The following is a 274,470-nucleotide window of genomic DNA, read 5'->3' on the forward strand; positions in this document are numbered from 1 at the left end:
TCAGGAGACTTTTTATTTTTTTATGATTTTAAGCGTTACGTTATTTAAGAATAGGTACGTTCTTTTCTTGTACGACGTTTCTACGAATCGCCAAGGGATCTATCGATCATCGCTCGGAAAGGGATGGTCGTTTTAGACGATTAGAGTCATCTAGTGGCGCTGGAGGAGCTGGTACTGGGGAGCTTCCGCCCAGAGGTGAAAACAGTACTCTATGTGGGACCGAATTTGCGCTTTATACAGTTACAAGCGATGGCCCGGAGTGAAGTACCGTCTTGCCTTCCTGGGCATACCAAGCTTCTTGGAAGCTAATTTAGCCTTTCCCTCCAAATAACTGCGAAACCGAACGTCGTTCGATATGTCAACGCCCAGATATGTAAGTGCGTCTTCCCAGATATGTTACGCTAAGAAGTCACGAAGCGGTCTGCAGACCCGCGCCGGTTTGGAGTTTTTTTTTCAAAACTCACGAGACCGGACTCCGGAGTTTTGTGCGGTTACGCAGCCGCCACGGTTGCGATTATCGCCCGCAAACTTGGCGGTTGACTATCGCAGTACCGGCGGTTTAACGATCAGTTGAGTTCCAGACCGCCATGGACATACACCACAAACGAGGTGTTGCGTTATACTTACTTCACACAAGAATTAAAAAAAGAAGGCCTAAAATATTCTGGGTGCATCCACTGATTGCGGAACAAGATCGTTATGGATTATTACTTAGTTACTCTTATTAATTAATTTAATTTAATGAGTTAAAGAAGGATGAAGAAAAGTTCTTTAATTATTTTCGAATATCCGTATCTAGTTATTTAGAACTATTAAGAAAAACAGAAACTGCTCTTCAAAAGCAACGTCGCCCGCCAACCGACTCATAATATAGACTCCCGACAAACCGAGAATACTCCCTTGACGTTTTTCTCTTTTAGTAATACTAAAATCTAATATTAGATACTATTTACTACATAGTATATTGTTCAATATTCATTATCTAATTAATCTATTATGCTAAGTGCTCTTGATAATCACTTTAATAAACATAAAAGAGTAGTTGATTATATGTACGGTGACTGGTCGTATGAATTGAATTCGTGTATGCAGTGATGTTGGTTATTTCGACTTTATGTTTGCGTGTTGTTCCCACGAGAATGTAAGCGTGCTCCTATTTCACCATGCTTCCTGCTGATAGAGGACAAATCTTTGTTTTTAATTTATGTTATTATTATTAATTACTTAAAATGTCACATGGGACATGGTGTAATGGTTGCAGCTTGCAGCATTTTGTAAAACAAAAAAAAAGGCAATCAAAAAGAGTGGCGGAGAGTTTATTGCCAGTTCTTCTCTCCCGTTCTACGCCCTTGAATTGAGAACTGGCAGTAAATGTAAAATTATAAGCATTCATATTATGTATTTCTTTACTGACGCGTCATAAGTGTAAATTATGTTACCTATAATATGATTAAATGATTTTTTTTATTTTCTTATATAGCCTTATTGTTCTGTTATTTGTAAACATTAAATAAAAATGATTTTGCTATTAAATTTTATCAGGACCTAAATTTTAATTTGATAAAATATGTGCGACGAGTAAACGGGAGATAGATGTAATAAAAGTTTTCCACCACATTGATTTTATTAAATGCAAATAACGATTTTAAAATATAGAAAGTTCGACATGGCACAGTAATATCTATGGTACAGAGTAGATACTAGGTATTAGACACAGTTTCTATCTTATACTTTTATTCTAAGCGTTCCTCTCCCCTGTCATTATTATCTTGCTATATACAATTTATTTCTTACATAGATGTAGGTATAGTTTACATTTAGGTACTTAATTATTATCTTTTTCTAACATTGTTCTTTTTATTTTACAATAAGCAACGAAGGAACTGTAATATTATGGATAATATATACATTTGGTCCAAGAATAAAAAGGTTTTTAATAAAATGCATTTTACGATATTTTTGTGTATGTACAAAGTGTTTACAATATATGAAAGAAAAGTACATTAAGTAATTCGATCTTTTGTTATTAACCACGTTCTTGACATAAATTCACTTAGATATACCACATATAAACAGTAAAAACACTGAATACTTTTATTTACATATCAATTACGACAAAGACACAAATATACACTTTACGGTACACAACACAGTTAACAGTTAACACTAAATGTTTGCATAATGTCTTCAGGATTCCCAATAATTACACTGACTCTGCAACAAATTGGGTTATTTAGTTAGTGGTAAATATGACTTCATAAAATTAATAATAATATACTTTTGCCTTAATACTCCAGGGCCCTTAATATTTAACTTGCAATAGCGATATCGACAGCGAACTTGCATACAAAAACGCCGGGTTTGCTGCCGCTAGCTATCGGAAGGTATTTGATGTTGCAGCGTACGTGCGTACGAGCGGAATTACGTGGTTTATAAATCATATAGTAAATAGTCATTCAGTTAAGGTTCAAAGTCACCCTGAATACCATTTATCTCGTCTTCTTGTGACGGAAGCCGGTTGTGTTGTGCCGATCGAAAATAAAATCATTCTTTATCGGTGAGTTGTACAATGATGGTGATAATGACAACAAAATTAAGGGAACTTACAGGCGGTTAGAACACAATCAGACTGTCATATGAGTTTCGCGTCCGGCGGCGCGTCGTCGTCCTCCTCGAACCTTATCCGGCGTTGTCTTTCGTCCGGTGGGGCTTCGGGCTCCGCGCCGCCGGCCGCCAGTCACACGCGGTCATCGCCTCCGCCCGCCCCGCCGGACCGTACAAACTGTAACATGTATTACAACCAAACATTTAATTTATTACGTATAATTTGGTTTTTAACACAATGTGAGATATATCTAGAACATTTATTATTAATATTGACCATACGGGAAATGTACAGTTAGGCAAGATATGTAACTATTGAGGCACTAGATAAAGCTCGCTAAAGGCGTAGTAATGTAATTTAACATCACTAAAAATTACTAATATAGTTCTTAAGTGAAAATTGTTTGGAACTCCTGTAAGCCTGTCTATGAAGCCTAAAGGTCTGCCTTCAAAATTACACAATTACTAAATAATATCTCAATAATGAAACTATCCCAATCGGGTAAACAGTTTTTTTAAATAATTGCAGAGATACAGAAAGGTGCGTTGAAACCTTGAACTGGTGGAATTTTCTCCTGTTTCGGTTGGATTGAAGCTTCCTACGCTAAGTTCTACTGTTATTTTAGTCAATGAGCTACTCCGTCCTTTCAAAAATCTAAAAGTTTTACTCACAGAGACTGTAGTATTAGTAGTGGAGTTAGCTCTTGGCCTGAAGGTGAGAATTCTCCATCGTCTCCGGAGCTGGGCCAGCACTTCGCCATTACAAAAGCAGTACAGCACAGCCACGCAAAGACCTTGCAACGACGTAATAATGGCTGCCACGTACTCGTAGGCCCGCCACCAGCTGGCTTCACGGCTGGGCCGGAATGGTGTCAGCAGGTATTGAACACCTACAACCAACATTTTTGCCGTTATTGCTAAGGATAAGATAATCTATATTCTTGTAATTTTATTAAATGAAAAATAATTTTAGCGTGACTAATTAGTTTGTTAACACGCAGTTAGAGCTTAGTGGAGGGATTACGCTAAATACGTTCTATTTGTCGGTTAATTTTGAAGCTGAATATTAAATCATTAATTAGTGCGCCATCAAATCTATTAATTGACGTTATATATATACACACCGACAACAAACGAAGACACTAAGTTGTAGTTTTAAACTAAGCGGCTCTGTAGCCTAGTACTGGCTTAAGAGACTTAAAACAAGAAAATATTACAATACAAAAGTTATTTCCTTACCCAAAAGCGGCGCCAGCAAGCAGGTAGCCCTTAGTGCATGAAGGGCAGTCGCAGAAGGCCTCGCGACTCCCGCCCCGCCGCCCGCCCTTAACTTAGTACACAACACTCTCACTATGTTACACAAAAACGCAAGATTCAGAATCACAGTCGCAAGAACTAGAACTGCTAACTCCGGTCTTGGTGCACCTTCATCCGCCCAGCAGAAGGGATCGTTGGCAGCCCCACGTCTTGCCGCGTGAATTATTGCTGAAGGTATGGGTAGGAGCCATCCGGCTGCCAGGAGAACTCTGACTAAGCGTCGCTCCGAGACAAACGCGCTGACTAGAACTGTGTGGAGATATAATCTGTAAGGAAAAACATTTTTCATTATTATTTAATTTTTCTAACTTCCACCACTGTCCCTTACTTTAGCCTTCTATCTCATATTAGTTACTCAATTTATTTGTTTCATCTCCTATTAATCATGACATACCCTTCGCATAACATCCAGGTGTAGTTGGTGAGAAGAGCGTATTGGAGTACAGCGTTGAGGAGTTGGCACCAGGGCGGGTTTTCCTTTGGAGTGTCTGCATCGTTGACTACAAGGCCGTACCAAGCCAACCACAACGCATTGTTCAATGCGAACGACGCAAATAAGTTTATATGCACTGTTATTCTGGCGCAGCGAAGACTTCTGAAAATGTAGTTTCCTTTTTCACGAATGTTTCTATTAAGAACATTTATAGTAAAATATTATAGTTAAGCTTACTTGAAATATAACAGAATAGCTAGAGAGATAAGAAGAGCAATGAGAGATATGCTGTAGCCTGTCTGGAACAATATTATAACTTCGCTGACGTCCTGAAATAACAAGAACCATTATTTTCTTAAATATCTTTACTTGACAATTATTTAATTTATTTACGCCTACGATGTTTATGTCAGTTTCATTTTAATGTAAATTAGGCTATTTATTAGAAAAGTTAGCGCCATTAGAGCCAAGCCAACTTTGTAATTTATATTGTCATTTTGCTTTTTTGTTCCATTTGATGTGAGATATATGAGAGTATGGAATCATTAGATTTGATGATTGATGTCATAATAACACAGATGTTTTAATATTTATCGAATCGATTGCTGTAACAAAATGTACTAAACAATATTATTTGTTTTTAAGTAATGCAAAATCGGAAACGAAAAAATAAATATATGTATTATTCGTGTAACAAGTGGGCAAATTCAATCTGATCAGAAATCTGTAGAATAATCGCGCACCCGGAAGATGTGAACATGGAGCCATCGGTGCATGGCGACCCTTATTGTTTACGTCTGGCTTCCGACGCAGACAACTATGTGTGATAAACATAATTGTCACGACACTTCCCGTCCAGACTGAGTGTATTGCAATATACCCCAAACCCGTGTTTATTATTCGTAAATAATTAGAACGTACACCAACAATATATATCTTGCCTTTGCACATACGAATGTTTGAGGGGAAGAAACATAGTTTATTAACAAATTAAATTGCTATGCTTTATAGAAATACGAAGATACTTTTTTATTCTTTCAGCGAGCCCTACATATGTAAACAACATTTATTTATGTAAATAAAGTAATAAATTACTCCTAGTCTCTCAATAATAAAATAATTCGCGTTTATATTCTTTCTATAAGTTTGGTTCTTGTTTTGTTTAACTCGTGTATGAGATTACCTCCTCTGCCTTAACGCAAGTGGTGTAATTAGACCAAGGCTTTCCAGAATCTGGGTGTTCCCACCACGTTCCATCAGATGTACATTCCTTGTGTGCCCATACTGAAAAAAAATATTACCTTATTTATTTAATACTCAATTTATTTATCGGAAATATACGTTGATTTGATGGCCATAAACATAGATTAAATTCATAAGAAAATAGTAGGTATAACTGGCTTTCACTAATTGTATTTCCATTTCAATAATTGGTTTTGTGTAAGAACAAAACTTTCACAAACTTTCTCAGAACAATTCATGTTTCCCCGAACATTTACCTCTTTAAAGTAAGCTTCTGGTACCGACAAAATTTTCGTGACTTTATAGCCATAATCTATCACGCTTAAGAACTAATCCAATTAAATTTTTGATACCACAATTTAGTTGTCATTAAATAAGCGTGAATTATAATTTAAGATAGTTTAAATATATCTACGAATTATACAATTGGTAAATATTTTTAAGTTTAAATAAATCTTTCTTTTGTCACCTGTATTAAAGTTTCGTAATACAAGTTCACATCGTAATCCTCTTTCATTTCTCCTGTGCGATATAAAATCGAGGACTTTCAGATAACTGTACTATATTATGTGTCCCTAAAGACTACCTTTACCTTTAGGCTTTGCCTTTTTGAGTCCGATGGGGACTGGCTTTGTGTATGTAGCAACTCTGTTTCACAATATGAATTTACACGTGTAAAACCTTGCCATCGAGGCCTTTCCGAAATATTACGTCTGGGAACAGAACCCTGTGAGAAGGAAGGAGCTAAATTAGCCACGACTTTTTTGACCAATTATGAGGCTAAGTGCGCAAACTGAGTTCACCAACCTATAACCTATAAACCTGTGAGAAGTAAGTTTAATAATCGATATACATACATTCTGGGCTAAATCCGGGTACAAATTCGGGGCAGTGTGCAATCGCAGTGCCGTTTGCTGGCGTATGTGGCCAGCATAGCCAAGTATCGTATGTGCCTTTGCAGAATAACCCTGAGGAAAAACTAATGAATAAATGATAGCGGAGCAGGGCAGATACGTATCTGAATAATGGGTGTAACAACCAACAATAATATTACAGTATTTATTTATACATTATCTATAAGTTCATTAATAATTAACTCAATTTATCAAGCGCAACCACTACGATTACTCGATATTTTTTTATTAAAATTTTAGGTCAGCAATAAATACGACTAATCTATTAATGGATGACGCGTACTCCATCAATTAATTTGTTTCACAACTAATTCTGGACATTAGTCGCCCTAAGATTCCCCCGGAGAGTACGGTTACTTTCAGTTACAGAAAAATAAATATATTTTATGTATTTTATGGTCATGGAATAGTCTGGAGGTTTCATTATATGTATATATATATAGCCTACTACGTAAAGCCTAAAATTATGAAATGTGTCTGCTCCATTAGAAGCCCCAACTGAAATATAGTATTATTAGCCCTGTATCATAAAATACCTTTGCGGCCCCACTAATTATATTTATAACTCAGTTATTACGGTTGCAGTACGTCAATAAAAGCTACAAAATAACATTTCGGATGATGGGAGGCTGCCACGCTCACTTAATTTTAAAACGTTTCATGTGCTATCATTTCAAAAGCTTTGTGCCTCCCGCTGGCTTTTAACATCAATTTCTGTCGAATATCCGTGTTAAGGATAAAGGTAACATGTTTAAATATTTTTGTAACAATATCAATATAAAGACAAAATCCTGAAACACTGAAGCTAAGTATTTTAGGAATGTATATCAATGATAAATGAAAAGACGTTTTTTTATATATAACTGGGTAGACATTTGGCCACAATCCCACCTGATGTTAAGTGAGATCTGGCCTCTTCGAGGGCAACCCTGTCCAGGAGATGCCTATTTAGCCGCCGCTTAATTTTAACCACAATATACTACGATACGATATATAAATTGGTTTATGATATATTTGAAGGTCCAGAGTAAGCTCTACCAGGAGGCGGGTCCGTGTTGTTGTTGGCGATGTCACACTCTGCTTGCTCCCGAGCAATTCGCTCCGGATCTTCCATGGTCTTCCTATTGATTTCTATGCGCTATTAACCTGCCTTTCATTTTCCTGAAAGAAAACATTTATGTGATAATTTCGAGGTAATATTGGTAAGGGTTTTATTTTAAGGAAGTCGTTTTAGTTTTCCTTTTATGAATGCATGTTAATAAAACTGGTAAAAAAAATCTGTGGCGCTACAACCTTTTTGGACCTAAGATTTGTGTATCTGTTTCATGATCATTTTTCAATCTTATAGGCAAGTAGCTGTGATTCTCCTGTGTCTGACGCACGCCATCGACTTTATGGACCTAAGGCAAGCCGGTTTCCTCACGATATTTTCCTTCACCGTTCGAGCGAATGTTAAATGTGCACATAGAAAGAAAGTCAGGGATAAGAGTCGCAAGCTAAAGCCACTAGGCCAACACTGCTTATATAACAAAACTGGTAGCAAGTCAAAACTGGTAGCAAGTCAAAACTAGGGATAGTAGATTTATGACATAGAAGACCACAATTTTTGTTCTTCTATATTATTCTTTTTTGTACAACATACTTACTGCTATAACGCTGTGCCTTTTCTATGATCAGTGTTAGCTTAGTGGTTAAGCGTGTTACCCTTCAGTTTTTGTAGCCATTTGATATTTACTTATATGGTAAAGAAAAATATCGTGACAAAGTCGGTAAAACGCATAAATTGACAATATGCCTCTTATGAATAATGAAGTCACCTACTGTAAAAGAAAAACGATCAAGGAAACGGACACGAAAATATGTCTACTCTTTATCTCATTAGCGGTTTCGAGAATTCATCCTTTTTCTTATATTTATTACTAATATTCTCCACTCGTGTGACTCATTAAAATAAAGATACATCGAGCTAAAACGTCGTCGCCCAACCAGTATTATTTTACCGGGGAGTGTCCGCCCATCCCTGACCAAATAACACATTTTGCCAACTCCGCTTAACGATATCAAAAAAGTTTCCAAATCCACAATAATCTTTGGTACGAAAAGGATTTGTTTACTTTTAAGAGCTACGAGAAAGTTAAACATTTATAACAAGGAGGAGGTTATGCGAAAAAAATTGTGTTGCCATTAATCTGCTTTGAAGTTCAGCTTTCTAATCGTAATCATTAATCTAAGATATTAATAAAATTCAAAGATTATTATATATAGCCTTTGAGGGACTTCCAACAACTAAAAACATCAAGGCACACGAACGAAATAAAAGAACTAATTTTAATCGTTAATTTTAAACTACCATTTATATATTAATAAAATTTAGATTATAAAGTAGCTTAGATTGGTTTTTTTTTCAGATCGAAGATTTTATCATAATCATTAAAAAGATGACAAATTTATTAATTTACCTTTTACAACCAAGGAGTAATCAAATTGTTCAAATATTTTTCATTTTTATTGGCAGATAAACAAAGGACGGCTTATACCTTATTTGTATCCCAGAAGCAACAGCTACTAATTAGCCTTTAATTGTCATAATGGCAGTAGGAAGTCAATAACAGAACCATTCCCCATCAGCGGGGCGTGGGGTCAACAGTCGGTCCCGGCGCTAGATTGACAATTCCGATCCAATAACAATCCCGAACGTTTAAATCCAATATAGCGAATTCTCAAAGGACAGAAGGCAATCAATTAAATTGTGGAATCAAATAATGTCGAATTACCCGGCGGTCGGCTCCCGCCAGACCCTGATTTACAGATGCGTAATAAACTTAACCACTCAATGAGGATTTACAAACCGCAATTTTCTTCTGCTTATTCTAAAGATACCGACGCTCTTTCATCCTTTTTCTGCTTATTTTAGAGATAACGGCCCGAAATATGGGGGTTTGGGGATTCATTATCAATTACTTTTCCACGATGATCGTTACTTTGTGTTACAAGTGCTTTTCCAAGATTTTGAGCGAAATATAAAGAATTAACTGTGACTTCCAGTGTAATTTAACATTGTATCTTTATACCCGGCATCTTTTAACACACAAAATATTGGTTCATGACAAATGACTGTTTAATGTGCAGAAAAGTGTTTTTGCTTAAGTGATAATGCCACTTATCTGGTATCTATTGGTCATAAATTTATACAAACAGTTTAGATCACTTTCACTTAGCGTATAAGCACATTTTCATTATTTTAGGATTAATAAATTTGAGATGCACATAGGCTCCGCAAATATTCGCACAATTAGGCCTCGATGACTGGTGCGAAGCTTTTCTGATTAGCCCGGAAATAGATACCGCTTTTACCGACATCTGTAGATCGAACTACTTTTAAATAACTTCTTATATTTACACACTAATGTATAAGTAAAAACTTACTGGTGTCAATCTAAGATTAGAAAAGGCACTGCGGAGATGTTTATTAGCAAAATTAGATAAACAACTGATGAGCTTTTTAAGTTTTATGTCCTAAGACTAGGCCATGGCTAGAAGATACTGAATCAAGACATAAAGACTGTGGTATATGGAGCACTGTACATAATACTATATGAAAGTGGTCGTAACATCGCCATTACATCTGATGGCGCGAGGCAATAAAAATGTTATAAAACACTTAATTGCGAATGCCTGTGACATTCCACACGTCGTTGTTAAAAAATCCGATTATAATTTACTACGGAGAGGCCCAGCTCCTTTATTGTGTTGATATTTTGACCTTTATCTATTTCAATATACACTATATACATTTGTGCTAGTTAATTATTAATTTTATTATTCAGTACTGCATAAAATAATTATTTATTAGCGAGATTCCAATTCAGCACGTTTAATTGACTCACCCTGTGTCCAACAACTTTGTATACTTTTATTTTATTGACAATCGTTGAAACTTTCTTTATTATTCGTAGTTTATTAATCAACTTACAGAGTTAGATAATCTGAAGTGAAGCTGCGAGTGCAAGCTTGTTGCGGAAATAAATCAGCCAGGATAACCACAATTCACAAAGCTCCAGACACGTTTCCGATCGGAAGCCTACTGCTTACCGGAGTGCGACTGGAGTTATTAGAAACCGAGCGACGTCAAGGCTGGACACTTCGTTATAAAAAGTTTTTTAATATTAGAAATTCGGCTTTGTACACAATTCATAAAAGCAATACTTATACAAATGCCACAATTAAAATATTTGGGAGGAGACAGCCCTCAAATTGGCAATAAAATCCGAAATTGCGGTGATGAAACTAAGTCTGGCAATCAACGAGATATTATTTAAAATAAAAACATTGTTTAACAATAATTATTGTATTAATATTGTACCGTTAAAAGCTGTCTGTTACATTTTAACTTTATTAAGATAAATAGTATCTTTGGTTGAATGTGCTAACTATATAACATCTCGTGATTGTATCACTTGTTTCGGTTTGCATTATAAATTATAATTAGAATTTTATAGCACCTTATTGCGTATGAATCAAACAACATCCGCATCGCTTAAGTTCAAGGTAATATAAGATTTACAATCGTTCTTAACTTGTTAGATGTCAAGTTTGCGTTAACTTAAAGATGTGATCAAAGTTTTATTTTATTTTCCGCCAAGAGTCTTTCCTCCAACTTCGATTTTGTTCCCTTTGGAGTAGAGCCTCTTGGGCCGTGGGGTTCAAGTGCACAGACGCTAATGAAAGAGTTTAGTTGGGTCCTGGTAGATAGTACCGGTGACCCCAGAGCTGGTGCTTTCTTCGCTCAACAAATAAGTATCGCAATACAGCGAGGAAATGCTGCCAACGATAAAGGTACACTACCACAATGACCAACATTTTTAAATTTGTTTTTTATTACTATACACTTCTATTTAGTACAATTCAGACGGTAAAGTTAGATTAAATTTGACTTCGTAATGCAGAAACACTCACGTTAATCTCACAATACGGTATTCTGTGTACAGTAATTATTACTCTAGTTACATATCCATATATTCTGATTTCGTGAATAATAATGAACACATTTCGCGTTGTTGGAATGAAAAGCCTTCTAAAATATCACATTGTTTTATATATGGCGTAGTTATGTGCTGACGACATTGTACTATTTCCGTAAGCTATTGTGTTTAAATGTAGCGTTTAAGAAAAAATTATAATATAGGGTTATGCTCATAATTAGAATTGATCAACAAATCTCTCTCAACACTCGAAAAATTTTGCGTAAGTTCAGACAGCTTCCTACAGTAATGTCAGTAATCATCTGCTACTTATAACTAAGCAAATTTATTTGAAGTAATTTATGGAGTGATTTAATATTTCCTACACGAAAGGAAAGGACTAAAGGGAAAAAGAAGAAGAAGGCGCCCTAAAAAAAGGTGGATAGAAGAAATAGAAGCGGTAAAATTCAAAATTCAAAATTCAAAAATCATTTATTCACGTAGGTAACACAATGTACACTTGTGATGCGTCATTAAAGAAACGGTAGCAGAAAGCGAATGGAGAAAGAAAGCAATGGACAGAGTTAGTTGGAGAAAGCTGGAGGAGGCCTTTCCCCGTGAAGGGGTTCCGATCGACGGTACTGAAGGTAGCTAGGATAAAGGATATATAGGATAACAAGATAAAAATAATGTATAAAATGTGTCAATAATAATAAATAATGTAAAAATCTAAGCTGTATTTTATAATTTTTTTGTCATGATTGGAAATTAAACGGGCTTTATTATTATTATTATTAAACGAGATGATTATTGGAAACGATAAATAAAATCTGAGAAAGTTATTTAGAAAACTTATCGTTTTTGTGTCGACATTGATAAGGAAACAGGGACACTAATAATATTTGGAGACAAACCTTGTTACTGACAACGTAGACCATCCTTGGTAGTAAGCGAGGTCATGATCATTAAGTTGTGTAAAAACTCGAAACACAATGAGTATGGCTAACAATACGTTAAATATAATAAAGATTCATCCTATTTTACATATTGCGCTGCGCAAAACTTCGTGCAAACATTAGTTTATTCATGGACACGAAGGTTCTTTCCGTTACGAAAAGAAAATTAGATATTCTTTTTACATTTAAATATATTTTAGATAAATTTAATAGTTTCCGGGTGTGCTTGGTGTTGATAATGCACTTAGTAACCTGTTATATTATTTTTCTCACTAAAAAGCGAATTTTTTTCGAATTCACTAATGAAGTTATGTATGTATGTATATTGTATATGTTTTTAAAGTTCGGATAGAAAGAATTAAATTACAATCCAAGCGCTTACTTCTGATAAATGAGTCGATGAAACATCGTTAATTGAATATTAATTGGTCACACCCTCAGAAGCGACCACGTCTAAGTATATATTGCAAGGCATATCTCATCTAGAATCCCCAAAGCGAAGGGAATAACGACCGCATTACACGGTCATGCACGCGAACTATTCATGTGGAGAGTTAGCATATATCATGGAGAATGTTTGAAAGATGTAAGTTCCTGTTCGGTTAAATACCTTAAGCTGAATACCACCAGCAAAGGTCAGCATAATTCGAAATTCCATCGCTCGTAACCCGTGAAGAACTTTTATTTTGTATTTCTGTGAAGAAAAGAGCAACCTACTTTCTCCAGGTATGCAAAGACTTTTTTGGCCTTTATAACTTTTAACTGTTTCGTTTTAAATAAGTCTTATTTATTTATTTCGTAATTCTACAGGTAACATAAATTAAATATAATAACAAACAGTTTCACTAAAAATATAGCCAGAGATGGAATACATAATACATTTAACTACAAAAGGTTTAAAAATTTACAAAACCAATAATAATTATTCAATACATTTAACTAAGCGGTACCTAATTTGGTGTTGTGTGATAGTGTAAAAGTGAGGGTAAGGATTTTGCGCTATGGATATTCTTAATATAATATATTATAATTAAGAATATTCCGAGATAGCTTTAACAAGTCAAGGCTTAAATATTGGTCGTTGTATGTCCGGCTGCGCGATATAAAGTGAGCTTTTTGCATATTTGCAGTCTTGTAAAGACTCGAAGTTCCGAAGTTCCCGAAGAGTTCGGTAATTTTGTTAAACCATCGTTTGCATAATAACAATCACAGTTAACATTACCATCTTTAGTCTTCGTTGAATTCCTTGCATCCCTTTCCAAGAAACGCGTTTTGGCTTGGACGTCAACAGTTGCTATCTCGCACTGTAAAATCCTCCTGTTCTCATAGCATTCCTGTCTTTTATTATAATTTGCCTTTAAATGATTATCAGATTTGCAAATTGTATTTATGTAATCACTGTGGAGAACACGTTGACAAGCTTTTTCAATCAATAAATATACCCCAACTAGTTACACAACACAAGTATACGATTTCACAAAATGGCGCCATTTACCAATATTATAGTTTAAAGCTTGTACAAAGCTTCATTTACATTGTCTCGGCGTTATATGAAGTAATGCAGTCGATATTTCTCGGCACCCGCTCTAGTATTCATGATTTTATCGTCGACGACAAAATTAGATTTTGCATATATGCAGTTTCTTATTACTATAATTTATAACTTTAATTCTTAAAATTAATAAATTAATCTAAGACATATATGCAGTTTATATTGATGTAATGGGTTTTTTTACGAAATTAAAACAAGATATTTCGAATAATGTGGCGAAAAACTAATTTCATATTTAAGAAGACTAATTGATTTCACATCACACTTTATGTCTAATTGGTCTCTTAATTCCTGTTAAGGGTAAGCGTACTTACTACTTATGTAAGTAAAATAACAAGTTTGATTTGAATGTACCTTCTAGACAAGGTCCCTACGCCTCTGCGTGACCAGAGATATACATTTTTAACGTAATAAGTAAGTGCTGCCTTTGGAGTACAGGTACCGGAAAAGGCGCGTTAAGACCGGAGCCAACTCAGGAGCACAATTGGGGGGATGACTGATCAATATACAATATACTGTTGTATTTTTGAATTGAATTTTAATAACTGTTACCTTACTATACCTATATCCAAAGATATTACGACCCGTTATGTGTAATCAATTGTTCAAGCGCATTGTTGTTGTCGCGATGCTCCAAGGGTTTGTACAATGCCATATGCTTTAGTTTATGGATTTAGCGTTTGAGACTACTTTTTAATAGTATTTATACCCAATAGTCATGACCTGTGAAAGTTATGTTTGAAATGCGGAATATTAAAAAAAAAAACAAGTCGATGGGAACCCAGGACAAAGATTCACTAATTTATATTTAATACGCGCGATACGCGTGCAAGTCACAGGTAAAGCTAAATATTATTTGATAGTTGCCCAAATAGAGACTATTTCATTCAATAACTTTCTATACTCTTATTCACTTTGAATATAAAAGCAAATTTACAGCCTTCAATTATTATAGTATAATGCAGTTAGGCCATAACATTTAATGGCCGTATTTCCCACATACTCCTATTTACCTGGTTTAATATAGCACGAGAGTCTAGAGGTAAGATATATCTTAGATCTAATCAGTCGATTCGACCCTATTCACAAAACCAAATATAATGTTCATTTTACCTAAAAGTGTCAAAGGTCGGGGAGGCGTACTTGAAAATATCTTTGAGCGTTTTCACATTGACCGCTTGTATTCTTAAAGACATAATAGACATAGACCATAACATTTATTAATAACAAAAACACACACACCTAAACACACATAATAACAATAATCAAACTAAAGAAAAAAAAAATAGGTAATGAGAGATATCAAAAAAATATTCCCTTTTCCCTTTCGATTCGTTTCAAGTGTGTTATGCATGTGTGCTGTGGTTGTAATTGGCCCTGGCTCAGCATTATGCTGATGAGCAGAATGCTCCACAGCGCTGGTCATTCTGCCAGAGACCACAGCTGCTAATTTGCGCCTTAGGTGCAAAAAAAGAAGAGTAAGAATAACTGTTAAGAAGTACATAAATATATACTATTGGGCGGATTAAAAACTTTAGTTTTTGTTATTTGCTTACTAGCTAATTCTATCACGTCCATCAGTTTTAATTAACTTCTATTGTCCAATTGTAATTATATACTATTATGATTAAAATAAAAGAAAGTAAATAGGAAGAATGGAGGACATAATTTCAAATAAGTATATTGGTATTGTAAATCGTATTGACAATGTCAGTTAGTCGTATCGGAAGATCTGATAGCAATTGAACTCCTGTATTCCGGAGCCACTCTCCGTCAATGCATTATGTAAGTGCTTCTTCAATTTATATTGAACGATCGCAGGAAGTAGGAATGAAATACTTAATACAATCAATCTGTACTAAAACACATTATATAGAAAAGAAAAAAATATATAATTTTATAGTAATTGACCTAGTTCTATACAAAAGAGTAGGTACGTAGCCTAAACTTGTATCGACGAAGTAAGAGAAAATGTCTGCTGTAGCACGAAACACAAGCAAAGTTAGCAAAGCTTAATTAAGTAAGGTTGGAATTTTCTCTAGAAAAGTCAGCTATTGCAAAACCTTTACACACAGCTCCACAATGTTTCTTGAATGCCATTAAAATGGTGGAAATGTACATGTGATTTGCAAATTCAAGGTTTTCGTTTTTTAGAGTTGTAATGTAAAAATAGCAGAAACGCTGGACTGGCGCAATAAAACCGTTTATTGGCTTTTACGACGACAGCTGCTTATCATCCGCAATTTGTTTATGATTAGAAGCATACACAGGGTTTCTGTTAGGCAAATGAGAGTTATTTGGGAAATCAGTTCAAAGGTCTTCGACTTTTTTTATTTATTTGTCAGTAATATATTTCCTTTGTAAATAACGGCCGGCCTAATTATTTATTCTAAGGGCGCATTTTTTTCCAAATTGTCATCTTCAGTGACACGGGGTTGTCTGATGGAAATGCCAGAATGTTATGATTATTTAATGAAATACTGAGTAGGTTCACAGATTGAAATCTTGGTCTTGGGCGAATTTCTAACAAACTGAAAATGCTATTTATATATAATGGCGATATTTAAATATGCATTTTATTTTTATAATTATATAAATGATAACTCTTTTATAATAAGTAAGCATTCTAAATGATTTCTAAATCAAATACACTAATAGTATTAAGTAATATGAATTACATAATTTTCTAAAAGTTCATAAATAAGAACGCGGTCAGACAGGGCCGAACACAATGGCGTGTCTTGATTGACGCATCAATGTCGTCTGGCGGATCGTCATTGTGTCAATTACTACGAACCGGCTGTTCCATGCATTTGTAATCATGTGAAGACAAACGCACGTTGAAGGTAATGTTGATTTATCAACGTAACTGAGATTACTTTGGGACAAGCTCAGCTAATGGAGATCGTCATGATGATGCTAATGATATTAGGGCACTGGTAGCTATTATTGTTTATTTACAATCAAATCTGTGGCGCTACAACCTTTTTAGGTCTGAGCCTCAGATTTCTGTATCTGTTTCATGGTGTAAATCTAATAGGCAAGTAGGTGATCAGCCTTTGCCTAAGACACGCCGTCGCCTTTTTGGGTCTAAGACTAGCCGATTTCCTCACGATGTTTTCCTTCACATGTAGAGAGAAAGTCTATTGGTACCAACCGGGGATCGAACCTACGACCTCACTACGACGCACACTATTATTGTTTATTTATTCCCTTATAACACTTTGAAAATATTAGCCTAATTGTAATTTTTGATAGAATATCCAATAAATGGTCACCCTGTATGGTGTAATGATTCCAAACATGTGAAGATTTGAAGTGAGAAAACTTTTCCAGCTGAATAAACAGCCGGATAGGCTCGCAGGTAAAAATAAAGTTTATTTACTCGCTCGCGCTCAGTCGCACCCACTACCGTGATTTTTCATCGTGTGACTCACAACACCAAGAGTATCAACAATTTCTGAGCTCACCGATAAAATATAATATACATCTTATGATGCCGTTTGTGGATTCTATCGTGTGTTTTGACAATCAGTTGACCCATTACTTCAAACTGTGGGTATTTCGCCACTCACACTGCTTGTCGATATCAAAATAGTCTTGTAATGTTATGGGAATAAAGCGTGTGAAATTATAATCGTCTAATATGTATCGAAATTTATTCATGTTTTTATAATAGAACCGTTTTCAGAATTACAATAACCTTTGGTAACGTACATGTATCTTGTAAAAAAGAAGTAAAAGAGAAATACAAATAGTTTTACGTTTGAAAAATCTTTTATGTATCCAGAAAACGTAGTTGAAATAAAAGTAGGAACGTGTACGTTTTAGCTTATTTATGGGTTTTGTCTAGCGAATCTCTCAGGGGCCATCAATATTTTACATTTTCATTCATTTTCTGTATTGCCAATTGTCAAAAGTTTCATGGCAAATAATCCTCACAATATTAGGTACAATGTTTGACAATTCGATGTACAATTTTTTTTAATTTTAATTATGAATAACTCGCGCATAAAAAAAACTTATGTATAAATAGGATCAATCTAGCTAAGTCAATTTCTTACTCATTAACGATTATATCGTTTTTTCACTAAACTGTTAGACTTTTGCGCGGGCGTTTTATCAAAGATATGGCTCGAAATTAAAAGGTAATTTGTCATTTATTAGGTTTCATTTGACGCGGTTTTTCGGAAAACCGGTAAAAACTAACTGGGAAACAGTTGCTGTCTCTAACACCAGAAAGATGAGTTCCTAGGGGCGGAGGGCGAATAATGGGCGGAGGTATTTCCATGTCATACTGATCTGAGTACTGCGTGTTGTACACAGTCACCCATATTAAAAATAAACAGAATTTTAAGGTAAAACAAGTCCCCATTGAAAGCTTAAAGTTCTAGAACGATCTTTTATGTTTAAAAGATAAATTTATTGTACTGTGTTGTGTTACTGTCAGTAACTTTAATGCATTGATACTGAAATAGAATTTAGATTTTGTAATTCATGTCTTACACAAAAGTAAAAGCATTCCTTTGAGACACGATCGTTTGGTAGATCGGACACTTGTCGGCGGTAGATTGATGGTTCTTGATTATTCAATGGAATACGTCACCGAGGGTTTCGGATTCGGCATTCATGAATGATAACGTTCTAATGATGTCTAAGCATATAAAAATAAGATAATAATGCAATTATGTTTCAAAGTTGGGATACTGATATATGAAAGTTTCCAGAGTTTTAAGATCAAAACGACTAATATATCTCTCAAAAATGCATATTTTGTGATTCTAAATTATTAAAATATGCCGATGGAATTGTAACTACCAAAATTAACTTATATAATTCATTAGCTGGAGATCTCTACAAAAAACAAATCAAATGCACTATGATTCTCCTATCAAAGCTACATTAGTTTATTTATCAAATCATATTTGACCTTATAAAAAAATTATACAAATATTTATTCATGACAAGTAAGCATCGTAATTGTAAGAGTAGGGAACCCTTTTAAGTTAAAAATACCTGTGGCAGGCTTACCAGCTCTTCCACAACAAACTTTTTAGGCAATTCCATAACATTATGTGATTAGTTGTAACACAAATGTGACTTTCGGGCACTCTCATTTAAAAAAAATATCTCGTCATTCCGTGTCTGAGGGCGCGTTCGCGTAATTCAGGGAAAGTGGCCTTTTTTTAATAACATTATGGAATACGTTTGCAAAAATTACATACTATGAAGTACTCAATTGAGTACGTAAGAGTAAGTAGTGATCGCAGTGAGCGAGCGTGTAAAATCGGGTTAGTCACAGCGATAACTCTTTGTAAATTCTAGCAGTTACCTAACACGCGTGTCCTTAAACTATTTAAATTCAATAGCCCACTACTGAAACACATTAGTAATGTGATATTTTGTGTATAGTGACTATTAGTAAAATAACTTGGTAATTTTAACTATTTCATCGACATTTTGACGTATTACATTGTAGATTGACATAATGCTTTTGTAGGTTCCGTGGCTTGCTAAATGTAATACGATTAGCGGAAGTTCGCCGGAAGTTTTATATTAGTTCCGGGACGACAAGAGAAAATATTGAATCGGTTCGTGGAAAGTTATTAATGTCTTGGTATAATTTATCATTGCTATGTAGCAAAGGTTCATAAGTGAATAACCCAGCGTATTGACTAGTGGAATAAACAGGTAAAAACTGTTTTGTGGCTCTCCTTTGATCCAAAAATCTCAGTAAATCATGAGAAAGCTTATCAAATATTGGGCGTGTCAAAGCTTTGAGTTCCAAATTACACATTTTTGTGTTTAAATTCCGTTAACTGAAAAATTTCCTGAGATTTCTGAATAGATAATATTTTTCTAGACAAGGTGTTCAGACTTCTGTATCTCATATTGTTTATTTTTGTATCTAAAATTAGGCTGGTATTCTCATAATATTTTCTTTCATTGCAAAAACGAATGCTTCGTTTAAACAAGGGTGTAAAATAGCATCGCTTTACAATACTTTTTACTAATAAGAATATATCGTAATCAAAAACTGAATTAATTAATAGCATAAATATACAGTAATTACAATTTTTTTATCCTACCTAGTAATTATAAAAATAAAATTAAAACAAATTTAAAAAGTTTGGTCCCTGTGGCAGTGTACCTTTAACTGGCAGCATTTCCTCGCTGTATATAGTAGGCGATACTTATTAGTTGAGCGAGGAAAGCACCAGCTGTGGGTTCAACTACCAGGCGCCAACTTAAATCTTTAATTAGCGCCTGTGCACTTGAGCCCCACGGCCCAAGAGTCTCCCTCTGCTCCAAAGGGAACAAAATTATTTTAGCCTAAATATAAAAACAAATTTTTCATCTCCGTTATGATCCATGAAAGTGACGTGAATCCTACACAATACGCTCCTTCGTGGTCTATAAATCGTATTTACGTCAGCGCAAATTGCTTCTTATGTTTTATATAATCACTTTCCCTTTCAAGCTTGTAACAAACTTGAAAAAATTCAAGGTACACGACCTTAGAACAATTTCAAATCTTAAAACACGAGATCAAAAGAAGAAAAGTCGAAGTTTGTTGCAAAAAAGATTTTAGTAAAAAACGGTAAAAATGTAATATATTAAGTATATTCTTGGTATTAACACTTTATTTGTGAGCTTCTCTATGCGAGGTCACGTTTACTATCTAAATAAAGAAGAAAATCAATCTATTTGTTTTGTTTTCTTAGTCATTTATTTCAGATTAATAGTGTTTGCGATGAATTGGCAGTCGATACATAATAATAATATTGTGATAATTCCAGAAATCCAATTTAATTGAATGGCAATAAACCTTTTAAGGTCTGAGCCTCATATTTCTGTGTCTGTTTCATGATCATTTGTCAATCTTATAAGCAAGTAAGTGATCAACCTCATGTGCCTGACACACGCCGTTGACATTTTGGGTCTTCTCAAGCAAGCCGGTTTCCTCACCGAACGAGCGAATATTAAATGCGCACATAGAAAGGAAGCCCATTGGTCCACAGCCGGGAATCGAACCTACTACCTCAGGGATGAGAGTCGCACGCTGAAGTCACAAGGCTAACACTACTCTCATTAATCGTATGTTATGTCCCGTAATAGAGGACTATAACATACCTAAGTACCTTTGAGATTCCTCAAATATCTCACGCAGTAAGAGGTCCTAGACGTTAATGGAATACGTTGCGTCTGGTTCAATAAAAATAATGTACAAGGGTTGTTCAGCATTTATGTAATACAGTCTACGTTAGCTCCGCTATACGTTTACCAACAGGTTGCTTCAACAAATTCTGTCCAGCAAGAAATGTTTCATGTTAATTAATGCGATAATATTTTTTCTGTTTAAATCTGTTTACAGATATTTGCGCATTCTGAAAAACACTGCAGATTTTTTAAGGGTTATATTTTACGTCCCGAAAAGTTTAATTTCTATATGCTGTCGAAAAGAAAACGATGTTGAAAATGTTTAAAAAAAATTAAAGCACAAAATTAGAATGTAAACACTACATAATTTATCGAATAAAAAAGCATTTAGTCGCTTTTTTGATATCATGAAATGCTAATCAAAATTTAGACATTTTTAATTTAAGTTATATAGATAAATTTTACTAAAAAAATATAATAATTCATTAATAAAGCATGTAAAGTTAATTTTACAAAACAACTATGAATTTTAAAAGTTACACAGATAAAGATAAAGTATTTCAAACACTATACGCACCGTGATGAAAAACCAATTCTCCAAATGCATTAAATATTTTCATTCACATTCACCAAATGTTTTAGTAAACAGCAACTACTAATTAATTTTAGTTTTAGAAATCAACACAGTGTAAAACACTTGTTCCTTAATTAAATGAAATTTTAAAATTCGAATGTAGAGACGAAACCGCAGAGGAAAGTTGTAGAGGTGACACACAGCCGTCTTACAAGGATGTCGGCCTCGCACTGGCACACGTTTAGGCGCGTATGAAAAGCAGTGATTTTCACTGAAAATTGTGGTTTTCCATACCTTAGTTTTCCCCTACAAATTTCCGTATGACTTTAATTAATTTAATTAATAAGGAATGGGGTTATTTGTAAATATATAGCGGACTTTGTGGAAAATAGGCTATAGGTAATTCAGATTATTGAAGGCGATCAAGACGGAAAATGTATTTATTTGAACTTCTTGTAATTTTTGCTTTTTAAAATTTATTTTTATTGATTGCTTCTTGTAATTTATTTTAAAAACCTAAGGTAGAAAGAAAAGCGGCTGTAGGCTATCAATAACTCTTTTCTCTTAATTATTGGTAATGTAAATTTTGATTCCATCTAATAAAAAAGGCGAATAGGTGATATATTTGGCATCTTTACTATTGATAAAATGTTTAATGGGCGTTAATTGTTATGACGGTCGTAACAATTATTAAAGAGGAATTATAAATAAGATGTTGCAATAATATGAGAGACGAATACAAATCATTTGCTATAATTTCCTTAACTGTACCGTGACTAAGTATTTTATGTAATTCAACTGAAATCTGGAATATAATGTAATTTGTAAAGCATATTACGTAAATTAAAAACAAATCAAAAGTTAAGGCCTAAAAATGAAGGCAAATGCCTTTTCACGTTGATATTTTTTTCAAATGTTCATTTAGTGCAATTAATCGTGAAGTTATTTTGGTGCTCTTTAATGGTAGTTCCAAATTTAGCTGAGCTACAAATGGCGTTATTGGTTTTGCGGTCATGCTACGTAATGCGTAGCAAAACCAATTTTCCAATAGTTGTGTCACGGGCGATACAAAAAAATGTCCTCTAACGTAAGTGGCCGTATATCGAATGTGATTCAATTTAGAATAAGGGAAAACTGGTCTTAACACACTGGTAGTAGCTGGTGCTCATTTTTCAGCAGAAAATTGGTCAATGATTCCCAACATATATATATATATACATATTTTTTTGACGTTCATGAGTGTACATTCTGTTACCTATATGAATCAATGATTTTTGACCTTGACTTTGACTATTCGTCAACTTTTGTTAATTAATGTAAGTCATATAGGAGTGTTTAATTATTACATATTCGTAATGGAATAAAGGATCGTCGAAGGCGCCCTTTAATTCCTGCTTGGTCATTTAGTTTTTGTCCGAAATGCAAAATGGTCAATCATCTCATGATGAATAGAAGATATAAATGTTAGGTTAAAGACACTGAGAAAATATAAATGTCGTGAGAACAAAGAAAGTAATGGCAGAAACATTTCCCTGGTCGGTCGCATGCCTTAGTACCTAAGCATAATGCCTACAGACACCTGAAAGCCCTCAGATAAAAAATGCGAGTCTTAAAACATTTTTTACGATCAGTGATACAACTAGGAATTTCATTAAATTTATTGCATTGAGGTGTCTTTTACAATGTAATACGACGTGTCTCGCTGTGGACTGGAACGTTTTCGACAATGGAATTAATTGGCAAAAATGACGGCTTGATTTAATCTGAACGCGAAAATTTAGAGGTGGGTATTTCTTGCAGGTGTATACGTTCTTACTAAGTACAGATATACGGACAATAAAAAAACTGAACAAATGATATCAACTCGTAGTTTCAATTATTTAAAGACACAGCAGTAACCTCTATTATTTAAATCGAATAAGAAGTTATTTGATTATGAGCCCTTTGCTGTGACCATTTCGTTCAATTTTATATTAATATTATATAATGTGAGGTCGGGCAGTCTGTCTCGTCAAGTCTCGTTAGACGTCTCCAGGGGCGGGAGGTGAATTAGTTGCAGAAAACTTACTTTTTCAAAATATTTTTATGTATATATTAAAATATTTTGCGATATATGATGTACATGACTTTGTTTCATAGACAAGTAAGTGATCAGCCTTCCTTTTGTTTGACACATCTCGTCGACTATTGGATATGCCGGTTTCCTCACTATGTTTGCCTTCACCGTACGAGCGGGTGATAGATGCGCACATAGACAGAAAGTCCATTGGTGCATCCGACGCTGAATCCGCTAGGCCAACACTGATTTTTATCTAGGAAAACATTCGCACAACGGACCTATTGAGAGTCTAAGTGTAACTGAGTCTACAAGCCAATATCTAGGAAAACAATGCTCAAATATTTAATTGAAAAACTATTAATATTATCATGCTTGTACGACTTATAAAAATCACAAAGAGGGAATGTAAAATGTCTTCAATGTCGCTTAGATTAGTTTTCCTTGAATTCATTGTATTTTCGCTAAAAGCTAAAAGAGTGCAATGGAAGTGTAATCGTAAATCTCGAGATAATTATTTGAAGTGAAAAAGCTTTAGAAAGCAGCGATTTACGTAACAAAAGGATTAGTACCTATTCGCTTTGTTCGAAATTAGAGCATTAAGCCTCTTCCAGACCGGCTTCAAAATATAACATTAAATTAATTATAGCTAACTACTGTGCTTAATCATAGATCCACTTCTTTAGGACAGTCATCGTGGTTTAATATGGCTAAGGGTAGGCTTGCGTGACACCATTACATTTGGAAAAATAATTGACGAATACGATATTATAGTTTTTTGTTCAAACTATTACCTGTAATAATGCAGGAGTAGAGGATCAAAGGTGGAGTTTTCTTTGAAAATGCCTACAGATAGATAAAGACGCGTTTGGCTAACGATACGATCCTTACTTACCATGGAAGAATCCATAAAATATTATTAAATGTAAGGTACAGGATTTACGAAAAAAGCTATCCGTTACAAAAGTTAAAGTTAATATTTAGGGTTTAGATTGATAACAAAGAGAAGTGATGATAATGAGCGTATTTTGACCTGATTTCAGTTCGGGCATTTAAAATTGATGTTCGCATTTGACGGCTTGTGGCCGGTTTAAAGTGGCCTTTTCTGTGAATTATGGTTTAACTTTAGTATTAATGAGATTATTCCGAGTTTCAAAAGACATTATTTGGAGATTATTTATCAATTCACTTCGATTATTTTAAATGAGGGTTAACTAAAACTGGATTAATTTTATATAGTGGTTCGATAAACAACTGGGTTGATGGGGGTGTGGAAAACGTATTCCAGCTTTCGTTTGACTAGCGTTGTATGACGCATACATATGCCATACGAAGGCGTGTGGTTTTACCGTCCTTTGCGTTTTATCTCTCGTTAAAAAGCGCACATGAAAATACCTGTAAACTATTTGTTTGAAACATTGTAGAAAATTCAGTGTATTTTTAGCGAACAGTCGGCATGTTTACGTTGGACCACTGCAAGACCGTCGGTCGGAGTGGAGTTTTTCGTTTATTTTACTGACGGTTTAGCTATTTTGCTGTAGGCACCTCATAATTCTTGAACTAATGCCGCTATCTTTTTGTAGCATACGTAATTTATACAACTTATAAATGATTCTTACATAAATTATTAAAATAACGCGCTGAGGAAAATCTCAAGCTTAATCTCTTTGTTCTATTATTATCAGCAGAAGCCAAGGCCTCTAAAGCGCCTAAATATGCGTTACATTTACCTTTTGCGGAATTAGAAGTTTGAATATCATTACTATGTGAGCTTAAATATTAGAAATAAGGAAAATTATATTAAACATTGGTTAACGCGTTTGAGCGAAAGATGATAAAGATCTACATGAGTACTGTAAATAAAAACACTGAAAATAGCCATTAGTTATGATTTATATAATTTTTATCTTTCGATGTTTTATATAAAACATTTTTATTTGTATTTTTGTCGCGCGTTGCTTTATTTTCCGCTTGCTGTAAGTACTGGCAGAAAACAAGTGAATTTATCAAAAATAAGACTAAGATTCCAGTATTCGTTCCAGGCACTTCAGATTCGTTTAAATAGAGTACTATAAAATTATACAAGATCGCCTGAAAGGGCAAAGATCTTTGCTTCGTTAGCATATCTACAGCGAAAGGGGCGAGTGAGGCGGGAATAGAGCGCATCGTGTAAATATTCAGTAAAATAACTTTCTGTCGCACGAAAGAGTTTTATGGTAATTCACGCGAACCAGTGAGCTGTAATTTATAAAGCAGGTACATTTCCACCGAGAGTACGAGGACTCCAAAAGCTGGGATGTAATTTTCCAAGTTTCATTTTGTACTAGCGAGATAAAGTTAGCAAAGTAACAGTCGTAGATTTAAATTAAATAGTCGACCACTTCGCTCCATTAAACAATAGACATTTTAATATAATCCCAACATTATAACAATGAATGACAAATGAAACATTATTGTTTGTTTTGAGCCGAAAGGGAGAACTTCCTCTTGAATCCTGCGAGTGTTCAGGAAAACTTATTTCGTTTGTTTTGATTACATGAACGATATTGTTAATTTGTTATTTATGAAATCTAAAAAAAATGTTCCTAGTTAGGACTATTCGTTTTTACACAGAGTTAAGTGCAGTTGTACAGTTACAGCACAGTTTTAATCTAATCCCATGAAAACAAAGGCCTTGCGAGCAGAGAGACAAATATGAAATTAAAGATGTATCATGTGTCAACTTATGTATCTAAGCAAAGACAAAGTCATGTTTTCACTTAAAATTTCACTCTTATAAGAATTGTTTATTCTAGATTCAGAAAGACATTATATGACAGTTTGATATTATCATTGTTTGAATTTTAACAAGGATAATTTGATAAAAATCATGTAATATGTCTGATTATGCATTTAACATAAACAAATATGTTTTATGTTATTTTTCCTGTATCAAATATTCTTCAAATCATTGAATACTCAGTTAGTTTAAAAAGACAATCCTAAAATATTGGAAAACCAATGTTACACAAAATACGAAACTATGCATTTCGATTGATTGTGATTGATCGACAAAATCTATAGACCAATCACAAATACGCGACCAATAAGAATCAAATATAACAGGTATAACTTTATCATTGCATTATGGCCTAGAGTAGTATATCTAATAAAGATACAAAACTCATTAAAAAGTGATTTAAATATGAACGCATGTGCGCTTGTTTATTCTAGCCCAGAGTTAAGCCAGCCCCCAAATGTCATGACGAACTGTCGGCAAACAAGCCGTCTCTAATTGCTTTGAAGTTACGGTCACTCTCCAAGACGAAATCATAAATTGTAACTCCCCCGTCTGGTTCTTTCAGCAAGAAAATAATTGAACACAATAACTAGACAGCCACGATAGAAAATTGCTTCGCTTGAACGCGTAATGGGCGAGAAATTGGTTCATATATGTATTAGCTACGTAAAATTAGAGTCTGGCAACTTGAAGGGTATTTAATAAATAATAGACTACAGGAAAACGGGGTGGAGTATTTACAAAATTCATTATCAGGAATTAAAGTATATTCTAGACACTTTCTTACACTAAAAAAATTATAAATACATATTTATATTTTTTTAGGCATGTAGAATAAAGCAAAATATATCAACATACTATAACACCTCCATTGGTAAATTGTGTTAACACTTTCATAAATAAACAACGTTTCAAAAAAAGGTAGATTTAATCTACCCAGTGTTATGAAGAAGAAAGATTTGATTGTTGTTTGTTTGCATGGCTCTAAAGCTATTGAACTGAATTCTACATTATCCTTGATGAACACAGGCTATTGAATATTTTCAAAAAGTTTGAAAACTTCGATTATTTTACCCAAGATGTAAAAAATACCAATAAAAATCATTGTATCGGGCACTTTGCGGTAAGTGATGTACTAGAGTTTTTTGAAGACATCAATATCTGCAAAAAGTCTGCGATACTATATGTATTATACAATTAATTTCAAAGATATTCTTCGTCTAACGTCAATCCAAGCAAGACATAAAACTAATGCCCAAGCAAACATTCTTTAACTTTCTATTTCGGAAACAGTCGGATAAGAAACATCTTTCCCGCGGGTTCTCTCCATGAAAGGGTTAAAATGAATGAATCCCAGGATAAAAATACGTTTGCTTTTCACTTCTCGCAAAAAGTCGTATTTATATTTGGGAGCGTTTTCTTTGTTGGGAATGGAACATTCGGGTATTATTGTTTGTACACAAAAGATTTCAGAAGAACGTGTTTAATTAAAACGGCGTCAAGAGCATGTTGCTTGATGACGGGAGTGGTGGGAGTTTGGACACTGCTACTATTTGGGGCTAGGGCTGATACATATTTCAGATACGGTCATATTAAAAATACCACTTTTTTTCCAACCAAAGTCAGTTTCGCATATCGTGTCACCTTGGATGTTTAAAATTGTCAAGACCGCCCATATTGTATGGCCACTACTAAATTACAGAAATACATACAAAGTCAAAAATAATTTATTCATGTAGGTAACACGTCCATAATTGGGACGTCAAAAAATGAAATATACATTAAATACTTCTAATTTTACATTTACTGCCAGTTCTCAAATCAAGGGCGTTGAACGAAAGAGAAGAACTGGCAATAAACTCTTATCTCAAAAATACATATCTTCATCAAATATGACAACCGAATAGCTCGATTAACTCATTCGATATTTTATTTTTTAGTAATGAAACAATTAAGTATGCGAGAACTAGACCAGCCCTGCGATTCTGTAACTCACTTCACGAACTCACACAGCGGTTTTCGCATCGGCGGTCGCTCTCAAATCAGTCGTGAAGCAGTCATTTTATGATTTGGCATTCTGAAAAAGTGAGAGCTTGTACTTTATTGTTTATCAGAATGCCAAATCATAAAATGACTGCTTCACGACTGATTTGAGAGCGACCGCCGATGCGAAAACCGCTGTGTGAGTTCGTGAAGTGAGTTACAGAATCGCAGGGCAGGACAGTAAAGTTCAAAGAGCTCAATCAGAGTTGAAGTTTCTGGGCTTTGTTACCAATTATTTCGCGTTGTGATCAGAATTTACAATGGAATAATGAAGGCGGGAGGCGCCTAACATATTGATAGAGGGTTATTACTACCACCTTCCATAAAACTGACATTTATTGCCTATTTTCCCAAGCGTAATATGCTTGTTAGGTTTTATAACTAAATATTGTTATTCGGAAGGCAGCATTACATTAAATATTAGCGATACAACTAAAATTGCTACATAAACTATGCCTAAGAATGGGTTATACTGGTTCTTGTCACAAATGGGTCCCTTTCTGGTTTTTAGAGTTAGAGGAAATAAGGAATATAATATCTTGCAGTGAAGTACAAAAGGATTTTAATAGCCATAGATTCCAAAATTTACATACTTTTTAGGGCGGGTGTAAGACGTCATTGGCAGGTTTTTACATTAGCGGCGTATCACAACCCTGGAGTGTGAAGTGTCAGTATTAATTCGCTCGGTGACACAACCGCCGAGACCGTGTCTGTTTGCTATGCACATATTCTGAATAGATTAACTACTGAAATTGACGTGGAGCATTTGTTACGTATCTAATGCATTTCAGAGAAGGAGACATTGTTGTATTGTGCTGAAATATTACATTTTATTTTTTAATTCATCAAACTCGAAGGTAGAAATTATCTTTGAGCTGTAAATCAGGTTTTAAAGTCGGGTTAATAGTTTTAACTTCACCAAACAAAAAGTTGTAAAAAAACACATTTGCAAACGTCGTTTATGTCAACAGCAGCAAAAAGTAATCGCGACGATATCGTACTCATCACATGATATAGTAAATTGAATGTATTTTCGCCGGCGATAAAAAGCGTTGCGTGGGCTAAAACAGGACATTTCAAAGCGAAGATTCAGTTAATAGGTAAACATCCTCGAGCGTCAGCAATAGAAAAATGTGAAGTTGTATGAAAATAGTGGAATAAGTAGCTTCTGTAATACATTCTCGGGTGATTGTATCATAAAAGCAATATCGGCTTTTATTGCACGTTTCCGGATAAACAGACGCCGATTGAAACATTTACATTTGTTTAACAATTTTGTTACTTTCGTATAATGAGATTCAAAGTAAAATGAGGATCGACCGTTCCACACTTGGTTAATTGACTATTGTAAATATCAGATGTTTTTATAAAAATCACCACAAACATTGAAATAATGTTAAGATGTGAAATATACATATAAATGTTATTATTTGGCGTACGTTGCGAAAATTAATGACGATATATGAAATACAAATTTACACTGCTCTTTGTTAGGATTAACCCGTTGGGCATGGAAGCAGACAAATTTCTAGGGGTGTTTTCGATTTCTCAAGTAAGTACAAAAAAATATATTTTGTCTCTTGCAGAATCGGAGTGCTTCGAAAGTCCTATTACTGGTTTCCCCCGTCTTCAACATATTATTAGTGCGAGAGTCAAGTCAAGTCAAGAAATTCTTTAAATATGGTGATATACGCACCACTATATTTAAGAATTTCCACATTTAATCAACATATTATGAGCATTTTAATAGTTAAGCTTTATAACGTTGAAATTTCTTTCCACAATCTTTTCCTTAGTCCGCGCTGACCTCATTAGAGAATGAAATTTAAATTAAGCCATTTATAAATCCATTGAGGTCAGTGAAGTGGAGACTAATCCATTAAAAGATGTGTCCGATGGCTTAAAGTGGAATAAACGCAACACACGGAAGCCTTTGTTAAATTATTAAAAAGGAAATTAATTAAACGAGAAGACTAAAGCTTTAATTTACTACGCTTTAACTACTCTGCAAGTGTAAATTATGACAAAAATAGATGTTGGGTAACGTTAGTTTCCGTGAGTCGGTAATTGTGAGGCAGGTGGCCGTCGTCACGACGGAAATAGAAGTCACTACTTTGTAGTTACTGTGCACGCCCGGCGGATGAGATGATGGTGTTCCTTGCACATGGGGCCTCATTACCGTCTGGATCTCTATTACTGTCAACCAAGTGTCTTCGTAAATTGAAATCTAGCCCATGTGATGGTGTATCCCATGGTCCAAGACCACTATTATTAACTGATTGATACGTCATAGACAGTAATACTTTCTCGGGTGATCTCAATACTATCTACAATATATCTAGTTCTTAATATAATTGTATAATATCAAACAGACAATGAAAATGATTATAAACTGTTTTATCGCTGTAGTTATTACCCCCACTGAGTAATCAAAGCGCGAAATATAGACAGACAGGGTTATATTTGGAAATTTTAAAAAATATGGTGGAAAAAGAGAATTGTTAATTAAAAACTAATTAGAGTTTTGTGGATACTTTAAGCTTACACGGCGCTTAATTAAAACACGCGAAGCAGATATTTTATCAAAAATTTATATTTTTAATTCATATTATGAATGAATTCATATTTACTAGTTATACATTTGTTCTATGATGTCTTACTAAAGTTGAAGAAAACTTGATAATGTTGTTATGTTACGAAGTACGACAGTTACTGTGGGAAGAGGCAGTTGGCCGAGTTATAGTGTTTGCTGAGGTCTAAAAGGCACTCTCATTACTTATAGTGGTCCGGTATATATGAGCGCATGGGATATAGTAGTTCTACATACAAAACTATCTTGAGAAATATATTATTTAACTCATTCTCATACTGACGTGGTTTGTCTTATTAATTGCCATACAGGTAAACGTTTTGTTAGGAAACATGAAATTGTTATTCAAATTAATGCAAGATTCTCCAACATGAATACTTTTGTTATACAAAATGTGGTTGTAAACTTACATTTAAAGCTGAAATCGTAAACAGTAATATTTTAGTTATACTAAGGACCAGTAGTTGAAAAGTGTCAAATTGTGTATACCTACTCGGCGTAATGACCGTGGGACACTTCATTATAAGATACATCGAGCTGCCACATATTGTAACTATATTATAAGTTTTATTTTAGTAAAATTAGTTTATAGAACTTGGATTTTTAAACCTCCGGCCCCTGTCGGTTGCCACATATTTAGCTTTTGAGTTTAGTTTAGAAGTTTCGGCTACATTTTTAAACTCAAAATATCTTTATTCATATAGGTAAACAAGTACACTTACGAACGTCAAAAAGAAGTTAAATTAATTGTAAATTTACATTTACTACCAGTTCGCAAGTCAAGGGCGAAGGCGGGTAAAAAGAACTGGCAAGAAACATTCCGGCACTCTTTTTAATCGCTAAGTTTTGAGTCATACAAATGGTTTGAACTAGAGCAAATCAATCCCAAGGATCAGGAAATTTAGGATCATTTAAGTATTCATTCAATTTACGTTTAAAGGGCTTTAAATTTATTTAGAGATAATTCTCTAATTTCGCTTGGGAGTTTGTTGTAAAAACGAATACAATTTCCATAATACACTATACATCAGAAAAGTCTAACAACTAGACTAGCAAAACACACTTCCACATTCGTCGTAAACATGCAAAGCAATGTTAAATTAACTAAATCAAAACGCAAGTGATCTCTTGTAGGAGTTAAACAGAAGTTGGTCACTTGTTAGGAGCAGCTGGAAGTTGGTACAACTATGGCCGCAGCGCGCGTAACTCTGTTTGCACAACTAATCGAGACGTGAGCTCCCAACTTTACACTTTCCAGTTCCCACCTCGTTATAACACGTAGTTCCTAGTTTCCGATAGTCATTTTATTTGCTAGGTACAAAGATGGCCACTGGTTTTGAAAAGATTATAAGAAAAGGTATTATTTATATATTTCCACGTGTTTGCTCATTTACAAACTTTGTACAACAACTTTTGTGCACATTTAATTAAGTAATGAGTTTTGTTTAATTGCACTTAAAAACTCGGTGTACGATTTGAAAATTTCAGGTTTAGTGTTTTTAATATATTCATATTTCAATGTAGAATGTTATTCATATCGAGCTCACGGGAACAAAGGCTATATAACATTTTGAGGCTTTTAAATTCAGAACAACGAGGCAATTGAACTCGAAAAAGCAATATGGTGGTTATTAGAAAACTTTTCAAACAAATGGCCAGCTCGGGCGTGGCTATCTAGTTATTGTACAACTGTTTGTTGTTAAACTTGTTACAAGCTTGTTAATTTTGTTATCGCTGCTTGCGAAGTATGACAATTATTGTGAGAGGAGGCAATTTAACTTGTAACTTTAAGGGTGAGATCTATAGTGCGCACTTAGACTTTGCTCAGACTTAACTACAACCATTCTTTACTTTTTTAAAGGATAATAAAGAAGGTATTGCATGAAATGAAACATCAATTTCTGTCTTAGCTTGAGCTTAGCTTAATCTCACCGTTAAAATGTCTATAAATATACTAAATCATAGTTTAACCTTAGTGTTTTTCGTAAGTAAAGTCTGAGCAAAGTCCAAGTGCGCACTATAGATCTCACCCTTAGTCTAATAACAATTTTACTTAGGGCGTAATGTGTACAACATTGTGTTTTTTCAGTAAAAAAAAGTGTCTCTATTTAATTAATTCTCATTGTAACAATAGTACACATTGATTTAGTTTAATTATATTTCACTTTTGTTAATATAAAAAAATATACAGAGAGAGTCACGTGATTCCGCCAAATTGTGTGTAGTTTTTACAATCACAATATTCTAAAACTCCCGTATTATTGAATATGTGTGTCAGGGTACTAAACATACTGTTAGGTGTAATGAACTTGTAATACAGAGAGAAAATTGGCGTAACAATCTATGTTGCTGTTTAGTGCTGAGATTATGTGCGATATGTATGTATATAATATTCATCAATTCAATTTATGTACATACATATACAGTACAATCTATTCAGATTAGAGTTACATTTCTCACTATCTGATTAGGTTATCCCAGGTTGCTTCGAGAAATAAAGTTAACTTTAAAACCCCATTTTATGTTATATTGAAGGAAAGCGAGCACAATGCGAAATGTAGCAATAAACAGAGGCATTTCGTCCGCACTCTGCCGTAAAGCCTGATAGAACCTTATTCACGTAACCTCAACGTTTTTACAACAAAGCCTCATAAACTTTTTGTTTGCGACATTGTTGCCAGATTTACTGTACCGAACCACACAGGTACATTTGTGATATGTAAAAGTAGGCCACGGCTTCGAGGAAATCTCCAGAACAAGATTTTGAATGGGCGTTTTTCGTTTTCAAAGATGAAACAAAGCATACTGCTCGCTTGGACTTGGAATCGTGATTATCAACTAGCTACGATGTATGTGTATAATAATTATGTAATTAAAATAAACGTAACGTACCTATCTATATGAGAACAATTTAGTAAAATTAAAAGCAAGTGGAAAAGTCTTGGATGAATACTTGCCATGTTCAGATTTGTGGTAAAAAAGTGATTGACACCTTGAACTAACCAAGTCCGTTTTACGCTCTATTTAATATTAACGTAAAACTTACTCTGCAGCATTTCAAGTCAAAGTCGAGTTGAGTAATAAATAAAGTACATCAATATCAAAGTTTGAATGGTCCCTTCTCGACACAATCCTACTGGTCATTTGTAAAAAACATCAAAAAGTGTCTAGACAGTCGTCTGATCTTGATAGCTTCAACATACTGAGAGTATAAGTTAAGTTTTCAATACATATGTAACACTATCCATTTCACGTTTCTTGTTTGTATTCTTTTGCAGTCGCGACTTTGCTCACAACCGGATCAAGGCACTTTAATCCTGATTCTACAAATGACAAAGTGCTTTGTGTACTAAATGATTGAATGTTAAATTTCGGATTTATGTATTTTGTAAAAATAGGTATTGCTTGAAACAGCTAATTCTATATAACAGTGGCAATGTAATATTACGGTTGGATCTAATAATAAAAGTGACAGGAGAAGATAGGAGAAAGAAACTAGGTAACCTTACTAGCATAAAATATGAAGTTCTAAATACGCGGTGTTTGTGTGAGGCACCCTTTCAGAAGGTACCTAACTAACATCATAGATCAACTATTTGAACAACTACAATTTGCTTTTAGTACAGAATAAAGGGCATTTTAAATGTGGTCGTATTTTCTAACACACTCTATGACCTGAAACTCAAATACTACTTAGAAATGTAAGTATATATTGAGCTTTTCTTATCGTATTTACAAATTTATCGCTCTGTACGAGTTTATTTATTACCTATCTGTGGAATGGTTTTTACTAAGTAATTTATTTTTGCCACTATTTACTATGAAGTCACAACATAAGAGATTTAGGAAAATTTATCTGTTTACTAATAGCGCAATTTATTATTTTTAACTCTCAGGATAAAAATGAAGTAAAGTTTATTAGACGACTTTGTGTTTCTTTTCTTAAGATAATTTAATTGCCCCGTCAACTCGTGTTTACTCGTAACTTGGTTAATGGTCACAGTAACTTTTAAATTAAACTATTTAGTATTAATCGCCCATAACTTTAGGAAAAAGAAAACAATGAGAGCTTACGAGAAAAACTTAGTTTAATTATTAGTGGCGTTCACGTCACTCAGGGAATATTTTATTATCTGAATAATAATAGGTTGATTACTATATATTGAAACATTGTATCGTGGTTAGGAAAATGAAATTATGTGCTTCTCGCAAAACCCACCACTTTTATATTTCTAATATATGTATGGGAATTCTCGGATTATCAGGAAATGTTCTGATCGAGTCAATTGTCCGTTGATTATTATTGAGACTTTGCTTAATAATTGAGATTCCTTCTAATACTTTTAAGAATCATAATTTAATTTGATTCGATTTGTTTTGTTATCATTGAATTGTTTCATAATCTAGAATCATTACTTAATGAATATTGTTACGACCAATCAAAGCCAAGGAATGCCTCGAGTGGGGTCGTAGCGCCATCTTGACTTTGGACTGTGCGTTCAGGGACCGCAGGGTAGTTCTGATTGAGTATTCACTATTCAGTGGAGCATTATGGTGATGAGAGCTTGGACCGAGTTGGGTGTATGTGATTTATGGTTGAGTAGATTGTGATTAAAACAGAGATTATTGTTTTTGTAATGTTAAAAGCAATCAATCTAAATTAAACAATGAACGATAATTATTCGTGTCTTTTGTGCTCCCACTAAACCCGCTAAATGACGATGTCCATATCGATGGAGTAACGATTTTTCTCCGACATGTATATATAGTTATAATTGGTTATTCTACTATGAGAGGCAATTTAATGGACTGTAATAAAAATCAGTTTTACTGTTTTCTTAGCGACAATATTTCTTTCATATTTATTATGAAAGTTCGGCAGTGAACCGTAGAACCGTAAACAATCCAATGAGAGAAGCCCGACACTCAATAAGTTTTCCCATTATCATCTAAATATAAAAGGACTCCTGGAATTACCAGATACGGTCTTTTAATGAGAACAGATTCCAATTACGGGACCTCAACAAAACAGAGATTTTAGGTAGACGTCACTATTCCAATCCTTTCCTTATTGGTCTCCCGATTCCCACAAATTAACCTAACCTAAACATTTTTTCATTAAATGTCTGACGCCCAGAATAGGTTGACTTTTCCCCTTATAATATTGTAGGATCGGTCGTTGAGCCGCCCCTAATTAATCTCGAGTCATAAACAAGGTGCTCCGGCTTTATTAAAAATTAATGAAAAACGAAAAAGGGTAAGAAATCCTGTTCACTAACGAGTTCGTTAGCTTGCTTATGAGTTGATGTTTCTGAAAGGCATTATATCTACAGTTTATCGAGGTAATTTTTGAAATTAATTTAATTGGGAGGCGATTAAAGGGGATCTGTTTCAGTATAATCATTATTTAGGTAATTTTGTTAATGAGTTTGTACAAATTATCTTTAAAGGCTTTTACAAACCGCGAACCTCGAAACAACCCTATAAAAAAGATGTATAGGTTAATTTAAATTAAAAATACATTTCTAGCCTACTTTGATTCTTTAAGGGTAATGCATGATTATATATTAATTTGCGTGCAATTTTCAGTGTACACTGTACATACACTATATATAGTATATAGACTAGCTAAAACACGATCTATTTGACATACAATTAATATACGCCAGTTAAATATAACATTTAAATAAAACTTTAACGAAGACTCTCTGACCTCGGTTCACTGAAAAGCACACCTTCGAGTTCGCGTTTATATCTGGTAATTATTTTATTGCATTTAAAGTTAAAAGATGCCGTCCGATGTCTCAATGAAGCCATTATTTTTAATGACCTGTGCGGGTTGCGTGTACACATTTTAATTTCTGTCAATACGTTTGGTTGCGTGAGACAATATTTATCAACATCGCTGTAGTATGGATTATTTATTAAGTATAATATTATGGTAGAACAATGTTCAATTAAAATTTTCGACAAGCGGGCGTAACTAGCATTATTCTTTTCATGAATGTTACTGAATGATAACATTCTCAATATAAACGTGTAGCAAGATATTTGATAGCGACCTTGATAAACAATAGACTAAAGCTCCAAGAAAGATGCACAATATTGATCTATGTATATTATTATGGTGTCAACTTTGTAATTTGAGAAGTTAATGAAGCGTGTCGTGGAAAATAAATGAACGTCTTACAAGACGATGTTCGTTCAATCATCTCTATTTTATAGCCAATATAAAACCTATAGATTTCGGAGCGTGTTTCTCGTTAAAGTGTATAGTTTTGCACTTACTTATAGTTTAATACTTTGTTGTGCAATACAAATAATATTATTACTTTCTGCCTGTTCGAACGAAGAAAACGCGGCTTTGCCGTCAAGTTGTTCACAAACTTTGAAGAATGAAACAAATAACTTGAGGTTTTAAAGGTTTTAACCAAGTTTTTAAAGGAATTATTATATAAGAAATGTTATTAGGTACATTGATACAGAGCAGATGCTCTGATAGACTTTAATTTCTTTATAAAGTTAAGTTTATTATTAATGTTACGAAGTACATTCTCCTTTTCGCAACGTGAAGCCAAAGCAAATATACCAAATAAATAATGTTTCTTATAAGAATAAAAATATATAAGAATAGAATAAACTATAATAAAGCATGCCCTCTCACAACATTGCTGTGCCTAACCAAGGTCCTTATTGTAATCAATTATAACGTGCCACGTGCCACATAAGGAATGCAAAAAAGATTTGAGTTTGAGTTTGCACTTGTTGGGACTTGAATACTCTGTGACAAGGTTGGGTTCGCATTGGGGTTTCGGAGGGGGGAATTCGTGAAAAACTAACCCCAAAGCCGTACAAACCGTTTTTGCTCCCAGAGGACTTTAGGCTAGAGAATCCTCGATGATGGGCATTAAGTGAATGCAACGAGAATTCATTGGATGTCCGCTTGAGATTTTACGTAGTTCTAATAAGGTATAACACTGAGCAAGCGGGGCATAAAAGTAACAGAGAAAAATTTAAAGGAAATAATGTTCAATATTAGGTTAAAGCGGGCCATAGACGGACCGCATAACTACACATATTGCAATCGGTCTTGACTCCAACATACGGTCCGTCTATGGCCCGCTTAAGAGGCATCTTTTTATAGTATAAGATCCCGCTATACAACGACCTTCACCGAGATGCTTATTTAATGAAACTTATTTTATATTTAATTTAATATGTCAATAAATATAATCCATATGGGTTGCCTAGCAAATTTCAGTCCAGAGTATGTTTAATTAATATTTAAAAAAAAATTTTTTTTTATAATTTACATGTAGTAAATTTTTTGAACTTTTTTCAATCAATATTTTTAATCAGGGTAATATTATATATGTATCACTAAAACCTTCTTTTATACTAAAGATGTATATATACTTTAGTGTCACATAAAAAATATACACATAAATAATTAATTGATTAAAAACAACCTAATGTTTGCATATTCTATGGGCTTCATACGTTCGATTGGTATAGAATTTATCTAATAATCATACCGGTGAAATGTTTAAAAAAATATTTTTTTTTTAAATTAATTAAACATACTCTGGACTGAAATTTGCTAGGCAACCCATATGGATTATATTTATTGACATATTAAATTATATATGAAATAAGTTTCATTAAATAAGCATCTCGGTGAAGGTCGTTGTATAGCGGGATCTTAGACCATTAGGATTTGCTATAAGGGTCATACAAAAAGTTGTTAAAAGAAATAGGTAGTAATTTAATCATTCGGGTTACCAATACCATTTACGTAAGCTATTTAATATCTCCCACGACTACGTAGTCGGGGAATTATCTAGAAAACATTAATTAAAAAAAAACTCAAGTAGAGATTAAGTTGATTGAAATAGAAATGAGTCCGCCTCATTCCTTTTCCGATAATCGAACTACAAAATGTTGCACAATACTTTTAAATGACGCCGTGAGAATGATAACACGTCTCTTATAACGATATATAAAAGATGGAAAACAAATATATAAGCAACGAGTAATAGGAAAAAGTTGGCGACATAAGGTTTCCATATCAATTTCACGTAAAGAAGGTCGCAGCAAAATTCGTAGACCTTAATGTTTTCCCGCTGACAAATCTCATTCATCGGTTGTTTTTCCTGAAACCATTCGAATTATTGGGCTTGCTTTCACATCCAATTTGGCTTCTCAAATCAATGGCACACGTATATCAGTTATGTAGCCGCGTATTTTTTACGAAATGGTTATATTTTTTATACGTTTGAGATTTGGCTTCATAGGATACCTTCACAAACGATTTCATTGAATTAGATATCTCAACTTTAGTCGTATATTTCGTGTGATTTAAACATATTTTAGTGCATAAAGAAAGGTCTTGAAAGGGCTCGAACATATTGTATTCAAGGGTCAAACACGGCCCGAACACAATACGTCTGTAACTTACTTGTGTACAAAGTTTACATTTAATTCATTTCTATAAATACGGTTAATCTTAAAACATGAAACTGAGATCTGGTTATTATTTGAATGGTTCGTTTTTTATCCTATGTCTGTGTGACTTATTGATCTATACCATTAGTAATATAATTCGTTAGCGAATCTAACATTTTATCATTATTAGACAGACTTTTGACTTACTCCCCTAGCACATCGACCCAAAGTGAGTCTTGGCCTTCGACACTAGAGAACGCCACCTTCGATGATGGCGCGCTGCAGCTCGTCAACTTATTCTTGACTTTCAAATTTCTATGCAGGATTATTTTTTTATTTAACTATTCTCATACCGTTTCATTGAGTTAGTTTGAGTATTTAGTGAAATATTAAAATACACGTGTAACGAGTAATATTAAGTACGATTTCCTTTGACCCTTGTCAGTTATTATTTCATATATCCCATAAATATAACACGATAATTGTGGTAACTTTGAGCAAATCAGAGACGGTAATAAGATCGATAGAAGTTCTACGAATTTGTTCAAATCTCACTATGAATATGAATATACGAAAATAATACATATGACGTTATAAATTAATTAACTGAAACAGAGGTGTTTTTCTGAAAGCTAGACTATAATGCCAGTAAAGCCTGTCATCAGACGGAGCGACCCAATATCCGGGGCTTTGGTGTTCTACACGTGAGTCTGTCATAGCCTCATATTAAAGCTCTTAATATCATCGATGTAATATTAACGAACTATATATAAGCTTTTGTAAAACATGTGTGATTAATATTCCAAACGTAAGTAGAACAAAACTACCACAGGTTTTAAACCTAAATTTTTATTTATTTATTTTTTATATAAAAACAAAAAAAAAGTATAATACGTAATTAATGATTTTCATAATAATTATATGCCTACTAGTTAACGCGACCTCATATTCAGGATTTTGTGACGTGTTCCGGGACTCGGGAGGGCTGTAAGCATTCCTAATTAATACCTTTTAAAACTTTTGTGCTAGGTACCCCTAAACATTACTTTTAACATACATTGTGCGGTTAATGTTCTCTCACTATATCATGTATTTAAATAAAGCTTCAAGAGCATATAAGGAGACAAAATACCAACGAAAGCTTAACTAATAAATCAGTTTGGAAAATCTTCTGTGACTTCCAAACAGAAACAGTTGTGCTACTGAATATAGAACCGAAACCGTCTCAATTAAAAATAAAGTATCTTTGAATCAAAATATGAGATAAACGATAAATGATTCCGCTAATATTATTACTATACTATATAATAGTAGTCTTCTGAAATAATACTTTATTCTGTAGACGAAAGACACCTGTACGTATTTACTCGGATGACTTATTTTAGTTCTATAAGCGCCGCAATAGTTAAAAACCTTTCACCATTACCCACCAGGTATACACAGAAAGACACTCTCACGTAACATAATAACGCTTCTTATTACATGAATTTAGGTTTATAGGATTATGTCTGAGCACTTGTTTGTCTACAAATAATTATTTTCTATAATTAACCGTGAAAAACAAGGTTTTTTCGGAGAAAGTAATTCATTCAGATTCATTCTTTCAAATTATCTTTACGATATGGTACAACGAGTCAGATCAGTACTTTGTTTAAATCTGCATGATTGCATATATTCTATAGCTCTTCAGCAATAAGTGATAGTAAATGACGTCTTGGTCAAATCAAAGTTCTGAATAAGACTCTTTCATCTGCAGAATGTAATTATAAAGTATAATGCATACGTTAAAACCTCCCGCGTGATATCCTCGAGGTTTATTAGGTTCACGACGTGATCCCACTCGAGGGCCTAGCACCTGAGTGAGACGCCACAGGTGTGTCTTTTGGCAGTTAGGAAATTTATAGACCGTGTGGTTTATCCATCTGTGTTTCAGGTTTGGCTGGAGTGTGACTTCACGCATGCGGGAACTCTGAAGATAGATACTACAATTATTTACTAAAATTATTTTACAGTTAGCAATTAACAAGTAAAAATACTACAAACACAAATAAGATTACATGAAATTAACCACATGATTTCTATTAATTTTTAAACCAAAGATAACCACTATTGGAACAAAAATAATTTTAAGTAACGAAGTGATAACAACCACACCGCACGTCCTGTTTTATCCCGGAAAACCAGTTATCCCACTCTCGTATGCATCACTTGAGTTTTTCCGCTTATTATATTATATATACAGTGGTAGTAGTTAATTTATTGAAATCATCTATTTACAATTAATATGTACTGGCATAATATAGTATAATATTTATTTTGTATGTTGGTCGTTTCCCAATTTGGATAAGATTGTGTAATTTATTATTTTATAAAAAACATTAATTTATTATATGTAATTAATGAAATAAAGAAGTAATTTTAAATTATTTTCTCCTTCAGTCGATGGTTGCAATACCACCTGTAATTCGCGGTATCTTCACTGTCCGTGCGCTAACTGTATTGTGTAGAAATATTATCCTCCAGTTTGAAAATTTCATTTAACAAAATGCTTATGGGGAAACGTTTTTCCTGTTAACAGTGTTGCGAATTAATTACCGCCTCTGGTAAAGACACATCCTTGATGTTACACAGAAAATTCTGTCTGATTGTATCTTAATTATTTTTATTTATACAGCAGCCCTATATTACATCATCCTAAATTTTTATTTATTGCAGAAGCCCTTGTGAAATTACGGTCCCATTTTACAACACCAGGTCTCGAACCTCGGTCCCTCTATACTTTAGTTACTGAAAGTTTGGTTCTCATCAGTCCTGTGTCGTCAGTAAAAACGACAAAGATGACAGAAAACTTCGGTTTATAAATAGATATTAATTAAACGAAATAACAGATCGTTAAATTTCCCCAGTGCAGCAAATATATCATATTTGAAAAATGATATAACTGATCTAATAAAACCCCTCGTACCCCAATCATTAATTTATTGAGAATGCCTTTGGGGAACGGGAGGAGGTTTTTGTGTAAAAGCCCAATATCAAATATATCGAAATAATTTAATATTCCAAACGTGCAATATTTGCACAAACACAACGAACACTTTATAATAAAAGCTCGAGCTTTAATTTAAACAACACCTATTTCCGCTTATCAAACAGTTGATAGGCCTGGCACGCACCGGCGAATTCTTTTATTTAATTAGCTAAGTGTTCATTAGAGCTGAGCCGCGCGCCAATGTACTCTGCATACAAATTAGTTTTGTGTACTTTGTGCCTCTCGTAATCTGATAATGTGAGACCTCCATTTTTAAAACTACCACCTGCGACAATAACTATGACTCTACTTGGTTTACCAGATTTCGTTCGCATTGACCAATAAATGAAAAAAACAGTTTTAGAGTACGGTGCCGTTACGTAAATAATTTTGGTTTATGCTTCATGAGGCCTAGTGTACGTTCTTCCGACCCATAAAAAATAGATTATTAAAGTTTCCTCATTCCGTGATATTCCCGCCTGAGTAAACTTGTCAAAAAGATTAAACTTTAAGCTTCGAAACTCAGGGCACAGAGCAAACAGTCGGGGCAGGGTGAAAGACGGATGGAACATGCTATATAACGAATCCGCGCCTACTATCAAGTAGCTTGCAGGCAATAATGCGTAGGAATTTTTGAAATTCTTGCTTTAAATGTATAGTTATATAGTGGTTTAGTATTAAAAATATACTGTAAAATAAATAAATCTGTGGCGCTACAACCTTTTTAGGTCTTGGCCTCAGATTTCTGATAATTTTTAAATCTAATAGGCAAGTAGTTGATCAGCCTCCAGTGCCTGACACACGCCGTCGACTTTTTGGGTCTAAGACATGTCGGTTTCCTGACGATGTTCCTTCACCGTTGGAGCAAATGTTAAATGCGCACATAGAAAGAAAGTCCATTGGTGCACAGCCGGGGATCGAACCTACGACCCCAGGTATGAGAGTCGCACGCTGAAGCCACTAGACCAACACTGCTCTACTATACTATACATAATAGCCGCGACCTTCTGTCTGTATGAACGCGATAATTTTAAACTCGAGAGTAACTAGAAACTCAGATAGAGGTCACAAAAAGCTATATCCACGCGCACGATGCTGCGAGCGGGATTTAAATATTAACTACTTTATTAATATACTTATTCGACTTGCAGATATAATTACACATCCCAAAAGTCGACCATAGTCAATACGTCTATGCCCTAAGGTTAAACGTTTATATACTCTGTAGGCACTGTCTCTATAACTCTATGCGTTAAGTTATTTTTAAATAAACTCGCGTGAAAGTTGTGGGCCACCCTCAGGGTGTAATCGTTCAATTTACTCGATAAGCCCCGCCTGATGCTCCGTGAAAACGTGATCTATTACTTGTTTGGCTTGGATTTATATAGGTTTTGATAAAATTAGTTTTGGTAAATGATGAAAGATACTATGGGACGTGGCTTGTACAAATACATTATTGTCCCAAGGGTTGGACTGATGTTTGCAAGCAAGAAGAATTCAAGGACCATTGGCGGAGATCGTCTCATACCTTTGTGTATCTTCGTTTACTTACTAAATTGGACTCAAATCAGACTACGCATACATTATGTATATAATGTTTTTAAAACAAAATATAGCCTTAAAATTTACATATAAATGTTTCAAGTAAAATTTCTAGGAGCATTTGATTGTGCGCGTCGAGCTCTCGACCGAGGCGGACGTGTCTTTTGTGAAGCGCAGACGCTGTTATTGCTATGCGTTGACGTACCTACTTTTCGCGAGTATTGATCGTCTTTGGTTTGAAGAAATCGTTTGTGTCTTGAAGAAGAGGAGAGTTTGTGTCTTGCGTTGATTAATTTCCGCATTATTTTATTGGTTTTGGTATAATTGTTCAAGGTCGTGCGTTGATTAATTTCCGCAGTCTTCGGATAATAGGTTTAAAAGTATTCGTGGTTCTTAATCTTTGTGTCGTTGTGTGTGTGTCTGTTGTTGTTTTCTATATATATATTATTATTATATTTTTTTTTGTTTGTAATGATATCTTGGTTTGATAATAAGTGTTGTGGTTTTGTTCAAAATGGATGATTGTAGCTCGGAATCGAGCATATCTGGGGTGGCTAAGAACCGTAAACGGTCTTTCTTCAAGGAGCCTCTGAATGTCGACTGTATATCTGCTTCTGATACTGAGACAGAACAATCGGTTTCAAGGAGGGAAACTGTTAAGAAAAAGCCGAGTTCTCATTCTATTGGTGTTGGAAAAGCCAGGAAAGCGTTTAAGGAGGCTAAAGAAGAAGCGGCGGAAGTTGCCTTTGAGAGGCACTTACGGAGTAAGACTTTTCGCAAGGAAGCCGGAAAAAAGTCTCTGATTAAAGCGTCATATCTTCTCGATGAAGAGATTGAATCTCTGGGCGCAGTAGATATACGACAGAGAGCGGCGATAAGAACGGCTAAGCTTCTGGAGTTTGCTAAAAATCCAGGGAGTCTTACTCAACCTCATTCTGACGATCTGCAAAAGGCGGCAGAAGACTTGCAGGAGATAATTAAATCTTTAACGTCTCGTTCAGTGGCAGAGGAGACTCGCCGCCTGCAGGCGGATAACAAACGTCTGCGAAACCATGTTGCTGATCTGGAAGGATCTTTAAAGGCACTGCGAAGGGAGTTCTCTGAAAGATCAGCTATTTCCGAAGTTAACCCCTCACAAGACCCAAATTTTTTGAAGACTATAACAAATGAGATACAAGGTGAGGTCATGCGCTCGGTGGGTGCAATGATCGATGCCAAATTGGCGGGAATGGAGGACCGCTTATTACCAGCAAGTATTATTCGTCCGCCCCTTGCAGCTTCAAAAGAAAGGGAGCACGCGAGACCTGTGGGGTCTTCCATTAATGTGCTACCTGATGCAGGTGCCACTGATAATCCAATTCAGGTGCTTGAGGGTCTTTGCCCTACTCCAAGTTGCTCCCAGGAGCAGGATGGTGCCTGGACGTCAGTTGTTGCGCATCCTAAGCGTAAAAGTAAGATATTGTCTACTCCTGCGGAGATGGCAACTGTGCCAAGTGCGGTGTCGAAAGCACGAAAAAAAGCTAAACTTTCTGCACCGCGATCTGCTGCGGTTGTCATTAAATTGCAGCAGGAAGCCGCAGATAGAGGTGTAACGTATGCGGGTATATTAAAAAAGGCTAGGGACAATGTCGTATTAGCTGACTTAGGCGTGACTGAAGTCAGAATTAGAGAGACTGCAACAGGAGCCCGAATTATTGAGATACCCGGAACTCAAAGTGCAGAAAAGGCTAGCCAACTTGCTGAGAAACTCCGCAGCGTTCTTGCAGAAGAGGTTAGGGTGGATACGCCGGTGAAGCGAGCAGCTCTTCGAATTGGGGGCCTGGATGACTCTGTGTCTGTCCAAGAAGTCATTGCAGCAATAGCTGCAAAGGGTGAATGTGAGGTGGATTTAATAAGGGCGAGCACTCTTGTAAGGGGCCAGGGTGGAAACAATGTAGTTTTTGTACAATGCCCAGTCACTGCAGCTAAAAAAGTCACTGAAGGTCGTTTGCTTGTAGGTTGGAGTTCAGCTCACATTCAGGTGATAGAAGATGGCCCTCTACGATGCTACAAATGTCTAGGTTTGGGCCATATTAGTGTGAAATGTCCGTCAGAAGTGGATCGTAGCACTTTATGTTTCCGATGTGGAAAGAATGGTCATCAATCTGCAACATGTACAGCGGCTGTAGCGCACTGTGCTGTCTGTGGCGATGCTGGTAAGCCAGCGGACCACATAATGAGGGGAAGAAAATGTAATCCTCCTGTTGTGAAGGCAAAGATGGCGCATTTGGGTAGAGGGATCAGCACTGTAAATCAGGCTCAGGCTCGGGAGGCTGATATTATGTCTCAATAATGGGTAGTAGGGCACACATTAACTTTCTTCAGGCAAATATAAATCACTGCGCTAGGGCACAGGACCTTCTCCTGCAGACTAGGGCTGAATGGGATATTGATATTACTGTTGTCTCGGAGCCATACTTTGTACCTTCACCATCTCATTGGTTAGAAGATTTAAGTGGCCTCGTCAGTATAATTGCTCGACCTGGTGGATATCCGCTTATTTTAAAGGATCGTGGAATAGGTTATGTTGTGGCTGAGTGGAACGGTCTCATAATAGTTGCTGTTTATTTTTCTCCCAACAGAGAACTATCGGAGTTTCTTACTTTTCTGGACAACTTATGTCTCCCAATTCAACGAGCACAATTGCCAGTGATAGTATTAGGCGACTTTAATGCCCGATCTCAAATATGGGGTGATAGCCTCACTAACGATAGAGGTAAAGCTGTAGAGGAATGGTATACAGAATTGGGACTTTTTATGCATAAAAGAGGGAACGTTCCAACCTGTGTGCGGGCGCAAGGGCAATCCTTGGTGGATCTAACATTTTCTTCACCAAGTTTAGCCTCCTCGGTGCAAAATTGGAAAGTTGCGGAAGATATTGAGACTCTGTCGGACCATCGCTATATTAGGTTCAATATTTTTAAATCCCAGAGACGGTATGAAGTGGGTGTTAATAGACAGGCATTCCCACGCTGGGTTCTCAGCAGTCTAAATAAGGATCTAGCAGAAGAGGCGGCTATTGTACAAGCCTGGTGTGCACCCGCTATTTGGCCTACAGACGTTAATGAAGCAGCTAGTCGTCTTCGTCATGCGGCAAAAGCAATATCAAACGCTTCCATGTCAAAATGGAGGCGCCAGCCATCACGTAAAATGGTTCATTGGTGGAACGAGGATATTGCTTATTTACGTGAAATGTGCAACAGTGCTAGAAGAGCATATCTTCGCAATCGCCGAAGACATCAGCGTGATGCTGCTCAAGAACAACGACTTCACTCTCAATTTGTAGAACATAAGAAGGCTCTACAACTGGCTATTAGTCAGGCTAAGGATAAGGCACATAGTGAGTTTCTCGAAAGTCTCAATCAGGACCCATGGGGGCGCCCATACCGTCTTGTACGAAATAAATTGCAGGCAGGAGGTCCTTCACTAACTGAGACACTCCGGTCAGACTTTGTCGCCAGAATTGTATCTGAACTATTTCCCGCTGACCCCAACATTGTTCCTCCACGGATGACATCTGATATAATACCAGAAATAGAAGGCGAGATTCCCTTGGTTAGTGATGTGGAATTTGCAAACGTAGTGGATCGTCTAAAAAAGCGTAGGAGAGCCCCAGGTCCAGACGGTATACACGGCCGTGTATTGGCAATTGCTGTTGAATATCTAGAGGGTGAAATGCGGGAATCATTTAATCTTTGTTTTCTTACTGGACAATTTCCGCAACTATGGAAGGAGGGTCGTCTATGTTTATTGCGCAAGCCCGGTCGTCCGCAAGACACTTCATCAGCATACCGCCCAATAGTTTTACTTAATGAGGTGGGTAAGCTTTTAGAAAGGATAATAGTTTGGCGCTTAAGTCAACATATATCTGTTGTTGGTCCAGATTTAGCAGACGCTCAGTACGGATTTAGAGTTGGGCGATCAACATTAGAAGCGATTGGCGCCTTGAAACATTTCACTATGGAGGCTGTCCGCAGTGGAGGTAAGGCCTTGGCAGTTTCCTTGGATATTTCTAATGCTTTCAATAGCTTGCCGTTTACAGTCATAATGGAGGCTCTCCGTTTCCACGGTGTGCCCTTATATCTTCAAAATCTTGTCAGAAGTTATTTAGAAGATCGTAAGATTCTGTATGTAAATGACTCAGGAGAGCTGGTTCGGTGGCCAATGAAGTGCGGGGTTCCTCAGGGCTCGGTACTGGGCCCCCTTTTATGGAACATTGGATACGATTGGGTGCTTAGGGGTACGTTGCTACCTAAGTTAAAAATGTTTTGCTATGCAGATGATACCCTTATTGTAGCGCAAGGAAGAGACTTTCAAGAAGTGGTACGTCTAGTAGAAGTTGGGACCTCTTTAGTAGTTGATAGGATTGGCCTACTAGGACTCAAGGTTGCTCTTGAAAAGACTAGTGCGCTCTTGTTTCACGGGCCAAGAGGTGGCCCGCCTTCTAGGGCATCAATTATTGTTAATGAAGTTAGAGTGTCGGTTGGTCGTAATATGAAATATTTAGGGCTCATTCTTGATGGTAGGTGGAAGTTTGAGGATCATTTTAAAGCCCTTGGTTCGAGACTAGTTGGTGCAGCAGGGGCACTAAGTCGTCTGCTTCCAAATATAGGTGGACCTGACGAACGGTGTCGGAGGCTTTACTGTGGGGTCATTCGAAGCATGGCACTTTACGGAGCCCCAGTGTGGCAAGACTCGCTCACTGTAACCAATAAAATCCTTCTACGGAGGCCGCAAAGGGTTGTGGCAAGAAGAATAGTCCGTTGTTACCGAACGGTGTCTTTTACCGCTTGTTGTATATTGGCTGGCACTCCACCTTGGGAGTTAGAGGCTGAGGCTCTCACTTTAGTATACAATCACCGGATGGAGTCGAGGGCTGAAGGTATTTACCCTGGTGTTGAGGAAGTCGAGAATTTAAGACGTTTGGCGCGATCAGCTACTATGCAAAAATGGTACCAAGACTTAGCTAACCCAGCAGCGGGGCATAGAACGGTGGAGGCTATTCGTCCTGTACTTAGTGACTGGGCAAATAGAAAAAGTGGTGCCCTTACTTTTCGTCTTGTGCAGGTGTTGACAGGACATGGATGTTTTGGGCGATACTTGCATGACATCGTGCGGCGGGAACCAACACCGAGCTGCTTGGAGTGTGGCGCAAATGATGATACTGCACAGCATACGTTGGAGGATTGTCCGCAGTGGTCTCAGTTACGTCATAATCTTAGTTCTGTGGTGGGTAATAACCTTGCTTTGCCTTGTGTTGTACAAAAAATGGTCGGCAGTGACGAGGTATGGAATGCAGTGGTATCCTTCTGTGAGCATGTCATGCTACAGAAGGAGACAGCAGAACGAGAGAGGGAGCGCTTTAGGACGAATCCTAGGGGTAGAAGACGGGGAGTAAATAGGAGAAGATATGCCCATCTCCTACCTCCTATGTAGTGTATACTGCACCAGAGGTTTCTGAGTGAAACATGCCGTTGAGGTCCCGGTAGAATGCGACAGCGACCCCGGAGCCTCTGTAACGCGGCTTTGTCGGAACTACTCGAGGTGGTTTTAGTGGGTATTGCTCACCCAGTCTCTGAATAGCAGAGATTTTGGCGTGGGTCGAGTCCCACATACCCCTGTTCAGGGGATGCGCAAATGCATTTCCACCTCGGATATCAAAAAAAAAAAAAAAAAAAAAAAAGGAGCATTTGATTAAACATTCAGCAGCGTTGTATCGGATTATAATAAATAAAGAATTCTTTGTAATAAGCTCAGTAAAATGGAGCAATTCATAAATATGTAAATGCGTTTTAAAAATCAATTTGAATATCGAGTTAGAGTAGAGTGCGATGAATCGAATCATTGGACGGTTTTACGCTCGCAAAATATTCCACAAGGGAATTGTTCTCGACTGAAGATTATTACCACCAATCTTGGTTATTAACTCTCTGTTGTGCACTTTGATTTCGTCTGACAAGGTACCAAACAAGGCTGTCCTACATGTGGCGAAGAGAATTTTCTGTTAGATTTATGGATAATAAAGGTCGGAAAACACCGGTTTAAGTTTAAATAATACAACAATAAACATATTCTACTAATATTGTAATTAAAGTTTTTCCTTGGTCACTTTTCGTTTTTTAAATCAAGTAAGGGAACATTCACTGGTAACAAATGTAAAATGAAATTGATACAATTCGAAGCATAAATATTTACCATAACTAGTATGAAATGAAAGCTACCAGGATAAACGATGTTGGGTGTTGGTAGATATCAAAAACATCTCGTCTGGGTATACTCAGACCGGCTCTCCCCAAAAGCAATTAAACTAAGTTATCTGATCTAAAATAATTGCTGGCGATTGTTTTGTTTTAATTTAATTACAATTTACTTAGCTTTTCATTTTCAATTTTAGACAATTTCAGCGTAACAAGTTCCTGGTATTTGTTTCGTCAAATAATGTCCCTCCGCATGTTTCAAACAATTTTGCTTCAGATTATTTGAGCGACCTTAATAAAATTTAAATTAAGATTTTTCATATTTTACACAATACAGGTATTGTTTTGTTTTAGAAACCTGTATTTTTATAAACCTAATTATTTTAAAAAGTCTTGCTTTTTTCTTTAGCGGTATAAAGGGATATAATATATATATATGTTTTTTAGCCTTTTGCCTGACGACGTGCAGGTTTCCTCATAATATTGCCCACCGCAAGAGGAACATAGAGACAATGTCTATTCCTTCTCTCCTGGAATTCCAACTCACTTCATCAGGTTTGACCATCACATACTTACCACTACACAGGCAGTCCGTATGCAGTACATACATGTTAACTCAAGATCATTCCTTATAGTTAAATCTGTAAAACAAATTTCAGTAAGTTAACACAAATATTGCTATCTAACATTATAAATGGGTTTGCGTGTTGTTGTGTGTGTGTTGTGAATCTCTTACAGACCGCTGAACGAGTTCAGGAAGGAGATAGGAAACTCGTAAATGCCGAAATATCACGGCTGATCAATTTATCTTTTGGGCGCAACCATATATTATTTGTGGAATCATTTTACACGATCGTACATCTGTACCGGTATATTGGCCATTGTATGTTGGTGTATTTATCATTGTCAAGAACGGCGACAGGTGGGAACCGCACAGGTGCCTAATTTATGTAATGTGAAGGTAAATGGACCGACAAAGACACGGCCAAACTTTGTGGGAAGCCTGTTGGATAATGGTACTTGTTTGTAATTGAACACTTTAAATGTATATGATAATATGCCGATCCTTTTGAAGGTTTTGCCTTAAACGTAATGTATTCCGTATTTATTCATAACAGTAACGTAAACAGACTAGACAAATTCTATGAGTTAAATGTACATGTAAGCACATTCATGTCCAAACGTTAAGTTCAACTCTCAACCAGGAGGTAGTGGTTCTTTTCTATGCGCTATTTTAATTATTTCCACTTGCACTACAGTAATGGTGATGAAACTAGCATATCTTAGACCCAAAATATCGACATATCTGGCACAAAAAGCTGATAATAACTATAAAAAATAACCATTAAACAGAAAGTACGTCGTATACAATAAGCAGATAAGTTATCTGCAACAAAATGTTTGATCTGCTGTTTTCATAAAATCGCGAGAACGATAAATAATATTACTCTTATCCATGTTACCCTTTACCCTCATATCACTTGACCCAGAAATGAAAAATCTACGAATCCTAGCGACAAGCGACACTTGAAAGACAAATTTGTTACCAACATTATATTCTATATATTATATATTCATTAATTGTATGCTATTTATATTCACATTATATTAATATCTAAAACCCTAGTTTGGTTTACCCTTTAAGTAAAACTACCTTGTTTTACTAGCTTTTGCAAATACAGAGATGCTCAATACACGTAAAGAGAAACCTAATTCTGTAAGAGTCTGAATTAATTAAGCAAAAGTTCAAGTCACATAAAATAGATTTTTCTCAGCGTTCTCAACAAACTCCGTATCACAGCCAAAATCTCTGTCAGTTTCCATCATCCTTTAGTAAACCGAAAGGAATATTGAAAGATGGTATCTATGTTACGAAAACATCAGTGTTATCGATGTTTGAAGGAGCTTTTGGCAACTAAGTAGTTTTGGATATCGTTTATATTTTTAAGTTAGTTGTGTTCGCGCTTAGAATTATTGGTTATTTAATAAAATCGTTTTTCAAAAATGTATACGATCCTTGTTCAACTTTATGACGAGTCAAATATCATTGCATTATCATACGTCATAATGTCCATAAAATTTTCCTTAAACCCCGTTATTGGGTTTTTACATTTGTTCTTTATTTAATTTAAAAAAGTAAAAAATATTCTTGTCGTTCTTGCTGACCACTTATTGTTTAGACGTGTACAGCGGTTTACAAGAATTAATCAAAAATTAATTTAAAAAAAATATAGAATTCACTTCACGCATATTAATTAACACGATTATAAATATACAGAGTACCTATGTCAGACAATTTGGTATTAATTAATTGTAATCGACCTTGGAACGTAAATTTCCTTAGACCGAGCTCGTCGTAGAAAAAGAGTTAGTATTGAGAGCAATGTACTAAGACTTTTCTGTTTCAGCGAGGTGTCAGATAGGGGCATGTTATATTTTCACAAGTTTCGCGTCGCTCGACGAGCTACGGAGAGAGCTATGCTCAGTGTTTCCCTACTCGATCGAATAACAAAGCCAAAAGAGCTTGTAAGCTTAAATGGCAATGGGTTGGGCACATTGCCCGAAGAACCGACGTTTGTTGGTGCAAAAGAGTCCTGGAATGGAAACCGAGGATTCGGCGAAGCGTAGGACGGCTAGATACCCGTTTACGTACGCTCGTACTGTAAATTTAGGGAAGAGGACAATATTTAGCAGTGGACGTTGACAGATTTATATTAGATATTATTATAGTATTTTATGCAAAATAATTTATTGAAATCTCTAATGACGAATAAAATATAAAATACTAATATTTCATAAATTCTCTTTACGAAATTTTAATTTTAAAAATAGAATTTCGTATATTGCAACGTTCGCCCTTTGTCACTCTCAATCGGTGTCTCCTTTTTCTTCGACAAAAACGCATCACATCTTCGTGACGCTAGAAGTAGAAATTTTAACCTCATGCGCTTAAAGAAGTTTCACTTTAAAAACTTGTTGCATAAAGTAAAGGTAAACCAAAGTCAAAACCGTTTACGAAGACTTCGTTTAGAACAACATACCGGTTATATTGACCAAAATCAAAAGTCCCGGCTGAATTCAATGTATTAGGTACTTAATTACAACGCCATCGGCTGTTACGACTATCAGTTTTTACGACCAAATATGAGTAGTCCCTTGGATGTCGATATAACCGATTTTGACTGTATATAATATCTTTGATAGAGTTTAAGTATGTGCACCACTACTCGCACCCACGAGAGTGAAAATGGCTCACATTGAGTGAACATTCACCTATTTGTCTCCATGTTCATCATTTATGTATTTTAGCATCATTTATGTACTTTGAAATAAAACATTTTCGCCTTTAGGTTTAAACAGTTATTTATTATTTTAAGATAAATCTGATAATTAATCTGACTATAGAATATCGTATGCTTCTGATTCTACGTATATAGTGGTTTTGCAACTAAGCTTACTAATTTTTTTGGCTGTTTTCCTTGGGCCAAATTGTTACCTTTCTGGTTGGTGATCCCACGGAATATTGATATATATTTCGTTAAATTATAAAAGTTAATTTTAAATTCAAAGGTATACACAAAAACTCATGAAACAAGTCCATTCGCATACAATCACACGTGGTAATCAAGCTGATCACCGATCGATCACCCTGAGTGCACTTGTCAACCTGTCCAATGTTGCGTGACATACAAACATTTGTAGCTAGCATTGGAGCAGTTATCTTTTCGAGTCACCGCTGGCATAGTAATTACCTACGTGTAATAGTAGTGGTTTATAATACAATCAATAATTAATGTACCTACCCAAGAATTCCTACAAAGCGCAAATAAGTAGTAAATTTGCGTTAATATCGGCTAACGCTGTTTGATTAAATGGTAAAACTCGCATAAACCGAAGGTTGTATTATTCTGTAGGTCATATTATGTTAGTGTATTGTTATCTTATATTATTCCCATCCCGCACTCGAGCACACTTGAGCACAGAATTTTGATTAACGATGAACCTCGTTGCTTCCTGACGCCTATAAAATAATAGTCATGTACTGTGATACAGAAGGGTATTCACAAAAACACAGACGTAGAAATGTGTCCAATTCTGGTCCATTGCGCTGCTATTGAAGTTCATTTTACATTACATGTTTTAGTACAGTTTTGAGATCATATGTGTAGCACACCATATCAAATCATTCGATCGAAACTAACATCACAATCTCTGTCATACATTTGAGCACAATTATATCGTGTATTGTACCGTAAAATAGATTCCGTAATCGCCTCGTTACGGGTCTTAGGAGACCTATAGCTATTTATACCAAAACATTTACTCAAGGAGAAACTAACCCATTTAAGGGATGATTCCGGAAAGATAAAAATAGGATTATGGTTACGAAAAAAAATTGCAATAGTGCGTCTATTCACAATATATTAATACATAATTCATTTATTCTAGAAATAAATGTTAAAGTGCGTATTTATATAATCATTATTCTTGTATGAAATATGTCTGTATAAATAGGTTGCATTATAGCATAAAGAAAACATATCATTAGAGTTGTCGGAAAAAATATTTTTAAAAACAACAACCTGTAGATAAAAATAAAAATAACACGTACGTTTGTAGTATTTTGTTTGTGTTTGATCCCTGACCCTTTTAAGGTCCGGAGTATTTCGTGTATTAGCTTTGTATATAATACATTAGAATATTTAACAAGTGAAAAAGAGCAATAAATTAAAGCTATGGCAATTTTTGAAAGGACACAACAGAAATGTAGCGAGCAAAAAAGGAGTGACAATATTCTATATGATTCTATATAAATACAAAACTGTAGAAACTAAAAGAAACATCTTATAAATCTCTTTTCTGGTTTATATAACGTAGTATTGGAAAGAAATATCAGACAGTCTGAGCACGAACCGCTGCCGAAGATGGAAGTCAAGATCCTAAATAGAAAGTGCTAATGATAAAAGAATTATATTTTTTAAATAGGTACCAGTTTGTGAAACTAACGTAGCGATTACATATTCCTGATATAGTTTTTTAAAGCCATGGATATATTTAATATATTATTACGATAGTCGTAAAGCTGATCATATGGATAGTAAATTATCACTTATTTTTAGTAGAAATTTTAATGGATAAAGTGTTTCCATAACAAACACCTATTGAAAAATTTTAAGTGCCCGCTGCCTACAAAATTGCCAGAGGCAATATGTATAGAGGCAGCCATAAATCAGTTGTGTGACGTAGGAAGGTCCGTTCGATCATCATAACGATATTATTGCGACCAGATGCCGGGTTAACATGATTTATTATAATACTCCACATGGACCATTGAAAACCCATACCCAATGGAATATATAGGCTTTTCTATGAATCATTATACTGTAATAATCCCAATATAAAGCTTAATTAACACAGTTCCGTACCGAATTTGATGTTATGTAAATAATTACATTTAATATTGCAGTCACGAGTAAGTTGTAAGAATAGCCAAAGTTCCAAAGAAGCCCTTTTGCGACAAAGCTGCTCTAAGTAGGATAAGTTTTGATACGCTCGTTTGTATAACATACACAAACATGAGCTTAACACTATAACAGAGGACCACGTACACTTATTTACACAAAAGCTTTATTAACTTCTACACTACGCTCGTAAATAACACGAGATTATTGCTTTTATTTCATCATTTTGAAAGATTTATGTGAAAAGTGTATTAGATTAAAATGGCCCGAAGCATAAAATATAGACAGATAATAAATTAAATTAGATTACTTGAGATAAATTATAAAATGTGCTAGAGAATAATAGCGCGTAGCATCCGTAGACCGTAACGCGTAGCAGCGTAGCGTCGGAGTACGTTTCTCGAACACTCCAGATATAATTTAGAGCCGAGACTTAACGCTAAGTAAGCTCCCGTTTGTCAAAACGTATTGGATCTAAAGCGAGGACAGAGAGATTTATCGCTTCTGGAAAACACTCCAATCGTTGCCCCTATGTTCAGCAGTCGCTACATAATTATTATTATTTGTTTATGTAATGGGCGGATTAAAATTAATTGTCATAAATAAATAAAACACGAGAAAGCATTTACTTTACATTATTATTATATATTATTTAACTATATAAAGTCACGTATTTTCGAAAAAAACAAAATAATGCCTTAAAACATCAGTCGCAAAGTAAAGTAATGTTTGTTAATTTATAAAGATTTGAAAATTTAATAATCACGTATGATGGAATTTTCACTAAGCATAACTTATAAATAGTCGAAAAGGCGAGGAAATTAATTATTTAACATCCAAGCGCTACGAATTTTCAACGAAAATCTTAGGAAGGAATTGAATCTTTTACGAATAAATATTAAGAAGAAAATTGTGAATTCATTATGCGTTAATATTAAAAGATAGGCCTCTTCCGACCTATTGGTACACAATTTGCCTGAAACGTCGATTGTTAAAGAAAATTTGTATATAGTTGCAAATTGTTAGTAAAGGATCTTTTCTGTCAGATAATAAAGGGTTTTCTTATTTATTTACGACGCCTACTTGGCGAATACATTATTTTAAGTAACCAGTTATTCTTTTGATTATTTAAAAATAAAGACAAAAACTAACACTACTATTATATGGATCACTAAACGTTCCTGAACGCCGAGCCTACGATAAATCCTGAAACGTTTTAGAGATAAGCCTCACGAATAATCAAGAACTCTAAATTGGTTAGATGAGGTTTTGTGTTGTACGTACACTAAGTGTTATATATGTATAGTGATCATCGTCATGTGTGGTTCGATCGAATGCCAGATGTGACTCTTGAAACTACTTCATTAGAGCTGAAATACTAATAGTATGATGTAAGCACCGTTTTGGGATTTTTAATACATCTTGGCAACTGGTTGCTGATAATTATATAATCCAAATAACAATATAATACGCCAAATGGTTTATCCGAGGGGAGTTGTTCGGGTTCTTCTATTTAAATGAAATGGGTTTAATAAGACCTTTGGTTGTGTTATATCAATCATGGTTGTTGTGGGATGAGTCATAACGCCAGTGCATATTTTTGAATTGGAATTCATTAAAAACATCGACCAAACAGTTCATTCTGTATATTTTCTCAATCACACAAATAGTACGTCTATCTTAAAACTAATACATTTAACAGCAGATTCAATTCCATTTATTTATTCTTTACCTCTAATATATAATAAAATATACGGGTTTCAACGTCGCGGTAAAATTGTTTCCTTTTACTATCTATAATGAACTGTTTTTGTTACAGTAATGCGGAAGTAACAATTAACACTGTGTGGTTACCCTACATCTAATGTTATGGGGCTTTAGTAGTGATTAAAATACATTATCAACTAACTCTCGAATGTTCGATTTAGATAAGCTAACCATATCCTGTTGTTTATATTCCAAAGATCGTAATTTCAGCTTATACTTGAGGACGCCCGGCATTCGGTCGAATCTAGACGTCAGAGAATGGTGAGAAGACAGTAAAATGATAATTTTTGTATAATAATTCGCGCTGAAAGCTTCTCAAATTAAATGTATTGTTTCGTATATTAAGTTAAAAAAAATGTAATCAAAGTCTTAGACTACAATCTTATTTTCATTTCTCTTAAGTCGAAGTGGAAGCCATCAGTAATCCACCCTTAAACAATACTTATGTTGAGACTCAGTTTTTTTAAGACTTGTAAATAAAAAAGGTCCTTTGCGCGTATTTTGAAGTTGCCCCAGTGTCACCAACTATTACATTTACACATAGGCATAATCTATTCATTGTCATCGTCTAATAACGCCGCCCGCTCCCGATTTATTTATGCTTTTGTACAAACCGATGTTCAGCGATTTTGTCAGTGTCATAATATACCCGAAGAAACTGTGATTCCGAGTAAAACTAAAGTAAGGTTTAATAAGTCTCTGTAGCAGTTTCTCATTAAGTCCTTGCTACGACCCAGTTTGTGTGCTTCAACCTAGCTTAAAAACGAGCGTCGTTTCGCTTTATTCTCTTGGGAGTAATTACTTTCGCATATACAACTAATGGCTCTTTCAATTTCGAATACGGGAGCAGGAAAAAGGCCTTCGCCGGTATTATCTCAATGATGAGTTTGTGGAGAAAGGACGGTCTGCTCTTCCTCCAACCTAAAGATGAGATGGAAGATGCATAACTCATCTCAACACTGAATGACGTGAATACTCCAGTGATATCGCGAGTTAGGGTGTGGCTTCAACGCACTGATTGTAGATTACGCTACAATGTTACTTCCGCATCTATGTCAAAATTACTAAAAGTAGTAAAAAAACTTAATTTTATTTCGAGTGTAACTAGGTCACGAGATATTACATTGCGTGATTAAATAAAGCCAGCTTTTTATTCATTTATAACATTTGAAAATTATGCAAGTGTGCATGATGTACACCAGAAAAAAATATGAAGAGAAAAGCTACATCGATTTTTGAGGTATTTTTTTTTAATAAATAAAAATATAAATAAAGAAAAATATATTTCATAACATAGATGGGACAACAATAAAACAAAAGTAGATATAGAATGCTAACACACAACGATGGATCTCGTAAACAATAAGGAAGGGCGGGACCCAATCTATTTATTTAAATGCTTTGGTATTTTCTTTCAACGATCGACTTATAAATATATATCCAATAAACTAGACAAAACACATATCAGCACAGAAGGTTTCTAAAAATGTTAAAGTTCTCGCAAATTAACGCTTGGTATAACATTTATTCTCACAGCGCCATCTAGAGATTTGTCTATTAACTACAAACACTTAGTGCAAAAACAAAATGCCTTCCTAATCATTCACTTATAATTGCGAAAATACATATTTTGTGCTTCACTAATCACCATATGCATACTCAATGTGTTGAAATAATGTTCACAGATTGAGTATTCATGCGCTGAGACGGTATATTAAGTATAAGTTAATGTCTAGCAATAGATAAACGTAGCGACATTTGCGCATCTTATGCGTAGTGGGGTAGTTTTAGGCTCTTGGAGTGTATTTTGGTTTGAACATTGCTTATTTCTAAGAAAGTATAGTTTATGCTTTAAGCATTTTTTCACATTATCAGATCTATTATATTCTATGAGCGAGTGTTCGAGGCGCCTCTGCGCCTTAACGGTCATGTTAATTTGAATAAAAATATATAACACTTTAACATTTAACAAGCCACGTTAACTTTTCTTTAGCATATATTCTTCACAGATCTTTATACATAGAAATCGATAGTTAATACTGTAACTTATACTTAAGTCATAAAATAATCTTCCACGTTATCTCGACTTTAATTTGATAAATGTACGGGTGCTAAAGTAAAGACATTTTACTTTATCAGCAATTCTCGTAACGATTTTGAATATTGCACAAACAGTACTGTTTACTTTCCAATACATATAGCATTTAGAACATGTTCTAAGACAATCATATTCAATTCAAATAAATAATTTCATGGTATCTTTGGTTCTTGTCTTACGACAGGTATCTATAGACTAAGTTGTATCTAAAGTATTTGGCATTTAGTGAAGAACTTCCTCCGGCGACGTTGTTTCTCCTCCTGCTGCGGATGGTTCCGGATGATACGGACGAGCTGAAGCCAATAAAATCATTATCCATATGTTTTTTCTTACTAATATCATGTATTATATTCAACTTATTCCATAATGTATGTAAACTTTATAAAGATTGTAATAGAGTGCCAATAGATACACACTGAATGCGTGTTGGGTATATGTGCCATAAACGACATTGTTTATGTCAAATGCCATAACAAGTAGGAAAACATGTTTCATATCGACACACACACATGAGCTGAAGTTTAATGGATGATACGAAAAAATTTGAGTCTTGACTTATAGAAAATCTTCCTATAAAACCTAAATGATATGATATGAATATACCTCATGGAATGCAGCATCAATGTTAAGCGGCGGCTCTTTAGCGCTGGTCTCGATGTAGGGCGCGTTGAGGTGTCTCGCCATATCGCGACCTGCCTCTTCGCTTACTACACGCGAATGGACTAAATCCACCTAACATAGAGCAATATTTAGATTATTACGTCTTTTGCACCAGTAATTATGTTGTAGTTTTTTACTTATTTAATTCATATCTTGCGATACTGAGGCATCTCGGTGCTTCATCACATGCGAGCAAGCGCAATTTGTAAAAAAAAAAGAACGGATTTCTTGGAAAGTTCGGTACGTCTGACGAGTTTATTTCTCGCTAGGACAATAGAGCGACAAAACAACGTGCACAGTTCCGTAGTTTTCACTAATTTCGGCAACTTAAAGAGTACTTTTTAGTATTTAATAGTTGTCATTATTGAGGGTGGGTGTAATGGTATGTAGTGTATCATTGTATGGAAGACAAGCTAAACAAACCAAAGCCGAGTGATTTCGACTCTTTAGGGGGTTTGTTGTTAAATCAAGGGAAGTTACATGGAGTTTACACTGTATTTTCAAATATAAGATAGTTGACTCGTCAGTTCTTAGTAATAAAGTGCCAGAAAGTTGTACAGTAATATTTAGCTAGACACTTTAATTCTTTGTTTTTTTATAATTCCAAAGTACCTTATTTGCAGCTATCAGCATTGGATATGTCTCCCTGTCCTTAACTCTGAGGATCTGGGTGTGGAAATGCCGGATGTTTTCAAAGCTCTGCTTGTCAGTCACGGAGTAGACCAGGAGGAAACCGTCTCCTTTTCGCATATACTGTTCCCGCATAGCACTAAACTCTTCTTGACCGGCCGTGTCCAGTACTGAAATATTTAGTGAATATGCCTTTTACATTCATACAAATTTGATGTTGAGCACCATTTCACTGAATACAGAAACTAGGGGAGAGAAAGAGAGGACCTAATATGGAAAGGTTTCCAAGATCTAGTTGCCAGTGGGTAACAAGTATTAGATTAGATTAAAACATATGCTTCAGGTTTATATTATACAATAATGAAATAGTATTTACACTTTCTCTAATTCAAACAAAGAACAATAACAGTGTATTACTAAATTTATTACTATTTTTCATATTTGTGTTTTAGTTGATCTTGATGGCAATAACAAAACAGACAGTTGCTAACTTCATTATGTAATATAAAGTTCAAACTAACCATCAAGTATGCACCACTGTCCATCCACCTCCGTGTGTTGTATATAAGAATCCTCAATGGTGGGATCATAGTCTGTTACAAATAGTTTTTGGAAGAATTGAATTGTGATTGCACTCTTGCCAACCCCACCATCGCCAACAACAACTAACTTTACCTGAAAAATTATGTGTTTTATTGATTAAAGGCTAACTATGCAAAGGCCACTGACATTTCATACACAGGGATATACAACAGTTATTGCCATAATTTTCATATAGATACATATTTATTTTCTAATTTTAAATACATATTTTAGGAGGAATTCCCAAGGTCATAAAAAACGCCATGCCTAGACCTACAAAGAAGTCTTAGTTAAAACCAGATGTTTGGAATAAACATGCAAATATATGACATTGAGGTACACAAGAAAAACAGAAACAAACATACACTATCACTGTCCCTGAATATAGTCATCTGACAATCTAAATCTGTAAGGAAATCAAAAAAAAATGCAAATTAATATTTTAAGCAGATACTCACCCACAAATAAATAGCAATATGCAAATAATAGATAATACATTTAAAAATTGAATATAGCCAAAAGGTAATAACAAATTGTTTTAGTTGCCTTAAACATAATTATTTTATTTTTTTCTACTTAAACCTACTTGATATTAGGTTTATCCTGTGCGCAAATTTCATAAATTAAGAATTTACTTTATAAAGCGAAACTATGCATATAAATAATACGTTGGTTTCGTTTAAATTAATCAGAAGAATCGTCGATTTGCCAAATTTACTTACAGTCGGAAGATTTTCACTAGGCGGTCCGGCTCGCGTCATGATGACTCTGAGATCTCCGAGCAGAGCGAGAGTCGCTCATCAACAGTAATTATCTGTAATAGTAATACGTCAAACAATATAGTATATATACACGACCATAAAAAGCGGAACTTCGCCATCGTTTCTCTTGTAACTTAAAGTGATGCAACTAAATAGCTACTTATTTGTAATTACCTCATCGCTCGGTAACTGAGGAACACAACATGCCCTGGATGGAAACGTTTTTACAGTGAGTTATCTTAGTCTTTATAATTTATAATCACAGTTGGTTTTGGTTATTACTTATTATAATTTGAGCAGAGTTTTGGTTTTCTTAAATTTTATGAAATGTCAAAATTTTCCCCAAACACCTGTCAACTATCAAAAGAAACTATAGTTCGATATGTTACAGTCTGTGGGCTTGAACTGAAAGGTAAAAACTGACAGCTATAGTCTAAATAAATCTATCACAGGCAATAATTATTCGTATATCACTATTGTTAAAAATAAAGTATGTTACATTGTCGCTTGATAAACGAATAATTGAATTATTTAGATTGAATTGTTAAAAATAAGGTTTAAAAGAAAATAAAAGTAGTAAAATATTAAAACTCTTGTGGCGATAAAAAATGTTGAAATGATATAGTTCTAACTTTGTATATTATGTTCTTTAATATATGTATTAAAGTATCGCGTTTACGCACTCGTCCTGCCCACTTCCCTGCTCACTACGGCTGAATGTAAAACTGGTATAAGATTACAGAAGTAGATATTAGAATATTATATCAAGATTTGAATAAAAGTCTCAATAACTTATCGGTTTATGGTATGATTCAACATCGAGACTAATAATATTAGCAAGATATTTAATTAGTCTGGAGATATTAGAATTAGAAAATTAGAATCCTTGAAACGAAAATCCAATTTTGTGAAGTTACCGAGGATCTATTTAAATTAGATAACACGTATTTTTATTAGGAAACAGATGAGTAATCAGTAAAAGTTGGTGCACTGAAACATGCAAAAATTTTACCCACCTACAGATGAGAATGATAATCCTAATAATTATCGATTAGGTGCCCATTTAATACACGGTTGATTGCTTTTGATCAAAGCGCTGTCACTAAGATTTATTCAGAACCCTACCCTACCTATTATTCAAATTAAATAATACCCAATTCTCAATAAAAGAAGTGATACTCTTGGGCCGTGGAGTTCAAGTGCACAGGCGCTAACTAAAGATTTAGGTTGGCGCCTGGTAGATAGTACTTGGGTCGTTCTTCTTTTAAACCTACAATTTGATAAAGCTTTAGCTCAATTTTTAAAATAAAAATATAGAGCTTTCTTGTCAGTTTATATATATATTCTGATAGCAGATTTTCTATTCTATTAGAAAAAGTGGTTTGCCGAGATGTTTACAGATTTTTGTACGATTTTCTAGGCCTGAAAGAAATATTCGACAAAAAAATTTACTATTTCGGCACGAAATCTTTTATTTTATTCTATCGAATACTCTATGTCAAATAACTTGTACTTTTGTAATACATTAATTAACTAAATGAGCTTTTAGAAAACATATTAATATAATACATTTGTATGTATAAAATATGTTTTATTCGTGACCTAATACCACTCCGTCACATTTTCTGCTAATATAAATGTATTTTTTGCTATAAATCAATTTTTACTATCATTAAAAAATAAATACCAATATCACAGATAGCAATATAATCAAATAATATAAATATAAATTTTAAATGTTGCACTGGTCATAACAAAATATATAAAAGACAAAAATAATTTTCCTATCAGGAGACAACATCGTGACGGAGTTTGATATTCTAGGGGATACCAGGCTGCGTTTTGGTATAAAACAGGTTTATTTTTCTAAAATAATTTATTTTGTTATACATCTTTTCAGTCTTCATCATTGTCATATAAAATAACATGAGATCGAAGTTAGATAATTATTGAAATCACATTTGAGAACCTTTAGAATAAGAGATTCATATTTTAGTAAATTAAATGACTACTCATTCGTTTTAAGTAATTAAAGTCTAGTATAGCTTGACATCAAATTAACGTTTCCAAAAACATAAAATAAAATAATCATTAAGCCATTGATAGAAAGTCTTATTTTTCGAATATTGATAGTGGCCCTTCGAACTAGAAATATTGTCTCTTCCCTTTTTATTAACATTCGGAGCCTGGAGTGTTTGGCAAGAAGTACCGCAGACAGCAGTTTGATCAGTTGGATCTTTCGTTTTAAGCGTGACGAAAGGCTGATCTTCATTAGTTGATTCATCTGGGCTGGATTATGTATACATAATATCGTAAAATCTTTTTCGGGGTATTTTAATTGTGTTCATAATATCAGTGAGCATGAAATCTTCCACATCATGAATTATATCGTCTTCTTTTTCGTTAGATAAGAACACGCCCACAGTATATATATATATATATAGGCAGAGGCTGATAAATTTAGAATAAGACAACAACGTCGTAAGAACAGAATTGTTCACAGCAACAACTAAATACCCTATGGTTTAAGACGAGTTTCCGTGAACATTTGGTGGACTTGCTTTGTTCCTTTCAGGGGCACAATATTATTTGGAATCGTTGTTGCTACCTTTTCTAAGTCTTAGGGAGAGATCTATAGTGCGCACTTGGACTTTGCTCAGACTTTACTTACGAAAAACACTAAGGTTAAACTATGATTTAGTATATTTATAGACATTTTAACGGTGAGATTAAGCTAAGCTCAAGCTAAGACAGAAATTGATGTTTCATTTCATGCAATACCTTCTTTATTATCCTTTAAAAAAGTAAAGAATGGTTGTAGTTAAGTCTGAGCAAAGTCCAAGTGCGCACTATAGATCTCACCCTTAGTCTGTCAAAATGAACCGTTTAAATTTGTTGGCATCTTGAAAGTGGATAAGAATTGGAACATCTGCAATATAGTTTCCTCTACCTACTATGGCATCATCTTAGCGTTTCATTGTCCCTCCAACCATCAGAAGCTCCTTTTCCATGCCCTGATTCAAAGAAGTTCCAGGATATTTGGCGAAACCCATAATCTTCGAAAAAATTGTTTGCCATTAGGTAAAAATGTGACAGAGTTGACATGTGACGTAGGGGTAAAAACTTGTTGCTAAGTCGATAACATTTAAAAGCTGACATAGAATTTATAATTTACTCATTGACAACAAAATATTTCTTATAACGTAAGAGTAGACAACAAAAAGTAACAATAATAATTATATTTTGAATCCATTACTTAAATGACGAAGCGGTAGCCGAATAAAAACACACACCTTCTGTCACAGCTTTCGAGCGATTGACGCGCTGACTTTTGATCTCATAGGGGAAAATGTACCAAGGGGGGGAAGGAGGTCTAAACCTTCAATCACAGGCCACAAAGACGAGCGGCACAAACGCGTATTTCGAAGGACAACCCACGTGACAGAATTTACAAAATAAAACACCAGGCAGTAGGAGACAAGTATTTGATATTTTTTAAATATTTTATTAAAAGTGATAAAAAATAATGGTTGCTATTGCATGATAGGCAATATATTTAGGAGCTATAAGATATTTTTATGTTTTGTGTCATCATATAATTTTTTCGTAATATTATGGATTAAACGCAAGCTGAGGTAGCGGGAGACATAGGGAATTTGTATGAGATACACTTCTGTCACGCGGATTTACTACTTTGTCACGTACTTTTACAATTAAATTATTATTTGTTATTTGATCGTGCATAGCCATTATGCATATAGTACAGTGCATGTTGAAATACAATTAAGAAAAAAATAATAGTAATTTCCTTGTTTATTTTCTCACTGATTGGTGGAGACAACTAATTGTAGGTTAAAAAGAAGAATGACCCACTTACCGATGTCCCCAGAGCTGGTGCTTTCCTCGCTCGAATAAGAATCGCAACAGCGAGGAAATGCTGCCAGCGTTAAAGGTACGCTGCCACAGGGACCAAACTTTTTAATTTGTTTTAATTTTCTTTTTATTAATTTATAATTATTTATATTCTTACTATGTAGGTTAAGATAATTGTAAATACCTAATGTATATTTGATTGTTATGTTTAGGTTTTAATTTTTATAAATAATTCTCAATAATGAAAACTTTGAAAGATATGTATCGACTTTCATAAGCTATTTAACCTAAAACTAAAAGATGATTTTTGTAGCAGAAAGGTAAGTGCATTTTGACATATTACGGGAGGCACAGTTCACGCTAAGTCCCGATTCTGAATCTCATCCATACTTGCCTAGCTTAAATGGATTTAAAAAAAAAAATTCCAAATATATAATATAATCTATATTATAAAATTCTCGTGTCACAATGTTTGTTCCCATACTCCTCCGAAATGGCTCGACCGATTCTTATGAAATGTTTTATGCATATTCAGTAAGTCTGAGAATCAGACGACATCTATTTTTCATCCCCCTAAATGTTATTTTGTTTATTTTCTTTAGATAAAACTTGTTGTTTTATTGTTTGATGATACAACATACAAAAATACATACATACCTTTATTGTCACCCCTCTACGATCAACCCCTATTTTTATTATAGTAGATAGTTATTTTTATTGAACTAAAATTTTTATTCCTAGAAATAATATACATGGCAAAACGATGTTTGCCGAGTCAACTAGTACCTATTATATAAATATAACCGTTTTGGCGACACATATTTAAAATATTGCATGCAGTTACAACTACCAATTAATTGTTGCTTTTGTGTAACACAAAGGAAAGCCAGGCCAGTTCGCCGACCGAGGTTGACCTTATTTTAAAACATTATATAATGTTTCCAGATCCTTGCGACATGACCTCTTTTCTTATAGTACTAAATAGAATAAGGCTACATCTTATGTCATCTTTTGAGCTTTGCTTACGCAATAAATTTATTGGAACCAGACATCGTAACTGGCACGAAAAATAACCTTGTGTTTTGTTCGATCAGTGAAATTTATAATAAATAAAGTCATAGAATTTGTAAAATAATTTTAGGAGCTGATAGGGCGAGACTGAACAACATTTTGAACCAGAACACTTAAAAAAGATGTTTCATATTTTAATCAATTAGGAACTTATTATATATAAAACTAAATTGCCGCTTTAGAATTGCACCGGACCGTATACTATTATTATTACAGATATAATTTCTTATATCCAAAGTTAAGTGATTGGTATATTAGGTATTTTTAATCGTAATACTTAACCTCATCAAAAAAAGCCAGAGAACGCGCGGTACATTTTCATTGCGAGGCATTCTAACAAGGTAGATTTTCCACCCCGAAATCTGAATTTCCGAACGCACCCCGTCCCCGCCACGCACCCACCCTTCACGTTTCAACCCCAGACCCCAGTACAAATCTGACTTCTGAGGGGACCGCTGCGTCGCGCGTTTTACGCTATAGTTCAATGGACTACAAGCCTGTAAACAAAATCTATGAAATAACCTATTAGGTCCTGTTATAAATGACAAATTCGTGTTAAGTGAATGCGCCCAATGAACCTAAACCTTACTCAGACTAAACGGATGAGAAAATATAGGTAAGGATGTTTTTATTCCATTCGTTTAGTAGTCGAGCGATTGCTTGTGGCGAACTGCGTAGGGTTACAGGTTTTCATGAATGTTATACCTAATATGTACTAATAATATACATTTAGTTAATTCTGATTATAATTACTCTTTTGTAAATATGTATTTATATAAAAAATTACTATTAATACAAATTTACCTTAATTTTATAGTACTATACCTATAAATTCTCAGATACTTAATGGAGACCACTCGAGTCTACCCGCATTGTTATTATCTTGCGGGTATAGTTTATGCTGTATAGTTTAGGCACAGTTGCATAATATCTCTAAAATGTTTCCTTGGTTAAAAACAATAATTTAATATTATAATAAAAATCATATATCGTGTGATAGGGATATGAATTTTTATTTACCGCCAAAACCGAGGCAGCTTAAATAGCGGGTCGTTTCTTCCACACGAGTGATTTACAAAAAGGAGGGTGTTGTTGAACAATAAATAAAGGTATGCAACACTGGTTTAGCTCCTGGATTTTATGATAATTTAAGGTAAATCATAACATTTGAACCCAGGCGAAGAACACGCAAACCGGCAAAATACGATTACCAACGATGTGAGTTTAGTTGTAATATATCACCGTTCAGCTAATACTAAATAGTAAGCTTGAGCAGTTACCCTCGTAGTGACTTCATCATGAATTGTAAACTGTTACAAAAGACGTATTCGTGCAGAATTTAGCGACACCTATCATAGTGAAATAAAATCTCTCAAACAAATAGGGAAATACTAATTCAATACAAAATATGGCATTAGTATTACTATATTTGCTTTGAATAGTGAGTTATGGTAGCATCGGCTCCGTTGAATGGTTGCACCTCCTACTGGGGGTTCGGGGTGTGAGGAGGGGTGAGAGGCTGTTTTGATCTCGTTCCGTCGCTTATCCGCCCCCGGACGGCCACTCCGCTGGGAGACATAATTAACTGCCTAACGATTTGATTGCTGTCGATACATTATGTACATAACATGCTCTAGTGGCGTGTCCCTACGTTTTTTGAGGCATACCCCTAAAATTCTTATATATACCTAACTATATGTAAACATAATTTTTATATTATTATATGATCACTTAAGAAACACAGTAAGTAAATTTTCAGAATAAAAAACTGAAATTCAAAGTCTAAATAATTTTAATAAAGAATTTTTTTTATATCAATTTAGTGAGATCCTTGCGTTTGATGCTTGATGCACAGAGATTTATTGTTAGGTCCCAATTTGGTTAGCTTCAGTCTCAAGCGTCCAAGTTGTGTCATATCCAGTAAATTGCCCCCTGTGGGGCGTGGGCCCCAAAAATGTCAGTTAAATTTTTTTTGTTAGCTTTTCTTTATTCTGCGAATGTTTTATTTTTATCTAAATCTCTTATAATAAATTTGAATGATGTGAATAATGGAAAAGTATTTTAATTTGATGATTACAAACCTATTGTCATCCCACCACAGCAATTTCGAAACCAGTTAACCAAACCAAAGAATAATAACACTATACAGTAGGTAATCGTATAGGAAATATTGTAATACGAATTTTGCTTGGATTTACACTTCAATGTTGTTTAAAATCAAACAGTTGGATATCGATCGACATACGAAATAAACTGTTTAAAATTTCCACACGGTGAAGGAAAGCTAAGGTTATCGACCGTAAACATGTATGAAATAGGTATAAGAACGATTTCTAAGCTATACCTAGCTGTGACAAAAAGTTTAGGCAAAAGTTAGCTCGCAGCTTCACAATAGCAAGCTGGAAATGCCTAAGGCTTTAGCACAGATTGCACTGCGCATTGTTTACGTTTTACATTCTCTTGAGATCATGTGAAATGGTACTGCACGACTTTTTGTATGCCTTTTCTTTTATAATGCCTTTGAAGTCAGTGTGAAAGTGAATATAAAAAAATATGCAATTTCTTTTTGGTAAACTATAAAAATTACTTTTACTCCCATTTTTGCAGAATTTGTATAAAACAAAATAATTAGCACTTTAAGCCAGTATACATAAAATATATCCACTACGTTTGTAAGTAAATGTGCGTTGTGCAACGAAGGCAACTCAAGCTAAATTGAAATCTGAAGCCCGCTTTTCACTGACTTTTGACGAGTATGCTCGCTGGTTTTGCCGTTTTGCAGTCAAAACATCATTAAAATAAAGCAGCCTTTCAACCGCGATACGAACGTTTATCTGTAATATGGTGAAATATACTATTTTGTAATTTACTTTGAAACAATCTTCTACTCTATTAAAGGAAGGTTTATTAGTAATCAAAATGGAATAGCTTTCGATGCTTACAAATCTTAATTTACTAAATGCTTATTACTAATAAATTATGCTTCCTAAACCAAATTTATGTTTAAAATCAATGTTATTTTTATGGCACTATTTTAACTTTCCCATTAAAAAAACCTTATATTTTAGGTACAATTGCTCCATTAAAAGTAGACAACAAAAACCCCCAATAGTCCCAATAAGCAGACAAGTCCCCGTCAGTGAGGGCTGCTTACTAATAACCGGTGTTTGAGACAACGCGCCAAATTGTATCGTAAATATCGGCCTTGTCCTGACACACCGACAGTTGCGCTGAGGGTCGTTACCCTCAAGGGGAGAGATAATTTCACTATTATGCATTTTAAGGCGCATACACACCGCTACAGTGTCTAATGGATCGCTCGACGACTTTGAACTTTAGTTAATATGTAGTTGAAATCATAGTTTAATACGTAAAGTACTAAATAACATCCCCATGCGTTAATAAAATATGTTATTGAATAAAAACTTCAGTAATTTACTCACGCTGCAAAGACACACCTTATTTCTTAAGAAGAATTAAAATTAAACTCAGGTTTATAGATTGAACTACTATCTTTCACCATACATAAACTTATCTGCTATGAATCAATTCAATCATTGCAAATTATTATCGTCTGGTTGGACCCACCCTTATTGGTTGAAAGTTTTCATTTTCATCCCTATTTATAAAAGTTAGGGTGTGAGAAGGTCCAGGGCAGAATGATCTTTCCAATCAGTGGCTTAGAGGCTTTAGTTGAAAATCCATGACGCGGACGTGGAGCTAGAAGCACACTTACGAAACACAAATGGCAACCTGAGTGAAGGCTGTATTGAAAACAATCAGTGGATATATGAGGGAATAAATTCGTAAATTTTTGCTGCAACAATGACAACTAAATAGGACTAACTAAAAATACTATTTATTAACATAACATATACGAATTAAGGTACGTACGTAACGTTGTAATTCAGGTACCAATGTTTCCAAAGCAAAAAGGGGTTATTTATGCATTAGCATACAATAGGTACGCTTCAGACCAGACGCCACGGTGGGACCTAAATCCAATTTGTTCCTACGCCCTCTTCGTCCCCTAGCGAGCTCTTCTGTGTTCAATATTAACATTGTGCGAGACGTTAATATAAAATACAATGTTCAACTTGTTACCAACGCATTGTACGTTCAAAGTTGAAATCACTCAGCAAAGCTTTGACATTCTATAATCTTGTTTACAACTTTGTACCTAAATATAAAAAATACTTTTTTAGAAGAAACAGCATCTCGTTTTATTTTTGATGCGCGACTCTGTCAATAAGCGTCGTTGAGACCGCAGCCGTGAGGGTCTCTCTAAAGGGTTCATTACGGTCAAGGTTTTGTTGATCAAATATTGCGGGATAACTTTCTGCATTCACTTTGACTTGGACGGGAGTATTTATTTTTAAAGATTCTTTCGGCGTATCTCAAAGTGAACTTAACAAATGAACCGTCGAAAGAAGTGCATTGAAGTGTTACCGATTTAATAAAGTATAGAAATATAGCATGTAGTAAGTTATTTATATATATGGTATATAAATAAATCTGTTAGGTCCTGAATTACGTCTTAGAAAGTTGGCACAATCCACGCGGCAAGAGTAAAGTTTCATTCGGTATCTTCGTACGTGATTTATCATTCTAGCTTTTACTGCTTCTAAATTCCTGGTAAAACTTGTAGTTTGTGAAAGTGCACTATAATATCTACACCAACTTTTTCGTCTCCTTAGTCAGTCAATGTTAGAGCAGTGTTAGCCTAGTGGCTTCAGCGTGCGACTCTCATCCCTGAGGTAGTAGGTTCGATCCCCGGCTGTGCACCAATGGACTTTCTTTCTATGTGCGCATTTAACATTCGCTCGAACGATGAAGGAAAACATCGTGAGGAAACCTACATGTCTACGACACAAAAAAAGGTCGACGGCGTGTGTCAGGCAATGCAGGCTGGTCACCTACTTGCGTATTAGATTGAAAAATGATCCCGAAATAGATTCAGAAATCTGAGGCCCAGACCTAAAGAGGTTATAGATTATAATTATTAGTCAGTCAGTACTTACTTCTTGAAAATGGCATATAAACAAACTTACCTTACCTTATATATTTCATTGTAGAAGCAACGTTGCAATGATAAGTAATTAAGTACGTATCCGGTGGTCTATAATTAATCTGCGACCGACCTGACCCCTTCGTTGTTCTGACTTGCCTTGCAATATTTCTTTTCGATTAACCAATATTTACATGTTGTAAGCGATACTCAACGACCCTCATTGAAAGAAGGAACGATAATAGTCAATGAGTTTTAGTTGTAGTGAAGGAAGAAGGGTCCGATGAGGAGCCCTGAGGGACGCCGGTCCATTTCATTTCCTACATATGGCGTATTTCTACACTTTACATCGCAAAGGGGAGTTTTGAGGGGAATCATGCGTTTGGCGAGTCTTTGATGTCGACACGTTTCTTAAGAATTAAATAAGAAACTGAAATCAAAGGTTTTTAATCAATGTTCAGCCCCACAACTTTAAAACTACGTACGTAGAGGTCAATAACCTACTGGAGTAGACAAGTTAAACAACACTATGTTTTATACATATTCCAACTACTTTTATTTCTTACTTCTGTTTGTAAAAACTTTGTTTTCATCCATTAATGTAATTATTTACAACTATTCTTTCAGCTAAAATGTGGGTGTCGGTCGACAACGGTGTAGAGGCTTCTCGAGCGGCTCCGTGTTCGCGTGGGAAGCACTCGGCGACACTTCTGGGCGGTTATGTCTACATTCTGGGCGGACGCGGGGCGGGCGGCTGTGTTCCTCTAAGAGACTTCTGGAGATATTGTCTATGTAAGTTTGCTGCAACGATCAATATTAAGCTTGAAATACATATAATAAGAAATACATATTCTTATATTTTCTTTAATGAATAATTCATAAATTAACAATAGTACTTACGTAAAGTATGTGCTCTTCCAACACAAAAGGGATTCAGTAGACATCATAGACATTGTAACGATAATAATCATTTCATTACAAATTTATCGGTTATTCCTATATTAGTTTTGGTGGTTAGATGTAGAGAATATGAGATTTAAAACTTGTAATTTTCTACATCTAAAATAAATATTTGGTTAAAGGTGTTTTCTTTCTGTGTCATCGTGCCAAGAAATTGAGAGTAAATGTGTTCTATCAACATCGAATCGAACTTGTCAATATGCTTGCAAGTGTTGCATCTCAACTGAGTGGCGGCACTTAAGCCACGTCAGCACTTCTTTGTGCCGTTCACAATTAACTGAAGAACGTTTACGCTGTTCGAGAGTCTTCGAGTTTGAAAATTTGTTACGTGATTTTCTTTTATTTTGAGACTAAACTATGTTAAGTGGTCCGCCAATATGAAGGGAAGACAAATGAGTTTCTTCTCTATTACTTAGGAGCTAACGTTAATGATAACTTATTGAATTGGGAATCAATAGACAGTATTGTATGTAGATTTAGTGTGGCCCTGTCTATATTTGAAATTTTTTGTTATAATTGATCATGTAGGTTATGTAGTTATGATATCTCTTTTATTTTTAGCTACGGGACGTTGGGAGCGGTTGGAGGCGCGAGGCGAACCGCCGCCCGCCCTACAAGAGCACACGGCCACTGCACACGAAGGTCGCCTCTACGTGTTCGGTGGCGAGGCAGGAGCGCTCTCTAATGAGACCCCTCTTTGGATATACGACACAGAGGTCATTTTAACAGAGTTATTAGTTCATGTCTAAATGAAAAACTGAAATGCTTAATTGAATTGAAGAATTAAAAATCTTTATGACTTTCAGTTGAAAATATGGCGGAAACTGGCGGGGCAAACTAGTAACTATTCAACGCTGCGGAGACGCAGCAGTCGCGAAGCTCGCAACGGGTCAAGCCCGCGTGGTCGTCGCGGTCACTCTGCCCACGCACTAAAGGACTGTTTGCTGATTTACGGAGGCTATAAGGACTTGAGAGGATCTACGAATGAACTGTGGGCTTTCCACTATGGTGAGACCGTTAAAATAGGAAAATTTCATCGAATTGATTAAGTTCATTGCAATGGTTGTAATATCTTTCAGAATCAGAGTCTTGGCAGCAAGTGCGAACGTCAACCGTCGGCCCGGCGCGGCACCGGCACGCTGCAGCACTGCACGAGGCGCGACTGTACATACACGGTGGACAATGCGACCTCAGGGCCTGCGCCGACCTCTGGCATTACGATACCAGTAAGTTAAAGTCCTTCAAATGATTACTTATTGTATATTTCATAAATTACAGAACTCTCAATACAAACAGGCAAAAGGAACACAGGTTGGCATATTTTGAAATTGTTTGAAACTTTAGATATGTATTAATTTTTCTTCAATTTCAGTTTCCCGAGTGTGGACACAAGTGCGAACCCCTGCTAAGTTATCGCCGCCTGCACGTAGCGGTCACACCGGTCTACGGGCGGGCGCACACCTTTACATCTTTGGCGGAGAAACGAACGGACATCCTACCAACGAACTTTGGAGGTTTCATTTCGGTAAGCTCGCCCGCAATTCACTTTTTAAAACAAAACTCAAGTATAACCACTATTTTCTCCATTTCTCTTTATTTTAATTTTAGCTACAGAAACCTGGGAACGGATCTTGCAAAGCGAAAAATGGCCGTCCGCCCGCGTCGACAGCCGCGCCTTACTTATTAGCGGCGCTCCGCAGCGCGCTCACTCCGCTCCTGCGGCTCCCGTTAAACCGCGGCCTGAACCGCCAGCGGGGTTCCTGAGAGAAATTTCCAAACTATCCTCCTTCCACATTCGTCGAGCGGCGAGATGCTCTTACAGCGTCCTCGGAGACCAGGATTCTACTGAAAGTCTTATCCGAGAATCGACATCTTTATCGAAATCGCGGTCGGCGTACGTCATCGACGAGCGCCAACCGGCCGATGGAGGCGAGAGCCCTAAAGAAGGAACCGTGCCCGAACGATGCAGAAACGTGTCCCGTGAACCTATTTCCGTCCCAGACTTTGCGGATATGGTTCTACCTACCCCAGTGCTATCTCCCATCGAAGCGACAAAACTGGTATATTTAGACTCAGAAGAAGAAGAGGAAATGAAATCAAAGAATAGAATAGAAAAAACCACGATAATTCCGAAATCGGCGTCCGTTAAGTTTACCAAGATCCCCGTCACAGAGAAGACAGAAGACGAGGGGGACTTGTCCACTTCGGACTATGCGAGCGCGGAGATAGTGAATCGGCCTAATCGGGCATCCTTAGGCTTCAGTAATCCGCATTACCTGGGACCCGACGTACGTACCCTGGGGACGGCGATGACGCCCGACTCCGGGACTGGAGATATAGAACTCCAAGATATGAGCGAACGGCGATCCCGGACCGTCCCGAGAAATGGGGAAACCCAGTTGTACATGCTGCTAGTTGGAGGGAAGGAGCCTCCACACGTAGCTCTACTGCAGAGCCCCTTGTCCATGTGGACATATAGGCTGTTGTAATCTCGAACCAGTAAATCTTTAAGACACATTTCATTAAGTTTTATGAATTTGTTGTTTATCGTTTTCTTTGTGCCGTTGTTATACTTTTGCGTTTCCAACTTTGTATCTTTATTACTTAACAATTGAAGCTGTGAGCAGACTCAATGTGTAGTTAGTGATTAGTGACAGGAATATGACACGCGAGGTCCCATAAGGGCGTCGCAACTCGCAATAGTCCTAAGTAATGATACCCTCCGTACGTGTTAAATCTTTAAGAATGGTAGTAACGAGAGTTCGCTCAATTATAATTAATAAATTAATTGATACGTAATTTTGGTATAAAATTCTGCTAAAGGTAATTTTTAGGCATCTCCAATGCTACTCGTAATTGTTTAACCCTGATCGCAGTGCAATATATTTAAGTTAATTGTTGATAGTGCCAACTCGATGTTGCGCCGAATGTGCAATACGTGGAATTATTCAAGTCTGTTATTTGATATTCTTAAAATATTACATTTTTATGCCTAACGAACAAGTATTCTCCAGTATTCGTAATTTATGTTATTAAAGGTAATTCAAAGCACACGTCTTTCATTATTTTGCTTTATTTCATACGATTTCGAATACCTGACATATTGTGATTTCCTCGATTATCATTTTCAGAAATAAGTCTTACTTCACGTGAGAGAACTGAGAGCACGTTGACAGGATACGATTGCACTGTCACGTAGCGACATTATCAGAAATAAAAGGCAGGTCGATCATTGTTTATGTTTAATTGCAATTAAAGGAATAATAATTAGCTTACGTCTATTTCAAGGCGTAAATGACGAATATTAATAATACAATATTTGAATATTATTTTATGTTTGTTGGAATTTGACTCCGAACAGCGAATTGCAGGCCGACGTGGCCGCGTCCTTGCGAGCCTCCTTCTTGTTTGGTCCTGCAATCAAAACTCATTTTAATATTAAAACAAACGCACACTCTGCAGGCCATGTCTACATTTAGCTTTTTACAAAATTATTAATTAATTCCTCAACCAAGTTTAAACCCCATCAAAATGGGTAAAGCCGTTTAGGAGTGACAGAGTCACATGTGAATGCCTTCCACTGCCTTCCACTCGCCAAGCACTGACAGTTTCGTTTCACAATAGACAAGAATAAAATACGACGTTTTTAATTAGAAATTTCGCCAGCATCCGATACCTTGGCCGATGAAGGTGGCGCCGTCCACCTCCACTCCGATGGTGTAGATGAGGTTCTGCGGACGGTCGCCCTGCACCCCCAGCTCCCGGTACTCCTGCATCGGCCGCATGTACGACAACAGCATACAAGGGTGCATCTCTGCAGCGTTCTCGGGGAGAGTCTTCACTTTCTTCGGCTTCGGAGGCGGCGGGCCGTTGGCTTGAGACGTCAGGTCCACGTCCGTGTCCGATACCTGGGGACGTCGCGAGCGTGAGTTGGATTCTATCGAACCGGCTGTGATTGATCTAACTCCGCCTGCGATCGACTTAAGGCAGCCTACGCACTGGCGACCATAGACGCGGCCAGGCCGCCGCGACCATGGTCGCTGGTGCGTAGGCAAGCGCGACATGCGGACATCAAATGTGAAAATCGCGTGGCATCAAATTAGACGCCGCGGCCAACGGTGGCCGCTGGTCGCTGGCCGCTAAGTGCGTAGGGGCTATAGCGATGGCCATATAAAGTCCAGAATTCACTGGCCGCCGCGGCCAGGTCGCGGCGACCATGGTCGCCAGTGCGTAGGCAGCCTTAGTTCAACGCACAGACAAATACAAATTCAAAGGCAAATCTCGGCTTTGGGAACATTCAAACCGAAACCACTTAAAACTATGAAGAGGAGAAAAGATAGATATAGACAGTGAAGATCTCTGCTCGCCCTCATCGGCTACAAATATAATATAACAGAAAGTGAGTTACGGAGGAATTGTGAGGTCTGATCTGCGGCACGTGATGACCTTCGCCCTCCCACTCGCTGAACAGCTTGTGCAACGCGTACGACGCCAGCTGGATCATCGGCATGGGCTCCTCCTCTTCCGTCTCCATTTTCTCCTCCCCGTCTTTTGCCTCGTTGGATTTCTCCTGGGTGTTAAATTTATTCAGTTTTTTGATAATGATATCTCGCACGGCTTGCTCGGCGGCCGCGCTGCGGGCCGATGTCTTCGTTTCACCTGGCCGGACGGAATAACGCTACGCATTAGTCAAAGAAAAATAAGAGATGCAGCCAATGGGATTATCGTCTTCGATAGGAATTACCACAGCCCCGATAACTGCACCCGTCAATTGTCACTTCGGCGCAGAAGCTCGGGTTGTTCGATGCGTAGTACCCGGTTGGCGGAGCGCAATCCACTCTGAAGTCCTGAAATTATTTATTTAATAAATTTAAAATTACGCAAGATATTCTGACAAATATCGTGTTTAACAAACTTACCAATGGGGCGCCGTACACCATTTCGTTGAGCACCATCAATGCGCTCTTGGGAGACACGAGTCGGCGCAGACTCTGATTTTGCCGCCGGCGACGCTCTTTGTTCGAGATCCTCTTTACTTTAAATTCAAATTATCGGAGTGTTAAGAAGTTAAACCAAAAGATTCAACACACGTACTTGGACGCCCAATAGATCATACTCAAATATTATTCAATAGCAACAATATCACATAACCTTTTTTTTTTTGAAATCGGTTAAAAAGAGGAAAATATTGCCACAGATTAGCTAATGAAACTAGAATAATGATCATAAAATAAATATTATGTTTGATAGTTTTAGTTATTAGATCATTACAATACAACTTTGTCTCACGAACCTACTCCCAGCTTCTTCCAGGGAGGCCTTTCTGAATTTTCACCATTCGAAGTAATTTCCATGCCTGCTTCAGTTTTTGTGTCAATCTGGAAAAAAATGTTGACTAACTAAACAGAGACAGTTAGCGGAGCAAAAGCAGTTAAAAATCATGAATTAAAACATTGAATTACATCATATTTGATCTAATATCATATTTCCACATATTAATGAAAAGTATGGTTTCAATGATGAAAAAAGTTTTACATACCAAACTTGGATTGGACTTATTCTGCTCCTGATTAGATTTTTCAGGAGTAACCTGTTCTTGCTTGAGATTGGATCCTTGATTTGCATGTTGCTGCTGTGTGTCTTGCACTCCATGTGTCATGAACTGGCATCAGTGAGCCAATTGATTAAATGCATCAAATCCCACAGTTGACTTCATATTAAAATAATCTCTTGGGAATGTACACTAATAGGGCTACTATGAGGGACTGACCGTTGTCAACATTCTGATTTTATTTAAAAAAGGAATATTGTTTCACTAGAAATGTGTTCTAATCTTTTGACAACTATTTCCAAAAGTGGGAGTTAAGAGAGACTTGGTAACTTAAGGTCTTGCAGGTTAGAGTATTAGGTCATTTAGAAGTTTAACACAATGAGATCAGATGTACATAATCCATTAACAACCATATAACTAACATGTAACCCACTGTGACTTTGTAACAATATCACTGTGCATCATACCATACAATGATGTTTAACAATTTCATGTGGGCTTAGAATTAAAACCTAGAAATATTATGATAAAATAATTTTAATATATTTTTATATCCATATAACTTAATGTGAGATATTGGCAAAATACTAGTATGTATAGTAAAAAGATTTCTAATTCCTTATTTGGCAGGCATCATATTATGACACAAAACACAGTAGAGAATCATTTACTTAATGTTACAATTTCACAGACATGTCACACATTAGCAAATAGTATAGCTTACTGCTACAATAAGTACCTAGAACTTGTATGAACATAAGAATTAGTTCTTATGCACATAATTAGTTCCTAGCCATCAGTCACTCCCTAAGAGGCTAATACATCTGTGCGAGAAAAAACAATTATGTCTATGATTATTGATAAGAAAATATGATTTATTTTTATTAAAAATTACTACAATTTTATTTTCTACCACATTGGAATTTTTATTATATCAATTCAAGTCTTGAATGTTTTACATTTAATTTAAGTTTTAGAAATTTAAGGTACCTATATGTAATGTTATTTTGAGTATATCAAGTAACACAGTACTTAAGAAAAGAAACCTATGTAGCATTTTTAAAATAAATACTACTAGTTAATAAACCTTAGGCAATCAAATCATCAAATACTATTTTTGGTGTAGGCACTTAGGGAGTATTAGCACTGTTACAGAGTGACTGGGGATTGGTGTTGGGGACAGCCAGTAGGTGTCTTTCCGTGTCTGTGTTGGACATAATATTATTTCATTTAGTCATTCTTTAACAATAAAACTGTATGTTGAAAAACAAATAAATTAAAAATTTACCTGCATAGCTGACTGACGTGTGTTATACGTTTCTGAAATAGAAGTGAATTAAATAAATATTTTAAGATAGTAGTAGATGGTTTTGAGTTTTTGGTAATACACAAAAACTAGGCATTCGTTGATTAATTGCAAAAATAATATAAACGTTATTGTAAGTGTCCAAGCAGTCTGAAAAAGACCGCGAATAAGTGGATACAATGATTTATGACACATATATATTTTAACTATAATACATTTTATAACTACAACTATTATTCACCAATCGCCGTGACAATAGTAGCTTAAGTAGTCGCAGCTTAAAAACCAACAGAAACACTTTAGAAGCTAAATAAATTATATTGATCCATATGAAATTGAAGTGTTTACGTACTTGACATATTTTATGGCTTTTGTTATTGAATATCTCCACTTTTTATTAAGGGTTTCTCTAATTAATATTAAACGTTCATAAATTATAAATAGTCACTGAATTAAATCACCTATGTTTTTGTTTAAAAATACGACAACTAGGAAACCTTTAAAAAATGGCGAATTTACCACAGTCTAGGAAGACTGTAATCTATATAGATTATACAAGTGAATTTGTGACAATGACATTTAACAATGGAAGATATTTGTAATGCAAACCTATTAATAGCCATAATATAATAATATAGGAGGGTTTGTAATCTGTGGTTATCTATCCAGATTCCAGAAGTAGAATTTAGAAATGGTGAATTATGTTTTCAAATGCTACTTAAAAAATCCGTTTAAGTTATGGCCAAGTTGTATAAACGAGTCACGTTATGAAATGCATTCAACATAAATGAAAACGTTTAGTTTGAAATAAATTGGATAGATGAATAGTAAATACGGATTTATTCAAAATGGTATGTAAACAGTTTCGTAATCTGCGTTTTATTAACTAAAAAAGGATAACATTAAATTCTTCTACAGTGTGCTGTTTAACAATTCTGGTTTAGTGCATGCTATAGAAAAATCGACTCACACTACTACTGCTGCTGACTTCACTTAGTGCTACTTATCATAAAATATAGCTTACTGCATAACAGTACAAACAACAGAAATAAGCCAAAGGGGTTTACGACAAATTTTTATGATCTTCAATATTTTTTTTTTACTATATACACATTACATATGTAAATGTTTGCAGGATATAGGTACCTAGTTTTGAGATCTTGATTTATATTATGTTTTTTTACTTATTATAGATATATAGAGTTTGTGTGTGACATGTGTGCATTAAACATGTTAAACTATTTTATATGGTATTTTAATTGCAGGATTCTAAATTGTAAGCTGTATTTATGTAATGTCGTCAGTCCACTGTGTAGTGGTATGGGAGTGGCAGCATGACGGCCAGTGGCTGCCTCATTCGCCTGGTGTTGCCAGGACGTTAGAACGAGCCCATGCCAAGAAACTAACCAGGGTTGTCCTAGCAGATGCTGAACCAGCTCTTAAGGGGCATTATGTCAATTTACGCACTTTGACACAGTGTTCAGAGACACAAGGTATGTTTTAATCTTCAATTTAAAAATGTTAAAGTTTTTTTATAGGACATATTTTTAAAGGCTTAATAAATAAATAAATATATATTGATTTTGCTTTGGCAATTCTTACATAAGTTCTAAGTAATTTTTAAATCTAGGTATATCAGAATGTCGTGTACGACGATCTTGCTACAGCGTGAGTTCTCCCGGAGGGCGCGGCTTGCGCTGGGAGTGGGCGCGACTGGCAGATCCTCCCAGAGCCGCTGAGCTTAGATACGATCCTCTGCCTATGGAGGTTTGTTATGTGGTAATATTTAGTTTTTAAAGATGTTATTAATAATAATTCATTATTATAATTATCAGGTACAATGTCGTCTAGAAGAGGCTTGGGAGCGGGGAATCGAAGCCGTATCATTTGACGGCTGGGTGGGGTCACTATCCAGTATGACTGCCCAACGTCACATCACAGGTTTGCCTGGGGTGTTGAGGCTTCTACGAAGGGCTGCGCATCCGCCCTACCCTCTCACCCGCTCTACACCCCCTCCGCCTGCTCCACCCGAAAGGGTATCTTTTGATGGTAATAGTTTTTCATGTGAAGTGGGTTTATCAAGTATTAAAATTCTCCCATACTCTGCTAACTAAATATTACTGGTTTTAAAGTTAAAAAGAAAGATATTATTATTCCACATAGTTGTCGTGTCGAGAACAAGTTTTTCATTCAAGTTTTGATGTTCAAACCTTAACTGATGTCTGTACGGCTCTCTGTGATTTTAGTTCGTCGACCGCGTATACCCCAGCAGCACACGGGCTCCAGTGTCCAGTCGGTGCAATCGGTACAGTCCGCGGTGTCAGGGCAGTCCGTGAAGTCGGCCCCCTGCGCGGGCGCCGGTCGGGAGGTGCGGGGAGGGGCGCGCAGTGCTTCGCCCCGAGACAGGAAGCCGGGACTCGCTCGCCAAATTCTGCACAACCTCAATATTTTCAGTAAGATCGTCGTCTATAAAATACCGCCGACTTCGTGTTTGCCTGCGAATCAGGTGAAACGATCAAAATCCAGCCTCACCTTGAAACCCTTTTTTTAAAATCAAAGTATCTAAATGACGAGCACTAAATAAGTGGTTCATCGTCACAGGCAATAATAACAAAGGCAACGTGGAAATAAAGGAGAAGGAGAAAGAAGAGACGGACTGCGGCAGCAGCAGGTCGGGTCGACGGCACAGCGTCGACACCGTGTCCACGTACCTCAGCCACGAGAGCAAGGAGAGCTTACAGGTGCAGGCGGACGACCCTTCGCACTTCCGAGAGTCACTCGTTGCTTTACGCCATTCTCTCTGCTCTCAGCAAGCGTCGGTGGGCGAGCTCCTGAACTGCAGCATGGGCAGCGACGACGTGTTCGAGACCCCCGTGCCCGGCTCCGATTCGCCTGCCCTCGATAATAATACAGGTGATTCCGAGCATCCGCTTTGTGATCGAGGGTTCATCGAACGAATAAAAGAGAGTAAAGCTAAAGTAGGTCCGGAGCCGTTGCTGGAGAAGCCGAGCTGCGTGGGAGTTAGCGAGGAGGAGTGGGCCGTGTGGCGCAGCGTGGTGCCCGTGAGGGGCGGGGGCGCGAGGCGAGGGGCCGGGGCGTGGTGCCCGGCGTGCGCTCTGCCCCTGGACGAGCGAGGCGAACTCCGAGACGTCGTGGCGCTGGTGCACTGCGGCCACGAGATGCATCTCCGCTGTCTGCGCATTCACAAGCGGAAGATACGGGAGACCGAGGTGGGCGCAGACTCTGTTGAATTAGTTCTCTCCTGTAGGATATTTACATACGTAACATATTTTTCTCTAATTAGCCAATTATGGAAAGGTAAAAAAAACATTAAAATATATTTTTTAAGGGGGCGACCTACATCGAGTGCCTCGTGTGCGGTCAGCAGTACGGTCGCAACGGAGATAGAGATAGAGAGAGGGAAAGGGAGGCCCGGGAGAGTGGAGGCGAGCAGCCGGGCGGCTCCATGGCCTGGAGGCGCCAGCCTGACTCCCTCCCCGGACACCCTTCGCACGCCGGTTCCATACTCGTGACTTACAAGTGAGTGATGTCCGCCGAAAACCCGCGACGCCGTCTCTGTATTCTCTGAACTCGGTTTTGTCGTTCGCAGTTTCCAATCGGGTCGTCAAGGGGCGGGGCACCCGGCCCCCGGCTCCCCCTACTACGCCGTGGGGTTCCCGAGACACACCCTCCTGCCCGACACCCCCGTCGGACGACAGGTATTTCACCGAACGCTGTGATCGTCGACTCTTTGCTATTTTTTGAAATCATCCACTGAAATGAGCGACCCCCTCGCCCCCTCCAGGTGCTGGCCGGTCTGCAGGGCGCGTGGGAGCGTCGCGTCCTGTTCACGGTGTCCGCGTCTCGGACGACCGGTCGCGAACACGTGATCTCTTGGCGGATCCCGGCCCCGCCTTCCGCGCCTCACCACTACGGCCCACCCCTGTACGACAAGGTGCTCCTGGACACCTTGCACCATCTCACTTCTCTGCTCGGGGACTGCGGCTCGTAGCGAGAGATGGCGAAGGTGCGACTCCAGTACGAACGAAACTTGTCTATTTTCCTATTTTACATGTATTATTTACTATATTTATTTACACAAAGGAATATTTAACATTTTTAAAACTAATATAAATATACCTTTTATAGTAGAATTTGATTAAAACGAGTCTTCCGATTGAGGCATTCCGATGACGCCATTTAATGTAAGGTTTATAAAACAATAATATATTAAAAGGAAGGAAATACATCGACCGATGTCTAGAGTATTTATTAGAATAATATTTATCTGCCGAAGTTCAATTCAAACTGGTTTTTTTATAATCAGACAATTAAACGTCTGCAATTACTTTGACATCGTTTTGTTGTCGTTAGAATATACTATTTAATTAAGATCAATAAATTATGCAGCCATATAAGTTTGGGAAGTATTTTTTTAATAAATGAATGATGTGGACAAAACGTCAAATTAAAATAATTGTAAGCTCTCGAGTTTAAGAGAGAGAGAGTATGTAAGAGAGTAAGAAGAGTTTTGTAACGGAGGGTTGGCATTTCCACCCTCTCATCTCTCGAAATAGTTAATAATATAAAAAAGCGGAGACTGTCCGAGAATCTCCATTGCCCAATATTTAATAAAAAAGGTAGAGATTATTTGTAAGAGAGAGAGAGAGAGAAGTACCTCAGTCTTGCCAGTCTGTGCCTTTATTAATGTCAGAGATAGGTTGTATTTTTTATTATAATTGTAGAAGTTATATTAAGACACTAGCAGAGCTCCTCGACGTAGTCTTCCAGATAAACTTCCATTTTTTTATTTAGGATTTATCAAAAAAATATGTTATAGTTTATTTAAATTGTTTATCTAATAATATAAAAATTATATAATACAAAAAGGTGTTTGATTGTTATATACCGAGTCCCGACATACCTTAAACATATTTTGTAATGTTATAACTTAACGTTCGAAATATTGCCCTCTTTCCGGCGACATCGGATAGGACAAAGAACGGTTCAACACGGTAGAAACAATTGTAATTCCTCTATCAATATTACCATTATATTGTTATCTAATATTATCAATTCGCAAATAGTCACGAGAGACTAAATTAAATTTTATCGGTGGAAATACTGACAACACAAATATTGGAAGAAAACTGACAATAGTCTTCTGAATGTCTTTCATCCTATAAATACCGTTTGGATATCGACAGAGGTAATATTGAGTATGGAGGCGCTCAAGTGTAAAAGTGTGGAGAGCATTCTTACAGAGAGAGATATAAAGAGCATCGTTCACAGAGCGGCATCACACGAATGGACGATACTAGGGTACGATATAAAAGTGGCCGGGCAGGGGCTGTCCGGTTTCTTGGGAGACCACTTCAGGATGACCGTTCACCTCGAGAGTGGCGATTTCACGAAGAAGCTGCACCTCTTTGCAAAGTTTCTGCCGCTTCTGAATAAACCTAAAGCAGACTTTATCCGTGAATATAATTTTTTTAAACGAGAGAACCTCCTTTACAAGTTATTTGAGGAAATTGGCGTCGCAAACGGTAAGCTCGACTCAATATAAAAAAATTTAAAGTATATAGTTTTTACAAATACAAGAAATGACGCCTAGTAAACAAGAAACCAGTTTGCATATTACAATCACAAAATTCCACCAATTTGAATTCGCAAATATTTTAGAAATATAAAGAAATTTTAATTATATCAGTATGAGATGGCATATTCAAAATATATTTTGTCGCCTGTAATTATTTATTTCGATCTATTTGTATCTTTCGAACAAATGTTGTATAATTAGTATTAGTAGAAAAAATAATCATTCCTAATAAAATAAGAGTGATATTTATGAAAACCTCAATATTTGTAAATACTGAAAATCTACAAATTACACCTAATGTTATTTATTTCTATTTTGCAGAACCGAAACCGTGGTGTCCAAAAGCTTGGATACACACGGACAGCCTCATTGTTATGCCTGATTTGTCGATTGAAGGCTACAAGTCTATTTCTCATCACGAATGTTTGGACTTACAGCACGTCGCGGTCGTTGTAACGTCCTTGGCACGATTCCACGCCAGCTTCGCGTGCTTTGAAGCCAAAAGAGACATTATTCATCACCAACGAAACAGTTTTTACAAAGACCATATGAGCGTGTTGAGGGAGTCGCCACATTTCGACGCTCCTTGGACCGCGCCATGGCTTCGTGCCGCCGCAAAGTTATCTTTTAATTTAATTCAAGCGTTTTCTAACAAAATCCAGAAAAATATCGACGATCTTGAGGGAAAACTTACGAACCTTTTCTTTAAAGCCTGTGAGGACCTCGAGCCCAGTAAAGATAGCTTGAATGTAATTATTCATAGAGATCTGTGGATAAACAATATTCTTTTCCGATACGAACAGGGGCACCCATCGGAGGCTGTATTGTTGGACTTCCAATGTGTAAGGTACGCTCCACCCGCGCTCGACCTCATGATATTCCTGTATTTGACTACGTCTACAGAGTTTCGGAGAGCTCACGAAAAGGAGATATTTAATCAGTATTATACAGTTTTCACTCAGCATCTAGATGATACGGTGAAGAGTAAGTTAAAAGATTATAACTATGGGAGGTGGGATTTCTTCAACTGGTGCGAGCGGGCCCGTATGTTTGCCATGGTTCAGGCGATGGCGATATTTCCCTTCACGCTCATGAGTCCATCCTTGGCTCAGAAAACTTTTGACAACCCCGATACGTTTACGAAGCTCATGGATGAAGACAGGAGTGAGCCGGTGCTGGCATTCGCCCGGGAATGTACGGTTTACAGAGAGAGACAGTTACAAGTTTCGGAAGAATTCGTAGAGAGATATATTTTGAAACCTTTGTAGATTAAATTATTATTTCATTTTGCTTTTTTCATCCATAAATGATCTTTTAGTTTAAGGTATTCGATCGATTTAGAAGTAACTAGGGAAATACAAGAAGATAATTACAATTCCTTGTACAAAACTTTATGCACTGATGTACAAATCGCTATACTTTGAAAAACTGTTTTTGTTATTTTACAATCTATATATATATAAATGAAACCCGTTTTCCGTTGTCACGGCATAACATGAAAACGGCTTGACCGATTTGTCTGGTTTTTTTAAATAATATTCCTTGAAGTATGAGGATGGTTCTTACGGAGAGAAAAATTAAAAAAAATGAGTGAAAAAGTCTAAAAACAACTTTTCTATATTCCCATACAAAATATTCGTAATAATACTTATAAGTCAATTTGAACTTTAATAATTTAATTTTAGTCAATTTATCATAGAGTTCAAGTGTTAGTGGAGGGGTTCCGGGAAGGTAAATTTTAATTTTTGACAATGTATTTGTTGTCTTATCAACTTTCTTTTTTTATCTTACTAGCTAGACCGGTGTCCCGAATAGCAGAATAAGTATTTTAAACACATAAAGAATAGACTGTTAGGCGGTACGATGTTCGCCAGGCCAGCTAGTAGTTAATAATAATAGACACGAATAATTATTGTATGACACATATGTATTTTGTTGTATGTACGAATTGCTACTTAATGCGTTATTTAAGTAAACCAAAAATAAGATTAAAACAATGGCTTTTTATATACCGACAATGCTTCTTAATTAAACTTAATAAATAAATTTAACCACGAAGCATACAAAAGTTAAAAAATATTTTCACTAAATAATGTTAGTGTATAGAAATTAGGCCAAAGTTTGCGAATACTTAAATGCAATTACCAATCACTACTAATCCCATATGTCTGATTGCGAACAGTTGCGCTCGATGACCATCTGTCGAGGCTTGCCTGGTTTGGGCATCGCCATATCGGGTGGCTATTGCCAACTGCCTAGCCGCTACATAAACATACCTGAAACGTGCTATTTACTTATAATGATATAACTCTTCGTTAAAGGTAGGATGTATGGTTTATCATTGAAGAGAATTACAGCGAGTTAAACGTCAAGAGCTCTGTGTTCCTAATGTTCTAATTAATAAAACATATATATTAAAATTTCAGTAATAGGTACTTCTAAATTAATATAACGGGAGAATCGATGAAATAATGCGCCCTAATTTAAAAAGAAAGTTTATTTTTAGTCAGTGTTACAACCATGGAAAATTATGAAAAAAAAACTCAATAGCTTACTAAACCAAAATAAAGTGCGAAGTAGACTATGGATATTTTCACAAAAATGAGATTTAATCGAATATTGTAAGAATTTTCATACAAATATAAACGTGACATATTATATTATTCCAAACCGTTTTATGCACCTTGACACTATACAATCTCATTTAATATCTTATAATAAAATATGCTCAAGTGAACATCGGTTACCTAAAATTAAAGCAAAGTAGTCAACACAAACCATCTAACAAAAGATATTAAAAATAATATTTTAAATTTATTTTAACTCGATTTACTTCTACAAATGTCGAGCATCTCACATAAATGATTTCAAAACTAATCATTTTATGTTGTGACACATCCTTAGAATAATAAAAATAAATCAGTGGCGCTACAACCTCTATAGGTTTGGCCTCAGATTTCTGAACCTTCATTCTATTTCATGATCATTTTTAAATCTAATAGGCAAGTAGGTGATCAGCCTCCAGTGCTTGTCACACGCCGACGACTTTTTGGGTCTAAGACATGTCGGTTTCCTCACGATGTTTTCGTTCACCGTTCGAGCAAATGTTAAATGCGCACATAGAAAGAAAATCCATTGGTGCACAGCCGGGGATCGAACCTACGACGAGGTATGAGAGTCGCACGCTGAAGCCACTAGGCCAACACTTCTCTACGAGAATATGTCGGTAAAATGTAAGCGTAGGTAATATTTTAAAAGAAAACAAAAATGTTAAGTCCATAAATCAATGCTAAACACGACAAGTCTTCTCAAATGGCGCGCTGGAGCCTGTACTGAACCTTTACATAACATTTTATTGAATTATTGGAATCACTTTACTTCCAGGGCTGTGTTTTCAATACACGAAATATGAGTACTTGTATATTATAATATAATGTATAATCTGAAATCCATTTTATTGTCTCTCCTTAGGTTTGAATATTTTAATCCAATATATCTCTGATGATGATAGTGTCTTCGTTTGAAGTAGTCGTTTGCAAATATTATTACCAAACCTGGATTAAAAGTCATATGAAATCAACATTTAGGCTAATTATTTTATTATGGTTTATATCGCTTCCACCCTTGTTCAGTTGTACAGTTTTTTTAAATATGTATCCGTAAAATTAAAAGTTTTCAGCCCTAATATAGCTACGTGAGCAGTAGGACAAGGGCGCCTCGATCCCTATACGGCAATCGCGATCTTACGGAGGACATGATCGACACTTTTTACTTACAATATTAATAAACTTAGCTGAAGTCTAGATGCGCTTTTAGGGTGAGTTTTATTAAAATTTGTAATCCTGTGTGTTGACATTTTGCGTTTAACTTAGTTTCTTCAAAAAACATTAAAAATAAGTCAAATCATATCCTTGTTCGCGTGAACTTAACTGACATTTGTTTGCTCTTTTGTCGGTATATCTAAATATTTATTCCAAAACTATAAATCACGGCAAATAGTCGCCTACGTTAGAGATAAAAATGATTAAGCTCAGTCATACTGTCGCTAAGTGATGCCAGAATCGATTCCCACGCGTAATTCACCTAAATATATGCAAATCCATAAACGTGATTTAATACTATTAATCACCCAAACGAGCCGAGGCATTGATTTTCCGGTTGATGCCGTAGTCAATTTCTATAAGTCTACAACTTTTTACAAGCACAGAGCAATTACTACGAAGGAGGCGATAACTATAATTTACTTAGCTATTCTACAAAATCCAAATAAGAACTGTTAAGTCCGTTACAAGTAATTAATTGAATGAAACCGCACAAGAATTTATCATTGGTAACTAAATATGGACCAAATCAATTGTCGGAATTTGAGCATGAGTGTGGAGGAAAACTGTTAACAAGAAGTAGATCACGACATTATTTAATGACCTTAATACTAGAAAGATAAAAAAGTACAAAATAAACAATAAGTGCATATAAATTCAATGAAAAAAAATTAAAAAAGTCAACGATGGTGAAATATGGAAATACATATGATCTACGTTCTATATATAATATAAACACACATATTAATATTAAAGCCTGTCTTATTTTGAGACACATCTTTGACCATATGGTTATCAGTAAGCTTAATCTTATAAACGTCCTCGACTTCTTAATTAGTTGATTAATATTTTGTAATGTTTATTTATCAACAATATTTAACAAAAATAAAATAACTAAAAAATCTTCATGTAATTGAAATAAATGAACCTATTATTGGCACTTATATAAACAAGGATTTAATATTGTGGAATGCATTACAAAAGCATTAAAACATTTAAAAAATGTCTAATTGCTGGGCCTCTTTACCTTTAACCAACCGTTAACATCAATTATGCAACAAAACATAAATACCTACTTTGCAAGGCGTGTAACATGTTGCGTTGACAGTTTGGTAGCTTTTCATTTGATCTTTTAAAAATAGGAAGAAAAATTAAGTTTTTATTTAAACAAAGAATCAATAAAATTTAAATTAAAACGGTAATGGTTAATTGCAGCTTTCGTCACGTACGTTAATTGCAAAAAAATCACGATCTAATGATCCTGTAGAGAACTGGCTTTGAACTAAATAACACCCGATGCCTCACATTAGTGTGGCAGGATCAAGATCCAAAACTCTACTTCTTTACTCGAAGACACTCTTCTTACAGCCACAGCTAGGCGCTAGCATCGGAATACTTGGCGTTGAAATATCGATCGACGTACAGTTTCGCTGTCATTTTGAGAGAAAGGCTGAATAAGCCTCCAAGAAGTTAGGTGTACTGAGCAAGGTAAGTTACTCTGCAAATTTGGCCCCACATGGAGTATTGTTCTTACCTCTGGGCGGAAGCTCTCTAGTACCAGCTCTTTCCGCTGGACCGTATGCAACGAAAACCGATTCGAATCGTCTACGACCTGTCAATTCCCGAGCGATCCCTTAGCTTGCATAGAGATGTGGGGTCTCTCTGCATCTTATACCGCATTTACAATGAAGAGTGTTCAGAGTAGTTGTTCGGATTAATACCTCCAGATGAGTTTCATCGGACGGCGAGGCAGAATACGAAATTCCACCCGTATCACCTCGACGACCGCCGTTCCACAACAGAGCGTTTTTAAGGACAGTATCTGCCACGCATCACCATTATGTGAAACCAGGTGCCCACTGAAGTATTTCGGAACCAATTCGACTTAGGGTCCTTCAAGAAAAGAGCGTACCAATTCTTAAAAGGCCGGCAACTCGCGCTCCCTCTGACATTGAGAGTGTCCATGGGCGGCGGTATCACTTAACATCAAGTGAGCCTTCTGCCCGTTTGCCCCCAGTTCTATAAAAAAAAGTTAAAGTTATGATCTGTCTTTTAAAATAGCAGTGTATAATCTTAGTTATTAAATCTCTGGTAATGCTAAGTGATAGCATTTACCATCGTCAATTAGATAAAAGCTTATCAGTTATCACTTTCTAACAGATTAAGGATGTGAAAGTTTCGGTGACAAATGAATCTGTCCAGCGATCGTGTGCAATAGATTAGACTGATTAATGTTACGCTGATAACAATGTTAACTAAAATAGAGCTTTTACTATAGTTAGGACGTTTAACTGATATTTTTATCAATACCGCAGGCGGCAATCGTGTGCATGTGAATAAAATGTAGAGAATAATTTCAGATTTATTATTATGTAAATTTCAGTTTTAGGTTAAAAAACTTATAATAATTTTATGTAACGTCTCAGTCAAACGTGCAATGCAACTTACTAAACCGCGGAGTATCGCGTTACTTCTCAGCAATGGGAACTGAACCCGCGTTACGACACACATCCACTGCGCTTGCGACATGAGGTATATTGCACCGCAGGTATTTAGGAAGTGATCTAACGTGACCTAACCGTGTCAAATCCGATCGATAGGCAAATAACTTATTATATTTGTAATTACTAATATAGCAACAAATACCATTTAAAATACCCACGATACACGATAAAATTAAAACATTTTTAATGAATTTGCCAAATTTAGTTTAAATAAACCTGTGCAAAGCTCTTCAAAAAGCTTGAAAAGTTGTTTGCGCGTTGAATTCTTTTTCTCTTCTTTATATATTTTTATCAACTCTTTCCGTAATTCAATTAAATATCTTCGTGTATCTTTTACATTGGATGATCATGTGGTCAAGTCTAGTCTAGAATTTAAAAAGTTTGCTTTATCGGAAGCCTGGTTCTGATTGAAATTACAAAAGCGTTTCAAAAGCTCCAAAGAAGTTGGTTTATCACCGTCAAGATAGCACACCAACTTGTTTTAATGTTTTTTGAAAGAGTTTATCATGTTTATAGCGATAACAAGACGCTTAAACGGGTTCGTCTATAAAAAAGTGCATAACAGGGGAGCATTTGGTCGTATCGTTATAAACGGGCCCTTGAACAATATCATTACTCAGCCGAAATGTAGGTCATCGAGGTCGACCTGTAATTCTTAATTATTTACCTCCATATGGAGAACCAGCCTTTTAACAATATACATCGTATACACAGGTTGCTATTAAAGGTTAAAAATGCGTGAATAATCTTTTGATTTTTTACCTAATACGAAATCTTATAAAAATATTCATAATAGAGTAAGAAATAGGTTTTTAGTTCTTAATATGAATTGTTGCCATAACTACTTAAGAAGTCTTCCGAATTGTACGAAACAACCGAGGTCACCAGGCAATGATGCACTCAGTGCAGAACATAATGTTTATGCTGGTAAATATATTTATCCAATTCTTATTATAAATTGCTTAAGGCACAGCTTAAACATTGCTATTTACCAAAATGATTAATTATAACTGTTTTACTAAAAATTAACACCTACCTCAAGCCGCCAACTATAGGCCGATCTCTCTTGCGAACATTGTTGTCAATGTTCGAATGTATATATTAATTTAAAAAAGTAAAATATATCCAAAATTAACGGTGTTCAATTTGATTTGGTTCTTATATTGATAAAAACGACTATATCCACTTGGTTTTTAGATCTAAACAAAGCTTTCGATACATTGAATTCAAAATTATTTGGTCAAAAGTAAAAATGGTATGCTAACCTACATGTGGACCTACTAACCTTCTGCTATCAGAATCAATAATGTGAGGTGGTGTAACGCAATGACAGAAAGTTGTCTTTTGGCAGATTTGTAAATAATTCAAGTTAGACTGATGAATATGGTTTTGATCAGTCCCTCTATGAAAGGATTGAGAAAACTTGTGGATATCTTTGTCTTTCAAATAGCCTCAAGTAGGATGAGAAGAAAACTTAAATGCTTATATTCAGGTACGATATGGGACAATATCCCGCACAATCACCGGACAATGTCGATATCGAACCCAACGTCGTGCACCGAGTATAGTGGGCAATATGCTAGCTCGTAGAACCAATGCAGCCTTAGAGTCTGTCAATGTCAACTAATTCAAGACGTTTACCCACTTGCCAGCTCTGGACTAACTATACAAAGGTCTTAATAATTTACTATTTCGTTACCTTTTGGAACTGCATGGATCATTTCTGTAACGCTCCACTCCTTTGACGCGATACAGAGACGCACGATTGCAATAGTTGGGAGGTGTATCAATACTATTGCCAGGAGACTGGCAGAAAGGATTGTCGGCACAGGGATGTACGAGTATAAGACATAGATGCTGCTGCCTCCTAATATGTTTTTTTTTTAGTTTTGATATAATTATTGTATTTTCAATTACTTCTACTGAAGTGTAAAGACTTTGAATTCACTAGAGCTGTGCTGCTATTTGTCAGAAATAAAGAAGTTTAAATAAAGCTCTCCGTGTCTATTGCCAAAATTGCGTTCCTATTTCGGCTTAAATCACCTTTTTCTCTCTAAAATAAACTTAAGGCTTCCTCGATTTCACCCTCGTTTTCTATTCCTAGGATGTTAAGTAGTTTATAAATATTCCTCTGTAATTTTTAAATAAGTGAAATCGTTTTTTTAATAAATATAAAAAGGAAAATTACTTACAGGGATTTAATTTTATGATAATCTTTATTGCATTTCAAATTTAAACAATGGCAAGAGCAAGGATGCGCCTACACATAATTCATTCAATGCTATCGCCGATTCTTAGGTGAATGAGTAATTAGCAAACCTTACAAGTTCTATTTACAAATGCATGCACCTACGAGATTTGAAATGATAATATCGTCTTGTAATGATTCAATGCTCTCTCAATACATATATTTTCATTTTACAAATGTATGCTAGAGCCAAAACACCCACTGCACTCAGCATAAACAAGATCTTGACATTGAAACGGAATCACCAAAATGTAGTTAAATACATAAGCGATGTTCAATAATTACGCGAAACAGCGAGTCCAAATAAGGCTCGCGGCGGGGTGACGTCATCGCCCACGCCGCTGAGCTGGCCGAAGAGGGCTGTCATTCAGGTTTAATTTAATTGTCCAGGGGGTAATCATATGCACCAAAACAAACCGTGCATATGTCCTATATTGGCAATGAATGCAATGGCCAATGGTCGTTTTGTTATTTTCCTTTTGCTTTTAAGACTTTCATAAGAGATGAATACGTAATGTCTGAATATAATTGAATGTTGAAAACCCTAGTTATTTTCAGCTCTTAGTAAGTCGTTATTGAATATTATCCTGCGACCTTCCACCGCAGCCCATGCAGTCACAAAAATTCATTTTACATGAATAAGAATGTCCTGAGTAAGGAAAAGTAGAGCGAGGTTAAATATTACATATAAATGATAAAGTAATCAATATTTTTTAATAATGAATTTAGTAATAATTATGATTTTAGTAATCTGACGTTGCGAGCTCTTCTTTAGAGTTAGAACTAGTTGCTCTTCACTAAGATCCCATCTATCCGTGTACCGTAAGAATGAATGCATAACAAACACGTTGACCCGTGTTTGCATTAATAATATAATTCAAACATATTTAAATTTTCGCGAAAGTTTAAAGTTAATGCTTTCTTAAATCAATCACAATCAGTTATTGTGGTTGAAAACTGGGTTTCAGTGGAATGGTATTTCTACGGGGCATATTTGAAAACGAATGTTTACATAATAAACTAATTGTGATAATTAAGTTCATTTAAATATTTCGTTTATATAGTGCTAATTTGTGTTGTTGTTTCTCTTTGTTATTAAAATACGTGTTTGTTTTGTAAAATAAATGCAAAAATAACAGGACAAAATGTTTGGCTTGAATGGCAGTATAACCTACGGGCCTCAATCGTGAATCGTGGTCCCGCCGCCGTGATTCTAGTACATAGCCCTACGGCGAATCCTGAGTGCATTTCTCTGTTTCATTCCTGCACACTTGCCAAATGAGCAAACCATTTTGACTTGAAATATTTAGTTTAATAAATCCATGTTTAATTTAATGATATGTCAGTCAGTTCAGTCCTGTTAGTGGCTAAACATTAGATGTTTGGGCCAATTTCGCACACAATTCACTTTAGTGCTTTGTTTGTTTTAGGAGAAGCCTGTGAATATTTATTAAACATTAGTCAATTATGATAAGTAATGATGCATATTGGTGAGGTCAGTGTTGCGTCAACGCGGCATCGGTGCAGTAAACAATACTTTGAATTTTACATAAATTAATTACACTGGTAAAGTTATGGTGTATGAACTATAAGATATTCAATACAAAGTCATAACTTTGAGAAGATACGAAATTCCTAATATTTAATATTGGCGTTTACTTGTCATTTATAAGACGGCAATTTTCTTTTCACAATAGGCACAGTAAGTTAAAACTAATTGAAGCTCCGTTTGTCAGTCTTGAAACCTTAAAGATTATGATGTTTATTCGATTAATTTTCCATCTACCACCCACGCTATGTTCTATATTGTATTTACATTAAATGTTTTGCAAGTACATAATTTTATGATATATTAATAAGATGTACGTATTGAACAAGTATTATATAACTTTGAACAATGATTGTTTATGTTTTATTTAAGCTTATGGTTTAATAAAGCTCGGATTAATTTTATTTCTGGTGCTGTCAGCCCGACACGTTTCTGTGTCTGTTTGTATCTTTTGTTTATTACATTTTAATTATCAGTTAAATAAGGACCGTTGCGGTCCTTTTCATACAAATCGTACTCCTCTCTCTTCAGAGGTCTTATAACCAGCTCATCAGGAATGTATCTTAACTCCACAGTTTGAACACGCGTACCGAAAATCTTTCTTATCATATTATATGTTAACAAAGGTTTTCTTCCAGGTTTCAAAAACAATATAGGCTATTTTCTTTAAACTGACAGAGTCTCCAATTAAAGGTACATGCGTCGTTAATGAAATAAAATGATTTAATTGTAAAACAAGATTGCATCCTTTGCAATTAAATTGTACCTAGCGATTATATTAAAATTATTATCTAGCTCTTTAATGACAACATATTGCTAATGAGGGACATTATTGTGTATAGTTTATATCTTTGGATATCTTGGAAATGATTGTTTGAGACCTCTGAATTAATTATAAATTGCTTATTATACAACCTTGTGTGTAAGACAAGAATACAGATTTCGTTTATGGTGTTTTCATTGTAGGCCTACTGGATTTTTTAATTATTCACATAAATGTTTTTCTAGGTTATAAAAACGAAAAATAATTAATAAGCTGTATTTGTGAATATGCTCTTGAAAGATAATAATTATCCAGTTAATTTAATTAATATTCAAAACATTGCTTCAAGTTATTAGAACTCGCAAACGTCTTTAGTAATAAACGTATCTCAAGTATAAAAACGCCGAACCACTAAATAACCGACATTTATACAAGCAATAACATTTCTCGGAACGAAGATATCGAGTCTTACGGGAGGAGGGAGTTATCCTGGAGGCCACACGTCTGCGCCCGCGCATGAGCAAGGCTCGCCGCGCGCAGGCTTCGGCCAGTCATCATCCGACCGACGTATGTGTCGCACGTCCTTATCCCTCCGTGAACCCTTCACGAACGAACGACTCGCGATTAACAATTACTTATCCCGCTTTACTAACATATGTGAGCTTTATTAACTTACTTATTAGTGACCGAACTGTGTTTTTCGATATTTAAATGGTGAGCTGCTAGTCGACACTCTCAGGTGAGTCACTTATTGTTAAAAAATTATATTTAATATTCTGTAACCGAAATGTAAGTTAAGGTTAATGTACTCAATTCAGTTATGTGAATTATTGAGAGCCCTGCGCTAAAGGAATAAACGGTTCTTTTAGGAACTTATTGCTCTTGTTTATTTTAACAGCTCATAAAATTTTACTAGATAATATATATTACATTGTAGTATCTCTCTCGATCGCCAATCTGCATATATGGTGGTTATGCCAATGATGTCACTTTTTTCTATTTTGGTGAAACGATCTTGTTTTGGTATATTGAATTGTTTCTCAAGGTTGTTAATAATTTCTACATTCGAGGCAATTGTAATGAGTTTAAATTGTTTAGTAAATAATGAGGCATACTCGTCTTTCCTTCTCGTTAATGGCGTGTGTTTCGAAAACAAACAAAAGATTTATTACCTTTTATGCTCCAAGCATTATTGCCTACTTAGACAAAGACAGCGTTTAAACATACATCAGATAAACTAAAAAGGATTTTTGTCGCTTTGGGCATGGGTCAGCACTACTTCGACGGAACTACAGGGTTGTCATACATTGTGCTCATAAGCCGCATACAAATGTTTTCATGGCGAATGATGGATGAGATTTAAGTATGAATTTCCTAAAAATGGGCGAACCATATTTACGAAAAAATATACATATTATAGTTAGCAAAGGTAAATAGGAGGGTTTCTTAAAATCATAAGGCATAGAGGGAGGATCAACTAAATACATATACTTATAAATAAAAAATTATAAAAAAAGTTCCGAAGATCTAACGCCAACAACCGTAAATGGTTGTAGCGCCACTGGATTATTATTTACTTTATGTACAACATTATGGTGTAAATAATTAAATCTTTTCTAATTAGTTGAACATAAATTTTGACAACAAATCTTAAGTCACGAAACTGATTCACAGTAATTGTAGATATATAAGTAAATTTATTTAGGTATTCGTTTCACATAAGTGTTTTTTTAATAAACGTAAGTGTTTTCTGGTGCAAGTAGGCTTATTATACCATTTATTTATACATAGGTAAAAATAAATTACAACGTAAACTAAGTGAGAGTTCAGCCCTGCGATTCTGTAACTCACTTCACGAACTCACACAGCGGTTTTCGCATCGGCGGTCGCTCTCAAATCAGTCGTGAAGCAGTCATTTTATGATTTGGCATGCGAAAACCGCTGTGTGAGTTCGTGAAGTGAGTTACAGAATCGCAGGGCAGTTCAGTTTTTAAATCATGATAGGTATTAGACGAGAGAAGAATTGGCAATAAACTTTCTCAAATTAATTTTTCTTTTCTTTTTTTAGAGATGTTTGTTTATAGTTATATCCAAAACTAACGCAATCACTTTTATATAGTGAAAAGATATAAAATCCTACGGTGACTATCACAAAACCATTGTTAGCATAATATTACAACTTATTATGTAAATGATCACGTAAGTAACATAGACAAACGAACACTTGTGTCACCCGACACCAGGAGTTGTTAGTTGTTATACTCGAATTACATTAAGGGTTGTCTCTTTAGTATGGACAGAATAGATTTACAGAATAGAATATTTGCACTATCTTTCCTCTGTTCAGCGGACAGGGGTGAAACAATAAACCATGTTTGCTTCGATGTAAACTGCAAGTGACAGTCTTGGTAAGCTATTGACTGACTAAACCTTTTTTGGTATTGGCATATTTACTTACATTTATCTTAAAAAAATGATGATCCATTGTTATGGTTTTTAACCAGTTGTTACTTTACACTGTCCACCAACCCTGACGGAGGACCGATGAACAAAGGGCAGCATTCCTGGCTTGCGTCAGTGTCACCCGATACAGTGGCACCAGAGCATGACTTGTCTCCTAACCTATATTTCATTACTATCGTATGTCTATCGCGTCACTCACTGACCCACTCTGTGGAGTCCATTTTCTGGAGAGCTGTTGAACTTTCCAACCATAACATATAAGCTTGTTCGGGTAGTCCAATACTTCAAATGGCAAAAGGCAACTCTAGAATTAATTAATAATTTACTAGCTTTTCGTAACAAGTGTGACTACAGTTCTGATTCTCTGCGCTTCAGCCGATAGGTAAAGGAAGGTTTAAGATGAGTTCTGCCTTTAACATCAACCTGTAAATAGTGAGTGTATTTTGTAGTAAGTATACCAAGTTGTTAATACTACGAATGATAAGTGATAACAGAACAAGATCGTTACAAACTGGTTTTGTCGGAATTAATTAAATTAAATTGATAGTAAGTGCGGCCTTATTCGTCCTTGTCTTATTTTGCCACTTTCTTCACTTTATTTATAGAAAATTGTAACTTTTTGTTCATGTAGTCTGATAATTTTATAAGTAAGTACCAAGAGCTTTTTCTAGGATGCTATAAGCTCGAGGCCTTGGATTTGAATCTGGGGGCGAAATTACCAGTTATATGCTACGTACATTACCTCGAACCTATTGGAGATATTTGTTACAGTACATGCTTGGATTATATTATTATCATCTCCGACCAACATGACAGTTTGACTACGTGTTCTATCACAAGTACTCTAGTTTGTCTATTTACCTCCGCATTCCTTTCGTTATCTCCACTGAATGCCGACTCTATGTATACGATGCACACGGAATAATTAATTAATGATATAATTAGTAATTACTTCGCGGATAAACCTTTGTTCTTGTTGATTATTTCATTTGGTTTTACCGATTTGAATAGGAGAAAGATTGAGGTTCTCATTGAGGGTCATTGTGGCGTGCTATTTAGCAAAAATAATTACTAGATATGTAGTAAACTATACAGCAATAGTTTTACTACATAATTCGACTAAGGGCTTTTGTTCCTTATTTAGCAAATGGAGTTTTATTTATGAAGACCGCAAGTCTTTGCAACGGTCAATGCCTTTTCACAAACGCATTCACGAGGTCGTACAGGACTTGAAAATCATTTTATGCATCTAATTTATAGGACTTTCACGTTTATATGATTAAATTAATATTGGTTTGCAACCTTAAGATAGACATATATTACCTATACTATATTTCAAAAGTATGCACTTCTTCTGAATTATGCTAAAAAAATCAGCAGAAAGAGTGAAACTGATATTGTTACAAAGATATGACTAGATGGCGATGGTTGAAATACTTCAATACTTGAAGTGTGGAATCGACTCCCGGTGGAGGTCATCCCTGAGGGATAAGACCATACAAAAACTATACAAAATTCGAGTGTACTGCTCCCCGGTAAAGGCCGGCAACGCACCCACTAAAATGATAGTCTATGGGCTGCGATGACTGCCCTTTTTGGGCGTCCCGCAGGCTCGTTTTCCCCCTATTATGTAAAAAAAGCAATTATCACAAATGGCAATATCTGCATTAAAAGTTGCAAGAACAAAAGCTCTCCCATAGTGTCGTCAAAGTGAATTTTCACAGGCTGGCACTCAAGTCGGGACGCGATGCGTGTCGCCCTCCCATTTAACCTTGTCTCTTTACTAAGTTCCTTTTCTACTTGGATGAACATTCATTAATTAAGCAACTTTGTCTATTATGATATCTATATGCAATTATAACCTAAAATTTATTTTTGTTAACTTAGCCACCGGTCAGCAATACATTTTTTGGGAATTTATTTATTCACTTTCTGCAATAATGTCAATTATTGTATGCAACGCAAGATTATGGGTACATGTTTCGTAAGTCCCGTAACTCCCATAGAAGCGTGGGGCAGAAAGATTAACTGTTTTACTGATAATTTTCTTTGAATTTGGTTTCGTGAAATGCTTGTTGCCACAATAAGCGACGCGAATAATTGGCACTGTCCTGTCTGATCGGAATCGTATGACAGCATTCGTGAAACAATAAAATGAAATAAAATCAAAGTGAAGTAGGTGGAGCGTGGGTGTGTGCTTGTCTCATCGAGCGATATTAATTTGCAATGGTAAAATTTACTTTTCTAAGGTAAATTGCGCAACATATTTTAATATATTTACTCACTACTATTTTTAATCCATTGACCATAACAATAGGTGATTTTACAGATATAAATAGGGTTTATTTTTATAAAAACGAGATAAAAGAGTAATTAAGTGTAATATTGATTATATTCGGTAAGCCGATTATTGCACAATTGTTTCATACGAAAGAATTTTATGTGTAATTATACAGTATTTACAATTTTCTTAACCTACATAGTAATAATAATAATAATTTAACAATAATAAATATAACGAGGAAAGCACCAGCTCTGGGCTCACCGGTAATATCTATCAGGCGCCAACTTAGATCCTACTAATTTTAACAACGCGAAAGTTTGTAAGTATGGATGAATGTTTGTTACTCTTTCACGTAAAGAATACTGGATGGATTGTAATGAAACTTTACAATAATATAGCTTATACATCAGAATAACTACAATTTATTGAGATATTGTGTGAATTGTCCAAAATATCAAGTAAGTATGAAAAAATCACCATCTGCGAGCTATTCTGGCGTGCGCTGCCAAAACCGCTAGAATTATACATATTATGTATTGTATGACGGAAATGTTGATCTTAAATAGTCAATATCTTTATTGGTTTTTTTCTACGCTACGCTAATTTAAGCTACTCGAAATACTAATCCTGCGCAGACGAAGTCGCGGGCACCAGCTAGTCTTTAATAAGCGCCTATGCACTTGAATCCCACGGCCCAAGATAAAAATTAAAAAAATATATATTATTTAAAATATAACTAACTAATGTTTATATTGTAAGCTCAAATTAGTACCTGTTTCAGTAATGATTATCCTCAATTGACTTTATACTACGATTCTAATTAATAGGGAAAAAGTCGTTCATGTTATTAATAATACAAACTTGACAAATATGTACTAATCATAATCAAGGGTCGGTGACGCATCAGTGAGCTAAGAGTCTACGGTTGAAAGACTGATAATTTGTTACAAAACTATGTACCATCAATACCAAGAAACGTCTAATCTCGTACAAACAAAATATGTCGTAAATTGTTTTTAGCGTTTTTGTTTTTACGTATTGTTCGAATACAAGTTTAACTAAGTGTTGTTAAAATTGTTTTATGAATAATATTTTCCGGTCTTGTTTTAAGTAAATATTGTTATAATAATTTATTTATTTCCTTTAAAAGTATCCGGAGACTAGCAAATCATACGCCTAATATCTGTTATTATGTTTGTTAGCCCAATGTTACAAACCTTAAAATTTAGACTTTTATTTATTTTGTAGTATGCGCTTATTATTATTTTTATGTTCACCTTAGGTTAAGATTCTCTTAAACGTACCTGTAAGAATTTAATAATTTACGTATTTAAAATGTCTTTTTTAAATTATGATCAATAAAAAACTTGCATTTAAGCGGGTTGACATTAACGATTCTTTAACGATGATCCGCATGTACCTACCTAATCGCAATTAATTCCGATTATTTAAATGTTTTTCATTTAAAATTGTGTGATAGTCTCTAAAATACTGAGAACATATACTGAGCAATAGTGAATAAAAACCATAAATACTTTTGAAATTGCTTCTATGAGACACATATTTTCTGTATGTTATTTATTATAGAAAATTATAGTTGATGCAAGTGCTCGAGTAGAAGGATAATGGAACCTAATCGTTTAAGAATCTTAACTAACCACTCGACTCTAGTGTGTGACGGACGTCGGCAGCTGAAGAATCACTTTTCTCTTACTTTAGGATGGTTTGATATCACATTGAGGAATATACTATATTTCTTTAAAATTTAATTATAATTAATAATTTAATTAGGGGTTATACCATCTCAATAACACTATTAAATCATTAACACATTTGATATAGTTAATAATCGTTACTCCAAATCACTTAATATAATTAAAGGGCCGGGTCTTTCCTAATTGGGTCTGCGTACATTTCTTAATTGTTTGGGTAAATCACTCGAAATTACCTGTGAACCTGATACACTGTGCAGCTCATATCAACCATATTATGTGATCTTTTATGCATTTCTAATCATAACAATTGAATCCAGCACTTCTAAAACATTAGAGCACTCTATGCTTGGCGTAGAAGAGGTGACGTCACCGTCACCGTTCGCACGACATTGACTTACTGACCAGCTCACTGTAATGAAAATGCAAGGATTACATGACGCCTTTAAAGATACTTCTACTCGGATTTGGTGTGGAGGATCTTACATTTGTTTGGCACTATTAGTCTTAGCACGCAACTAAAATTTGAGATTACATTGGCGTATAAAAGTATTTATCTTTGTAAGTGCCCTCTTGCGTCAAAGGAAGGAGTCTTCGGCAAAAGGCTGAAGGGAGAAATGTAGACAAGCCGTGCTCCATCGTAGCTTCGAAAGTAACACTCGGCTAAAGGAAAATATTTTCAGTAAATTTACATCATATATTATTATCATATTTCGTAAGAAACGAACTCAAAATCAATGTTTCGTTTATTTAGGATTACCTCTCTCGTTTCACACTGTTCCGCTAAAATTCTGTTATAATTCACACGTTACCGTCAATTAAATGCATTTTAAACATGTTTCGTATTTCGTTCTAGCATGGCACAAGCCTAGTAAAACAATGAGATTTATATATATTAAACTAAGTTGAAGATGTAGTTAAACTGTTAATATTGTTGTTTAACTTAGAAGTGAGTATTTTAAGGTCGGTTAATGCGTAAGAGAAGTTATAGTTGTCTGATTTATATATTTTCGTCTCTATTCTATTTCATTATTTGAAAATAATATATTCGATAACATTTTCAACGGCACGAAATTTACCTTAATTTAATATACCTACTAGCGTTAATTTGGTCGATAAATAAACAATTCAATAACAAACAATTTCAACTCGAACCAATAATTGTTTGTATAGCGCGTTGGTAAACAAACTTTTTAGGTTTATAATATTAAAATAGTAATATTATATTAATTCAATTGTATAGGCGTTCTTCCTTTGTAATACGCGTTCGGATCTGGAGAGACGCTTCATATTAATTAAAATTAGATTGCAAGAATTATAAATTGACACTGATACAAAGCTAGGAAAAATGGCAGCATTTTTATGTAATACCTCTTCTCGGTTTTGACTAAGACTTAACTATATGAAACAGGTTAGATTGAATTCTATTATGATTTTAACATATTAAATCCAACAACACTCACAGCGCTTTCCACATGTTTTCCTCAACGTCGTACTAATTTTCAATTATTGATAACTTGTTTTTATTTAAATATCTTCCTCCTGTTGTACACAAGTGTCGCTCTGTGTGGTTGCCGCGCTACAGGTGCGTCGGACGGGCGTCACCACACGATTCCCTCGTTAAGGAAAATAAACAAAATACCTGAGACCGGTCAACTGTATTTTCCCAACAATTAGATTAAGAATGCCTTAGATAATGTCACTGATTCAGTATAAAAGCGATACATTTCTGTTCGTTACACATTCAGTTCTTGCGACTTGCAACGTTGGCATATAAGTAAGTATTAATTAATATTTGTTATTTGCAAATCTCATTTATACAAAGTTCTTTTCGAATTTTGGTGTATTTAAGCATATATTCTCCATATAAAATTAAGGTATTTTATTATCATATTATATATATATATATATGATAATAAAATACCGGAATAATATTGGATACTGTACAGGTATTCTATATATTTAATAAAAAAATATTAGTTTATTTATTAGTTTTTTTTTTGCAAAAAAAATCCGTAGACCTTAATATGAAAAGTAAAAGAAATAGTATTCAAATTATGTGTCTCCAATCTCATTTATTCTTTAGTTTTGTTTAACAGTTTCAGCTACCTTTAAAATGGCGAGTTCCCGCTTCGTATTGATGTGCCTGTGCAGCATTGCCCTCCTCGTGGTGTTCTCCAACCCTGCCGATGCCGCCGTTCACATCGGCAGCTGCGTGTGGGGAGCCGTTGACTACTTCAGCGACTGCAGACAGGAGTGCAAAAACAGAGGTTACAAGTCAGGACATTGTGGAAGCTTCTTCAACGTTAACTGTTGGTGTGATTAAACTGACAACCACCACGTATAAAGCGAGAAAATGGTCTTTGTATTTACATGTTATGTGATAATAATCAATAAAATAGGCATAAGTCATATTTTTTTTGTTTATTTTCTTCCTGGATTTTCCAGTTCTAATATTGATTAACTTGAGCGTTGAGAGAAATCAATTTAATTAATAATTGAACGTGTACACTGTACAACTATGTTTGTCCTAATACGCTTCCGCTGTTCTAAAAAAGTCTGTCTATTTTTAAAATATAATATTTCAGTGATTGCTCTCGATTTAATCTAGTAATTAACTTCTGACATTTATATGCCAGAAACGTAAAAATTACCTACTTTTAAATTAATAAAAACACATAAAGAAAGAAATATGTAAAAAATAAGGTAAAAATCAAATCGAAATAAAAAAAACTCGAATGCTTGAGGAAAACATTTATTATTTACATATATGTAAAGAATACAGTGTTAGAATCATTGATTGGTTTCAAGTATATTAATATCCTAATATACACCTTTAAATATAAATTATTCACAATTGTACTGGCTGTGGATGTGCGTAGCTTACCCAGATTTGGTTATATGTAGTATATTTGTGATTTTATTTTTCAAAAACTATAGTGGTCGGATAAATTTTTTGGTGAGTTAATAATAATGGTAATGTTTTATTCCATTTAAAAAAATTAGTGTAATAAGTCTGTACCACTTAGGCAATTTTTGTTGGACAACACCTGAACTTTCAATATTGTTACTGGTAAATTGAAATCGTAGGATAAAATAATTAATTGCAATGTGGAATCCTCCATGTAGCCGTGTCAGAGAGCGTGGGTTTTGGCTGCGTGGACGCAGGTAGACTTAGAGTCCCAACGACGCGCGCTGTGACTACTTGTCACCTGCGCATTCTTCACTTGGTGAGCAAAATTTAAAGTTTATTGCCTGCTTTTTATGTCACCAAAATATCTCCATCAATCGACTTTCCTTGTTCTAACGTATTGATAGTAATGAATTCAATTACATTTAATATTTAACTATCTATGATCGAAATGTAAAATAAATCAGATATATTTCTGGCCCCACTGTCACATGTTAAGTAAAGATTTCACTCAGCCCCATACGAGTCTCGGCCTCGTATTTGCATCATTCATTCTCATCTTTGTACGTGCAAGTATGGCTCCGTCCTAGACGAATCTGCATGAATGAGATGTCTAATAAGTTACTTAATACTTTTATGCGCATTTTAGAGTCTGTTATATTTATTTTAAAGAATTTATAATACTTCATTAAGACCAACTCGCGAATGAAAGAAGCATAGTTAGCAAGGTATTTACTCTCTATATCTAAATCGCCAGACATAATATTAAAGATAAATAGACTACCTATCAATGCGTTGATTGAAGATCAAGATTGTTTAACCTTAATCAAAGGCTCAGTGTATAATCAATATATAATACCTGTTTGTTGTTTTGATGATCAATAGAATTCAAACATTTCGATAAAACTTCTTTAACTTTTCACATGCCGCCATTTGCATGACAATTTAAATGCTTCACAGCAAATTTAAATGTTTTTAATCTGTCAGACTTAGTAGTTTAGTAGTTTAGTTTTTAGATAGCAATTAATTACAAATATACTAAAGTATTTATTTAATTATAAGTAATCAGTATTGCGGCTGATTTACCCCGAAATTAAGTCATGAATAATCTTAAACAATTAAACCTTTTTCTACTCAATTACATCCTTCACATTAGTTTCATTCTAAAAATGTAAGAGCTCTTACTCAGAAAAAATATGTACATATATGTGTTATCAATTAACTAAACATTGAAAGATAGTGGGAAATAAATAAATAAACAACTCAATCTTGATATTGCTATGCACATATAGATTGGAAAAGTTTAGTTTGAAGTCATCATCTCCATTATCTCAAGTGCCGTATGCCATAAATTTATATTTTCTGTAACTGCACAATAGGTGAGAAATACAGGTGACGTAATGTTCAGTGTCTTCGCCCACCTATGTCTCCTACGTAGTATTTATTTTATCTTTATGGCCTAGCTTTAGGACCTTGCCGGTATCCTGATCCTTGTTCATGTTTATTATTTATCAGTCTGCACGCCTCTCTCTGAAATGGCTTATTTTACATCTTCTACTTATAGTGCCATCTCCTTGCGAATGTTGGCGATCATCGTGGCTAGTTTAACTTTGGATGCCGCGCTTCTGAACAATGACTTGGTGCTCCGTATCACATCGACGTCCGTCGCTCCACAACTGAGCGTTTCTTAAGGCAATTCTTGATACGCACCACTACTATGTGGAACCACTCTCAACCACAGCTGCCCACTCAAGTATTTCCGAACCAATTCGACTTAGGGACCTTCAAAAAAAAGCCTACCAATTCTTAAAAGGCCGGAAACGCACTTGCGAGCCTTCTGGAAAAAAAAATGGAATACAATTTTTATCGGTATTGGCCATGATGTCATTTGCGTAAATAAAAAATAGTCTGCATATCGCCTACCTTGACAGTATTACACGCATTATTTTTTGTTATGTTCAATTCTGTTTGCATTAAATAATTTAATGCTACAAAAATTTGACGGCTCCTTTAGAGGACTCCAGCGGAATTAATGTTTTTGCGAGCAAAGCGTGGGTGTGTTTAGACTGACGATTCTGTTTACAACAAATCTTATGACTATCATGAGTTAAAAGAATACGTAATGTATAATTGATTGTTCCTCTTCCAAGAAAAGCTAAATTGTCCGTTAGTTAGTCGTGACATCATATTGTTCTTTTATTACTATTCGCTTTGACATTAGTTAGTCGTGAAAGTTGACAATGGAGCCCATCACTTCGTTCCGCAACATTATGTAAATAAACAAACAGTATGTGCATTTGTAACATTATCCTATTTATTATGAACCATGTTAGGAATCCTCTAATAATTATTATTATTCCTATGAAATTGGAACCACTAACTTTCCTATATGCATGGCCTATGCTTGCTTAGTTCGTTATTTAGTTAAAATGCTTTAACGATATTCCTTGATACCTAAGGTCGGTTGGATCGTGAAGCCATGAACTCAGGACATGCCACGTCGTGAACTGTTTATGCATTTAGCAGCTAATTCATTTATATAGTGAGCGCACATTCGTAAATCTTTACAGCCAGTTCAACTTTAACCTTAGTAATCGGCTTTTATTGAAAAGGCGACGCCAAAAATGCATTATAACCATTTCTTCTGTTTCATAATACCTAATCCAATCTATTAAAGTATACTTTAAAATTAATTTCATGCAAGTTTTTGGAAAAAACAAAAGAAATACAATTGTGATGGCGTATAGATAGATAGATTACTAAAAGTAATCATGTCGATATCACATTTAGGTCTTACTTTTCTTACTCAAACAGTTTCTGCATTATTCTATTACCTACTACTATTATATTAACAAATTCAGAACTAACACTGGATCCAGCATCCATACACCACTCGCCGCGGATTGCTCCAGGCTGCTAGGCATTATACCAAACCTGATCCCTAACGAGCTAGGGCTGGCACTCAATTTAAAACTAACTTGAAACCGACACTTTTATGGATTCGTTAAGTTTTAAAACTATTGTCAATCTAAATCCTTTATTGCAAGAGCCTTAATTTAGAGTGCAGTACACAGTAACGTATTTACGTCTTTTATAAAAATGTGAACATAACTTATTCATGTAAGCTACTGGGTACTACTACATTTCACTGTTAACACCCAAAAATATTCATTTAAAATAATGAATTAAGTTGGAGACAGGAGGACAATTAAAATAAGTTTCACCCCTAAGGGGGAACGTCACGAACGGACAAACCAGTTCCTCGTTCACAATACTGTACGTTTGTTCGTCCACGGACGATGGTTGCTCCGGATTTATGAGGCTGTTCTTGGCTATAAATAGATAGTAATTCATATGTCAGGTGTTTTCACTCACTAATGTTCTTTTGAAATGTCTTGTCACTGGTGTGACGACCAAATGCAGTTAAAATAATTTCACATTAGGTCATTTATTTAAATGTTTAATACCGCGCGTATCGTGTTGTTATTGTTTTAATTTAATCATGGAAATAACACATTGTACCAGGGGCAGCTAATGATTATTTGTGTGTAGGTGCAAAAAGTCGTTGTCATAATATTATAAACCAAACAAAGTGTCGCGTGACCGGTTTGACTGAGAAGTTACAATAAACATTTTCTGGGAACACACGATTGACTTACTTATTGCAATTCACAATAACTTATTTTGCTAATGGAGGCAGTTTCTGTTTAGCTCACATGTGATAAATGTTAAACATAATAATCAAACTTTATCTCAAACTGAAAGAGTATCAATTTATATGAAAGTTAGTACAATAATTCCTTCCTAAGATTTTAAAGGGAGTGATCTCATTTGAGAACTTCTTTTATATACTGCCTTTTTCGATAAAAACTTCTACCAATGTAGGCATCAGAGAAAGAAGGTTATTTTTACATTTAGTATACACAACATAAATATGGTTCATGAGATGCTTTCAGTATAATTATGATCTCTATAAGGTTCACAATAAACAATGCAGCGCCCAGAATAATGACGTATAGTCTTGACAATTTGAACAATCGATCGTTTATAAATAAAAACGATTAAACGAAAGTGCCAGAAAGCATTCGCATAAACAGAATTTGATGCTGTTCATTTCTTATATGTATGCCGTAGCAATGAATGTGAAGCATTTTCTCTTTTTATATAAATAACTATACAATAACAGTTATTACTTTTAAGGGATATTTGTTAAATATGATCGTAGTATCAAAACTTCTTTCCGATGTGATTACACATTTATAACATTAATTTGCAATCAATTTATTCTAATATAAGTTCCCTCTGAGAACCTCTTACTCAAAGTTAAAATGCATAAATTATCGATTTATATGTACCTAACAGCCATTAAAGGATTATTTGCATTGAAACCTGTTCGGCAAAAAGACGGCATTTTTCCTCGGATCCTGATGACGTAATCGCCATCCATGGGGTTTAAGCCGTCTTTTACAAATAATAAGATTATTTTAAAAAGTTCATATTAAAAAAAACTGTCATTAAAGTAATAACAGTATGCTTCTATACAATAATTATTATTATTTTGTGTTAATGCTGCTCACTATAGGTAAAAAATAAAAATCAAAAATGTTCAAAGTCGATTATTTGAAGGTGTTACTCATAATTTTTGTAGTCTAATTTTATGGAAGGTGTTGTAATTAATGTTCCCAAAAGGTATCTAAGGAGGCGATATTGGAGGAATATCTCTCAGCTAAACTTTAGTGTATATCTTATGTATTTATATTTTCATACGTCCGGCCATGTCCGTCGATGGACTAAATGTTTTGTTTTTTTTTAATTTACACCCATGAATGGCAATTTCTTAAATATCAGCGATGTGTCGAAAATCTTAATGTGACTTTCTTTAGACTTTCCTTTGAGAATATATTTTCTAAGGACACGCACACACACAATATATCTTTATACTTACGTACCTTACATTGCTGCTTTTCTTCCGCAATAAAAGTTTTCAACGTTTGATGTGCTACAGAGGTACGGTGATTGAATTATAAGTGATGTTGTGAGTGGAATCAAATTCAATATTACTTAAAAGAAAGTGTTTCGATCCAATTCAAGCTTTAAAAATGCAAAAATGCTATGTGGTTACAAATGAGATACTTGTAAACGTTGGTATCTGAAGTCAAGTTAATCATTGATAAAATGATCCTTAAGAGATCGAAAAGAGCGATGAGACTGGTCAAGGACCTTTAGGAACCGAACATTTCTCCTTTAGGTATTCAAATATTGTTCAGTTAATTTAAAACCAACCAATTAAAAAGCCTTCCAAAAAATTTATATGCCTAAACAAATAGACGCGTAATAAATATGAACAAAGAGATAAATGAGTTTAGTTGTCAGACAATTATTTTAAAAATATATTTGTTGAGATTTGATTTTCATCGATTGAAGTGATTTTAAATAATAATTAAAATTGCACTGATTGATATTCTGTCTTAAATTGAATGTGTAATTCAGTCGTGTCATCTTAATCGATTTTATGCTTCCATGTCGCCCTTATTCTCTCGTCAAAACAATAATACTTATTGCCACTCTCTTACGTCAATGTTTTACTACTCTTTGTTTCACCCGAATTAAATTTAAGAATCACATTATGTAATAAACGATCTTGTTTATTCAAGTAGTGCAATTATTCTTAGCAAGTATGTTCTGGCGAAACTAAATTAACTAAACTAAATTTGTAGTTTACAGCGATTGAGGACTTCGTGGTGCTAGATCGGCATTTAACGGGCCTTGTGATGAAGCTAATGGCAGTCCATCCATCACTCATCTAATGGTGACCCGAGACGTACACTTTAGACAATGTAGATAAGATGTTAAGCTTTTAACTCTGAGTTTAAAGTAATATTGATTAATGCTTTTTTTTCTTGCCCACAAATGGCAATGTTAATTTCTTCAATGCCTTTCGTGTAAATTTGCTGTTTTTGTTTTTAAATTTTTATGCCGATCTGGTTGGAATAACTTACAAAAAAATTTATTTGATCAAAATCTTTACGTTCACATATTTTCATGAATGATCTTGAGGTCTGAAAGTAGGGCAGCTTTATAAGGGCAAGTGCAGACAAGGGCGGAGTGCGGACAGCGCTATATATGGTCGTGGCCTTACTCACCATATGGCAAATATCGCCTAAATACTTTTAGTGTTAATCGGTAAATTACTTTATCGAAGGCAAAAGCGGGCGGGGTTTTTAATTAATTAAAAATTGCACATAACTTGAAATTTTAAGTTGTATGCTTTGATGCTCATGTATATTTTGTAGTTTTTAGAAGAAGTTGGTCATTGTGATTTAAGACAAACATGCTCAGTAAGCTGCTTACTCATAAAACCAGCCTTGTCTGGTTATAATTCTGTATGAAGTGTCCATTTATATACAAACACTGATTGCATATTAATCTTAATTGGTACAATTACGCGAAGGTAAAATTAATTTCGCATGTGTCGGCGGCTTCTCGTTCCTAAAATATCTTATAATATATGAATATCATATCATATTAAATATTTAAGATAAATGTTGCGTTTTTGTTTTATAAATACTGAGTTGTTCGTGTTATTTGTGTGAATCAGAGGAACTTTTTTAACATATGTAATACGAATTTATTACACCGTGTGACTTATTAATAAAGAATTTTTAGTTTCTACTTTGTCTATAAGTTACTACTAATCATTCTATAAGTTACTGTTATGTTGACAACACGTTATTTTGGTTTATTTAATTCCGATCTAGTACTAGTTAAGTTATTAAATTTGAAGCGATTTATTGTTAACTTAGAAATTTAAGTTGTTTTTAGAAGAAACTGTATTTTCAATGCTAAAAGAAATCTATTTGTTCCAGAATGTCTGACGGGGACGTGTCTTTAATTCGCGACGAAGACGTGTTGCGGCGCATGGTAAGTAATATCATTCATGAAATTGACAATGACATATTAAAAAATAATTTCTGTAATGTCCATAATTAATTTATATTATTCAACCATCCAGTGGCAGCAGACGGAAGATTTCTCTCGGAAAAAAGAAATCCGCGCGCACATGTACCGGCTGCGGGAGGAACGCCTGCGCAACCTTTACTCGCCTGAACCCAGCCTCGATGCTGCTAAAGGTATATAACATTAACGCTATAATTTTCCTTATTCTATCTATGTGTCAAAAATAAATACATATAATATAAGAATTACACCCATTACAAGGACCTAAAAATTCTTATGCAATTCTTTGCATTAAACTTATTTAAACGAAACTGTTTCCACAGTATAAGTTTTAATTGTTACCAATAAAGAGTGAGAAGATTGAGACATTTGCATAATGAATGCAAATGATAGGAAAGAATTACATAAAAGATTTTGATACAAATTACGTTATGTGTGTAGTATGTATTAGTAAAGCGACTCCCATTTTATTACACCATCCAACAGGTTGTGAGTTCTCGTCGACGCAGGGCCATGTGAAATCATTTGCAGACCAAAATTTCCAGTCAATGAAGAGCAAAGAGGTCCGTGACGCAGGCTCTCCGCCTAAGGAGTTCAACTACCGCGGCCAAGGTGCCTACCGCCCCCTGAAACTCTTAACCGAACTAACTCATTAACCAATAACCGTACATGACAAAGATTACCATTATTACATTAAATATGTATTTTTTTACAGATTTAAAGGACCTATCTAACGCTGGATGGAATGTTGAGTCTGAAAATAGGACAACCGACGATGGCCACACACGTGTGAAATCCGTTAACGCTAACATCGAAGGACGGTACGACGTTGATGGAGGTAAAGGGCACTTCGCTGCTGCCGACCACCACAAACAGGCAGTTACTGAATACAACGATGGCAAATCGAATCTTAAACGCAATGAAGATTATTCCAACACGTCGGCTCATGAACAAGTAGAACAACAAACCGGGGATGGAACACACATCACGTCTACGAGTAGTTCGTCCACTTCTGCGTCAAAGTTTGAACAAAGTTCTTCGACTTATGAATCAGTACCATATCAAGTATATGATAATTATGACTCACATCCTCAAACATTCTATGATAACAATAGAAATGAAGAGTTCACAAGGAATGAGACGGCCAACACAAGTAATCACAATCAAACATTAAGAAATGACTACGAACATGGAGAACTGTTGTCGAGAAAAATTGATTATCCCGATGACAACACTAAAGTCATAGTAGAAACGAGGTGTCTTCCTGATGGTACTAAAGTTACAAGTACTCGACGGGAATTCCGTGTGCCAAGTGCTCAGACAAAACGCTCTGAACAACACTCAGAACAAATAAAAAGTGAAAGCAAATCGACTTCGTATACATCTTCCCAAAAGAAAACTCAATCAAATGAATCATCCACAAAAGTAATACAGGATAAGTCATATAAAACCAATGTGCAAGACATAGTCGATTCTCAAAGAAATAAAGATGACTTGGATTTTATAAATAGTGATATAACTGATTACGCTGATAGTAGTACGCACGGTATTCGTAACGAAAAAGTCACAAAAACTGCAAAAAATGAAGAACAAAGTGAATTCATGAAATTTTATGATAGTAAAAGTGTTCGTAACGATGATGTTCTGGAGAAGACTGTTTATGACCGCAAAGATTACGTAAACAAAGACACGTATGAAAAAGACAATAACAAAACTCATGAACGTAAACAGAATGACTATTATATTGCAGATGATAACATAAATATTTTTAATAAAGATGTACAGAAGCAAGAGGATGTTCAATTTATCCACAAAGATTCAACTCTAGAAAATCCTTCAAAATCTGCTTATAAAAATGATCACCGCAGACCTAACGAAACCTCTGCTGATAGTAGGATGAATCATAATACAAACCAAGAAGATTCTCAAATACTTAAAACCTCTGGAGAATATGTACACAAAATATCAAAAGACTGCAACGTCAGAGAGAATACAGAAACAAGGTCCACTCATCAGTATCAAACAACATATCAAACTGATTATAGCCATCGTAAAATAAGTACTGATTTAAGCCCAACTCATCAGGCATGGGCCAGTACACTTCGATCAGATACCCCCCCACGCTCCACAGCTAGGGCTCCTTCACCCGGAAACAAAACATATAAGTCTAGTACATCTTCACTAAGAAGCAGTGTAAGCCCTGATAAAATATATAAAAAATCATCAAGCCGCAGTGTAAGTCCTAATAAAATTGGTAGGTTTTCCCCAACAAAGACTCCAACTGATCAAACCTTTTCTAGTACTCAGTTGTCTTCTTCTGTTACGGAAATTAAGTCAAATAATAGCACTGATATTATTGAAAAACACATTCCAAAAAATAAATCACCAACACGTCAACTACATAGCCCTGAAAGAAAATCAAACAGTGATGAAGAAAAAAGATCAAGCATAACTCCAGATAAACAAACAAGAACACCACGATATTCGTCAAATACGCGGTCTAGTACTAGCCCAAAACGAAACAGCGCAATTCAACCTGGTGGTAGTCGTGATCAACCTAGTGGTAGTCGTGAATCACCCAGTAATATAATTCCAACTAGAAGAATTCTAAGTCCTGAAAGACATAATAAAACTTCTCCAACGGTAAAAATTGATTCAAAACATGAGGTTATAGATAGACAAGATACATGCACAACATCGACATCAGAATATTCTGAAAAGTATGTTCGAGATGAAAAAATCAAAGGTGTTAAAACTAATATTACTGAACAGGCAGATAATCAGCCAAATTATATGAAACCGACAGAATCTAGCTCACCTAAAAGTTCATCGCCTTCAAAGCAACCACATAATGATCGAAAATCACCTATAAAGCAATTGCCTTCTCAAAGCCCGGACAGGCAGCTGTACAATTTAAAGAAGGAGCACGAACGCTTTATTGAGGAAGAAAGTAAAATAAATACCAGCTTTAGTGAAAACATTACATATAATTTTGAAAACAACAGTCAACAAAGTCCACGTACTTCCCCTGATCGTGATAGTAAAAGATGCGTTCAGCCTATAGATGATTATGATAAAATATTGAGAACTTCGATAAGTCCCACAAAAGACTTGGAGCAAACAGAAGTTAACAATACACAAACAGGAAATTCAGGAAAATCACATCAACATTTTAATACAAGTGTAAGCCCAAAAGACGATATTGTAAATCGGCATGAAGGAAAAGAAAAAAATATCGGGCCTAACAAGCAACCTTCTAGGGAATCATCACCTATTAAAAGACATGAGAGCCCTGTGAGGATAATTTCCAAATCGAACAAAGAAATACCTGGATATATGCAAGAACCTCGTGTTAAAGACAACGAAAATAAAAATCGATCACCTAGCCCTAGTGCTAAGGATACGTCGATATCTTCGAACTTACTTAAAAAAACTGAAAAATTTGAACAAGTGGTAAAAACTACTGATAGAAATGACAAGGTATTTAATAGTTTTGACAAAAATATTCAGGGTAAATCAACAACTCCATCAAAAGAATCTCCTCGTCGAAGCAGTTCTCCAAAAAAACATACATCGGATACTAAGAATAAGCAAACACACGACTTTATTGAAACGGAAGTATTGAATGAAGAAATTAATAAAATAACTGCAATAAAATCTCGGACTCTTCACACACCATCAACAAGCCCATCAAGAAAACCAAAATCAGTTGAGACTGCTCCTTCTACAGGACAAAGCTCACCTACAACTAATAGCGGTTTTATACATTCGACAACAGAGATAGAATCTTCGGCAACTATTTCCAAAGAATCCATTAAAACAGCAACAAATGATTCGAATAAAAAAGAACACGAAAGAACTCCATCTCCTACTAAAATTCCATGTAGATCTCCTTCTCCAGAGAAAGTTATCAATAAGGAAAATCTTCCCCGTAAGAGTTCCTTGAAAAAGCCTTCCTTTGATAATGGTAATGTAACATCACTGCCAAAACCACCAACAAGTTTCCTAATTTCTCCAGAGAATGAAAAAACTAATGATTATGAAAAAGAAGAAGTTCCAAAAGACAAGCCAAATACAAAATCTGATAAACCTATGAAGATTAAGCCACCCCTTGTAAGACGCGAAACATACGAAGAAAGGTGCAGAAAGATATTAGGTATGTCAGATGACAACCTAACTACAGAAACAAATATAACACCTTCCAAATCTGGAGACACTATTACACCTAAAACATCACCTAGCATTTCACCTTGTGAAAGTCCTGTTCAGATAGAAGAAAAAGGTTTTTGCGATGATAACTATGGGTTAGTTAATATTGTTGACTTAACTACTAAAACATCCGTCCCAATGCCGCTTAAAACACAAACTCAGAAAAATAATATACAAATATCTAGTGAATCAAATTGGCAAAAAACACCCGTAGAATCTGTGATCGATCACTGTCAAACATTAGTAAATATGCCATTTAAACAAATAATCGCATCGAATGAAACTACCTTACTTCAGGATACAATGCCAAACAAAAACCCACCACAAAATTCTATTTTACCCTTCTCTAAACCTCAAGAATCTAAAACCCTTACAGATAATGATTCTGAAAATGGACTTAGTTTTATTGAAACAAAATATGATAAAGGGCATGAAAGCACTCACTTAAAGTCTAATAATGTTTCAGAAGAAGTTAAACTAAAAGAAACTATTTCTGAATGTATCACTTCACAACAAGAACAAGATATACTAGACCGAGTTCAATCCTCTCTACGAAAACTATCTCCTGATCGCAAGGGGAAGCCAGTGGAAGACAATAATTATAAGAAAAATAATTCAAAGTTGCCCATACTTCATGATAAAACTACAAAAGATGAATCTATAAATCAAGATTACAAAGAAATTAATAATACTGCAATCGTATATTCTGAAGATAAAATAAGTGAGAAAAAAAAGTTGGTTACCGAAAAGTTTGTTACGAGTAAAAACCAGATTCCAAGCAAGCCTTCGTCAAGAAATACTTCACCTATAAAAAAACCACTGAGTCCACAGAATTTGACAAAAACTACCACAGAAACTGTAAAGCCCAGGAGTACTTCTCCAAAGAAACCAGTGTCACCAGTAGAGAAGAAACCAGTGTCACCAGTAGAGAAGAAACCAGTTTCACCAATAGAAAGGCCTCAATCACCGCAAGTTTCTAAAACAACAATTACGAATACTAAAGATCAACATCAAAGAACATCTTCGTCATCAACACTTAAAACTGAAAGGACGGACTTAAAAAAGACAACTAAATCACAGAGTACAAGGAGAACATCACCAACTAAATTTAATGCAACTAAGACTGCTGCAGTTAACAATAATAAATCACAAGACAATGAGAATAAATCACCGCAAAAGTTAAATCATTCCCCAACGTTAAAAAAAGAAATAGATTCAAAAGTAATACGAACTTCCAGTGACATCAGTATGAAGTCACCTTTAAAGAAAGTGTCACCGCAAAGAATGAAATCAAAACCTGAAATTCAACTTAATAACGTAGCCACAAACAAGATATATAAACAGAATACACACACAATTGGTACCAAAACACAAAAATCATTAATCAAGCAAGTACCCACTAAATTGCCTGTCAGCAAACCTAAATCAGCAACCGCTTTGAATACTTCAATGGATGATGATGACGATGTTATCATTGACGTGCAACAAGCGAAATCGTCTAGGGAAAACTCTCCTGATCGTATCTGTCCCACGCCTGTCGGCTCTTCTGAAGATACTGGTACTCCACGTTTTCCAGATGAGGTAAATGAACCGGATGATGAAATAAATAAACGTTCACATCACATTATTCATGAAGCCGAATCAATTGTTGATGATATAGTGGAAATATGTGAAGAAGACGAATTATTTGTTAGGGCTGAAGAAAGCGAAATGCAAAAAGTTGAGCAAAAGTCGCTTGTTACTGACAAATCAACAAAATTAAATACTGTACAATCTAAAGAAATCGATTCTATTATTTGTAACAAAAATAAAGTTCATCGTGATCTGATCAAAGGAAATTTAATATCAGACGAATGCTTACTTTCTGTATCAGAAAAAGTAAACAGATTTGCTAAAGGATCCGTTATATCTAAAGATAGAAGTCCGTCTCGCAATATAAAAGAAGAATATGATAGAGATACCATTTATACGGATGATTACACTAAATTAAGTGTTAATGATAAAGCCCACCTTTTCATTGAAACCGCTGAAAATGTAAAAACAACGAAACCCAAGTCAATACAAAAACCAGTGCGGCCAGATTTTTCAAATGTAGACGATTCTTTAAAAAGCGATGAATGTCTCTTAAGTGTTTCTGACAAAGTTAATAAGTTTGTTAAAACAGCCGTGGATGTGTCTACAGACGCAAACGCAATTGAAGAAAAAGAAAAAAAAATTCAGGAAGTACATGATAATATTATGAAACAAATTGTTAATGATTTTGAAGAAAATTTGCCTGAAACAGAAAACATTGCTGTGCCATCTAAACATTATAAATCCATAGCTAGAGACAATGAAAAAACACGGACAGTTAGAACATCTGACGATAACAATACAAAATCGACAACAGACTCAAATAAATTAAAACAATCTGAAAAACTTGGATCAGTAAAAATAACAACTTTGCGAAGCAGCGAAGCTGTTAAGAAGGCCAAAGCCTTGTTTGAAAATATTGCGTCGACTACAAAACTTAAAGAAAGAACAGTTCACAATAGAACAACAAAATTAACCGATATAGGCGTCTCACAGAAAATTCAAACAACTAAAACAACGCAACTAACTCAAGATCCAAGACCAACAATTCAACAAACAGATTATGACGAAGAAAACACTGAATTGATTTCACGCAATCGGCATAAATCACCTGATAAAAACCAGTTACCAAGCTCTGACATCAAAAAAGATAATCTGCCTATAAACAGAGCCACATCACCTCATCGAAGAGATAAAACGCCTAGTATCCGGCCAAATTCGCCTCACAAAAACGATAAGACATCAATCGCGAGAGAAAGATCGCCATTGCCTAAATCGCCTAGAGATAAATCACCAATAGCACGAACAAAATCACCTATACCAAGAGAAGTATCACCCATAAGTAATATAAGGTCACCTATAGCCCAAACAGCAACTATAGTGCCAAAAAAAGTTTTGTCGCGCCTTCCCGTAACTGAACAAGTCGATTCGACGACAAAGCAATTTGCCCTGGAAAACAAACAAGAAAAATCTTTTGACAATCTTCCTGGCTACCAACGGCCAACAAAGACGAGTCAAATGAAAGAAGAGAAATATGTAGAGGAAATCGAGGTGAGCAGTAGACGGGGAAGTGGAAAATTTGGTGTGGAACTACGCAGGACCAGTGCGGATAGGTCTTCTGTCAGTAGTGAACGACGACGCAGCAGCGTGGAACATCATCAACCCTGTATTGAGGATATATTCGATTTGGACCTTCTAGAACAAATGGTAAGATTTTATGTTTATTAAATATTCTATCAGTTAGTGACGTTGTCCCATTTTCTTTTCTATTTGAAGTTTAGGTTAATATATATATTTTGTCTTGCAGTTGGAAAAAGTAGTGGGGTATGAACAAAGGCGACGCATACGAGCTCAAATACGTGTCGCAAAGAAAAAGATTGAAACAGAGGAAACTACAAAAGTTATAAGAAACTTAAGACAATCAACAACCAAAGTTATCAAAACTAAATCACCTGAACGACTAGCACAACGTTCTCCAGAAAGATTGCCAATTTCAAAGAAAGCTTACTCACCCGAAGCGCAAAATAGAAGTGCCCCTAATAGAACATCTTCTCCAGAACGCCAACACAAACATATCCACAAGTCAGGTTCACCTGATTGTCAACAGTTGACAGCAGGTATTAATAATGAACAGGAAAAACCACAATTGCCATTAAGTAACGGCCGCGATAGACAAGTCAACAAAACTAGCAAAGTTGTTAGAGCTCAAAGTCCAGAAAAGCAAATACGACCTGCCCCAATGACTGTACGTCAATCTAGTTCAGATAAAAGAAGGCCTGTGTCACCTAGTAAATTGTCCCCGAAAACAAAAGGGAATCGTTTTGGCGAATACGCCTCGGCGTATATGAAAAAAGTGGGTATTTCTGAAACCGACAAGTTAAAACACAAGGTACAGGATATGAATGAATCTGAAACAAAGAAAATAGAAACCAGTCGTATTATAGACATTCATAATGTAAAAACAACGATAGATCGCACGTCATCCAAGGATATTATCGAAGTCCAAATCGAGGGCAAGAAGTCTCCATCACCTAATCGTTCTGTCGATCGTAAGATTCCTATGCAACAGCCACGTTCAGAAAGTTCAGAAAGGGAGACAACATTTGAAACGCCCTTGGAACGCCCGCTACAGAACTCTGGACGACAACCTAGTCCGAATCGGTCACCCAGTCCGGAAACAAAACAAACTTTGAAAAAAGATATAAAATCAACAACATTGGGTATCGAAAAAAAAGTAGCGCAGAAGCAGGTACATGAGGAGAAACCATCTTGGGTGACCAGCAGAAATCTGAAAAAGGTTACTACCGAGTCGCGTACGTTCAGCAGTAAGAAGATAGAAACAGACAAACCTAAGTACCGGCCTAGTAGTCCTTCGAAGGCGATCACAAAACCCATCGACATTATTACTTCCAGCTACGGCCCAGGTCCTCTAGATGCCGATGGCAAACCTCTCTTCGGAATCAAAGCACTGAGGAACGGTGCTACCAACTATCAAGGTACATTTTTGTTCTTCTGCATAATGATCCAATAAGATTGTGATCTTAATTAATAATGAGTTCTCCTGAAAATCCTTAATCGTAGTTTCACAAGTCAGCCTAATTATATTTTGAAACTAAAACAAATATTAACATCGGGTTTCTTTTATATTATCTGTAAACATTTTTATATCACAACAGAGAGAATTACATAATATCAGTAATGCCTTTACGAACAAGTTACATAGAACGAAAATTCCGACAAAATCAACACACCTGTTTATTACAGGATCACAATATGTAAACAGACAGTCATTGCAAACAGTAATTGTTTTACTTCGGACTGAGTCACTACTCAACACTCGACACTCGACAGTCTCCGTCGGACACTCACACCGCCAACACATTTTTTGTGTCTAACAAAAACCTCAACAATGCCTGTTTACATAAACTGTTGACAAATTTGTAAAATTTTTGTTACTTTAGTGAAAGGAACGGTCATTCGTCAAGAGTTCCATTCGCGCAACGGCAGTGAACCTGAAGGTACGGTCTCCGTGACCGCCTACTCCACGGAGCCTGAGGATTTGGAAAAGCTGCTGCAGACCCAGGGAGAGAAACCCTCCCGACTACATGGCCTTGCTGCCATCACGACGACAAAGAAATTTGGCGGTGGCACTGGGACCACATTTGGTGAAGTGGCAACTGTACGTAGAAACGCCTTGAGATAAATTGTAGCAACACAAGCAAAATAATCTGTTTGCGTTTATTTTTTGTTTGTTTATAAAATTTTACGAAATGTTGCTAAGTTTCTATTGGAGTTTGACAGTCTAAACTAAAAGTTTGTCAGAGTTTTTTCGTGTCGGCTAAGTTATTACATTTGCCCCTCTCTTTATTATTTGTCAACAGAAAGAGGAGCGTGCAGCTCTAGAGCAGTTCACTCACTGCGACAGACGTATCACAGAGAGCCAGATAGACACACATACGGACTCTCTTCAAAGGACAGATCAGAGAGAGAAAATAGAAATAATCTCGAACAAGATCGACACCAACAAGACGCAGAGTCAAAAACGGACCCATCAATTGGTTCAGTCTAGTCTTAAAAAGGACACAAAAAGGGATTCCGATCAAAAAGAAACTCGCTCCGACAGAATGCAGAAGGCGGAGAGACGAGTCGAGGATAGGAAGACGGTCCGCCAGAGTTCTGTCAAGTCGCTCACCGAGAAGTTTATCAAAAACGCAAGTAAGAGCGGATTTATCTCAGTTATCTTTAAATATTTCATACATTATATGAAAATTTTAACAATAATTGTTGTCAAATGTATACAAAAATAACATTATTATTATGATCTAGTGTCCAATAGCAATGTGATATTTGTAAAAAATATAAGTTTATGAATTATATTTATTTCTATGTAGTTTTCAAATGTCGAGCTGACAATGAATCATCGTTTGAAAAGGAAAGTATACAAAGTGCCGACTAATGATGACTTTGAAGTGACGTCTTGTGAAATTATTGCTTTAACACTTTCGATTTTATTTAAATGCTAACACATGTCTAACTTAATATACGACACAAAATCAGCAAACGTTCCCCATGTATATTCCGGGAAACATTATTAGTGCTCTTAGCCAGGCATATGGCATACGGTGTCTGCTATAAAATTCGCACGCAAACAATAAATACCAACACTCCTACTGTTTTTCATGTATTGAACTGGACTTTTACAAAGAAATAAATTAATAATCTGTTCTTTCTGTTTACCTGTTTGCACTTCCAAGTAGTGAGACCCTAACTACTGCAGGCAACCCTACGTTATGCTGTAACCACTTGACTTATGTTTATGTATAAACAGGACTCAGGTCTTAGAGACCGCCAACCACACGGAGTTTTAATTAGAACCCTATCATAATTCGTATAGTTCACACGCTCAATCCTGAAGCTCCCTCAAAACTAATATACAATACCTAGGATCTGAGCTTTCCTTTGTGCCCATCGTAAATATAATACTAATAATACCGCTTTAAAACCGAGCAACACTTAACATAACATACTTTTATACGTTCGATCAATACAATATGTACCCGGCAAACTAGTACACGAAGAGAACGAGAAAATAGAGAAATAAAACTTACTTCGGTATTCTTTAGTTTTATATATTATACACCCCGAGGTATAAGTCTCATAAATAAAAACAATTTAATTTACTGCGTTTAAGGTGAGACGACAAAGACCGAGCGCCAGGTGTACCCCAAGGCGGGCCTGATTTTGCGCACAGCCGGTATGAAGGACAGCGTCTCCAGTGATTCTTCTGCTCACGCTGGTCAGTTTTTTCCATTGATAACGGTTATAAGCTTTATCCCTAATGACTGTTTATGTGCAAAAGCATTGCAATCCCCTTGTGATATTTTCTGCAAAAACCAATCGCGGAATAATTATAACGAATCTTACGCTACGAATATCTATCTATAGAAAAAACATATTATTAGCTGACACGCAAAGCCATAGCCTGACATTTATTAGGAATTAACTTTATCTGCTATCTACTCTGTTAGAGAAAAAAATGTATCAAGTTCACTAGTATGTACTTTTCACTGTCTTATGAAAAGTTCGTCGACTGGATCATCCGCATCAATACTACTAATTCATGGCTTATGTTGCATAAACTGTATGAACAGGTCTAGCTCGTACAGACAGCGAACATAGCTTGGCTTCTCTGGAGGACATGATGACCACAACGACCACGACCACGGAGCAGCTCGGGGATGTGCTCAGGACGACCACAACTGTCACTAAAACCGGTGGACACACACAGGAGCGGTCTTTTCTGGACAGCTCTACTAAAGTCACCGGGGTTCAAGATATTCTTACCAGAATGAAGAATGCTGATATTGGTGAGTTATAAATGCTGGTATAAGTAGTTTTAGGATACCAGATCCTTGTCATTTTTGATTTATATTATAGTCTTATTCTGCATACATGTTAGTACAAGGAATTACAAGTGGATTTTTTATAGAAAGTGAGTGAGACTTAAGCCATAGTAATGGTATGTGATGTAACAGTAATAGAGGAAGGTGACAGCAACGAGGACAGCGAAGCCCGAGCGCTTCTCAACAAGTTCTTGGGCGCCACCGTACTGATGGCTGGCATGCAGAACTACGTTACCGAGAGTGGCCCCGCTAAGCAGGTTGGTAAATAATGTAGTAGTACGGTAGACAAATAATTGTCCTATTCATAAACTTGTCATTTTCAAGTTATACGAGTCAAAATTATATAAGTACATAAGTGTGTTTGTAATTCGATTGATAACAAATTCGCAAATGAAGCCTAACAATACCACCAGCGCATCGCATTACTTCAAAACTAACAAAAAGTCAATGTCCAGAGCAAAATTACATATTGCACTTGGCACGATCCCATTTCTCACGGTACCACCACAACCATCATACAATGTCGTTCAAGGGATATTCGACGTTTTCTTTGTCACATTAAGGTCTATATTGATACATGCGTTTGGGATAATTGCACACTCTATGTTCAGATAAATTATGAATGTCTATATTTATCGAATGCGATTTAACTCTTGTGTAATCATTAATAGTGAAGTTTTTATAATGACAATTATATATGTTATACTATTTTTATAAATTGTATGCTACGCAGGTGTCTAACCGTTCCTTAAGTTAGGTATCTAAGAATGCTTAACTTGCGTATTTGCAGCAGCAAATTCTTCAAGTGATTAATTCTATGAAAAAATTGGCTTACAACAAAGCTTACAGTCAAGTCGCATTTTTACGATTTATTCAATGTACGAATTGGTGCCGTCGTTCATTTAAAATATTTATTGATAGTGCCTTTCCTTTGCTGGGAATTTCATTGAAAGAATACCCATTTCCTCAACCTCCTTATTTCCTTATTTCAGTATTAAATTAGTGTACGAAAATCTTTTTAAAATTGTCTTAAATATAACATAAATGCGATTCTTATCAAACTTTCCGAATAGCCAGCAAAAGCTGATTCAAAGTCAGCTAATTAGGACAGAATCAGTCATTAATCTGTCTAACATAATTTCTTCTTAGTACTAACGTTCCGAGAGATTCCCATGAGGCCCTTCAGCTGCATCTGTTGGCTTCCGCCCAGCGGCCGCCGCCCCACATGTGGTCGTTACACTCGCCCGCCCAGTGCCAACATCGTAGTACTACAGACGACCGCCTTATAAGGACAACTGCCGAATTCTAAATAAACAATAAAAGTTTTGCTTGTTTATCTCGCACATGGAATAAAACAATAGTAAAAGTAATTATTACAAATGCTTATCGGGTATATTTTATAAATCCTGCAATACTGATATTAAATTGCACTTTGGGACAATAGGTCATCGTACGCGTGTACATAGTTATATTATCTAAAGATTTTTCACTACACCGCATGGAGATTAGAGAAGATATCTTCCTATCTTTGTTTGCAATCATTTGCGGAAAGCTTAGTTCCTTTGAAAGCGGCGGCGCGATGCCAACACGCAAATAAATTACGCCTGACGTGGAAATATTGCCGCGCGTGCGCCGGTCGCCACGACACGTGTTGTGTTTTTGTCTGTCAAGTCATCCTGATTCGCAGATTTACGAACCGATGCTACCGGAAGGGTTTTGTCGATATGTTTGGAAAATCATATATATTCGTTTACCTACTTGTAATTTTTTAAATTGGAATGATTAATATTGTGGCTTCAGCGTACAACTCTCATCACTGAATTCGCGCCACTATTATACCTAAATGGCGTTTGAATATCACATTTAATAAAGAAACAATAATTACTAAGCATTTTGTAGTTAAAATAACACATTATCATGGCAGACACGAAGATGACACCTCTATGTAGATACTACAAGATGTTTTGTCGGTTTGGATTGCTCGCGTAGAGAAACCCTCATAATTTGAATTTGAGGGTATCCTCAGTAAGTAAGGTAATAGAAATTCACTTCCTGTCCCTATCAGCTCAGTTACTTAGTATAAAAAGCATTACTTGTGCGTTTCTTATTATCATGTGCATTATATACTTGATCTATCTCGATCTACTGGCCGCTTTAATAATTGTATCGAAACAATGAGCTCAATGTACGCGATCGATTTCTATCTTCACCATTTCTTCATTGATGTCCATTACGCACCAAGTGCTCTTCGGACACGTTTCTTTTCTTGCTACATTTGACGTCTTTGTTCTACAGCTCACGTTTTTATTCTATAGAAAGTTTTTCCTTAGTCGTGCTTATTTTTTAGTTTCCATTAATGCAAATTTTGTGTACCAAAAAAAATTGAAATCAAATATTATTTTTGTTATGAAACTATATAAATTTTTCTTTACATATAAAACAGCAATGTAAAAGTAACATATTACTTACTATTGAAGATCTTTTAAAATACGCTTGCATCGTAAGTGCTTTTATATAACAATGATTACGATAGTAAACAAAAGCTCGGCGCACTCGCGTTGCCGTTTAAAGACACGCGGGAAAAACGAAAATCTTCGGCAAAAATAACACCCATATGCTTATAAAATTTCCAACAGACATAACTCACGATTCCAGTCATTCCAAATAATACTTTACTGCGTATGCTTTCCTCGAGTTTTCGTGGAAAATTGCGTGGAAAGTTCAACGGACTATATTTGGTTCGGTGACGTCAAAAGCGGTTCACGCGCAGTCTTTCTTGAATCGCCGCACGCGCAGTGTGCGTTGCAACACTATAAATCAATATACTTAATTAAATCATCAATTCAGAAAAAATAATTATTTTTTCTGAATTTAATAATAATTTTAATGAATAAATTTATTAGTGTTACTAGTGTAACAAATTTTTAAGGATTGCCACTAATTTGTAATAAAGGTAAGATAACTATAATAAGCTTTCTATAATCTACGCATTGTATCAGAAGTTGATATATTTTTTAACTGACATCATGTATGTTTGTGCTAAAATCCTTAACAAAATATTGAAGAATAAAATTAAAGGTTTTGGTTTAGTAATATAATAGCAGGCGGTGCCGCAACGATATACAATGCCTGTCATGAAGCCCCAATCGTTCTTAATCCTTATGCGGTGTTAAATTTAAAATTATTATTTACGTGGGGTTTTCTGTCGTGTATTTATCTAGTATACTATGAATAGTTAGGGTCTGTGGTTTTCCAAATTTGTTTTTATTACTCTATCTAAATTTATTTACAGTATTTTTGAGTCAACCAAGCCAAAATTGTTTGTGATTTTCAAAAAAAATAATTATAAAATATCTTACACGATTTTTATGTGAGTTTTGGATTTGATTTTATGCTTTTTACACATCGTAAACGTATATTTAGAGCTTCCACCGCATCATTTCCGTTTTGATTATAACTACTCCGCTTTTTACTGCTGGTTCAGATTAACAGTTAACTATAGATCGTGTTTGGCGAATCTACGTGTCGTTATTAAAATCTGTGGCGCAGAAATGCCTTCTTTAACATTCGCGCTCATTTAGAATTTTTATAGGGTGTTAGTTTTTAAAAATATCACCCTTTTTTCAATTATTACACTTATCTAAGATCTCTTTTATATACTGTTATAAGTACTTTAATTATGATAGCAACCTGTAACAAATAAGGTACAAATTTCCTGCAACCCAGTTGACACTAGGACAATCAGTCGGTCCGGTTAATTGTCTGTTTGTAACTAAGCGTGACACAATGTGCACACAAAGGCGATGGAGATTGGACATTGTCATTTAAATTGGACGCAAAAATAATGTTTAAAGCGCAATACTAAAACGGGATCAAATCTGTTATCGATCGTAAATAAACAGATATGTGCATTACGTACGGTAAACTTCGTATCTGAATTAATAATTAACGGCCACACTAAGCCACTTTCATATTTCACTTTAGCTGCATCGCAATGGCAGTTCGTTTTTTCGCTACTTTCAACGTAAAAACTGTTAAACCCGTTTTGGGCCACCAAACACCATAAATTCGGAGTTTCGAAAACTTATTTGTGTTTTCTTATGTAACATTATTTGTATAAAATATAACTAATCGTTTAAACTAAGTTTGTCACTAATTAATAGTTTAAGTATTAAATAATTTGAAGGCTGACTTGAGCTGCATAAATGTGGATAAGATTTCATATTGTAGTTGTAAATTTTTTGCTGTTTTTACATCGCAATTACTGCCCGTAACATTCATTACTAAGCAAAATCAAAATTTTGAAATATTGTCATCAAGAAGTATGTCTTTAAATGATCACCGATTGTACGTAAGGTGATCCCGGGCGTTCACTCGTGTCTAATAATATCCGTATTGAGCCTGATATAGCCGGGAAATGGGTCAATTGTACCTGTAAGTATATATGTATAGTATGCTGACTCATCACAACTAACACACAGGAAGTCTTAGGAAAGTCGAGTGAGAACGTAACTACAATTCTGAATACAGCAAATTTCATGAGACAAAATTGATTAAAGCTTATATTTCTTATCATATATTATAAAAGCATTAACATCTAGACTTTACAAACCATTTTTGTGTGAAGCAGTTTCTGTTAAAAATGTTATAAGCGATGTTGACACTAAAAAATACATGTAGTTCCATTCAACTACCGCTGTAGCCTTTTGCAGACCCGCTCTAGGTGTTCAGACTTTTTTGTTTTGTTTTTGCAAAAACAATGGCTGATTATATAGATAGTATAAAGTTACTAAGTTATATCTTTAACTTTTACTTAACTAAACGGTTTCTTAGAAGATAGAGATAAGAAAGTACACATTAAAATATTTACAATAAACAAAAACTTTCGCCTGGACTTGGCTGGCTTCAAGTCAATACAAACAGTTAAACTGTTTGCCTAAATCTCTCTGCGATGTTTCATGATTAGCATAATCTTATGTAGATACACTTTCCGGTACTTAAGTATTTATTAATTGTGCTTATACATATTTTGATAATATTGTACAAAACCCAGATACATAATCATAATCATTGCTCATCCGAAGCCGTCACGCCCCGTTACCACAGACTAAAAGAGCAAAAACGAATACTAAACATTTGTTATTTAATTCATATAGTTACAAGAAATTGTAAATGGCATACTTGTGAAGCTGCCAGAACGGGGCGATAAATGGTATAAGTTTTTTTTACGGAAAGAATAAATATCAATATTGGTTATTGTCGATGTTAAGTAAGGCTTAATAATTACTTTATATTCCATAGTTAATAAAATAATTATTATTTCTTAAGACTTTCAATAATGTTATCAGACTATACCTATCTACGGACAAGGGCTTTTTGTTTTGTTAATATTAAATCATAACAAAGGACTGCGCGCAATAATGACCATTAGCTCATTATTGCGCACACCTTATCTATGTCGTGAAATTATTCAACCATTATCTCACTCAACGAAAGAACTACGCGGTGTCTATTTGTATCCACGAGAAACGGATGGTTTGTAGGTACGTGGGCTGCGGCGGCTGGGTCGCTTTGACCTGCCAAATATTTGTCCCACTGATCTTCTCGATGGAAATGCTATCCGGAATAGTTCCTAGTGTGCCACATACCGGAAAATAGTTAACTTAAAATTCTACTAGTAATAAAACATTTCGAGATAAGAATATCTGAAAAAATAACCCTAATAATAAAAGTACAACAAGTCTAAAAATTAACTAAAAAATTTAACAAATTACTAATAGTAACATAAAAAGTAGTATTTTTTTTTCAATGGGTTTTTCATTGTAAAAAATATTTCTTAATCGCTGTTTAAGCAGAGTCTTACCTACAAGTGATAACATTGGTTTTCAGGACACCCATTAGAATGGCACACCCATGTGCCAGTGGCAACCTGCGAACCAACTTGCTAGCTTTATTCATTGATAAATTTATTTGTTGCCAAAAAAAACAAAAATCAAAACTCATTTATTCATATAGGTAACACAATGTGCACTTATGAACGTCAAAAAAGAAATATATATAATAAATGCTTCTAATTTTACAATAAAACTATTCTGCTCACTATGTTTGCAATTCCTTCTCTGAATCCAGTTGGATTGGATGGTCGCTACGGAAAAGTATAAATTGCTGTCGTAAACGTTACTAGCTCACTTCGCACAATTTTCAAATCTTCTGACAAAGAAAGTCGATTAGAGGATTCAGCAGATGAAAAATATGTGATGTATTTACTGAATGGTAAAGAAAAAACACAACCCATTGGGTGTTTTTTCTTTGTTTATCCTCAGCTAGGGCATTATTCGGTCTGCACATTATGCACAATTATAGCACCTCTCTCCGCCTCCGCCACTATTTTTGTATTATTTCCACTGATAATTTACACTGTTTCCACATTTCGTGGGTTTGGGGAAACGGCAGTGTCTGCAGAATGCGATGGGACAAATTTAGACTGCGCCCTTCGCTGCACAACTTAAATTTAGATTAACATTGCTCTGATGTGCAATCTTTAGGGTTTATATTTATATTCTATTATAATATGTCGGTTATATACGATTGATATTCACGGTCATGTTACTAATATTTTGTACCGATCGACCAGTTAATTAATTGAAACTTTATTTATTCCAGTTAATAAATAATGATAAGGGTTTTTATTAGGTCTACGATAGCCCATTGCGTAAACTTTCAACTCAACAACCTTGTACATGATTATGAAAGATCATAACAAACAAACGAAAATAAAATCCAGCCACATTGCGCGGCCGCCCAAGGTCTGTCAGCGCCGCCCACGCCCCATTGTGCCATTTATTGACTCTTACTGAATTTCACACTATCACGCGTTCATGCTTATCAAATTTCTTAATGCTCTAAAACTTTGAACAAAACAGTCAAATTATATGATGACTACAGCCTCATCGATAAAAGCTTGTTTGTTTTTTCAATTACAGCTATGGATACAAGTACGAGTATTATGTCCACATAACTACAATTTTGATTGTTATTTCAGGAGAGATCAAAGAGCGGCGTCGATAAGTTCGGAGGTCGACAGAGAGACGTCGACATAGAGCAGTGTTGGGACGAGAGGGTACTACGGAAACTAGTGAGTTTTTAAACAAATATTTTCAGTCAAAGTTTCAGTTTGGACCGGAAGTACAGTAGACTAGGAGAATTTAGTGTCTCTTACGATAGCTTGTCATTGAAATGAGTTTTTTGGCCAATTCTAAGATCTATATTGTTAATACTCCTCTCTATGATTGATGTTTATATATAAATTATGCAATTAATTCGAAATGCCGCAATCTGCACATTTTTAGCACTTTTTCTATATAAAAAATACCAAGTACAGTGGTATGACTTCGTATATTTTTTTCCATTTACATTTTAAAACGAATCTAAATAATACCTGATTTTTTCAAATTAATAAATTTAAATCTTTTTACGAGATGCACTTTAAATAATACAATTTGTTAAGTTGTATTTTTTATATACCTACACTGAAATGGATTGTTAATGCATTTATCATTACTTTATTTCGTATAATAAAAACACCCAATGTCTATGGCTCCCTAGAATGCGGAAAATGTGTTGATGTATGGCTTTTAGCCAAATTCACTTACTCATACCATTTTATTATTATACTTAAAGCTCGACGAGTGCACTGACTACGAACTAAGACGACGACTGCGCACGCGCATTCGTGCTCTCATGGCGGAACAGGAAGGTATGAAGAATACTTTTAATGATTAAAACAAATCATTGAATTTCGGAAACATGCAGTTCGGGATGACGTGCATTATCCTGATATACTATATTGGTTAAAGCGAGTACAAGGCATTTAAATAAAACTACTTTAACGAATACAAAAGCGAAAAAGCTATCTCGCGCTGACCACAGCCACCGCGCCGTGAAGCATTCGTAACGTCGAGTCATGCTAATAGAGTCAAAATTCACCTGTAATTGTATCATCTTTTAACTTCAGCATGCGCGAGTGCAGTGACCGAAGCTTTGGCCGCAGCCGGCGAGACCGTGGAATCGGCCGAGACGGAAGAGCATCAGCAAGCTGGAGAACGCGGTGAGTCTCTACTTCTGCCTCTACTCCAGGGCCTGCTTCAAGGCGGCGGAGAAAAGCTACTCGCGGGACTCGGCGCGGCCTCGCACGACGTCGTAGCAGACGTGCGGCGTTCTCTGCAGCGGCTGAGGCTGGCTCTCGCTCCGCCCGCGGATCACCCGCAAGCGAGAGCCCTTCTCGCCCTTGCCGACAGACTGGAGGACGCCCTCGACGTAGCCGATAGACTCGACGGATGCAAAAGGAAGCCGCGCCGCCGCAGCCGAACCGCTAGACATACAGTTGGCGTCACTAGAGAGGAACTTGAGGAAGCACGGCGTATGGTGGACAGAGACACGCTTTTACCTGACGTAAAAGCGGTCACGCCGAACGTCTCTTCAAATACATCTAGTGCCGAGTCTTGCACGCCGGAAAGGAAGCAAAGCGTCGATGAAGATGTTAGCTACTTCGAGCCCGTTGAAACAAAAGAGAAACTCCCGACCATTGCTCATAGCGTCAGCTATGAATCGGGCCCGAAAGTGAATAGAGATGCTCAAATTGTAGAACGACGCTTTTCCGCACCGCGAAAGGCAGATTTCTTTAGACATTCAATTGCAGACAGTATCGCATCGGAAACACCCCGAATTGCTGCAGAACGCTGGAAATTAGAATCTAAAGGTGGGATTGCGGCTATAGCCAACAAATTTGATGTTAAAATTGAAAAAGAAAATCTCTTGCTGACCAAACGAACGCCCACTAGTAAACCTCAAATCACGTTACAGCACAAAACTGTTGAAGAAGCAAGGCGTTCGACTTATCGTCCGCCTCCACCTACCTATAACTTTGCAGCTCCGCAGTCGGATGACCTGTCTAAACCACTCACCAGGTCTAGTAATGCTGCCAAACGTCTACGAATGAAACGTGCAAACACTATTGATATCGGTCGGCCTTTGGGGGGATATAAATTCGATAGTGCAACCCATAACGATACAAATGTCACTCACGCGCCCCCAGTTCCAGAATTTCAACCAGAAACCGAAAACGACAAAAAGTTTTTAGCTTTTATGCAGAAGAACGAAGAAAACGTAAGAAACCATGGGATAGGACAGGCTAATTGGAGTAGTCGGTTTGGAAATATTAAAAATGCTTTTGAAACTCGCGAGAAAGAAGAACACAGTAGATCATCGAGTGCTTCTTCAGCTAAACGTTTTTGGCAAGTGGCAGACTCCACGAACAACACCATGATTCGTCCAAGGAAGTTTTTGACCTCGAATGAAGCCGTTCCTGATATCGTGAAGCCACCGTGGGTGTCTCAACGACGAGAGTCACTGAAGTCACATATCCTACCAATAGCCAAGCAAGTACCACAACAAACAGTTCAACCTCCCTGTTTACTCTCGCCAACAAAACCCTCTAATGTAAAACCATTTGTTGCTAAACCCTTACCGGTTAATCAATTCTCTCACGCACCAATGTCAGCATTTAAGCCCCCGCAAAAAGTATTGTCTCCGACTAGGGCTCCCCCAAATATATGGAGTCCCCCATCCTGTAGTATACCTATTTCTCCTTCTGCTGAAAATCCACTAAAATATCCTTCCACTCCACCTTCATATAATTCTCCGACTTTAGCAGGCAGCGCGTATTTGTCTTCCGATGCTGAACAACAAAGACAATTAACTGGCAAAACAACAATGTATGAAAATAATAAATTTAACCATGTGTCAAATCTTAAAAGTTATGAATACCCGGCCACGCCTCCGACTCACGCGCAACATAACCATAACTATCCAATTAAAGCGATTCCGAGTCAAAATAGCTTAACGGCCCCAGAACTAGTAAAAAAAATTAACAGCAACAATGGCCATCACTCTTCTGATGATCATTCCCCTAAAATTGACGCTCAACAACTACAGATTGAATTCTATGAAAGACAAATTCTGGAAAAGAGTAAACGAGATGCATCTTGCGAGCGCCGTGACATTCCGATGCATAAACCTCCCGTTCTATCTGCAATACCGCCGACCACTCCGTACACGATAGTAGACTACACACCGCTTAATTCGGCTTCCTCTTTTGTACCACTGCAACAAACCCCTGACATAGAAAAAGCTAAAGCTCACAAAGTAGATTACCTACCAGACGTTGTCATTAACGAAAATAATTCTACTAACTACTTAACTTCACCGATAACTCACGTCACTCCCATCAGCCCAACGAAGCTCAAGCAGCAGACCTGCCACCACAACGGTGATGGAAGGATTAACGGCGAGGATACTGCGACAGAGCATGAAAGCGTTGTAACTAAGGTAATGCGAGGCCCGGTTCGCGGCTCTGCTACGATAACAACTGGCGTCAGAACGCGTGGAGCCGCTGATAATTTACGTGGAGTTCTCGATAAACTCTCCTCTCCTAAACATGAAGTTATATCGCAAATAGAAAGGAAGAAGCGAGAAAATACCCATAACCAGGTACGGCTTGCGGCCCCGCCTCTTCCCGTACTATCTCCCTCGCACGCAAACTCTCCGACCCGACCGCACGCATTCGAAGGATATGGCTCCCGCAGTCCAGCACTTGCTGCATCTAGAGAATCTATGCTCTCCAGTGAGTCTCCTGCCAGTCGGGGCTCCAGTCCCGGGTCAGCGCTTACACGATCTGGATCTTGGCATAGATTGTCGGAATACAATCTCAAAACGACGTCACCCAGAAAAGTGGTAGCGCGAACGAAATCCATGCATTTATTAGCTGTGCCTAAACTTTACGAAGGAGGCATATCCCAAGACGAGTTTTTAGACAAGAAGCGAACGGTAGAGGCGTACTTTTCGGGGCATACATCGCCGAGTCGAGGTCAGCAGGCGAAGACTACGCGCACGCCCTCAGCGCAGTTCGCTTTGGGTCGAAGCCGGACCATGCCCGCCGTGTCCGAGCTGCAGTTCCTGGACGAGAGCAACGCGGACGACGCCTTCGAAGACCTCGTGTCGGGGCTAGCCTAGCTGTAGAGCACATTCCACTAGTTAGCAGAAAGGAGCGAGGCGCGCGTGAGTCGTGTGTGTGTGGGCCTGCGCTTGTGCTTGCACCTTTCCCGACCACCTTCGAAACCGTTGTACATAATACATATTGTAACGACCTCATAGCACAGAGCCTCGTAACAGTGTTTTGACTAAAAGCTTAAGAGTCATTGTAATGTCTTGCCGCTAGTTTTCATGTGTTTTATTGCAAGAAATATTATTTCGTCTGTTTTAATTGCTATTATCGTTCACAGAGGAAGAAGAAATTACCAATGTTACATCGAGCGTTAGGAGGAACTCAACGGAGCAAACCGTTAGCAGCACTACCATAACAAATACTAAAGGTACGAATACAACTTTCATGATTTATATAAATTACTAAATTAGCTGCAGCGCACATTAGCTTAACATACTCGTTTGTACCTTCCAGTAATTGAGAGCCGGCCGGTGCCGAAGCCCGTCTCTCCTTTTGCCAAGTTCCGCCAGCTCGAGAAACAGAATTCTGTCAATTCCCCTAAGTAAGATACACTTTATTTCCCTTTTGATAAATAATAAAACATTTCAGTTGTTAAAACAACCTTAAATAGGTAAATAAATTATCAATATTATATACTAGCTGACCCGGCTAACTTCGTTCCGCCTTAATAATAATATCGTTGTTACTTTAGTTAAAATTATTTTAGGATTTCATTAAGGTGATAACTTTTTTTGCAAATAGAGAAATGTTTTATTGCTTGCCATTGCAAAAGAAGAATGGCAGTTTTACACATTAGGCCTCTTCTCTCTATCGCCAATATTGCGATACTGCATGTTAAAGCACTTTCTGCTTTACAACATTTTTTGATGAGGTAACACATGTTTTCGATCAAGATCAAAGCCTGGTTATGCATCTCCTCATTTACCTCAAGTTCGGAAATTCTTGAAGTGACACGAATTCGACGTAAAATGATGCGTAGTTTTGTCAACAAATGTCACCACATGCCGTGTGCATTCGTAAAATTAATTAATTTATTTATTGTTATTCGATAATTTATCCGATATTTTATTACTTATTCTGCTATTCGGAGTGGGGAAAAATCCATCAAAAAAGACATAACTAACATCGGTCCAGCCGATCTCGAGTTATAAGTGTTGTAACAAACACGACTTTCTTTTATATATATAGATATCATATATTATTTTACAATATTTCTCACTTAAAAAGTAATTATTTATGGTACGTATATAGTCGGAATTTTATATGTATTATTATCTGTAGCCCTATTGGATGCAATGGGGACATGAGGAAATACTTATTTATATCTTCAGTAGCATTTGTTGTATTATTTACATTCGATAGTTCTCAGATCTCATTCGCGCTTTACATTTCACCTGTAATTACAAGATAATATATTTGATATACACGACGTCATTATTAGTCTATTGTTAGTATACAGGCATTCATTTTCTTACATTTACCACTTTCATTCCGATCGCCGTTCAATAGGGCACGAGTGGACGCACGCGTTATTCCCTGTTCATTACTGCAACGACACGGGTGGAGCTAGGAACTTCGTAATGAATCGGTAGAATACTCTAATAATAATAGAATGGTAGGGCGAACTTCTTTACGAATCGAAGAGAACTAGGTCTACCCATAACAAGCAACACGAGCGTCACAACTTCCGGAGACTAATCGCGAATCACCACGTTGTAGCTCGCCCAAGACACCGCAGAGCCCGGGCTCTCCTTCGCAGCCTTACTTCAAGTTCACCGACCCAGCGTTGCAGCTCAGCGCTGTCACTATTAAAGAAAGATTGCTGCAATGGTGTCGCGACAAGACTCGGGACTACGAGGTACACAATCTCCGCCGCCGCTCCTACGACCCCGGCGCGGACACACCGCTGTATCATAACTGCCTTTTGTGGGGGGATTAACGCGTCACTTCCACGGCTCTCATGGTGATGGGGATGGGGCAACATGCTAAGTGTGCTATAGCAATACACATTCCCCATGCTATCCTGTAACGATATTATATTTCAAAAGGCGATAAGCGAAGCCGCTTGAGACATAATATGCTAATTAACATGTACGATAAAATAGTTTTCGGGCGATTGCAAGTGTTCAATGGGTCTCTGAAGTCGTGGACGTGACGCGTCGGCGCTTGTGAGGGGCGGGGCGGGGGAATAGGGCCTGCGTGGCGTCGCATGTGAACAGACACACAGATCGACTCTCACCCTAATCCTACCCGCTTCTATATATGTTTGCTTTACTTTCATCTGATAAATAATGTATGTAAATATATTAATAGACAACCAAATTATATAACTTTGGTCCTAAATAAACGCACATGTATAATAAACCAAACCATTTAAACATTCCAGAGGGCGTGAGACTATTAATGAATAATCACTAACGGAAGTGAGCATGACTTCAATAATTGTATGAATCAGATTTCAATGGCGGTTTCAATCTACGTTTTGCATGGTTGTGTCTCTGTTACGATTAAATAATAATATGAATAGGTCTTATTTTCCAATGGTTGATACTTAGTGAAAACACCACACTCACCCGCTCTTACATTCACGTTCAATCTAATCACTAGTCTGTGTCTATAATATTGTTTTCTTATATGATGCACGAAAATATATTTCCTACTTGTTCAATGTACCTAAACGTGTTTTGTTTGAGTTAGCTTTTGCTGTCAAGGCGTGCGTGACCTTTGTTGCAATATTGTGACGTAGGTAGCGATCGTTTATTTTAGAGTTAATCAGTTACCTAGGCCGAGAAAATGTTTAATTTTTACTGAAATGTTGCACCTCGCGACAATCGTAATTTTTCCTTGGTCAGTTTTAAATGTATATTTGTGGGTGTAGAATTAGTCACTATTATTTAAAGCAGGTCCCGTATACAAGTGAGAAGAAGTAGATCGCCGATTGGTTTCTACGTCAGCTTCGATAAAAAGATAATATGCTGGTATTTCCATCGATATTGGTTTAACGTAGTGCCATTTGCGCAGAATGTGAAGCTGGAGAACTTCTCGACGAGTTGGGCGGACGGACTGGCCTTCTGCGCTCTACTGCACCACTTCCTTCCTGACGCTTTCGACTACGCGCAGCTCACGCCCGACAAGAGACGCCACAACTTTACGCTCGCCTTCAAAATTGCCGAGTGAGTACCGCTGCCAATGAGCCACTATTATATTAAGCATATTCTTAGACGCCTTCGTCGACGTAGTGATCATAGTTTAGGACCGAGTATCGTTTAAATTTTCAAAGTGTTTGTCTAGGATAATCTATCGAATCAAGTCTGTTTACTATAGGAGTATTATAAAACAGTCCTCTGCTACGGTACAGAACCCAATTTAATCCAATTATCGAAAAACCTTTTAAAACACTCGGCCACCGTACTTTACAATAGCGTTTAATACAAAGTCATAGACCAAGTAGATCTGCAGATTATAATTTCATTAATTATTCATCAAATATAGAAATTAAATTTTACTAAATGTTTTTTGGCCATAATTCATGAAATAAATATAAACAATTGAAATCCATTGTACTTACACAATGCAACATAATTTAATTTCTGGTTACATATAAATATATAAGATTTCATTAAAATTAGCTGACAATGTATGTAAAAAGCTTTGTAGTTAGGTGTAGAGATAAATAATGAAAAAGAGGCATTTTTGTAAGTGCAAAATTTATGTGCAGTGAGAAGGCGGGCATCTATCCCCTCTTGGACGTGGACGACATGGTATCGATGCGCAAACCCGACTGGAAGTGCGTCTTCACGTACGTGCAGTCCATCCACCGTCGCTTCAAAGACGCGCTCTGACCGCCCGTCTCCACCGTCTCTCTCTTTTGAAATCGCGACGGTAGCGAAGCGGATCGTGGGTGTAACTTAATTAAAAAGTTTTTTGGAGTCCAAAGGGCAAATCTTTTATATTTGTCTAAAGATTGTTGATTAAATGTTTAAGCGTCAGTGTCCGCCCAGTTCGCCGTTTCTCCCAGCGCTGCGCTGTCTCGCTGTGCGATAGTCGAAAACGAAAACGCCTCGAGCTCTTCTTATGGTCTTTTCGTTTTGGAATATCGACAAAGGCCTCCTATTTATTGTAATAAATCTCAAGATGTATGTGATTTTTATATTGAATAATTAGTTCGTAAGTCTAACTCGAGATGTCAAGGTCATGCGCCGGGATCTTCTTAACTTATTACTCCACATAAGAGAGCCGCATCCCCGGCCTCGACCGATTCTTATTATATAATTAACGACACGTTATTGTTTATCTGACATAATTAATATAAACGCTTGATGTAATCGCCTTTATTTAATTGATTATTGTTATTAATTTATATTATAGGATTAAATGATTAACAATTTTAGGAACGTATTTTATTTGTCAACATCCCTGAGATACGCCACCGAGCAAGAGGAGAGCCGACAGCAGAAATAAGGCTAAAGTGAACACAACGAATAGGATAAAAAATTGAGACATGGCGAGTCTAACCCCGATTAGGGACGATGTAGGAGGGTGATCAAGTAGACGATGTGGTCGACGGCAAACACGAAGGTCAGAGCTCGGATAGAGTGAAAGGAGAATTGACCATAAAAGGGTCCGCGACGTTTGTGGCGCGGTCGGCCGTGCCCACCACGGTGGCCAGTGAGCTGTCGCTGGGCGCCGCCGACGGCTCGCCCAGGGACACGTGCACGTGCAGGGTACTGTCGCGCCACGCGCGCCACGAGGCCTGGTGTTCCTGGATCTTCAGCAGCATCCACGTCGTCAGCAAGCCGTTCAGCGCACCTGCCACACCGTACACTTAGGCCCATCGATATCGTACTATTTTAAACTTAAACACTCTAGGAGTACAATTTCGGCTACGTCTCACCAATGACGCCGATGAGCAGCGAGGAGAAGAGGTTGGCGGCGAGTGCGGCACCGCCGCCCCGTCGGGCTCCGGCCTGCAGCGCGGCGTCACAAGCGTGCAACGCGCGCGCCGTGCCCAGCACGGAGGCCGCGCCCAACGCCGCGCCACGCCACACGTCGGCTGCCAGGGCGCGTCCGCGACCCGACACGCCCCACTCCCACACCGACCGGGCCCAAGACCACCTGTCGAACGGCCTATTATAAGTCGACATGTCGTTTTATTAGTGACCGTCTGGATTAGCTGTAAATACTGACGACGATTTCGAGTGACGAAGGCCACCAATATGAGGCGTAAAAATGAGTCATACGAACTTGTGACTTCTGGTGACGACGTAGTGGTGACGACAGAGCTCGCAATAGGAGGTGGCCGCCTGTAACAACCAGCGCTCAAGGCAGGAGCGGTGTACGGCGGCGATGGTTCCGCGGCAGCAGCACGGCCGCACCAGTCGCTCGGCCGACTCGCCTCCAAAGCAGATGCGGCAGATGTGCTCCGAATGCACGCTGCCGGACGCGCTTATCGCTTCCTTGCCGCTCGAACCCTAGACAAAGCTTGCACTGTAAAATCTATCCCTATGATACTCCCAGTTTAAGAACTAGAGGAATATTATAAACAATATGTAAACTTAACACTTATGGAATATTATTTCACAGACTGTTCATCCACGTCGTCGTCATTTTCTATGCCTTTGTTTAGCTACCTGTTTTTTTAGAAGCAAAGCACAAACTGATCCCAGGATGGACATGGAGCGTGGGTGGGGCTGCAGCAGCGAGGAAGCGGGAGATGAGTACGTCAGCGATCCGGCGAGTCGTTCGCGCAACAGTTGTTGTTCTTGTAATTCCATAACGTTAACTACAAACACCGACGTACTGTTATTAGGTTCAATAATTAATAAACAGAAAGTATTTTAGCTACGAAAAATTGAATACCAGGAGAAGCGACGCCGGGTGACAGTCTGCAGCTAATATCAGTCTGCTGTGCCGTGGACCGCAAATCTTTTTCGTGCTGATTACTGTGACTGTGCACACTCGGCTGTGAATATTAAAAATAATAAGTATATTATCTATTTCCGCAAAACTACTTTCACATTGAAATTGTCACTCACCGGTACCTGCAATGACGAGCAGCTCGATGCAGACATATTGATTGTGACTCTACTATCTGACCTCCGACTGCCCCAAAATATAAGCAATGTCTGGCCTTCTGAAGCCTCACATTCCTAAATTAAATCATGTGTTGTGGCGTATTAATAATAACCCTAGATTTAATTCAAATACAACGTGTGTCGGTCTTATTCAAGCATACCCGTATTAAACTGGAAAGGCTGCAACTCCTGTGGTACTTGAAATTTGTCCTTTGCAATGCTTCTCCAATGATTGGTCTGTATTGTGATAGTGGTGCGAAGACTACTTTTCTTAAATTCTGGATGGCATCGATAGGGTAAATAGGCGGTTCATTGGACTCTAATAAACAATTTAAATTAACGAATTTACGCATTTTTATTTTGGTCCGGAGACATTCTGATATAGTATAGCTATATCATTATTTACTAAAAATATTTATTCTGATGGCCGAATGCCCTGATTTAGAAATATTTGTGAATTATGAAAGCTGTCGAAACAGTAGCTGACTGTCATTAATATCACAGCGCTGTTTTTTGTTATATTTTATTATTATCTACTGCTTAGAAAGAGAATTAAAGCTGACCAAAAATTTACCTGATCTGATTTGGCTCTAAACGTAATTGATCTATGTGTATGGGTGAATGAGACAGCTAGCTTACACTCGTTCCTTTTTTACTTCGTAGTTGCAAACTTATATCAAACTCTGATGCATGATGCTTTTAAATTCCATCAAATTAAGTGTGTTGTTCGTATACTTGTAAGGAAATTAGGTTGCTAAAATAAAATACGATAGTATATTGAGGAATTTTATATAAATATATTTATATATAATTTTTTATACATATTAAAAACTTATATATTTATATTAATTCAAGAGAAATTGTATTAAACTCTGATAGGGATTTAAGATTAGACAACCTTAGGCAGCCATTGTTTGTTACGAATCTAGGGTACACAAGTTCACAGGGTTCACACTTACACAGTGCCGGTTTTAGCACTACCAGCGCCATGGGCGAGATTTATACGGCGCCCCCTAACTGCAATTCAAACCCATATGAAAAAAGGAAAAAGATATAATGAAATTACCAATTATTTAAAAAAAACTAATAAAATTAGACTTTTCTAGCCTTTCTGTCGGCGAACTCTTTTATTATTTTATCAAAATCGAGGTTTTCAGCAATTTCATTCTCAAGTTGCCAAGTTTGTCAATCGGGATTGCGATATTGTCGATGGCAGATAGGTTTTTATCAGCTTAAGTTTAGAAAAACTCCTCTCCCCACTAGCAACTGTTACAGGTATAGTTAATAATATACGCATTGCTTACATACATTTGGATACAGTTCTTGTAAGTTGCGATCTTCGATAAAATTTAAAACAAAAACAGGGGTAGCCACATTCTGATCAGACAAAAATGATTTCAGACTTATGAGTTCATCACACAACATACACCCATCTATATCTGATTTAGAGTCTCTAGAGTCAGTTAAATTCAATTGGAGATCACCACAGAGTTTGACAAGGTCAGGTTTTTCCGGAATCTGTTTTATATTGTACAAAAAAGACCAATATTCCGAGTACTCATTTAACTGTTCAAATCTTTCATTGACTGAAATTAATGTAGTGTCCAAAAGACTACTTCTTTAGGCGCGTTATGAAAAATTGATGAGAGTGAAAATTTACGATGCGCACGCACCGCTACACAAAATTAACAGAATGAAGTTGATAATTTAAAAACAACATTCTAATAATAATAGAATTTATGTTACACTTAATGTAAGAGAATAATCATTATTTATTTATTTAATTTTTCAAATGTAAACTAAACTTTATTGACTTTAATGACTCCTTTTCATGTCTTTGATTATTTAATTGTAATTAATTATTTGCATGCAATCAAAAACTTTTTTAAATAATGCCAAACAAGTATATAAAAAAAAATAACTTCTTACGCGCGTACATAAGTACACGCACCCTTTTTTTCCGGAGAAGCGGTATAGGTTCATCGCGAATCGCGATTCGCGGGCAGTTTCACCACCTTGACGCTTAACAAGTAAGTGACAGATGACTTCACGTGACTTACATATGACATTGAGATTATACACATTTCAATATATCATGCTCCAGAGGTAATTATTTACGTTTTAGAAATATTGAAAATATCTATTAATATTATCTACGTTGGTCGTTGACGACACTCACGGATCACTTAACATGTTCTGTACAAAAACAACAAAATATACATTCAATAATAATTAAGAGTTAAATATTGAGTTGCGACTTGTGACTATTCAATTACAATGGATGCCTATGATATATTTAAAAAACTAACAAAGGGACTAACGTTTAAGCAGCGGGTTTTGGGCTTAAGTAATGCAGTAAGTATAAATATAACCTCTTTTCACAATTTGCATTCTATGAACATAGCTAACGTTCAGAGATAATTTGTAACTTTCAGGATCAAAGTGTAAAACAGATTCTAAAAAAAGAAATAGATGTAAAGAAGGAAGAGTTATCCGATCATGACTCTGAATCAGAACTATCTAACGTTGAAGATAATGGTGATTTTCAAGGTATTTTCTTGTACTTCTTAAAAAGAGAAAATAATTTATTTTAGACCAATACACTCTTTTAGACTAATCGCCATATAGAATACACAAAAACATGGATATTTTTCTAAATTTTTATCAGCATAATTATAAAGTTTGTCACTTAATTTGTTATAACTTAATAGTATCTTACAACAAATATCTTTAAATTTAGATATGAAGTCAGGAGAATCAAGTAAAGAGGAAGAAAATAACTCAGATGAGGATTTGCAACTCTTAGAGGGAGTTACAGTTAGCAAAAAATCAAAGCAAAAGAAAGAAAAGAACACTAAACTTAGTCCAGAAGAGTTAAAGAAAAAAAGAAATCTGGAAGAGGTACATTAATTAAACTAACAATTAAATATTTTATTATTTTAATATGTATTACACTAAACAATAATAGAATTAGATGATGGTACTTATATTTTTTTAGGAAAATCGATTCCGCAATGAATATGGTATCAAAGCTGTTGGACGTCATATAACCAGTGCCATTAAAGACTTTGATGATTTAGTAACTAGGTATAATGTATCTGTGGATATGGTAGGCACAATCAAGAAGTGCGGGTATGAGGAACCTACTCCCATACAAAGGCAAGCATTACCAGCATTGTTGGAGGTACATAAAATTTAAATTTAACCTCACAGATTAAATAATAATGAGTTTTAATGCAATCATCCATGATACACTTTTCAATGCTATCAACAATATTCTCACAAATTATATGTTTATTAAGGGTCGTCAAATAGTGGCCACAGCACCTACAGGTTCAGGTAAAACTGCTGCATTCCTTGTTCCCCTGCTGCACTGTCTGGGGACTCCTTCCGGCGGTCCTCGGGCCCTAGTCCTATGCCCCACACGGGAGCTGGCCCATCAGATCTATAGAGAGGCCTTAAGGCTGTCTGTATCTACGCAACTACGATGCAGTGTCATTAAAAGTGTCAAAAGTAGCAAAGTGAAGGAGAGGGAATCTACCATTAGGAAGAGTGGTCAGTTGAAGTGAAATGTTAATGGATATTTATTATTACTGGCTCGACACCAAACTATTTGCTTTATTACAGATCTCGTAATAAGTACTCCAAACCGCTTATGCTATCTGTTGAATCGAGAAGATGTGAATATTTCTTTACAAAAGTGAGTTCCTTTTTTTGTTAACATTTGAATGAGAACATTTGACATTAGCCACACCTTTCATACATATATGGGTGTCTGGCACATAGGTGAATTAAGTAAAATGTGTAATTTAACCGATCACAGAGTGCAATGGCTGATAATAGACGAGGCAGACAAGATGTTCGAGGGTTCCGAGGAAGAGGTGGACACTTTCCGGCAGCAGCTGGGCGTGGTGCTGGCTTCGCTGGACGTCCGGCGCCGTATCGCCTTGTTCAGCGCCACTCACACCCCCGCCCTCGCCAAGTGGGCTCGCCGGCATCTGCGGGGACTCATCGTCCTCACCGTCGGGCACAGGTGACCAATACGAACGAAACGTGCGAGTGACGCACGAGAAGACAGACATAATTCGATGCATATTGCAGAAACGCCGCGGCGACTACGGTGCAGCAAGAGTTGCTGTTTTGCGGCAACGAGAGCGGGAAACTGATCGCGTTCCGCCAACTGGTCCAGAAGGGGTTGAAGCCACCCGTCTTAGGTTCGTCTGCGGCCGACACTGTTACTCGCGCCTGAATCTTCGGAAACCTTTAAAGGCCTTTTCTGTTTGCGTCGGCAGTGTTCGTGCAGAGCAAGGAGCGGGCCAAACAGCTGTTCAAGGAGCTGCTGTACGACGGCATCAACGTCGACGTCATCCACGCCGATCGCACGCAGGCGCAGGTGACCTTCGGGGGCTTCGATAGCTGTACTCGGCGATAATTGCATTTTGTCGTTGATCGTTCGAAGTTAAAGAGTCTTTAATTCCGCAGCGTGACAGAGTCGTGCGCAGTTTCCGCGTGGGTCGCATCTGGGTGCTGATCTGTACCGAACTGATGGGACGAGGGATCGATTTCCGCGGAGTCAACCTCGTCGTGAACTACGACTTCCCGCCCTCGGCCATAGCTTACATACACCGGTAAACGGGAGCTTTGGTTAAATGTTACTATTACATAGCGTCACTATTATATAACGTGTTTTTGTAATAATCCTCGATGACACAGCGTGGGCCGCGCCGGTCGAGCCGGACAAAAGGGTCGCGCCGTCACCTTCTTCACTCGGGACGACGTCGTCAACTTGAGGAGGTACGATTTCTTAGACCGAACCAGGCCTTACGATAACTTGGAAATAATACAAATGACTCGTTTTAAATTTATCTCGTCTTTGCAGCATCGCATCGGTAATGAAACAGTCGGGGTGCGAGGTGCCCGAGTACATGTTGTCGATCAAACAGGATTCTAACGGTCGCAAACGGTTGCTTAAGAAAGCTCCACACAGAGACAAAATTTCCACTGTCTTGGAAAAACCTAACAAGTGGGAAGAAAATTTTATTTATTATTAAAGCCGCGCCTTCTGTCATTCTTCAGTATATCCCGTTAAAACCTTGCACGCTCGACTCTGTCAATGCCTATTTATTTGATCATTTTTATTTTATTGAAAACTAAATTTCTCCTTATATATTTTCCAGACGAAAACTTGAGAAACACGCGGAAGACACAAAAAATGCGGGTGAAACGGATTTAGTCAAAAATAGCAAGCACGAGAAATTTAGAAGGCTAAGTAAAAATAACAAAAGCCCTAAAAAAGGGTTGAAAAAGAGCGACATGGGAAAAACGAATAATATCAAGAAGAAAAAGAGAAAATCTCTTAAACCTGTATAATTGAGGAATAAAAATATTAAATAAAAGAAGTTTTATTTCTTTTACAAGTTGTCTATTACATACTAAATTTTATATAATTTGAAGCGGTCTAACAAATTTATTGAAACCTAATTAATAGAATAACATAAGGGGGCAACCTTTCACCTCGTGAAGTACTCCCACCGTACCTGAACCCAGTATATAAGGTGAAAAACCAAATTTAAAAAAAATTGTTCAATAGAATAGGGTATGATACAGACAGCCAAAGTAACTACAATAATTAGTAAAGTGTTGTGCAAGCAACCGCTGAAAACTATGTACAGTACAGTGTAAAGTCTTTATAACGAATAACAAAAAACGATAAATACTACTCTCGACCTCAACTTCTGAAATTTTGGGCCCGGCCAGTCAGTGGTTAGACTGGTCATTGGTCGGATATCCTCCTCCCTTAAGGCTGCACCTTGGTCATGTTAATAAATAAAAAAAGGATTAAACTGTGTTATTCTTACTGTATCGACTAAAGCCCCTTTGCCTTTCCCATTAGGGATAAATTAATGTCATCATCAAAATTTAGACAGAATGTCTTACTTTGAATAATATTTAATTTGAAGAGTACCATACGAAAGCGAAACTGCTATGTCCAGTAAAACGGTATAAACCAGAGCCAATATATGAAGCCATACCATTCAACCATTGTGATCTAAATGCCATTGAGGTGGTATGGAGTCTGGCAAAACGCAGAGTAGCAAATAAAAAAATATTAAATTGACTACAGAACAGTTAGAACAAGACGTGATTAAAGGAGTCATTTGAAAATGTAACAGCAGAAGAGTGGAAGAAAATGACTGATCATGTTGTACATGTGGAAAATAAATATAAAGAAAGGGACAGGACTACAGAGGAACATTGATGTTTATGTTTTAATTTTAATGGTTTCCACTTTAGAGAGAAAATTAAAAAGAGTCTATTATAAAATTATTCGTATTCTGCATTATTATACGTGTTTGTTTAAATTGACATTAGTCATTTTGACAGTATGAATGTCACTAACCAAGTTTTAAGTGGTTTTGACTTTTGAGTCTGTGGCTTTTTGATTCATCGTGGTTTACGGTTTACCCCTCCACGTGAATTAATAGTTCAAAGTATATAAACTATCTTGTGAAATATTTCAAAACAATTATCAAGATCTTGAGCAACAGCCATGGCGGTCCGCGTGCAATTCGAAAACAACAATGAAGTTGGTGTCTTTAGCAAACTTACAAATTCTTACTGTCTTGTAGCTATCGGAGGCTCAGAGAATTTCTACAGTGTGTTTGAAGCAGAATTATCAGACACTATACCCGTGGTACACGCTAGTGTCGCAGGCTGTCGCATCATTGGCCGCATGACCGTCGCTAACAAGAATGGGTTACTTTTACCATCGTCCACGACAGACACAGAGCTGCAGCACATCCGTAACAGTTTACCAGATAACGTCAAAGTACAGCGAGTCGAAGAACGATTAAGTGCACTCGGTAACGTCATCGCTTGCAACGACTATGTTGCTTTAGTTCATCCAGATTTAGACAAAGACACAGAAGAAATTCTTGCTGACACATTAAATGTTGAAGTTTTCCGACAAACTGTAGCTGGTAATGTGTTAGTTGGGTCCTATACAGCACTTAGTAATAGAGGAGGTTTACTTCACCCTAAAACTACAATTCAAGATCAGGATGAATTATCCTCATTGCTTCAAGTACCATTAGTTGCAGGAACAGTGAACAGAGGTAGTGATGTGGTGGGTGCAGGGTTGGTAGTTAATGACTGGAGTGCATTCTGTGGTATGGATACAACTTCAACAGAAATATCAGTTATTGAGAGTGTTTTCAAACTTAATGATGCTAAACCTAGTGCAATTACATCCACTATGAGAGCATCCCTGATTGACAGCATGTCATAGCGTATAAGCATTGTTTAAACCTAGACTATGTTAATTTCAATTTAATATTTCTGTTGATCAGACTCAAAAATAAATTTCTTTTCAAAAGCTACTTAGTTTGATTAAATTACCAAATCATTTGCTGTAATTGTTTAAAATAATTAAGTCTTAAAAATTATAATCTTTTTTGCACAAAACAATTTCATAATTTTATAGTTAATTTTAGTAATAATCATAGATGAGGCCAAATTGACCAGCTGAAGTATCATCTAGCTAGCTTCCAATTCCAAAATATGGTGGCCTTAGATTTACACAATATTTTGCAATCAAAATATTTTTAATTTAGACAATATTTATATATAGATAGTTCATTTCACAACATCAATAGTGTTGACAAATGTATATTGTATATATATTAAAATTATATTTGTAGAATGTAAATTATATATGATCAGTATGAGCTATGTGATTAGCTGTGCTCAAACATAGACACAGTCAGTTCTTCAGTCATTATATTTAATAAGATCTGTCTGGATTTCCCTGTAGTTCAAGACTTCATGCAAGTTGATTACATCAAAGCCATGGCAGTCCAATTAGTTTCTCAAACCCTTCAGCATTATTATTGTGTGCAAAGATATTTAAATTAGATACACACATCATTATTTGTAAATTTATTTATTTCCTGGTGGAAGTTTTGTTAGTTTTAGTATTAAAAAATTGCTATCAAAAAGAAGATGCAACCAATGCATGGGAATTCACAATGCTCCTTTAATAGTTTAATCTCTATTGTTTGGATATATATGGTTAATGTTATTTCAGCAAATTAAATAATGGTAAGTAAGTATACATGTTGAAATTTTTAATATTTGGTTTAAGGGATGAGAAAAACAAAAATAATTGTGGCCACATTTTCTAAACAATTAAGGTAATTTGGGTTAAACTACTGTTATGAATATTAAAGGAATTTATTTAATTATATCACTCTAATATATTTAATATGTGTATACAAAATTTAATTCAGTCAATGATGAGAGGCTATACAATGAAAGCTGCACTTTTTGATAAGTCAATTGATTCATTAAGAAAATTGATATTTTCATTTATTAAATATAAAACATATTCACCTATATTTACAAAAAAATCCTGATTGCATCTCAGCACCTCTTTTTATGATTTCAACATTTCAGTTAACACTTAGTTACATTATACTGGGTACTGCCCAGTACCCGAGTTCTGAATGTGGATGTTCCAGACTCTTAGAATATAAGATTCTAATTAAACAGAAACCAAGATTTAAGCTTTGTCATATGTATAATAATATAGTGTTACCACTTTGCACACAAAAGGAAAAAAACAGGGCTAAATAATGTTATTAATTGTTTGTCTATTATCTAAGACTGATACAGGGCTTCTTTTATCATTATTAAAAATGTATTTAAAATTCGAGGAAACATTAAGTATCAAAGGTGTAGTAAAATAGAGGTGATTACAATATCTTAGAATTTGTGTGCTAAAATGCACAATAAATGCAAAGTTTAAGTACATGATATTCCTCAACAGTAATTGCTGAGCTCTATCCTCCACAAGCTTGCAGCGACAAAACATTCAGAGAAAGGACTTTACAAATATGTATCGAGCATTGATTACCTACCTATTCATTCTTTAAGTTATTCCTATAAGATATTAAGATGACAAGTCAAATTTCATGAGCCACGTTAGTGGAAATTTTAATCATTGTTCATTCAAAGTCACAAGCCTTACATTTCAAAAATAAACGCAATGGCACAACTCGATAGAGCATCTAACCCATCAAAAACTCTATTTCACAAATAACAGAGGTATATAAAAACTGTTACAATAACATAATATTTGCCAGTTAATATTTTACCTTTCCAACACAACTTCATTATAACAACACATCTACCGGAGAGCTAGAAGTGAGTGTTGAGGGGCGGGTCCGCCCTCTCGTAGAAGAGCAGATATGCCGAGCACCGCAGTACCTCCTGCAGGGACACCTCGTGCACCAACGTGTCCGACGTGTACCACCACCTTGACGATATCAGTCTCATACATTTTTGTCAGCGTTTACTAAGCGCATAATCCAAGGAAACAAGATAAAATGCAAAGTCACCGTTTGCTCTCGAAGCCGTTCCCGCGGCGATACGTAGCGAAGTGGCCGGATCTCGGTCCGCCCACGTGCACGACGACCGCCGTCAGCCGGTACAGGGCGCGCTCCGCTCCCGCAGACGCTTCCGCCCCCGCCGTCTTCAGCGCCGACAACCCGCTGCGCAGACGCGCCTCGCTCAGCACCATCGATATATCCACTCCTCGATTCTAAAAGTGGGCGTTCGGATTTCACATCATCACCTCAGGGGCGGGGTGGGGCAGCGATAACGCACCTGAGTCGTCGCCGTGAAGGGAGCTAAGCTGAGCGTCTCGGGGAAGGCGACGAACTCGCCCCTCTTGCTGAGGCCGCCGACGCCCCACTCCACCCTCGAGATGTGCAGGCACAGGCACGCCGGCAGCTGACACCACATTTCAAACATTGTAGCGCACACGACTCTCTGTCATTAATAAATCTATATCAGAATCGAGTGGACCCGACGCACCTTGCCGAAGCTGAGCGTGCGGATGTGTTTGGTCGTCTGGTCCGCGGCGCCGTCGGCCCGGGGGGCGCAGCGCCCGCATCTCAGTCCGCTCACCATCTCCGGGGATGTGAAGGCGCGCAGCAGGCCTGTCGACACGCGCAGTCGGACGGGCGTTACAAAAATGACATAGTCCATCAGGATGCCCGACAAATTAACAGCATAAATATATAATATTTAAAAAATGAATACCGTCAATATATGTACCCATTAATTTCATCGAAGATTTTTCAAATGGAAATACTTAGATTAGAATGGAGACGGCTTAGCTCATAGCGTACCGGCCAAGGCGTAGCTCCCGGCCGGACCGGTGCCGGCGTCGCTCATAGACAGCGACACGCTGTCGAACTTGTCGTAGCGAATTGGACTCTGCAAGGAACACTTATTTCACGCTCCGTTCTAAAGTCTCGATCCTCTACTAGAGGCGAGATCCGTAACGGGTCGAGTTCAATACCTTCGTGGAGCACACGGTGCAGTGGGTGCGCGACGCGAGCGTGCCGTTGAAGGGCGGCGCTGGCGCAGGCCGAGAAGGCGCGCAGGCCCAGCGGCGGCCCAGGCCGCTCAGCTGACAGAAGGACCGCGACACGCCCTTGCGCAGAGGTGGAGGCTCCGTCTCGGGCTCGTCTTAAATAAAGGCGGACGTTTAGCCAGCTTTTTGCTTTCCGCCTATTACGCGCTCGTCGCGTACCGACGCAGTAGTACCTGGATCGGTCGAATCCGGTTCGGTAGCCGGTGCGGCGGAGGCCGGTCTCGCGGGTCGCGGGCCGAAGGAGCCCGAGGGCGGAGACGCCGGAGACGCCAGGGCGGACCAGGCCTTTCCGCCGCCCAGTCCTAAGGCGTCGGATAGACATCCAGGCTGCGGATGACACACTTATGATTTTATACATGCATAAATACATTTCAACTCTTCTTTTGTTTATGAGAAGAAAACTTTTTTATTAGCATTCATCTAAATGCGAATACGACACATAAGTAAAATACCTTTTTCGCCATAGCAGCAGTTTCCTCCTCAATACAGGTGAGCAGTACGTGCAGCAGCTCATGGGCATCTTGCTGATCGGCTGGCACTACCCAACCCGCTGCTCGTAAAGCTTGTAGGACACCAAGGGGACACACTGGTGTCCCTCGAGCTGACTCATGAGTGCCATTGACGACTATGGATCATTATATTAATGATTACTTTTATTTATAATGTGAAGAAATATATTAAATTTTTAAATTGCAGAATTGATTTAATATTTGTATTTCCTAATCTAGTTTATTGTCATTTATTTTTATTGCCATTTTTCTTTTCCCTTTTTTTTAAATGTTGTGTACACTAGTCATAGATGCACATAACGCATGTATTGTGTTTTGTATATTGTGCGTTCTCTGTAAGTGTCTGTATGTGTTTTTTAAAATAAATAATTATTTTTTTAAGCTTCACAATTAAATAGCTACTTGTGAATCTGGAGTGAATGTGAACAAAATTGTACTCAATGTTTCATACCTTCTATTACAGTATACAGAGTTGTAATCATGCTATTATGTCCATCAGCTTTCGCGTATTTCTTCAACCACTCTATAAAACTAGGGCACGCTGCAAGCGCCTGGAGCAAAGTATTTAGAAAACATGTCCGGCCGAGATTTTGTAAGCCAGCTATCTGTCCTCTACGCTTGCGGACTTTAGGGGCGCCACCAGGACCCCACAGCACGAATGCACCAACAACAACCGCCGCCGTGAGGCCCGCCGCAACTAATATTCGATCACCACCATCCATTATTCAATTTAAAAATAATACGGGCTACTGTCTTTCAATCTTTTTTCCCATGATTGTTCTTGTATACGCTTTCTTAACCACCTTAATAAATTGTGTAACTGATAGTGAAAATATAAAAAAATCCTCTAGAAGTGACGAGTGACTAGGCTAACGAGACAAGGACAAACTCTATTTACAAAAAAAAATACTCTCGTGATAAGTGTTATATGATCAATCATCAAGAATAAGATGATAAAATAATAGTTAATACTTAATAGGCACTTGACAGCAGTAAATTTCAAAGAGCATGATATTATAAACAAATACGCAGTAGGGTTAAATTAAAATTTAAAAGGGAATAATATTATGTATTATATGGTAGGGAATAGTTAAATTTTAGGGTATAAATTTTGTGTTACGCCCTCTTTAGTTCAGCCCTAGTATTAAAACCAAATAAGTCGTGGAAAATACATATTGTATTATTAAGTAGAAAATTAATTTAATATTCATATTTATTATAAACTTAAATTGTTGGGTCATCCATAATAGTACTGGGGGCAATATTCACGTAATAAATGAATATAAAAAGAATCGTCCGTCTTAAGCTATTAGGCTTTCGTTGGGTGAAAGCCGAAAGGCTCTGACACTGTACAAAGACTCCACAGAATAGATTGTATATAATTATACATTGAATGAGTATTTACTCTTTGATGAAATCATGTGTTGTAACTTATGAATTTGTAAATATTATGTTATTGTAATATAAGTAACCCTGTTTTGTAAATAAATTGTAAAATAAAGTACTTCCTAGTATGACAAGAAAAGGAGTAATCCAGAGCTAACAAAGATGAAAGTGATGATTCTAAGTGTTAACTATAAATTGTTTCTTAATAATTGTGAATCGTTATCATGATACCATCTAATACGATTTGTGTTTCTCAAGAAGGGCCGGCCAACGCTTTGGCTTTAAATAAAGATTGCACCCAAGTCGTGATCGCTGGACGCAATGGTGATAAACAGATGATTAAATAAAATTGTTTTTGATACCTTATAGCAGTTTTATACTTTATTTAATATATACCGTCTTATTCCAGTGTTTAAAGTATTTTCTATAGGCGAAGATGAATTCTCTGAAGTGTGTAACTTGAGAGTTGGAAAAAATTTAAATCTAAATTTTTCTTCCATTGATGTTGCTTGGAGTACGCTTGAAGGTAGGGTTGTTACAAAAATATAGCGCTGATTTGACAGTGGTAGTAAATCTCTAAGCCATCTTTCACAAATTTTTAGAAAACACTCTCGCAACGGCAGCAACAAATGGGGCAGTGGTGGTGTGGAACCTGGGTCGCTCTGGGAGGTCTAAACAAGAACACGTATTCTCAGATCACAAGAGAACTGTTAATAAGGTGCTTAATTTGGGGCTTGGGCTTTTGAAAAAATAGGCTTCTACCAGCCTTAAAAATAATTTTCCATTAATAAGATCAGCACATATTGAGTTTCTCATTATCATAATGGTTTTTAGGTTAGTTTTCACCTAACTGAACCATCTCTGCTTATATCTGGGTCCCAAGATGGGATGATGAAATGTTTTGATCTTCGGATGAAGGAGGTAGCACGAACATTTATAAGGTAATATTTTATTAAAACCATTTTATTATACCTATGCCAACCGCATTCTTATTTGTATATATGACAGAAGCGTAATTGTATATTTATAATCCTACTTGAACTATGTCGAGGGACAGTTTATATTTTCCATCCCTAAGACCTAACCCATATAAGTTCTGCCCAGTAACACAGAGTCGATTCGCGACGTGCAGTTCAGCCCGCATACGGCGCACGTTTTGGCCGCGGTGTCGGAAAATGGCACCGTGCAGCTCTGGGACTCTCGGCGACACGAACGGCCTCTGCACCAATTCACGGCCCACTCGGGGCCCGCCTTCGCCTGCGACTGGCACCCCGACGTGCCTTGGCTCGCTACGGCCTCCCGCGACAAGACTATCAAGGTAAAGGGCGCTACTGTACAGTAGATACAATCGTTCTGTACTGGTCTTTTTTTAAATCAGAAGGAACTAAGCAGCGGCAGACAAGATTTTGTATCAAATGTTTAGAATGTTCAAACAGACACGCGGTTTCTACAAATTAGGTGTACATCTAGATTACTAATTATTCATTGTGAAATAAAAAATGAAATTTTCTAAAGGTTTGGGACATCCACGCGAAACCTAATTTGGAGCACACCATACACACGATAGCCTCCGTCGGACACGTCAAGTGGAGACCGCAGAAAAAGTGAGCGGACGGCCTAATCCTTCCGGTCTCTTCGCCCGAATTCGCTAATAGGCCTCGTCGACAGGTACCAGGTGGCATCGTGCGCGCTGGTCCTGGACTGCGCCGTGCACGTGTGGGACGTGCGGCGGCCGCACGTGCCTCTGGCCACGTTCGCCGAGCACCGCGACGTCACCACGGCCATCGCCTGGGTGGCCTCGCCCGACGTGTTCCTGTCGACGAGCCGCGACTGCAGCCTCTACCGGCACCGCTTCGCAGAGGCGGCGCACCCCGTGCTGTGGGCCAACCCGCAGGGCGTCGCCGTCTCGGCGCGGGGCCAGGTGGCTCACGCTTCGCCCGACCGCCCGCTGCCCGCCGGACTCGCCGCGCCGCGAGCCCCGCCCCCGCCGCACGCGCCCTTCCCGTACGTATCCGTCGCCCGGGACTCGGAGCCGGCCGACCGACGCGAGAATTCACGCGACGCCGTCTCCGCAGGCGGAAGCAGCCGACGGCGGGGTCGCTCGGCGCGGGCGCGCAGGCGGCGCTGGAGGTGGCCTTCGCCGGGGGCGCGGCCAGTACCCTGCGGCGCCACGACGTGAGGCCGCTCGACGACGCCGTCGTCGGCGCGGCGCGACGCTTCCGCTTCCACGGCGACCCGCCGCACGTCCTCGCCAAGCACAACGCCCGGGTGGCGCGACACTACGGCCGGTTCATGGTGAGTCTGTACTGTACGAGAAATAGCTTACGGCAGTCGCGTGACATAATACGTATATAGGCCGAAATTACTGTTACTTATAGACTGTTTATATAAGAAAGCAGAAGAAATTAGTAATAAGAGTAAATATTTAACAATCATTCTCCACCGAGTCATTTTTCATCAGTTTTATTGTAAATCCGACACAATCTGTCAACAGGACCATTAAACAACAGGCGTGTAAAAGGGATATTTGTTTCTAGTCAACCGTGTACTGCAGTGGATAGGGATTAAAGATACGTTACAACTGAGACGAGGTCAGATCAAAGACGGACACACAATGTTGATAAAAACCGCCTTTGAATCGTTCAATGCCGTTAATATGAGTTCTATAGAAGGGAGACCAGCCGACAGCCCCATATTCAAAACGTTTTGATTAAAAGTATTATCAAATATTAGCCCCGAGTCCCTAATGGATTCTTTACGAGATATGAAATATTTCCGAAAGCATAATGGAAATGCAGTGGATTAAATTTATTCGAAAAACTTACTGTATGACATTTATTCAAGTCGAGTTGAATTGAAACATAGGGGTTTGTCATTAATAAAAATGATACCGCCGATAATTATTTATTGGGTGCAATTATTTATATAAGAGCTTATCCATCTGAGCAAGTTGTCGTGTATCCCGTAATGTCTGATCTTTGTCAATAACGTCGATCGATTGTATCTGACAAGTAATCCATGCCTCGGTAAAGGTTCCAGCGGAGAGCGATTCCTTAAGCGGGATGCACGAGGGGGTAAATAGAACATCCTGGCACTTTTTGACAAAATGATACTCAATACTGGAGCTGGGCCTTTGCTAGGATCTAGTGATTTTAACCAAAATCTCGAGAGGAGGATGTCTTTAGCAGGCCTTTTGAGGGATCTATGCTCAAAGTTAGCAGCCGAAAAATACTAAGTCGAGCGTGTGGTTGTTATGATTTCGTATATACTCGTAATTATGTAGAAAAATTATAGGATGATCCTACAATGATCCTGATCGTCATTTATATCTATCGAAAATAGACGTTATTCGAATTAAGCTGGGAGATTGCAAACGGGGAATGACTACGAGTAAAAGACGCAGGCAGCGGTGATAAGCAAGTATGCGGTTTACGTCTCGTTATATCGTTAAGAGGTAATCTTTAGCTTCAAAGCATATTCGATTCAACTCAAACCCCTACAAAGTTCTAGCGAGTCCTATTTTAGAATCTCCATCAAGAATTTCGTAGGGTAAAGAAAAATAGTACTTTCTTTTATATAAGCTTTGATAGTACTTTGATATGAAAGTACTTCTTCCCTAGGCGCCTAACAACTTTGGTTCCTTAGCTATATTCGTAGAGACATGAGTTTATTTAATTAATTCCCAGAAAGCGGTGCATGTTTGTTTCAATTATCTTAAAAACCTTAAAACGTCATCGGCAAAAAGGACTTTGGCGGGTTTAAAAACGCTACTTAATCATAATCAGAAAATAGCAACGGTTCTAGATTTTAACCCTACCTAATAACTGTCATGTCAAACGGCCGTCAAAGTACAACTCATCACGAACATACAACGATCGTGCCTATAAGTAAATGCAAAATATTGAATCATCAGAGTCTTTATAGGTATGTTATCTAAAGCTGGCGGCTTCAACACATTCACACTTTGTGCTTGTGTAGTGTCTGTGAATAAGCGCGAGGCGTGATGTCAAACTGAAATACAATCACGAAAAGACTGTCCGTCTCTCTCGCGCTCGGTCAAGCTTATGAGTATAAAAGAGACAGTTATTGTTTTTCTTTTGCTACTATTTATGTTGATCTTTACTGTACATGTTGATCTTTTTTCAAACATTACCAGGGCAATCTCGTGAAATGGTGCACAATGTTTTTAATTATTTTAAGCATCTTAATAAAAACAGTTTAATGAAAAAATGTTATATTTGACATCAGATGCGACTGGGGTTTCTAAGAGGAGTATTGAAAGAATAGTTAGTGAAGTAAAAGTGAAGTGTGTTGAGCTAGATGGAGCTTATGTCGAAAAATGAAAAATTATTTACACAAACTACTCTTTTACGTTCTTGGTCGGGCTTAGAACTTTTGGATCCACCCTCCTATGCACATAATATTTATATGTATCTGACACATTTTTATTTATTTACAACCCACCCAACCTTACTAAAACCAGAGTAGACTAAAATATATAGCTTGGCAAAAAAGTCATATTTTTAAACATACTGTATAGTGAAATTGCATTAGTGTGAGTACTGCCCAAGTAACACAAAACAACATTATAAGAAGCGTACAACAGCATGGACTTACGTGCAAAACAGTATATGAGCAGCATATGTAGCACTATATCAGCCGTTTATAAGTGTCATATAAGCTCAATTTGGGCCCCAAATAATACGGCTTTGAGCATTTTTAAATATTATTAGTGCTGCTAACCAGCGCTTATAATGTTATTGAAGACAGACATTAGTAAAGTTGTGAGACAGCATATTCTAATGTAAAAAGCATTTTTTTAGATGTTAGTACAGCTTTTATACAGCTTTTTGAATTACAATGCCAAAGTTACGTTTTATTCTAAGGCTGAACGTTTTATTTTCTTTGTATAAAAATATTTGAAAAAACTTATCGAAACTTATATGTCCGAATTGATTATATATATTTCGTTTAGTGTATTGCAGTGCATTGGTGTTGTGCGAATTGAAAATAATTTATCATAAGGTAAGACAAACATCAATTTTATTTTGTTTTGAATGCAAATGAGTTGGGGATATTAGTCTTATGTGAAAATATATATATGTTTGTGGCTTATAATTCACGCGCCGTCACAGAAATGCTTTTTAATAAAAAATAGGGACAAATTTAGAATCGACATCAGCTGACCTTTTGTAATTTTTTAACGATTTCATTAATTTTAACGTATAAAATTGTTTCTATCGATACTTCGCTTATAAGAAAAACATAATAAGTAGTATTTCATTCATATGTGTGTTATAATTTTATTTTTTATGTTCGAGAAAACAGAAAGCAAATGGCGTCATGTAATATTAATGTTCTAAACTTTCAACTAGTGTCTTTTAATGTTGTCAGTCTTATTATAGTATAAAAAAATAGCTTAAGTCATTCAACCTACATAAAAAATATCTAAGTGATATCTTTAGCATTATAGTAACACTTTTTAGGCATGTTATAATGTTTATTACCCTTATACGTCATAAAAATGGATTGCTATAGTGTTAATCAGGGTACCGAAATAATAATTTAGAATCCCTTAATTACATGATACCCTACTCCACGTCTTTCATATTTTATCTGTCTCCAGTTAGATAATTTGCCAAGTGTAAGTATAAAATCATTATCACAATAAATGAGTTGGGGAATTCCCTGAATCATGTGCCCGAATAGAACGAACGGGACGTGCGACTTAAAGTCGATAAAACAACAATCCCTACAAAACGTGACGTCACTTGCACCAAGAGAACGACCTCTATTCATTAGTAGTACTTGATTCCTGTCCCTGTGACGACGCGCGCTCATTTGCTAAATATTGTGTATTTTATTTTTGAATTAATTTAAACACCGGCGTAATCACGATCCCTTACAGGTACCAATTTAGTTGTAGTGTGTATAGGAAATGAATAATAAGGTAGATTACCTACTAAGGTAGGTATACTCCTACGCTAAGCGTGCCACTACATAAAAGTACCTAGTGAATTGAAACACGATATTATAATCTTATTTTTCGCACATTGTAATTAAAGGAACTTTTTGTAAATACGTTTTAAGGGCACGCGTTATACGGGTACTTATTTAGTTTTAAGGTAAAGTACCTTCTCTATTAAGTCCTAAATAAGCTCAATTGTTTTTTTCAGATGCCTTTTAAAATTGTGCAAACGACCGAAAGGGGATCAACTAAACTGTTTATTGTTCCAAGCGGGTGGGAAAGTCAGCGTCAATCAGCGATATCCAAAAAGACCTAATGAGTCTGCATTAGTAAGGAATGAAAATTCCAAGCCTCGCGCAGATTGGTCAGTGTTGCCTTGTAAAGTCAAACGGACGGGTTTTTTAACCTATGAAGATGCTGACGAGGAATTGTCAATTATGATGCAGCATAGCGACACAGATACCGGCCCCACTATTTATGAAGCCCAAAGAGAAACCCAGCTCGCAATGTCAGGATTACCAGATTTTCAAATCTTGAATGTACTACGGAACCACTTGCTAGAACTTCTTGAACGGTGCTTGGCTCATACACAACTACCGATTGTTCTGTATTTTGTGTATCAAGAGTATCATTGTTTGGAACACGTTTTTCATTACTTAAACCAGATATAAAATTTGAGTATTCCATTTTTATCTTTCTCTTTACTCCACCTGTTCTCTTAGTCTTTTTCCACTGTTTATTCATGACAACAACGTGACACGTGCGACATAAAATTACTAATGAGTATATATATATACTAACGCACAAATGAAAATAATCATACTACTCATGGTTTTATGGCCAAATTATGACCTATAGTAATAAAATTAAATTTTTATTTATCTAAATAGTGCTGAAAGCTTTAAAGTAACAATAAAGTAAGGAGATAACAGAGCTAAAACTTTAGTAAATGTTTGGCTAATGCTTAGCTCTAAATAAGCATAAGAAAAGATTATAAAAATGCGTTTAATCTTAAAAATGTGTTAATAAATCTAAGTTCACTATAAAGTATTTCGACAACGTTTATTTAATGTATTAGGTTTTCTTATTTACTAATATAAGGTCTTAACCTTTGTGTTAGTGTAAATGCTGTTTAAGGTGCTGTATATTAAAAGTAATTAATGTTTTAGTATGATTATAAGCCAAATTTATAAAACAAAATATTTTTTAGACCATACAATAGCTTCATGCATTATAAATTTTACCACATTCTACTGAAAAGCATTTAAACTAAGTCAAAACTGATTTAAAGTGATAGTCTGACTTTAAAACGTAAATCAGTCTTTACTTCAGTGAATATACAGATTACGTGTTACTTGGGTGTGAACGCGCCAGCTTTCGATAACCGACATATAACAGTGACAGGTGACGTAATAGAACTAGAGGAAAAATTAGATGAATGATGCTCCTAAAAAAATTGAGAAAATATGGAGAAGAGATCCCCTTTTAGAGAAAAATAACCTTAATTTTTAGAACTTTTACTAAGAAATGTAAACTCAACGATTATTTTATGGATTAATGAAATACCAGAACTTGTTGGATATGGCTGCGAGATATATTGTCCGGACATCTTCTATATTATATATTCGTCTATCTAGAAAAAAACTTTAACAGAACAGGTCCACATCTAAATAGTGTTTATTCGTTGGGGACTTTGTTTTTGTGATAATTAATTATAGTCAATTATGTTTTAGTCTGGGAATTGACCGGATTTGAATTGGTCCGCAGACGGCGCACGTGTGGGAGGTCGTGGGCGCCGTGTACTCGGCTCGGTCGTCGAGCGGCCCGCCCCCGGCACCGCCGCCGCCCCGCGATCCTCCGCCCCGCCCGGACCCCGCGCCGCCGACCCCTTCGCACGAGTGAGTAGCGACGCCGGCAAGGAAGAACGACGAGAAACGAAGCTATAATCGCCCTCGTTTCAGCGGCGTCGAGGAGGAGCGCGAGGAAGAGACGGAGGAGTGGGAGAGCCGCAGCCACAAGCACAGCGGGGTGCTGGGCCTGCCCACGCACACCATCTACGTGCCGCCGCATCGGGCCAGATCGCAATCGGGTGAGATACGCTCGGCTTCGGCGACTCCGCCCCGATCCCGGGAGCGCCTTCGTAATCTCGCCTCGTTCTCCCAGAGGACGGTTGGGTGTCTGCGGCGTCGCTGCACTTCGTGGACGTCGAGGCGGCCGAGTGGACGCTGCCGGAGGAGGCCTTCGCGCTGCGCCCTCCCCCGCCGCCCGACGAGCCCGACCACGACCACAACGGTACGCCCCGAGCCTCGCGACCGACCGTCGTCTGCGACCATCCTTCCGAATTAACGTCGAAACCGAGCGCAGAGGCGGCCAATTCGAGCGGACTGTCGGCCGCGGCGGGAGCGCCCGACTCCCCGGCCGGCTCCACGGGCTCCGGCTCGCACCCGCCCGCGCCCGCCTCGCCCGCCCCGCCCGCCCCGCACCCGCCGGCGACGGGGCCCCTCGGCGACGAGGGGGACGCGGACGGCGACGCGACCGGCGGCGCCGCCGAGGGCCGCGGCCGCGTCGACCTGGCGCCTCTGCTCGCGAGCGCGCTGCACCTGCACGCCGCGCTGGGCGACGTGCAGACGGCGGCCACCGTGCTGCTCGCGCTGCAGGAGCACCGCGGGGAGCTGCTGGCGTACGTCGACGAGCCCACGCAGGAGCAGTGGCTGCTGGGCTACATGGAGCTGCTGCAGCGGCACAAGGCGTGGGGGGTGGCCGGGCAGGTCGGTCGCGGCGCGTGGCTGGGCGGCGTGTGGGCGCTGTCGCAGCAGTCGACGAGCGTGGCCGTGTGCTGCGGGCGCTGCGGCCGGCGGACGCGCGGCGCCGGCTGCGACCGCTGCGCGGGGCGCGTGCCGGGCGAGCTGTGCGCCGTGTGCCGCCAGCCCGTGCGGGGCCTGTACGCCTGGTGCCAGGGCTGCTCGCACGGCGGCCACTTGCATCACATGCGCCGCTGGTTGCTCGAACACGACTTGTGCCCGGCCGGCTGCGCGCACCGCTGCCAGCTCGGCTGACCCGGCGTCTTTCGGAAATAAAACTAATTTATCGGGATCGTTGACTTTATTCGCCGACCCCTCGCGATTCAGACTCTCCCGCTCTTCGGCTCCGCGAAAGGGACGCGGAGTCAGACGACGGCGCAGCACCGTCTCCCTTCTTCCGCGCCGGCCTCCGCGGCGAGCCCCGTCTTGAGAGCCGACGTGGCGCGGATCAGGGTAAGGAAGGCCTGAAAAAGCTCGCACTGTACATCGGCGGACGCCGGACGAGTCGTTCCGGGAAGTGGACGGGAGAAGAGACGACAGACGGGTTTTGCAAATCGATATATCTTTATTCATCACAAACGTATCGCTCTAATATACATCGCGTAAACATCGATAACTTATCACTTAACTCTATTCGTACAACACTCGCTCGGTTATAAAAACTATCTTATGATACGTGAACCCCGCGCCGCTGCTCCAAAGCAATAAATAATTTCCGGCAGCGGCCGGGCCTATTCGAGTAGATCGCCTTTGTCGGGCGACGATAGCCGACGCGAAGTGCCGAAGCGGAAGAAGCGCGCGATCCTGCGCGTGCGCCTTTCGTCCCCGACGCGACGACTAAATATTACATATCCCACAAAGTACGACAACATTAATTAATAATTAAAATAAGTTTGCGGTGCATTACATAAAGTTAACACAGACGCCGAGCACTCGAAGCCGAACCGCGACAGTTCGGTGACAATTATCACCGTTACAGTTAGCGCGAGCGACAAACACGATAGCGACTCGGGAGCGGGTCTTCTCGAGGGGCGGAGGGCGAAGGGGGCGCCTACAAGATGGCGCACTTGATTTTCCTTCTCTTCTTTCCGCGCACGTCGCCGTTGGTGGCGCGGCCGTCGTCCGACTTGCGCGACCGGATCTCCCGCATCAGGTCGAAGAACACCTGCGCACACCAGCAGCGCACGGTCAGTGAGAGGAAAAGCGAGACGAAAAGCGAGACGAAAAGCGAGACAAAAAGCGAAACGAAAAGCGAGACGGACAGGGCGCCGAGCGGCGCGTGCGAGCGTGAGGCCTCACCTTGTCGACGTTGTCGCGCGTCTTGGCCGAGGTCTCGACGTAGGGCACGTGCCACGCGGCGGCGCGCTCCCGGCAGACGTCGAGCGGCACCCGGCGCTTGTCGGCGAGGTCCGACTTGTTGCCGACCAGCAGGAAGGGGATGTTGTCGTCGTTCTTCACGCGCAGGATTTGCTCGCGGAACTCCTGCGTCGCGTCGAAGCTCTCGGGCTCCGTGATGGAGAAGACGCACAGGAAGCCCTCGCCCGAGCGGAAGTAGTTGTCGCGGATGGCGGCGTAGTCCTCTTGCCCCGCCGTGTCCAGGATGTCGATCTGAACCTCCTCGCCGTCCAGCACCACCTGTATCCGACGTCGACATAAACGCACTTGCTCGTCGACGCGACGACCGAACGCCGGCCGCGAGCCACTACCGTTCCCGTACCTTCTTCCTGTAGCTGTCGGCCTTGGTGGGCTCGTAGTCTTCGACGAACTCGTCGTACATGAACTGCAGCGTGAGCGCAGACTTGCCCACTCCACCGGACCCCACCATTATCACCTTGTGCAACGTCGGCGCCGCCGCCGGCTTTTTCGACATGCTTGACGCGTTGCGCTGCAATAGTTGTATTATTACACCTAAATCCTCATAACAAGTGCCAAATATGCCAACTGTTTTGTTTTTCTTTCAATTTCTGACGCTAATGAGAACCGAACGACAGGCCAGCGATTTGCTACCTTTCCCACTTTGACACGAAAATTTAATTTTAAACACTCCGCATCGTGAAATGATAATAAAATAGTACCTATATTAAATTGTCTATTGAGTTTGTCTCTTAATTAGCTGTACATTTATTATCTTCATGAATAAATAAATAACATCAACAAGTCGTGTGTGATGCTATTTTCTAAATGAATAATACAATTTGAGGTTTGTGGCATATAACATTCGTATTGTATCGATCATAAGACAATATTAAGGCGGCCACTGACGATACGTCCATTTAGTAGACTTCCTTTTGGATGCACTCCAAATGGAAATTTATCGAGATACGGTACCATTCACAATACTTCCATGGATGCATGGCGTCACTTCGAACTTTGCAATCGTACGGAACGGAAATAAATAATACTATGGATAACAATACTTTACTGGTGGCAGCAGTTGTGTGTATTTTATTAAAAAGAAAAGAAAAAAACCTAAGAGAAGGTGGATGAAGGATTGGTTGAAACAAATAAATATTTTTATTTATTTTATAAAATAAAATATATATTTATTTAAAAATAGAAATACTTTTATATTCTTCTATTACTTCCAACACAAAGTTACGCGCGGACAAAGACATAATAAAAAAAAATTATAACGCTTGACAAATACACAGCACATGCACCACCATCGACATCAAAACATAAACTGAAACAGAAACCTCAAAAAAATGGACGCCGTTTCGCCCATTCACGGACAATTCGGACTGCTTCCATATGTCATTGTTCTTGTCGGTAATGAATATGTCATGAAGTGGCACACTGAATGATAGAAAGCGTATCGTGTCAACTACTGTAGTGTTAACGAGTTTACCTAGTGGGAACGAGGCCACCCGATTCCCATAACACACCGACACGTAGCGCCTGTTCAGCAGAACGTGTCCTAGTCACCGTTACAAAAGCCGGGGATGACACTTAACGAAGAGAAGAGAGTAGTACGAAATATACGCAAGAAAAAAAAATCCAAACCAAGCTATACCGGAAAATAAGTACTCATTATTATGATTCACAGCGAACGACGCGCCCACGGTCCACGTTTAATTCCGGACTAATCTGCTTTCCGCGGGGAGCGGGTCGTTCATAATTTGCATTATAATGACACAAGAACAAAGCATCACTTGCGTATGCAATAATCTCGTTAAACCGACCGTGATTGACAACGTAAATTGATATAGAGTATTCCAAATGCAGGAACAAATTGTGTCTTTGAGCACTTGCAAACTAACGGGTGTGTGAGTAGTTATTGCCCAAATCATAATGTGTGTTTGAATTCCTCAATATCGTAAATAGTATTGAGTATCTCGCGTTTTCAGATACGTGCCAGCTTATTAAACTCAATTTAAATAAATAGAATGAAAACTAAAATACCAAGTAAAAGAAATTTGCTAAAGATAAAAAAATTGTGTAATTAGTTTTTATTAATACACATAATGTACAAATTAACATTGGATTAACAAGCTATTTAAAAAGAATAAAGCTATTTAAATGCTATGCTAATTAAGACGGTAATAACACTTGTTACTCCTTTTTCTTAAATAGGCTCTTGAACCATATCACATAGTACAACCAATGGATGTGTTTGGACTTCCTGGAGTCTTGCACAATAATTGTTTGTCTCTAAATATTGCTACTAAGAACAATGAATTTATAAAAGAAAAATCTGATTCAAGAATGTGCCTCTCCCAAAAAGACATGTTATTCTACTTAGGGTCTATCACACGCACACAGCAAGCCAGTAAATAATTTTCAAGTATAAGCATTTTAATCTATGGGGATAATTTTACAATAACACCTCTTTTAAGTCAAACCCCGATAAGTGGCAATAATATTTGTAATCCATTCCATCCAAATTGGAAACTTTATAACACAATTTTATTGTCTCCCTTCAAGTTTGACATATAAAAGTTATACTGTATGTAGATTTTGTTAGTGTTTATTTAAAACTGATATAATAGATAACTAAATAACATTACAAGCTTTAGTGTATACATTTTTATTCTTCAAGGTATAATCTCTATGTACCTAGTCTACAAAAATAATGATAATTAATAAAAGATTTTTGCTGTACAAGTATCAAAAAATAAAGTATGAAAATGTTCTTGTTTACAATCTGGTAACAGATATTGTTATGTGGCAGGAATGTTATAGAATTTCAATGTTATTGAGTGGTGTGTAATGTTTAAATTTCATAGAAGTCTACATTAAGTAAATGAAAGCAATGCTTGTCAATGTAATTTCAAGTCATTATTTACTTCAATCTACATGACAAGACAGTCGGAGACTGTCTCAAGAACTTAAAACTTAACAAATTAAAGTTAGCAACTCTACAAAAGAGAAACCCAGCGCAAAACAATCCTGGGAAGTTTGTTTTTATAGTAGCAGTACCTTTTGTTCTTCCAAGAAAGTTGTAGATAGCTTATATGCTATGGTTGAGAACATTACATAGAATTATTAGAACCTCCACAGATTTTAAAATATCTGTGTAATCTCATATTGCAATGAAACAATATTCATAGTATATTTAACACTTTAAAGTTTGTATTATTAAGTAGTGTCACAATATCTTTATGGGTTTAACTTAACACAATACAATGAACTTATCAATTTTATTAGCGATATGACCGTAACAGAATTTAACGGCCACCAAACTAAGCCCTCTCGTCTACCTACAACTCCAGTCACGTCAACATGTCAGAAACTGGGTTCTGAAGAGAGCAACTGGCGAGGCGTTGCCACCGTAGTAAACAATCACGTCACTAATCTAGTCTACACCCCAAAATGGCTTTAGCCTGCATTCCACTAAACTTAACATGACTTACCAGTGCTAAGAGAGAACCTTCACCAATTATCCAACTAATACATAGAATTATTCGAAACTTATATTGTCACTGCTATCCGTAGTTATTTACTTTCTTAGTTAAAGACAAAATTTCTCTATAAAAATGTAAAATAATCTTAAATTACTACCAACACTACCAAGTATCAACTATTACAAATCACAATACTTTAGTCTTTTACTCTTGAAATCGACGTTTGACAGTTTATTGTTTTTTTAGTCGCTATGTGCAATGTCAATAGTCCTCTGTCAATCTGTTTAATGTAAAAAGCTTCAAATCTGGTTACATTCTTTCAACTAGTTGACTTAACAACCTATTTTTATGAATAACAGTAAAAGGAGGTTAGATAAGAAAATTAAAAATAAAAATCAGATTTGACGTTAGTGATGATCAAAATTATTCTGTTGTTGTGTTTTTTCTTTAATAAAGTTTTTTGGGTTTAAAGTATAGTTTTAAACATGTTGGTCCTTCTTGAACCGGATTATATAGTGTAATAAGTGCAAAAAACAACTGTGTAAAAGGCTAAGTACTTATTTCTGCGAGTTGGATTATTTGTTGGAATTTTCGAAAAGTCAAGGTCAACCTACGCAGAGTTTTTTAACAACAAATTATGGCGAGACCACCCCGATTAGAGCTAAATTACCTCCTTTTACGACTGGACAAGTTTTAAAGATTTGTTTAAGGCTCTCGTACATGACAACGTGCATCTAACAACAATTGAAAAACATCATTATTTAAAAACTAGTTTATCGGGAGAGGCTGAACAACTTCTAAAACATTTTGCACTCACGGAGGCTAATTACGATAAGGATTGGAGCACACTTGAGAGTAGATACAATAACAAACGTATGATTGTCACTACAATAATTAGCCGCCTTTTAAATCAAAAGAAGATGATCACAGAATGTTTTAAAAGCTTAAAGGAAATTTTAGATACTACGAAGGAATGTTTGAATTCTCTTGATAATCTCGGCGTGGATACCTCCACATGGGATGCAATCATCGTACTTTACCATTTTATCATTATTTTTAGAAAATCGTTTTCGTTCTATGGAGATGGTAAAAGTTACTCACAAAAAAGACCAACCGCAGAAAAAGGACTTAGTTAACAATTATACAACCCAAAAACCCACAAATATGAAATCATTTGTCACAGAAGTAAACAGCGAATGCACTTATTGCTCACAAAACCATTATATTTGTCATTGTAAAGAATTCGCCGCATTAGATGTTCCTCAACGTCACGATTTTATTAAGAAGAATGGCATTTGTTTTAATTGCCTTGTAAAGGGTCTCTCCGTTAATGCGTGTTGGCAGAGCACTAATTGAAGAAAATGTCGACGACATCACACTCTGCTGCACTTCACAAACCCTAACAAGTTCACATCAGTGCCAGAAAGCGATGCAGCAACATCCAGTACACCTGAAACAAGCCAAACCACATCAACCGTCGTTTACAAAGCTGAGGTTGACAGCGACAGTGAAGAAGTAATATTGGCAACTGCACGAATTGCAGTTAAGTTGAGGAACGGTGATACTATAGTCTTGAGAGCACTGATTGATCCGTAATCAAACTTTGTTACTAAAGCGGCAGCTCAACTGCTTAATCTCGAGCGCACTTCAATCAGCGGAAAAAATACTGGCATATCATCTATACCGCTGACAACAAAGTCACAAGTTAAGTTGAACTTTCATGCTATTAGAAATCCATCACACATGATCACATCTAAGGCGTACGTCCTTAGACGAATAAATTCGAGATTACCATCACAAGAGCTACTATCAGATACCTGGCCTTCTTCTGAGATTTCGGATCTTGCGGATCCACACTTTCACAAGCCAGGATCTATCGACGTGCTATTAGGTGCAGTTGTATATGCGCATATTATTCTTGACGGAATAATAAAACGCAATGAGTCTCTGGTCACTTTGAACTCAAGATTGGGATGGCTAGTAAGCGGCGAAGTTGCGCAATCTGGCCATCAGTCACACAATGTAGTTGTTATGCACACAGAATTCGAAGTTGATCAGTTGCGACGTCAGTTTTGGGAGATCAATGAATATTCACCAAACGTGAAGCCTCTGTCGAAATGCAGTGTGAAGAGCATTTTAAGAAAACTCACACTCGAAACACTGTCGGTCGATATGAGGTTAGACTACCCTTCAAGGACGAAGACGCTCCAAATTTAGGCAACTCCAGACAACTTGCTTTGAAGCCTTTACTTCAGATGGAGAATAAGTTTAAGCGAAGACCCGAGTTTCACGAAGAATACTGCAAGTTCATGAGGCAATATGAGTCACTCGGTCACATGGAGGTCGTCCCTGAAACAGAAAAGAAGAATAGAGCTTATCACCTACCACATCATGCTATTCTGCGTGCTTCGAGCCTCACTACAAAGTTGCGCGTAGTTTTTGACGGAAGCGCTAAACCTGTAGACGGAAACTCACTTAACGATGAGCTACTCATCGGCCCACCGCTGCAACAAGATATACGAGAATTAGTAACACGGTGGAGACAACATAAGTACTGCATAGTAGCTGATATACAACAAATGTACCGACAGATACTTATCTCAAAGCAAGACACTGATTACCAGAGAATCTTGTGGCGCGAGTCATCGGAAGATCCGATTAGAGAATATCGGTTACTTACCGTCACATATGGCAGTTCATGCGCTCCATATCTTGCCATAAGGACACTTCATCAACTTGCAGAAGACGAACGTGAAGAGTTTCCTGAAGCTGAGCTTCTAAAAACTGATCTCTATATGGACGATTTGATGACGGGCTCATCTACAGAAGAAGACACTCAACGGCTTCAACGTCGCTTAACTGAACTGTTTAAACGTGGCGGTTTTCTTCTACATAAGTGGTCGTCTAATAGTGAAACTGTTTTAAATGAAATTCCCGATTCGAAAAAGGCATTAAAAAGTTCAGTGAATATTAAAATGGATGATTCGGTGAAAGCTTTGGGCATAGCCTGGATACCACAAAGTGATATATTTGAACTGGTAGTTAATTTACCTCATGACAACGATGTTGTTACAAAACGAAGTGTGCTATCTGCGATAGCAAAAACGTTTGACCCTCTGGGTTGGCTAGCACCTTGCTTAGTTATGTTAAAAATGTTTATGCAGAAGTTGTGGCTAGCCGGCCTGGACTGGGACTCTGAACTTCCAGAAGACCTGAAAACTGAATGGCAGAATTACCTGACTAATTTTGAACACATGCAAGCCATTCAGCTTCCACGTTGGTTAGGGATTGCAAATAATGTAAAAATTGAATTGCACGGTTATTGTGACGCCTCTTGCGCCGCCTACGCTGCGGTTATTTACATCAGAGTCATCACGGACAATGAGATAAAAGTAAGTCTGGTCGCAGCCAAAACAAAAGTCGCTCCTGTTAAACAGATCTCATTGCCACGTCTTGAACTTTGTGGAGCAGTCCTATTGTCTAAATTGATACTGTATGTCAAATCTAGTCTAAATATTGATGATAATTGTGTATTTGCTTGGACAGATTCCACAATAGTTTTGGCTTGGTTGCGTAAAACTCCAAATACTTGGAAGCCATTCGTTGGTAATCGCACAACCGAAATCTTGAATGATACGAATAGTAGTCAATGGCATCATATTAAGTCTGCGGATAACCCCGCAGACTGCGCCTCACGCGGTATCAGTCCTAGCGAGCTGATGCAGTCACAACTATGGTGGGAAGGTCCAGTCTTTCTTCGCGAGTCTGTTGAGATTTGTTACCCTAATATCACTATACCTGCAACCACACTCGAAGCAAAACCGAGAGCAAAAGTTAGTTATTTATGCACCTCTGAACCCAATGAATGTACTATGTACCTCAATAGATACTTAAATCTACTTAGACTTATACGTGTGACAGCCTATTGCTTTCGATTCTTGCGGCTATGTAAAGATAAGGTTCTCAAAAGAAACGATAACATAAAACTGACATATCTCACTACTGATGAAATTAAAAATGCATTAAAAACTTGCATTCGAATGTCACAGTCTGTTTACTTTGAAAGTGAAATAGGATTTTTATCACAGAGCAAACCTATCCCAAAAAATGTCGGTGGACGTCTTGTAAATGCTCAAATACCACCTGATATGAAGTCTCCTATAATCTTACATCACAAATGTAACTTAGCAAAGTTGATTGTAATTGATGCTCATTTGAGAACACTACATGGTAGAAATTCGCTCACATTAAATGTTGTCCATAAAAAATATTGGATTCTCCGAGCAAAAAACTTGGTAAAAAAGATTTTAAGATTATGTAAACCTTGTTTTACCCAAATTGCACGACCTATGACTCCGTTAATGGGTAATTTACCACAGTGCAGAGTGAGTCCGTCACGCCCATTTTTGACCAGCGGCGTAGACTTTTGTGGTCCATTTACGCTGAAACTGTACTCTGGTAGATGCACAAAAACTTGTAAAGCTTACATAAGTGTGTTTTTGTGTATCTGGTTAGTTCACTATCCACTGCTTCAGAGCCTTAATTAAATTATAGTTCATAGTCTTCTTTTGTAGATTCTCATTCTATTTAAGTTAAGGTTCAGATGTTTGTATCTTCCACGGTTAAAGGACTCATATAGTCCTTGGGCCGCGGCATGTTTAATGTAAAAAGCTTCAAATCTGGTTACATTCTTTCAACTAGTTGACTTAACAACCTATTTTTATGAATAACAGTAAAAGGAGGTTAGATAAGAAAATTAAAAATAAAAATCAGATTTGACGTTAGTGATGATCAAAATTATTCTGTTGTTGTGTTTTTTCTTTAATAAAGTTTTTTGGGTTTAAAGTATAGTTTTAAACACAATCTACCGTAGTGAGTACTGAGTAGTGACTGTTACTTAAACGATACCGGTGATCAAAGTTGAGTGATTATCCTCAAGGATTATTTACATTTTAAACACGAACGCCAACGTTCAGTAATATATTAATAAATCACATTTACCTGCTATATTATTATATACAAATGTACTCCGTTATTATTCAAAATAAAGTCTATGGCTTACAGTACATTATATATAGAAGGGTCTATGATAACCTCAGACCTCTACAGACTACAGTCTACTTGATCTGTGACTAGAGCCACAGTTTAAATTTTATTGGGATTTATTTGAAATCAAATAATATTATTATTGGTGTTTGGATTTGTTATCGTAATTATTTATGATATCGTTAACGATTCACTGTTTTATTTGACTTTATTATTTATCATGAATATATAGTAAATTACGCTAAGTAAAAGACCCGTAGAATGTTATCTACTAGCAAATCCGATATTATTTGGTCTCCAGTACACCATGATAAGTTTATTGTGTGGGGTCATGATATAACTCTTTACGAGGTTGCTCGGATTAAAGATATTGAGAAAAAGACATCGTGTACGTATCGACTTAATTAAATGTTACTATCTGGGATAGACCCCATTAGTCAATAACTTATACTTTCTGACCTAATAAAAACATTATTTGTTTCATTACAATATTTATTATTTTTTAGATACACAAATCTCATCCACTCGTGGTGCTACAGTGATTGCTTCACAAAGTGGAAATGGTGTTCGCTGTGTAGATATTAGTGCTATTTCTGACCAACCAGACCCCATCCTGGCATTAGGTCTAGAAAGTGGACGAGTCACACTCACAAGTCTAAAACAGGCCTATGACCCTCTAGGTCTTATCGGAAAAGAATTTGGTAAAAAATAGCCACTTGTGCCATCATTACTGCTTCCTGCTGCTACTCTAGATTCTTATCATTTTATGTATTTGTTTGCTGACCACTCATTTCAATGCCAATTATAGGATTTCTTGTCATATTCTGCCCATTTCTAATTTATGTCTTATTTGTAATATAAATTGGTATTATATTTGATTTAATAAAAATTTTCAATTAAATTAATTCAGGATACTGCTTTCAATGACTGATTCAATGACAACAAGTGACTTCAGCCTCACTTAAGAACAGCATCTTTTAAATAACTTTACTATGTCTGTGATATAATATTGAGATTTTTTCTTTATTACCTCTCTTAATTTAAATTGTCTAGTTTATTTGCTTGATCTTATGTTTTCTTTTAGTATTTTTGCATTATGTAGGGATTGTTTGCAGCTGCAAGGTATCCTAGAGCTTGCAACAGTGTGGCATGGAGCCATACGGAAAGCAATCTGTTGGCTGTGGGGATGGACAAGCACCGTGCAGATAACTGTGTACTATTGTGGGATATGAATGCTAGTGACGAAATAACTGGAGGTCAGTCATTTCCTGTTTCTTTAAACTCAAACTCAAACTCAAAATATCTTTATTCAAGTGGGTAACCAAGTACACTTTTGAATCGTCAAGTTAAATTAATCGTAAATTTACATTTACTACCAGTTCGCAAGTCAAGGGTGTAGAGCGGGTAAGAAGAACTGGCAAGAAACTTTCCGCCACTCTTTTTAATCGCCAGGTATTGTCATACAAATTGTTTGAACTGGAGCAATTCAATCCCAAGGATTAGGATCATTTAAGTAGTCCTCAAATTTATAAAAAGCTTTGTTGATTAGTTTTCGTTTAACGAGGGCTTTGAATTTATTTAGTGATAATACTCTAATTTCGCTTGGGAGTTTGTTGTAAAAACGAATACAATTTCCATATAAGGAGTGGTTTACCTTTTGGAGCCTGGTTTATATTTTTTTGGACATACAACAAGGCTTCAAGAATATATTGACCAGATAGTGTCATTATATTTAATTCCTTTAACTTATTCCGTACCGACTCCCTCGGAGAAACACAACAAATACCCCGAACAGCCAGCTTCTGCAGCACAAATATGGATTGAATTTTACTAAGAACATAAATGTGTATGAATAAAAATTCAATTGTGGTAGTGATTTTGGTAGATTTCTATTCAACCCGAGAGTATAGCCAGACCCAGGCACTCTTCAGAATTTTAATAAGTATAATATCTTAAATTTAGTTGACCATTTTATGAAAACTAGCATTCTAGAAGCATTATTAACAATGGCGTTATACCTAATGTGGTAGGAAAGATAAATTTCTATCTAGTATAACTCCTAAATCCCTTATCTCATCTACCTGGAGTACTCCGTTAATAGTAGATATATTTGAGGGGACTGGTAGTTTGTAGTTTCTTTTCAGTAAAAGTGATTTAAAACCATTTTATTATGATCGCACCGCCCCACAACATCACTTTGCAATAACTCCATATCTCGAGTGCTATTATTTACTTTAAAAATGTTCATATCATCCGCACACAAAGAAAAATGACTGACAAACAAACCTATATCGAGATTTGAGTATTGGGCATCGAGGCGATTCAAAAATCTTAGCAAATGTGATTAAAATAGAAATTGGTCTGTAGTTTGTAACAATATTTGTCTCACCCTTTTTAAATGTTTATATTATATATTTATTGCCGATTAATTTATCGCAACGAGTAGGTACGGAGCAATTTAAATTCATACTCATCGCGGAGGTTACCAAATTTTCTAAATTTTTTCCGAAGCTTATTTTCTCTTTAAGTAGTTAATATGTAGTAGCTTTATAAAACCACGGCGGGTAATAAGATTTTAAGATTTTCGTACGAGGCACGTGAGCTGTAATGGTACCATCAATTTCGTTATAAATAAAATGCTGTAACCATGTCATCGATTACCACTTACATTTAGGTGATTATCTGATTCCTGAAGAATTAAAACAACATGAGAAAGAACTAAATCCAATATTCTCATATCTATTAAGAACATAATTGTATTTATTATTAATTGTTTTAAATGCATGATGCTAGTTGTTTAATTTGTGTTAAGAGAAACTTTGCTGGAATTTTTGATAGTCTAGCACTTAAATAATGAAAGGCTGCGACCGGATGCTTTAGAGACGGGTGCGGGTGAACGTGCACGAGCGGTGGCGGAGCGCGGCGCGGGCGACGCGGTGCAGGCCCTGGCCTGGTGCGGTTTCGCCCCGCGAACTCTCGCCGTCTGCCTAAACCTGCGAAACGTCAAGATATTCGATCTCAGAGGTATGTCTTCCTCCCGATGAGTTTCGATATCGTCGACGCCCGTTTGACGCTTCGTTCGACGTGACAGAAAGCGGAGGCAAGGCGGCCGGAGTCGCGGCGGGAGCGGGTTCGACGCGCTGGATGGGCGTTTGCGCGGAGCGCGAGGCGTACCTGCTGGCGGCTCGCGGTGATTCCGCCTTGGGAGTGTGGGACGCACGTTCGCTTCACTCGCCGCTGCTGATGCTGCCTCAGCCGCGGCCACCGCGCAAGGTGCAGTGGTGCCCCACCAGGTAGGTCGCGATAACCCGCGAGACCGAAAACGTGGGCGTCGATACAGAGCATCGAGATGTAATTTTCAGGCGCAACCTCCTTCTGTCTCTGCGTCGTGACTCGAGCACTCTGCGTCTTCACGACATCCAGCGGGCGACCGATTTCAAGTCGCCGGAAGCCGTCGAAACCGCGGGGAGCGACGAGGGAGGCGCGGGCGAAGCCGTCGAGCGCGAAGTGTCGCCGGGCGGAGGTCCGCTGGCGTCGTTCGCGTGTCACCCGGCGCACCGCGCGCGGTTGCTAGCGCTCGCGACGGGCGGCGCGCTGCTGGAGCACACGGTGGGCGAGCGCGTGACGCTGGCGTGGGGTGCCGGAGGCGCGCTGGTGTGGGCGGCCGGGGGGCACCTGCGAGCGCCTCCCGCCGTCTTTGCCGCCGACCGCGACGACCTCGCGCAGCGGACGCGTAGGCGCGCCGAAGCCGACTACGGCCTGAAGGTAAGCAACTCGCGCCTCGAGCTCGCGCCTCGAGCTCCTCGCTGACTCCGGCCGCTTTCGCAGGTCGACCTTTGGCAGAACGCCGAGCTGGCCGAGGACGAGGAGTTGGCGGGTCTCTGGCACTTTTTGGCGCTGAGCAAGTCGCTCGTCGAGGATGGTCAGTGTCGCCTCGCGATATTTTCTCCGTGTCCTTCGATCTTTTGACGAGTTTAATGTATCAGGATGCATCCGCAACGGCGGATGGAAGCATCCGGGCGTTCGCTGCGTGCTGCCGGGGGCGGGGGAGGGCTCGTACAGGTCGGAGGCGACGCCGGCGCTTCTGCCCGACATGCCCAGTCGGAAGGTGCTGCTCTACCGGAGTCCCGAGCGAACGCGCGCCCTGCAGCTGCTCGGCTGGGGCTGGGGCTGGGAGAACGCGCTGGCGGGTGTCGAGCGCGCCGAGGCCGAGGGCAAGCCGTGCCGGGCCGCCGCGCTCGCCGTCTTCCACCTGCGCGTGCGCACCGCGCTGGACGTGCTGTCACGCGCTCGCTCGCCGCGCCTCCGCGTGGCGGCGCTGGCGCTGGCGGCGGGCGGCGGCGCGCCCGACGAGCGCCTGTGGCGGGACTCGCTGGCGGCGGCGGCGCCGGCTCTGCCCGACCCTTATCTGCGCGCGCTGCTGCACTTTCTTGCCGCCACCGCGCAGGCGCATCCCGACTTCAGCGCCGTGCTGGTGACGCTTAAATTATTTAGCACAATAACGATATACTGCATATTGCTGTTTCTTATCTTCTTGAGCGATAAAAGTTGTTCTTTAGGATAATTTTACCTTTTCCATGAGGCTTCTCTTGATTTTCCAATTTCTTCAAAACTTCTGTTTATTCCATGATTTTTCCCATTTAAAGTAGATAGTTTAAATATGTAACTATTAGAAAAAAGTCAAACGGTCTCCCCGCTCAGCTAGTTAGGCGGCGCCAACATTTATTTATTTATTTATTACACAAATACATACATATTATAAGGATGGCCCGATTTTAATATTGATGTATGTATTTATTGTAAAATATACAAATGGTGGACGGGTGCGTCGCGTCTGTCGCAGAACGAGACGGAGATGCGGCTCGAGGACCGCGTGGCGTTCGCGTGCCTCTACCTGTCCGACCGGCACCTGCACGAGTACGTGGAGCGAGCCCACGCCGGCCTCAGCGAGCGAGGGGCCCTCGCGGGCGTCGTCCTGTGCGGGCTCGGGTCCGACGGCCTGACGCTGCTGCAGCGCTGGCTCGAGCGCACCGGCGACGTGCAGTCGGCGGCTCTGCTGGCCGCGCGTTGCTGCCCTCCCGATCTCGTGCGCGATGCGCGCGTGCAGCGCTGGCTGGCCGCCTACCGCGCCCTCCTCGACGGATGGCGGATGTGGTGGGCGCGATGCGCGCTCGACACGTGGCTCGGCGCGGCCGACGGCGAGGAGCGCACTCGCCGCGTGGCCGTGGCGTGCACGTACTGCGGCAAGTGCGTCGCCGCGGCGCCCTCGGCGCGAGTTCGCCCGCCCTTCGCGCGTCTGCCGCCGCCGGCCGCCAAAATGAAGGTGTCGTCGTGCCCGCACTGTCGCAAGCCGCTGCCGCGCTGCGGCGTCTGCTCTCTGCACTTGGGCACGAGCGCGGTGGGCGGGGCGGGCGGCGCCGTGGGCGGCGCACCCTTCGATACGTGGTTCAGCTGGTGCGTGGCCTGTCGCCACGGCGGACACGCGGCGCACTTGCTGCACTGGTTCGGCGAACACGCGGAGTGCCCGGTGAGCTCGTGCTCGTGCCGCTGTGCCGCCCTCGATCCTCCGGACCCGCCGGACGTCCGGCGCTCTTAGCTCTGCGATGTATCGTATTGTAATCAATTTTTGTTACAAAAACAATATTTTTCTAACCGAATCTATATTTTCATTTCAAGTGCATTTGTATAATTGCGTTTGAGCCCGTCCTTTACAGCTATGACTACGCTTTGTATCAGATTCAAACGTATTTCTAATATTTCCTGGCTCTCTGCGTTTCTAAGTTGTGCAAGAAGGAGGTTACTTGTTCTTTTATTAGCCGACGAACATTGTTGTGTTGAACATTCCTGAAGAGCCTTTCAGTGTGGCACTAAGTTTTCCACGGCGGGCTGCACTGATACGATATTAGACCTGAATGTAGCGTAGCAAAGTGCCGTTTGCAGAAGTTTGAGAAGAGCATCGAACCGAAGTCCGAGAATTTTTATAACTTCATCCATTTTTAATTCCATATTTTCTTTTATAGCTTCATTATTCTGGCTTATTTTATTTAATACTTCTATTGCTTGACCGTCGTTGGAGTTTAAATCCAGCTTTATTTAAAACTTTATTGATTTCTAAAAACAATTATTTCCCTTCACAAATCGTTTGGCAGCCTAATAATAAATCATCCATGAAAAAATCGTTCAAGATACAGTGGTAAACTACTGATTTTTCCCCTTTATCATACGCTGCCCGGCGCAGCCCTGCGATTCTGTAACTCACTTCACGAACTCACACAGCGGTTTTCGCATCGGCGGTCGCTCTCAAATCAGTCGTGAAGCAGTCATTTTATGATTTGGCATTCTGAAAAGGTGGGAGCTTGTAGTTTATTGTATATCAGAATGCCAAATCATAAAATGACTGCTTCACGACTGATTTGAGAGCGACCGCCGATGCGAAAACCGCTGTGTGAGTTCGTGAAGTGAGTTACAGAATCGCAGGGCAGAGCTCTTACAGCTAGAAAAGGTGCTGAAGCCGTACCAAATGTTACCCTCAGCAAACTTAAATGTTGAATGTCTTCTTGACACACCAACCGTTGATAGTCGATATCACTCTTATCCACTTTAAACGACAAGATAAAACCGTATGACTTGAACCTAAACAATTATAACATGAATTTGAAGTCTAGACAAATTTACGACGGGCAGATATTATATCTTCACACATTCTAACATGAAACAACATTTTTATCTCTATTATTACTTATAACATTTGATTGAGTAATTTTTATATTTTTAGAATCTAAGAATAAATAAATATCCTAAATAAAATATCCCCACATTTCTAAATCATCCTTTTCCGATTCGCATATTTGTTTCTAATGCGTTGTGTGGAATGATTCCCAATACTTGTCCAAAGTCTTAGTTCGGGTTTCAATATAGGACACAGTTATTCTGTCCTTCGGAGATTACTTAAAGTTGGTAAAGGCTCGCTGAATTTTCTTTTGTATATCTTCTTGTAGTCGTATCAACGAATCCATTATAAAAACCGTTTTTTTTTACCTTATGAACAAATAAAACACCATTCTTAAGGCTGAAATTTAATACAAATTCAATTGAAATACTTATACTATTCTTGAATCAAAACAATACCGCGATTGAAGGAACCACAGGCGACATCTATTGGTTGAACATAAAACTATAATTATTTAAACACATCAGTGAGCAAATTTTTAAGTCCGGTATAGGTGAAATTTTTCTAAGTTCAGTTTGCTCGAAATTTTATAAGTTTTAGTTATTATTAACTTAGGAAAAATAGGTCATGTGGGGAATACAGTATAACCACTATTTTCGTTAAAATTTTACAAGACCACTGTTCACACTGTTAATTTTCTAAGAAATTTCTTCCTTGTGGTTACCTAAGGGTTATTTTTGCTTGACACCTCTTCTACTGCTTAATATAGATTCTCTACTTGCAGTTTTTGACTTTACAACTTTTGCTCGCTGACTTTTGGTTGGTTCTAAGCATCCCAAATAATTTCCATTATTTTGCGATCCTAATGTCTCATTATTTCCACGAAAAGCAAGACCTCTTGAAGCCAAAAATTTCACTACTGCAACAATCCTAAGCACATTCTTCCAATAGTTAATTTCTGTATTACATTGGGACAGCAACTCAGTATCAATTCGTCCAGTAGATTTCATTCTTGCAACATAATTCAGCATAAATTCCCTGAGCTGTAAACTGTTCTCATGCTCTATCAATAAGTTACTTATATGCATCCAATCTTTATATCCAGTACCAGTAGTATTAATGGTGAATAAAGGAGCCATTTTCTTTCTAAAGACTCATCATTCGTCAATTAACGAATAAAAATATTTTGACGTGATAACGTCTTTAAAATCGTTTTAGTCGGGTGACATGTTCAGAAACTTGTGTCACACCAAAACCTCACGAGCGCGATCGCAGGTATAACGAGAGAGAGACGGACCGATCTCCCGTCTCATCTCGAGCGCTGCCAGTCATTCCGTGAATGTATGAAGAAAAATGTATATCATAGTCGAATAAGTAAACTTGTCATTTTACACCCGAAATTTATCATCAAAAGTGTGAATAAAACGATAGATGTTGTTCGGGGTTGGGATAAATTATCAAGATATTTAAGGGGATAATTATTTATTTTATGAGCAATGGACTTAACTAGTGGGGTGAGATGAGATTGGGAGTCGCGCCCGGTACGAGGTCTGAACTCTGAATGCCGACTAACTTTAGTGAATATAATAAGATATAATGGAAATGAACACACAAGCAAATCATATTGCATGGTGTCATTTACATTGCAATACCTGTACGGTTGTAAATCGTACATGTTCCCGGGGGAGGAAAAGATGAGGGTTAGTAAAATGGAGGATGAACTTAAGACTAACAAGGTGATACACAAATTTTAATATTAAATGTTTATATAGTGTTTACTATATGTTATGATTAGTTGTGGGTGAGAAAATGAATTACATTTATCAATCTAGCTACAAAGATTCACTTATATTTTATTTCGTAAGGAAAAACACACGAAAGATCGGCGAGGAAGCTCGATCTTGTTTATTTACACTTTCACTTGATTGACTTTTTGAATTTAAATTACTCTTGAAAACACTTTTATTATTATGATAAAAATGCCTTTTTTCCCTAACTTCACACTCACTCACAACACTATCACTTTTCACGGGTTGTGGAGATGGCAGAGATGTGGCTTCTTTTCATCGACCTTCTCATGGTTTAAAGATTGATTACTATTATTTGTAGGTAGAAGGGATAACTTAACGACTGGGCGTTTAATAGAACCGTTCTTGGTTTTAAGAGTGACGACTCTCACCAGCCCGTCACTTCCGGGATGTAGCTCTACAACACGCCCTAAAGCCCTTTTACCGGGCGGAAGATTTTCATCTTTTATGATGACTATATCGTTCAAGTTGAGATATTTTTGAGGTCGTTTCCACTTGGATCTAATAGATAATTGTGAGAGATATTCATTCTTCCATTTGACCCAAATATCATGATAGATTTTCTGAGTTAAGTGCCATCGAGTTCTAAGATCATTTTCTTGTTTTTGTAACCATCGTGGTATTTCAAATTGCGTTATATAGGATATGTCGGTTTTTATTTTATTCCATTCTAAGGCTAATTTATGAGGTATCGGCTGATCCCATCCGAGATCAGACTTCCAAGTTTCTTGAAATAAAATTTTAAGTTTTGTAGTGACTGATGCTAGCCAGCCCAAAGGGTCATAAATTTTTGAGATTTCGGCTATTAATTGCCGTTTTTAGATTAGTGTTTGAAGGTCTTGTTGTAGATTTGGCCCTCTACACATAAGATCATTGAGGCTAAATCCACTCGAAGTTTTTGAAGAAGCATTAAAAACAACTCGCAATTTCGTAGTTGATGATTCCGCTCGTTGTACACAATGGTGCGATAAGTAGCAACCCGACTCTACGGCGGCGCGTGACACAACGGGTATCATGTGTCCGAGCTCTCTGTACTCCGATATAAATAATTTATAATCACGAGCTAAATAAGGTTTTTTAATAAGTTTATTTTCCAATTGAATAAATTGAGCGATAGACTTTGACTTCGATTCGCCCAATTTTTCCTCGAGATTTTCTTTAAAAGGCATTTTCACAACGTAACTGCCGTCGTCACGTCTTGAGGTTGTATTCTGAAAAAACGCTATACAATTTTGATCTTCCTGTGACATATTTAAGGGTTCATGAATATCTTCCACTTCCCAAAACCTTTGGATATCGTTATTAAGGATTATATTACACTGATAGGTTTTATAATTACCGGTTATTATCCATCTCAACTGCGTTTGTTGCGCAATCGGAAACCTTTCTTGAAATCTACAAATACCGTCCAAGATAATATCTGAATAAACATCAGCGCCGAATAATATATCAATAGGGCTACTTTTATAAAATTCTGAATCAGCTAATCTTATATGATTAAGCTCAGTCCAATTTGGTTTTGGCAGGGTATAGCTCGGTAAGTTCCTTACAAGTTTTTTCATAATAAATACATCCGTGTTAAAGGTATAATCATTGACTAATGATAAACACTTGATCGAGATTTTGCCCTTGCAATTGTTTTCTGTATTTCCTACCCCAGAAATATAACCATTACATTTTTGTCGAGGTATTTTTAATAATTGAGCAGCATTTTCACTAATAATTGAGATTTGTGAGCCCTGATCTAAAAGAGCTCTCATATTTTTATAAGATCCATCCGCTGCCTGTATCTTAATAATGACAGTGGCAAGTAATATTTCGGCAGGGTCACTTGGAAGAGATACTAATGTGTTAATTTCTTGTTGTTGAGGTAAATGTTTCACAACCCGGGGCACGTGTAACCTTGATCGTGAAACGTCCGGTGTCATATTATCTTTTGTAAAACATTCATGTAAAATTGTATTATGATTTTTATTACATTCTTTGCACATTAATTGCGAAAGGCATTTTTTACCTTCATGATAATGTAAACAGTTGATACAAAGGTTCAATTTTGCAATAGCATTTCTTCGTGCGAAAGGCTGCATATTCAATAATTTCTGGCATAAATGTATTCGATGATCGCTCGAATTACACACCGGACACAACTTGCGTTTTTCAATAACTTTATTACTGGAATGTGTCGGTTGCGAAATAACCTGATTTGTAGAATAAGTATACTTAGGATTATTATAACTTTGTCTAAAGTTATGATTAAAATTTTTCGAAGATGATGATTGATTATTTAAATTTTTTGAAGGTTTATATTGATTGAAGTTTTGATATGATACTTTTGGGGTGTGATTTTCTTGCTTCTTCCGTGAAGTTTCTAAGGTCATAAACTTAGTTTCTAAAAACTGCAAAAAATCTTGTAATACGGGTAATTCTCTCGGCGATTTCAAAGACTGTATATATTCATTGTACGTGTCTGCGTCTAACTTCTGAGACAATATACATACAAGGAAGGGATCCCAGGAAGAAACATTAATTCCAAGATTTTCTATCGCATTTATACTCTCGTTTGTAACATCGTGAATGCGTTTGATATGATTATACGACTGGTATTGAATATTAGGAATATTTAAGAGATTGTTAAGGTGAGATGTAAAGATTTGGCGCTTATTATCATAGCGATGACTGAGAATATTCCAGCTAATGAGATAATTATCTGAGCTTACCTGGAGATGTTGAATCAACTTCTCAGGTTCACCCTTAACCTTACTTTTGAGAAATTGTAATTTCTGCGCATTTGAAAGAGATGGGTTACTATGAATAGTTTCCGTAAAGAGATCTTTGAAGGAGACCCATTGGTTATAATTTCCCTCGAAGGTTGGTAACTCCATTTTAGGGGTTGTTTTCTCGATGTGTGATACCGACCACATCTTTTTATTGATATCCTTCTTTACTTTAATGTAATATTTTTCGTAATTTGTAAATTGCTCTTCGTATTCTCGGTTGGAACCACAAAGTTCATTGTCCAACTCCCAATGTAAGCTATCAATCGCAGTCCAACGGACTTGCAAGGTCTTTAGGATGTCTTCTAACTCCCACTTTTCCGAGATAAAGTCAAGTTCTATACTCGAGGCAGTTCTCAGAAAAGCTTTAAAATTTGTAGTTTGTTTTTTCATGAGATCAGAGGTCGATGCATTTGAGGTAGAAGGGGGTTGAAACGTTGGAGGTTGTAAGGACATAATTAATGATTATCAGAGATAACAATATAACCTTACTTGTTCAGCTGATAAGTTGATCAAGATATCCTCGCAATACCTGCAAGGTTGTACTGAATCCGAGATGTAGTGTGCCGAGGTCACAAAGTGAAGAGATGTAGTGTGCCTTCCTAAGGCACCGAATTCACGAGGTAAAGAGATGTAGTGCTTTCCTAAGGCACCGACGTCACGAGGTGAAGAGATGTAGTGCTTTCCCAAGGCACCGAGGTCACGAGGTAAAGATATGTAGTGCTTTCCTAAGGCACCGAGGTCACGAGGTGAAGAGATGTAGTGCCTTCCTAATGCACCGAGGTCACGAGGTGAAGATATGTAGTGCTTTCCTAAGGCACCGAGGTCACGAGGTGAAGAGATGTAGTGCTTTCCTAATGCACCGAGGTCACGAGGTAAAGAGATGTAGTGCTTTCCCAAGGCACCGAGGTCACGAGGTGAAGAGATGTAGTGCTTTCCTAAGGCACCGAGGTCACGAGGTGAAGAGATGTAGTGCTTTCCTAAGGCACCGAGGTCACGAGGTGAAGAGATGTAGTGCTTTCCTAAGGCACCGAGGTCACGAGGTGAAGAGATGTAGTGCCTTCCTAATGCACCGAGGTCACGAGGTGAAGATATGTAGTGCTTTCCTAAGGCACCGAGGTCACGAGGTAAAGAGATGTAGTGCTTTCCCAAGGCACCGAGGTCACGAGGTGAAGAGATGTAGTGCTTTCCTAAGGCACCGAGGTCACGAGGTGAAGAGATGTAGTGCTTTCCTAAGGCACCGAGGTCACGAGGTGAAGAGATGTAGTGCTTTCCTAAGGCACCGAGGTCACGAGGTGAAGAGATGTAGTGCCTTCCTAAGGCACCGAGGTCACGAGTTGAAGAGATGTAGTGCCTTCCTAATGCACCGAGGTCACGAGGTGAAGATATGTAGTGCTTTCCTAAGGCACCGAGGTCACGAGGTGAAGAGATGTAGTGCCTTCCTAATGCACCGAGGTCACGAGGTGAAGATATGTAGTGCTTTCCTAAGGCACCGAGGTCACGAGGTAAAGAGATGTAGTGCTTTCCCAAGGCACCGAGGTCACGAGGTGAAGAGATGTAGTGCTTTCCTAAGGCACCGAGGTCACGAGGTGAAGAGATGTAGCGCTTTCCTAAGGCACCGAGGTCACGAGGTGAAGAGATGTAGTGCCTTCCTAAGGCACCGAGGTCACGAGTTGAAGAGATGTAGTGCCTTCCTAATGCACCGAGGTCACGAGGTGAAGATATGTAGTGCTTTCCTAAGGCACCGAGGTCACGAGGTGAAGAGATGTAGTGCCTTCCTAATGCACCGAGGTCACGAGGTGAAGATATGTAGTGCTTTCCTAAGGCACCGAGGTCACGAGGTAAAGAGATGTAGTGCTTTCCCAAGGCACCGAGGTCACGAGGTGAAGAGATGTAGTGCTTTCCTAAGGCACCGAGGTCACGAGGTGAAGAGATGTAGTGCTTTCCTAAGGCACCGAGGTCACGAGGTGAAGAGATGTAGTGCTTTCCTAAGGCACCGAGGTCACGAGGTGAAGAGATGTAGTGCCTTCCTAAGGCACCGAGGTCACGAGGTGAAGATATGTAGTGCTTTCCTAAGGCACCGAGGTCACGAGGTAAAGAGATGTAGTGCTTTCCCAAGGCACCGAGGTCACGAGGTGAAGAGATGTAGTGCTTTCCTAAGGCACCGAGGTCACGAGGTGAAGAGATGTAGTGCCTTCCTAAGGCACCGAGGTCACGAGGTGAAGATATGTAGTGCTTTCCTAAGGCACCGAGGTCACGAGGTAAAGAGATGTAGTGCTTTCCCAAGGCACCGAGGTCACGAGGTGAAGAGATGTAGTGCTTTCCTAAGGCACCGAGGTCACGAGGTGAAGAGATGTAGTGCCTTCCTAAGGCACCGAGGTCACGAGGTGAAGATATGTAGTGCTTTCCTAAGGCACCGAGGTCACGAGGTAAAGAGATGTAGTGCTTTCCCAAGGCACCGAGGTCACGAGGTGAAGAGATGTAGTGCTTTCCTAAGGCACCGAGGTCACGAGGTATACAAATGTTGAGGTATACTGCCTTTCTAAGGCAATGGGATTAGGATAAAAGAGGTGTATCCATAAATCGTAGTTCTAGATGTATTCTTTTGATACGCAGGTATCAGTATAACACACACTAAGCACAAAAATATTGCGAAAGCACACGCGCCCTGATCCTGCCAAAAATACGACTAATGGCTCGAAGGACCAATGCTCGGGGTTGGGATAAATTATCAAGATATTTAAGGGGATAATTATTTATTTTATGAGCAATGGACTTAACTAGTGGGGTGAGATGAGATTGGGAGTCGCGCCCGGTACGAGGTCTGAATGCCGACTAACTTTAGTGAATATAATAAGATATAATGGAAATGAACACACAAGCAAATCATATTGCATGGTGTCATTTACATTGCAATACCTGTACGGTTGTAAATCGTACAGATGTAATTTAAAATTTGAAAAAATTGTTATCTTCATTAATTCCTTACTTCCCAAAAACTTATATCACCAATAAGACGTTATCACGTAAACATCTCGATCGTAAACCTACTTTACAAACAACCAATATTTTTTTAGTCAAGTATTTAGTTTTCGTTTAACCATTTGAATCTGGAAAACTTGTAGAAGTTTCGGAGAAGTCACTATTTATATTTTGGAAAAACTCTGGCCCTTTTCGAATCCAAAATTCATGGACTTCTTGCGGTAAAATGTCGTCACAGTAAGTACCAGGTCCAGGTACCAGGGTCAAGAGACACAGATACATTCTCTAACCTTGCAGTTATTAATTTTTCACCGTAGCTTGAAGTCGATGGTTCAGCATCTAATGTTTATTTATCATTTTCGTCACACGTAACCTCTTTTTCCTGGTGACATTCAGAGTTACTTTTGCCTTGCGGTGATGAGAATGAATAATAATGCTTTGGCTTATTTCGTTCTTCAACCGTAAAAAATGAAGTTTTTACTTAAATATGTTCCTGATTGCGTGAGTGATCGTTAGATGATTTACTTACTCGTAGTAAATTGGTAGGATGCGTTTGGAAATATATTAATTAGTACAGTAGGAATAGGCGCAGTCATCGATATAATGGCGTAGTATATATATATATTTTTTTAAAGACAATTCACACCAATTGACCTAGTCCCATGATAAGCTGGTGAAGCTTGTGTTATGGGTACTAAGCAACGGATATACATACATATTATAGATAGATAGACATATTATAGATAGATAGACATATAAATACATAATATTTAAACACCCAAGACCTAAGCACAACACCAAATGCTCATCACATCGATGTTCGTCTCCACTAGTAGTATGGATTCCCGGGCACTGCCTCACCCACTGCTTCGGTAAAAAAAGCTGTTTCGGAGGCAGCGCCCGCCTAAAAAAAAAAAAAAAAAAAAAAAGTTTGTACTCTAACCCCACTAAACAGGACGTGCGGAGTCGAATGCACTCACTCCTGAACTGATAGCTCTAACCGTTCCAGAGATAGCTTTCCCAAAACCTTGCTAATTACTTACTAATCACCACCTTATCAGTTACTATTTCCTGCACGAAATCCCCACTCATTATCTAATTACTTAATGACTCAGTACGAATGCATCGTTATCTACTTTCCTACATTCACTAACCCGATCTATGGCTCTAAAAGAAAAATAGAATAATATAATATAATAAACTAAATCTAACCTAACCTAACCTACGGGTCTAAGCAAACAACAATAAATATACCTACATTAACACCATTATCTATAATAAAATTAGATGTAAGGGTTACATATTTAAATAAAACATTTTTATTCCAGGTATTATTCTTTTATTTATATGTCCATTATATTTCTATACAAATTTACTAGCACCGTATCATTGTTCTCTGAGTCACACGTAAAATTTCTAAGGAAGTCTTCTAATCTCATCCCCCTGAACTTGTAATATATGTATACCAAACAGTACTCTCCGCACACCGCCGATAGGTAATCCTGAACCGTAAGGTTATTGTATCTCCACATGCAACAATTCCTCCTTAAAAATCCTTCTATTGCTTCAATAGGTTTACGTCCAAACGAATCAAAGTATTCCCCAACTCTTTCGACGTTTATATGAATAGCCACCCAATGAGACCCCGGCTGTGAATCAGGGTCAAGATTGCATATGATAAGTGCTGGCACCTGAGCATACATCGGCAATCGATTTGAAGGATATACGTTGCTCTGGAGGCTGGGATGTATTCTACGAAGACTCATTTGCACTTCTAGTGTGTTCATAGTTTAATACGCGTTTACTCCCCTACTCTTTCACTCTCTTACTGACTACATTTATTACTATCAATTCATATTTGTACCAATGTATTTAAACACACATAATATGATCTCAACGTAAGTAATGAGTCTCTTTGTAAAAAAAGTAATGAAGGTAAATAAAAACCATGTCATATTCGATTACATTATATTTTATTATTCTTAATATCATAATAATTACATAAGTGATTGCTTAACTACTATAATCCACACATACATTTCTGTTCTTATCTATTTCTATAATATTTGAAAACTCTGCGTAAACTACACAGTTAATTGTTTCAGTCAATGCGCTCTCGAATCTTACTTCCATTCTTACACTACCATGGCGTACAAGATTCCAATGCACATTAGAGTTAGCCGACAAGTCAGGTGTTAAATCAAAAGCTAGTAAACAGTATCCATTTGAATATTGTTCCCTCGATATTCCATTACCTTCGTTAAGAAAATGTATACCGGTGCCTGAGTACAGGGTGTGGTATGCGCTAGTAAATACATCGTTTGGAAATGATGGTTGTAACGATTTTGAAGGTATCTGTTGACCATCTATATATAGGCTAAATGAGCAAATACCAAAATTTTCAAAGTTGAAAGGATTTTTAACATAACTACCGTTGAATGCTGTATTATTCACAAAACCTATAATACATCTCTTAGGAACCTGTCCTAAAATATACTTCAAAAGTAATGAAGGTTAATAAAAACCTGATAAGGTTATTCGTTTATATTTTCATATTCGTAAATATATTTTATTGTTCTTAATATTATAATAATTATACGTATATGTGGTTGCTAAACTACTAGATACACACATTTCTGTTATTATCTATTTCAAAAATATTTTAAAAATGCAATGACTATTAAGATTGCAAAGGGTATTTAGAGTGCCCTTTGTATTTCTTATCCACATTTTACTGATAGGTATGGATACTTGTTCAAACATGCAGTCGAGTTGAATATCGTAACTAGATAATGATATCCATTACCAGTCTATATAACCCGATACTTGTAGAAAGATTTAGTATTGTGCTCTAAGTTCGACAAAAGTGAAGTGGTTGAAAGTTTGAAATAATAAACAACAATGGAGGTAAGTTATTTAAATTTTATAAATTTGGTTTCAGTAAATTCTTTAATAATTCCTATTTATTTTTTGAAACGCATTTTGATTTGTTTATGTTATATTTCAGTCTTCATACAACCTGAAAGATGTGGATAAATGTTTCAGACCATATAATTATTATAATTTATCTGATGATGAAGAAGAGGTTTTAAACATAACAGAAAATAAAAATAAGAAGACCAATCGTTTAGATGACTTTTTTCTTCAAGAACCTGACCGGAAGAAGAAAAAAACTAAACTTTCTTCAAGTGTTGGCCGTGCAGGGAAGGAGGGAAGCATTTCATATATATCGACTGATAAAGATGATGGAATGGACGCTGACATACTTGTGAAAATGGAATTATATAGTTTAAAAAAGTTGAAAGAAATCCCAGTGGCACAACATTGGAAAAATGCAGATATTCGTGTTAAATATTATATGAAAAACGATTCCAACATTGATGTTCAGATAAAGGATATTGTATACAACATAACAAAGGGGATATCCGAGGAAGATAGTGTAAAACGTTACAGTTTTAAAAATTAGTTTCATTTAGTTTCTTCATGCTTCAGATTTTAATACCATATGTTTATATAATTAAGTAATGTTTCAGTTTTCCACTAGTATAAATACTATGTTGCATTGTACAAAGTCAATCATTGTGCTTTTTGTTGAAGACCTTTGCGCATTAAGGTTAAAAGTGTGAGACAAAAAACAGTTGTGAAACGAATACATATATACAATGTCTCAAGAATGTGTTAGTGTTTTTTTTGATGAAATGGATCATGAATTTGAAAGCTTATCCATTGATACAATTGAACTTTTCAACGTTTGTGATGAAATAGAAAGAAATGATTTAAATCACCCATTTTATGATCAAAGAATGATGGTGCTATGTGATGAATTCGATGGGAAACTGTGAGTATATTTAATAATCATATTTTCTATATATATATTTAATTTTTTTTTTATTTCTCTATTCGCATTTCTAACAGTTAAATATAATAAAATTTTATTCGACAGGGTTGATCAAATGGGTCGTGGAACTAAAAGGAAAGCAGCTGTTGATATTAACTCTGCTGACATCAAAAGAATAAAATCTGGATCGAACATGGATCTTTCACGGTCTTCACAAGAGCAATCAACATCGAATGAAGGTAATAATTTTAACATGAAATTTTGCTGTATTTGTAATAGAAATGTTTCCAAAAAATATTTCGCTAATCATCTAAGGAGCAATGCACATAAAAATAATGTAAATAAAAAACAACATTCAATAAAACCCAATGTTAAGATAATTGAGACTGCGTTCGGTAATAGAATAATAACCTATAGAGTAACTTCAGAAAATCAAAATGATTTACAGTTTGAGACACCAGAGTTATTTCTTGCATCTGTCAAAGATACAATATTTACAATAATAAATAAATCTATAGAAGATCATACAATTTTAAAAATAAATTTCATTTTATATGGTGACTTTGTTCAGGAGACAAAAAACATTAACAACACTTTTGATTTCCAATCAATGAATTTTATTGTTTGTATTGGTGATGATTTAAATATATTTTATACAACTCTCACGAAATCTCTAATAAACTATATAAATTCATTCGAGAGAAAGGATAGTGGGTGGAGTCTGAAAAAAATTTTACATTTGGATATGAATTTAAATCAATTTAACCCTTTAAGAGGAAAATCCTTTATTGAGTTACCACATGATATAAAAATAAAAAAAGCTGTGATAAATGTTAAAAACACTGATGACGCCTGTTTTAAGTGGGCACTGTTATCTGCTTTATTTCCAATTCATAAAAATTCGGATAGAGTATCATCATACACCAAATACAGTCATAAATTAAAGTTCGGTAATATTAAATTTCCAGTCAAATTAAAGGATATACACAAAATTGAAAGTCTTAATAATATAAGCATTAATGTTTTTGGGTTAGAATATAATGAACAAAGAAAAAAGCATTGTATTGTTGGGCCATTGTATTTTACAAAGAATAAAATGCAGACTCATATAAATTTACTATATTTGACACAGGGTAAAATCGGTCATTATTGTTATATAAAAAATATGTCACGATTAATAAGTAGTCAAGTTTCGAAATCCAAGGAAGCTATATATCTATGTGACTTTTGTTTACAATATTTTTCAACATCTGAACGTTTAAATAACCATCAAAAAAATGATTGCAGACATATTTGTACACAAATACCAAGCGTAGATAAAAATAAAAAAAATTGGTGGGGCGATATTGTATCTGAAAATAAATTAAGTTTTGATAAATTTCAACGTAAATTGATGTTACCTTTTGTTATATATGCGGATTTTGAGGCTTTTTTAAGTCCCTTAGCATCATGTTCAAACGATCCTTTAAAATCACATACAATAAATGTACAAAAACATAATGTGTATAGTTTTGGATACTACATTAAATGCTCATACGATGATAAATTGTCTAAATATGTAACATATACTGGTGAAAACTGTGCTTTAAAATTTATGGAAACCCTGAAAGATAATTTGACAACAATTGTTAAAAAAATTGGTTTCCAAAAAGTTGCTAATAAAATATCACCAATTCAGCAAGATATAGTTAGCAAATCTATTCATTGTTATATTTGTAATAAAATTTTGTGTGGGAATTCAATGATTTACCACGATTGGTTTACTGGGGAATTTGTTGGGGTCATACATAAAGTTTGTTCAGAAAAATTTAGAGTACCTTACACTATACCTGTCTTTTTGCACAATTTAAGCCATTATGATGCACATTTTATCGTACATGCCTTAAACTTTGATGAAGGTCAGGTAGAAGTTCTCCCACAAAACAAAGAAAAATACATATCATTTTCAAAGGTTCTTAAAATCAATAACAGTAATGTAACTTTACGTTTTGTGGATTCCCTAAAATTTTTACCCAGTAGCTTAGATACTTTAGCAAAAAATTTAACAAAAAATAATTTTAATGAATTATCAAAATGCTTTCCCAATTCAGAAGACTTTAAACGGCTGACTAAAAAAGGTGTATTTCCATATGAATTTATTAAAGATTTTGATACATTAAACTACAATCAGCTTCCAGATCTTCCACACTTTTACAGTAGTCTCACAGATTCCATTATTTCTAATGAAGATTACAACCATGCCAAAGATGTTTGGAATCATTTCAATTGTAAAAATATGTTGGATTATTCAAATCTTTATTTAAAAACTGATGTTTTATTGTTAGCAGATATTTTTGAAAATTTTAGGCGTGTTTGCATTAAAACGTACGATTTAGACCCGGCTCATTACTACACAGCACCTGGATTAAGTTGGGATGCTATGTTAAAACATACTAAAACAGAGATTGAATTACTTTCTGATATAGATATGATTGCTTTTATTAAATCAGGAATTCGTGGTGGTGTTTCGCAATGTAGCACTCGCTATGCAAAAGCAAATAATGTTTACATGTCTGACTATAATGCGAAAGATAAAGAGTCATTCTTAATGTATTTCGATGCCAATAATCTATATGGTTGGGCAATGTCACAATATCTACCTACAGGTGGTTTTGAGTGGGTTAGTGCTGATACAGATTTTAATGTTAGTTGTTCATCAGATATAGGTTTTATCTTAGAAGTAGATCTGGAGTATCCGGTGGATTTACATGATAAACATTCAGATTTACCTCTTTGTCCAGAAAATATACCAGTTGGGGACGCTAAGGAAATTAGATTGATTCCAAACTTAAAAAATAAATCCAAATATATTATTCATTATCGAAATTTAATTCAATGTTTGAAAATGGGTTTAAAATTATTAAAAGTTTATAGAATATTAAAATTTAAGCAGAGTCCATGGTTAAAGAACTATATAGACCTTAATACACAATTAAGAACTCGAGCTAATTCTGATTTTGAGAAAGATTTCTATAAACTCATGAACAACGCAGTTTTTGGTAAGACTATGGAAAATATTGAGAAACGAGTTAACGTTAAACTGTTAACCCACTGGGAAAATAGGGGCAAAGTATTGGGGGCTGGGGATCTAATTGCTCAACCACATTTTCACAGTGTTTCAATATTTTCTGATAGTCTTGTTGCAATTCAATTAAACAAAATGAAATTAATTTATAATAAACCTATTTATCTCGGATTTTGTATATTAGATATATCTAAAACGCTGATGTATGATTTCCACTATAATTACATGAAAGAGAAATTTACTTCAAATCTGAAACTACTGTATACAGATACTGACAGTCTCATTTATCAAATATTTACTAGTAACTTTTATAATGATATAAAGCCAGACATTTGTACACATTTCGATACATCAGATTATAATCCAAACAATGTTTTTAATTTTCCTCAAGTAAATAAGAAAAAATTAGGTTATTTCAAAGATGAAAATTGTGGTAAAATCTTTACAGAATTTGTGGGTTTGCGATCAAAAATGTATGCATTACAGGTAGATGATAAAATTATTACTAAGGCGAAGGGTGTTAACAAATGTGTCACTCAAAAATTAACGTTGGATAATTATAAGTCATGTTTGTTTAATAAAAACGTACAGCATTGTAAAATGTATCGGTTTAGATCATTAAAACATACAATTTTTACACAGGAAATAAATAAGGTGTGTTTATCTTTTAATGACACAAAGCGGTACATTTTACCAAACAAAATCGATACGTTACCTATAGGTCATTACCAAATCAATAGTATGTAATTAAGTATTGTAAATATAACAAATTGTAAATTTTTATGTAAAATAAATTTGTTTTGTACATGTATAATGTATAAACGTGTACTGTACATTAATATTGTGATATAACACTTACATTTTTTGTATATTTCATATAAATAAATTGTTTTTAAAATATCAACTTAGTTTTATTCCTTTCCCTGAAGAAGACAGAAGTCAAAAAATAATGATTCATTTTATTCATCCCTTTGCTGCCATCGTAGCAGGACCTAGTGGGTGTGGAAAATCTAACTTTGTTGCAAATTTCATTAAGCATAAAAGTAGTATATGTAATGAGATTTTTTTAGAAATAACATGGTGTTATGATGAAATGCAGCCGCTATATAATATACCTGGAGTAAATTACCACCAAGGACTACCGGAATTGCATATGTTTGATGGTAAAAATCCACATTTGATTATAATAGATGACTTAATGAGGGAATCTGATGGTCGAGTTGTTGATATATTTACAAAAGGTAGTCACCATAGAAATTTGAGTGTTTTTTACATAACCCAAAACTTATTTCATCAAGGAAGAGGACAGCGCGACATTTCACTTAATTCAAGTTATATTATTTATTTTAAAAATCCCCGTGACAAAACTCAAATACGATTTCTAGCTAGACAAGTTTCACCGGAAGACACGAAGTTTATTGAAGATTCATATACCGATGCTACTAAAGAAGCTCATGGTTATTTAATGATTGATTTGAAACAAAACACTGATGATGCTCGCCGCATAAAATCTAAAATATTTGAATCTAGTAATTTTTGTACAATATATGTTCCTATGAAAAGGTATAAGTATATTTGTAATCAGCCACTCTAAGTCAGTAATGAACCATGTATCAACGAATAACAACGCATAAGGAATTGTTATCAGCTTTACATAAATTAAAACCCAAACATCGTAGGATATTACTGAAGTCTTGTAATAATCAAGAAATTAACTGTATATGTGAATGTATTCACAATGTTTTACAAGGAAAAGTACCTTTAAAAGAGAATACAAAAACAAAATTAAAAAAAATTAAAAATCTCTTACGTAATCTGATCAGTAAAGGAAAAAGTTTTGAATACAGGAAAAATATATTAATACAAAAAGGAGGGTCCTTTCTTCCCATAATTTTGGGTACAATTCTAAGTACCCTTGTAAGTTGTTTTAATAAATCACAATGAACACAAAAAAAATGCTTCTTGTTGAGCAAGACTTTATTGATAAACTTAAACATCAGAATGAAAATAAAGCAACACCGCAAAGTAGATTGGATTTAGAAATGGAAAAAATTATATCAAGTAAATTGGATGATCGCGAAAAATGGGCGCTTTATCTACAAATTTTACAAAGATACTTACATTACTCCATGGAAGAACGTCAACCTCAAGAAATAACAATAACTGAAAAGGTAATAAATGATAATACTAATGAAAACCGGAACATCAATAATATAACTACTAGTGAAAATGAAAAAATGCTAAATGTTAAACAACTCCGAACGGGTGAAGACATCGCATATGGGTTACAACCAAAAGAAATATTAAAATTAATTCCTAAAACTTATATGAGGAGGGGTGAATTATTGATGGATACAATAGTAAATAAAACAGATCAATTGCAATGGAATAAAAATGGAACAGTTTTCATTAGTGGACAAGAAATACCAGGGAGTAATATTATAGATTTAGTGAATGACATCTTACGACCCTCGAAGAGATCTGATCCAATCGGTTGGGAAATATTCGCCAAGTTTTTAAATGATATAAATACACCGCTAACATACATTGGTAATCTGAAAAGAATCAAATATATATCTGACCTTAATAGTAAAGATAAAACATTGATTCAAGAATCACAAACTGAGGTTTCCCCAACTCCAACACAATCTAAACACATCAATAAATTGAGAAACAAAAGTGATTGGGAGAAATGGACCCCGTATTAGAGTTACATCGCATCTATTATGATATTTCACATCCAGCTGGTTACAGCAGTGTCAATAAGTTAACAAAGGCAATGAATGGAAAAATCTCAAAAAGTGACGTTTCAAAATGGTTGCAGTCTCAAGAAACATATACATTACATAAACCGGTTATAAAAAAATTCCCACGTAATAAATATATTTTATCAAATATTAATGAATTGTGGCAAGCTGATTTAAGTGATTTAAGAACTTACATAGAATATAATGATGGATATAAATATATTTTGTGTGTTATTGACGCCTTTAGTAAGTATGCTTATGTTAGAGCAATGAAAAAGAAGGATTCATGCACAATAAAAACGTGTTTTACTAGCATCTTTGCTGAAGCTAAAACTGTTCCTAGACATATTCAATCAGATAAGGGTACGGAATTTGTATCTAAGGATGTCCAAACTTATTTAAAACGTAAAAATATAAATTATTACACTACAAATAATCCAGATATAAAGGCAAGTATAGTAGAACGATTTCAGAGAACATTGAAAATGAAAATGTGGCGTTATTTTACACATAAGAATACTTATCGCTATATAGATATTTTACAAGATTTGGTTAGTTCTTATAATCACAGTGTGCACTCTAGTATCAAGATGAGACCATGTGATGTTAAAATGGAAAACATTATGGAAGTTTGGCGGAATTTATATTATGATGAAAAGACTTATATTTCAAGTTTAAACAAAGTACCTAAGTTTAACGTTGGTGACTATGTAAGAATTACAAAATACAAACATGTTTTTCAAAAAGGTTATGAAAGTAATTGGAGTAATGAAATTTTTATCATTACTTCGATTATAGATCGTTCCCCGTGGGTTGTATACACTTTAAACGACTTAGAAAATGAATCAATAACAGGAACTTTTTATGAAAAAGAATTACAAAAAATAACTTTTTCCCCCACTTCCGAATATAAAATTGATAAAATCATCAGATCACGTAAAAGCGGTATTAGAAAGGAAGTATTAGTTAAATGGAAAGGATATCCTAACAAATTTAATTCTTGGGTCTTACTGTCGAATATTAAAAATCTACAATGAAGGAAAGTTTCTATTTAACTTTACTCAGCAATAGTTCCACACAATATTTCCCGGGAAATATGACATCAAATTTTTCTACAAAACTACCTAAAGCCATTACATTAGAAGGAGAATGGATGGTAGGTATAGTTGAGTTTCAATATCCCTCTACTATGTTCTCCGTGCAAGAACATGAAAATATCATATACATAAGTAAAAAAACTACCATCAATAATGAAGAGACCACACTAATGTATAAGAACCATATACCAGCCACCAACTATGATAATATACAAAATATTCTTATTGCTTTAAATTCGAAAGAGAAAGTTAGTTTTCGTCAGGACACCGTGTCAAAGTTTGTCTCTGTTGCAGTAAAGGATCCATCAATAATTTCACTATCTCTATCACCTAATTTGAGCTTTCAACTTGGATTTGAGCCAGATACCAATTTAGTAAATCATAATATCGGTAAACGTCCTGCTAATCTACATTTGGGGTTACCATCACAATTATTTGTGTATTGCGATATTATAGAACCACAAATTGTTGGTGATGTCATGACACCCCTATTGAGAATTATACCCTTAGATCCTGCTAAATACATATATGGTTCAAATAAAATGCATATATTTTCACCACCACATTATTTACCGGTAATGAGAAGAGAATTTGATGTTATTGAGATAGATATAAGAACAACCACGGGAAATGCGGTACCATTTCAATACGGTACATCGTGTGTGAAACTTCATTTTAAAAAAATATAATCTATATTTCCTTTTTAAAATGTATACACCTCAAGAAACTTTTATATGTCCTTATGAACATTATTATTCGCAACAAGCTGGGTCTGGTATAAATGTAATCTACAAAGGAGCCTTACATCAACGTGGTCATGGTATCGGAAGTTTTCTTGGGGGGTTATTTCGAAGTGTGCTACCTTTACTCACTAGTGGTGCTAAGGTGATTGGAAAAGAAGCACTTAACAGCGGTATTGGGCTTTTGTCAGATGTTGTAGCTAGTCGTCCTATTAAAGAATCCATTAAAAATCGATTGAAAGAGGCTAGTTCTAACCTTAAACGCAAAGTTGATACCAAAATTGATAAACTTATGACTGGATCGGGTGTTAATAAGAGACGAAAATATTGTAATGAGCTCATTCGAGTTTCACCCCTCAAAGTGAAAGGCGCTTCAAAGAAAACAAGGAACAAAAATATTAATATTTCCAAGGATATATTTTCAAACTAATCATAATGTCATTTATTCATAATCATTCATGTGAGTGCGTTAAATCTGAATTGGATCTGTTTGCTCTTCCTTCCACACAAACAAGTATCGAATATGGACACTGGATACATTACAAACCAATTTCTTCATTAAGTGATGATGGACCTATCGAATTCCAAGTACCTGGTACAGGAGATGACTACATAGACCTTTCGCATACACTACTCCATCTCAAGGCTCAAATTAAAAATCAAGACGGTTCTGCAGTTAATGCAGCTAATGTAGTGGCACCAGTCAATAATTGGTTACATTCTTTATTTAACCAATTGGATGTTTACCTAAACCAAAAACTTGTGTCACCCCCAAATAATACTTATGCATATCGCGCTTTCATAGAAACTCTATTAAATTATTCATCATCCGCCAAACAATCACATTTGACATGTGGTTTGTGGTACGAGGATACAGCCGGTAAAATGAATGAAACTAATGAGGCAAACAAGGGCTTTTACAAAAGACAACAACTTTCAAAGGATGGAAAGGATGTTGAAATGATTGGGCATTTACATGGGGATATATTCAATCAAGATAAATTCCTCATGAACGGGGTCGAATTATCTATAAAATTAGTTAGATCGAGAGAAACATTTAACCTCATGTCACAGAATGCAGATAATAAGTACAAAGTCTGTATAACAGATGCAACTTTAATAATACGCAGAGCAAAAATTAATCCATCAATACTAATAGCTCATCAAAAGGTTCTTGCCACTACTACGGCTAAATATCCTATTACAAGAGGTGAAGTGAAAGTCCTGACCATACCAGCTGGTGTGCAGGGTAAAACACTGGACAATATATTTTTAGGACAGGTTCCTAAGAGATGTATTATAGGTTTTGTGAATAATACAGCATTCAACGGTAGTTATGTTAAAAATCCTTTCAACTTTGAAAATTTTGGTATTTGCTCATTTAGCCTATATATAGATGGTCAACAGATACCTTCAAAATCGTTACAACCATCATTTCCAAACGATGTATTTACTAGCGCATACCACACCCTGTACTCAGGCACCGGTATACATTTTCTTAACGAAGGTAATGGAATATCGAGGGAACAATATTCAAATGGATACTGTTTACTAGCTTTTGATTTAACACCTGACTTGTCGGCTAACTCTAATGTGCATTGGAATCTTGTACGCCATGGTAGTGTAAGAATGGAAGTAAGATTCGAGAGCGCATTGACTGAAACAATTAACTGTGTAGTTTACGCAGAGTTTTCAAATATTATAGAAATAGATAAGAACAGAAATGTATGTGTGGATTATAGTAGTTAAGCAATCACTTATGTAATTATTATGATATTAAGAATAATAAAATATAATGTAATCGAATATGACATGGTTTTTATTTACCTTCATTACTTTTTTTACAAAGAGACTCATTACTTACGTTGAGATCATATTATGTGTGTTTAAATACATTGGTACAAATATGAATTGATAGTAATAAATGTAGTCAGTAAGAGAGTGAAAGAGTAGGGGAGTAAACGCGTATTAAACTATGAACACACTAGAAGTGCAAATGAGTCTTCGTAGAATACATCCCAGCCTCCAGAGCAACGTATATCCTTCAAATCGATTGCCGATGTATGCTCAGGTGCCAGCACTTATCATATGCAATCTTGACCCTGATTCACAGCCGGGGTCTCATTGGGTGGCTATTCATATAAACGTCGAAAGAGTTGGGGAATACTTTGATTCGTTTGGACGTAAACCTATTGAAGCAATAGAAGGATTTTTAAGGAGGAATTGTTGCATGTGGAGATACAATAACCTTACGGTTCAGGATTACCTATCGGCGGTGTGCGGAGAGTACTGTTTGGTATACATATATTACAAGTTCAGGGGGATGAGATTAGAAGACTTCCTTAGAAATTTTACGTGTGACTCAGAGAACAATGATACGGTGCTAGTAAATTTGTATAGAAATATAATGGACATATAAATAAAAGAATAATACCTGGAATAAAAATGTTTTATTTAAATATGTAACCCTTACATCTAATTTTATTATAGATAATGGTGTTAATGTAGGTATATTTATTGTTGTTTGCTTAGACCCGTAGGTTAGGTTAGGTTAGATTTAGTTTATTATATTATTCTATTTTTCTTTTAGAGCCATAGATCGGGTTAGTGAATGTAGGAAAGTAGATAACGATGCATTCGTACTGAGTCATTAAGTAATTAGATAATGAGTGGGGATTTCGTGCAGGAAATAGTAACTGATAAGGTGGTGATTAGTAAGTAATTAGCAAGGTTTTGGGAAAGCTATCTCTGGAACGGTTAGAGCTATCAGTTCAGGAGTGAGTGCATTCGACTCCGCACGTCCTGTTTAGTGAAACAGCTTTTTTTACCGAAGCAGTGGGTGAGGCAGTGCCCGGGAATCCATACTACTACCACTAGACCAATGAGTCGTCTAGCTTGTAATCTCGTATATGGCTTGTAAATACCTTCTGATAAGATTACTGATTCGTAAAAAAAAATGTGTAATATGTCCGACAAAAATGTTTTGAGAATTAATGTGTGAGAGAAATTGTCGGTCTTTCGGGCACGTGTTCCCTTATGGTGAAGACGCTATTGCTGCTGCATAACACACGTAAATCTCGTCCTGGCAATTTTTCCAAACCAAAACGAAGAAGTAATATACGAAGTTTGTGATTCATCTTGATTTTTTCTACCAAGTAAATAAAGTAAAGTGAAAGTAAATTCCAGCTTGGTTCGTTGACGATCGCCCCAAAGTATGGAAATGCAGTCGAGAGATTCAGTCGCGTTACCTCTTTATACTGGAGCAACTCATATCCAAGCACTAGGATAGTTTACATATTCATTTAAGTATATTATAATAGGCCTTAGCAAGCAGCTTTACTTTAATGTACGATTTAAATTTATTTATTGACATTTGTATTTCACTAGGGATTTTGTTGAATAAACAACAAAGTCTATTTCCTCATCTTCAATTATTATTTGAGAATTACTTACTACTTTTTACATTTGTAGTTACAAATTTAATACATTTTGTCTTCTATTCGTTTAGCTTAAGATTATTGAAGTGAAACTTCTTTATCGACGTATGGGAGAAATTTTGTAGCAGGTTACGCGCCATGTTGCTTTTTGAAGTCAAACTTCTTTAACGGCGTTGGAAAAAAATTTACACACATTTGTCACATTTTTCGGTTACGCGCCATCTTTTTCTTGTCCCTACCACGGTTGATCCGAAGAGATTCGAAGCCATTAGTAACAAAAATATATAATAACGATAACAATGATAGTATTACTAATAATTCTATTACAATTAATGAAATTCTGTATTAATCTTAGTACTACATAGTAGTACAGTAATAAGTTAAAATGAAATAATTGTATTTGTATTCATGTCTATGATAATAAAAGCCTTTTGTTAAACTTTATTTAACCAATTTCTGTAAAGTTGCATATAGTAGATCATTTTTCGAAAAATAAGGTCATAAAGAAGTTTCACTTCTTACGTGTGTACACCTAGTACACACACACATTTTTTTGTATTAAAACCAGTGAACTAGACTGGATATGGCACCGTTTACATTCTCAAGCGATAAATTTCGTCGTTTCACTTTAAATAAAAGCGAAGTGTTATCAGCAAACAGTACTATTTAGTGAAGATCCTTTACTTGAAATGGTAGGTAGTAATGGTCATTTATATAGACGAGGAATAAGAGGGGACCAAGTACGGAGCCTTGCGATACACTCGTAGTAACAGCTTGCACCCACAAACTTACTCATTCACTAACATGCACCCACATACTCATGCATTCAAGGGGTGTTGAAAACAATAATTGAGTCACACAGAAATCGGCTCAGGCTAACTGCAGATGATGGATGTGGAGATCTTCGCTCAATTTATTCGCGCAGAAGCAGGAATCAAAAGAGCGGGTAGCAATGAAAAAGAAACTGCTCACGTTCGTCCAAATATATATATATATTTATTTATTTCATATATACATTGTAATAAATATTTTTACTTTTCCATTTCAACAATAAAACTCTTAAAGACACAACATTGTTATACGTCTCTTCGAGGATCGAATCCTCGTCCTCGCCAACAAGTCGATTTTGATCGATATACATTTTTAATATTCAACATTTCAATACAAAAGACGGGCGAAGTCAGCGGCCGTAGCTTTACAAAAATAACATCCGACGACGCCGCAGACGCCACTTCTATTATATACATAAAAAACCGTCCCCCCGGGTCGAGCCCCGAAGGGGACCGCCAGGGGCGCGGCGATTAATATTGCACTTCTCCAATTGCATCTTCGACGTTACACGTTATCTCTATATAAATATAATCTTCCACGTGACGAGCTGAACATTGGCAAAAACTGTCATCGCATTTCATCTATTTATCTATTTACAAAAGAAGGCGCCGACCGCCTTCGTCGGAGCGCGAGGCCGAAGCCGACCACCTCCGGAAGCGCGGCCCGAAGTGCTTCGAAGCTATCGACTCGACATTTCGGGTGGAGTCGGGCGGCCGCGAGGAATGTGAGGCTCTCGGGCGGGGCGGAGCGCCTCGCTCGGAGATGAGCTCCCGCGGCGGGGAGCCTCAGGGAGACAGCCGGGTCCGCGGCGTCGCCTCACTTGGCGTCGTCCTGCTCCATCGGCTCCTCGGACGCCGAGCGGGAGCTCCCGGAACGGCTCGGCGCCGCCGGCGCCGGCTGGTGCATGGACAGCGTCGCCATGGCGGCCGCCGTGTCCGCCGCGTCCCTCTCGGTCTGAAGCGAACCGAGACGCGCGCCCGCCACGGCCGGCGCCGCCTCGAGCGCGCTCAGCGCGGCCAGGGGCAGCGAGCGCGCGACCGCGGGCCAGTGCGCCGCCTGCGCCGCCGCCACGGCCCGCAGCGCCGCGACGGCGTGGGGCGCCGGCGTCCGCGCCAGCTCGCTCAGCGGCGGCGCGGCGATGCGCTCGCCGAGCAGCGCGCGCACGCACTCCTGGGCGCAGTCGCACATGGCGGGCAGGTCGTAGCCGCCCTCGAGCGACAGCACCACCTTGCCGTTGGCCAGCTGCATCAGCTCGCGCGTCATGTGCGCGAAGCACGCGGCCGTCACGCTGTAGCCGCCCATGGGCGCCGGGTGGCCGGCGGCCGCGTCGAAGCCGCACGACACGAGCACGATCTCCGGGTCGTACTCCTTGGCGACGGGCATGACGACCGTCCGGAAGGCGGCCAGGTACTCGGCGTCGGCCAGCGGCGGCCGACCCGGCCACGGCACGTTCACCGTGAAGCCGAGGCCGGCGCCGGCGCCGCACTCGTCGGCGGCGCCCGTGCCCGGGAAGAAGTTGCCGTCGTCGTGGCGGTGCAGCGACACGTAGAGCACGCCCGGGTCCTCGTAGAAGGCCTGCTGCGTGCCGTTGCCGTGATGCACGTCCCAGTCGACGACGAGCACGCGCCGCAGCCCGAGCCGCATCCGCAGCTGGCGCGCCGCGATCGCCACGTTGTTGAAGAAGCAGAAGCCCATCGCCTGGTCGGGCTCGGCGTGGTGGCCCGGCGGCCGCACGACGGCGAACCCGTTGCGTAGCTCGTTGCGCGCCGTGCGCAGCGCCAGGTCCAGCAGCGCGCCGGCGGCGAGCCGAGCGGCGGCCGGCGTGTGCGCCTCGCTCCAGGGCGTGTCGGCGTCCACGCCGAGGCCGCCGCACGCGAGGCGCACGAGCCGCAGCGCGCGCCCGCGCGGCTCTTTGGCGTCGCGGCCTCGGCCGGCGAAGGCCGCCACGTGCGCCTCCGAATGCACGCTCGCGAGCTCGTCGAACGTCGCCTTGCGCGCGCGCGTGCGCTCCGTTCGCGCCGCGAGGCCCGTCTCGCAGAGGCGCGCCCAAACGGACTGCAGGCGGCCGCCGTGCTCGGGGTGCGTGGGCGCGTGGGCGCCGCACGAGCAGCCGTGCTTGAGCATGAGGGCGTCGTAGGCGAGCCCCGTGGGCGGCTGCCGCGCCCCCACCAGCGGCGAAGAGAGGGCGCGAGCGAGGGGCGCGGCGGCGAGGGGCGGCGGCGGCGGCGCGGGAGGCGCGGCCGGAGGGACGGGGCAGGGCTTCCTCGTGAGATCGATCACCTCGCCCTCCTCCTCTCGCAGTTGAGCGGCGGCCGCGTCGTGCGCGCGAGTCAACACCTGCGGAGTGTGCATTTCTGTTCACTTGGAGGTAGAGAGAGAGAGAGAGAGAGAGAGGGGGACGCTTAAAATGTGTTGACTGTGTCTAGGGTCTGTAGAATCCAAATTTTTTTACAGAGACTTTTTGCAAGACTAGGTTAACCGTTGGCCTAGGAGGAGTTGTGGAAGAACGTGAAGGCTTATCGCCCAAATGATGGCGGTCGGCGAACTAACCGTCTTCCTGATTTGGTCGCGCAAATAGTGGTGCGGCAGATGAGGGTGCAGCGCGGGGTCTCCGAGGGGTAGAGGCGCCGAGTGCGTGCGCCCCAGGGGCCTCTTGGCCAGGCGCGCGCTCAGAGCCGCGGCGCCGCAGTAGGGTTCCGATTCGCAGAGAGGCGGCAGCGCGGGCGGCGGCGCTGGCGGGGGGCAGTGCGCCGCCAGGGGCCGCCCCAACGAGATGTTGGGCAGCGACGGCGACGAGAAGAGCGGCTCGGGCGAGCGACCCGTCTCCTCCTCTTCGCGGATGGGCGTGCTGCTGCCCACGGCGCCCGGCGGCGAGCCTCGCGGCGACCCCGCTTCGCAGTCTGCGCGAAAGAACAGTCGTGAGCCACGAGCGACACACGCGGACGAAAGCGGGGCTCCGTACTCACTGCGAGGCTTCGGGCGCGTCTTGAGGGGGCGGCGGGCCAGCGGCGACGCTCGACGCTCGATGACCCTCGCCTTCAGCCGCACCTTCAGCATGTTGGGCTCCGACGCTACACACACATGCGGTCACTAGCGCTACGCACACGCACACACACGCGCTCGGCTCTCGCGAGCCGACTACGAGATTAGTTCACGCACATTTATTATTTTAATATTGCGACGCAAAATCATGCTTACGTATATTAGTATTCGTCGGAAACTAGCGGTTTTAGGACATCTTGACGATCGGTACTCACCGGTTTTTCTGAGCGGGTAGTCGGGCGCGGCGGGCACGGGAAGCGTGAGCGGCAGCGGAGCGGCCAGCGGGGCGGGCAGACGGTATGGGTGCGCCCCCGCCGCGGCGCCCGACGGCATCGACTCGCCCGACGACGACTTCACGATGCCCCTGCAAAGAACCAAAGTCCAAAGTCGCCTTAAAGTAATATTTCATCCACAATAAATATGGTGAAACAGAGCGCTACACTCACCAATTCCTATAGGGCGAGCCGGGCAACGCGCCGTTGGCTGTGGCGGCCGCCTGTTTCTTCTTCAGAAACTCCTGAAACAGCCGATAAAACCGTCACCGTCGCTCTCACTTCTACTCGACACGCTTCTCGAGTTCGTCCTCGAACTCACCTGCAGCTTTTGCTTGACCTGCGTGGAGGCGGTGGCGCAATGTTCGAGCTTGTCCTTCTTGCGCAGATCCCCTCTCTCGCGAACGTCACGCGCTTCCCTCGCTTCCCTCGCCTCCCTGGCCTCTCTGGCCTCCCTCGCCTCGCGCAAAGCCGCCTCCTCCATCGCCTTCTGTTGCTCCCATAACTGAAAGACGTAGGACCTATGATTATTGGCTCCGACGGATCGATACGAAGAGACTATTCGAATAAAATAAAACTGCCTACTGATTCGCTACCATCATCTAGTTCAGAGGGTGTATCGGGTTTATTGTTTACTTCAAATGAAAACCGATACAGCACAGGTACGGAGACGTCTTCCAGGATTTTCTAGCCTAATCTAAAAGAAGAATTAGGACAGTACAAGAGGTAATTCATTTTATTTTATTTAACATGTGCTTATAAAAGCTTCAGCTAAGTTCAGTGAATGTAAACTGTTCGGTGTATTTCTGTCCCGTCGTGCGAATATTTCCGGCGCACTGGACGCGATGCCAAAATATCCACGAATGCCGAGGCGCTGCGTTCGACATGTTACAGCCGATAAATCAGCGAGTTATCAAACGGCGTTTAATGGACGCCATAAATAGATTATAGCTCTGTTATTTCAGGCGTCGTGTACCAAACTAGTCTAAATCAGTTCTGACGGCGTAAAATCCATATTATTGCATATTAAGTATATTCTGGACAAAACGACTGCGATGGAAGAATGGCAGGTCTCTATAAAGTTTCTTTTGCGTGAATGTGTTATAAAATTAGATCTTTTAATGGTTCGTACGTACAAACATAGTGACCTGCATGATAAGAAAGAAGATATTGTGTTTTATCTTCTGGAAGAATAAAACACTACACGTATAGCCTACGTGAGTCGCCGATAGTGTAAAAGATAGATATAGAATAAATAACTCTCTAAAAGCGAAAGAGATACGAACAAGCTGTTTTGAATCCAAGGAATTTTAGCTCGTTACCTTTAAATGATGCCTGATCTGCTGCTCGTGCTGCTCGGCTAGCTGCTGCCGTTGCTGCTGGAAGTGCTGCAACAATATCTCTTGCTGTAACTGTTGCTGCTTCTTCAACTGGAAGGCAAAAAACGTACATAAAGTGCCCTCCGCCCACTGTACCACTTCATCCGCGACTAGCGAGCCAACAACAGAACACAAAAAGAGATGAGTTAATTGTGTTATTTCCACTCACGAACGCTAGCATTACTTAGTTATATTACACTGAAAATTCATAACATTTAAGAGAGAGGCTCGAACACGGCTCAGTGCCGTGTCGAGGTGGTTATGTACAAAAACATCAACAGGCGAATTGGTATTACCTGCGCAACTTTGCTGTCTCAGAACAAGGTTTCTGTACAAAAGGTGCGCAAGTAGTGAGTGCGAAGGGAGGAGGGGAAGCCGTGGTAAGGTAAATGACTCACTTGCAACAGGAAACTATTCTCTAATGTCTGTTTGGCCCTCTCCGCGATATGGTTCTTTCTGGGACTGTGACTCTGACAACGAGAGGAAACACACAATGAAACGTCTCCTATAAAAGTAGAGAGCGGCCAGAATATCTCTGCATTGATCCGAGAAGCGAGCACGAGGGCAAATAAATTTGGCATCGCGGAGGTTATTTTGGTTTGTTAAAAAGAGATTGTCGGAATGTTCCCGGAATAGCAGTGCGCGTGTTTATTAGCGGCGCAGTTGTGTGCCAGCTGCCCGCTTCCGGAGAATATCTCGAGTTATCAATTGAATTGCAACAAAAGCTTCCCAGAGGCCATATATTATGTATACGAGTGCACCCCCGCTGCACCTCGACGGCTTATGGGCAGAAGACTCTCTGGTATTTTTAAAAACACCGGGTCAAAGCGAATGTTCGCCGTCCCCCGCACGACCAAATGACCCGCCCTTTCCCTCCACACCGATGCATCACTGGAAAAGCTGGAAAATGTATTCGTCCGATCTACCGCTTTCTTAATAACTGGCTTTCGTTTCTACTTCCATAGTCCTTATTAAGCGCCTGGTCCTACGTTTCGTTTCTAGGCAAATAACATCAATCTTTAGAGATCGATCTGTGGCCCCCGGGAATCTGCAGTCCATATAGATTATACCGTTTAGGGAGCAACCGGGGTGTGAAAATGCCAAGAGAGGACGGTACCTGCATAATCTGGTGGTGGAAGGAAGAGTCGGGCGGCGCTCGCGGCGGGGACGGCGAGCGGCCCGTGCCCCCGCCCCCTTCTGCACCGCCGTTATCCCGCGACATCTCTGCAAAACACAATTTATTTACAAATATAAATGTATACCAATTTTGAGTAATTTGGGAATGAACCAATGATGTGACACTGTGGGATATCGTGTAAGAATACGTGTGTGCTACGCAAAAATAAGTATTGATCGAGAACATCATGAAGATTAACCATAATTACTTATAAGTGTTCTCGTTAATAATGGTTATCATTCAAATAACTGGTTGTAAAAATACATAAATGTATTAATATTGATGTAACAAGACTCTTTATTTTTGTATCATTATTACTGTTAAAAAGTAATTTGTTTTATTTGTAACTTAACTATTGGCAAAATGATTAAAATATGTAAACATCATTTATTTTATAATAGCGTTAATCAAGTTAAGGATATAAATATCTTGCGACCGTTTTAGCTCGATCTAGATCCAGGGTTAGCCAGCTAAACGTGACCTCGATCAGAAGGGTGTCGGATGTGGGAGAAGGGGGGGGGGGGCTGTGTGTGTCTTTCCTCTCCCCCGCGCAGGGGTCTGGCAAATTATATTTAGAAGATCTAAATTTAGAAAACGAGTCGGTCTGTAGTCCTGCGTCCTTTATATATCATCTATGTAACATACATACATACATAACAATATTGCAAACCCGACATTCGATACCAAAAAGTTACTATTTTACACGTGTCGGCCCTGAGAAATAATTAACTGTATTAAGAATTACGTATATTTATTTGTATGTAAATGAGGCACATTAATAATTCAAGCCGACGCGTGGCGTAATTTTGTTACCATCATTTATCGAAACACTTCAGGTAGGTCCATTCGGTCAGCTCACAACAGACAATTTTGTCATTGCTAATATTAGTGAGCCGGTGCCCACTCTTCGACGTAATTATATGTATAGGCCGGTAATTTCCCAGCAACCACTGCGACAATAAGGACTTATGAAAGGTCAAGCGAGAATAAATGGTATTATATAATTGTGGGAAACGAAGTAATTAACACCCAGGCGTAGGTGTGCCGACCTTGTAAGTTGTTGCTTTAAAATTTAAATCATTCATATTTTTAATTCATTCAATTAAATACTTCGCTGAAATCTGAGTAGTCCCGTTAACCTCTATTGCGTTGCCCACGAGCTGCGTCAGCCCAAATAGCAAATATTCGTCTATTCGCAAATAGTAGTATACACCGTTCTATCGCCACATCGTTTCACCATAAGGTGGAACTATTTCTCGTAAATTTCAGTGAAATCGTTCCTATTCGCGCTCGCATTTAAATCAAAAGTCCAAGAAAGATCACATCAAAGAATTTGGAACCAATTAAAAATGAAAGTCGATCAGTTAAGAAGCTTTCAGATGAATATGTAGGTACATTAAGGAGGCCGCCGAGAGCTAGTACTGGATAAAATCAAAACTATTGAATCGAATTAACAAAATATTTTAGCATTAGAATTTATTTTATTTTATTTATCTATATGTTATCTTACAGCTACACATATCCATATTATCAAAGAAAACACTTACACAATATACAAAGCCAAAACAGGTTACATTGTTAAACAAAATATACGAAACAGAAAAAGTAAGTCAATTAATAGATAAAAAGAAGAAAACTGAAATTAAACATGAAACAAACTACAACTTAATATTTTAAAGAAAGAAGAAAAAGTCAGTCTTCCCGTTTCCTCAATATTTCCTCACCCTCCTCCTATCCTCTTTTGTAAGGTGGAAAATGTCTACATTTTCATTAATTATATTGTAGTTAGCTAAACCCAATACATTGGCGAATTACGCATATGATTCATGTTTTTAAACGAAGATCTATATTTATTTATTCTCAGGGGTTCTTTTAAGGGCGTAATAAACAAACAAGGAAATTAATCTTTATCACGATTAATATAAAAATAGAAAGTACGACAAGTGAAGGACGCGGCGGCTCGAGCCTCTGCTCCGTCCTTCTCTTAGAGTAAGTGGGAGCGACAGAGACGCACGAACATATCGAGAACTATAAATAGAAGGTGGGCGAGGCCTCCAGCTTTACGGTTGTGAAAACATGTTAAATTTGCGACCAATGCTCGGCTTTGTTTCAGAGAAACGAATACAACAAACTTCTATTTCCGTTGCAATGTTAATTACATCACTCTCGAGATGTTATGCATATGGGAAACACCATTGGGTGACCGCGTGACCTGTCCCAGCGGCGACGTGACACCTCAAGGGAGTAGATGCCGTTGTCGTCTAATGAGGATTATTAAAACGTTTGGTTGCACCAAAAAAACAATGAATTTGACCTTTATCTGTATTAGCCATTCACACTCCTAAAAAGTCATTTAAACTGAAGTGAAACTTATCAAATTACCACTACATCTTGGATTTTATCCGGATGAAAATGTTTCTCCATAGGATGTTACGTACATCTCTATTTATCTCTATTTATCTATGCAAAGTGACAGGTGAGTTGAATCCATGTCACACAAATTTTAATTTATAAGCATACGTGTACAGAAGTTACATAAATAAATAAATAAATAATATTTAGATTTTTTGAGTAACAAAGACGAAACATTTAATAACCGAGCCTCATGCTTCGACGTGAAGTTTAGAGTCATCTATAAATACGTCCATTGTGCGTAATAAAGTGAGACAAATGAATATCTGCTATATCGAGAAAAGGCAGGAGTGAAAAAGTCCAAATAGCATAATCGCGTCAATGCCTCGAGAGCGGGAGTGAGTCAGGTGTATAAATAGCATGCTATTGTTGGCTGCGTTGCACCAATCGCGAGACTGCTCTTATAATGCCACTAATACTATTTCCAAGTTAACTTAAAACATTGTCCCGCGACAGGTTACTTATAGCTTCTATTTTCGGCACAAGTGCAGCTCGGGACTCCCCGTGTGTCTCCTTTACCGCGTAGTCCTTTCTTTGTAAAACAGATATTAATCCAATCGAAAGCCAATTATAGAATATCCTCTATCTCATTAGCGGCACTCCGCTCTGGGAATAGATCGCTATAAACGATCGTCTAGCACAGTTCATTCATGCAACAGTTGGAAACATTAAAAACAAGCTTGGCGACGTTTAGCGATCGCGTATCATGGTATTATAAAGTGATAAAACCTACATTTGATTCTTTCTGTGATCAAAGCACGTCGCGCCCGTAGCTCCGCTGCATCTGATCGATCGCCCACTATTAATGCATTACATGGACGTTTTAGGCATATAACAAACATTCCTATGGGGTATAACTTTGAAACGAGTGAAGTTCCTATGAAATTGTTAGTTAACTTCAACTGACGTTATCCAACTCGAAGTAGTTCTGTGCTCGGGCAAGGGTTTGGTTATTTTCGAACAACAAAGGCAGAAACAAGTCGGTGATGTAAGCTAAATATAACGGGCCCTGTTTGTACACTCCCGGCTATTCTGGGTCCGCCCTTTGCTGCCTTATTTTAGATCGCCAGCAATCAAACCCTCTCTGAATAATGTAGCCAGCAAATAATACCGGCGATGCAAGATCTGCTGACATATGGTGCCTAGGTGGTGGCCGAAGGCTGCCCATGGACACGAACAAATCTGAATAATAAACTGCGTCTTATTAAACAGGTGAAGATACAGCACGATCTATTTATAGCCTCGACTATATCAGCACGAGGTAAATGTTCAACAAACAAGTTTAGTTTGTGTTATCTCCCGGAAGTGGTACATTTCTAAAAATAGAACAGGTTCCAATCACGACGCGACCCAACTCTTGTTTATTAACTTTATAGACGGATATTAATTTAAGTAATAATAAAAGTGAAGTTCTATATGTTGGCTAAAGCGTCTAAACGGGCGACCGAGGATAATTCGTCGTGCTGTTCTGTTCCTGTCGATTGTCGAACAACCTTCGGGTCTAAATGTGAATTACAATTGCCAACTAAGCTGTGAGTGGGAGGCACTTTCACGGGAGGCAGCCGAGCGGAAGGGCGCCGACCTCACCGGAAACCTTATCAGTCTGAGAGTGCTACTCCGATTCCCTTTAGGTTGTGCTCTGCAACAATGCATATGTTAAACATAGATTTATGCCCAGTCATAGTAGTAAACTTGTATTTGTGGATTTCGTTAGACATGCCATGTGACAGTCATAACACTTTATATGCTTAAATCTCTTAGAAATACCGAAGAGCAATCCAATGTTGCCGATACCGAATTCGGTCAATTTCCCCGTTGCATTAGCCATTTTTTTAGCTCATCGAGTACAAATTTAATTCTCACGCGAGGGTTGTGTTTCAAGACACGGGCTATTTATAGCCATGACGATTAAGATTACTCAATAAACTTGATTTTTGTGTTGATTTGGGTGGGATATAATAGCAGTGGAGTACAAGAGTCAATAAATGATCCCGTGACAGTTGTTCCCGTGAGTTCTACTGCGCTAAGTTTTGCCACAACTCGCTCATAAATAAATAAAATGCAATTCTATGCTTATCAAGTGATTTTGCGAAGAAAACGAAGAACACGAATCTGGCCAATGTCCAGTGCGGAGCGAGCATCGTTCTTCGTCCACGTCTATTTATACGTGGCCTGGCGCGGGCCTCTCCCTTTATAGCGTAACCGGAATAGACTAAGGAAATATATAATATATTCGACGATAATATGGCGGTTATTTAAATTCTCATTGATCGAACATCACACGCTACAATTTTTTTTAAAGCGAAAAGGATTGTTTATCGAGAAGCGTCCAGCCTTCAAGCCTTCGACAGTTACAAGGCCAGTTCTTACCGGTCTACACGAAACTATTCCGGAGCAGGAGGACAATGTCACGTTTCAATTGCTACATTAATAGGGCGATCGTCGGCACATTGAAGGTTTGATGAGTAATTTGCATAATAATCTCCCCGTGGTAGCTAGAGGCATTTGGTAGAAGCCGGTTCGATCTGGCAGTGGACGCGTGCTTTTCATTGGAACGTAACATATTCTGTTTGCATATTGCATAACGATTCTTAGAGAAATAGAGAGGGGGAGAGGGAGTTGCTCGTTAAGCAACTGACACTCCGAAGACAAATAATTGTCGCATCTTGAACTGACCGCTGAACGTTGGCTAGACACCGTAAATCTATTTAACGATGCGAACGCAACTAGGCCAACGCAATACCCGCTCGTATCTCTTATTATTTCTATATCCTGTAATCCTCAATCTGGTACTAGTAGGAGCCAGTAGGTATCAGTCATATATATGTATTGTATTGTCTTGAAAAACTTAATATAGTAAATACTTAATTGAAAGCGACACAAACATAATTCTGTTTAAAAAGGCTTGTTTAAAATCATACAAAATAAAATATGAAGCAAAGAATAATATTGATGAGATTCAAGCTTAAAAATGGACTACGACAGAATAATAAGTCCGACTTCGTGTCGAGTTTATATTTAAGTAATAGCAATACTCTAAAATTTAATTATATATTCGCAACTTACAAGTTAATATTCTTATATATTACTGTATACACACGCGCGCTTTCTCTATCACCAATCAATCGATCAATTTGCTTCAAAGTGATGGTTTAATACAAAATTAATTAAACATTAAATATATTTGTAATAACAATAAGACAAAACAAGAAATAAATAGATTTAAAGCGATGACTCGGTGTTTCTCAAATATATTAATCATAGTGGTTATTGTTCAAAACATAACCGCATTAAATATACGTCACGCGTGCGCATGCGTCGTTTCATCCCCATTTTAGTTTGTATCTATACTATATGTAAGTTGTGTTACAATTTGCAAAATAATGAGATTGGGATAATTTTTGTTATGTAGTCTTTGAAAACAGCCTTTTTTCGTCACCTCTATAATTGAGATCAACGATGCGGCAAAGGTCCTGTAATGCTTCCGCGTCCGCAAGAGATACACATTTGATCGCGATCTTTTTTCACGTTGAGCATAAAAAGAACATTCGTTCGTATTGCGTTAAGTGAAACAGCCTGTCACGACAAAACTGAGCCTTTGGCTCACGCTTTACTTAACTCGAGTACCTATATTCAATAATAGGCTAAAATTACGCTTTTTATTTGATATGAAAAAAGGTGCAGCTAAAAGTACGCGCTACTACAGAAGTTCGGGCGCCGCATTTCGTCGCTCACACGAGCTAAAAATAGCTGATGGTGGTGGGTGGGTTTATTGGATAGAGCTGTCAAAGCGAGTATACTTCTGAGGAAGCAGGCCACGAGGACCGGCCTCCGGGTCGCGGCACGGCCACGGCTCCGGACCTCCGAGCTCCGTGCGCTAAATCCTACTTGCACACTACTACATGTATTCTGTTGAAGTGTGCAAGTATTTAGTAAAAGAGGAATTTTACTTTAACTAGCATTCACCCGTGGCGCGAGATGACGTTGCTGAAAATGAAAGTAAGTTTTTCTTGACTAAATTAACTATTTTTTTTATTTTATAAGGTCTGAGTATTATTGTGACGTTGTTTACGAATGCGAAAGCTGAATTAATTCTTTGAGTGAAGAAAGAATATCAGAAGCTAACAGGCCCTGGTGAACACTCTTCACTAATCAAATAAAAATAAAGTTTTCCAATGTTAGGGGGAACAGAGGAAGACCAACTTCCTTCAGAAGGATGATCTGAACCTAAAATTAGGAACTAAACCTTACGGTTCGTAGTTTCCTGGACCCAAACTTACCCTTGAGATTACGAGCAAAAGCTAGTCGAACGTAAGGAATAAAAAATGTGCACAGCATCACACAAAATATGATAATATTTAAAATTAGCTCGTTTATCCGGTTGACGTCAACGCCGACGCAGACCACGCCGGTGATTAATTTAATTCATTTGTTTACCAAATTGTCTACGGATTACGGAACTACAAGCCCTTCGTCACAATAACTTAATTAACTTAATTAAATTAGAAATAAGGAATTGTCTTTTCACACTTCCGAAACACAAGACGCACTTGAAAAGACAAACAATGCTCGTATTGCTGCATGGTCCGATGATAAGACTTTGGTTTTTATCAAAATTCTGACAAGGCAAAAGGATTTGACAGGAAGCATGTTTTAATCTCCTGAAATAGCAATAATATAGAAACGAGTACGGAGCGCAATCTTGGTGTAATTGTCTACGAAAATTTACTGTTAAGGGACATATAAATAACACTACAGCTAACTGCTTTTACACAGTATCTAAATACTGAGCTGCTGGTGTAATCAAACACTAGTCTCAGTAGAAGCCGTGTTGCGTGTATGTTTATTGATGTGGTGATGACCAAAGCCCCTTAAACCTCTACAACGAGGAGGTGTCATACGGCTACTTTTGAAGTAAGATTTAAGTAATAAATATAAGTGTTTAAGCTGTCGCGGAATATGGTTAAAAGAAGTATTAAGAATATCCATAGCGCAAAATCGCCTGCATCATTAGCATACCCCACATACACACCTTCACGTACTTACCCTCACTTTTACACCATCACACAATACAGCCAAATTAGGTATTATTTAGTTGAATGTATTGAATAATTTTTGAAGTTATACTTCTTTAGGCGCGTTATGAAAAATTTATGAGAGTGAAATTTTACGATGAAATTTAACAGAATGAAGTTGCCCACGGAAGATGCTACGGCATTGGACATAATTTAAAAACAACATTCGAATAATAATAGAATTTATGTTACACTTAATGTATAATAATAAATATTTATTTATTTAATTTATGTAAACTGAACTTTATTGACTATAATGACTCCTTTTCCAGTCTTTGATTATTTAATTGTAATTAATTATTTGCATGCAATCAAAAACTATTTTTAATAATGCCAAAGAAGGATAACTTCTTACGCACGTATAAGTACACGCAGCCTTTTTTTTTGTTTGTTTGATTTTGTAAATTTTTGAACCTTTTTGTAGTAAAATGTATTATGTATTCCACCTCTGGCTATATTTTCAGTGTATCTGTTTGTTATTATATATAATTTATGTTAGCTGTAGGATTACGAAATAAATAAATAAATATAGCCAACAAGTGCTGGAATAATCTTCCGCCGCCATTATGAGAGTGAAAATGTCTTTGGAAAAAGAACAGCTTCTCTGTTAATTTGTGTTTTTTATTCACGATTTAAAAAAATGATTGCAAGCTTCTCTCCCTGGTTAGCCTATCTTTCATCAGATTCTAGCCTAATTGAACTAAAAATTGCTATCGTGAGTTATGAAACCTAACATTACTTAAGTTATATAGATATGTATTTTAGTTAATCATTAAAAGCGCAAATTTTAACAATCATCTTATACTTGAAACAAAAATGTGTTTTAGTTTTTTATACACTCATAAATTGTAACATAAAATTCTCGTTTCCGCTAATGTCCAAATCGACTACACTTATATTCTTTATAGATAACATAAGCAATTCAATTTAGTTTATTGTTAATCAACCACACGATAGGGGTAGTTAGTTTAGTATTTTATGTTAGTCAAGCTCATGTGTTAAACGATTACAGCCAGTTGACACCCAACTTCAAACGAAGAGTTTCATTATTTGAACATTTAACAATCTGGGAATATGAAACGGATGGGGGTGACCATCCGTTGTATAGAAGTGTAAGTGTGCGATCCGGGAAGATGTGTATTGGCGATTCACAATAATATTATTGTCAATACGCTTGTAGAGAATCTTTCCACGGACGCATCGCTCCGTCATTCTAGGAATCTCGGCTGCGGTTAATTGTATCCCATGACTACTATTTCGAAATGATGGGTTTTTACACATATTTGCCAATTAGACCACGACTCTTTTGAAAGTTTTCATAAAATAAACTACTGACTAGATCGACTAATGGGTGAATTAAATGAATACTTAAGGTTTAAAAGCACTACGGCCGATTGTGCGGTGACATGACATCGTGTGAGCGATAACACAGATAAGGCACACAGATGCGGCGCGTACGCACACTTGCGCCGTATACAGAAGTCAGAAATAGCTCCACCGATAGCGCAACATACCAACACACGCCCACGCGCCGCGAAAAGTCAATATAATAACAACACACATACAAAGGAAGCTATGAATAAGTTGATTCTGAAATGGAACCTTACTACCTATTGTACATAACGCGACCTGCCGCATGTCGCGTGATCTACAGTGAACTGCCCCTTCGGCTGCGGTTTCGAAGAAAGTCAGCAAACAACCGGTCCAGAAATCGGAACAACGAGATAACAGCGTTATACATTTTTGTTTAGCAAGATCTATCGGACGCACACCGGTTTCGTCTAGATCCTATTTGCTGAATAAAGAATTTGGAGAGACCTCAGACTCACCTAAATTAATGACATACATCGCCCGGGAGCGCTCGAGTCGCCGGCCGTGCTCCACGGCCTGATACAGTCCGGAATCCACCTTAAGCACTATAAACTGGTACACAGAACGGACACACTGCGACTGACGCAAACATCTTTAACAACACCGCGCACTTGTATCATAACATTGGCGAGGACACTGACGCACATTCGACACGACCGTTGAGCTCGAGTCGCTGGTGGAAACTGATGGCCGAGTAGGCACCGAGCCCTGCGCCCGCAGCCCGCGCTCCGCCGCTCATTCAGTGCCGTAGCACTTACCACACACCGCCACACCAAGTCGATATTTACGTGTCCTTTATCAATTATTCTGCTAATTCGTAGAAAATTAATAAAAATATTCTTTGTAGGTCAAGGGTCTGTCGTCCGCGTTGTAAAGAAATCCGGCGCAGGCGCAGAGCGACGTCGAGTTAGCGCAGACGATGACAAACGCGGCGACCTCGACTTTGAAGTTGTAGTTTAATTCGGTAACTTCCGCGACCGCCTCTCCGCCCGACTTGCGACGACAGTACGACGCTTTTGATTAGCGAATGCCTCTACAGACCACGTTACATGACAGACGGTCATTTATGTATATCTACCCCCATTTTAATTGAGTAGTATTTGAATACGATAATCTTTTCTCTTTTCTAAGGACGGTTATCTAACTTTCGTTAGATAAGCCATAACCTATTTCTCGATAAATGACTATACAATATAAAAGCAATGTTTTAATTCGAACCTGTAGTATTAATAATCTGAGATTAGCGCGTTTGCAATCTTTGTAAACGTCTATTTAGCTTGATAATAATTGTGACGCGAGTTACAAACGTACCAAAAGATAGCTTTTACTTAAATAGCGGGTGACTCAGGTGGGAATCCCGCTCTCTTGTCTCATCATTCACTTTTCACGAATATCATTTTGTTGGAACTACGCAGTATGACTTCGTCTCTGTGCATCTTATTGTGTTATCTCCACCGAAATCACCTCGGCGACAACAATAATATTTTATCAGGAAATTGTACTTAAGGGCGATTACAAAAGAGTCATAACTCAAAAAGATTTTTCAAATTTTCTTTTTCGGTTCGTACACAATCTCCTATACTGCTGACAAAAATTCGCAGTTTTTTACGGGTCGATTAAGTTTATCCACCGACACACATATATATTTTGAGTTACATAAGATACCTAAGCCAAACTGGCAACTTTACGACTTTTACATAGTATTATTTTTACTAGTATTATTTATTTCACGAGTCGTTGCTTTTCTATTACGCCTCTGTGATTAAAGAAGGAAATAATAACTTCTTATAGTGTTGGGCGAAAAATGAGACGCGGGCACCATCCCGTGCCCCACTTACCTTTTGACCTCTCAGTCGATTTGGCGCCGTGACATTAACTGGTTATGTGATACGTCCGTGCGCAGGTGCCGATGCTTTACGCGGCGTATTAATCTTAAGTCGATTCATTTGGGATTTAATGTAAGTGGAGGCATTTAGAAACTCTTTGTCCTCTTTGTCGAAAATAAATGTGATTTAATGTTAAACAGAAATGTGGAAACTTTCACCGATGCAGCACTAAGTTTAATCATTATTTTATTTGCTCCGAGAGTACCTACATGGTATTTTGAATACTTTTTTAGTGAAATGGTCTAAAATAGAGCAACGTTTCTTAAAAATCTGTAGTAATTTAAGGTTTATTAACAAAAGTAATAAAATAAAAATAAATCAATGGCGCTACAACCTTTTTAGGTCTGGGCCTCAGATTTCTCTATCTGTTTCATGATCATTTGGTAATCTAATAGGCAAGTAGGTAATCAGCCTTCTGTGCCTGACGCACGCCGTTGACTTTTTGGGTCTAAAGCGGGCCATAGACGGACCGCATGTTGCAGTCAAGACCGACTGCAATATGCGGTTTGCTCAGAAACTGCTCGAGCGGTCCGTGTATTGCGAATATGAATTTACTATGGAAACTGCAGATCGCCGTGCGGCGTCCGCTTAGAGCAGTCGGTATCGGCTGCAACATGCGGTCCGTCTATGGCCCGCTTAAGGCAAGCCGGTTTCCTCACGATGTTTCCCTTCACCGTTCGAACGAATGTTTAATGCGCACATAGAAAGAAAGTCTATTGGTGCACAGCCGGGGATCGAACCTACGACCTCAGGGATGAGAGTCGCACGCTGGCCACTAGGCCAACACTGCCTTAACAAAAGCAATAGGACCACCTATATTTGTACGATAGCTTTTATTTAATGTTAAAATCCCAAGGCGCGAGACTACGCCGCGTAATTTGCACGTTATTTATCACAAATTACAATACAATTTATAAAAAGAATTATTCTCTTAATACGTAACCTCTTCTTTGGATTTGATATAACTTAAACATTTGAACTTAGCTATAATATTTATGTCCCGGTGATAGGCTATTCTTTTCTCACCGATATGCGTGAATGAATTTGCATTGTGTAAAATTTAATAGTTGACATAATCCGAATGTTTCGCTCTCTATTTACGTAGTGCCTCATCGAATTAATAAGGGCATGAAAACCGTTAAGGAAGCCTTTTAAAAACCAAATATATTTGGGACGAGGGCCCAAACAGAAACGAAATAATTTTTTAAGCGGTTCGGAAACTTCATTGCTTTCCCTTTCCTATCGATATTCTAAGGAGTAAAGAAGAAAAGTAGTAAAAGTGATTGTCCAAGTTAAGCTATCCTCTAGTCCAGGGGTCTCCAAACTTTCCAGCCGTAGGGCCATACTGATTACTCCAGTAAGTTCCGAGGGCCAAAACCATATGTCATTATGCTTGTTATAAGTTATGTTTTTCACAAAAACAATAACAATAAGCCTACAACAACGTTATGAGTAGTTAGCCCATGACTATATCAATGTAGATGACATATTAATAATTATTCAACATAAAATTAGAATACTTCAGTAAACTAAATTTAATTTGCTATAAAAATATGTTCTCTAAAAGGAGTTTTCAAGTATGCTAGCTCTTCGCGGGCCGGACAAAATCTGTCCGTGGGCCAGATGTGGCGTAGATGTGGCGACGGGCCGTAGTTTGGAGACCCCTGCTCTAGTCTAAGCTTTACGGTATGCTTTATTTTTACCACAAAGAGGCCGAACCAAATCACAGGAACAGGCCAGTTTCAATAATATATTTTTTTAGCAGGGAAATTGCACTTTTGGTTGCTGTATCTTATCATAAAGGATAGATTGCTCTGAATGAGGAATAAGTTTACCTTTGGCAGTGACAGTCCTCGGTTCGATCGACATATTTGGAGAGCGCTCGGACAACTTCACTTCCTCGAAATGTATTAACCGTACATTTTTATAGAAAAAAATAGAGTCGCTAAGACTAATTTGACGATGCGAAGCAAGTGGACCGACCGTCGCACTCGTACAGTCGCGAATGGACTGTGACCGCCCGCCGCGCCTCCCAGGGAGGAAACACAGCCTCCGCTCGTAATTATGTAAGGGAGGTTGCTGCTACTATTTTTAGACTTGGAGTTTAATACCGAATTCTTACAGTAAAGAGGCGATATTAAATAAGTTTGGCTGATATTAAATAATATGTAGCTAAACAAACGAAACTAAGTCAAGCGAGAGCCGAGAGCCCTTGCCCCTCAGGAACGGGGAGAAGGAGACGCGACTGCGTGGGCGTGTGTTGACAAACTCTGTTGCTACGTCTATTTAAGGATACAGCCACGCCTTGTATGAAGGCCGGAGCGGCTAGGCCCTGAAGAAGGGTGGGGGCACAGAGGGGGGAAAGGAAGAATCCCGATAGGTGGCCTTGACCTCCGTTCCTAAACAACCACGCTCACAACAACGGCACCGCCTGATTAATACTCTGCTGGAACTGTATACCTGTTCGGTAAACTTTATAAAGACGAGAACAGAAAGAGTTAACTCAATTAAAAAATATTACTTTTGATTTCATCAACATCAGGCCTCTGGGATTAGTTAAGTAATCAGCAGAAGCCGATAATTAATTCCCATTTGTTTCAAAATAAAATGACGCTAGCACAGTATTTACATCGATAAGCAATATCAGCCACGTGTACGGCATGCGGCGTCGTCGAGGGCGGGCGGAGGGCCGCCGGAGGGCGGGCGGACGCGAGCGCACTGGGGCTGCTGCTATTTATAAGTAATCAATAACACCGCGCGACCGTGGCCTTGCCGACATCGATCAGCCGCGAGCCGAGCCTCCCGGCCCACTCCTTGTCTTACGACTCACTTTTTGCTGGATCTCGTCTCTCTACCAACGGACTGTTCTATACCGAGGGATTTTCATAGAGTCCGAAGCTGTGGCACCGATTACAAGAATATAGTCCCTCAAGTAGTTTATATTTCCAGTAACCACAAACTTTAACTGGGCTTAGCGTTCCTTCTCCGCTAAAGATTCAAATTCTAAGTAATAGTCAGAACACAACTCAACAAAACTATCCGTCGTTTCTCAAATAAGTTGTTCCGTTTTAAAGTCACCTCACACAACATTATTATTACATGAGACGATTAAAAAGATAAATACATATACATATATTTAATATTCACAATATCCAAACATCTATGCGTTTCATTTGTCAAATCACGTTTATTTTTATTTTATTTTATTATATACATATATATATATAAGTTTGACTTACGAGTGTATCGATGTTCTTTTAATTGTTAAAAAATCAAAATAACAATAATGGTTGAATGTCATGGTTGTTCATATTCACACTATATATTTCGAGTCATATTTAGTGTGTAGTACCAAGAATCATGTCGAGTTGATGATTCATAAGCGCTACGCTTTACCACAACGTTATTATGACGATTAAGGCTAAGTTCAGATGACCGCGCGTAGCCGCGCGTCGCCACGCGGTTGGAGCATTCACATGACGGTATATGTACGCGCGCCAGTGTGGCTTCAACATTGATTGACGATGGACGTGGAGGAGGCAATTTGCTTATGGTATTTATATAGAAGACTGAGACGTCACAGAAGAAGACAAAGACGATACTGGGTGCATCCAATTTTAAGTGACAGACTTTCTTCCAGCCTGTTTGTCACTTTGTATCCCGACTTGAGGTTACACGAAGATAAATTTCTTCTACTAAAAACTATTTCCGGATGTCAGTTGCATCCTTTGATTTTTTATACGATTCTATTGAAAATGATTTAAAATCCAGTGAAGATGCTATAAGATATTGCATATCACCAAATACTTAATGCCATATCTTCGGTACTCATTTTTCATCGATCTATGTGTCTTTCCGTCTCATGCCGCGCGGATCAACTGAACAGGTCGATACAGGTTTGCAAAACTTGTGCCGCGCGTGGCCGCGTGGAAGCGCGCGGTTCAAGATCTTGCGCGCGGGTCGGAGCGCGCCGCGCGTTGGCGTGCGGTACTGCGCGGTAATGTAGACGATAATTACCGTTTATATTGATCTTGTACCGCGCGGCCATATGAACTAAGCCTTACATAAAACCACCAAATGCATGAAAACATGTTCCCGTAAAGACTTTCGATTGTATTCAATTTAAAATTCATCATCATATAAATCTTTCGATGAAAAAAGAATATCGGACATAGCTAACTAAAGACCCATTTTACAAGTAAGCCTCTACAAACTGATTGCTGCATGATTACAATGTCGAATTGTTAAAAGGCTGGTAACACACTCGCGAGCCCTCTGGCGTTGAGAGTGTCCAGCGGCGGTATCACTTAACACCAGGTGAGCGTCCTGCTTGTTTGGCCCCTGTTCTATAAAATAATAAAACAGTAGAACGAGCAGGCTTCATGAAAGGTTTCTTAACTATAGACCACATGCCCATAGTAGAACAAAATAGAAAAGAGAATTTTGGTTTTTGTTATTATAATATATTTATTATATTTATCTAATGTTGGTACATACTTCTCATTTTTATTTTTCGTTTCCTAGAAGAATGTATTGCATTAAAACTATTTATTAAACACCCCTTATACAACAATATATAATTGTCATAGTTGTAGAATAGTGACTGATCTAACAAATAGTAAAATCTACAGGGGTTATTGTTATTATGAAAATTGGCATACAAGCAAACAAAAGGGTTTGTTTTGAAACAAAATAAAAATAATAACATTAAATTTAACAGTTTTCTACAAAAATCACATGTTTCAATTGATGTACCACTGTACCAATTGATTAATTTGAAATTTAAAACACATGAATTTTTTTAGGTGTACCCGTAATATTTAGTCAATGTAGTATCCAAATATGATAAAAAGTGGATTTTGGATTTTTTTCAAATCCGACATTGTTCTACGATCATGACATATTTATCTAGGCAAACAGACTCATTTAAACATGCTTAGTAAAGTAAGCAATAAAAGTTTTCACACATCGCTGCTTTGCATGAATACCCGCACAAACCAAAATTTTGAAAATACTGGTTTATAACACAGCCAAATGCAAAATAGTCCTTATTTCATGGTCAGTAAGACTCACGTTCATAACGGCAAAACCGGCGTAGTGGCGCGTAAAAATGTCGTTATGTGATTGGTTGATTTATCACGCCATATTTCTGCAACAGTCGACGATCGCCAGTTGCTATTATTGTTTTCGCGTGATCACGTTAAAACTTTCCGGGATAATACCACATTTCTAAATAATCGTGTGTTTAAAGTGTAAAGTTTAGTAATATTTTCTGCAATATTGATTCATTTTGAGTTGTTTGATTATTCAAGACAAAATTGTGTCAATTTTCGATAATTTTTTTTGTTGAAAAGTGCTGCATTTAGTGTTACAACATTCTTCACGAAAGAGTAAGTAAGACAATAATACTTATTAAGTTTTATTTGTTTATTCAAGATAGAAATATCAAAATCTTTTAACATATTTACGAAATAGGTTATTATTGCTTAGAAATAAAGCTCAATAATTTAGAACCGAAAGCAAGTTAAGTTACTTTTAACGATATAATACAATTATAACGTGTTTTTATTGTTTTTTTTGCTGCCTCCTGGCTCATTGCATAGGGCCTTATATAATCGCGATGTCCCGGGTTCGAATCCTGGGTCGAGCAGTAAACGTGGTTTTCGTTATTTCTAATTTAGAAAAGTCTAAAGAGCAACTCGGGGTTAGAAATTGTGCCCGATGAACAGCAGAAGGGTCGCCCCTATAACGTATCCATGAAACCTAAAAACATATCTGGCGAAATGCGGGTGAATTTATGACCTCTGCCGACACCTTCTGGTTTAGTTGTGTTGTGGTGTGGGCGTGTGGTGTGTGATGACGTGGCATGGCATGGTAGGTATGGTGTGGTTCGTTATTTTATGAATTGTTCTTTTTATTTACAGTGCCGAATCCCCGTACCCTACAAATAATCCGGAACCTGAAACAGGATAATGAAGATATTATACACCTTGAACCTAAGACTTCAACATCCATACAATTCACTAAAAAGGAACAGTTCATTCAGTCTCCCAAGGGTAAAGATAACATTGAAAATAAAAATTTATCTAATGTTAGTGAAGATTTTTGCTCAGATGATAGTGTGAAGGATCCTGATTATGTAGATATCGATACATCCTGTTCTACAAAGAGGTCTCTTTTGAGAAATGAACGCCAAGTTTTTAAAAATTTGATGAGTCGAATAGATTTGAATGAAAAACAATATGACAATTTCAGTGACGATGTTTCCACCAAAAACCAAACAAGTTCACCAATACCTATGCCGATAGCCCCAATGCAAACAGAATCTAATAGAAGCTCAAGCGACAGTTCATCCAGCTCAAGTGGTGGATCTAGTTCATCAGATTCCGAGACTTCATTAGACGATGAATTGAATAATGAACGTTTAACAGCAGTGGTTCAGTCCAGGGTGAATATATTTCCTACAATAGCTAATTGCATCGAAGATTCTCGCTATGATTCGATTGAGCCAGTACCTTCAACTTCACGTTCTACAGCTAATACACCACCAAGTTCTTTGGTACTTAGTTCTAATACCAATTCTACACAATATATTGATTGTGAAGACAATACCAATTCAAATAAAGGACGAAAACGAAAATCTACACCCAATAACTGGTTGCGTAACAAGGCAAAAATCCTGAGAAACTCTGGTAAGTCCTATATATCCAATTCTAAAAAAGGAAAAACCGTTGTGCCCGCAAAGTCTCTAAAAACACCATGTACTGATAAATGCAAACAAAAGTGTACTCAAAATATTACAGAATCACAACGCAAAGAAATTTTTGAATGCTTTTGGGGCATGGGAGATCTGCAAAGGCAACGAGATTTTATTTTACGCCATCTTTCCGTCATTGAACCACGATATTCATACAAGATGCATAACAGTAACCGGGGGAAAAACAATGCTTTTTATTTGACCGTTTATAATGAGAGAATTCGAGTGTGTAAAGTATTTTTTAAAGCTACCCTAGATATAACTGATACCTCTATCCGAACTGTTCTTCAAAAGAAGAAGAATTCATGTGGCATGTTAGATTTGGATAATCGTGGTAAACACAGCCAACATGTTCATTTAGATCCGGCTATTAGAGAAGGTATTATTGGACACATCAACTCAATCCCAAAGATTAATAGTCACTACTGCCGTGCAGACACAAAAAGGCTTTATATTGATGGCGGCAAAACTGTAGCAGACTTACATAGGGATTACGAACTCGACTGTCAGTCAAAAAATTTACCAAGCGCCAATTACCTTATGTATTACAGGATCTTTAACAAAGAATTCAATATTGCCTTTTTCCAACCGAAAAAAGATCAGTGTGAGGATTGTACATCATATAGTAATGCCACAGAAAACGATAAGGTAGAGCTGAAGGAAAAGTTTGATAGGCATTTAACAGAAAAAGATTTGTCAAGGCAAAATAAAGAAGATGACAAAAAATTTACACCTGATAATTGTATTGTATTAGTTTATGATCTTCAGGCTGCAATGCCCTGTCCTAGAGGAGATGCATCAAACTTTTATTACGTATCGAAATTAAATACGTATAATTTCACAATATGCGATATCAAATCTAAAGACACTGCATGTTATGTCTGGCATGAAGGTGAAGCTAAACGTGGTGCTACAGAAATAGGATCTTGTTTGCTCAAATACATACAGAATTTAAAGCTTAAAGCTGAAGAACTAGATTCAAAATTAGATATAATATTTTATTCCGACAATTGCTGCGGACAGCAAAAGAACCAGTACATAATAGCTCTTTATGTATATGCAGTTTATCATCTCGATTTTATTAATTCAATAACCCACAAATACCTTATAAAAGGGCACACTCAAAATGAGGGTGATAATGTCCACTCCCTCATTGAAAGAGGAGTTGGTAAAGCTCTGAAGTCTGGACCCATATATACACCTGACCAGTATGTGCACATTATAAGAAATGCTAAAAAAACTGGCAAAGCCTATCAAGTAAATGAATTGGAACACGAAGATTTTTTTGATATAAAAGCGTTGGCTTCATCAATAGGCAAAAATTTTTCTAAGAATATGGACAAAGAAACGTTAAAGCTAGGAGATGTCAAAATTTTGAAGGTGGAATCGAATGATTTTAATTACTGTTTTTCCTATAAAACATCGTACGAGGACACACAGTTTAAAACAGTCATTATAGACAAAATTGGTAAGACAAGAAACACTGCCAATAATATCACTGTTAAAAAAGCATACAAAGAAAAAATTCCTATATGTGAGAAGAAGAAGAAAGGTTTGCTAGACCTTATTAGGAAAAATATTGTACCAAGGTTTTATAAACCGTTTTTTGAGAATCTCTAATTTGTATTATGTACCTGAAGAAGACTGATTCTGCGGTAGATGCCAAATAGTTTTAAGAAGAAGCCTAATAGAGTATAAGTTTGTTAGATTTTTTTATGTTCATGGTTTCTAATGAACCTAATTATTTTGAAAAAACAAAATTTTTTTAGATGTTGTATGTTTAAGTATGGTTCATAATGTTCCTAAATATTTCTAAATAGCAAATCTTTGTTATATATTTGTTATACTTTATAGGTCATAATGTTATTTTTCCTAATTACTTTTAAGAAGTATAATAGATATTGTCTGTTAGATTTGTTTTATGTTTGTGGTTTCTAATATTATGTTTAATGTTAAGGGTGATCATTTTAATGTGCATAGGTACTGGTAGGTATCTGGGTTATAGTCATACTGCAAGTTATAACAAAATGTGGACTTATGTTATATATTTTGTATGACAGCATTTTCTTCTAAAAATACTTTTCCACAGGTTTGTTTAATCTCTGAATTTCATGTTAATTAGCATAATGTACTAATATAATAAACAGAAATGTGTTATTCTACAGAAAAAAATGTTTCGATGGCTACAACATAAAACTAATAAATTGATTTGTGTTTGAACATACTTTTCTTTAATATTATCTTAATCGTTATTGTGTTACTATTACAGATATTTCTGAATATCTTGTAGATCATATTACCAGTTATACTATTATAAAAGTAAAATTGAGAACAACTCAAGTATATTATTTTGATTTATGTTCCTATTCATGATAATATGCCAAAACTCATTTTGTAACAAGTCGAATAAAGCATAGTTTTTAATTATTAATTAAGGTATTAGCAGCTCAAAACCTATATATTTAGATTTTAATTAAACCTTGATTAATGCCCTTTCGATTTATACATTCTATTTTTCTATTGATTAAATACATGAAAAGTTATGACAGTAACAATTTTGTTTAATTTTCAAATAGCCACCCTGTAAAATTGTGTGTTTTTGGATTATGCGGTTATTCATGCAAAGCAGCGACATGTGGTCATGTTGTATATATAAGAAGCATTGTTCATTCCAGTGTCTGGCGCAACCCAACTGTCCTCTATAGCAAAAAAAAACACAAGGCACTGTAACTGTGGTCTTGGCCTACAATCTCTTTGTTGATTGAAATTCTCAAAGTTCCAATAACGAAATGTTATCATAGGAAGGTGAAAATATGAATGCAACCTACACTTTAATAGCCACAATCCCGTCGCACCTCTTATCAGTATATATCACATTATTCAGTAAGCCAAGAATGGTGTAATATGGAAATTCAAAGTTACCTGATGATATTTGTGAGGGACTAGGATCATCTGCCATTGATGGAAATACTTCTGAAAAGATAAGGTAGTCTAAGTAATAATTCATCCTAGCAATGTGCTTAGTATCAAATGATGTTTTAATTAAATTGTTTTTATATGTTTGTAAAGTGCAAAAAATTCAAAATCATTTTAAGTTTTTCTGAGATTTTACTTACTGAGCTTGCCTAATAATAAGCTCAGCAATTACAATGATACACTCTATTGTCATTAGCATCACACCTCCCCTAAGCCACAATATGTCAATTCTCATTATAACACAAGATATTTTGGTAACTTATTCAGCACTTACTGATTCTAGGTATAATCTGAGTTAGTCTTATGTAGCGTAAATGTTAATAAATTAATCAGTTTAAATCATTCTCAATTACAAAAGGCACTTCTAGATTAAGAGATACTTTTTAATCTATTTACCACAAGGCATGATTATTCAATCCACATATTTATATCATAGCAGAGGTTAGGTATGAATGTTACAAGGATAAAACTTGTTAAATAACAGTCAAACTTCTAGTAGCATTTCAATTTTTCTGTAATAATTCGTAGTATGTATTCTTGATATAAAATATCTGCTACACGATAATTGACCAAAACTATCCAAACAGTACGAAGGTCATTCATTGTTTTTGTCAGTATATCCATTCTTAGTAGGTCAATTAGACGCAATGGTATGCCTGGCGCAAAGTGTTCGATAGGATTGTATAAATAATAGTTATAAATTACTTCTTCATAATAATAATTACTTAAAAATTCTCGAAACTAACCCGTTGCAACACAGCTGGAATCTGCTCAAACTCCCTCAACTCAAAATGTAAACAATTAACACTATCACTTTAACACCAACACCAATTAGTCGTTTTTAGTTGTAATTAAAATATTTGTAGGACACGGTGAGTCGATAAGCTATTAAAATTATATTTAACACGAATTGTAAAAATAATTATTATAGTTTTTCATGATTTAGTTGTTTTCTCTGAGCTTTTGCTCTTTACCTTTTATAATTGACAGATTATGTATGTCAAAGTGACTGTGACAGTTGCAAAAGCATTGATTTTGACGGTGCTGCAATCAATATATGACACCATGTATGACATAAATTAAACACGTTTGCCACTTATCAGTCAGTGAGAATATCTGTCGTAGACGTAAATGTTAAATTATATTAAATATCTGTGCAGCACAGAAATATTAGATAAAATATTAAATATAATACATATGTGCTTTGTCTCAAACCAAAAATTTATTAGTATACCTGTGCATTACCTATAGTCGTATTTTTAATTAGACGAAGTCAACTGACGTTTACGGTGTTGTCAGTTTTTAATGAAATAAAAATAGTGTTGTGACAAAGTAAAAACCCCTGAATTAATGATCGGTGATGGCACTAGTCGCCGCGCCGCGCTTTGTAATAAGACGTCATTAAGCTGATTGTAGTTACATAGTACTAGTACCTAACTTATATCATAGCACTTTTATACAATTTCGAAATAGAAATAATATTCTTTTATTGTTTGAAATGATTAACTATTCACACTCATTGTTCATTCATCTGATTGAACAAGAACTGAACGCATCACTATTTCTTTAAATATGGCAACATTATTTTGCAAAGTTACATTAGCTACTGTCAAGTGTCAGTTGGCTTCGTCTAATTAAAAATACGACTATAGTTCCTTGTTATTTTTAATATTACATATATGTTTTGTTGAGACCGAATTTTTTTAAAATAATAATTAATACTTAAAAAAATATATATAAGGTAATAAAATCGATCGAATCAACGATGTTCACGGCATTGTTTGGTAAGAGAAGATCTTCCCCAGTAGAAGATAATCCACCCATTCCCGGACCAAGACCTGACGACGGTTTCGTTGTGGTAGATCCTGCAGTTACTGGAGGGTTATATCCCAACATCGGTGGATCGACGTATCCTCAAAGACGAGCACCTCCAGTCCCTCCACACAAACAGAGTATATGTGACCCGACATTCCACTATTTGCAAGGAGTGCCGTTTTCATTAGCTCGTGAATTGCAATTGTCTGCTAATCAGGATTCATTTGCCATGGAGATGGGCGATCTTTTGGCTTTCTTATCCCAAAAAGTTAACATAGACTCATACAGTTACGATTTTACTGTTGAAAAAAGTGTCTTGAAAGAGTGTTAAGTTACACTAAATAAACTAAATTGTTATATTCTCAATATATTCCAGATGTATTGTTTTGCTTTCTAAAACTCAATTTCATTGGATAATACTAAATTTTATAAGAGTTTGTCCACATTTGCAAATTCATGCCAAGTTTAAACTGATCTATTTTTACAGACAATCACTTTTTGATATTAGTATCGATGGAATTAATAAATAAGGTTGTAAGCTGCTGTAACTGTCAGCTTTATTTAATAGCTAAGATAAGTTTATTAACAATGGTTATGGTTGTTTTGCTCTAAATTTGCCTCATACTTGTGATGTCAATAAAAGCCTAAAGGATTACCCATATTTAACTCTTAACCCTGGACTTGTGCATTTGAATCACTACTCACTCATACAGTAAAGGAACATTCTGAGAAAAGCTGTATGCTTTGGACCTTATGTTGTGGATCAGGCACCCAACAACAATTAATGATCACAAAACAGATACAGAAATTTGAGACCCAGACCTAACAGGTTGTATGGCACTGGTTTTTTTTTTATAAATAGAAGAAAAAATATATAATTTATTATAAATACTATTTAATTTATTTCTGATGGGTATATAAAATCCACAGTTTTAGTACAAAACATTCAATTGTAGTTATTGGTTATTTGTGTGTTGAATTTAATGACTAGTAATTTTATAATTTATCATCTATTACAAAAATATTTTCTATTGCTAACAACTAAAATAGTTCAGTTTGCAAGAATTAGAAGATAAGGTAAGTTTATTTAGTTAAAAAAAAAACAAACAAAAAAATATGTTTAATAAACAAATTATAGAAATAAAATAATTTTAATTCACAGTAAGATGTTATGACTTTAAAATTATGCATTAATTTTGTGCTAAAATTCTAAACCATTTTTTGGAAAATAGTGGGTTGTTGATTATTGTTATCTATGTTCTAAATCTAATCAGGTATGATAAATATTAGGGCTCATTGTCAGCTACAATTATACACCAGCAAAATCTCTGTGTTAAGTTCTTTTTATATTAAACATTAAAAATGTAAACCTAATATTTTTCAGTCTTTCGTTTTTTTACATACAGAAATGGTTTTAAGGATTATAGCGTGAATCCTCTTTAACAGATTATAATATTGCCTGCTTGTAGATAACATAACATAGAACAACTTTCCCATTTTATATATAAACTTTTTTTCAACCATTTTGGTGTATTTATTATATATAAACTTACACAAATAAAAACAAGATTTTGTTATACTGTTGTATCTATAAATGAAACCATTTTTATTTTGTTGTTATTGAATTATCTTACAGGGAATGCTGTTTTGTTTAAAAGAATGTTTTTCCAACTATTTTTAAGAGTTTTGTTCATTTATCTCTCGGTTCTTATGTAAGAATAGTTTTAGTGCCCTTATAGCACAAACTTTTTGCAAATTAAATCAGCTTTAATAATCAGCCTTAAAGGATAACAGCAGGTGGCCTTTTTAGTGTTGTATCAGCATTCTTGGGTAAATACCTATCTATGTCAAGCTGTTGAATAAATTCATATTCTAATAATTTAGTAAAGATAAATAGACATAGGGAAAGACAAGCACTTACCTGTAAAATAATGGTTAACATATAACATAATGAATTGAGCCATTTATTACTATTTATTTGATATTGCCAGTGTCAATACATTAAGAACTGGTCTATATGATTGCAGCCAAGCCACAAATAAAGGAGGCTATTAAACAGAATGGTAGCCATGTCTTTAATAATGCTGCAAAACTGGAAATAAAAACTAAAATTAATTTTAAAGTTTAAATTTTTTTTGGTATATTACAATATTTTAATTAGCATATTACATATATTTTTAATAAGTATGTACATGCAATTTGAATCTGAAAGGTAGAATAGGATTTGTTAGCCAATGATTGTGTCACTTACCTTACATATTTAGAATATGGTATCATGTAGAATGCTAGTTTTACCATATTCCAATTCTTGCAACCTCCATAATTCATTGTATTTAATGCTGTTGCTACATGAGAATGACAATTATCATAGAATATTATGTGCTGAAAAAAGATACAAAGTTACATTGCAATGTAATCTAATCTTATATATTACATGAGTAGGCAATAAATAATATAACTAATTAACTACTTGAAATAGATTTACTAATATATTTGTAGTTATATATAATTTCTATATACCATTCTCTTTTTATAAATCTCTGAAGCTTCAATTACTCCTGCATCCCAGCCTGCAGGACCATTAGAAGCTTTTTGTGGAGATAGTTGCCAATATTTGGTTGGGTTTCCAAAGGCCATTAAATCTTCTGATACAAAATAAGGACCAGCAAAGTCTCGTATGATTCCATTAGACATACAGATACCCATATGGCCTAAAAATGGGAATAGCCACCTGAAAATATTTAACTTATAAAATCTACAAGACTATATATACATGGAATTTATAGGACCATTGAGCTATTTAGGATACTCTTGTAACATCTAAATGTGTCCTATTTCATAGTCAGGATGTAGGGTTTGTGTATAAGCATTTCACTCTTACCTACCCACCCTTACCCTATTGAGCAAGGCTGGAATGTTGATATAAACTGTGTAAGATAGTTTCGAGTATTATTCACACAGCATAGTGACTATACGACGATAATATTCATATATAGATTGAACAAACAATTTACATCTTTTATAGCTTAGTAAGTTCACAATGGTATGTAGTATATTAAACTATAGAAAAATATAGGATGACTTACGTTAGTACTGGTATAGGGGTCCAAACTATGCAATAAGGGTAACGGGCTCGAGAATGATCAATAGTGTCCATTAGAATGGTTTGGTCGCGGTCTCTTAGCTCTATTGGAACGCCAGGACTAAGATCACCAAACATATCTTTCATGCTAAATAAGAGCCATTGCTATCTGGGGCATTGAACCAATATCTGACCAATGACTTTTTACTGCTTTGCATGAAAAAGAGGTCGCATAAGAAGATATTCTCTTCGATCTTAGCTCAGCTAGAAATTTGAATGGCAATATTTATTAAAAATTAGAATAGTCAATAAACGAAACGCAAGACAAAATGTATTCTAAATCATAAATTGATTAAATATAGTATAGTCTAGTCTACGTTCCACTTCTTAACCTCTATATTTATTATTCTATTATATTTATATACCTTAGAAACATTAATCTACGACCTACGTTCTAAATTCATATCCAATTACCAATACAATTAAATATCAATTTTTTTAAATGGCTTTTATTTGTGCCAAGTGCCAACTGTCGTGTACATGGAGTCTGGAGAAGGCAAATATCTATATTCTATAATTTCTATATAATGGTTAAGTTAATACTCATTTGTGATTTGACGTTTTGTACACTAGACTTGTCTACCACCGAGCACAGAGCAAGTAGAGATAACGTTATAACGTAGGTTAATCTAAGTTAAAACGGTTAATTATCTATATTAATTAATTATTATTATTAATATTAACTATTATTCATATTTCATATACAATAATACCACAGATTAGAAATCATGAATCTAAATAGAATTATACAGCGCTCGAAGAAACTTTGATCAGCTACTTAGGGCGGTGAATAGGGGCGGTAGTTTCGTGTTTCATTTTAGAAATTTGGCCAAAACATACATAAAAAAAAAAATCGTTAAAACGTCCAAAATTTTTTTTTAAAACGATAGCTATTGAAGATGGCGATAGCTGTACTAAATTAATGCAAACAGCAGCTTTTGAGATCACGCAAAAACAGCGGATGAACGCCGTTTTTTCTAGGCCGAAACATTAATTAACAAGAGAGAAAAACATAATATTATATAATAACATTATGTATTATATATTTTCTCGTATCTTATAGAGCATTCTCTTAGTTGTAGAAAAATCGAGGGACATTTCATCCAACCTGAATTCGTTAGGGTAAGTGGGGGCAAGATGTAAAAATGGGGTAAGACAACAAATCGTCTATAACACCAATTTTAACGTATTTTTATGAGTCCTGGTATTTTTGTTAAAACCGCCAGTTTCTAACTTTCCAAACCACTGTCGAAGTTAGCCTCCCAGAGTGCGTAATTTGCATCGTATTTTTTTGCATAATCTTCAAGTGATTTAATCTTACCTCATGTATTGTAACTTAAATTACAAAATGGGTGCGACAGTTTCATTCCCCCTCCGGACCGCGGAAGCGCTTGGACGTGTCCACTGTGTTGAGTTTTGTGAGAAATTTAAATTTAAAATCTTAAATTAAAATACTAAATTGAACTGTTTGGACTTTTGTGGTTTTGAACCCGTGCCTCTTCTTGGATAAGCTGTGAAGTGAGCGCTGTTGTTTGCCATTACACCAAACGGTTGAGTGCCGGCGAGTCGAAATTCTACATCACATTCGGCTAATGACGTAAGTTAGACTACGACGCTTGTGATTTGCTACGGTACTACAAAGCTGTTATACCTACTACGATCAACTGGTGCGATTGTCTATTGTTGCTTTGCGATATTGAACTCTGGGTTCATTGAAGATATGCCCAATATCCTACGCTCACCCCCTCGTAACACTTCTGTGATGTCTTGTTCCCGATCGGAGTCTGATCTTTCGAAGTCTCCGATGACGAGTGCGGGCTGTATTGCCAAGGGTGACACCAATATAACAACGCGCTCCAAGCGACAACGAATGGAGACCTCTTCCCCGAATGCTCATTCTAGTTCCGAAAGTAGCGACTTAAGAGCGGATGTCCTGAAAATGCTTTCTGAATGGAGAGAGGATCAAGAACGAAACCTACGTGAATGGAAGTCCACTCTAAATGACACCTTAAACAAATTATTTTCTGAATTATCCAATATAAAAACTGAATTCCAGGAAATAAAGAAGTCTAACTCAGAAATAGAAAAAGGAATAGAATTTATTAACAAGTTTCAGGAGGAGACCAATGACAGAGTAAAGGAAATTGATACTAACCAAAGACCACCTGGTTACAAAGATGTTCAACGGTTTTTGGTATCTCTTGACAAACTTCTTTCTGAGATTAGTAGTCCACATAAAGTTCTGATAGGTGATATCAATATTGATATATTGGATAACAATAAGGATGTTAATTCTTCAACGTATTTGAATATGTTGGCTTCTCACGGTTTATTGCCAGCCCACATATTTCCAACTCATGGCAGGACTTGTCTTGACCATGTAATATTAAAATGTTCTTATCGCGTCTTTTGTTATGTTGCTGAAACCTCAGTCACGGATCACGACACTTTAATTCTGAAACTTGAACGTAGCACTATGACTGACAAATACTCATCTCTGAAAAAGATTGATTACCCGTCTTTGGACGATGCTATGAAGAACTTAAATCTAAGCCTTGTATATAAAATGACTGATCCCAATGAGGCAACAGCATTTCTTCTGACTGCGCTTGACACTGTAATTAAAGCAAATACGAAAACTTTAACCATCCCAAATCGTAAAAGGATCAAGAGGCCTTGGATGACTGCAGGTCTACTAAGATGTGTAAAGCATCGTGACAAACTACATCAAAAATCAAGAAAAAATCCTAGTAACGAAATATTAACGTTAACTTACAAGAGGTATAGAAATTTTTGCAACCCACTTTTAAAAAATATTAAAAATACTTATGAGAGCAACCGCCTACTTAAAGCTGCTAAGACTAATACAAAAGTTCTCTGGGACACTATCAAACAACTAACCTACTCTAACAATACAACTAGCACTGCACTTGAATTGGTCTCTCCACTAGACCCGATGGTCTCAGTCAACAACATTAATAAATATTTCGTTTCTATCGGGAAAGATATTGCCGAAAAATCATATTCTAATAGCTGTTATAAAAAACCATCAATCAATCCTACACTGTCCTCATTCGTCATGCTACCTACTGATGAAGTTGAAGTTCAATCTCTTATCTTGCAACTGAAGAAGGACGGTGCTGCGGGCAGAGATAATATTTCTGGAGCCTTTCTCAAACGTTATCATGAAATCTTAGTCCCTCCACTTACATATATATTTAATTTGATTCTTTCTACAGGGATCTTTCCGGACCTATTCAAGCTAGCTGAAGTAATTCCGGTTTTTAAAGGTGGTAATAGAGATTGTGTCGGTAACTACCGACCTATTTCTAAACTATCTACCCTATCCAAAATCATTGAGAAATTGATAAACAAACGCCTCATCGATTATTTAGAAAGTAATAACCTACTCTCCAGCTCACAGTTTGGATTCAGACCGGGTTCATCAACAAGCGACGCAGTTCATCAATTAACTGATCATATTGTTACAAAACTAAATAAGAAAAATAAAATTTTAGCTGTATTTTTGGACATTGCAAAAGCTTTTGACGCGGTCGCTGGTCCTATTCTGCTGGATAAATTGGAGGCTTTGGGTATACGTGGTTTGCAGCTTAAACTATTTGAAAGCTACTTGAGTGATAGACAGCAAAGAGTAAGGGTGGGCAACATTGTTAGTGACGATTTGCCGATACGCTATGGTGTGCCACAGGGTAGTGTTTTAGGTCCGACACTGTTTCTGGCATTTATCAATGATCTTTGTGACCTCCAGTTACAAAATGGTAAAATAATAACATTTGCAGATGATACTGCACTTGTGTTTCATGGTGATAGCTGGAAAGATACTGTCGACATTGCTCAAAGAGGATTCGACGTTGTTAACAAATGGCTCAGAATGAATGCCCTAACTATCAATGTCAATAAAACTAAATGTATACCGTTCTATATAAAAACTCCTGGTTCTAGTACTAACCTTGGTTTAACTGCTCATGTATGTTCTGATACTGATTCTTGTGACTGTCAAAAGATCTTTGTTGCCAACAATACTAAGTATCTAGGTGTCGTTGTTGATAGCACGCTAAATTTTAACTACCACATTGACCTGCTACTATCGCGAACTCGGAAACTTATCTTCACCTTTAAGAATCTCCGTAATATTGCTGAAAAATCGATAATTAAAGTGGTTTATCAATCCCTCTGCCAATCCGTTTTAAGCTATTGTGTTACTGTCTGGGGAGGGGCTTGTAAAACTAATCTTATAAAACTGGAAAGGGCTCAGCGTGCGTTATTGAAAGTAAGTTATTCTAAACCATTTTTTTACCCTACCAAAGATCTATATCTTTTATCTGACGTGTTGAGTGTTCGTCAACTATTTATACTGAACACTGTGCTCAAACAACACTCCATAACTCGCTATGATCCTTCTTTGAATGACAACAAACGATGCAAATATAAAGTCTGCACCTCAGATACCCGTTGGTCCACAGCTTTCTCAAGAAGGTTTTTTGGTTTTATGGGCTGTCACCTATATAACAAGATAAACAGGTTGATCAACATATATCCGCTTACTAAATATGAGTGTAAAAAAGCTACAGTCAAATGGCTTAAAAATCTAGACTACGAGGGGACTGAGAAGTTGTTAGTAGTCCTCAGCTAATACCTAACACTAACACGTTATGTATACGAGTACATAGGTACACTATCACCCATGCTCATATATGCTTCACTAAGACATATATACACTAAGTCATAAATTCACTAACACATACATACATTAACACTTACATACACTAAACCATACATGCACCATCACATACACCCACTTAAATGTGAGTATATTTGTAATATTTGTAATAGTTTCTCGATCAAATTGATGTACCTACTTAAATTCCATTCGGTCCGGATGCGGAGGGACTGGCAATCTGTAATACAGGTATCCTAGTACAGTCGCCAGTCTCTCACACAGATTTTGCCTGTTAATGCTGAAATTTGTATTTTGTGTCTGTATTTTTTTTTTTTTTGTGTGAGAGAAAACAAATAAATATTTTATTATTTTTATTATTTTTTATTATTTATTATATAAATAATTCATTATAGTTTATTATTCTCAGTTACGAAATCACATTAAAATACGGCTATTTTTAATAATTTGCAACATCCTATATGAAAGTCGATGTGGCCGAAGGAGCAACTAAAATTTATGATACATTTGCTACGCTTAACAACCGTTTGAATAAAAAACTGGCTAAAGTATTACATTACGTGGCCGTCTTTGCTCATGAAATCGAAATAAAATTAGCAAATGGCCTTAAAGTTTTGCAAGAATGGGGTTTTGAGCTATCTAGAAAAGTAATTTTTCTCATGTAACGATATGTTACCCCATTTAAGGACGGTGTTCAAGGACCAGATTGGTTCACTAAATTCTGGCTCAAAACTGAGATGGATAAAGTTTGAGAACTTCTGTTTCAATCATCACTCAGGTTTTTTTAGTTTTATAAGCGCGGTGATTACTTAAATCGTGGGAGTTACGCCCCGAGAGTATAGCCAGACGTAGGCACTCTCTTCAACAGTTACTGTTACATTGCATTCATTCGTTACATAGGAATTAACATTTCCTTATTACGCTTGTATTCTATTGTTGTACGCGAAGGGTCAGAATTTAAGACTATAAACGGCGACAGTAGAATATTTAAGCGATTATATGCATTTTTATTGATGAGGTAAGTAGCATCCGTCCATAATTCAGCTTTAATCATAAAAAATCGTATTAAATTATGTTTACCTATTCCATTTTTTCTAGCTTCCAACTCAATTAATGCTCTTGTTATTTTGAAAACATGTTGTCTGTGTGAAGAGAACCGTGACTATAGTACTTCACGTTATTTGAGATTACATCCTGTAAACAGCCTTCCGTCAGCGCTAACGACGGTTGGCAAAATTATAGGTTAATAGAGGTAGGTATTTAAGCTGCAGGGCGGAGCATGGGTCATCCTTTTAGTTCTACTAACTGTCTAAAGAGTGCGAGCCTAGATGGCCAGCTTTAGGTCTGTATAGTTATCGTCACAGCGTTATAATGTTTTAACGTTTATGAATTCTCATGTATTCATCTATATAAATTATTTATAGATTACGAGTAATACTAATTGGTCCCAATTTTGTCTTATTTTACTAAATATTAAAGTATTAAGGAAAGGAAAGCAGGTTCAATGCAAGGCTACCGATATATGCCTCATACCTACCTGCTTCTCAAGTTATTTTTTGTGTGCTCCGAGGATATAGTCAAAAGTGTACATAAAATATAATGTTTGTTTCATTTACTGTACTTTTTGATGACCTCTAGTCAGATTACCACCGGACGCTGGCGCATCAAAGCGCGACGTTATTGCTTCTTGGCTAAATATTAACATCTCCTCACACATGTTATAGTTTACTTCTTTTAAAAGTTTGCCTGAAGTAGACTACTGCCAACGATGAAGTTTAAAATGTAGGTAACTCTTTATGTTTTTATTTTTATAAAACATATTTTTGGAAAGTTAATTTAAATTTTCAGACCATTAGAAGAAAAGCTTTCAGACCAGACCAAGGCTAGTCGCTTCGCAGTATTTATTCGAAGCGGGAAGAAAATTAAAAGCAACATTTTTAAGATAGTATTCCAGGGTAAGTATCCACAATCCATTATTACAAAAGCCATTCTCTTACCAAAGTGCTATCCGGTTTATAGCGTGGAGTGTAGTTTGTACCGTGTCAGTAAGTCAATCAATATTTTGATTTCACCAGTGTTCACTCGTCGCAAGCGTATTCCACAATTATTTAGCTGTAGACAACACTTAAATTGATTTGTTTTTTTTTAATAAACTAAGTTCTAACGCTGCCAAGTGTTTTATCATGAGTTTTATCCGCACTAGCGTGGCTATACTATACAATTACACAATATAATCGAAATCAACACTTGATTTGATGTTTCGTCAACACATAAGACTGATGAGGCAATCAAAGAATTTCACGAATATCACTACTGAGAAAGTGTTATATTATGATGCGCTGGTGAGAAGTCATTTGGAGCATAATTTCACGATTTAAGGTGACATTGGAGCGGGTACAAAGCAAATATTTGAGGCACATCTATTTTAGGATGTACATCAGCTGAACCCTATTGACCCACTCATGTATCCTTATTTATTCTTGTTTCTGTGGACTGAAGCGAGCTTCGAGTACGCCGCGCTTGTAATGTGCTTAATAAAATGACAGCAATTCAGCAGTACTACAGTGCCTTAGCTTCAATGTGCCCATCAGGGGTGCGCCAGAAGGTCACATCGTCCGGCGCTACTACGTGTGGCCACAGCTAGAACTTACCTTATAAAAAGGACATACTATTCGCTGTATTACATTAGTCAACTACAGAAAAACATATATTATCAGACTTTGTACTACTAAAATGGAAATAGTTTTGTCTGCAGTGCTTGACATGGCCCTCTTTATTTTTTCAGGAACCACTTTAATATGGTTGACGCTGGCATGGGCGTCTCTGGCGTGGGTTACGTCCCTCGATCTCTCAATTTCCTCTTTCGGCTCACGGGTCTATCCGGAACATAATATTCATGGTATGTATACTTTCTGGAACTTTTATGTATGATTATGTTGCACTACTTTTTGAAAATCGTTTTCTAACTGCTCTATACTAGATGGAGAAATGTTCGAATACATAGTTGTGGGCGGGGGTGCTGCGGGTGGCGTGGCGGCGGCTCGACTAGCGCAAGCAGCACGCGGTGTTCTGCTTTTGGAGGCGGGTGGAACGCCAGGCCTGTTGACGCGGCTACCAGGTTTAGGCGGGGGTCTCATCGGCTCGGCTGCGGACTATTACTATCCAACGCAGCCTAATGGTCGCTCTTGCCTATCATCTATCCGCCGTTTCTGCCGATTTAGTCGTGGCCGTGTGCTCGGTGGCTCTACTGCCATCAATCTAATGATGTATACGCGTGGTCACCCCGAGGACTACGACTTCGGCCTGCACGGCTGGACCTGGCCAGAAATTCGTCCATTCTTCTTGCGTTCTGAGGGATTACAAAATCCAAATCAGTTACCGATGTCGTCAGCGTCTCATCACAATACGAAAGGTGTAGTCCCTGTCGGGTTTTTCGGAGACTCGGAAAACCCGTGGCAAGTTCGCGTCTTCAAAGGTTTTAACTTTCTAAACTTTACAACTAACCCGGATGTAAATGCCGAGTCCCAAATCGGAGTGTCCCGAGTCCTATCATTCACGTCGGGCGGCGAGCGCGTTAACACTGCAGAGGCATACCTGCGGCTGCCCGGTGTCGCGCCTCACCTGCGCCTCGCTACACATTCTACCTGCCTTCGTGTGCTCATTAACGATGTTGGAGAGGCTTTTGGGGTCGAAGTCGCTCGGAACGACCGAACTTACCGGATTTTTTCCCAACGGGAAGTTATTCTCGCGGGAGGGGCCATTGGCTCGGCAGAAATTCTACTCAGGTCCGGCATCGGGCCAGCGGACCACCTGCGGCGTCTTAATATCCCGGTGCGGGCAGACCTACCGGTCGGGGAGGGTCTCATTGACCACGTCGCGCCACTAGTATTCATATCGGTGAACGAAGAGGCTAAATCATCGCTCCGGATGATCCTTTCTAAACTAAAGGAAGGCATCCGTTGGATGGCGATGCGAGATGGACCTCTCGCCACATCCCGCTTATCGGATCTAACGGCTTTCCTTAATACAGAATGTTACGACTTCAAAACAAAACAATTGAGAATCGATGGTAATCAATGCGATCGACCCACGGTGCAATACATACATTCGTACCTTGAGAGGGGCTTTCTAGGCGCGGGAAGATCTCTATACGAGCGCGTAACGCGTCACGAGGCGGCTTTCGTGAACCAGGTCGAAGCTGTCAACGAGCGACAAGCTCTACTGCTCGTAACGGCAGTGGTACTGCAGCCTAAGTCACGCGGCCACGTGCGCCTCGCGAGCGCGGACATATTTCAAGCCCCACTAATTTCGCCCAACTATTTGGATGACGAACGGGACGTTGAAGAAGCTGTGCGTGCTATAAGAATTCTGGACGATTTGACACAGACACCAGAATACAGGAACTATAACGCGTCAATACTAAGGCCTAAGCTACCAGGGTGCAAAATGCTGGAGAGCACAGATTATTGGCGGTGCTACGTCCGCCACATGACGCTTGCGGTGCACCACGCGACAGGCACGGTGGCTCTGGGGCGTGTAACGGATGAGAGAGGGCGCGTGCGGGGAGTGCGGGGGCTCCGCGTTGTAGACGCGGGGCTCTTTCCACGCCCGCCTTCCGCGAACACCGCAGCCGCCGTCATTGCACTAGCTGAGCGCATCACGCAATTCGTTCAACAAGATAATACATCCGTGTCGCATTAAGTATATTGACAGAAAATAAAATTATTAAAAAGTTTCTATTTTTTTTTAAGATTATAGATCATAAGCTAAAAAATAGCAGTTGAAATGCCAGTTGATTTAGTATTACTTCCTTTATATCTATTCCTAGATGTTCACTGTATTCCCCACTTTGATTGATATTAAATATGACTGTTATGGGATTTACCAGTGCCTATCATTACTGCAGGCGTGGTGTTTGATATTTTTTTAACTGCTGAACACGCATTGAAACACGTATTGAAAGAAAAGAAAATTACGAAAACAGTACGATTAGGCAGAAATATTATGACACTGCCTATATTCTTGAAGCCTTGTTGTAAGTACAATAAAATAGAAACGATTTTAAAACAAATGGTGACTCACCAGTGTTGGTGCATAGCACCTGAACTTATTAAATAGCAACTACGCAGCAGATGTCATATCCACTACAAACGGAACAAGGCGTATTTTAACTTTCAATATTACTTGGTCATTCTGATTATATGTACCTCTGATCAAGAAAACATCATCTTTAATTTATAATCCTTTCATTTCTTAGAAAATAAATTAGTTTTAACTTTCACATTATCCTTCATTAACAACCAGTATACCTAATACTCAAAACAGAACTAATTTAAGCGTACGACCAGGCTCCAGAAGATAAACCACTCCTTTGTACGGGAATTGTATTCGATTTTACAACAAACTCCCAAACGAAATTAGAAAGTTATCATTGAAAAAATTAAAAAATATTGTTAAACATAAATAATCAATAAAGCTTTTTATAAATTTTACCAATTTTTTAATGATCCTAATCCTTGGGATTGGAGTTGCTCCAGTTCAATTTGTATGACTCAAAACGTGGCAATTAAAAATAGTGGCGGAGAGTTTCTTGCAAGTTCTACTTGCCCACTCTACGCCCTTGAATTGCGAACTGGTATTAAATGTAAATTTATAATCAATTAAAGATCTTTTCTATTGACGTTCATAAGTGTACCTACTTGGTTACCTATATGAATAAAGTTATTCAAGTCACAGTCTAAAATAATTATTTTATGATAATATTCACATGTAATTTTTTATAGGTAGGTATAACTTGTTCCACCAGCTCGCGAAGGCAGCGCAGCGATTGCCTGCCAACAAAACGTAAATTTGGCCCCACATGGAGACTGTTCCAACCTCTGGACGGGAGCTCCCAAGTACTATCTCCTTCCACTTGACTGAATTGAACGAAGGTCTCTCTTCTACCCCGCATTTACCATAGAACGTTCAGAGGAGTGGTTCGGATGAATGTCTGTAGCTGAGTTCATAATTGGACGCCCAGACAGAGCATACAATTTCACCTGTGACCTCGACGTCCATCGTTCCACAACTAAACGTTTTTAAGGCAATTTTATGCGGCGCAACTCAAGAAAATATTGACGAATTCTTAAAAGGTCGGCAACGCATTTGAGAGCCTTCTGGCTGTGTTAGTGGCCATGGGCGGCGGTATATATACCGGTCAATAAAAGATACGATAACAAATAGGTAATAAGAAAAAAAAAGAATATTATAAGAAAGAATTGTAAACACACTTGTGACAATCAACGGGCTTTATTATTATGTACATTTTCGATGACCAAACAAGAATGAGAAATTTAAAAAAAAGACGGGTTGAACTCCGGGTGTGCCGGCAGAAGTGAAAACTTGAATATTAACGTTGTGCATTTTCGATATTTTGGAATGGTTAGGGAATAATTTTACACGAATTGCTTTAATCATCAGTATAAAAGTACTATCATTGATGTGGTAGAATACAATATTTATTTATTGCGCTATCGTACACAAACATGACAATTTATATTACATTAAATACGCCGCGCCAGCTGTCTACTCTCCATCCGTCTTACGAAACCTACATAAAATAATTAAAATTAATATAAAATAATACAATTAGGAAAATTCACTGTTTTAAGTTGCCATTTTTTATTCGCGTCAGTCTGACGTTAATAACGTTTCGCAAAATTCAACCTTGATTTATTGACTTAAGGTCCAATTCCACATGCATCAATGTATCCGAGGAAAGAGACAAAATATGAATTAAAACCGTAACTATACCGTACCGTATAGCACGAAGGTTCATAATCCTTGAAAAAAACATCCGTCTTACGAATTTGTCCTGACCCGAGTTAAACATTTTTTACCCATTCCAAAAAAAATGCACAACGCCGCTAAAGAAGTTTTCACTTCAAAAAAAACAAGAACGAGAAGCCAATCTAATATACTACGAGTATAAGCACAAAAGTATAGCCGGGCTAAGCTAACACTCAGCTTGGCTGTAGTATTGATGGTTGTTTGTAATGAGTTTTGCGATATCTAAGGTAAATGTCTCTCCAGAGGCGATACGCGCTTGGGTTTGGCATTGCACCCATGCGGCTCACTTGCCCGATATGCAAAAACCGTAGTTGGCCCGTATCGCTTGGCTCCCAACGGACTAAACTGGGTTGCTTTGCCGGAGTCGGATTCCTGTAATACAATACACATTTTATTAACACTTTCCTTACACAAAGAAACAGTCTCACAACAAGATGTGATTATGTCAACTAACCCGTATTTCGCGAAATTAGACCAAAGGGAGGTAAGGAAGTCTACCATATCACGGTCGGCGTCGCTAAGACGAAAGGGCAGCACTGCAGCATCAAACAGATAGAAAAGCTCGTCCCCATGACAAGCGCCCTGCTCACCTCCGCCGCTTCGCGACGTACGAAACTTTAGCAGATTACGTCCGCCGGAGTAATCAAATATATAGTTGAAAACTGGCTCACTGCTTGAGTTTAGCAGAAGCTCTGACTCCAGTATTGAAGGAACTTCGAAATATAAATGCGTATATAGATCTGTAATATTATTTATTCTTTGGATAGAAATACGATCGGAGCCGAAATAAAAGTCTTGCGCGGCTCGGGAGACGCGCATGCCCTCCTCCACGCTAGAGAAACTTAGATCACTGGCAACTATGTATTTGCCGTTCCTTCCCTCCACGGAGCCGTCCACCTCCGCCGTCAGGAACATTCCCTCTCTTGAATTGGTGCCGTAGACAACCGGAACGCGATTTTTCTTATTGATAAATAAATTCCAAGGTAGATCTGTGATCACCGACATCTCCCCTGGGATTATTTCCTCGACGCAGGGCAAATGGAGTAATTGAGTGTCGAAAAACAGTTCTTCAGGTTTACCATGCATAACCGGAACCAAATCCCGATAATCAGTTTTACTTAAAAATTCATAGAGTTCGTGTGGGTCCTCCGAATGAAAGCCTAATTTGGACGCGACAAGACTCGCTACCCGTACAGGTTCCCGATTGATAGCCCAGTTTGATATCCCACTACCGCTCTGCAGGATAGCGCGTTTGAAAAGGCCGGAGGCAGTGGTACTCGCCATCAGAAGAGAAGCGGAAGTGGCACCTGCGCTTTCTCCGAACACTGTCACGTTGTCCGGATCACCACCGAATGCACCAATATTATCTCGAACCCATTTCAGAGCGGCTATTTGATCCTTTAAGCCGGCATTGCCGGGAGCCTCTTCTATACCGAGGCATGTGAATCCCAGAGCGCCGAGTCTATAGTTAAACGTGACGAGAATTACGTCTTTTTTCATGAGAAACTCCGGGCCATAAATAAACCGACCACCGCTGCCCACGAGAAAAGCTCCACCATGTATAAATACCATGACGGCCCGCGGACGCATCACTGTCATCGTCGGCACGTAGACGTTGAGTTTAAGACAATCCTCCGAGCCCACCACCGAGCCCGTCACGATGCTTACTTGAGGGCAAACCTCAATATCGTTGACAGCCCTCAGCGTGCCTTCCCATTTAGGCGGCGGTCCCGGGGCCTATTAATCATATCGGTTATTATTATTTTATATGTAATTCCATTACCTTGAAAAGGGTACCTATAACTGCAGTTGCTTTGAAAACTCAGAAGCTATATAAAAATCTATTTAAGTAGGCAACTAAGAAAATGTCTTGTGATTAACATTTAAGGGACAGAGCTCCAAGAGAGAGAGTGAAGTTTTGAGCCAAACTGTTTTAATAGTACTAGATGATAGTGAGCCAGGTGACCTACAAATGTAGTTTAAACTTCAATGAATAGAAAGGGCATCATGTAAGAATTATTTTAGGTGAAATAATTTGTTTCTTGTAGAGTCACAAATCATATGAGGACATCAAATATGAGGCTTATCAGTAAAATAAATATGCCAGTTTGAAATACTTCAATATAACTTTTTGAAAGGGAATTTAGGCCTTATCTTGTTTATCTTCAATTGGGATGGTTCAGAATTTGGAACTGACTCATGACATTTTCCACTATCTTAGTATGACATATAATTTTAGGTAGGTAGTTGACCTATGTTTTTTACCTCAATCTATAAGATTAATAGCCGAATCTCAGATTATGAGATATTATTATAGACATACCTATTACATCAATATTTATTAATTGTAAGAAACCTCATGCAAAAATGATAGCCACCATGTTAGTCAAGATATAACTTATGCTTGTAGGCTAGTTAGATGGAAACCCAATTTTATTTATAGTTTAATTTATTATATGATTTTAAAAATTGTTTTACTTATGCCTCAATAATATTTAAAAATATTCTAAACTACACAATATCAATGTTAATGTATTCCACCAGTGTTATCAATATATTCTTAGTAAATATCTATCTACCTATATTAATTATATAATACATATTTTTATTTATATAAATTATCAGCTTATAATATGAGACTACTACAGTTCTCACACAATCTCTTTACAAGTGTCGACTGAACCTATTTAGACAGTAAACTACTCCTTATAGAGTATCATTCTTTTTCCTAAGCTCTCTCAAGAACAAAAAATACTAGCCATTATTACAAAGATAGACTAGTAAAAATAAAAATATTTATTTACCCTTATTCTCCAGCATGGTTAGAAAGAGGACCTCTACTGTACATCTTAAAATAGCATAAAAATAGTAAAGCATAATTTTTCTTGATAAATACCTATTGGTATTAACAAGGTTACAGTCATACATTTTTCTGTTTTAATCTGAGTCACACAGTAGTAATTTTAAACTCCTAGTTTTGAATTTCAAGGCCACAATTTAATTATAGTTGATAGTGTGTATCTATGGTGTAGAAGACTAATGTGATAATAATAGGTGTGTAAGACAAACCCTGAATCGGGTGGCGGTAGCATAAGGAATGCCAGTGTAAAGATAGAAGGAGCCATCAGCACTGATGATGCCCTGAACCCAGCCGCCGCTCACTCGAACCTCCGGTGCCGGCTGCTGCACCAGGGACGCCGCCACCAACGACCACAGTACTACGCGCTGTTTCCACTGCATAATAATACTCTATACCACTACACTACCAGCAACATTCTGGAAATCCGCTTGCTTTCACATGAAATTCTTAGCCCTCACGGTATTTTGCTTACAGAAACCACAATAGTAGATAAACATAAAATACCTACTAAATGGTGCTACTAGAGTGATGTGATACGTAATGAATTATTTCTGATTCGTCATCCAATCCTTTAGATGATAATACATAACCAAATTGAATAATTAAGTAATAACAAGGTAAGTACATAAATGATAACGATATCGGATAATAAATACTCCTCAGAGATTACGTTTAGTTTATATTAAGAATTAAGATCGACAGTAAAGCATAGAAAGCGTGTTAATTGTTTTTAAGTTCAAAATTATATTTTTCTCGGACTTCTACATTTTCAAATTGATGTTTCTTTTCTTGCAGTTTCAAATAATATTGATATTATGGAGCCTGCTGCCTGTAGTCTGTACCCCCTAGGCCACTACCCACTACCCTGTGACAACTGACAAGACGCCTTGGCGTCTAGACAACTGACAATTGACAGATCGCTGTCGAAAAGTTTTCGACATATATGTTTTTTTTTTTTTTTTTTTGGAGTTTATGGCCTGGTATCTAGACCTTTAGGCCAAGTCTTGAGTATTTTTATTCGGTTTATTATAATTTCCCCACTGTATTTTTGATGAATTTATATAGAGGCACGTAATAGGATCTATTTTTTAACATATCACTCAGGTGGTTTCGACATATTATATTAATATGCTTTTTCACAGCCAAGGAACATATTGCGATATTACTGCAATATAATATTAATTTGAATTGCATGTTAAAAATAATTGAGGGTTGTTTCATTTTCTATCAGAAATATGAGGCGATAAATAATGAAAATATGTTGACCCTGCATTATTGCGACATAATTTTTTTAATAATACTTTAGGGATGTTGCTTGAGGTTGATTCGTTCAGAATTATTTGGTCGATGTTAAAATAAAACTCCCTAATTACTTGTAGAGAAGAGGTGAAGATGGAATAATGAATGATATTTATTTACAAAACTGTGTACAATTATACTTAAAAATTATCCTACACTTACAACTAATATTGACATGTGGTGCCAAGATGCGGAGAGTTGGTTGGTTGCGCAGGTACCAGAGTAGGCGATAAAAACGCGGCGCGGCAAAAAGTTGGCCTTTTTCTGCACGCAGCCGTCGAAGCGTACGAACGTGTTCTTCTCAGAACACTTCGGTATCGTAGCCTTACGATAACGCTAAAAACTGTCCTTTTCAGGACAAATTATCGTATCTCGACTAAACGTCTAACAACTGTCCTTTTCAGGACATATTATTCTTGTTTCTCGACGAAAACGTTTGACAACTGCCCTTGTCAGGGCATATTACCGTGTCTTACGACACGATGAAACTGTTCTTTTCAGAACACACGACCGTATCTATTCTGATATGTTCTTCTCAGAACACATCACTGTTTCAATACGACACGTTAATCAATCACCTACAATACCTATTCATACTTTTATATTTTCAGGATTTCATTTCAATAACTAATCTGCAATGTTATGAAGCAATTTATTTAGTTACGCCCTTGAAGAAACAATAGGAATACCACTGCACATTGGTAAGTGGAGAGAAAATTGATAAACAGTCAAAGAATTTAAAATACTATATAAGTTTGAAAGAAAAACTTGTAAACTTGTAAAGACTAAAATTAGTGCTTGATTAAAGTTTTTTTTTTTTGATTTGGTGTTTGTGCTTGAACATTTTGAATGTGAATTTAAATGCGGAGTTGATGTAATATTTTTAAATAAATAGTCTCTGCACGAAGACATCTTCTAGCCTAACTTATTATATATTTTGGGGTGGTGGCGCTGGTGTCAGCTGCCATTTTCATTATTTAATAACTTCAAAGTCAAATCAGTTAAGATCTACAAATTAACTGGCTATTTGATAGTCTGTAGTAATTTAATAGTATTTTGAATCAATGGTGTTAGTGTCAGCTGCTATTGTCATTATTTTCATATTTAATGAATAACGTCAAAGTCAAATTAGTGCAAAACCGTTAATACGAATGGTTTATTTCGAAACGACTATTCAATGGTCGATAATAATAAGGACTCCATAGTCATTATTATTATTAAACGTTATTTATCATAACTTTAAATATTAACTCAATGACTATAAATATTAAAGTAATCTTTGATTCTCGTTCCTATGGCTGCCGTTCTACTCTGTGGTCGATTCGGGTTCGGTCATGGAACGAGTACACGAAATGTCAAGAAACTTGTTTATTACAAATTCTGGTTGCTAAAAATACAGGAACTGGTTGGTGCGGCCCTCAGTTCGATTGAGCCATCGAACCAAGCAGAAGCCTTTAAACAGTAGACTCTATTATTATTCTTATTATTATTCTTATTTTTTTTACCTAAACTACAAATTCCAAATGAAGGTTCATGTGTGTCATTCTTATGGTTTATTTAATAATTCAATTATACATGGAATAATCGTTAAAGTAATAAAAATTACCTATAGTCTTTACGATACATATACTTATAAACATCGGCTATTTTCGTTAGAATAGTTATAAATTTTAATCTTCTGCTTTTTCATACTTAAGTTCAATCTTTTCATTGTTTCCTAGATTTATAAATTCATAATTGTTCATTTGAATTTTATTCTTCCTATCTCCCCAAGGTATTTATGAAGGAATATCTTTAGGTGGAGATTTGAAGTTTGTACTGATTTTATTGTAATGTAATCAAAATTTACATTTTGTAAAAATGCTGCATAATATCTTCCTAAAATGTAATAAATATACATAAAACAACTTAACTAAAAATTAAAATTATATAATATTAATCAAGTAAACTAGATGGCGCTAGATGTTAAGTAAAACGCGATAGCGTTACATGGCAAACTCAACATAAGAAGTCTATGCTTGAACATTACGTCTTCGACGAGGTTAGGTTAGGTTAGGTTTTTTTTTTTTTTTTTTTTTTTTTTTTTTTTATTCCTACTCAGCCTACCATCCCCAGCTACTTTGTCGCTTGGGGTCGTTGATTAGCTACCATTCTTCCTTTCTGCCATACATCCTCTTAATAAAACAACGTTGTTAATGTCTTTATTGTTCAGATACAACTTTTTCCATTTACACTTAATACTACATTACCTTCCATTCTTTCTTAAACTTTCATCCACTTTACAGTTTTTATCCTGTTACATTTATTACTTATCTACTAGTGGGGGTACATTTCCCATTGGTTAACAAATTTTTAAGGGTCTTTTGTGTACAATCTTATACTATGTTTTACAATTTATATTCTTAGTTCTAATTTCTTAATACTATAGTTTTAATTTAATATAACAATGCCAATATTTACGTGTACAATTTTATTTTGTTCATTCTAGTGCAACATTATCACTCTTATTTTGTCTTAGTATTCTATTTACGATAATTTCGGCGTATTTGACATCCTGTTAATAAAACATTACATCCTCTTAATAAAACATCGTTATTAGTGTCTTTATTGTTTAGATACAACTTTTTCCATTTATACTTAATACTACATTACCTTACATTCTTTATTAAACTTTCGTCCACTTTACAGTATTTTATCATGTTACATTTATTACTTATCTACTAGTGGGGGTATATTTCCCATTGGTTTAACAAATTTTTAAGGGTCTTTTGTGTACAATCTTATAATATGTTTTACAATTTATATTCTTAGTTCTAATTTACTTAATACTATAATTTTAATTTAATATAACAGTTCCAATATTTATGTGTACAATTTTATTTTATTCATTCTAGTGCACATTATCACTTTTATTTTGTCTTAGTATTCTATTTACAATAATTTCGGCGTATTTGACAAATTCCATTCTAATTTCTGGTTTACTTATTGCTATAGGTAGTGTTTCTAATTCTAATTTAAAGTTAGTTCTCGCCTCGAAATTATACTTTTCAATCATACTCATGGGGCACTCGAGAAGGCAGTGTGTTACATTTTCTTTAGATTGGCCGTCACATGGGCATGTCGGCTCCTCTTTACACTTGAATCTATGCAGGTACTCTGAGAAGCCGCCATGCCCCGTGAGTATTTGTGTTATTTTGTGTGTTGGCCTTCCATTCTTAAGCACCCCATAGGCATGTCTTGGCGTTGGGAAGAAGAGTTTTGTGACCGCTGCCGAGCTGGATTCCCGGTATCGGCCACACCACTCCTCGACTGTTTTCGTTCTTATGACTCTTTTAATGTAAGAAATGGGACATTTACTGTAATGTGGTTTTGTTTTTAAGTGACATGCGGCTGCCTTTGCCGCTTCGTCCGCCGCCTCGTTACCCTGTAGGCCAGCGTGTGCCTTGACCCAATATAAGTTTACCATCTTTCCATTATCTATTATTTTGCCTATCTTGTTTCTCGCCTCTGTAGCTAATCTGTTGGTACTCCTTCCGCTCGATATGGCTTCTAGTGCTGATCGCGAGTCGCTTAATATTGCAGTTGTTTTTGCTTTTTGTTTCACGGTTTCTTCCAAAGCTGCGTTCAGGGCCAATAATTCGGCCTGATAGACAGAGCAGTGGTCTGCTAGTTTGAGCTTTTTCTTCCTTGTCTCTTCACCACTCTGCCCATCAGTGGCCACGAATGCTGCTCCCGTTTTTCCGTCTATTTTACTCCCATCTGTGTATATTTTTGTTTCTACTTCAATCTTGTTGATGTCTTCTTCATCCAGTAGTAACTCAAAACCGATGTTTACGATTTCGGCTGGATGCAGGTTTTCTGTGTAAGGCACTCTCCTTTCAATTTCTGTGTCCTTTAGTTCTTGAGACGTGCCATATCTTCTAGCGTTATAGAGCTCCGCCGCTTCCTGAATCCTAAGGTCGAGTGGTAGTATGCCTGCTAGTGTAAGTGCGGCCTCGTAAGATACTGTTTTATACCCTCCAATTATTTTCTGGGCGAATTTGCGCTGAATGTTTCTTAGTTGCCTTTGCACACATTTTTTCCTTGCTGCTGGTGCCCAAGCCGCCGATGCATAAAGCACTATTGGCTCGACCACTGCCATGTAAATTGTTCTTGTAATTTCCGGGTGAATGCCCCAACTCACCTTTGCAGCCTTATCTATCCTTTTATAGAGATCTATGGTTTTTTGCATTGTGTTTTTTATGTGCGCATTAAAAGTGAGCTTTCTATCGATGGTTAGTCCGAGGATTTTTATAGATTCGGCCATTTCAATGTTGGTGCCTGCCATTTGAAGCCTGGGGGTATTGAATTTTAACTTATTTGTAATTAACATGGCTTTTGTTTTGTTCGGGGCGAATTTCAGTTTGTTATTAAGTCCCCATTCATTTACCATTGCTAGTGCTGAGTTAGCCTTTACTTCTATATCGCTTGCTATGTTTCCCTCGACTAGCAGGACGATATCATCTGCGAAAGCTTGTGCTGTTACTTTGGCCTCGTGCAACGACTTGAGTAGTGGGTCTAAGAGCAAGTTCCATAGTAGTGGGCCTCCAACTGAGCCTTGAACGCATCCTTTATTTGTCTGTCTGCATACTACATGGTTTGCGTAATTCAGTTTTATAGTCCTATCTGAGAGGTAGCTGTCCATTACCCGTCTGATGTTAATCGGGCAACCTTCTTCCGATAGTCTAACTTTAATACGAGGCCACCACGCATTATCAAACGCTCCTTCAATATCCAATGAAATAATACTGACAAGCTTCTTACTTTTCAAATAGTTTTGTATTTTATTCATTAAGTCATGGAGAGCGTCCTCAGTGCTCCTTTGGGGCATGAATCCATACTGGTGCGGACTGAGTTTTGGTACCAAGTACCATTTTAATCTGTTGACTAACATCTTTTCAAATATTTTGCCCATAACCGGCAGGAGACCGATGGGTCTGTACGACTTGGCTTCTGCGTAACTTTCCCTGGCTGGTTTTCTTAGTATGACCACCGTGGCTTTTTTCCAGATCTTCGGGAAAAGTCCTAGAGTGAGACACCTGTTAGCTATTGCCAGATATGTGTCAGAGTCAGCCAAGATGGCCTCTTTGCAAATATCAGATGTTAGTCCGTCTCCTCCCGGTGCTTTTTTAGGGTTGAAAGTGGCGATGACAGCGTGGAGTTCGCGTTTTGTGAACATAGGGTCCAGGTTTTCACTTCCGGTTTCTATGTTTACTTTATTCGCCTTTTCTCTGACTTTTGCGTGTTCGCCATTTTCGTTCTTCGTGCTATCCGGGGGGTAGAAAGTATCAGCTAGGTGTTCAGCTGATTCTAGAAGGCTCAGGACTCTGCCCTCTTTGGCGAGAGGTACATCTGCCGTGCGTGCTTTAGAGCGATTCAAGACACGGTAGATGCCCTCCCACATTCCATCTTTAGTCTGTTCTGTACAGAAGTCTCTCCAGCTACTCACTCTGGCCTCGTCTGCGGCTTCCTCGTATTTAGTTTTAGCTTTCAGGTAATGCTCTATTACTTCTGCCCTTCTGACAGGTCTGGCACATCTGATCCTTCTCTTTTTTCTAACTACATCCTTTCTTAGCTCCTCTAGGTCATCATTCCACCACGGTGTCTTTTTGTTAGTCCTCTTTTTGATTTTGGGAATGCAGTTCTCACATGCGTCGACGACCACTTGGATATATTGCTCTACTGTATTTTCTAGAGTAGCGTTATCTCCTATGCTCTCTATTCCCTCTTGACTTGTTAGTTTTTCCGTACACATCTGCCTTATTTCCTCACGGAAATCGGTCCAGTTTGCTTTCCTTGTATTATATATCCTTGTGGTCCTCTTTGCCTCCTTTTCTATTGCTTTCTTGAGTCGCACTCCGAACACGATCGCATTGTGGTCTGTGCTGATCTGTCCCCTCTCTATTTTCCATTCTTCGATTAGGGTGACAACATTCTGAGTGCACAGGGTAATGTCTATGACACTCGAGAATGCTCTGCCGCCTCTAATGATTTCAAAGGTTGGGGTGTTTCCAACGTTCAGTACTTGCAGGTCGTGTGCCTCTATGACATGTTCGAGTGCATTACCTCGTTTGTTAGTTTTTTCACTGCCCCACCAGGTGTTTTTCGCGTTTCCGTCTCCTCCCAGGATCGACTTCTTTTTGTGTATATGTTTAGCCAGCTCGGTAAGGTGCAGAGCAATAGGGTGCGGTCTGGGTTCGAAATAAAACGATGTAAAGTGTATATCCCACGCTCCCGTTCCGACTTTCACTGTTACAATATTTGGGGTTGTAAGGTCGGGGATTTGTTCTATTTTTAAGTCTGGGTCAAAGACGACTATGCAGGCCTTGACTATCGTTCCAGGTACGGTGCATTGGTATGTTCTAGCACCACTCGGATTAACCATTTTGCCTGTTGCTCCTACATATGGTTCTTGAATGAGGGCGATAGCGATCTTCTTTTCTCTGGCATCGTTTGTTAATTCGGTGGTGGCTAGCGCTTTCCTTTGTAAGTTTATTTGTATTACACAGTATATCCTTTCTGTTTTGTCCATTACGGTTTGTTGACATCGATTGTTTGTTAAAGTGCCCTTGTCTTAACATTTGTAATACGCGTAACTGCGTCTAGCTATGGCGTCCCATCTCCTCCTTGTAGGGCAATCACTGTCGAAGGCATTGTGCTTATGTTCTTTACCAGTTTCCCTGCAGTTTATGCACTGCGGGGGGTTTCCGTTTTTAAAGTTTGTGCATTCCGCTTTTAAGTGCTCTCCCCCGCAATGGCTGCAGGAGTCATTCTCTATTTCACAGTGCTTTCGGCCATGTCCGAATCCTAAGCAGCGCATGCATTGCATGAGTGGGGACTGGTCAGCTACCAGCACCCTTTGCAAGTCTATATGTAGTTTACCTGCTTGCGTAAGTGCCTGCCATAGGCTCGGCGAAACCTGAAGGACGACATGGGATTCGTGTTGGTTTCTGGCTTTGCGTCGATATTTTTCCTTGATCCTGTAATCCTTTTCTTCTATGCCCTCTGCGATGTTATTTTGAGTTTTTATGGCTTGCTTAATGTCTTCTTCGGTGTTGTAAGACAGCAGGTTTTTTATGACTACAAGGGGGTCCTTATTCTCAATATCTTTTATTTCTATGTGTTCTTTCTTTTCTTCCAACCTTTTCTTGATCTTATTCTTTTCCTCGATGTTTCTACAACCAATGACTATTTTACCGTCTTTAATTTTTCTGACTCTATCTATTTTGATGCCTCCTTCTTTGGCGTTCACCACCTCTCTAATTCTTTCCATTATCTGGTCGCTGGTCTCATTGTCTTTCTTAGGAGAGATGATCATTGAGTGCATTTCGGCTCCTCTGTTAACCATATTCTCTCGTCTTTCTTCTGTTTTTGGCTCCCTTCTTTTATCTGCGGCTACTACGCTAGCATATGTGGCCTCCAATTTTTGTTCAATCTTCCTGTCTCTTTCCCCTATTGTTTCCATTTGTTTTTCTACTGTTCCTGCAATTTCTTTAATTAGGTTTTTGTTGTCCTCTCTGTCTTTAGTGTATGCGTCGCTGTGATTGCATACTTTGATGCGTACCTCTTCCAGCTTCCTCGAGTTGTTTTCCATCAGTTCCTCCATTCTTCTGATTTTTTCCTCTAGCTTGTCTGTTTTGTCAGGTTCCGCTTCATTCGTGATTTCGTCTCTCCTATCTTTTCCATGGAGCTCTCCGTCTCGCACCAACTCATACAACCTTTTAACCGCGACCGTTACTGCGGTTTTAATGTCTCCCCTTAAGTTCCTCGCAGCGTTAAGTTGTGCGAGCGCACTTTGTTGTAAAGCCGCTGCCTCTGTTATTCGCGATCTATACACTTTGTTTGTAATTTTCCTACTTTCTTCCGTTTGTGACAAGATGGTCGCCTTTTCCCCCATACTTATTTGTGTTTCGCTAACCGGGGTCAGGGCAGGCTCTTGTGCGGAGGGCAATTCTGCCTCAGTCTCTTTTTCTGTCACGCTTGTGGATGGCTTGTTTTTAGTTGGTGTTCTAAGGCCAAACATAGTGTAGTGTATTGTATTTGTAAAGGTCAGTAATACCCTTCGTTTATGTTATTAGTGTGAATTTTATCTGTTTACAATTTATAATTGAAAAGGTGCAATGTTACAGTTACAGAGCTATTTACTAAAATAAAGATGTTATTTAACTGGTGAAATTTTATTTTTATTAATTCTTTTATGTATATTAATGTGCACTAGAATTAATTTTATCAAATGGTGAATAAACAGGTTATAAATAAGCGAGAAAGATACTTTTATAGGTATTATTACGGTTTTTATCAAATATGCTGTTTAAAAAGGTTGTTATATAAAAGATATTATTTAATTTAAATTAAGCACTTTATGTATTTTAATGTGTTTTATAATAAGCTCTATTTGATGGTTTGTAAACAGATTATAGAAAAGAGTCAAAAGATTCGTTTATAGGTGCCCATTTAATAAAATTTACAATCTTAGTGAAAAGTTGTTTAAAGAAAAATTTGTTTTAACGTTATTTAAAAGCCGAGATTTTAATTTAAATAAGAACTTTTATGTATATTAATGTGCACTAGAATCCGCTCTATCAAATGAAGTATAAACAAATTATTAATAAGCGTTAGAAAATATTTTATAGATGTTAGTTTAGTAAAACTTACAAATTTTATCTAAAAGTGGTTTTTTGAAAAACTTGTTAAGGCGTTATAAAAGATGAAATTTAATTTAAATTAGTATTTATATAGATAATAATGTGCACCGTAATACCTTCTATAAAATGGTGTATAAACAAATTGTTAATAAGTGCTAGAAAATTTTTTATAGATGTTATTTTAGTAAAAACTTACAAATTTTATCGAAAAGTGGTTTTTTGAAAATGTTGTTTAAGTAGTTATATAGAATGAGATTTAGTTTAAGTTAGCATTTATATAGATAATAATGTGCACCATAACAAGTACTATCAAATGGTATGTAAATAAATTATTAATGAGCGTTAGAAAATTTTTTATAGGTGTTAATTTAGTACAAACTTACAAATTTTTATCGAAAAGTGGTTTTTTGAAAAAGTTGTTCAAGGAGTTATATAGGATAAGATTTAATTTAAATTAGCATTTATATATATAATAATGTGCACAATAATAAGTTCTATCAGATGGTATATAAACAAATTAAGAATGAGCGTTAGAAAGATTTTTTAAAGATATTAATTTAGTAAAAATTTACAAATTTTATCGAAAAATGGTTTTTGAAAAAGTTGTTTAAGGAGTTATATAAGATAAGATTTAATTTAAATTGGCATTCATATACATAATAATGTACACCCTAATATGTTCTATCTAGTCATATACAAACAAGTTATTAACGAGCGTTATACAATTTTTATATATATTAATTAAGTAAAAGTTTACAATTTTTATAAAAGAAAAAAAATTTTTAAAATATGAGATCTATCTATATTAGTGCTCTTTCTTATATGGTATTATGCAGTAAGAAGTGCTGATTTCAGAAATAGTAAAAGTTCCCCTCAGACCCTGCAGGGGCCAGGGTTATCACTGAAAAAGTAGCTGGACCTTCAGGTAGACCGGGTCTTGTGGTCTATCTAGGTAGATTACCCATATAACTGTTTCACACAGAGTGAACGAAAATTCGCTTAGTTTTTCGATCAGACGCACCGTTTGGCCTCCAGGATGGTTACCAACTTAGGTGCGAATGGCGTCGCCGGCCCTTTTCCAGAAGAAAATTCAGAAAAATATGTAAATGTGCGTAGAAAATTGTGAAATTTTGCATGAAGAATCTAGATTAGTTCTGCTGTTTAATGGTAATTTAAAATTGGTATGTTGTAGATCTTCTTTAAGAGTTATGAGGTTGCAAAGTTATTTGAAATTTACCACTTTCTGCAAATAGGAGGTTTCTGGGGTCTGGTGGGTTTTCTGAGGATGCACGATATATCAAATAAAAGCCCTTTGAGCGGCGGTTCTAATGATGTATGTCACAAGATTGTAGCACTGCTGGTTAAAAAGTTGGCCACCACGTGGTGGCCACGTGTTTTATCTTTAAAAGTGTATAAAAAATATGAAACCTGTTTTGTAAAATCCAATATTTTGCACACACTTGCACCTTTAAATTCCACTTCCAATGGTATAAGAAAATCACTGTGTCACCGATCTAGATTTGGCGTCGCACTCAAAAAACTGAAAAACTATAACCTAAAACAAGGTTATGTTGGTATTTTGTATGGAAATTTTTCCAATTTTCCACTTTTCACTGCGAGAGTGGTATCATTAGAACCACGGTTTTGAGCTGATTACGAATATGTATTTCACTTTTTAAAACACTTGAAAAAAACTATTTTTGTGATTTTTGAAGCGCGGAGCGATACGTTTTAAGTGTTTACTCTTCGGCGGGGGGAGCGCGACTGGTTAGGTTAGGTTAGGTTAGGTTAGGTTAGGTTAGGTTAGGTTAGGTTAGGTTAGGTTAGGTTAGGTTAGGTTAGGTTAGGTTAGGTTAGGTTAGGTTAGGTTAGGTTAGGTTAGGTTAGGTTAGGTTAGGTTAGGTTAGGTTAGGTTAGGTTAGGTTAGGTTAGGTTAGGTTAGGTTAGGTTAGGTTAGGTTAGGTTAGGTTAGGTTAGGTTAGGTTAGGTTAGGTTAGGTTAGGTTAGGTTAGGTTAGGTTAGGTTAGGTTAGGTTAGGTTAGGTTTTTTTGTTTTGTTTTTATATGCACCTAATAGGCCTACCTTCCCCGGCTACTTTATCGCACAGGGTCGTTGTCTAAGCTAATCATCCATCTTTTCTCATATCCTTCCTCTAAATAATTGACAACACAGCTTTATTTTTTATTAGGGTTTTACACATATCAATATCACAGTTTCATTTACATTTTTTACTATCCTACTTCTTTCTCTTTCCTTACTATCTATTTATCTTTACATTTCTATCACAGTCAGTCTCTTATTTTCCTACTTTTATCTATATCCTATAACATTAATTATTTTCAACACATTCCTATCCAGAGACGGGGCCCGCGACGCGGGCGGCTTTTACTTTTCCGTGAGTATTCTTATAATACTCATTGGCAAGTGGGCGCCGGCCGCCTCGCGGTCCCCGCCCCGGCCTTACTCTCATTGAACTTAGCTGTTCTTTTGGTAATTTTTTGGCAAAAATCCTCCAGGTGCGATCTGTTACAGACTAGCATGTCGGGCAGTCCCTTAAGACTAAGCGACATGCCTGTCATCTGTTCCAGGTCGCATCTGGAGGAGGCAAAAATTGGGCACTCCATTAATAGGTGTGGGATGTTTTGTTCCACCCCCCTCTCACATTCGCAGTCCGGTTTTTCTTTCAGCCTGAAACGGCACAGGTACTCGGCAAAGGGCCCATGACCTGTAAGGACTTGTGTCATCTCCGGACTAAATCTTTTCTCCCTTATTAGTTTATGTGCCGCTGTGACGTTTGTAAGGAACAGTTTTGTGGTTCCTCCTGTCATTCCTTCTTTGTACCGCCGGTCCCATTCCTCAATTGTCTTCCTTCTAATCTCTTTCCTTATGTATGATAGCGGGTACTCTACGTGAGCTGCTCTGACCTTCGAGGTCTCCGCAGCGGCTCTCGCGAGTTCGTCCGCTCTCTCATTCCCCTCCGTGCCGACGTGCGCTTTCACCCAGTGGAGTTTAATGTTCTGGCCCTTTTTTAGGCTCTCCACCAGGTGTCTGCGGATCTCGACTACTCGGGGGTTTCGAGAGCGTCCGCCCGCAATCGCCTCAAGCGAAGACCGCGAGTCGCTGCAGATGTTCACGTCAGTACTCACCATCATCGCCTCCCTCACTGCACCGACGAGAGCCGCCAGCTCTGCTTGATACACGGTGCAGTAAGGGGCCATCTTTATCTTTTTCCACTTCTTTTCCCTTCCGTTCTCCCATTTGGACCAGGCGGCTCCTACTCCTCGTTCCGTCTTGCTTCCGTCCGTGTAAATTGCCGTTTTGTTGTCATTTTGAATTAGGCCAGGGTCAGTTGTGATGGCGAAGCTAATATCCGGTTTTTCCGCGGGATGGGGTTGTTCTAACGCAGGTACGGCTCGCTCAATCCGGTCTCCTTCGCGTATGAACGGAGACGACCCCCTTCTGGCCTCAAACATCGCGGCGGCTTCTTCCACCCTGAGGTCGAGGGGCAGTATCCCCGCCAATAGCGTCGCGGAATTTAGCGATGCCGTCCTGTACGTCTTCGCTATTTTTTGTGCGAATGCCCTCTGCACCGTCTCCAGTTTTTTCCTTGTACACAGTTTCTTAACTGTCGGTGCCCAGGCTGCCGACGCGTAAGTCACTATCGGCTCTATGACGGCTTGGTATACCTGGTGTACCATGTCTCCCGTCATTCCCCATTCCAGCTTCGCCATTCTTGCTACCTTTTTATGTATGTCTGCCGCCTTTCTCGTGACATTTTGCACATGCTTGTTAAACGTTAGCCCTTCGTCTATAGTCAGCCCCAGTAGTTTAATTTCCTTCTCTAATGCTATATCCTGTCCATTCATTCTTATTCTTGGGGTATCGAACTTCAACCTTCGCGTCAGGACCATCGCTTTGGTTTTTTGTGGCGCGAAGTTGAGCTTGTTCTCGATACCCCACTTCCTCACATACTCGAGGGCAACGTTTGCTCGGTTTTCGATGGAGTGCGTGTCCATTCCGCTGAACATCAGCACAACATCGTCTGCGAAAGCTTGTGCATATGTCCCATCCTCTTCTAGTTCGACCAGTAGTGGGTCGAGCAAGATGTTCCAGAAGGTGGGGCCACTAATTGAGCCCTGAATGCATCCCTTTTCAGGTCGCCTCACATGCTCTCTGTTTGCGTAGCGGACCACCACCCTCCTGCCTTTAAAGTAGTCTTCCACTACCAGCCTTAGTTGCTTGGGACAGTCTTTCTTTGCTAGTTGGTACTTGATCGCTGGCCACCATGCGTTGTCGAAAGCCCCCTCGATATCTAGCGACACCATCAGCACTATTTCCTTGTTTTTAATGTGGCTCCTCGCTTTTGTCAAGATATCGTAGAGGGCATCCTCCGTGCTCTTTCCTGGCATGAATCCATACTGCCTCCTGCTCATCCTGGGGAGTAGGCTGTGTCTGATCCTGTTGATGATTACCTTTTCTAGTATCTTCCCCATGACTGGCAAGAGGCCTATTGGACGGTAGGATTTGGCGGCCGCGTAATCCTCCTTTCCTGGCTTCCTCAGTACCACTATCGTGCATTCCTTCCATAGATCGGGGAAGCATCCCACTTCGAGGCATTTATTGAAGATGGCCAAGGGAACCTCCGGGTTCGCCGTGATAGCTGCGCAGCAGATATCCGCAGTGAGTCCGTCAGCCCCCGGGGCCTTCCTCGGGTTGAAGCTTCTAGCAGTGCTGATGAGCTCCGCCATTGTGATTGGCACTTCATCAGCACTACTTCCCTGCAAGCTGCTGGTCATTTCCTCAACCGTTTTCCTCATTCTTTGATGGATGTCATCATCCATCTCACAATTGTCAGGCGGGAAGAATTTCTGTGCCAGCAGCTGCACCGATTCTTCGGAGTTCAGTGAAATGCCCTTCTCTATTAGCGTGGTGTCTTCCCTGATCCCTTCCGCCTTTCTTCGCGGAGGAATAAGAAATTCCAAGTAAAATGAGTAGTTATTCGCGAGAGCGGAGATGACCGTTCAATAAGGCAGTTAGATTGAGACTGGTTAGGTTAGGTTAGGTTAGGTTAGGTTAGGTTAGGTTAGGTTAGGTTAGGTTAGGTTAGGTTAGGTTAGGTTAGGTTAGGTTAGGTTAGGTTTTCGAGGCGGCGTGCCTGTTGGCGGGGACTCCGCCCTGGGAGTTCGAGGCGGTGGCCCTAAGTGGCCTGTATCGTCTCAAGTGTGAGACGAGAGCAGATGGCCGATGGGCCGAATTGGTCGGACCAGCGAGGAGGCAAGCCAGGGAGGACACCTTTAATAGGTGGGCCCATGATCTGGCTATGCCAAGGGCGGGATTAAGAACAGTGGAGGCGATTCGCCCATTTTTACGGGAATGGGTGAATCGTCCGGGTGGGGCTGTGTCCTTTCGGATGGCGCAGATGCTGTCCGGGCATGGGTGCTTCGGACGGTTTCTGCACAAGGTGGCGGGACGGGAAATCCATCCCATCTGCCACCATTGTGGCGCCCCGGAGGACACGGCGGAGCACACCCTGGCTGAATGTGCCACTTGGTCGAGGCAACGCCACGACCTAGTGTCGGTCATCGGGACGGACCTCTCGCTACCGAGCGTTGTTGCAGCAATGCTTGGTAGCCAAGAGGCATGGCGAGCGGTAGCTTTCTTCTGTGAGCGCGTTTTGCTGCAGAAGGAGGCTGCTGAGCGTCAGCGGGAGGTGTGTGGCGATGGCCGGAGGGGTTGTGCTCGGCGAAGGCGTGGCGTGGGCGCGGGGGCTGGACGCGAAGAGCGTACGCCCAACAGCGTTCAGCTGCGCCGTCGTTGAGCCCTTATGCGGACATATTCGCCTGAATTCCCTGGGTTGAATGCCTAGTGCGACCCCCGGGGAATTCAATGCGGTGCCAGATGTCATTCATTCAGAATGGATGTGTCTGGCACTGCAGGTGATATGGAGGGCCTAGGAGGAATTTTTAGTGGGTCGGGTTTCTCCCCTCTGGTTAGCAGAGGGATAAGAGATAACCATCCCCACAGTCCCCGCGGTAGCGACTGCATACGCCCGCGGGCCTGCAATTGTGCATTTTAACCTCCTTCATAAAAAAAAAAAAAAAAGGTTAGGTTAGGTTAGGTTAGGTTAGGTTAGGTTAGGTTAGGTTTTTTTTTTTTTTTTTTTTTTTTTTTTTTTTGTATTTTTGTTTGTTCGCAATTTGTTTTTTTTAATGAGAAGATGTAGCTTGAAGAGCTTAACAAAGATATGATTCACAAAAGGGTGGAGATGCAAGGAAGAAGTGGCTATTTGATACCTTCTCGTTCCTTGTACCTTTACAATTTGTCACATGGACGAATTAATATAAAATTTATATAAGGCAAGTGTTTGCTATTTGTTAAATAATTATACACAGTAATTGAAGTGAGGTATGAACAAGTTATTGGCGTCCAATGTGACGTGGAGTCTCATTGTAGAATAATCTGAATTTATTTAGTACAAAAAAAAGAAAGAATAGGAAATGTAGTAACATAAAAATAATAATATAATAAAATAAAACATCAAAATAATTCTAGTCTTATTACCGTAGTAATAGGACTAGACTGGAATTACTTTGGTAACACGTGAATGAAATATTGTAGAAATTAACAAATGTTGGTGACTAAGTTGACAAGGTTTCTATTACTTCTATTACTGTAATAGGGCTAAACTAGAATTAATGAGAAATTGTACAAATTAACAAATGTTAGTGATTTAGTTGACAAGTTTTCTATTACTTCTATTACTGTAATAGGGCTAAACTAGCGTTAAAAATTATTTTGAAATATGTGATTGTGACTTTTAACATTTATAAAGGGAATTACTACTTAAAATTAACATTATACACAGCAAGACAGTCAGACAGGAAAAGATGATAAATACAACTCTATGAGTATGTTAGAATAACAGTCATTTTCGAATGTTGAATTTATCTGTTGAATTGTTTGAGGCAATTTATGATATGGGTCATCAGTTGAACAAGTGACTCTAGTTCTGAGGGGTGCGAAATCAGTTCTCTTAAGGAGAAGGGGTTAAGTTTGGTCATGTGTTTTGTGAATTTTTGTGTATGGTTGTGTCTTTGATTTATAAATCTAGGGCACTCTTCTAGCAGATGTATCAGTGTCTGCGTAGTTTGATTGTCGCATGGGCAAGTGTCGTTGTCAGTGATTTTGAATCGGTTCAGATAGCTTTTGGCGAAGGAGTGTCCTGTGAGAAATTGAGTGAGTTGAAACGAAATTGGCGTAGAAGAGAAAAATGAATGTATGTCTTCTAGTTTCGGGAATATGTTGACCGTAAAGCGACCTGTGCAGTCTCCTACATATCTGTTATTGCTTTTGACTTTGGTCGCGCTTTTAATTGATGATTTAATATGGGACAGGGGGCATGCAACGTGGGATGGGGAGCAGTGCATGTTCGCAGCTTTAGAAGCGGCTGCGTCCGCGGCTTCGTTGCCAGGGATCCCGGAGTGTCCTTTCACCCATTGAAATAGGATCTCTGATTTTAAATGTGTGTTTTTTAGCTGGTGAATAGTTTTGTGTATTTGTGCAACAAGTGGGTGTGTATTAGATGACTGTTTAAGTGCAGCTAGCGATGATTGTGAGTCGGTATGAATGAGCGAGTGCGATATTTTATTTCTATAGATGTGTTCTACAGCTTTAAGAATTGCAAACAGCTCAGCCTGAAAGAATGAGCTAGTGCTGTGTAATTTAAATAATTTTGTAAGTTTGGGTGTACGGGTGGAGGGTGGGAAGACAACAAATGCCGCGCCGACAGAGCCGTCGTTTTGTTTGCTGCCGTCCGTGTATATGTGTGTGTGTGTGAAGTTACTGTTAGTGTTGGTGTCTGCAACACGTGTACTGATTGCTATCCTATGCGCAGGGTGAAGGAGCTCCTGGGTCGATATAGGTGTTTCTATCGGGATGTCAGAGGGAATCCTATCGCTAGTTCTATTGATTCGGGTTTGTTCCAGCTCAGCGGTCTCTAGGACCCTGAGGTCTAGCGGAGTGATTTGGGCTAAAGCCGTGGCTGCGCAGGTTGAAATAGTGCGAAACCCTCTGATGATTTTTATGGCGAAAAGCCTTTGAGTATTATTTAGTCGTTTTCGAATATATTTCTTAGTGGCGATATGGCCCCATATTCCCGAAGCGTAAGTAATAATAGGTTCGATAACCCTTTGGTATATGAGCCTAATGTTATCAGGGTGAGGGCCCCAAGTTGGTCTGGTGAAGAGTGAGATTTTATGGAATATTTTTATTGCCCTCCCTAAGATGTAATTAACATGTTCATTAAAATTAAGCTTACTGTCTATGATTAAGCCCAAATATTTAATGGAGTTGTTAAATTTGAGTGGAACGCCATTGAAAACTATTCGGCCGAGGGTCGCAAGTTTGGTGAACGCGATACACTGTGTTTTGTCTGGGCCAAAGCGGAGCTTGACGCTGTGTCCCCATAGTCGAATAGTTTCCAGTGCCGAGTTTGTGATGTGTTCGAGTGTTTGGACGTCCTTAGCTGTGCTTATAAGCAGGACGTCGTCTGCGTATGCCTGAAGGGAGCAGCCTTCTGGAATAGGTGTGTTGAGAAGGCTGTTGAGAATTATGTTCCAGAGGATAGGCCCGCAGGCTGAACCTTGGACGCATCCTTTCTCGGTGTGTTTTGAGACGGTGGTGTTGCCGAGGCGCAAAGAGACTTTCCTATCATGTAGGTAACTTTGTATGATTTTAAAAATGTTAAGGGGACATCTTATGCGGCGGAGCCCGTCATAGACAGCGGGCCACCACGCATTGTCAAATGCTGCTTTAATATCGAGGGAAACCGCTATTGCTAGCTGACCTTTGGACTTGGCTGAAGTGATCGTGCTGATGGCTTGCTGTATGGCTTGCACGGTGCTTGTCTGCTCCGTGAAGCCAAATTGATTTGGGTTCAGTAGTTTTAAGCTATGTGCATTGAATGTAAGTCTTTTAGTGAAGAGTTTTTCTAATGTCTTACCGAAGACGGGTATAAGGCCAATAGGACGATAGGAACTCAGTTCTTCGAGTTTTGTTTTACCGGGTTTGGGAATGATTTTCACTACCGCCTCTTTCCATGTGGACGGGAAGTGTGAAATCGTCAAGCAGCAGTTAAATAGGTTGGTGATGAAATCCGGAAACAGACGAGCGAACACGGCGCATATGTCACTGGTCAGGTGGTCATGACCCGGTGCTTTGTTATTGCCAATCGAGCTGATGGCGTCGATTATCTCGGTGGTGGTGAATAGGGGTTCGTTCTCCGTGTTAGGGAGATCATTAGAAGCACCCCTGATGTCGCGGTGTTCGCTCGTGTCGGGATCATCGCCGGGGTAAAAGTGGTTAAGCAGCGCTTCGGCAGTCTCCTGTTCGGTGTTTGTGTATGTGTTGTTGATCTTAAGTGTTCCCGGGTGTATGTTGAGAGCTTTCTCTTTTAAAAGTTTGTTTGTAATGGACCATGCGTCGTCCTTGCCCTGAGCCTCGCAGAATGCCCGAAAGCTGTCTGTCGAGGCCCGGCGCATCTCGGACGCATAATACTCTTTTGTTTCCCTATACTGTTCGATTAGATCCGGTGAGGGTGTGTTGTTTGATCGTGATGTGCGATGCAAAATCCGATGTAATTGTATACATTTAGTTTTGAGGTGCTCTAAGTGGTCATTCCAGAAGGGGGCTTTACTTTTTTGTTTGCCGGTTTTGATGGGAAATGACTCTGAACAGGCGTCATTAATAATACGCGTCGTGCGTTCCACGATCGAGTCGAGTTCGGTGGGTGAAATGTTGAGGAAGTTTGTGTTAAGGATTTCACTATTGGCAATTTTGGAAAGCAGATTTTCCTTGAATTTGTGCCAGTTTGCATTTTTAGTGTGGTATAAAAAGGTGCTTTGGTTGGGTATCGCGGTTGGCGGATTTTGCAGATTGATTTTAAATGTGATTATGTTGTGTTGGGTGGATGGGAATAGGTTAGGCCTAACTTCCCAGTGTGTTATTTCGTTAACGAGAGGGGTGGTGCTAAAACTTAAATCGATAATGGAAGAGCGAGGGCGGCCGTGTGTGATAGTTTCGAAGGTAGGTGTATTACCTACATTGCACAGGTGTAAGTCCGCGGAACTCATAAGGTCGACCAGATCATGGCCCCGTCTATTGCTACGCGGGTAGCGACCTCCACCCCAAAGTGAATGCCATGCGTTGAAGTCACCGCAGACTGCGATAGACGCGTGAGGATGTTGAGTGATGAAGTTTTCTAATGTGTTGAGTGTGTCATTGTTGTCTGTTTCTGGCTCTATGTAAACAGAAGCCACGTATAGTGTGGAGGTACTAGTGGGTATGGAGATGATGGCCAAGTTGCCGGTAGAGTGTTGTGTGAGTAGCATGGCATTGATGTTTGATCGTGTAACTATACAGGCTTTCGTGATTCCTCTCCGATTGGTTTGGAATGTGCGTAGGCCTGGTATATGTGGTGAGAGTGTGTTGTTACCTAGATATGGCTCAGAGATGATTGCAATGTCTGTGTGATTGTTATCAAAGTGTAATTTGAGCTCGTGAAATGCATTGCGAGACCTATCGAGGTTCGCCTGTAAGATATTAAAATGTGTATGCATATTTAATTGTAATTGATTTTGGCCTCGACGCGGGCACGCATGGATTTTACCTTGGGGCAGTTCTCGCTGTCAGCGCGATGGCTAACGTCGGTCGTAGTTTTGTATTGATGGTTTTGCTCACTGCAGTTAATGCAGCAAGGCTTCTCTGAGGTCGCCTTGCTGCATTCGCCCGTTGTATGTGTTTTTGCGCATTTGGCGCAGGTGGGGACGGTGGCTGGGCAGCGGTTTTTGGTGTGCCCAAAACCTTGGCAGTTTCTACATTGTAAGAATGGTGAGAAATTCTCACAATGGACTCTTTGGTAATTAATTGAAACCCTCTCGAGTTCCAGGAACTTACGCCAGGCTGTCGGCGAGGTGCTTAGCACTAGGTTATATAGTTTGTCGTTCCTATTGTTTCGTTTAAATTTGGTGTTAAATTTCTCTGATTTGAGTGAGGGGTTTTGATCCTTGATAGCATTGATAATTTCCTCGGCGGGAGTGTCTTTGCTGATGCCTTTTATGTGGATCATAGGATCGAGACGACGCTCCTCTTCTGCATTGAGCGAGCCCGTCTTTTTTAAATGTGAAAGCGCGTGCTGTCTATTATCATTGCTTTCAAAGGTAATTTTTAGTTTCCCTTTCGACAGGGGGGATATTTTAAGCGGGGCGTAGCCGCCCTCTCGGAAGTTGATAGATTTTTTGACTTTTTCCACTAACTGTTGGGGGGTTGAGCTGGGTTCTCCGCTGACTACTATAGATGGCCCAGTCTCTTTTTTGGAGGTGGCCGCGATGCTAGCGTAAGACCTATTGTGCCCAGAGGGGGCGTTATTTTCTGTGGTGGCCGATTCTAGAGTTTTTATTTTTTCCATTAGCCTATTCATTTTTTTGGTGTTTTGTTCGAGAAGCATGGAATGCTCCTGAAGTTTATTGAGGAGTAAACCACCTTGTTGGGGTGGAAGGGTTGGATAGACTGTAAAGGTAGTGTCCGGACACAACATGCTGGGGGGTGGTGGCGGTATCTCAGTTATGATTTGTGTTGGGCCGGGTGCGAGACACGTGAGCCTGGTCTGAATGATTTTGGTAGCATTCTCCAGGGACACGGTAATGCTGTTTTTAATTTCAGTTTTAATGTTCCTAGAGGCCCCGAGCGCCTCTTTAGCTTTGTTTAGCCATTCGCAGGCTTCGTCAATAGGGTTAGCGTGGTCGCTGATGACCAACTTGGAAGGAGAGCGGGCAAACGCCGGGAGAAGCGCCTCCGACTGCACGTTAATCGCAGCGGGCGAGGAGGTTTGTTTGGAGGTTTTAGGTGGTGAGCGGAACATATTGGGTTAAGTTTTAGGTTAAATTTAACTGCGACTAAAGATTTAAAAGCCGTAAAGTGAAAAAAAAGAAATAATAAAAAAAATAGCAAAATCCTTCGTTATTGAAGACGACGTTAAGCCTGTAATAAACCGATACCTGACCCTAATAAAAGGTTGGCGCACGTGCAAAAACAAAAGGGACCGTCGCTATAGATGTATTTAGTATTTATTATTTTAACAATGAGGGATTATTATCGAAATGACTTTAAATGATAGGAATTTATTAATAACAATGAAAATTTACGTTGTTTCTAAAGAAAATAAACTAAACTCTTTAACGCGCGATTTTACCTAAAAGGCGGCAATTCCTTTCTAAGCGGATCAACAAATTTACTGATATGAACAATTCGGGTGAAAAATTTACGGCGTTTCTAATTGAAATTGAACCTTTTGGCTCCGGACGAACGTGTGTATAGTTTTTTACTGTAGCTGGCAGTGGGTTTTTATGAGAATTTAAATTTAATTTAATTTTAAAAAAAAAAAAAAAAAAAAAAAAAAAAAAAAGAGTCGCTGGCTGTTAAAATGACTTAAATTAAAAACTGAATGACCCTATATAAATTGACAATTGTATCGCCTGTTAAAAATGTATGAAATTGAATTTAAAAAGAATTTAGTTTAAAATAAAAACGAAATAAAATTGGCGCGTGACTGTTAACGTTAAAATAGTACAAAATTCGAAAATTTAACAATTAAAAGTGAAAATTAACTGAAAGTATCGCCTGTTTAAAATGTATGAAATGGAATTTAATTTAAAATAAAAACGAAATAAAATTGGCGCGTGACTATTGACGTTAAAATAATACAAAATTTGAAAATTAAACAATTAAAAGTGAAAATTAACCAAAAATATCGCCTCTTTAAGATGTATGAAATTGAATTTAAAAAGAATTTAGTTTAAAATAAAAATGAAATAAAATTGGCGCGTGACTGTTAACGTTAAAATAGTACAAAATTCGAAAATTGAACAATAAAAAAATGAAAATTAACAAAAACTACTGACTATTGTAGATGGCTGGCCGAGAGGATGCTGGTTGACGCAGCAGCAGCGATTCCGTCGGATGAGAACACACCCCAATAAGCGCACAGTAAACAACTTTCAAACACACAACCGTCGCGAGAACACCGACTTTTTGACTTGTTATTCGCGGAGGAATAAGAAATTCCAAGTAAAATGAGTAGTTATTCGCGAGAGCGGAGATGACCGTTCAATAAGGCAGTTAGATTGAGACTAAAGATTTTTAAGAGCCGTAAAGTGAAAAAAAGAAATAATAAAAAAAAATAGCAAAATCCTTCGTTATTGAAGACGACGTTAAGCCTGTAATAAACCGATACCTGACCCTAATAAAAGGTTGGCGCACGTGCAAAAACAAAAGGGACCGTCGCTATAGATGTATTTAGTATTTATTATTTTAACAATGAGGGATTATTATCGAAATGACTTTAAATGATAGGAATTTATTAATAACAATGAAAATTTACGTTGTTTCTAAAGAAAATAAACTAAACTCTTTAACGCGCGATTTTACCTAAAAGGCGGCAATTCCTTTCTAAGCGGATCAACAAATTTACTGATATGAACAATTCGGGTGAAAAATTTACGGCGTTTCTAATTGAAATTGAACCTTTTGGCTCCGGACGAACGTGTGTATAGTTTTTTACTGTAGCTGGCAGTGGGTTTTTATGAGAATTTAAATTTAATTTAATTTTAAAAAAAAAAAAAAAAAAAAAAAAAAAAAAAAGAGTCGCTGGCTGTTAAAATGACTTAAATTAAAAACTGAATGACCCTATATAAATTGACAATTGTATCGCCTGTTAAAAATGTATGAAATTGAATTTAAAAAGAATTTAGTTTAAAATAAAAACGAAATAAAATTGGCGCGTGACTGTTAACGTTAAAATAGTACAAAATTCGAAAATTTAACAATTAAAAGTGAAAATTAACTGAAAGTATCGCCTGTTTAAAATGTATGAAATGGAATTTAATTTAAAATAAAAACGAAATAAAATTGGCGCGTGACTATTGACGTTAAAATAATACAAAATTTGAAAATTAAACAATTAAAAGTGAAAATTAACCAAAAATATCGCCTCTTTAAGATGTATGAAATTGAATTTAAAAAGAATTTAGTTTAAAATAAAAATGAAATAAAATTGGCGCGTGACTGTTAACGTTAAAATAGTACAAAATTCGAAAATTGAACAATAAAAAAATGAAAATTAACAAAAACTACTGACTATTGTAGATGGCTGGCCGAGAGGATGCTGGTTGACGCAGCAGCAGCGATTCCGTCGGATGAGAACACACCCCAATAAGCGCACAGTAAACAACTTTCAAACACACAACCGTCGCGAGAACACCGACTTTTTGACTTGTTATTCGCGGAGGAATAAGAAATTCCAAGTAAAATGAGTAGTTATTCGCGAGAGCGGAGATGACCGTTCAATAAGGCAGTTAGATTGAGACTGGTTAGGTTAGGTTAGGTTAGGTTAGGTTAGGTTAGGTTAGGTTAGGTTAGGTTAGGTTAGGTTAGGTTAGGTTAGGTTAGGTTAGGTTAGGTTAGGTTAGGTTAGGTTAGGTTAGGTTAGGTTAGGTTAGGTTAGGTTAGGTTAGGTTAGGTTAGGTTAGGTTAGGTTAGGTTAGGTTAGGTTAGGTTAGGTTAGGTTAGGTTAGGTTAGGTTAGGTTAGGTTAGGTTAGGTTAGGTTAGGTTAGGTTAGGTTAGGTTCCTGGGTTGAATGCCTTGTGCGACCCCCGGGGAATTCAATGCGGTGCCAGATGTCATTCATTCAGAATGGATGTGTCTGGCACTGCAGGTGATATGGAGGGCCTAGGAGGAATTTTTAGTGGGTCGGGTTTCTCCCCTCTGGTTAGCAGAGGGATAAGAGATAACCATCCCCACAGTCCCCGCGGTAGCGACTGCATACGCCCGCGGGCCTGCAATTGTGCATTTTAACCTCCTTCATAAAAAAAAAAAAAAAAAAAAGGTTAGGTTAGGTTAGGTTAGGTTAGGTTAGGTTAGGTTAGGTTAGGTTAGGTTAGGTTAGGTTAGGTTAGGTTAGGTTAGGTTAGGTTAGGTTAGGTTAGGTTTAGGTTAGGTTAGGTTAGGTTAGGTTAGGTTAGGTTAGGTTAGGTTAGGTTAGGTTAGGTTAGGTTAGGTTAGGTTAGGTTAGGTTAGGTTAGGTTAGGTTAGGTTAGGTTAGGTTAGGTTAGGTTAGGTTAGGTTAGGTTAGGTTAGGTTAGGTTAGGTTAGGTTAGGTTAGGTTAGGTTAGGTTAGGTTAGGTTAGGTTAGGTTAGGTTAGGTTAGGTTAGGTTAGGTTAGGTTAGGTTAGGTTAGGTTAGGTTAGGTTAGGTTAGGTTAGGTTAGGTTAGGTTAGGTTAGGTTAGGTTAGGTTAGGTTAGGTTAGGTTAGGTTAGGTTAGGTTAGGTTAGGTTAGGTTAGGTTAGGTTAGGTTAGGTTAGGTTAGGTTAGGTTAGGTTAGGTTAGGTTAGGTTAGGTTAGGTTAGGTTAGGTTAGGTTAGGTTAGGTTAGGTTAGGTTAGGTTAGGTTAGGTTAGGTTAGGTTAGGTTAGGTTAGGTTAGGTTAGGTTAGGTTAGGTTAGGTTAGGTTAGGTTAGGTTAGGTTAGGTTAGGTTAGGTTAGGTTAGGTTAGGTTAGGTTAGGTTAGGTTAGGTTAGGTTAGGTTAGGTTAGGTTAGGTTAGGTTAGGTTAGGTTAGGTTAGGTTAGGTTAGGTTAGGTTAGGTTAGGTTAGGTTAGGTTAGGTTAGGTTAGGTTAGGTTAGGTTAGGTTAGGTTAGGTTAGGTTAGGTTAGGTTAGGTTAGGTTAGGTTAGGTTAGGTTAGGTTAGGTTAGGTTAGGTTAGGTTAGGTTAGGTTAGGTTAGGTTAGGTTAGGTTAGGTTAGGTTAGGTTTTTTTTTTTTTTTTTTTTTTTTTTTTTTTTTTTTTATTACCTAATCAGCCTACTCCCCGGGCGAAGTTTATCCCCGGGCCGTGGATATTCGATCTAGATTGAAACACGAGGTCTTTAAATGTTTATTTCAAAATCTGTAGGTTACATGTTTTAC

The 274,470-nt window shown here is 37.6% G+C and overlaps 20 protein-coding genes and 1 long non-coding RNA gene across 60 annotated transcripts; 12 read left to right on the top strand and 9 right to left on the bottom strand.

Annotated features, from left to right (window-relative positions):
* Positions 1–1,605: 1,605 nt before the first annotated feature.
* On the bottom strand, positions 1,606–21,933 carry LOC125049125 (calcitonin gene-related peptide type 1 receptor). The gene is made up of 10 exons (XM_047648245.1): positions 21,718–21,933; positions 7,549–7,671; positions 6,454–6,564; positions 5,538–5,638; positions 4,592–4,683; positions 4,316–4,516; positions 3,844–4,187; positions 3,277–3,494; positions 2,608–2,782; positions 1,606–2,214 (listed from the first exon to the last, which is right to left on the bottom strand). The coding sequence occupies exons 2-9, from the start codon at positions 7,622–7,624 to the stop codon at positions 2,738–2,740; spliced, it is 1,188 nt and encodes a 395-aa protein (XP_047504201.1). The 5' UTR covers positions 7,625–7,671; positions 21,718–21,933; the 3' UTR covers positions 1,606–2,214; positions 2,608–2,737.
* A 36,995-nt stretch (positions 21,934–58,928) lies between these two features.
* On the bottom strand, positions 58,929–62,724 carry LOC125048920 (ras-related protein M-Ras-like). 2 transcript variants are annotated; one of them, XM_047647881.1, is made up of 7 exons: positions 62,568–62,724; positions 62,355–62,446; positions 61,998–62,038; positions 61,572–61,725; positions 61,033–61,220; positions 60,364–60,492; positions 58,929–60,053 (listed from the first exon to the last, which is right to left on the bottom strand). In XM_047647881.1, the coding sequence occupies exons 3-7, from the start codon at positions 62,022–62,024 to the stop codon at positions 59,967–59,969; spliced, it is 585 nt and encodes a 194-aa protein (XP_047503837.1). In that variant the 5' UTR covers positions 62,025–62,038; positions 62,355–62,446; positions 62,568–62,724; the 3' UTR covers positions 58,929–59,966. The 2 variants fall into 2 exon arrangements, with proteins under 2 accessions (XP_047503837.1, XP_047503836.1); XM_047647880.1 differs by lacking the exon at positions 61,998–62,038 and having other exon boundaries at positions 62,568–62,723.
* Positions 62,725–67,780: 5,056 nt separating this feature from the next.
* LOC125048669 (rab9 effector protein with kelch motifs-like) lies at positions 67,781–76,356 on the top strand. Of its 2 annotated transcripts, none has more exons than XM_047647462.1 (7): positions 67,781–67,953; positions 72,973–73,137; positions 73,867–74,021; positions 74,112–74,313; positions 74,385–74,531; positions 74,678–74,830; positions 74,914–76,356. In XM_047647462.1, the coding sequence occupies exons 2-7, from the start codon at positions 72,978–72,980 to the stop codon at positions 75,792–75,794; spliced, it is 1,698 nt and encodes a 565-aa protein (XP_047503418.1). In that variant the 5' UTR covers positions 67,781–67,953; positions 72,973–72,977; the 3' UTR covers positions 75,795–76,356. The 2 variants fall into 2 exon arrangements, with proteins under 2 accessions (XP_047503418.1, XP_047503419.1); XM_047647463.1 differs by lacking the exon at positions 67,781–67,953 and adding an exon at positions 68,279–68,446.
* Positions 76,357–76,532: 176 nt separating this feature from the next.
* Positions 76,533–80,690, bottom strand: LOC125048671 (spermatid perinuclear RNA-binding protein-like). Of its 6 annotated transcripts, none has more exons than XM_047647472.1 (11): positions 80,515–80,690; positions 80,145–80,176; positions 80,010–80,060; positions 79,596–79,680; positions 78,845–78,967; positions 78,599–78,683; positions 78,225–78,340; positions 78,050–78,152; positions 77,714–77,964; positions 76,982–77,213; positions 76,533–76,719 (listed from the first exon to the last, which is right to left on the bottom strand). In XM_047647472.1, the coding sequence occupies exons 5-11, from the start codon at positions 78,962–78,964 to the stop codon at positions 76,637–76,639; spliced, it is 990 nt and encodes a 329-aa protein (XP_047503428.1). In that variant the 5' UTR covers positions 78,965–78,967; positions 79,596–79,680; positions 80,010–80,060; positions 80,145–80,176; positions 80,515–80,690; the 3' UTR covers positions 76,533–76,636. The 6 variants fall into 6 exon arrangements, with proteins under 6 accessions (XP_047503428.1, XP_047503427.1, XP_047503426.1 ...); XM_047647471.1 differs by having other exon boundaries at positions 78,845–79,088; XM_047647470.1 differs by having other exon boundaries at positions 79,969–80,060.
* A 92-nt stretch (positions 80,691–80,782) lies between these two features.
* On the top strand, positions 80,783–84,447 carry LOC125048668 (protein deltex). Of its 3 annotated transcripts, none has more exons than XM_047647459.1 (11): positions 80,783–81,013; positions 81,467–81,655; positions 81,793–81,929; positions 81,998–82,211; positions 82,409–82,615; positions 82,764–82,903; positions 82,973–83,075; positions 83,142–83,392; positions 83,512–83,702; positions 83,773–83,881; positions 83,968–84,447. In XM_047647459.1, exons 1-11 carry the CDS (start codon positions 80,983–80,985, stop codon positions 84,172–84,174), a joined length of 1,779 nt encoding a protein of 592 aa, XP_047503415.1. In that variant the 5' UTR covers positions 80,783–80,982; the 3' UTR covers positions 84,175–84,447. The 3 variants fall into 3 exon arrangements, with proteins under 3 accessions (XP_047503415.1, XP_047503416.1, XP_047503417.1); XM_047647460.1 differs by having other exon boundaries at positions 83,145–83,392; XM_047647461.1 differs by having other exon boundaries at positions 80,786–81,013; positions 81,428–81,655.
* An 803-nt stretch (positions 84,448–85,250) lies between these two features.
* On the top strand, positions 85,251–87,047 carry LOC125048670. 2 transcript variants are annotated; one of them, XM_047647465.1, is made up of 2 exons: positions 85,251–85,639; positions 86,083–87,047. In XM_047647465.1, the coding sequence occupies exons 1-2, from the start codon at positions 85,384–85,386 to the stop codon at positions 87,027–87,029; spliced, it is 1,203 nt and encodes a 400-aa protein (XP_047503421.1). In that variant the 5' UTR covers positions 85,251–85,383; the 3' UTR covers positions 87,030–87,047. The 2 variants fall into 2 exon arrangements, with proteins under 2 accessions (XP_047503421.1, XP_047503420.1); XM_047647464.1 differs by having other exon boundaries at positions 85,260–85,708.
* Positions 87,048–97,182: 10,135 nt separating this feature from the next.
* LOC125049140 lies at positions 97,183–140,109 on the top strand. Of its 5 annotated transcripts, XM_047648261.1 has the most exons (19): positions 97,184–97,385; positions 112,883–112,937; positions 113,029–113,146; positions 113,460–113,585; positions 113,689–120,461; positions 120,562–121,750; positions 122,216–122,433; positions 122,636–122,969; positions 123,946–124,050; positions 124,406–124,621; positions 124,790–124,914; positions 131,700–131,792; positions 132,338–132,413; positions 132,672–132,764; positions 135,997–136,086; positions 136,173–136,260; positions 137,439–137,577; positions 138,741–138,892; positions 139,438–140,109. In XM_047648261.1, the coding sequence occupies exons 2-19, from the start codon at positions 112,884–112,886 to the stop codon at positions 139,559–139,561; spliced, it is 10,113 nt and encodes a 3,370-aa protein (XP_047504217.1). In that variant the 5' UTR covers positions 97,184–97,385; position 112,883; the 3' UTR covers positions 139,562–140,109. The 5 variants fall into 5 exon arrangements, 4 of the variants coding, with proteins under 4 accessions (XP_047504219.1, XP_047504220.1, XP_047504217.1 ...); XM_047648262.1 differs by lacking the exon at positions 113,460–113,585; XR_007116954.1 differs by lacking the exons at positions 136,173–136,260; positions 137,439–137,577 and having other exon boundaries at positions 97,183–97,385.
* Positions 139,650–142,335, bottom strand: LOC125049142 (E3 ubiquitin-protein ligase MARCHF2-like). Of its 2 annotated transcripts, none has more exons than XM_047648266.1 (7): positions 141,955–142,335; positions 141,755–141,868; positions 141,579–141,681; positions 141,350–141,501; positions 140,964–141,190; positions 140,614–140,834; positions 139,650–140,543 (listed from the first exon to the last, which is right to left on the bottom strand). In XM_047648266.1, the coding sequence occupies exons 1-7, from the start codon at positions 142,144–142,146 to the stop codon at positions 140,299–140,301; spliced, it is 1,254 nt and encodes a 417-aa protein (XP_047504222.1). In that variant the 5' UTR covers positions 142,147–142,335; the 3' UTR covers positions 139,650–140,298. The 2 variants fall into 2 exon arrangements, with proteins under 2 accessions (XP_047504222.1, XP_047504223.1); XM_047648267.1 differs by having other exon boundaries at positions 139,650–140,528; positions 141,955–142,334.
* Positions 142,336–143,950: 1,615 nt separating this feature from the next.
* LOC125049141 (probable ATP-dependent RNA helicase DDX52) lies at positions 143,951–147,185 on the top strand. The gene is made up of 13 exons (XM_047648265.1): positions 143,951–144,148; positions 144,229–144,343; positions 144,534–144,694; positions 144,792–144,977; positions 145,096–145,348; positions 145,421–145,493; positions 145,617–145,826; positions 145,895–146,007; positions 146,086–146,186; positions 146,276–146,421; positions 146,507–146,587; positions 146,673–146,816; positions 146,971–147,185. The coding sequence occupies exons 1-13, from the start codon at positions 144,071–144,073 to the stop codon at positions 147,161–147,163; spliced, it is 1,854 nt and encodes a 617-aa protein (XP_047504221.1). The 5' UTR covers positions 143,951–144,070; the 3' UTR covers positions 147,164–147,185.
* Positions 147,186–148,219: 1,034 nt separating this feature from the next.
* Positions 148,220–149,168, top strand: LOC125049143 (eukaryotic translation initiation factor 6). The gene has a single exon (XM_047648268.1). It carries the CDS (start codon positions 148,344–148,346, stop codon positions 149,079–149,081), a length of 738 nt encoding a protein of 245 aa, XP_047504224.1. The 5' UTR covers positions 148,220–148,343; the 3' UTR covers positions 149,082–149,168.
* A 1,256-nt stretch (positions 149,169–150,424) lies between these two features.
* LOC125049145 (ubiquitin carboxyl-terminal hydrolase 30 homolog) lies at positions 150,425–154,035 on the bottom strand. Its single transcript, XM_047648271.1, has 9 exons — positions 153,195–154,035; positions 152,687–152,859; positions 152,408–152,561; positions 152,160–152,329; positions 151,987–152,074; positions 151,670–151,794; positions 151,460–151,585; positions 151,192–151,394; positions 150,425–151,109 (listed from the first exon to the last, which is right to left on the bottom strand). The coding sequence occupies exons 1-9, from the start codon at positions 153,463–153,465 to the stop codon at positions 150,992–150,994; spliced, it is 1,428 nt and encodes a 475-aa protein (XP_047504227.1). The 5' UTR covers positions 153,466–154,035; the 3' UTR covers positions 150,425–150,991.
* A 106-nt stretch (positions 154,036–154,141) lies between these two features.
* Positions 154,142–163,190, top strand: LOC125049144 (GATOR complex protein WDR24). 2 transcript variants are annotated; one of them, XM_047648270.1, is made up of 12 exons: positions 154,142–154,453; positions 154,539–154,655; positions 154,732–154,847; positions 154,964–155,070; positions 155,234–155,447; positions 155,645–155,733; positions 155,798–156,133; positions 156,205–156,424; positions 161,865–161,995; positions 162,059–162,186; positions 162,261–162,389; positions 162,462–163,190. In XM_047648270.1, exons 1-12 carry the CDS (start codon positions 154,354–154,356, stop codon positions 163,151–163,153), a joined length of 2,379 nt encoding a protein of 792 aa, XP_047504226.1. In that variant the 5' UTR covers positions 154,142–154,353; the 3' UTR covers positions 163,154–163,190. The 2 variants fall into 2 exon arrangements, with proteins under 2 accessions (XP_047504226.1, XP_047504225.1); XM_047648269.1 differs by having other exon boundaries at positions 162,261–163,190.
* Positions 163,191–163,226: 36 nt separating this feature from the next.
* LOC125049146 (ras-related protein Ral-a) lies at positions 163,227–167,931 on the bottom strand. Of its 4 annotated transcripts, none has more exons than XM_047648273.1 (4): positions 167,318–167,617; positions 164,616–164,783; positions 164,198–164,533; positions 163,227–163,362 (listed from the first exon to the last, which is right to left on the bottom strand). In XM_047648273.1, exons 1-4 carry the CDS (start codon positions 167,369–167,371, stop codon positions 163,264–163,266), a joined length of 657 nt encoding a protein of 218 aa, XP_047504229.1. In that variant the 5' UTR covers positions 167,372–167,617; the 3' UTR covers positions 163,227–163,263. The 4 variants fall into 4 exon arrangements, with proteins under 4 accessions (XP_047504229.1, XP_047504230.1, XP_047504228.1 ...); XM_047648274.1 differs by lacking the exons at positions 163,227–163,362; positions 167,318–167,617 and adding exons at positions 163,444–164,063; positions 167,752–167,931; XM_047648272.1 differs by lacking the exon at positions 163,227–163,362 and adding an exon at positions 163,444–164,063.
* A 4,684-nt stretch (positions 167,932–172,615) lies between these two features.
* LOC125048938 (GATOR complex protein MIOS) lies at positions 172,616–178,445 on the top strand. Its single transcript, XM_047647913.1, has 9 exons — positions 172,616–173,176; positions 173,295–173,489; positions 173,904–174,044; positions 175,669–175,812; positions 175,880–176,081; positions 176,151–176,553; positions 176,617–176,710; positions 176,775–177,262; positions 177,632–178,445. The coding sequence occupies exons 1-9, from the start codon at positions 173,050–173,052 to the stop codon at positions 178,382–178,384; spliced, it is 2,547 nt and encodes an 848-aa protein (XP_047503869.1). The 5' UTR covers positions 172,616–173,049; the 3' UTR covers positions 178,385–178,445.
* Positions 178,446–187,855: 9,410 nt separating this feature from the next.
* On the top strand, positions 187,856–194,824 carry LOC125048934. Of its 2 annotated transcripts, XM_047647909.1 has the most exons (3): positions 187,856–189,929; positions 190,030–190,860; positions 190,966–194,824. In XM_047647909.1, exons 2-3 carry the CDS (start codon positions 190,685–190,687, stop codon positions 194,669–194,671), a joined length of 3,882 nt encoding a protein of 1,293 aa, XP_047503865.1. In that variant the 5' UTR covers positions 187,856–189,929; positions 190,030–190,684; the 3' UTR covers positions 194,672–194,824. The 2 variants fall into 2 exon arrangements, with proteins under 2 accessions (XP_047503865.1, XP_047503866.1); XM_047647910.1 differs by having other exon boundaries at positions 187,856–190,860.
* Positions 194,825–203,449: 8,625 nt separating this feature from the next.
* LOC125048925 (histone deacetylase 5) lies at positions 203,450–230,273 on the bottom strand. 13 transcript variants are annotated; one of them, XM_047647891.1, is made up of 11 exons: positions 229,870–230,254; positions 229,070–229,120; positions 208,587–208,693; positions 207,868–207,939; positions 207,413–207,520; positions 206,413–206,595; positions 206,265–206,335; positions 206,034–206,182; positions 205,743–205,847; positions 205,327–205,676; positions 203,450–205,113 (listed from the first exon to the last, which is right to left on the bottom strand). In XM_047647891.1, exons 2-11 carry the CDS (start codon positions 229,104–229,106, stop codon positions 203,593–203,595), a joined length of 2,703 nt encoding a protein of 900 aa, XP_047503847.1. In that variant the 5' UTR covers positions 229,107–229,120; positions 229,870–230,254; the 3' UTR covers positions 203,450–203,592. The 13 variants fall into 13 exon arrangements, with proteins under 13 accessions (XP_047503847.1, XP_047503846.1, XP_047503842.1 ...); XM_047647890.1 differs by having other exon boundaries at positions 205,327–205,847; positions 207,413–207,478; positions 229,870–230,271; XM_047647886.1 differs by having other exon boundaries at positions 205,327–205,847; positions 229,070–229,117; positions 229,870–230,259.
* Positions 218,145–218,703, top strand: LOC125048930. Its single transcript, XR_007116900.1, has 2 exons — positions 218,145–218,280; positions 218,352–218,703. It is a non-coding gene; the product is annotated as an uncharacterized LOC125048930 (long non-coding RNA).
* LOC125048927 lies at positions 224,360–228,702 on the top strand. Its single transcript, XM_047647899.1, has 2 exons — positions 224,360–224,780; positions 225,315–228,702. Coding segments are annotated over exons 1-2 (2,454 nt in total). The 5' UTR covers positions 224,360–224,779; the 3' UTR covers positions 227,768–228,702.
* Positions 230,274–232,043: 1,770 nt separating the features above from the next.
* LOC125048929 (transmembrane protein 222) lies at positions 232,044–239,959 on the bottom strand. Of its 4 annotated transcripts, XR_007116899.1 has the most exons (6): positions 234,446–234,600; positions 234,025–234,284; positions 233,459–233,669; positions 233,190–233,320; positions 232,860–233,030; positions 232,044–232,790 (listed from the first exon to the last, which is right to left on the bottom strand). XR_007116899.1 is itself a non-coding variant. In XM_047647906.1 (5 exons), exons 2-5 carry the CDS (start codon positions 234,165–234,167, stop codon positions 232,952–232,954), a joined length of 564 nt encoding a protein of 187 aa, XP_047503862.1. In that variant the 5' UTR covers positions 234,168–234,284; positions 239,860–239,959; the 3' UTR covers positions 232,044–232,951. The 4 variants fall into 4 exon arrangements, 3 of the variants coding, with proteins under 3 accessions (XP_047503862.1, XP_047503860.1, XP_047503861.1); XM_047647906.1 differs by lacking the exon at positions 234,446–234,600 and adding an exon at positions 239,860–239,959 and having other exon boundaries at positions 232,044–233,030; XM_047647904.1 differs by having other exon boundaries at positions 232,044–233,030.
* Positions 239,960–240,002: 43 nt separating this feature from the next.
* Positions 240,003–245,222, top strand: LOC125048928 (glucose dehydrogenase [FAD, quinone]-like). Of its 4 annotated transcripts, none has more exons than XM_047647901.1 (4): positions 240,003–240,121; positions 240,628–240,734; positions 241,565–241,678; positions 241,760–244,271. In XM_047647901.1, exons 1-4 carry the CDS (start codon positions 240,108–240,110, stop codon positions 243,478–243,480), a joined length of 1,956 nt encoding a protein of 651 aa, XP_047503857.1. In that variant the 5' UTR covers positions 240,003–240,107; the 3' UTR covers positions 243,481–244,271. The 4 variants fall into 4 exon arrangements, 3 of the variants coding, with proteins under 3 accessions (XP_047503857.1, XP_047503859.1, XP_047503856.1); XR_007116898.1 differs by lacking the exons at positions 240,003–240,121; positions 241,760–244,271 and adding exons at positions 240,392–240,561; positions 244,563–245,222; XM_047647903.1 differs by lacking the exon at positions 240,003–240,121 and adding an exon at positions 240,400–240,561 and having other exon boundaries at positions 240,611–240,734.
* A 500-nt stretch (positions 245,223–245,722) lies between these two features.
* Positions 245,723–249,330, bottom strand: LOC125048848 (bile salt-activated lipase-like). Of its 2 annotated transcripts, none has more exons than XM_047647771.1 (4): positions 248,979–249,330; positions 248,680–248,886; positions 246,065–247,347; positions 245,723–245,982 (listed from the first exon to the last, which is right to left on the bottom strand). In XM_047647771.1, exons 2-4 carry the CDS (start codon positions 248,848–248,850, stop codon positions 245,784–245,786), a joined length of 1,653 nt encoding a protein of 550 aa, XP_047503727.1. In that variant the 5' UTR covers positions 248,851–248,886; positions 248,979–249,330; the 3' UTR covers positions 245,723–245,783. The 2 variants fall into 2 exon arrangements, with proteins under 2 accessions (XP_047503727.1, XP_047503726.1); XM_047647770.1 differs by having other exon boundaries at positions 248,975–249,330.
* Between the last annotated feature and the right edge of the window lie 25,140 nt (positions 249,331–274,470).

This window comes from Pieris napi, chromosome 4 (assembly GCF_905475465.1).
Source record: "Pieris napi chromosome 4, ilPieNapi1.2, whole genome shotgun sequence".
Lineage (NCBI taxonomy): Eukaryota > Metazoa > Arthropoda > Insecta > Lepidoptera > Pieridae > Pieris > Pieris napi.

Excerpts from the sequence above, each read along its gene's own strand:
- LOC125049125 (XM_047648245.1), bottom strand. The coding sequence starts at position 7,624 with ATGGAAGATCCGGAGCGAATTGCTCGGGAGCAAGCAGAGTGTGACATC. Across the intron at positions 4,684-5,537 it reads CTTGCGTTAAGGCAGAGGAG|GACGTCAGCGAAGTTATAAT; the intron begins GTAATCTCATAC and ends TTGTTATTTCAG. Across the intron at positions 3,495-3,843 it reads CTTGCTGGCGCCGCTTTTGG|GTGTTCAATACCTGCTGACA; the intron begins GTAAGGAAATAA and ends TGTTGGTTGTAG.
- LOC125048920 (XM_047647880.1), bottom strand. The coding sequence starts at position 62,393 with ATGACGCGAGCCGGACCGCCTAGTGAAAATCTTCCGACT. Across the intron at positions 60,493-61,032 it reads TGCTGATAGCTGCAAATAAG|GTGGATTTAGTCCATTCGCG; the intron begins GTACTTTGGAAT and ends GCTCTATGTTAG. Across the intron at positions 60,054-60,363 it reads TTGATGCTGCATTCCATGAG|CTCGTCCGTATCATCCGGAA; the intron begins GTATATTCATAT and ends TATTGGCTTCAG.
- LOC125048669 (XM_047647462.1), top strand. The coding sequence starts at position 72,978 with ATGTGGGTGTCGGTCGACAACGGTGTAGAGGCTTCTCGAGCGGCTCCG. Across the intron at positions 74,022-74,111 it reads TTTGGATATACGACACAGAG|TTGAAAATATGGCGGAAACT; the intron begins GTCATTTTAACA and ends TATGACTTTCAG. Across the intron at positions 74,831-74,913 it reads ACTTTGGAGGTTTCATTTCG|CTACAGAAACCTGGGAACGG; the intron begins GTAAGCTCGCCC and ends TTTTAATTTTAG.
- LOC125048671 (XM_047647466.1), bottom strand. Across the intron at positions 78,968-80,144 it reads CACGTCAGTCAGCTATGCAG|TTCATGACACATGGAGTGCA; the intron begins GTAAATTTTTAA and ends CACTGATGCCAG. Across the intron at positions 78,341-78,598 it reads CTGGAAGAAGCTGGGAGTAG|TAAAGAGGATCTCGAACAAA; the intron begins GTTCGTGAGACA and ends TTGAATTTAAAG.
- LOC125048668 (XM_047647459.1), top strand. The coding sequence starts at position 80,983 with ATGAATAGTAAATACGGATTTATTCAAAATG. Across the intron at positions 82,212-82,408 it reads CGAAAGGGTATCTTTTGATG|TTCGTCGACCGCGTATACCC; the intron begins GTAATAGTTTTT and ends CTGTGATTTTAG. Across the intron at positions 82,616-82,763 it reads GCACAACCTCAATATTTTCA|GCAATAATAACAAAGGCAAC; the intron begins GTAAGATCGTCG and ends TCATCGTCACAG.
- LOC125048670 (XM_047647464.1), top strand. The coding sequence starts at position 85,384 with ATGGAGGCGCTCAAGTGTAAAAGTGTGGAGAGCATTCTTACAGAGAGA. Across the intron at positions 85,709-86,082 it reads GGAAATTGGCGTCGCAAACG|AACCGAAACCGTGGTGTCCA; the intron begins GTAAGCTCGACT and ends TCTATTTTGCAG.
- LOC125049140 (XM_047648261.1), top strand. The coding sequence starts at position 112,884 with ATGTCTGACGGGGACGTGTCTTTAATTCGCGACGAAGACGTGTTGCGG. Across the intron at positions 132,414-132,671 it reads TCTCATGGCGGAACAGGAAG|CATGCGCGAGTGCAGTGACC; the intron begins GTATGAAGAATA and ends TTTTAACTTCAG. Across the intron at positions 136,261-137,438 it reads AATTCTGTCAATTCCCCTAA|CTCGCCCAAGACACCGCAGA; the intron begins GTAAGATACACT and ends ACCACGTTGTAG.
- LOC125049142 (XM_047648266.1), bottom strand. The coding sequence starts at position 142,146 with ATGCGTAAATTCGTTAATTTAAATTGTTTATTAGAGTCCAATGAACCG. Across the intron at positions 141,869-141,954 it reads GCCTTTCCAGTTTAATACGG|GAATGTGAGGCTTCAGAAGG; the intron begins GTATGCTTGAAT and ends GATTTAATTTAG. Across the intron at positions 140,835-140,963 it reads GTCGTCACCAGAAGTCACAA|GTGGTCTTGGGCCCGGTCGG; the intron begins GTTCGTATGACT and ends GCCGTTCGACAG.
- LOC125049141 (XM_047648265.1), top strand. The coding sequence starts at position 144,071 with ATGGATGCCTATGATATATTTAAAAAACTAACAAAGGGACTAACGTTT. Across the intron at positions 144,344-144,533 it reads AGATAATGGTGATTTTCAAG|ATATGAAGTCAGGAGAATCA; the intron begins GTATTTTCTTGT and ends CTTTAAATTTAG. Across the intron at positions 146,187-146,275 it reads CCGATCGCACGCAGGCGCAG|CGTGACAGAGTCGTGCGCAG; the intron begins GTGACCTTCGGG and ends TTAATTCCGCAG.
- LOC125049143 (XM_047648268.1), top strand. The coding sequence starts at position 148,344 with ATGGCGGTCCGCGTGCAATTCGAAAACAACAATGAAGTTGGTGTCTTT.
- LOC125049145 (XM_047648271.1), bottom strand. The coding sequence starts at position 153,465 with ATGGATGGTGGTGATCGAATATTAGTTGCGGCGGGCCTCACGGCGGCG. Across the intron at positions 152,562-152,686 it reads CTGCTGCTATGGCGAAAAAG|CCTGGATGTCTATCCGACGC; the intron begins GTATTTTACTTA and ends TGTCATCCGCAG. Across the intron at positions 151,110-151,191 it reads AACGGCTTCGAGAGCAAACG|GTGGTGGTACACGTCGGACA; the intron begins GTGACTTTGCAT and ends GATATCGTCAAG.
- LOC125049144 (XM_047648269.1), top strand. The coding sequence starts at position 154,354 with ATGATACCATCTAATACGATTTGTGTTTCTCAAGAAGGGCCGGCCAAC. Across the intron at positions 156,134-156,204 it reads CCGCCGCACGCGCCCTTCCC|GCGGAAGCAGCCGACGGCGG; the intron begins GTACGTATCCGT and ends CCGTCTCCGCAG. Across the intron at positions 162,187-162,260 it reads TCGGGCCAGATCGCAATCGG|AGGACGGTTGGGTGTCTGCG; the intron begins GTGAGATACGCT and ends TCGTTCTCCCAG.
- LOC125049146 (XM_047648272.1), bottom strand. The coding sequence starts at position 167,371 with ATGTTCTCAACCATAGCATATAAGCTATCTACAACTTTCTTGGAAGAA. Across the intron at positions 164,784-167,317 it reads CTTTCTTGGAAGAACAAAAG|CGCAACGCGTCAAGCATGTC; the intron begins GTACTGCTACTA and ends CAACTATTGCAG. Across the intron at positions 164,534-164,615 it reads CCGACAGCTACAGGAAGAAG|GTGGTGCTGGACGGCGAGGA; the intron begins GTACGGGAACGG and ends CGTCGGATACAG.
- LOC125048938 (XM_047647913.1), top strand. The coding sequence starts at position 173,050 with ATGTTATCTACTAGCAAATCCGATATTATTTGGTCTCCAGTACACCAT. Across the intron at positions 173,177-173,294 it reads TATTGAGAAAAAGACATCGT|ATACACAAATCTCATCCACT; the intron begins GTACGTATCGAC and ends ATTATTTTTTAG. Across the intron at positions 175,813-175,879 it reads CAAGATATTCGATCTCAGAG|AAAGCGGAGGCAAGGCGGCC; the intron begins GTATGTCTTCCT and ends TCGACGTGACAG.
- LOC125048934 (XM_047647910.1), top strand. The coding sequence starts at position 190,685 with ATGTCTCAAGAATGTGTTAGTGTTTTTTTTGATGAAATGGATCATGAA. Across the intron at positions 190,861-190,965 it reads GATGAATTCGATGGGAAACT|GGTTGATCAAATGGGTCGTG; the intron begins GTGAGTATATTT and ends TTTATTCGACAG.
- LOC125048925 (XM_047647886.1), bottom strand. The coding sequence starts at position 229,106 with ATGGCAGATGATCCTAGTCCCTCACAAATATCATCAG. Across the intron at positions 208,694-229,069 it reads TCCCTCACAAATATCATCAG|AGATGTCGCGGGATAACGGC; the intron begins GTAACTTTGAAT and ends TGTGTTTTGCAG. Across the intron at positions 205,848-206,033 it reads CTACCCGCTCAGAAAAACCG|CGTCGGAGCCCAACATGCTG; the intron begins GTGAGTACCGAT and ends ATGTGTGTGTAG.
- LOC125048929 (XM_047647906.1), bottom strand. The coding sequence starts at position 234,167 with ATGAAAGATATGTTTGGTGATCTTAGTCCTGGCGTTCCAATAGAGCTA. Across the intron at positions 233,670-234,024 it reads ACCCCTATACCAGTACTAAC|GTGGCTATTCCCATTTTTAG; the intron begins GTAAGTCATCCT and ends AAATATTTTCAG. Across the intron at positions 233,031-233,189 it reads CCATATTCTAAATATGTAAG|TTTTGCAGCATTATTAAAGA; the intron begins GTAAGTGACACA and ends TTTTATTTCCAG.
- LOC125048928 (XM_047647901.1), top strand. Across the intron at positions 240,735-241,564 it reads TTTTAAGATAGTATTCCAGG|GAACCACTTTAATATGGTTG; the intron begins GTAAGTATCCAC and ends TTATTTTTTCAG. Across the intron at positions 241,679-241,759 it reads TCCGGAACATAATATTCATG|ATGGAGAAATGTTCGAATAC; the intron begins GTATGTATACTT and ends GCTCTATACTAG.
- LOC125048848 (XM_047647771.1), bottom strand. The coding sequence starts at position 248,850 with ATGCAGTGGAAACAGCGCGTAGTACTGTGGTCGTTGGTGGCGGCGTCC. Across the intron at positions 247,348-248,679 it reads CTACCGCCACCCGATTCAGG|GCCCCGGGACCGCCGCCTAA; the intron begins GTTTGTCTTACA and ends TATGATTAATAG. Across the intron at positions 245,983-246,064 it reads TCTAATTTCGCGAAATACGG|GAATCCGACTCCGGCAAAGC; the intron begins GTTAGTTGACAT and ends ATTGTATTACAG.